The sequence below is a fragment of the Zootoca vivipara genome, chromosome 6 (genome assembly GCF_965207765.1).
Source record: "Zootoca vivipara chromosome 6, rZooViv2.hap1.1, whole genome shotgun sequence".
Lineage (NCBI taxonomy): Eukaryota > Metazoa > Chordata > Lepidosauria > Squamata > Lacertidae > Zootoca > Zootoca vivipara.
Window position 1 is genome coordinate 10047256 of NC_142589.1, and position 283350 is coordinate 10330605.

Consider the following 283350-nt stretch of genomic DNA (forward strand, 5'->3'; position numbering starts at 1 on the left):
CCAATATATCGTCTGCTAGCAGGGATAACTATGTGGTGAAGAGAGGAAGTTAGAAGATAAATCTGATTACCTAACTCCCTTGTGGAATAGCTGCCAAGTCTCCCGTATTCCCCGGGAAACCCCCGTTTTTCCAGCCGTTTCCTGCTGGCAGCCCGGATTTAAAAAAAAAACCCGGATTCTTACTGGCCCGGGGAGGCTCCTTCTGCGCATGTCTGGAGTCTCTGGATATGCGCAGAAGCGATTTCTGGCGCTGCGGCCATTTTGGAAATGGGCAGAGCATGCGTAGAAGCGACTTCCGGTGCTGCTCTGCCCAGTTCCAAAATGGCCGCAGTGCGACTTCCAGTGCCAACCCCAGATTTTTCAATCTGGGAGTTGGCACCTATGCCTTGTGGGCTAAAGGGGGTGTGTGTCGAAGGGCACAGCCTCAGATGTCCTGAAGACATTCATCACTGTACCTGGGGAAAGACATATCTTTGGGGAGGTGATAAGCTTCTAGAGCAGGGTTTCCCAAACTTGGGTCTCCAACTGTTATTGGACTACAATTCCCACCATCCCTACCTAATTCAGGACCAGTGGTCAGGGATGATGGGAATTGTAGCCCCAAAACAGCTGGAGACCCAAGTTTCAAAAACCTTGGTCTAGAGCAGGCATGTCAAACATGCGGCCCTCCAGATGTTTTGGCGTACAACTCCCATGATCCCTAGCTAGCAGGACCAGTGGTTGGGGAAGATGGGAATTGTAGTCCAAAACATCTGGAGGGCCGCAGGTTTGACATGCCTGGTCTAGAGCAAGGGAATATTATCAGGTCGAGCACTGAATAACTGCTCTTAAAATAGATTTTAAAGTTTGCACCTTTCTTCTCTTAATTATTATTAGGACTGGAAAGGAAGAAATAAATTGGATTCTCTATTTGTTAATGAAACAACACAGAAGGAAAAGGCTGTGGACAGTTAAAAGCAGTAACAGGTAACAGGCCAAAGCCTTTTTAAAGAAGCTTCAATTTATTGCCTAGAACAGGCATACCCAGATGTTTCGGCCTACAACTCCCATGATCCCTAGCTACAGGACCAGTGGTCAGGGGTGATGGGAATTGTAGTCCAAAACATCTGGAGGGCCGAAGTTTGGGGATGAGATTAAAAATAAAAAAATAAACAGAGTGGAGCTCGGAATTGCTTATAATTTACTTTTACGTTTTTACTTTCTTACGTTTCCGTGCTGAGTTGATGAAAAACGAAAGTGGGAATTTTTCACTCTGTCACATGATGCAGGGAAGTGCAGGCAACCAAATAAATCATGCTAACATGAAAGGAGACACACACACAGTTTTTTCTCTTGAGAGTTGGGTCCATGTTAAAGCACGGCTAAGCTATTTCCAATAACATGCACATAAGAATGTAAAAAAGAGCCTGCTGGATCAGAGTAGCGCCCCATCCAGTCTAGCATCTGATTCTCACAGTGGCCAACCAGATGCCCATTAGGGGAAACCAGCAAGCAGGATTCGAACACAAGTGCACCCTCTGTTCCTCCACGAATACGTCTAATCCTCTTTTAAAGCCATCCAACTTGGTGGCCATCACTGCCTCCTGTGGAAAGGAGTTCCACAGGTTAACACATTGCCCACCTTTTTTCAGTGCCGTCGGGAGCCCCAGCTGCCGCAGCTGCGGCTCCATGGAGTGGGGAAACTGTTCTAAGGGCCCCATATCCAGGTTGACGGTGAAGGTTGCTTTGTTCCCAGCTCGGGCAAAGTCGTTCTCTTTAAATTGAGAGAACCACCTGGGGGAGGGAAGGAAGCGACAAATCTATTAAACTTAGCTGTTTGCAAAACCTTGGAATCTGGATTTAATAGTTATATCCCGCTTTTCTAAGGAAATTAACACTCAAAGTGGCTTACAATACAAAAAAGAACAACAGGCAAACAAAACGGAAAACATAAGAATTGCATATTCCACATTACAGCATCAAGAATTATGACATATTTCAGCTTCCTGTTCCTAGCTGTTTATAGAACATAAGAAGGACCTTGTTGCTGGATCAGGCCAACAGACATCTAGTCCAGCATTCTGTTCTCACGGTGGCTGAACAGTTGCCTGTGGGAAGCCAGCAAGCAAGACCTGAGCACCAGAGCCCTCTCCCCTCCTGCGGTTTCCAGCAACTGGTATTCAGAAGCATTGCTGCGTCCGACTTGTGGAGGCAGAGCCAAGCCATCATGGCTAGTAGCCATTGATAGCCATCTCCTTCTCCTCCATGAATTAGTGTCCAATCCTCTCTTAAAACCATATTAAAGTTGGTGGGCAACACTGCCCACTGTGGGAGCGAGCGAGCGCCACAGTAATGCTGTGTGAACTATTTTCTTTTTATCTGTCCTGAGTCTTCCAATGTTCACAAGCAAAATGGGTTACCCCTTAACGTTACAGCGACAAGAGATGACTCGGAAAGGCTTACTCTGCAACTTCCTCTTTGGTGCGATTGGTGAAGAGAAGTCCAACCTCTCCCCGCAGATGCTTACTGACCTGAAAAAACAAAAGGAGAATGGAGATCATAGGGAAATATTCACTGCGTGTCCCTAATTCGTCACATGCAGAATCTAAGTTGCAGGAGTCAATGGTGAAACTGTTTACACGCCAGACACCCCACCTGGTGTAAATTATCTTTGTATTCGTCAGCTGGGCTCCGTCCTAAGGCCACCATCATCACTTTGTTTTTCCCAAAGAATATCCTGCAAACAGGAAATCAATCGATCAAATCCACTGTAGGAGGAGACCCCAATATCAAGCATTTCAAACCAACATGCTCTTACTCAACAGACACCTAGCCAACTCATTTTGGGAGTATATTTAAGTCGGTAATGCAGACAATAATCCACGGATTAAGCAGATTTAAGGAGCAGATCACTGTGGGATGTGGGAGTCTCTCTTGCAAGTGCCAATGATCTCAAAAGCCTGCTCTGAGTAACTCAGGGCCTTTACTGTGGCTGCCCTTGCTCTGCAAAACAGCATCCTGGTCAAGATATGGTTGGCACCCTCTAGCACAGGCATGTCAAACCTGCGGCCCTCCAGATGTTTTGGCCTACAACTCCCATGATCCCTAGCTAGCAGGACCAGTGGTTGGGGAAGATGGGAATTGTAGTCCAAAACATCTGGAGGGCCGCAGGTTTGACATGCCTGCTCTAGCAGGAATTTCCAGAAATGATTGAATGCATATTTGTTCTGACAAGCTTTCCAAGCTGGATGACAGTATCTCTCTACCATGGGTGACTATTCTGTATTGTATTACTTTTGCTTTAAATGTCTCATCAGTGTTGTGGTTAAGCTGCTTTTACTCTACATTGTTGACAGTTGTGTAGAAAGTGACTAAGAAATGGATGATGGTAATAATAATAATAATAATAATAATAATAACAACAACAACAGCAACAACAACAACAACAATCCCCGCCACTTCAGAGTAATGTCCTTTCCAGGAAACTCCATTCCTCCAGTACGACAGTTCCTCCACTCTTTTCAACAATTATTTTATGGCTGCTGAGCATGCACATCCCTCCATTGTTCAGGGGGAGGTTCTCCCTGAAAGGTGTTTTTTCTTTCTTTCTAAGTCAATCCAAACAGTTTTGCAAGCAGGTCAGAGAAAGAGTCACAGGTGACCCAACTTCTTCTTTTTACCTGCTGTGTTTCCAGGCATTCCGAATATCCTTCAGTTTGTTGTTTCTCATGTTGGCGATGGAAAAAATAAAGAGATACTTGTAGGTATCCACACATTTCCGCAGCTGGAGGTGAAGAAGTTTAGAAGTCAGAATGTAAGAAGAATATATTCTCCAAATAGAAACAGCCTTCAGGATTCAGAATGAAGGAAGTGACCTTTAACGTTTCTGTTTTTGGGTTAAGGTGGTTATGTTATCGTTATATTGCTTCTGCCATTTTATATTATGGTCTCATTTTACTTTCTGTGGTTTCTGTTCTACGACAGGGAGAAAAATAAAAAATTCCTTCAAGACTATGCATTTATGTGACTCTAAACATAATCCCAAGCCCTTCCTCCAAAGCAATTTTTCACACAGGATCAGAGTCATAGTTTGCAATGTTGCTTACCTCTTCTATTAAGCTCTGTTTAACTTCTAATCCTTTTTTGGCAGTTTTTGTCAAGGAGACTGGAAGGAAGAAGAAAGAGATTCAGTTTCACATGGGACACTCCAGCTGGGCAGCCACAGGGAGAGCCTAGTTAAGGCAGTTTCCGGGGCAAAGTCATAAGAGTTTTGCAAACCTGATGTTTTGCTCAGTGTTATATTTGGCTTACTGCTTTATCCTGCAGCAATAGTTATGATAAGTCAGGCTATTATTATTATATATTTATTTTTACACTGCGTTCTTCCCTGACAGGGACTTAAGGCGGATTGCAGATAGAAATAAGAACAGCTACAAACATAGGGGGTGGGAAACAATAACTAAAGAACAATTAAGCATAAATAGAATTAAAACTATATATAATACGAAACACACACATTTGGGGTATCAAATAGGACAGAATTTCAAACAAAGATGTGCTCTCCCAAACCCCCACCCCAAGCATGTTCGCATTCCTGTCTCAGCAACATCCATGCTTGCTTGGTCATGTCCAGATGGAAGATGGCACCCAAAGAAGTGCTCTATGTGGAGACAGCTTTAGGCACCCGACCCACTGGCAGACCAACTCTGCATTACAAAGATGTCTGCAAACATGACACAAGGCTGGCAACATCAAGTCGTGTGGGAATCCTTTGCAAAGGACCCGCAGTGCCTGAAGACAGGCAGGCAGGCCTTGCATCCATAGCAGTGACCACGGGAGGAATGACTGCTCGGAAGAGCGCAGAGAGAAGAGATGCCTGGTGCATCTGCAGCAGCACAAGCAGACGCCTTCATCTGCCCCACCTGAAACAAAACACGTCTCCCCATATCAATCTCTACAGCCACAGCAGGCGCTGTAACTCTCCAGTAGCTTCACCCCCAAAAGCACATTCCTCCACTGTCTCCTGAGACTGATGGATCCAAACAACAACACTACAGATCTGTGGTTCCCAATGTGGGGCACATGCCCCACAGGGGAGCAATTTGATTTTTAAGGGGGGCAATTCAAGAATGAGTTACTAACAGTTAATGGCCTTTTAGGCTTCCTCCACGTGAATAGGAGCTCACTTTTTGAAGAATAGGAATTATGTCACGGGGTGGGGGGTGGGGACCAGGATTTTAGAGATGCTTAGGTGGGGCATGGCCAAAAAAGGTTTGGAACCACTGCTATAGATAGAAGTGTAGAGTTGGAAGGGACCACGGCGGTCATCTAGTCCAACCCCTTGCAACGCAGGAATCTTTTGCCCAACATGGGACTCGAGACTATGTTGTCTCACGCGCTACCGATTGTGCTATTCCCTCAGTCTAATCCTAGTCTATAAAAGCCATAAAGTCACAACAAAAGCAACACGACACCAGCCCCCTCATTAAAACAATAATAATGGACAATATCACGGCGATACAGTATAGGTGTAGCTTCCTACGTTTTAATTATCACTCTTGGGCTACATAAAGCTCTGAACACTAAGCATACATAGGTGTGTATGGAGGGAAATACATAGGTGTGTATGGAGGGAAATACATAGGTGTGTAGGAAAATGCTACTTGAGAACCTGCGGCATCACTCACCCTTCTTGTCCCGCTTGGACTTGGGCATCTTGTCCAACACGTGGGTTCTGCGCCTTCTTTCCGCAGCTGCGCCCGCGGGGGCTGATGGGAAGGACGCAGGCGACCTAAAACACGCCCGACTCGCCAATAGGAACCCTTCCCTCTCACCTCTCCGCAATCGCCGTCAAAGCAACGGAGACGCCCCGCGACCTTCTCGGCTAATTAAACTACGCTATAAGACGGGCTGAACGAGGCTCACCAGTTCTTTGTTTATAATCAGGCGACTTGATTAGACAGCCCCAAAAGGGGTCCTCGCGCTGTCCCGGGTGGCTCCTCGTAATAGGTTTCCGCTCAGGGCCTGACGGTCTCTGTCACGTAGAGTTTGAAATGAAGATGCGCCCTGGAGGTTTAACTTCTGGGTTGACTTTGGACACCATCTCCACCTGCTTTCCACGCAGAAAGTTCCAGGTTAAATCCTCAGCTGCTCCTTCGGGTAGCGCTGTAGTCCATGTTGCTGCTAATTAATAAAGTTTTAAAACATTTCTACCCAACATCGGACCTAAATTAGCAGGAACTATTTTTTCTCCATTTATACTTTTCCAGTTCATACATTTCACTTATTGTATACATTTAACTAATTTTACAATCATTTTGACATTTCAAAACTGCAGGTTATTTCAGTAATCCTGCCAATGTTTTTATCTGTTTATAATTTATCTGTAAATATTCAATAAACCATTTACATTCTTTTGTAAAACTTTTTTTGTTATCTTGATGTCTTATTGAGCAGAAACTATTCCGACATCCTTTGTTGTTCCCTTATGCTTCTGGGTAGCAGATACAGGTGTGGTTAAAATAATAAGAATTACAATGTTTATATATTTATCACATTCTCCGCCCTCCGAGTATGAAGGGATGGGGGGAAATTATCAAGGGGCTTCGAAACTCCTGCCTCCAGATCGCTGGAGGGTCACTCTAACTCCTCTCATTACATATATCTATGGAGGCAGAAGGCCTAGGAGCTGCTCTCTATGGTCCCGGAAGCTCTATGGTCCCGCGGTGCCCGATGGGATAGCGAGGGCCTCCTTTCCTCTCTTGACCCCCCCCCCTCAATTCTCCCCGGTCTGTCATGGCGGCGTCCTGGTTTCTGGGGCCTTTGCTGTCACTCCGGCTGTTTCTCCTGCTCTCGCCTCACCCAGCGGGCGCCGTTTACGAGGACCAAGTGGGCAAGTTTGACTGGTGGGTGGCAGGCCGAACTGACCTCACCTGCGGAACTCACCGCCACAGGAAATGCTGATATGAGGGAGGGAGGTTTCTAATATAAGCTGATGGAGGGAAAGAGAACCCCTGGTCAGTCACTGCTAGTTCAAACCCACATAACTGATTGATTGATTGATTGATTGCAGACCCTCCGTTCTTTGATGTTGTCTAATGTTAATATGGGAAAGATTGAGGGCACAAGGAGAAGGGGACGACAGAGGACGAGATGGTTGGACAGTGTTCTCGAAGCTACGAACATAAGTCTGACCAAACTGTGGGAGGCAGTGGAAGACAGGAGTGCCTGGCGTGCTCTGGTCCATGGGGTCACAAAGAGTCGGACACGACTAAACGACTAAACAACAGCAACAATGTTAATATTTTATAATATGTGACACCCCTTTGTGTTTCTAATAGGAGACAGCAATATGTGGGAAAGCTTAAGTTTGCCTCCTTGGAAGCTTCGCAGGGCTCCAGGAAGCTCATTGTGGCCACCGAGAAGAATGTGATGGCTGCTCTGAACTCTAGGACAGGAGAAATCTGTGAGTATCTCTTATACAGTGGGCACTGCAGGGCCTGTTTATACCTATTGCTGTGGTGACGCGCTGGTAACCTCTGCATGAGGAGTAGGGGCTTGAGTGGATGTGCAACTCGGACTAAGGCAACTTCGCATTTACCACTCTATTCTGCCTTGGCCAGACCACATCTGGAACACAGTGTCCAGTTCTGGGCACCACAATTCAGGAAGGATATTGACAAGCTGGATCGTGTGCAGAGGAGAGTGACCAAGATGATCAAGGGTCTGGAAACCAAGCCTTATGAGGAATGGTTGAAGGACCTGGGAATGTTTAGCCTGGGAAAGACATAGCTGCCAAGTTATCCCTTTTTTTAAGGGATTTTCCCTTATGCTGAATAGGCTTCCTCGCGAGAAAAGGGAAAACTTGGCAGCTATGGAAAGAGGAGACTGAGAGGGGATACGATAGCCATCTTCAAATATCTAAACCTCCAAGTCCTACCCTCCAGAGTAGATGGAAGAGGGAACATGCTTGTTTTCCCCTGCTCTGGAGGGTAGAACTCAAACCAATGGCTTCAAGTTACAAGAAAGGGGATTCTGACTAAACGTCAGGAGGAACTTTCAGACAGTAAGAGCTGTTTGACTGGGGAACGGATTCCCTTGGGAGGTTGTGGGCTCTACTTCCTTGGAGGTTTTTAAGCAGAGGTTGGATGGCCATCTGTCAGGGATTCTTGAGCTGTGATTCCTGCATTGCAAAGGGTTGGACTACATGGCTCTTGGGTCCTATCAAACTGCAATTCTGGGAGGAATGGGTGCTATTAGACAAAATGGCCCAACCATTGAAATGTAGCTTCCTCTGTTCATCGGACTCCTGTTTCTTTTGAAGTGTGGCGCCATGTGGACAAAGGAACTCCTGAAGGAGCGATAGATGCAATGCTGATCCATGGACAAGGTAAATGAAGCATTTGTATTCTAGCTGAGTTATTAGGTCTGTAGTGCTGGCCATAATATTTCTTAACAATCTCACCTCCCCACAAATTCTGGTTCTTTGAGTGTTCCCATTTTACAGAAAGGAAGACTGAGAGTTGAGAGACAAAACTATGAGCCCAGCAAGTCCTTGGCTGTTTTACAATAGGGGCAGGGAGCCGCATTCCCTACTGAGTCAAATGTGGGCGGAGCAACAAGTGTGAATTTTACCTTAGCACAGTCGTCTGCTTTCTACACACACACTCATATGCCTCTCTTTATCCTTTGACTGGCCATGCAAGAACCATTGTATGAGTCCAAGGACATATTGCAGTCATATAAAAACCCTCAAGGAGGGTGCTGAGCTGGTCCAGGAGATGGTGTGTCCTGGGGAGAGTCCTGTCTTCCTCGTCCCGTTCTATAGAGTTGAACACAAATGGATGAGACGGAGTGGCTGCAGGCCTTGCTTGTCCCAAAACAAAATGAGGAAAGTCAGGTGCAGATCCACCACCCCTTTATTATGAAGGAGGGATATGCTTCTTCTGAGCTCTGTTTGTGGGTATTTATAATATACCGGCTGTTTTCACCACCCCATCATATAGATGCCATCACTGTCTCCAACGGTGGCCGCCTCCTGCGCTCCTGGGAGACCAACATCGGGGGCTTGAACTGGGAGATATCGATGGATGCTGGCAGGTGAGAATTTTGGGTGGGTGGGTGGAATGTTGGGGAACTCGTTTGCAACCTTTTGGGGGTAATGGCAGATTTTTAAACACCATATATAGGGTCCTGTTGACCATGTTCTTCCTCTGCATTGTGAGTGTAGACAGAGGTTGATTATCCCACAATTAGGAACTCTTTCCGTGGAAAATCTGTAGATGTTGTGTTCTTTTGCTTGAGGGATGCTTCTTCCTATTTTATTGAAAGGGTTGCATAAAGCTTTCTGACTTCAGTGTAAATCAGGTGTAGTATTTTGTCGGTTCCTTGTGGGGGGGGGAGTACATTTATAGACACCTGCACTGGTTGCCAATTTGCTACCAGACCAAGTTCAAGTTGTTACTTTTAGTAAATAAAGCCCTGAGCGACTTGGAACCAGTTTGCTTGTGAGATCACCTTACCTTAACCCATACAAGACCACTTGACCGCTCCAATCTACGGAACTGGCACTTTTGCAGGTGCCACATAATACTTGTTCCACATTTTTTAGAAATTGCTCTTTTAGTGTGTGGCAGCACCCACACTTCGGAACTCCTTGCTGAATGACATCAGGCAAACACCTTCACTCTTCTCTTTCTGGGGCCTGCTAAAAAACACTCTTGTTTAGGCTGGCCTATCCAGGCACATAGAATGCTGGTGCCTGTTTTTAAACTGGCTTTTAATTCATTGTTGGTTTTAATTATTTTGGAATGGTTTCCATAGCTGTTTTTAATTGGCTTCCCCGCCCCCCCCCTAATTCTATTCTTTTGTTCTTTTCATAAACTACTTCAAGGTTTGTTTCTGCAGTCAGGCATCGTATCAGTTTTGTGAAATAAAATGAATCTCATCCTTTGGTCGTAATTGTTTTAGCTAATTGTATGTTTTTAATTCTGCAGTGACTGTAATAAACCATTTGTGTGTTCCTCTGTTAAAGTTTTCAGATGGCTAGTTTGGTGGGACTTCAGGACATGGTGAAACACGTGGCCGTCTTGAAGAAAAGTGTGCTCTCTCTTCACTACCTCTCCAACGGCCATCAGAAGTGGTTAGAGCATTTGCCAGAAAGGTAGGAGGTGATCGTGGGCTGTGCTCGTCTCTCATTCAGGGAGGGGCTGTAGCTCAGTGGTAGAACACCTGCTCTGCATGCAGAATGGTCCCAGGTTCAATCCATCTCCTGGAAGGGTTGGGAAAGTAGCTCTGCCACCCCCCCCCCAAATAAATACATTCCCACACAGGCAGAAAAACATTAGGTAATTGTCTTCATAGGAGGCAATTGGGGTCTACAAATGGGGTGTTGCATGCTGCTTATTCAGGATTTAGTTTCCTCAAGGACCTTTAGGTTCTTCTTATACACATTGGAATGGATCAGTTGAACGAGAACAAGTGGAACATGAAAACACAGGGGAAGGGCCGTAGCTGTTGACAGAGCACCTGCTTTGCATGCAGAAGGTCCCAGATTCATCTCCTGGTAGGCCTGGGAATGTCCTCCACCTGAAACACTGGAGAGCTGCTGCTGGTCAGTGTAGGCAATGCTAGCTAGCCAGACCAGTGGTTTTGACTTGCTGTAAGACCCTTTCCTATGTATTCCAGTTGCTCCATTCTGTTCCACCTCCTCCACCCCCCTCTCACAGTTTTCTGTTTTATCCGCCTTCTAATCAGCTAATGTCAACTTTCCATGCTCACAGTCCTCTTTGGTCTGATCTTGGTGCTCTCTTCTCCTCAACTGAAGTCCGCCCCCTGTTTTTGGTACTTCTACAAACCTTTGGGTGCCCCCCAGATCTGGTGATGTGCAAATGGCACTGTTTTGCTTGTGGAAGTAACATCACCAGCAGCCTGATCATTGGATATGAGTCATCCTTCCATGTAAATCTGAAGACATTTGTTACTGATGGTTGCACCTCCATGTTCAGGGGCAGCCTACCACTGATTACTAGGTTCTGGGCGTAAACAAGAGGCAGCTGGTCTTGTCGTGCTTCCTCGGGGCTGCTTTGCTGGTAGGCTGGAAGGTGACCACGTAAATCCTGGAGCGAGCCTCGAGCTTCCGAGCTCTCCTTTCCCCGTCCCCCAAAGACTTCTTGTGACAGCCGGCTGACTTAATCAACTTCTGATATTCCTTGCTAGTGAGGTTGTCCAGTATCAGCTGGTGTACTCCCACGGGACGGGGTCGGTGCATGTAGTTGGAGTCAGTCCTCAAAGCCACTTCAACATCGTAACCTTCAGCGTTGAGGATGGAGAGATCACAAGACAGGTAAGACAAGGTCTGGCCTCAGAATGGAATTTCTGTTTCCTTGCGAAGAGCTGGGTTTTTGCATACTTTTTTTTCCAGGAGGGAGGATGGCATCTAGAAAATTTGCAGATTTAAGACTGTGATTCTGTGTGTGCTTACTTGAGGGTGAACTTGACTGACCCCAGTGAGACTTATTCCTGAGTAGCACTGCAATGTTTAATCAATTGGGGTAAAGGTAAAGGGACCCCTGACCATTAGGTCCAGTCGTGACCGACTCTGGGGTTGTGCGCTCATCTTGCGTTATTGGCCGAGGGAGCCGGCGTACAGCTTCCAGGTCATGTGGCCAGCATGACAAAGCCACTTCTGGTGAACCAGAGCAGCGCACAGAAACGCCATTTACCTTCCCGCTGTAGCGGTACCTATTTATCTACTCGCACTTTTGACGTGCTTTTGAACTGCTAGGTTGGCAGAAGCTGGGACCGAGCAACGGGAGCTCACCCTGTTGCGGGGATTCAAACTGCCGACCTTCTGATCGGCAAGCCCTAGGCTCTGGTTTAACCCACAGCACCACCTGCATCCCCAATCAATTGGGTTAGTAAACTGTAACTGTGCACTCCAGAGGTGATTGGACTCCCAGCTTCCATCAACCCAGCCAGCACAGTTAGTGGTCAGGGATGACAAGGGTTGTAGTCTCAACAACATCCAGAGGAGCCACAGGCTCTACATCCCTGCATTAAAAGAAAGCAGAGGTAGCTGGGGACAGTAAACGCAAGGGATGGAGGGAGCTAGCTGAGGGGCAACGAAAGCAAGAATTCAAGGAAGGACAAGGAACCTGCGGCCATCCATCTGCCAATTGGTCTCCGCCCCAAACAGCATGACTGAGGGATTATGGGAGCTGTAGTCCAGCATCATCTCAAGGGCACTGTGTTGGCTACTGCTGAATTATCACAAAACCTTTTGGTTGACTAAAAAGGAAAAACAACAACAGATGCCCTTGATAAATCAGGCAGCATATTTTATCAATATTTATTTACACTCTTAATGAAAATGTCTGCTGTGTGTGGTGGAGCTGCTGTGGGGGATGCGAATCCAGTTTCTCAACACTTTTTTCCTTCTGCAGGTCAGGGTGGCAGCCCCCTGGTCAAGGACTCTGAGTGGAGCTTGTGGCATGGTCGGAGAGGGAGTCCTCTTGTGCGCCGACTCCGCCACTCACTCACTCTATGCCTTGTCCCTGGATTCTGGGGAAGAGATGAAGCAACTTCCATTGCAGGTGAGGGGTCTAGGAAGCAGGCTGATACCTTTGGATGGGTTTGGCTTTCAACTTGCCGTATCTGAAGGGTTACTAGCTATGGCAGCTATGTTCTCCTTCCCCTGTTGGAGGCAGTGTGCCTCTGAATGCCAGTTAATAATCATAATACCTTTGATTTATTAATTGCCTTCTAAACTTCACTCTCAAGGCAATTGACATACATGATACAGTGGAACCTCGGCTCCCGAACACCTTGGGAGCTGAACGTTCTGCCTCCCGAATGATCGAAAACCGGAAGTGATCGTTCCGGTTTTCAAACGTTCTTTGGAAGCCGAACACCCAGTGCTGGATGACCACTGCGAGAACAGGATGCTGTCTTAGATGAGTATTTGACCTGATCTAGCTTCAGGGCCAATGCTTTTACATTAAAGGATGTAGTGATGGCTGTCAGATAAGATTAGACAAATTCCCCTGTTGCAGGCCATATGCCTCTGAATCCCAGTTGCTGGGAATTGCTCATGGCAGAGTGCTGTTGTGCCCATATCCCAGTTGCTAGTTTCCCATTGAGGCAACTGGTGGGTAACTGAGAACAGGATGCTGGACCAGATGGTCCAGTGCTCTGATCCAATGTTCTTGCATAGTAATGGTCACCAATGTGGATTACACAAATCAATGGGGAATAGGGCTATCAGTGGCTATATTCTATCTCCACTGCCGGAGGCAAACAGGGAGAGTTGTTGTTGCCCTCTGGTCCTGCTTCAGATTCCCAGAGGCATCCTTTGGTTGGCCGCTGGATGCTACAGGGCTCTCCTCCTCCTCTTAGTCCCACGTCTGCCTGACTTGCCTCCTCCTCTTCCCTCCTCCACAGTCCCTTGGTCTGGAGTTTGCCAGCGGCTTCCGGCCTCGTTTGCTTTCCTCTCAGCCCAATCCCGCCAGTGCTTCCCGTGCCCAGTTCTTCCTGCAGCTGTCTCCAAGCCACTTTGCGCTGCTCCAGTATCGGAATGGCGTGCTGAGCCTCCTCCGGGATTTTCCACAGGTAAAAGGAAATGGTGCTCTATTATTATTATTTTTTAAAAGGGGAAATGAAGATGAGAAGCTATTGCTGCAGTGCCAACACCTTGATGTTTTACCTGTTAAAAGCCAGACCCCTTGAAGAATGTTACCAACTCTCTGCAGGTGTACATTGAGAAAGGGCTGTAGCACAGTGTGTGTGATCTCTCCATAGATCAGGAATGAGGAACCTGTCGTCCTCCAGAGATTGTTGGACTCCAACTCCCATCAGCCAAGATGATTGGCCATGCTGGCAGGTGGGATGGTGGGAGTTGTAGTCCAGCACGTTCTGGAGGACCACAAGCTTCACGTCCCTACATTAAAAGGCAGAGCTGTGATGGCAGTAACCCACCTGTAAACGTAAGTGATGGCCTAGTTAGTGGGTGGGGAACCTGTGGCGACCTAGAGGATGTTGGACTACAACTCCCATCAGGCCCAGGCAGCATGGCCGATGGCCAGGGATGGTGGGGCCCAGGAATGCCTGGAAGGTAACAGATTTCTGCATCTCTGCTGTAGAAGGCTCCAGGACACCTGTTTTAAAAAGATCAGGGGCAGTCAGTTTGAGAAGTTCTCCCACTTAACTACACCCCATCTGCTTTGCATGCAGAAGGTCCCAGGCTCAATCTCTGACATCTCCAAGTAGGTCTGGGAATGTCCTGCTTTCTAAAACCATGGAGGACCACTGCCAGCTAGTGCAGACAATACTGAACTAGATGGACCAGTAGGTCTGACTCGGTATAAGGCAGCTTCCTTATGTTATCGAAATCCTTCTCTGCTTGATACCTTGGGAACTCTGTCTCTCTAAGAAGAAGATACTGAGCAGGGTGAGCTGGTGATATGACTCGGTGCAGGATCTTTCGGTAGGCAGCTGGTCCTCCTGTAGTCAGATGTGGTGCTGTTCAAGCTCAGGTTTATCACCTAAGCTCCTAGGCCAGGGTCACCCAAGGGAACTTTGATCTAAGTGCACCTCTCACCCCACCAAGCACAGTGTTTCTTCCAGGAGCATTTTCCTTATTCATTTTCTCTCACTGCTGCGTTTCTCAGGCTGGCCTCGTGACCTTCGCAACCACCAATGAGAAAACGGTAGCCGCGGTCCTCACCTGCAAGGCCGAAGTGGTAAGTTTGAGGGTGGCATGTTGGGTGAAATCAGAAGCTTGGCTTGTCCCTGAAATGCCCTCGACTTCCTCAGGATCATGCTGGCTTTTGTTGCTCCAGTGTGATTACTTGTCAGCATTCAGGCAATCGTCTCTCTGCTTTTAATAAGCTGAGATACAAACATTTTGGCAACTTCCCTTCTCTTTCGCTGTGAACCAGCAAACAAATGGGGATGTCTTTAATTTAACTTACCCATTTTCTATGAATCAGGTAACTATAGTTAATAGCTCTGAGATGAGCCAGGAGATGAAGTCAACTGCAAACCATGGTTTAGTGTCCTGGCTTGTTACAGAAGCTGTTAACCATAATTTCTCAGATTGCAGGAAACAGGAAAGGCAGCAGGACTACAGCCCTGGGCAGCACAAGCATGCTTACTTGGGCTGATGGGTACTGTAGTCTGAAACATCTGGAGGGCACCAAGTTCGGGAAGGCTGAACTATAGCTGACAGCTTCGTAGTTGGTTTGCTGGCTTCTGTGAAAGGAGGCAGCTAGACTTGTTTTATATCTTGGTTTGATCAGACATTCTTACTACCCGAGATTCTCCCACTGTGTGTCTTCAGAAGCCTTATGGTAGACTTCTTTTGTGTTAAAGAATAAAATTGCAGAAGGCAATTGCCCACTGTCTGAAATTAGGTCTTCTTGTGAGCAAAAATACTGGTGAGTGCAAAGAAGGCATTATTGCTTTGCTTTTTAAATAACAACAAATTAAGTAGTAGCTTAAATGGATACTTTTTATAGTGGCGTCAAATGCTCAGAGTGCTGCATGTGGATTATTTTGTGATCCATACAACAACCATGTAAAGTAGGCCTGCATTATCATCCCCCTTACATGGCAGGTGATAATGCGTCTGACACTTGGAAGGATGTGAACACCCAGGCGCCAGAGCTAAGGTTGTGCAGCAGCTGAGAGGCTGAGCTATGGCTCGCAAAGCCCCCAGTTCAAATCTTGCCTGCCATGAACTCACCACTCACCTCTGACCTCATGTCAGCTCACAATCTATGGCTTGAGAGAGGCCACCAAATCAGCCTGTCACACCATGATTTGTCCTGACTGTGGTTTGTTGGTACGTCTGCATTCACCAACCATTGACAAGCTACAGTGATGACTGTCCTTTTGCCTTAATGACCATGGAGACAGGAGTGAACTTCTGAAGCTGATGGGAAATGGAAGCAGGCGGCACTTCCTGTCCTAAGTTTGGAAGCTCAGAATAATGGTCTTGATTCACAACTGTAGTTAGCAAAAACCATGATTTCAGGTGTAACAGGAAACCTTGGCCTTATGTTATGACCATGGGCCTTAGGTCTGCACACTTTCCCCTCTCCTTTACCATCTGAAAGAAGAGGAAATTGAAAACTTCTGCTTTGATTTTAGAACCAAGGGCAGTTCGCCGTTGTAGTAGTAGTAGTAGTAATAATAATAATAATAATTTATTTATACCCCGCCCATCTGGCTGGGTTTCCCCAGCCACTCTCGGTGGCTCCCAACCGAATATTAAAACACAATACAGCATTAAACATTAAAAACTTCCCTAAACAGGGCTGTCTTCAGATGTCTTTTGAAAATAAGAAAGTTGCTTATTGTCTTGACATCTGTTGGGAGGGTGTTCCACAGGGCAGCCGCCACTACCAAGAAGGCCCTCTGCCTGGTTCCCTGTAACCTCACTTCTCGCAGTGAGGGAACCGCCCGAAGGCCCTTGGCACTGGACCTTAGTGTCCAGGCTGAATGGTGGGGGTGGAGACGCTCCTTCAGGTATACAGGACCAAGGCCGTTGTACACCAATGCAAGGAACTGTAGTTAGTTCTAACTGTGGTGAGTTAGAACAAATCGGGATCAAGCCATGCTTCAATACCTTTGTTTAAAAAAGCAACTTAGCTGAGTTAGAACAAACCACAGTTTCCTGAGTTTGTGCACTATGGGGAGCTATTAACAATTATAAAAGCAATTTTTTCAATCTTTCCTTGTGTGCAAAGAAGGAGCAAGGAGGGTGAGAGCATGACTCTTTGATTCATGCAGGCTCGTTCTTGAGACAGGAAACCATGGTTTTCCATTATGTCTGAACCAGGTTTATCTTGCATTTGAAGTGTGTGGTTTAAAGTGCTAGGGTTTAAATGTATTTCGTGCACCCCACCCCACCGCAGTCTTCACTCCTTGGGTCGGGTAGCTACTCTGTTGCTCGTGGTGACACTGCATGCATGACGGTGGCCTTGATATTAAATCCTACCCCCCCTTTCTTTTAATTTCTTCTGAATGACACTTAAGGAATCCTTATCCTGCCACAACCAGTCCTACGTAATTAACCTGTACCTGGCTGAAACTGGGCAGAGGCTGCTGGATACTGTTATCAGCTTCACCTTGGAGAAAACTTCTACGAGGCCAGAACAGGTATGGGGAGTGGTCTTGGGGAGAGAGCGGGAGCAGAGGGGCCTTGGTGGGTGTCTGAATTTTCTGTGCTGTCCATGGGCATCACAATGGGCAAAACTATATATTATTTTAATCACAAATTATATTGGGGGTGCAGCTCAGAGCAGACCCATTGAAATTAATGGACCCAAGTTCTCAGTTCTCCTCATAGTAGACTTGCTGAAATTATGACCCACTTGATCCCATTAATTTTGACAGGTCTGCACTTAAGTAATGTACATAAACTTTAATTAGTTTATGTTTAAGTAAACAATTCTACTAGTCCAGTCGCGCTTCCGGACATAAAGCTTCCTTCTCAGCAGAGTGTATGCAATGGATTGAAGGTTAGGAGAGTCAGCAAGAGTTGTAAATTCAGGAACTCTGGAGCACGTTGAAACGCAAAAGACTTTATTTACAGAAAAACATAGCCTGGAGATAAGGCAGACATCCTTCATCTCTGGGCATGAAAGCTTAAACAAAACTTTGCCTCAGCGCACAAGCTTGAGGCATGATTTCTACTACAAACTGCAACCAAGAGAAAACCGCTACCAAGAGAGAGAGCACATGGAAGGAACTGACTATTTATACAGATTGTCTATCATTCCCAGATGATCCATGATGCTCAGCTGCTCAGTGTTCAGAGCGTCTAGTACAACTTAACCCTTTAATACCAACAAGTAAAACTTGGTTGGATACAATCCAAGTTTCCCCTCCAAAATAAAGTTAATATGAACAACAGACCTACCCACACCAAGAATCTTAGCAGTCTTTTCAGAAGGCTGTAAGTTGCTTCCTTAAATTGGTTGGACATCTTGCTAATCCTGCAAGCTGATGATCCACCTGCCCACCCCTTTCCCCCTTTTCTTTCAGCTTTACATTCAGGTGTTTCTGAAGAAAGACGACTCTGTGGGCTACCGAGCCCTGGTGCAGACGGCGGATCACATGCTCTCCTTCCTTCAGCAACCAGGTGACCTTTCTGCTGTGTTGCACAGTTCATTTATTGCATTTATTCCCCACCTTTTTCTCCACAGAGCTCAAGGGGGCATATGCAGTTTTCCCTCTCTCATTTAATCCCTGTGGGGTAGGTTAGGCTGAGAGGCAGGGGTGAGCTTCATGGCCCAGTCTCCTAGCTTGCTAGTCTGACATTCTAACCACTACCCCACACTCCAAGCTTTACCTTTCTGGTAACTGGACGACAGAGAGCTGGCTTTGCCAATGGCCTAAGAAGGAGAATTAGAAGCCCTGGCTGTCTTTCCAAGCAAGTGTTTCTAGGACTGCAGTCTAAGAGTTGCATCTGCCTCAGAGTAGACCTGTTGAAACGAATGGAGCTAAGTAAGATTCAAGGGGTCCGCTAACACTGGGTACAGCCCCCCCCATCTTTCCTTTTACAACCGTCCGTGCATCTCTTGTTTTTTTCCTCCGCAGGGAAAGTTTTGTGGAGCAGAGAAGAGTCTTTGGCTGAAGTGGTCAGCTTGCAGATGGTGGATCTGCCCCTGACAGGAGCACAGGCAGAGCTGGAGGGTGAATTTGGGAAGAAAGCAGGTAAAGCCACAGTTGGTGTTTCTTTCCCTTTCCCAGTCCCGAGGAAACTCAACAAGTCCTCCCAGTCAGCAAGGCTGCCAGGTAGTGTTGCTCAGGTAGATGAAAATGTATTATTTCCCCTTCCCCCTAAGGTCCCAGGGCAGGTAACAACAACTAAAACACAACATTAAGGGGCAGTTTTTAAAAAGATAAAATTACAAAAACAAGGTGGGTCCTAAAAATATTCATCTCATGTGTCAAAAGCCGGGGGTGGGGTGGGATGTAAAGAGGTGCATCTTCAGCATTCTCCAAAAGCTGTGTTATGACGGGGCCGAAATCATCTCTGCAGGGAAGGTCCCACACTTAGTTATTACTTCTCTGATACTGCGGCTTTTGTTCTTACTCCAGTGAGTACATTTCAAATATTTTCTGCTTTGTCTTTTTGCTGTCATGGAACCAGCAATTCAAGGTAATTCTCCAGTTGTCTTTTTCACTAGCTTTTCTTGAAAATCTTGTTTTGGAAAGGGTAGAGAGAGAGAGATAAATCTGTGTCAATCTATGGGGCTCTATCTGTCTTCCATGAGCTTCCTTGGTCCTGTTGAATTGTGCTTGCTGTCTGGACCACATGTCTCCACAAACATGCTCTCCTGCTCGCCAGCCGTGAGGAACTCTGTCCCCTGTCCAAGATGAGGGATTTCGCACAGGCTTCAAGCTTTCTTTATTAGAGAGGCTCAGAAATGTCAGCCAAGTTAAGTATATGAGAATGCAAGAGCAATGCTGAATTGGTGCAGTGGCTCATCTGGTCATGCAACAGGCTCTTCTCTCTATTTTAACCTCTGCTTAATTGTTGGTTGTGACATGTTCTCTCTCTCTCCCTTTCCAGATGGTCTGCTGGGCATGTTCCTGAAGCGCCTGTCCTCTCAGCTCATCCTCCTCCAGGCCTGGACTGCTCACCTTTGGAAGATGTTTTACGATGCCCGCAAGCCCCGCAGCCAGATCAAGAACGAAGTCAACATTGACAACTTGGCCCGGGATGAGTTTAACCTGCAGAAGATGATTGTAGTGGTCACAGCTTCTGGAAAGGTGAGAAGTGTGCTTGTGAGCCAGGAACTTAAGTTATATAAGAGAGCTCTGCTAGATCAAGGGTCAAGATTTATGTGTAGTTCAGTGGCAGAGCGCCTGCTTTGTAGGACTGGGAATGTCCCCTGCCTCTGGAAACTTGGAGAATTGTTGCCAGCTAGTGTCAACAGAACTGTCCTAGGTGGACCCAAGGTTCTGACTTTGGTATAAGGCAGTTTCCCATATTCCTATGTGTCCCACTATTGTCAACCAGATGCCATGGTGGGAAACCCACAAACAAGGCATGAAGGCAATGGCCTCTGGCGTTAAGAGGCGGTAGACTGCCACTGAACATGGAGGTTGTACTCCTGACTCTTGTGACTAATGAGAACATTAGGAAGAATCTCACTGGACCAGCTCAAAGGCAGCCACCCTCTGCCACCACACACTATATTTAAATCATAGAATTGTAGAGGGACCCAAAGGTTCATCTAGTCTAATCCCTTACAATTTGTTGTTTAGTCATTTAGTCCAGCCATAGGCAACCTTGGCTCTCCAGATGTTTTGGAACTGCAACTCCTATGATCCCTGACCACTGGCCCTGTTAGCTAGAGATCATGGGAGTTGTAGTTCAAAAACATCTGGAGAGCCAAGGTTGCCTATGCCTGGTTTAGTCGTTTCCGACTCTTCGTGACCCCATGGACCAGAGCACACCAGGCACTCCTGTCTTCCACTGCCTCCCGCAGTTTGGTCAGACTCATGTTGGTAGCTTTGAGAACACTGTCCAACCATCTCGTCCTCTGTCGTCCCCTTCTCCTCGTGCCCTCCATCTTTCCCAACATCAGGGTCTTTTCCAGGGAGTCTACTCTTCTCATGTGGTGGCCAAAGTATTGGAGCCTCAGCTTTAGGATCTGTCCTTCCAGTGAGCACTCAGGGCTGATTTCCTTCAGAATGGATAGGTTTGATCTTCTTGCAGTCCATGGGACTCTCAAGAGTCTCCTCCAGCACCATAATTCAAAAGCATCAATTCTTTGGTGATCAGCCTTCTTTATGCAGATCACAACATGCTGTTGTGCCCGCTTGTTGTTGTGCCATCAAGCCTCTCTGCTATATGAACCCGTGCAGCTTGACCATTTTGTGGTCTTTGTGTTCTCTGTCCAGCTCTTTGGAATCGAAAGCAGCTCTGGGACCATCCTGTGGAAGCAGTACCTCCAGGATGTGCGGCCAGGCTCATCCTTCAAGCTGATGGTCCAGAGGACAACTGCCCACTTCCCCCACCCTCCTCAGTGCACCCTCCTGGTCAAGGACAAGGTCAGGACCCACATCTGTGATGGCCAGTTTGGACTTAGGAGATATTGCAGGGGGAAAGTTCGTCTGTGGGTAGCTAGCAAGGCCTGAGTTTGAAAACTGAATTGAAAATTGAAAATAGAATTGCCGGTATCATAATACCAGTATACAAAGCTGTAGTGCAACTGCATTTGGAATACTGTGTACAGTTCTGGTTGCCTCACCTCAAAAAGGATATTGCACAGTAGATAGAGACATTTTTATCCCTCATATCACTGGAACTTGTGGACATCCAATGGTGCTGATTGTGCGAAGGTTCGGGAGAGAGAAATGAAAGTTTTCTTCACATAGCACAGAGTTAAAGTATGGAACTTGTTCCCACAGGAGGCAGTGATGGCCAGCAACCTAGATGGCTTTAAAAGAGGATTAGAGAAATTCAAGGAGGAGGAGAGGGCTGCCAGTGGCTACTAGCCACAATGGCCATGCTCTGCAGCCAGGAGGCAACAATGCTTCTGAATATTGGTTGCTGGAAAGCCACAGGAGGGAAGAGGGATCTTATGCTCAGATCCTGATTGTTGCTTTGAGGCCACTGTGAGAACAGGTTGCTGGACTAGATGGGCCATTGACCTGGTCCAGCAGGCTCTTCTTACTTTCTTATTAGTTTCCTGCCCCCGTGCCTCTTCTTCTCCCAGGAGACCGGCAAGAGCTCCCTCTACGTCTTCAACCCCATCTTTGGGAGGTGGAGCCAGGTGGCCCCTCCAGTGCTGAGCCGCCCCATCCTCCAGTCCCTGCTGCTCCCCATCATGGACCAAGATTATGCCAAAGTTCTGCTTCTGATCGACGACGAGTTCAAGGTGCGCTCTGCCTCATCCTTCGGTTATGCGGAAGGCCTCTTGAAAACCCCTCACACTTCTTTGACCCATTCTCCCTTCCTTCCTTCCTTCCTTCCTTCCTTCCTTCCTTCCTTCCTTCCTTCCTTCCTTCCTTCCTTCCTTCCGTCCTTCCAGGTCACAGTGTTCCCAGCGACAAGGAACGTCCTCCGGCAGCTTGAGGAAATTGCTCCAACTGTCTCTTTTTACTTGGCGGACACCGAACAGGGCAAGTTGATGGGACGGAGGCTGCAAAAGGTACTTAGTTCTCATTTCCCCCTTGTTAAGATGGCGTTACATACTCTGTGTGTTGTTGTGAGCCTGTAACTGAGGGGTTTAGTGTCCCCCATACCGCTGATGTGCCCGTCCAGGTTGGCCAATTCAGAAGCGATGTCATCAGTGGGCGTTCTCAGGCTTACCCTGGAAGTGGAAGTTTGAACCAGCCACAGTAAGCATGGAGATAGATGGTAGTTGTAGTTAATCTACTTCCAGAGGGCCAAAGATCCCACACACCTGCTGCAGCGGGATGGGGCTCTGTATGCATTAAGCTTCTTGCGCAGGGAAGTTGTATGCAAGCAAGGAATTGTGCTTTCAGTACATCTCAGATTGGGAGGACGGGACTTTTTAGGAATCGGCTTGACATTTTTTATATCCTGGAGTTCTTGGCCATGTGTTGCAGGACCTGACAACAGAGGAGAGCTGGGAGATCAGCATCCCCCCTGACGTGCAGCGGATTGTGACCATCAAGGGGAAGAGGGCCAACGAACACGTCCATTCCCAGGGCCGGGTGATGGGAGATCGTAGTGTCCTTTACAAGGTAGGAGAGGGCGTGGGAACGTCCAGTGGGTCAGACAGCATCACATGCCTTTGCAGTTCTCATAGGAAGAATAGAAATATGCCTTATGGTGAGCCTGGTCATTATTCTACCTATTTCAATATAGCCTACACTGATTGGCAGCAGCTCTCCAGGGTTTCAGGCAGGATTCTGTCCCAACTCTACTTCAAGATGCTGCCACGGACCGAACCTAGGCCCTTCTGTATGCAAAGCAAATGCTTTAATGCTGAACCTTTGCACTTCCTCGTAAAATAAAGTAAGAGCCTAGTCCTCATGATTCTTGATAAAGGGCTGGTTTAAATAGAAGCATAAGAAATTTTCTTATATCTGGACATATCATTGGGTCCACCTGGCTCAATATTGTCTGATTGGCAGCAGCTTTAATATTGAGCCGTTGCAATTCCCCTTAAAATTAACAAGAGCCTAGTCCTTGTGGTTCTTTAAAAAGGGAGCTGATTGAAACTGAAACATAGGGAACTCTCTTATACCAAATCAGACTGACCAGCTCAGTATTGGTAACACTGACTGGCAGCAGTTCCCCAAGGTTTCAGACAGGAAATTTTCCCAGCTGTACGTCGAGGATTGAACCTGAGACCTGCATGCAAAGTGGGTGCTTGAACACAGAGCCCCAGGGCACTTCCCCTTCTGAGTCGCATTGTTTCATGCTGGGAAGGGAACACACAGGCTAGTAGGGCCTGTTTTGAGGTGTCAGCCTTTGTCTTGTTGCAGTCATTGAACCCGAACCTGCTGGCGGTGGTGACGGAGAGCACGGACACCCACCCGGAGCGCACATTCATCGGGATCCACTTGATTGACAGCGTCACTGGCCGGATCATCCACTCCTCGGTGCAGAAGAAGGCCAAGGGGCCAGTCCACATTGTCCACTCGGAGAACTGGGTGGTGGTAAGCAGTGTCCCCATGCCCCACCCTTTCATGCAGGTGGAATTTGTGAGACCATCATGAAGGAGTTGTGGAAGGAGAAAGGCCTTGCCTTGTGTGCCGTTGCATGGGAGTTTGGGGTTTTAGTTAGGATCAGCAGCAATTAAAATACAATACAGTGGTACCTTGGTTCTCAAACTTAATCCGTTCTGGAAGTCCGTTCCAAAACCAAAGTGTTCCACTTTCCCATAGAAAGTAATGCAAAATGGATTAATCCGTTCCAGACTTTTAAAAACAACCCCTAAAACAGCAATTTAACATGAATTTTGCTATCTAACGAGACCATTGAGCCATAAAATGAAAGCAATAATCAATGTACTGTACTATAAAATAAATAAGACCGTATTGTAGATGATTAAAAAATAAATAAATATTACCTGCACTGGTGATAGTCATTGTTTGGCTGGGAGGCTTTTATCCATTTCCACAGTCACACAATCAATCAGTAGCTGAACTGGGTTCCACACAGTCACAAAAACAAGTTAATTGAAAAAGCCTCAAAACCAAAAACGCAAAATAAATAGCAAAAACAAAAGTGCCAAACTTAATCCATTCCATAAGTCCATTCTGATTGGTGCAGGTGCCCCAGAAACAATAGCCGACAGCTGCATCAGATGTTCGGCTTCCGAAAAATGTTTGAAAACTGCAACACTTACTTCTGGGTTTTTGGCGTTTGAGAACCAAGGTGTTTGAGTACCAAGGCATTTGAGAAACAAGGTACCAATGTATTAAAAGTAGTTTAGATTGATCGTTATTAGTATTTTTTTTATTACATCTGAGCAAGCTTTCCCCTCTCCCACCACAGTACCAGTACTGGAACGCCAAGGCCCGCCGCAACGAATTCACAGTGCTGGAGCTGTACGAGGGGACGGAGCAGTACAACGCTACAGCCTTCAGCTCCCTTGACCGCCCTCTCCTGCCCCAGGTCCTGCAGCAGTCCTACATTTTCCCCTCCGCCATCAGTGCCATGGAGGTCACCATCACCGAACGGGGGATCACCAGCCGCCACTTGCTCAGTTAAGGAGCGGGCCGGGATTTGAGCTTTCTGACCAATTGGGATTTGAGAGTGTGGCCACCTTGAAGCGGGGAGGGAGCAGCCCCTTCCTTTCAGTTTCAGAACATGCAGTGAAAGGCTTTCCCGTCAGCTTCTACCAAAGGCCTAGTGGTCCGGGGTAGTGAGGAATTTGAAGACCCTTTACTATTTCTGCAGCAGCTTCTCTTGTCCCCAGTGTCTAGGATCACTTGAGGAGGCGTGTGGGAAGAACACCAATGAGCTGTTCTCTATGCTCCAAAGTGAAGCATTTAGGAACATGGAACACTTAAGTTGCTTCCGTTTCCAGAGAATGGTGCACAAGTTCTGCTATGTACAATGGGTTTTTAAGGAAAGTACAACTTGGATCACCCCAAAAGGAGATACAGGAGACCTCCACATCATTTGCCCGTGAAAATAGTAAATCTAGCTGAAAGGCAACACATGGATATCTGCACTGATCTTTGCAATGCGTCCCTGACCATAATTACCGTATAATCTTAGAAAATTGTATAATCTAACACTTCTGTTGCTCGGGAGGAAGTGTGGATTTTGTGGCAATTGTTGAAATAACATTTGCCGTGCTGTTTGTTTCATTTGTAACTCTGCAGTTGGACTTCCTTCTGGGGCGATCCTTTCACTCCCCAAGGCTCTGTTGGACCCGCGGCGGCCAGAAATCCCTACAGAGCAAACTAGGTAAGGAAATTGGGGTGGGTGTAACTCCTAGGCCTTTGGAGAAGCATTTGAGTGTGTGCAGCAGATTTTAGAGAGTCAAGCCATCTCGTCCACTATATAAGTAGAAGGACTGTAGGAAACTAGGATTGGCCTCAGGTAGAAACCAGATAGGTCCCATTCTGTTAAGCACTCTTCCTTCTTTCACTTTTTGGTCTTTCTCTTGAAGTCCTTTTTATGCTGTCAGGCTTTTTTAAGGTGTTTAATTCCTATTTTTTTTATTTAGCTAGTCACCTTAATGTTTTTCTGTATCTTAAATGTGGCACACTGCCCTGATATTTTACATTGTGGCAGTACAGAAGTACTTTTATATGAGCAAGCTGCCTTGCCACAAGTCAGACAGCTTGTCAATCGATAGTCCAGTGTGGTCTACTGTGATTGGATGCTGCTCTCAAGCAATTCCTGCAGAAAAGAAAGGTATTTTCCCCATTATCAGGAATGGGGAACCTGTGCCCTCCAGTGAGTGTTGGACTCTGGCTCTCATCAGCCCCAACGAGCAATTACAGCGGTCTGGGATGATGGGAGTTGTAGTCCAGAAATACTTAGAAGGCCTCAACCTCCAATCATCATTATTGGTTCCATAATCCTGTTCTAAACGGACCTTTTATTTATTTATTTTATTTAACAAAATTAAGATACCACTTTATTGTGGTGAAACCTTTAAGCAGCTTACAAAGAAATATTAAAATCATCAATAAAAGGCAGCATGAGAAAGGAGGGGGGCTTTGGGGAGTTTCCTTTATTTTTCATTTGTTTCCCTCTTTCTTTCTTTCTTTCTTTTTTAGTATACTACCTTTCCATATTGTTGTACACAAGGCAATTTACCAGAAAAAACAACAAAATATACAGCATAGATCTCGCATCTTTTAACAATGTGATCCAATATAAATAGGTCACAATAGAAGATATGACTTAAAGTAATATTCAGTAATCCGTTAGAATATAATAATATGCAATAAAATTAACTCTCAAAATATCAGCAAATAATAATTGAACAGAAATTCACTCTCAACAATTTCAGTAAATTATAATCAATAAAAATAACAGTGAAGTTACAATATATAAAATACCACAATATGGGGGGGGGAGCCCCATGGGGCAGTCCAAATGGATCTTGTGGAGAGGTGACTGAGCCTGATGCTTTGATGTCCTGCTCTTGCTTGCCTTTTTCCAGGGAAGAAAACTTGATCCCGTATTCCCCAGACGTGCAGATCCATGCCGAGAGGTTCATCAACTACAACCAGACCATCTCCCGAATGAGAGGCATTTACACGGCCCCGTCAGGCCTTGAGTCTACATGTCTGGTGAGCCCTCACTCTCACGATGCACTTTCTTCTACAAGGTTGTGATGGTCACACAGGGCTTAGATCAAGGACAGGGAACCTCTGTCCTCAGCCTTTTGTCACTTCTATTTTCTTAAATACCCGCAGGTTGTGGCGTACGGCCTGGACATCTACCAGACCCGAGTCTACCCCTCCAAGCAGTTTGACGTCCTGAAGGATGACTATGACTATGTCCTGATCAGCAGCGTCCTTTTCGGGCTGGTCTTTGCCACCATGATCACCAAGAGGCTGGCTCAGGTGAAGCTTCTCAACCGGGCCTGGCGATAACCAGATTTGCAGAAGCAAGCCTGCTGAGGCTGGACAACAAAGACCCTGGTCCACAAGGAGAGGGGGATCTCAGCCACATTGTTGATTAGATAGCTGTTACCCTGATGGAACAAAATCTGTGGGATCCTTTTTTTGTTTGCATCTTGTCTGCTGGAATAGCTAAGCCCAGTTCCTCGTGGGAAATGAGAAACATCAGGAACAAGAATATTCTACGAAACAAAAGACTATAAAGTTTTTCTCTTTTCCTTGGGAACTGGTCCAAAGTGGTCCGGGTGCTTTGTCTTGACTACCTTGTAATGTAACACCTCTGATCCCATCTCTAAAGCACCTTTGCCATAAAAGCCAATCTCCGGGTCTTCAGCCTGCATCATCACATACATTTTACTTGGGAGTAGGAGAGGGAGTCCCCTGCCTTTCTTGCCCCAACAGTTTCTGATCCACCCCTTACCCTCTTTGAAAACCCTTAACTCAAGAAAGCAGTTGAAAAAGACTTGAATTGCAGTAGGGAGAACAGGGCAGAAGGGAGCCAGCCTTCCTCAACCTGTTGCCTTCCAAATGCCTTCCAACTCCAGGTTCCATCAGCCAGCATGGCCCAGTGGTCAGGGATAATGGGAGCTGTAGTTTGAATAACATGTGAGGGAGGGGTGGTGAGATCAAGTTAGGTTAGGGTGGCATAGGGGAATTTTGGAAGTATGCTAATTAAAATGGAGTTGGATACAGATCAGATCAGCTTGATATTTAATAGCTCAGGGAAGGGGCATTGGAGAAGATGTGACTATAATGGTCTAATATTCTGGTTGTTGCACTGATATTTCCCCCCATTTGATCTTGTGTTCCTGCTGCAAAAACACGTAATTGTTTGACTGTTTCCTGTGATGTTTATCTCTTTGCTCTAGGGCTTGCCATTTAAATTACACTGACTGGTGTAATGGTAAATGTGACTGGTAGGCTTTGAAAACATATCCTGCATTGGGGTGAATGGGAGTACTTGAAGCTAGGTTTCCTCCCTTGATAATATAAAATAAAAAACCTTTTAAGTTCTAAGTGAACCTTTTTGCTCTGCATGTTCTTTACCATGGGATGTATCAGATCCATAATGGTAGATCCATAATGGTCATGGCCAACTTGGGTCCAGTAATTTCAGTGGGACTACTCTGAGCAAGATTTAGATACAACCCCATGCGGGTTTTGTTTTTCCTTATGGGGGGACAGGAATGTTGATTTTCTGGTGCTTACTTGTGGCTGAACTACACTTCCCATCAGCCCCAGCTAGCATGGTCAATGACCAGGGATCATAAAATCATAGAATTGTAGAGTTGGAAAGGACCCCAAGGGTCTTCTAGTCCAACCACCTGCAATGTGGGAATCTTCAACTAAAGCATCCAAGACAAATGGCCATCCAAACTCTGCTTAAAAGCCTCCAATGAAGGAGTGTCCACCATCTTCCAAGGGAGTCCATTCCTCTGTCGAACAGCTGTTAACTGTCATAAAGTTCTTACTGATGTTTAGTCAGAATCTCCTTTCTTGTAACTTAAAGCCATTTGTTTGAGGATGATGGGAGTTTAGTTCGGCAATATTGGGAGGGCCAGAGGTTCCCCAGAGCTGATTTAATAAGAAGAATCTAAACCTGCTTTCACCAGCCTGGTGCTCTCCAGACTACAACTCCCGCCACAACTTAAGGGCTGCCACCAGGGCCGGCCCTACGGCCAGGCTGGGTGGCGCAGGGCACCACGGCGCCGGCCTGCCAGGAGGGCGCCGCGAGGTGTGCCCACCCGCTGGCCGGCCGGTCCGCCGCGCAGCTGCGCCCACGGCAACCGCGCTGTGCTTGTCTGCCCGCCGCGCGGCAGCGCCCACCACACTGGGAAACAGGGTGGGGGGGCACCGGAGGGATCCGGCGCACCACGGCACCAGGGGCGCTTAAGACGGCCCTGGCTGCCACAGAGAAGGTGCTCTTCACACTCCCTGCATCTCTCCCGACAAATGACATCAACAAATGCTACCACAGCAGTTCTGTTAACACAGCCTGAAGCCACATTGGAATGGATCCAAGTAATGTCTGTCCTCCAAACCTGCCCCCAAAGCTGGGTGGCCAACAGAAGCGCAACCTTCTCTTTCTGTATGCTGGCACAACAATAATTTTTACTGTTGAAGAACTGAGATGCAGACAGGCTTGTGCTTACCCCAGACCACTTATTCTGACCATAGTAAATCGTTGACAAATACATAGCAGCCAAACCAAACTGAAACCACCCTGGGACTTGCTGTGCAGAAGTGACTTCATGTTCCTCAGTGTACAAATGGGGAGGGGTGGGAAATGGCACCATTTCCCACCCTGAAAGCCCAAGATCCAGGCAACCCCTTAACCAACCCAGCTCCTCAGTCTCCCCAAAGTGTCCTTACAGTGGTGTTATGTGCAGGAGAGATGTGTCCCTCCCCCCCCCAGATTCAAATCAGTAATAAATTATTAGTGGTTGAAGGCTCATAATTGATAATAGGCTTCACCAACCTGGCGCCCTACAGATGTTGGACTACAACTCCCCATGGCTGTATGATTATTGGATTTATTTTGATGAATAGGGTAAAGCGAATATGAAAGGATCTGTATTTGACTCTTCTAAATAATTAGATTATAGGGACCCAGGTGGTGCTGTGGGCTAAACCACAGAGCCTAGGGCTTGCTGATCAGAAGGTCGGTGGTTCGAATCCCTGTGACGGGGTGAGCTCCCGTTGCTTGGTCCCAGCTCCTGCCAACCTAGCAGTTCGAAAGCACATCAAAATGCAAGTAGATAAATAGGAACTGCTATAGCGGGAAGGTAAACGGCATTTCCATGTGCTGCTCTGGTTTGCCAGAAGTGGCTTTGTCATGCTGGCCACATGACCTGGAAGCTATACGCCGGCTCCCTCGGCCAATAATGCGAGATGAGCGCGCAACCCCAGAGTCGGTCATGACTGGACCTAATGGTCAGGGGTCCCTTTACCTTTACCTTTAAATAATGAGATAATAAATTGCAATATCTCATATATTTTTGCAAAACTCACAAGTGGATACCCAATGTTTTCCAATGTTATACCACCTAGCTCTGAAGATGAGAAGGAAGGAGTAGAGATCCCAACTCCTAGCAGAAGCAACGTTGCAGTAGATTATGTCCAAAGGGAAATGCCAAAATTTGAATGCGATGAAAATACTGATGCAGTTTCACAGCTGGAAATCAGATGCTTATCTAGTAAACACATCCCACCAGTAAAAATTGTCCTACACTGCAAGGATAGTGCAACCTTGTGAACCCTCTAATTGGGAGGAAATTGAGCAGATGCCAAATGTGGAAGCTCATTTATGGAGAAAGGCTGCACAGGAAGAAATCGATGCACTGACTACATCAAAATAAAGCATGGACACTTTCCCAGCTACACTTTCCCAGCTACCTACTGGAAAGAAGGCAATTGGATGTCAGTGGGTTTTTAAAATAAAGCAAGGTTACAGAGAGGCTGACTGTGCAGGCAACACTAAATTTTTAAAATCAACCAGAGGTTACATTTGTATGTTTGCAAATGGACCTATTTCTTGGGGAGCTATAAGCAACATTTTATGACTCTTCCTTCTATGGAGTCTGAATATGTAGCAGCTACAGAAGCCGGTAGAGAATTAAAGTGGTTTGATCAACTAATGAAAGACTATGGTCTAGTGAGAGAGAAACAAATTCAACTAATAGAGGACAACCAGAGCTGTCTAGAGCTGACTCACGAAGTGATAAATTTCGTGCAGGAACAAAGCATATCCAATATGAAATATCATTTTATACATGAAGTTATATGGGAAGAACTTGTAAACTTGTCATATTGTTCTGCAAAGGAAATGATAGCAGATAGTCTGATGGAACCTCAGACAAAAGAAAGTTTCAACTCTCTTCAAAACAAGGGGACTGAAAATGTTTAAAGATAATAATGATTGTACATAGCATTTTGTCTGAGAAGGGGCTTGCGGGATGAAAGCATCCAAAATGCAAAGTAAACTGCCCAGAGATCTTTTGATGAACAAAGGGAAAGGTAAAGGGAAGGGGAAAAGAAGAGAAGAGAGAAAGGGTTAATGCTCACAAGGGCTATAGCATTGTAAGTTTGAATTCTGTGATGTCGTACACCTTTGCCAGAGGCAGTTATGTCAGTTGAAGCAGTTATTAACAGTAAGCCTTGAGTGCAGTCAGGGCTAAAAGGCAGGGAAGGGAGGAAGGGAGGAAGGGAGGAAGGGAGGAAGGGAGGAAGGGAGGAAGGAAGGAAGGAAGGAAGGAAGGAAGGAAGGAAGGAAGGAGGGAGAAAAAAAATCAAAATAAATAAGTGGGGTTATGTATATGGCATGGCAACTTGGTGGTTGTCTGGATGTCCAACATGCCCCCCCCCCTTTGAGGAGACATGAGGAGCTTCCCTCAAACCTCAGTCAACCTTGAGGGGAACTGTCAGTTCCCCTCAAAAACATTTGGGGTGATGTGTCTGGTGGGGAATTCTAGCAATTGCCAGTGTTGTTTCAGTGGGGAAGATATTGAAGACTTTTCTCCTCGGAACACACTTTTCCCATGAGAGCAGGCATCCGGTTGAGCAGGCTGGGGGGCAGAGACATGGGAGTGTTCTCCCATCTGAGGAGTTTCCTGCTTTTTTCCCCACAGAAGGCGCTTGAATGCGAAGTTCAAATTATTTTCTCTAGATAACTGCCTCTCAAGGCCTGAAGGATCAGAGATGCATTTCCAACAGGGATATAACAGACAGCGTGTTCATCAAATAAATAAATACAAATTCCCTCAGGAGTTTTGTCATGTGGGTTGAAAGGAGTTTTATTTTGAGGGTTTTTTTTCCCCTGAGAGAAGGCCTTGATTATATTCATTTTGTGGAAGCTCTTCCAAGGGCATTTGGCCTTCCTAATGAGCTACAGTATGAAATTAAATTCACAACAGATTTACCTCATGAGTCCATCAAAGGGTGCGAAGGGTTTGCCCAAAGGAAATGGTTCTCAAACAGCCCCAGCCTAACCAAGACCACTTGAAAATTATTAAGGGTCTTGTGGAAGACCACTTAATGGTTTTCTTCTTCTGTCTGTTTTGTGCCAGGAGCTGTGTATGAAATTCAAATTTTAATACATTTTGAAAAGCAATAGGAATATGATACACCTTTGTCAGAGGCAGTTATGTCAGTTGAGGCAGTTATTAACAGTAAGCCTTGAGTGCAGTCAGGAAAAAAAGGCAGGGAAGGGAAGAAGAATATAAAAGCATAGATACTGTTGGAAGATTCGGGACAGATAATAGAAAGTCCTTTTTCATGCAGCATGTTGTTAAACCATGGAACTCACTCCCACAGGAGACAGAAGTAGCCATCAAAAGATGGCTTTAAAAGATCAGACAAATCTGAGGAGGAGGAGAGGGCTACAGTACTTGCAAATAGTCATGATGGCTATGCTCTGCCTTCCACAGTTGGAGGCAGCAATGCTTCCAAATAACATTTACCAGAAACCATAGGAGGGAGAGTTGCTCTTCTCTTTCTTGAATTGCTTTTTCAAGGTGTATAAAATACATCTCTGTGGAGCAAATAATTGCATTGTATATCTGTGGTTTTATTGAACAATTTTATTTTACAAAAAAAGAAGAAGCTGGCTCTTCTTTTCTATTCTTCTCTCCTCCCTCTCAGTTGTATCACTGGCTGATTACCAGATCTTATGCAGTCTGTCCTCAGGTACAGATAGGGACAGTCTGCTGCTGAAGAAAAGAGATTTGGGTGTGTATAAACGCATATTGGGAAACAGGAGCACTTTTGCCATGAATTAAGCACTCCTCTCCTGACAAGTGTGGGGATCATTAATGTAAGACACTTTAGTTGCCTACTAAATTAGCACAGCTGTTGGTGGATTAAAAGAAGAAGAAGCTTTTAATAACAAACAAATGCAACAAAACATCAAATGCAATGTCAACATTTATTAGCACTGTGTAAGGATGGTCGTGAGTGCAGCAGCGCTCCACTTGTTCTATCCTGTTTTCCTATCAATAGCACCAGAGTCCTTGAACAGTGTTCCTGTCTGCACTTAAAGGTGTTTTGTTACTAACCAGTATCATAAACAGGTATAAACAGTGCTTTTCCTGGGGGTATACAGGGGTACGCATACCCCTAAACATTTTGTGAATCTTTATACTTTTGTCCATTTACTCTATTTTTGTGGGATGTGAAACACAAGAGCAATCAAGTACAACATCCCTAGAGTGGACATAAAAGGGGATCTCTGGACCAGCCAGTCGGAATTTCCTGTTTCTCCTAGGGCTGCCACTGCTTTGGAACATGTAGCAGAGATCATGGTTACAAGGAACAGGTTGGATGTGAAATACATCTGTGTTTGAAATATGATGGGGGGGGCACCAGAAGGTGCAAAAAACCCTAGCACTGGCCCTGTCCATACCCGAAGGGAAACTGGAGGAGGTATTCAACCACTTTTGCCAGGTGGTGGTGTGACAAGATGGAGAAAGCGAAGACGCCCACCCATCTTTTGCCCCCTTCTGCCCTGGGTGATCTTGTAGAAGGCCTCCAGCAGCACCTCAACCTGTCAGAGAAGGAAAGGGTTACTGAGACGGTAGAAGAAGTGGGGCTGCCATCCTAGGCAGCGCGTGGGGTGTTCAGCCTTCCTGCTGCTGCTTTTTGGGTTCCAATCACAGGACTTGGGAACTTGGGGAACTCCTGTAGAATAGAAATATGCAGATCCAATTAGCATAAATTACCTTGATTAGACACACTCTCCCTCTCCTCCTCTCTCATGTACACACGTGAGATGAGAGACGGCTGTGCCTTGTGTTAGACCAACTTACCCTGGTAAGAGAGTAGCAGTTATTGATGAACAATGCCAGGACTGGTCCTCCAGTGCAAATGAGGACACACAGAGCGCTTATGAGAAGTGCTCGGCCCCACATTGTTCGTTCCAGCATCTCTGCAAAGGAAAACTAATGGGTTAGTTAGGGTCTCGCTCACAGTACCCAACGCTGGGATGACCTAGTGAGGCTCCTCACTAGCCTCTGTCCCAACAAGGATCTGAATCCTGCAGTCCAGCTGAAGCTGGTCAACCCTCCTCTAGGTGGTCCAAGGCCAGCTGGCTTTTGGTACCGCTAGCTAGAGAATCCTTGGAGCTAGAGGAATCCCAGAATGCATCCAATTCGTGCCGAAAGAAGGCTTGAAATCTGCACCAATCAGCACATCCATACCAAGTGCAAAGCCCGCTAGGATCAGCTGTACTATGGCCCAACTCTGTTCTCTAGATTGATAACGTGCTCAGAAGCCTGGGTGGGCATAGAAGGGGCAGCCTGAAGGCCTTGACATACCTGCATGGCTCCCTTCAGCAACTCACATATTCCTGAATATTCTGTAGGAGGTCGGAAAGATCTCGTAGCGCCTTTCTTCGGACCAGCTTCTTCTAGGTCCTTCTTCAGGTCCTTCCTTGCAAGCCTTTGGGAGCAACATCAGCCGCATCCATAGATGGTGTGGTTGGGATGTTGAGGGGAGAGAGGAAGAGCACTTTTGTAAAAAGGTTTTGTATAAGAAACAGCTTCTGTTTGAAGTGTCACTAGGCCTAAGTGTTTTTATTATTTTAAGAACTTCATTACATACTGCTTATTTACAGTATTCATGGCCCATTGAATAGTAGAACTGAAACAGGGCTGCTTGTGTCCGAAAGGAAATGGCTGCCTTCTCAAACCCCCACTTGTGGTCCCTCAATTCCCTGGAAGTCCCCAGCAGCTTCCATTGCTTCCTGTCCTTCAAAGAACCCAAGCAGCAGCACTATAGAAATGGACTGGGGCGCTTCTGAAAGTGATTGATAATGGGGGGAGAGAATTACCGTAGCACAGCATTACCTTGGAGGAACATCCTCCCTTCTTCAGAGATTTCATCTTTGTTGAAATTAATTCCCTGTCCATGAGAAAAAAGACAAAAGAAACAGGAACATCAGAATGTGAGGAATGGATCAGGCCCCCAGGCAGGGATGTCACATTTTTGAAAGCAGATTTCTAAAGATGCTAATATTTACAGTGGGAGGGGCGTGGGGTGGAGAACCTTTTCGCAAAATGGGGACAAGGAAGCATCTCAAAGCAAATTTCTGTTTGTGTGTTGATCTGGGAAGCGCAGAGAACGTAGGTCTCTTCTAAAAACTTGCCCAAAGGTCAGGACTTTTTTTTAAAAATCTTTGATAGCTCTTTGCCAAACCTGATGGTACCTGAAGTATATACGGCTTCAAGCAAGACCCAAGGTAGTGATTCAGCTTAAAGTCTTTATTGCGGCCCCAGGAACAGATGGGAGGGGAGGGGAAAGGATCTGATTTATATATACTTTAGCCAGCTCCAGGTGACACCCACCTAGTGCATGACTGGCTGCTTTGCGCCAGGCAGTGAAGCACAATGCAGGTTTGAGATTCCTGGCCTGCCTTGTGATGCGCACTCAAGCTCAGAGCACTTACTTACTGCCAGGAGTTTTTCAGATGTCATGTTCTATACTGGCTAAGCAAGGGTCTCTACAGCAAACCTCTACATGCTGACGGTGCCAGAACCTCTGTTCAAACAGGCACACACTTCATTGCTGGGCAACAGCCCTTGGCGACATGGAATGCATGGCCACCATACCAAGATTCTAGGAGAGACAGTTTGTCATAGTAGTCTTCGACCTGGGAAAGCAGGGTTAAAAGCCCCACTCAGCCAGGAGACTCCCTGGGTGACCTTGGGCTAGTCACTCACTTTCAGCCTAACTGGCCTCACCAGATTCTTGTGAGGAGAAGACAGGGAGAAGGAGAAATGTGGACCTCACCTTGAGCTCCTTGAGAAAAAGGCAGGATATATATGCCATAAACAGATCCATAAACCAAGCTGCGCAGTATTTCTTCCACAGGATTTGGTACTTGATAGTCCCCTATGCTAGACTGAGAATATCCCTTCCAACTTGCCTGCATTTAGACACAGGCACAAGATTGAAAGTGAGGTAAATTTGGGTTCAAGCAAGACCCAAGGCTTAATGGCTCAGGAACAGACTGGGGAAACAGGGAAAGGGGTCTGATTTATATAAACTGCAGCCAGCCCCCGGCAACACCCACCTAGTGCATGACTGGCTGCATTGTGATGTGGACTCAAGCTCAGAGGAGACAGAAAGCATCTGCTGAAGTCCCTGCAGGCACCATTGGATACAACCCTGTGTTTTCAGCAGGGGCTGTTAAGTGCTGAAGGGACATCAAGTTGAGCTTTTCTATTGCCCCCACCTCCCACAGGCAAGAAGACCATTTTCAGTCCTGCTTCCCAGTGTGAACAGGATGGAAGACGTTAGCAGAGACATCTCCCTTTATTATTTATGTTGCTAAGCAGTCTCAATAGCCTGGTTCTTGTCTCATGGGAGGTTGCAGGTGAGAGGCATTTGGAGAGAACTGATGGAGCATCTTCTGTTCTTCACATGGGGAAGTGGCATGGGACGGTGAAAAAGGGCTATTGTGAACAACCCCATCTCTGGGTGGCAAGAGACTCTAGGGGTATCTGTGCTTACCCAGGGTTCCGTTTCCTTGGAATGAAGACTGAGGTGTCTTTAGGCTATTAGGCTTTGTTTACACACATGTATGAGGATGGAGGGTTTCACAGCTTTAACCCTCCCATCGATCTTGCTTCCCCATTAGGTTTCCAGGGATGCCTCAAGCCAAAGCTCTGGCTCCAGCTCAGAGCAAGACAATCTTCTGTCTATCCAGCTTCCAGCATCCACCAAACTCACCATACACAACCCCCTCCCCCACCTATACGACTCCATCTTAGGGTGATGTAGTAAATTTATTTCGGCCATTGGCCCATATCAAACAGCAATTCAACATAAAACAGCCAAAGCAATACAAAATTTACAATTCAGGCAATACCAGCTTAACAACCATTAATAATCAGTTAAGATCAATAAAATCACTCCATATATTGAATAAAATTATCTATCTATCTAAAACTTTGTTAAGATCTATCAGATAATTTAATTTACAGCGTAGTTTTGATTCCTCTCAGTAATTCTTAGTTTTAATTGAACTATCAAAATCGTGCAGTGATCCACTTCTCTTCTTATGGAATAAGACATTAATCAGAAATCTAGCGACCGTAAGGGATCTGCTCGGTTCACCATCATTCAGTAAATAAATTAATTTGGTTTCCTGCGTCTCATCAGCAATTCTCGATAATAGTGGATACAGGAATCTGGACCGAGCAGCCGAGTGAACTGGGCAACAAAAAAGTATGTGGTGTAGAGATTCTACAAAGCCACTGTTACAGTCGCATAGAAGGGAAATCTGGCCATTGGAGAATCTGTAACCCATAACATTTGATGGAAAAGCATTGAATCTGGCCTTTATAAAGGCATACCTATGCATTGCCACAGATAAAGTTGTTAGATAAGATGGTGATTTCATTGAAGGTTTTAAACCAAGATTTATCGGAGAACAGGTGCCACAGGCTGTCAAGGTATTGGACTGGAGATCAATCTCCTTTAGCTTTTGAGTGACAGCTCTCTTGGCTGAAACTAAGTCCAATTCCAATAGTTCAAATGGGGATAGCCCAAGGGACACAAGTTTCGAATGTATTACCTTTGCCCAAGGGCTGGGAAAATCATCTCTCCAGAGACACTGAATCAGATGGAGATTGGGGTGTCTATGCCATAATGCCAACCAGTAACTAATATGCGTTTCCATAGAGTGTTTTCTAATGATGTAACATTAAGTTCCAGGCATATAGCAGAGTTGCTTACACACCAGGGTAGTTTTAGTAACCTCCTCAGAAACTGGTTTTGGATTACTTCCAAAGAAAGTAAATTTCAGAGGACCCCCATAATGGGATTGCGTATGCTAATGTCGCAATCACCTTGGCATTGAAAACTTTTAGTGCGGATGGAACGTGGGAAGCTCTGTCTGAAAAGAAAAAGCGCAAAAGTGAAAAGGAGAGGGCTTTAGCTCTGTTTGATGCATAGGTAAGATGGGCCTTCCAGCCCATATTATTTTGTAGAAAGACACCCAAATACTGAAAATTGAAGACCTGCTCAATAAATTTTCCATCTATTCTCCAGTTATAGTTTCTCCGGCTTTTTGAAAAGATTAAGACTGGATTTGGCATGGTTTATTGTAAGAAAATTAGATTTGCAGTATGAACCAAAAAAATTTAATGCTCTCCTAAGCCGACTCTTGTGAAGGATAGGATCACTGCATCGTCTCCATAGAGTAAAAGAGGACAACAATATTGGGCAAGGCGTGGGGCATGAATAGTTTCCTGTGATTCTATCAAAGGCACCCTCATATCGCTGATAAAAAGATTTAAAATGGCGCACCCCTCTATTAATAATTTGTGAGGTTGCCAGCAGGGGTAAGTCTCACCCTGGCAGCAGACCCATTGTGCAGTTGAGTTATCAGCCCCAAAAGCCTTTTGTCAATTCCCCATCGGGCTAGTTTCTCCCACAATAGTTCTCTGGGAATACTGTCGAATGCGGCCTTTAAATCATTAAACAGCCAATTACATATAAATATTTTTGGTGAATTCCCACATGCTAGATATCAAGATACAGTATTTTTGTTTTCATTCTGCTTCCAAAGGGTTATTTAATCCAATTCCATTCAAACTTAATCATAGTGGATAATCCTTTATCCACAGCTACCATTTTTTTAAAACGTCCATTCTGGGACACTTCCCTCTGGGAAAGAGAGCACAGAATGACACAAAACCTGACACTTCATAGAAACCAAGCAGGGGGCTCCTTGCTCCACCCATTTCCTCCCACGTCAGTTTCCTTCGCCTTGATGTAGAGGACCACAGCTACTTGTGGCATCCCAGCAAACTCCTTGAGAGCAGCGGTGATGTTTTCCACCATGGAAGGGACCCACAGCTGGTGTCGCTTTCCAAGTGCCCTGAAATGGAGAACCAGATATTGCTAAGGAAGCAAAAGACACCACAGAAAGCAAACAGGGGCACAGTCCGATCCCGTGCCTTGAGCTCCGTTTGCCAGACCATTGGAAGGCCACCATCTTCTTCCTCTTACCTCACCATGGCAGAAAACCCCTGGCTGAAATTCTCCGGGCAGGAAAGTTGGTCTACGATAGCCATCTCTACTTGCTCTCCAGTGGTGCCGAGCAGGAGGTGCAGAAGCCGCTCTGTAACCAAAGCAAGGCCGGTATTACCAGGAGGGTGATTGCCACACACTTTGTGGATCAGAACCCCTTAATTGCAGGAGGGGGGACTGCTTTTCTGAGCAGGATAGCCTCAAACATTCCTTGTTTTCTGTGCTGTTTGGTATTGTAAGTCAGAACACCAAGAAACAAATTGGAAAACCGTGTTTACGAGGCTCCCCCAGAAGTTGATATTTCCAGAAAATGTGAATTCTGCAGATCTGTCTTGACATGCAAACAGGATGAAATTCCTTCCTCATCCTTGATCCCTAGCAGCCACCTGAAGGAGAGCCTCCCTTGGAAAACCAAGCTGCACTGGAAACCCCCAGAGGCTGAAGGAAAAAGGACTCCATTGCCCCCTTTGCGATGCACTACTCACCCGATAAATTCCTGGTCGTAGTGGAAGTTGGCAACCATCCCCAGGAAAGCGATCAGCAGCTGTGGGAAGTGCCGGCACACAGCTGCCTTGCATTACTGCATCCTGAGGGTGGCGTGCAACAGGCTGGTCAAATGTTGCCGGAAGAGAGAGAGGTGCAAGTCACTTTCCCTGCATTTCTTTGCCCTGAACTGGATTGTTCACTCATGCTTTATGGGGCATCTCAGCATGTCATCATGAACAGAATAGCATGGACTGTATATCTGTTTTTATAATCCCCCATTGCAGCATGGGGGGGGGGGAGAATCCTAGTCCCTTCGGAAAGAAGCCATAACTCAGTGGTAGAGCACTTGCCATGCCACAGAAGGTCCCAGGTTCAGTCCCTGGCAGCTCTGCAAAGCGCGGGGTGAGGACCCTGCCTGAAATGCTGGAGAGCCACTGCCAGTTTGGGCTGACAATACTGAAGGAGATGGACCAAGTGTCTGACTCAGTATAAGGCAACTTCCTGTGGCCCAATAATCGGGCAGAAGAAATATTAAACCCTTCCCCTCGCCCACACAAAAAGGTCCCAACTCCTGATGTAAATAACCCATCACCAACATTTGGGGTTAGGGAAAGGGGGACTGACCCCATGGCCACAGAGAAGTCTGGGAGCAGAGTTGCAATTCTCCCTCAAGTAAATAGCAGAGCAGCTTTGATTGGGTGTTGCTTAGACATCTGGAAGAAGCCCCTTCCTTCACACATCTCTTTATTCCTTCCTTCCATCCCTTTATCATGGGGTAATAGATTCAGGTGTGTTTTGTTTCCTAAACGAAAGCTGCCCTTTTTCATGATGTACTTTGCATATGTGTGTGTGTGTGTGTGTGTGTGTGTGTGTGTGTGTGTAATTCTGTGGCAACATCATCTTTTGGGGCTTTTCTTTTCTCTGCTCCCACTGAATACAGAATACAGAAAGCCCTAGATATTACAAGGTTCTTTGTCCTTACCACAGCAGTGGCAGACTCCACCAAGGGCCCCTGATGCAGTTGCTTGGCCATCAGGTGGAGTAGTTGTTGTTGGTCGGCCGATGCCAAAACCTCCTTCCATATTCTCTGGCAGTCTCTGTGAATGCAAAAACCAGAGCAATGGTCAGATTGAAGTCTTCTGCTTGCTGCCATTCCACAGAGAGAGGAAATGGCTTTCTGAGTAAGCCCTTGTAAGAATTAAAAGGGGTCCTTCTCCGGGAGGGAGCGCTGCCCGGACCTCCGGCAGAGCACAATTGAAAGCCCTTACCAGCTAGTAAAATTACAGAGACCAGACCAGAATTCTAGTGAAAAGCAAGGCAGCTAGTTAAGCCTGATCTTTATTAAAAGCTGGGTGTCCCCCCTATTAGGTAGTGGCTTTTTATGTGGCAGAGAACGAACAGATAACTCTCGAAGCAGTGAGACTAGACTTTTAACAAGGTTTTATTACAGCAAGCGTAAATCAAGTCAGACTTGTCTCTCTGTATACAAAGGAACGTTCCATCAGCGCTCACGACAACCAAACAGAACACGGAACTTACCAGACACAGTTCTTAAAGCTACTACACATCTTTTCTGTTTCTTTTTTTAGAATGTGGGGGAGAGGCCCAGAACCAAGGTGTACAAGCTCTTATATAGACATTTTAAATTGCCCACCCTGGAATCCAAGACCGCCCCCAGAAACATCATAGATGCATCACAGAAGGGGTGTAGCCCAAGACCACCCCCCAGACACATCACATCACAGAGAAGGAGGTCTACAACAGAAATCCAAGTGTGTTGTTTTTATCCTGCCTAGCAAGTTACCTGTTAATGGTCATTTGACTAGATTACCCGGGGAGCCTGGCCAGTCTTTTGTAATGATAAATACTTAGTTCCTGAGCCAGGTCACCGGGTCACACCCTATTCATATCTTAAATGTGCCCGTAAGACAGGATTTGTGAGGAAAGAGACAGTGAGGAGGTTTCCCACTTTGACCTTGCAGATAAATATTTGAGGTCAATTTGTTCAGGTCCTGTGACTGGAACCAAAAAAAAAGAAGATGCAGGAAAAGATGTGAATAGGGTGTGACCCTGTGACATGGCTAAGTATTTATCATTACAAAAGACTGGTCAGAGAGAGAGGAAATGGCACCAAGGGCTTTCTGAGTAAGCCCTGCAGATTCCTAACCTTTCCCTTAGCCCAGTAGAACCTGGAGGGCTCCATACCCAAAGGGAAACTGGAGGAGGTATTCAACCAATTTCGCCAGGTGGTGGTGTAACATGATGGACAAAGCAAAGACGGCCATGTTTCTGCCTTGCACTGTAGGCCCCTGGGTGATCTGTAGGCCTCCAGCAGCACCTCCACCTGTCAGAGAAGGCGAGGGTTTCTGAGACGGTACAAGAAGTGGGGCTGCCATCCTAGGCAGCGTGTGAGTGGTCAGCCTTCCTGCATCATCATCTTTTTTGTTTTGTTCCAATCACAGGACCTGGGAACTTGGGGAACTCCATCTCCCCCTCTCTCATGTACACACGTAGGTTGAGAGATGGCTGTGCCTTGTGCGAGACCAACTTACCCTTGCAAGAGGGCAGCAATTATTGATGAACAATTCTGGAACCGGTCCTCCAGTGGAATTGAGGAGACATAAAGCTCTTATGAGAAGTGCTCGGACCCACATCGCTCGTTCCAGCGTCTCTGCAAAGGAAAGCTAATGGGTTAGTTAGGGTCTCACTCACAGTACCCAACGCTGGGATGCCCTTGAGAGCAGCTCCTCACTAGCCTCTGTCCCAACAAGGATCTGAATCTTGCAGTCTAGCTGAAGCTGGTCACCCCTCCTCTAGGTGGTCCAAGGCCAGCTGGCTTTTGGTACCACTAGCTAGAGCCTCCTCGGATCTAGAGCAGGCATCCCCAAACTTCGGCCCTCCAGATGTTTTGGACTACAATTCCCATTATCCCTGACCACTGGTCCTGTTAGCTAGGGATCATGGGAGTTGTAGGCCAAAACATCTGGAGGGCCGCAGTTTGGGGATGCCTGATCTAGAGGAATGCCATAATGCATCCAATTTTTCCTCTCCGCCAACTTTTCACCAGCTATGCACCTGTAGTTTCTTTAGCATCCAATGTTCATCAAGGCAAGGCTAATTTAATCTCTCCTACAGTTATACCTCCGTACCTCCAGTGCTTTGCCGCTGAACTGCTTGATAAATTCCTGTGGCAACACGTTGACCAATTCCAACGGGTGAAATATATCTGTTTTTATCTTTATAAACTATAACGACATGCAAGAGGGTCATCCAAGGTAATCATACTGTTTCGGTTTGGTCTTCAGTTTTTTAACTACAAAAAATAAATCAAATATATATCATTAATTATGTCATACATTATATTAAGGCCAATGGCCAGCATGAACATGAGTCTATACAGTCCACAATATCTTAACATTGAAAAAATACAGACAAATACAAAAATAAAACATACCTTAGTGTTTGTATACAATCTGCGGAACAGGGGTCAAACAATTCAAATCTAACTCAGAGTTCAAATCTAACTGATTGAACTATGATTTAACTCTGAGTTAGATTTGAATTGATTCATCTAATTATATTGCTTTCAGGATCTTGAGGTTGCATATAACTTTAAAAATTCCAATAGCCTTGATTAACTAGGGTGTTCTCTGTGGTGGAACTGTATATTAAGCTTTTCATTTTCTGCTTCAGGCAGCAGGAGTTACGTATGTGTATGACCCCTGTTCCGCATATTGTATACAAACACTAAGGTATGTTTTATTTTTGAATTTGTCTGTATTTTTCCATGTTAAGATATTGTGGACTGCATAAACTCATGTTCATGCTGGCCATTGGCCTTAATATAATGTATGACATAATTAATGATCTATATTTATTTGATTTATTTTTTGTAGTTAAAAAATTGAAGAAGACCAAACCGAAACAGTATGATTACCTTGGATCACTGTCTCGCATGTCGTTATAGTTTATAAAGATAAAAACAGATACATTTCACCCGTTGGAATTGGTCGACGTGTTGCCTCTTTTTTTGGTATTTTGACTCAAGTCTGCAACACAGGGGTTGTTTCATTAGCATTGATAAATTCCTGTAGCAAGTGGGAAATATCCAAGGGATCGAAGCTGTGAAGAAAACCAGAGCTTAAAGAGCTAATGGCTCTGCTGAGACGCTCTGGCCACTGGGTGGGGCTGTTCACACTGTACAGGAATCTTTCTTTGTGTGTGAGGCTTTTTCTACTTTCGTTTTCAAGCCAGGAGGAAGCAATGGAAGAAAGCTCCCCTGGAGGTTTACACAACTGCACACACTGGGGAGCAAACCGATTGGCTGAGAGCACTTTATGAAACTGGTATGCCTGGGGTCCTATCAACATGCAAAATCCATGGCAAAAAAACTGCACCATATGTGCCAGTTATAACCCCAAGAAAGAACCACGAAAACCACCTGGCTCCAGACCTTGGGCTTTATTAATAAATGTTAACAGTTTGGAAGAAATTGTGTCAGTGTTTTATTGCTGAGAGATTTCCACATAGAAGGGCTGTGTTTAAAGGCTGCTGTGCAAGAAGAAATTCTGCTACGTTTCGTGAACCAGCAAACAGAGAGGCGCAGGAGAAAGGTGAGGGCACCATTTGCAGGTTTCAGTTTTCAATCTTTATTAAAAACTATTACAGAAGCTGCTCTCTACAGCAAGATCGCTGGCCAGAAAGCTCATGGCCTCCAGAGGAGCATGCAAGGAGCCGAGCCCGGTTGCTGGAGCCAGCCACGGGGTTGAGGATTGAGCTGCCCGAGCCTCTGCAGCACCTGCCCAAAGGCTGTGGAACCCCTTTGCTATGAGCCGGGGTGGGAGAGGGATGGGGAGCGCTTTGCAGCGAGCAGAGGGAGGGTTGCTGATGCTTTGCCCCTCGCGAGTCGCTGGCTTGGGAGTCGAGGGGCACATGTCGAATGTCGCCCCCTTTAGGATGGTAACCTCTTTGGATCTAGAGCAGGGGTCCCCAGACTTACCCGGCTTTGGGCTGGTGCCCGCCGCGCCGATCGTGCGGCGGGCCGGAGGGCGAGGGAGTGCGTGCCCGTGCGCATGCGCACACACACTTACTGGCGCGGTGGCGCGCTTCCAGGTCGGAAAAATTGCCAAAAATCGTTTGCGCGCATGCGTATGGGCCTCCCCCCGACCCGGAAGTGCACTGGAAATGACCTCTTCTGGGTCAGGAGAGGCCCATACGCATACGCACAAACGATTTTCGGCGCTTTTTTCTGATCTGGAAGTGCGCCGTCGCGCTGTGCGCCGTAAGAGCGGGCGGCGGCAGCGGGCGGCGGGGGTCGTCACGGGCCGGATTGGGAGGCCAATTGGGCCGCATCTGGCCCGCGGGCCGTAGTTTGGGGATGCCTGATCTAGAGGAATCACAGAATGCATCCAGTTCTTCCTCTCCGCCACCTTTTCGCCAGCTACGCACCCATAGTTTCTTTAGCATCAGTGTTCATCAAGGCAAGGCTAATTTAATATCTCCTACAGTTATACCTCCTTACCCCCAGTGCTTTGCCGATGAACTGCTTGATAGATTCCTGTAGCAAGTGGGAAATGTCCAAGGGGTCGAAGCTGCTCTCTACCGCCAGTTCGCTGGCCAGAAAACTCATGGCCTCCAAAAGCTGCTCCGCAGGAAGGAACGCAGCTGTACTGTCGCACAACGCTGTTCTCTAGATTGCTAATGCGCTCGGATGCCTTATTGTCCCTAAGTGTTTTTATTATTTTAAGAATTTTATAACATACTGCTTATTTACAGTATTCACGGCCCATTGAATAGTAGAACTGAAACAGGGCTGCTTGTGTCAGAAAGGAAATGGCTGCCTTCTCAAACCCCCAGTTGTAGTCCCTCAATTCCCTGGAAGTCCCAAGCAGCTTCCATTGCCTCCTATCATTGAAGGAACCTAAGCAGGACCACCATAGAAATGGACTGGGGGGGGCTCCTGAAAGCAATTGATGCTGGGGGAGGGGATTGGCACAGCATTACCTTGGAGGAAGATCCTCCCTTCTTCCAGGCTGATTTCAGAGATTTCATCTTTGTTGAAATTAATTCCGTCCATGAGAAAAGAGAGAAAAGAAACAGGAATGTCAGAATGTGAGGAATGGATCAGGCCTTCAAGCAGGGATGTCACATTTTTGACAGCAGATTTCTAAAGATGCTAATATTTACACTGGGGGGGGGCGTGGGATGGAGAAACGTTTTGCAAAATAGGGACAAGGAAGCATCTCAAACCAAAATTCTGTTTGTGTGTTGATCTGGGAAGTGCAGATAACATAGGTTTGCATTAAATGGAAATGGCATTCATTCTTCTCTTCTAAAAACTTGCCCAAAGGTCAGGACTTTTTTTTAATCTTTGATAGCTCATTGCCAAACCTGGTGGTACCTGAAGTATATGCAGGTTCTAGCAAGACCCAAGGCAGCCCAAGGAACAGACTCGGGGAAAGGGGGAAAGGGTCTGATTTCTAAACTCTTTAGTCAGCCCCTGACAACACCCCATACAATCCCCATACAAAATCCATTGAAATTGAAAAGTGTCCCCGGACTCATTGAAAAAAAATCTGGTAACCTTAACCTAATGCATGACTGGCTGATTTGCACCAGGCAGTGAATCACAATGCAGATTTGAGGTTCCTGGCCTGCCTTGTGATGTGGACTCAAGCTCAGAGCAGGAGACACTAAGGACCAGTATGTTATGTTCTAGAGCTAAATCCACAGGAAATGCCAACATTCACTTACTGCCAGGAGTTTTTCAGATGCCATGTTCTATACCGACTAAGCAAGGGTCACTACAGCAAACCTCTACATGCTGAGGGTGCCAGAACCTCTGTTCAAACGGCCATACACTTCATTGCTGGGCAACAGCCCTTGGCGGCATGGAATGCATGGCCACCATACCAAGATTCTAGGAGAGACAGTTTGTCATAGCAGACTTGGACCTGGGAAAGCAGGGTTAAAAGCCCCACTCAGCCAGGACCTGGGCGACCTTGGGCTAGTCACTGGGCGACCTTGGGCTAGTCACTCACTTTCAGCCTAACTGGCCTCACCAGATTCTTGTGAGGAGAAGACAGGGAGAAGGAGAAATGTGGACCTCACCTTGAGCTCCTTGAGAAAAAGGCAGGATATATATGCCATAAACAGATCCATAAACCAAGCTGCACAGTATTTCTTCCACAGGATTTTGTACTTGATGGTCCCCTATGCTAGACTGAGAATATCCCTTCCAACTTGCCTGCATTTAGACACAGCCACAAGACTGAAAGTGAAGTAAATTAGAGTTCAAGCAAGACCCAAGGCTTAATGGCTCAGGAACAGACTGGGGAAACAGGGAAAGGGGTCTGATTTATATAAACTGCAGCCAGCCCCCGGCAACACCCACCTAGTGCATGACTGGCTGCATTGTGATGTGGACTCAAGCTCAGAGGAGACAGAAAGCATCTGCTGAAGTCCCTGCAGGCACCATTGGATACAACCCTGTGTTTTCAGCAGGGGCTGTTAAGTGCTGAAGGGACAAGTTGAGCTTTTCTATTGCCCCACATGGCATAGTTTAAAAGCAGATTGAATAGTTCTAAAGCAGATTGAATATTCAGATTGCAGCATACACAAAACTTTTTTTAAAAAAACACTATTTCTCTCTCCCCTCACCATCCCAACATTTTCAATAGTTTCTGATGCCAAGGGCGTTGCACCAGGAGGCTTCGGTGAGGACCAGCTCAAGCTTCAACTGACTGCTGTCGTCGTGCAGAAGCATGTTTGTCATGCTGGCCACATGACCTGGAAGGTGTACGCCGGCTTCCTCGGCCAATAATGCAAGATGATCGCCCCAACCCCAGAGTCGGTCATGACTGTACCTAATGGTCAGGGGTCCCTTTACCCTTTATGGGGCACTCAAACTTCTACTGGACTAAGAGATGTTGGGAGTCTGTGGGGTACACAAAGGAAGCGTTGCAGAGTGAGACAGTGGAAGAACACGTTTAACAAAGCCCAAGCAAAGGCTTGAGATGTCTGCAGGCAAGTCATGTCTCGTTGGGGCCAAGCGGACCTTCTTCGCCCATAGCTGTACTTGGACAGAGCTGCAGCAAATGATGCAGCCGTCCTTCATCCCTGGCTGATGGAGCAGGACAGAGCAGGCTTTACTTCAGCCCAGCAGTCCCAAAGCAAGTGCTGACTGAAGCCCCCTTTTCTATTGGCAGGGATGGAGATAAACAAGCACAATTGCACAATCTTCTTATTATCTATTTCATGTATGAATCGCTTCCTATGAAGACTCTTGTATACGTTACACAGTACAATAAAAACAACGTCTTGAAATACAGGTCAGTTTCTGAGGTGCTTGTAAGGTGTTCCTTGTTTTGAAGCTCTTCAGGCGCCATGCTTCCTCAGCAAAGGTGTAAACCACAGGGGGGTCTGTGGGGCTCAGATTCCTTGGGGTGGGTGGACTTATCTGGGTTCCATGGACTGCAGACACTGCCAGGCAAATGGACAGGCTCACTTGAAGGGCATGGTTGCAACAGCGTTTTACTAAGGGTCCCATGTTTGCTTGTGTGTGAGAGCATTTTGAAAATTTATAGCTTACCTCAAAGGGGCTATTGCCCCCACAAAGTGCCGACATCCTGAAACACCACCCACTTTTTTGGAGCGACAGACTGCAAGGCTGCGAGGATTTTTGAACTAGTCTGACACTAATATAAATACCATCTTGAACATATTTTACAGGGACAATAATCATCTTGTAATAGTTGCCGGGGGGGGGCGGGGGGGCTGCGTCACCATGAAAAACAACAACCAGGAGTCTGTGGGACTTTAAATGACTGTTTTTATTAGGGTGGAAACTTCTGTAGGCCAAAGGCTACTTCCTGACATATCCTGAGGTTTGTAAAGACGACACTAAGGAAGAGGAGCTGACCGTCATACCGCTCTGTAGCTCTGGGAGGGAAAAGAGTTTGCCAATAACTGTCAGCACCCTTAACAAAGGCCTGTACATAGGATTATTTGAGGGAACTCCATGACAATGAAGTATTGAATGTATAGTGCAGATGAGACTTCTGCTGTGTAATTCCTGGGTTACCTCTTGGGCTGGGTGATACATCTATATCTCCAAAATCGAAGTCCATTTTGTGATACTAGTTTCATTATTTTTGACCTGGCATTATAGCATGAATCATTGTGTGTGTGCATGTACCATGCAAAAATCACAATGTGGGAAAAACCATGAAGCCAGCCAATTCTTCTACACAGTTCCATCCTTATTTCAAACCTTGTGATATATCAGTATATCGCGATGTTGTCGTGCCTGCAGAAGGTCCCAGGTTCAATCCCTGGCTGCTCTGCCGAGGGTTGGGCAAAATCCCTGCCCAAACTCCTGGCCAGCCAGTTAGTGTAGACCGGGGTCGGCAACCTAAGGCCCGTGGGCCGGAAGCGGCACAATCGCCTTCTCAATCCGGCCCACGGAGGATCCAGGAATCAGCATGTTTTTACATGAGTAGAATGTGTCCTTTTATTTAAAATGCATCTCTGGGTTATTTGTGGGGCCTGCCTGGTGTTTTTACATGAGTAGAATGTGTGCTTTCATTTAAAATGCCTCTCTGGGTTATTTGTGGGCCATAGGAATTCGTTCATTCCCCACAAAAAAAATATAGTCCGGACGGCTGAAAAAGGTTGCTGACCCTTTGTCTAACATCACACACATTTTTGACTTCATCACCTCATTGTGCTTTCTACAAACTCTTAACCTTTACGCATTTGCTGTTATATCTGTTACATATCCAGAAAATTTTCTACATTTATAGTTTCCCTTAATATTCAAGATTCAATCTAGACCTGTCAGGAGATTTGCATTTTCATAATATTGTTTTAGATATTATTGAAATGTTATCCATTCTTTACACACTTTCTGGTTTGAGTTTCCTCTTTTTCTCCCATTCATTTTCGCCATTTCCAAGTAGCCTGTTCTATCCTCTTCACCTGCCAGCAACCATATTTGCAAGTAAGCAATACAGTTCTCCCAGATACTGATCCCTAACCCCATGATTCTAGTTACTTTATAGTGTAATGCTATCCATGACTCCTCAGAAATAATTTCCATTAAGTTCAATCGGTAAGCATTGGAGACTTTGTCAAGAGCCTTTTCAGAGTCACTTCTTAGGCTTTGAAGGCTGCAAACATATGCATAATCGGCCAGGAATAAGCTGCACTGCACTCAGCGGGGTTTTACTTGGGGAACAAAAATAGGAACGTGCTGTCAACTCACTAGTCCGCACGTAAAGCGTCTTGTTCTTAGCGCATGCGCACAACGCCATCGAGAGCGAAACTCGCTGACTCACGTTTTTGCGCATGCGTCCTTCCCAGGCGTCAGGAAAACAAAGAATGGGAATGACCGCGCCTCCAGTCACTACCGCTATTCGTTCGGTCAACTTGGAAACCATGCCTTCTTAGATTTGCTCCTCGGAAATAGGAGGAGGGATTTGAAGCAGCTCTATCTAGGGGCTCGGCAATCTCTTTAAACAACCCCCAAATACTTTGCCTCGGCTGTCAGATAGCAGAGAACTTCCGCTTTACAATGCGAGTGGGACCTTCTACCCACTCAGCTTCGAAAAGAACGGAAGTTTTTTCGAAACATGCCGCAACGCCTATCTCTAAGGCGAAGCAGCGTCTTTAAGCGGGGATTGGTCGCCGCCGCCACCGACACGTCGTCACTTCCGTCCTGGCCCGGAAGCGGTCTCCTGGCCTCTTCTTTCCTCGCCTCAGCAACTCAAACGCTTCTGGAACCTGAGCTGAGGAGAGTCGTCGTCAAGATGGCGGCGTCGGGGGGAGGCGGTAGCGCCGGTTCTTCCCCGACGGCAACGGCGGAACGGGAGCCCGGCTGGGAGGTGGCGGTGCGGCCACTCCTCTCCGCCTCCTACTCGGCCTTCGAGATGCGGGAGTTGCCGCAGCTGTTGGCCTCCGTCATTGAGAGGTAGGCGGGGCGTAGGGCGTGGGCGGGGCTTCGGGCGATGGTGGGCGTGGTCAGGCCAACACCTGTTCCCGCCCCTTTGGCGCTGAGCGGGATTCATGGCACGTGGAGAGTGACTTGCGTGTACAGTTTATAGGCAATTATTGTTGCTATAAAATGGGATTGAAATTTACACGTATGGCAGCTGACATTTCCATTTCGAGTTGTGTCTCCTACCCATTGATATTGGTGGACCCAGGTTGGTCACGTGCATTGAGCTCAGTGGGTCAACTCTGAGCAGGCCTAACACTGACTGACATCCCCCCTTTTTTGGGGGGGGGAGACATTTATTCTATTGTTATTTTTTTGTATACCGTCCTTCATTAAGAGACAACAGGACGGTTTTTGAAACATAATACCCAAAATGCATGAAGTAGTAATAATAGTAAAATAGGGGGAAAAGAAAAAGGCAAATGCTGGCAAAGAATAAATGCTGATTTACTAACATATATTATACCTGCATTTTTCATTATTTGGTGAGGGGAGAGTCAGTATGGTGTAGTTGTTAGTGAGTACCTGACTAGGGAGCTGGGAGAGGCAAATTCAGATTATTATTATAGCTCATTACCTGCTTTTCCCATGGGGGGGGGTTTAAAACAATTTAATATTAAAACACATGAAGCTTTCAGTGGTTAGCTTCGGCCAGCACCTGTGTTCACTACCTCACAGGATTGTTGTGTGGCTAAAATGGAGACGGGAGACTGAAGAAAGAAACATAGGATCCACAACTGAGTTCCTCACAGGACATTTGGCATATAATTATAAGATATAAGTAAAAATATAATCTATTATTTTGTGGTGCTTGGGGGCTAATTAAATTACAGGAAGCCGGTTCGCATCAGCCCCAGCAGAGGTGGTCAAGCAATGTGTGAGTCCAGCAAAAGCTTTGAGAGCTACCTCTCTAGTAAACAATTGTTTTACCGGTAATACTTTGCTTTATTGTAGGTATTTTAATGGAGGCCTTTAGTTCTGTAATTCCCATGGCGGTTTTACAAGAAAGCTTGTTACCAGAAAGGTGGCTGTGTTTGGGTTTTGTAGCACCAATTCAGGATTGCCCTTCGTGCCTCATAGGCATGGGCGTAGCTGAGGGGGCAGAGAGGGGCCGCTACCCCCTTAAATCAATAAAAATCAATACAAAAACATAGATAACTGAGGCTCAGCCCCCCCCAACAAAGGGCCTGCCCCCCCAAACTAAAATCCTGGCTACGCCCATGTTCAAAGGGGTTGTGGTACCTGAAAGTTTTATGCCATAATAATCATCCTTAAAGTGTCTAAGGGGTCTTTTTGTTGTTACTTCTGATTGCTTCCAACTCAGTTTTATTCCTGTTAGATGCAATGAAGTTACTGGACCTAAGTTAGTCATGTCCATTAATTTCAGTGCATTCATCCTGATTAGAATGAATTAGAATGAAACTTAGATACAACCCTAAGTTTAATATTAAATATACTGTACATTAAAAATTGCCTGCCTCCAAAGCACTTGTCAGATTAAAAATGCAGAAACACAACAATAGTAAAATGGTATGGTATGTACAATTTATGTTATTAAAGTTTCAAGAGAGGAACATGAAACTGCTTGGTCAATTTCAGAAGAACAACAAGACGTTAACATTTTAAAATTCAATGCTTTAGGGTTGTTGTTTTTTTCTCCCTAAAATTCAAGAGAGAATGGGGACCACTTGAACCTCTGTCCAGGGGGAAGAGGGGAAATTCAATAATCTGGGTGCTGCTGTTGGATTAGTCTTGTTGTAGTTAAATTTACTGTTTGTTTTTACTTTTGTTGCATGGTACATAAAATAGGATACGTTAACAAAAACAGCAGGACCATAACACAACAGTGCATATCAGTTGGTCAAATAAGTGTAAGGAGCCACATCCAGAGGGTCACACCCTTTGGGGGTGAAGTCAAACTGCTGGAGAATCACAATACCCACTGTGGCTGCAGAGGCTGATAACTCATAACTGCTGCCTCCCATCGTTATTTCTGCTCTGTTAGCAGCACCAAAATGACCTCTCCGGTGCACAAACCTAGGCAATGTATGGAGGTCCTGGGCTGCCCAGATGACAAGATCCCCTCTCTTGGCTTCACTGATGTGGTCCAAAGGAAAACAGAGCAGTACATTTGGCTCTAGCTTAGCCGCAGGAGCCTTGCTATTATTGAGAGGGTGCTTTTCATTCATGAACAGTTAATCAATAGCTGCAGAACATATGGGGACAGTAATAATCTTAATAGGAAGTTCTTTCACTTTTAATGAGCAGTACATCATAGCTCAATTGGTAGAGCATGAGACTCTTAATCTCAGGGTTATGGGTTCTAGCCCCATATTGGGTGAAAGATTCCTGCACTGCAGGGGGTTGTACTAGAACAGGCATCCCCAAACTGCGGCCCTCCAGATGTTTTGGCCTACAACTCCCATGATCCCTAGCTAACAGGACCAGTGGTCGGGGAAGATGGGAATTGTAGTCCAAAACATCTGGAGGGCCGAAGTTTGGGGATGCCTGTACCAGAACATCTTCGTGGTTCCTTCCAGCTCTTCAGTTCTGTGGTTCAGTGATAATACTGATCCTTCCTGGGATCTAGTGAGATTTAGGGTAGCTGCCACTGTTTTTTTTCTGGTAGAGCTGCCATGCAGAAATTCAACCGATACAGCCTTCCATCCAGCTGGGAGGTTTAGGGAGGTTTTAAAATGTCACAGTTGTTGATGTACCTCTGTTCAGATTCGCACAATAGTTCTGAAATAATATTACATTTATGTGAGTGCTACAAATCCCTGTAAAACTATCACTGACCACAGTCTTTCCCTTTTATGTATTTCCTACCATGCTTGTTCTTACAAAGCAGCTTTCAGTTGCGCTGCTTTTGTGTCAGCATGGGTGTCATTTGGTGGTGGTTTTATTTTGCCACTAAAATTGGTTTCTTCCACAATTGCTCCTGACTGCATTAATAGCCTCTTTAAGTCAGAGTGGGGAACCTCGGGTCTTAGGACCAAATGCAGCAGCAAACCGCAAGTCCTCTCTCTGGTCTTCAGGACTCCCCCCAGGCCTCTCTTTCTCCTTTCCTGATGATTTTGCCTGGTTGGAATGTGCCCTTGAATTGTGATAATAATGCCTTGTCCTTGTCTGGCTGGAGAGAAGTGTCTCTCTTGGTGTAGAAACCTCTGGCATTTGCATGGCTGGAATGTAGCCTACTGCACAAAATTAAGAGCTGCACCCATTGCTTTGCATCTTTTGGGCTTTAGTCCTGACCACCACTGGCATGTAGTCCCTAGAAGGTTCCTGAAAATGAACTTCTACCACTGTTTAAGTAAAGGATTTTCTAGATCAGCTAACAATGATAAAAACAGAGGTGCTTAAATACAATGGATGTAGCATAAACCACATTAGAACAGTAGCAGGAACAAGCTGAGCACCCCCTACCCTGGCAGAAAACAAACTATTCTGAAATGCCCTTCATCTTTCCTTGCATCAGGTTGTTTTTGTGCCTCTGTTGTGCAACTGTCTGCTTTGAACCCTCTGTTTTGCAAAATTGCACAAACTTCATCCAGCTCTGTGTGTGCATTAGTGTGTGTTCATGCTTTCAAAGTTCTGGGGAACTGCTGTGGGGCATTAACAAAGCAAACAGCGCGAAGCTCATTGAAGCAGCAGAGAGGGAAAAAACATGTAAGTGCAAAAGGGTGCTTTGACTCTGTTGGCTGTTTCTCTTTGAGGCTCAACTCCTGAGTTGTTTTGTTGTCCCATTGCCTGGATTCTTCAGCACTTCCCAAACCGATTTGAAAAGCCGATGGAGTCAGTCTGATGGAGTATTCGGAAACTTCCTGTTACGGTTGTAAGAGCTTTGTTGGCCAGTTTTTGTAAGTGTGTGTCAGGTCCATATTATATGTTGGGACCCTCCTACTCAGTAATGGGTATCTGCTTTGGTTGGCCTGATGGGTGAACTCCATCCATTCTGCTCAGTCACGTCACTCTGTGGTTTTTGTTACCATTGGCCATGGTATGTTCCTGAACATGCTCTGTGAGATGGGTATTGGGGGCACTGTGTTACAGTGGTACGGGCCCTGCCTGTGGGTCTGTGTAGAAAGTAGCAATAATATTAATAATAATTCAAACCTGGGTCTCCCATGTCCTAGACCAGCATTCTAACCACTACACCACACCGGCATTGGAAAAGTTCTCTTAGCCCCCCTAGCAGTTATGCTATGGGAAGTACATAGTAATCTATCGCCAAAGCTGTCATCTACATCGGGCATCCCCAAACTTCGGCCCTCCAGATGTTTTGGACTACAGTTCCCATCATCCCTGACCACTGGTCCTGTTAGCTAGGGATCATGGGAGTTGTAGGCCAAAACATCTGGAGGGCCGCAGTTTGGGGATGCCTGATCTACATGAAGCTGTTGGGAGCTTTATACATAGGGCTGCCTCTGAAGACGGTTCAGAAACTTCAGCTAGTGCAGAACTGCTCACCGGGACAAGATGGTTTGCACATATTATACCGATCCTAGTCCAGTTGGACTGGCTACCAGTTAGTTCCAGGCCCAATTCAAAGTTCTGGTTTGCCAGCTCGGGAAAGAGGGGTCGAGGAAGTCAGTATTGGTAATAACTATGATTATTAAATTAGAATGTTTATTTTTTCTTTTTTCTTTTCTTTTTTCTATTTTTCACTTCTTTTCCTCTATGGATTGTTCTTTTTTGGGGGTGTGTGTGTTTTTTTTCCTTATTTTTTATTTTTTTATTATTTTTTGTCGTCTTTTTTATTGGCAATGTAAAAAAATTTTTTCTTCTGTATTGTATATGGAAAAACTGTTCAATAAATATTTTTTTTTTAAAAAAACAAAGTTCTGGTTTGCCTATGGTGCCTTAAATGGCTCAGGACTTCAGTATCTCAGGGATCGCCTCTCTCCATATGAACCTACCTGGATCCTGACCACAATTCAGACGCCTCCATTCTGCCAAGGGGAGAGAAGGGAAAATCTGGTGGAGTGGCAGCTGGGACCATATAACACCAGTCCTGAAAGACCTATTGTACATTGGTTCCCAGTACATTTCCAAGCACAATTTAAAGCAGGGGTCAGCAAACTTTTTCAGCAGGGGGCCAGTCCATTGTCCCTCAGACCTTGTGGGGGGCCGGACTATATTTTTTTTAAAAATGAACGAATTCCTATGCCCCACAAATAACCCAGAGATGCATTTTAAATAAAAGGGCACATTCTACTCATGTAAAAACATGCTGATTCCGGACCGTCCGCGGGCTGGGTTGAGAAGGCGATTGGGCCGCATCTGGCCCCTGGGCCTTAGTTTGGAGACCCCTGATTTAAAGTGTTGGTGCTGACCTTTTGAAGCCCTAAACGGCCTCGGCCCAGTATACCTGAAGGAGCGTCTCCACCCCCATTGTTCAGCCCAGACACTGAGATCCGGCTCTGAGGGCCTTCTGGCGGTTCCCTCACTGCGAGAAGCTAAGTTACAGGGGACCAGGCAGAGGGTCTTCTCCGTAGTGTCGCCCGCCCCGTGGAATGCCCTCCCATCAGATGTTAAAGAGATAAACAACTATCTGAAGTTTAGAAGACATCTAGAGAAAGCAGTTTTTAATGACTGATGTTTTAATCTATTTTTAATCTTTGTTGGAAGCTGCCCAGAGTGGCTGGGGAAACCCAGCCAGATGAGCGGGGTATTCATCATCATCATCATCATCTTCTTCTTCTGAGGCCCTTTCCTCCTGGAAAGGTGAGCAGTGTTTCCCAAACTTGGGTCTCCAGCTGTTTTTGGACCACAATTCCCTTCATCCCTAGCTAACAGGATGAGTGGTCAGAGATTATAGGAATTGTCATCCAAAAACAGCTGGAGATCCAAGCTTGGAGAACACTTGTCTGGAGGGTGGCCACACGAGAGCAGCCTTTTCTGTGGTGGGTCCCTGTTTGTGGGATGCTCTCCCCAGGGAGGCTCGCCTGGCTAGATGGATCAGTGGTTCTGGCTCAGTCTAAGGCAGCTTCCTCTGCTACTAAGTCAGACCATTGGTCTCTTTAACTCAGTATTGCCTACATTGACTACGTAGCAGTGGATCTCCAGGGTTTCAGGCCAAGGGTCTTTTCCTAGCCCTTCCTGAAGACACCAGGGATTAAACCTGGGACTTTATGCAGGCAAGGCACGTGCTCCAACACTGAGCTGTGGTCTCTTTCAAAAAATGTTTTCTTTCCAAGGTTTAAGTCCTCACAGGGTGAGTCCAGGGACGTAGAAAGATGCCTTATACAGAGACAGGCTTAGCTCAGTACTCTCTACGCTGACTAGCAGTGACTCCTGGGTTTCAGATGGAAGCCTCTCCCAGCCTTACCTGGAGTAGCTACAGTCCTTCCCCAGAAGCAGCTTTCTGTGGGGAGAGGTAATAGCTTGGTGGTAAATTGAAAGCTTTACAATATCTGCAGGAAGTCCAGTGTCCAATCTCCAGCTTTAAAATTCTTTTAATTGCATTGTTTTAACCCAGAGATTTCTAAACTGTGTGTCGTGACAGGTTAGTGTGTCGGCTGCAGTGTGTAGGTATGTCATGTGAATGCTCCCCATGCTCCTCCCTGGGCTGGAAAGGGATCACAGTAGTTTAATCTCCAGTTTGCTAGTAAAACTGAATTACTGTGTCACGAAGTGATGCAAAACTGAATTATTGTGTCCCAAAAATGATGCATGTCTAAATTTGTGCGTCACCAACATGAAAAAGTTTGGAAAGTTCTGTTTTAACTTTTTGATGGGCTTTTTTTGCAGGGAAGGTTGGGATAGAAATGTAATACTGTAAATAGTTCCAAAAAAGGATCAAGGCTAGCAGGGCTGGGGTGTGTGCATGTGGGAAACTCTTCTCTCCCTGAGACTGGAGAGCTGATGCCAGCCAGAGCTGGAAGCACTGAGTTAGACGCTCACCTACCCTGTTTCTCATATTTTAAGACATACCCATAAAATAAGCCATAGCAGGATTTTTAAGCATTCAAGGAATATAAGCCATACCCCGAAAATAAGACATAGTGATAGGCGCAGCAGCAATGCCGGCCGCGGCAGGAGGAGGAGAAAAAAAAAAAGACATCCCTTGAAAATAAGCCATAGTGTGTTTTTTTGAGGAAAAAATATAAGACGTGTCTTATAATATGAGAAACACAGTACTTTTGAGAATGTGCCATTGTTGTATTTACACTGTTGGCTTTTTTATGTGTAAATAAAACCAGTCGTTACTCTTGTTGCAACAATTACATTACCAAAACAACAACAACCCTCAAATGTTTCGGAAAGCACATTCTTGCTGATATTTTAAAGAATATTGGGTTGGATCCAGGATAAGTAGATTTGCTAGTACAGTGGTACCTCTACTTACGAATAACTCTACTTACGAATGTTTCTACTTACGAATGGAGCTCCGTCCGCCATCTTGGATGCGGTTTAGATAGGATTTTTTCTACTTACGAATTTTTAGATAGGGTTGCTTCTACAGTACTTACGAATTTTTTCTCCCAATGCATTCCTATGGGATTTGACTTACAATTTTTTTCGACTTACGAATGTGCGTTCGGAACGCATTAAATTCGTAAGTAGAGGTACCACTGTACTGTAGTTCCACTGTTGAGGGCAGTAATGTTTCTTCTTTGGCAATCCCTCATAGCAGAGTAAGATTGTCTTCCATGAACACGGTCTTAACATTGAGTCTGTAAGTGACTGTGGAGGCCAATTCTGGATCCACAAGTCTTTCCACAGTGGGGACATAGGTTTCCGGGCGGGAGTTGATCATGGCGGGGGTTTGCCAAGTGTGCCTTCCTCTTAGCACACTTCTCTCTTTCATCCTGAGTTCAAGTGTCTTCATAGACCATGACACTTTGGGTAAAGGCTGTCCTCCAGTTGGAGCGCTTGCAGGCCAGTGTTTCCTAGTTGTCAGTGTTTATCCTACATTTTTAAAGAATTGCTTTGAGAGAATCTTTAAACCCTCTTGTTGATCACCAGCATTACGTTTTCCATTTTTAAGTTTGGAATAGAGCAGTTGCTTTGGAAGATGATAATCAGGCATCCGAACAGCATGACCAGTCCAACGAAGATGATGTTGAAAAAGAATTGCTTTGACACTGGTGATCATTGCTTCTTCCAGTACACTGGCATTAGTTCCCCTGTCTTCCCAAGTGATGTGTAACATTTTTTGGAGACACCGAAAAATTTCTGAATACAGTGGTACCTCGACTTACGAATGACTCAACTTACGAAGGTTTTGAGTTACAGCGTGAATTGGATTTTTTCGACTTATGAATGTTTAGATAGGATTTTTTCGACTGACGGTTTTTTTCGCCAATGCATTCCTATGGGATTCGACTTACGATTTTTTCGACTTACGAATGTGCGTTCGGAACGCATTAAATTCGTAAGTCGAGGGACCACTGTACCAGACACAGCTGGTTACTGAATACCAGTTGCTGGAAACCACAGAAGGGGAGGCAGTGCTCTTGTGCTCGGGTCCTGTTTGCAAGTTTCCCTTTGGGGCATCTGTTTGGCCATAGTGAGAACAGGCTGCTTGACTAGATGGAACACTGCCCTGACCCAGCAGGCTCTTCATACGTCCTTATGGATACAACCTGTAATCTTTAACATACTGTATGCATATGGTCAAAGTGCAGGGCAGTCCCTGAGAGCATAGAAATAACTGGTTCATAATCCGCTCTCCGTCTTCTTTCTCTCTTTGCAGTGAGTCTGAAATCTTGCACCATGACAAGCAGTACGAACCTTTCTACTCGTCCTTTGTCGCCCTTGCGACGCACTATATCACCACAGTGTGTGGACTGGGTGAGTGTCCAGAGTGTGAGTTTTGACGTTCTGCTTGAGCCATCATGCCTTCTCCCCTTGTTCTTACCAACAGATGTCTCTTTCCCTCAATGGCTTGTAATTTATAAGGCAAACGGGGCTAGTCAGGGAAGGGGAGGTTTGCAAACCAGAAATGAACTTCCAAGGAGGGGAGACAGATCAGCAAATGGTAAATCGGTTTCTTTGAATGATCTGACATCTTTGGCTTTTTAGTACCTAGAAATCAGCTGCAATCTGTGGCAGCTGCCTGCAAAGTCCTGATTGAATTTTCCCTGCTGCGACTTGAAAACCCAGATGAGGCTTGTGCCGTTTCACAGGTGAGAGGAGAAGCCTTTCTCATAGTGTATGAGAATGTGTGTATGCATGGGTATAGTTTAATAGTAGAGCCTATGCTATGCATCCAGAAGTTCCCAAGGCTTGACTTAAACCAGGGATGCAAAGCTTTTTTGCTCCCTTGCCTACCCTGAATGTTGCTGGACTCCCAACTCCCGTCTTCCTCAACCATCAGCCCTAGCCAGTGTTGTAAATAGTCAGGGATGAGAGTTGCAGTCCCAAAGCACCTGGAGGGCATCAGGGTGGCGAATGCTAGTCTAGAGGAACACCTTGTCCACCGACCCCTTTGCATGTTGCATCTCTGCAGCCCAGAAGGAAGGCTCAACAATACATGAACTGGGATTTTATTTAACTGGAGTTGCCAGGCATTGAACAGTTGGGGAAGGCTGGGGTAGAGAATATATGGGATTAGATGGTCCTGTTTCCTTACTGTGTAGAAAGTATTGCATATTGCAGCATGCTGCAGAGTGTGTGCAGATTAGACCACACAGATGGAATCACTGAAAAGACACAAAGAGAGCTTTGCAAGGTTATTAACAACTGCCCAAATATACATCTTGCAGCCATCCATAGCTGCCAAGTTATCCCTTTTTTTAAGGGATTTTCCTTTATGCTGAATAGGCTTCCTCGCAAGAAAAGGGAAAACTTGGCAGCTATGCAGCCATCCCTTCTACAGTGGATAGTTTCTGTAACCATCACTCATCTACCCACAGGGGGCAGAGTAGGGTACATACAGCACATTATGTACCATTCACAATTGCTGACACATGCAATATGTTAAAGAAAAAGAAACACTGTAATCACCTTATTCGGCTAATTATAATGACTTATCAGCACCTGCTACACAGCTGCAAAAACTAGGTCAGGATATGCACCCTGGCTTTTAAAGTGGTACACATCCTGTGGGACAATAATGAACCCTAATATTTAAGCAAGATATTCAACAGAGAGCTTCAAATGTACAACATAGCCTTGCAAACTGCAGCATGATGACAGTCTTACATTTTTGGCATACAGAAAGATAGCCTTGATGGTGTGGTACCACTAGGCCCATTTCCACTTACCTGTTAAGTTAAACTTTTGTTAAGCCGGATGAATGTCTATGTCATGGTTGCCTACTTTGTATTGCTTTTAAAATGCATTTGCTGTTGTTTTCTGTGCTGTTTTTATTGTATTGTGTACGTCACCTTGAGATATATGTGCGAGATAATTAATAAATAATAGTAATAACTGGGACACCATAAAAATTCTGCTGCCCGTGTTTACTGAAATACCACCAAAGCATGTCCTCTCATCTGCCTTGACCTTTGAAGTTGTCTCTGTCTCTTTCTCTTTAGAAACACCTGATCCTGCTGATCAAGGGCCTGTGTACTGGCTGCAGCCGCCTTGACAGAACCGAAATCATCACATTCACAGCGATGATGAAGTCAGCCAAACTACCCCAAACAGTGAAGACCCTCTCTGATGGTGAGAACTGCAGTATGGTGTAGCGGTTAGAGTGTTGAACTGGGACCTGTGAGGCTAGGGTTCAAATCCCCACTCATCCACGTTACGCTACATTAAGCTCACTTGGCCATTTCTCATCCTCGCCTACCTTGCTAGGTTGTTGTGAGGATGAATTGGTTAGGGACAGGGAGAAGTCTTAATGCTGTCTTGAGCTCCTTGGAGGACAGGTGGGATATCAAATGAAATAAATAGGTAAGCTTTGCTGTGGGCTCTCTGGTGCTGAACGTGACCAGACGGATCACATTCAGCCTTTCTGTTCCTGAAGCAAGGGCTGAATTAATGTGTTTTCCTCTTTCCCTTCTGCAGTGGAGGATCAGAAAGAGCTGGCATCTCCAGTCAGCCCCGAACTGCGACAGAAGGAAGTGCAAATGAACTTCCTCAACCAGCTGACGTCTGTCTTTAATCCCAGAGTGGCAACCTCTCCAATCCTGCCACAGACTCAGGTGTGTATGGAAGCCTGGAGGCTCCCTCTGTCCAGTGACAACAGTTCAAGTGAAAGGAGCTGGGGATGGGCTGCAGCTTAGTGGAAGGGCACCTGCTTTGCTTGCAGAAAGTGCTAGGTTCACTCCCTAGTAGCATCCCTTGGTAGGGCTGGAAAAGACTGCCGGAGGGCTGCTGCCAGTCATTGGAGACAGCCCTGAGCCAGTGGTCTGATTTAGTGCAAGATAGCTTCCTGTGTCTTAAGGCAGTGATTCCCAAACTTGCTCAAGGTTCTTGGCAGACCGTTCTGCCTGTTGTGGCAACTGTAATGTGCAGCGCTAGGTTTTGTCTGATTTTTTTTATTGTGTTTTTATTGCTTCTTTTATTTCCTGCATCACTTTCCATTGCACAGAATTCAAATTGTAATACAGTACAAACGCACTATGTAAATGTGGAACGGCACCCTTTTTTCTCCTCAGGGGGAAGGTGAAAGTGACGACCAGACGTCCACCGACCAAGCCTCTGCAGCCAAGACGAAGAGCATATTCATTGCTCAGAACGTGGCCAGCTTGCAAGAACTTGGTAGGGAGAGGATTTAATGCTCATGACTCAAGCGAGCGATCTTAAAAGAAAGGAAGGGGGGAAGTAGGAAGTTGGGTTTCCCTAGCTCTATAACATTTCCATCGGCTGAGGCTGACTATTGTTGAACACCAGTTGCTGGGGGGTGGGCAGGGAAAGGGTTATTGCCTTCACACCCTGCTAGTATTCCTCCTGGAGCCGTCTGATTGGCCACTGTGGGAAGAAACAGGAGGCAGGGCGAGATGGATGAAGGGATGGCGGGATGGCTCAGTTGATATAGACCATGAGACTCTTAATCTCAGGGTCATGGGTTTGAGCCCCACTTTGAGTGAAAGATTCCTGTATTGTAGGAGGTGGAACTAGATCAGTGTTTCTCAACCAGTGTGCCTCCAGATGTTTTGGGACTACAACTCCCATCATTCCTGACCACTGGTCTTGCTAGCTAGGGATGATGGGAGTTGTAGTCCCAAAACATCTGGAGGCACACTGGTTGAGAAACACTGAACTAGATGACCCCCGTGGTCCCTTCCAACTCTACAGTTCTATGAAAAGGAATTGGTCTGATCCAGCAGGGCTCTTTTTGTGTGTGTCACACTCCTTGCCTTTCTTCTTAACAGGTGGCTCCGAGAAGCTGCTGCGGGTCTGCCTGAACCTCCCTTACTTCCTGCGCTACATAAACCGCTTCCAGGACGCTGTGTCCGCTAATTCCTTTTTCATCATGCCAGCCACTGTAGCTGATGCCACTGCAGTCCGTAACGGGTAAAGAGAGCTCCCTTTTTTATGTTCTCTTCTTCCCACACCTTCCAATCACCCAGTTTGGATTGGACGTTGCCAGATGGTCCTGGCTTACATCTGTTCAATGCTGGGTTTCAGCACCAGGGGGCCACTGATTGCCCTGCCTTGGCGAGTCCCAAGCTACCCTTCCAATACTGTCAACCTTCTTTCTGCAGGTTCCATTCGCTGGTGATTGACGTGACCATGGCCTTGGATACTCTCTCCCTCCCTGTTCTGGAGCCTCTTACTCCCACAAGGCTGCAGGACGTCACTGTTCTGGCTCTTAGCTGCCTCTATGCAGGTGAGCACTTGCCTGACAGTAACATAATGAAACTGAACTTGGCACATATTGCCATTCTGATCTCAGAGTGAAAGGATGGACCTCTTCTCTTCTCCTTATGCCCCTCCTGTTCTGATTAAGTTCCCCCTTTGTTGAATTTTAGATTGCAAGCTTCTCTGGGCATGGGCCTACCCTCTTCTGCTTTGTCAAGTGATGTGCACGTCAAATGGCGTTGCATCAACCGAATAGTAACAATGGGTTGTACCTAGTTAGTTCTACTCAGAGTAGACCCATTGAATTTACCAAACATGATTAACTTGGGTTGATTAGTTTCATAGGGTATAACAGTCCATTTAAATTAGTGGATGTGACTAACTTAATTCCACTGCATCTATGCCAGCCTCATACCCTCCAGGTGTTTTGGACCACAAGTCGCAGCAGGGGCTGATGGGAGTTGTAGTCCAAAGCCTCTGGAGGGCAGCAGGCTGCTGAAGGCTGGTTTGTGCTGAGTCTAGTTTAGTTGAATACAGCCCAGTTACGGTGCCTACCTGGTTTGTGCTTTGGAAACTTGTTTCTCAGTAGGAACTCTATAGAGAAGCACTGACAGTTAAAAAGAGGTTTCCTCAATTTGCGATTGGGGACACTTCTTCTTGCCCCCACCCTGCCCAGACTTATTATGGGATGTAGCTTACAGCGCCAGGCGAGGCTCTGCCTGACACCGAGATCCTCTCTTTCTCTCTCCACCCAGGTGTGAGTGTTGCGACCTGCATGGCCATCCTGCATGTAGGCAGCACCCAGCAGGTCCGAACTGGCTCCACAAGTTCAAAAGAAGAAGACTATGAAAACGATGCAGCCACCATCGTGCAGAAATGTGTAAGTGGGATGGCTGGATGCTTAGGGGAATCCCTCTTTGTGTGTGTCCAGAAGGGAAGATACAGTGTTGAAATTGCAACTCAAAGGGGTTTTGTTTTTTGTTTTGGTATACATGCATGTATAAATGGCAGCTTTTCATTAAGTCCTGAAATCTCTTGTTTCCGTCTGTGTCTGCAGCTTGAAATCTATGATATGATTGGGCAGGCCATCAGCAGCTCACGCCGTGCAGGTGGGGAGGTAAGGGTAATAACCTCCAAGCAGAACTCCTTTCTCTTGGCAACTTTGCCCCATATGGATGGGCTGGAATGAAACGTTATTTGTTTTTGTTTTTGCAAGGTTTATATGTAAGCACTTGATTGTAATAAGGCCTCAAAGCAGTTTACCAAAAGTAGTAGTTTGTTGTTGTTTATTACACTTATTAGTTGCTTTTTGAAAAAATAACTCAAAGCAGCTTATAATAAGTAACACCTACATCAAAAGCAGTGAAAAACACAACAGAGGGGGGAATCTTAAAACACATTCAAATTTTTAAAAAGCAGGATTGAAACATCCCGCTCTACCCACTGAAAGAAAAGAATGAAACAAAATAAGTATTAATTAAAAAGTAGTTAGAAACTATTACTTAAAACTATAAAAAATAATTAAAATGAACAATAAGCTGAAAACCAGAATAAAACAACATTCTGCACGTCTGAGTAGGCTTTGCCTAAAAAGGGGGGGTTTTAGTAGGTGCTGGAAGCAGTACAGTGAAAGCACCTGCCTGGTGTCAACAGGCAGGGAGTTCCGAAGTGTAGGTGTTGCTACACTAAAATATTGATTTCTTACAAACATGGAAACAAACATGGAATGAATATTATGTGGCAGCTGTAATAGTGCTTGTTTTGCAGATCAAAGTGGTTGTGGGGTTAAACATAGGTTTGTATGTGTTCTCACTCTTTTTTTCCTCTTTCCTGGGATGCCAGCACTACCAGAACTTCCAGCTGCTTGGCGCCTGGTGTCTGCTGAACAGCCTGTTTCTCATCTTGAACCTCAGCCCCACAGCCCTGGCTGATAAGGGGAAGGAGAAAGATCCCCTGGCAGCCCTCCGGGTACGGGACATCATTGCTCGTTCCAAAGAGGGAGTGGGATCCCCCAAGCTGGGGCCTGGGAAAGGGTAAGTTTGGTATCAATCAAGAGAGTAACGTCAGGGTCTCCCCCCCCTTCCTGTATCTTAGATGGAAAAGCTCTTGGGTTCTTAAAATGCTTCCTTTTTCTCTTCTCCATAGGCACCAGGGTTTTGGCGTCCTGTCTGTTGTCCTTGCCAACCATGCCATTAAGCTGCTCACTTCCCTCTTCCAAGACCTGCAAGTTGAAGCTCTTCACAAGGTGAGTGAGAGAGAGAGACAACTCGGATCAGGGTTCTGTTGGGTTCTGTTTTCCGAACATGACAAAATAACACAGCTTTGACCCTCCGTCCTCCAGGGCTGGGAGACCGATGGCCCCCCAGCTGTGCTGAACATCATGGCCCAGAGCACTTCGATTCAGCGAATCCAACGGTTGATTGACTCTGTGCCCCTCACCAACTTGCTCCTGACTTTGCTGTCGACCTCGTACAGAAAGGTATTTACGGGCCCCTTAGGCTTCCTTCAACCTGGAGGTCTAGAAACTCGCTAGATTTTTTACACCATTTGTAAAAGTCATCTTTGAAGCCTAAGCTTTTAAGCTTTGCGGAAAGCAGCTGATCTGGTCTGGTCTTTCTTCTTCCTCCCACCCCACCCCGGTGACCCAAACTTTCAGGCTTGTGTTCTTCAGCGACAACGAAAGGGTTCCATGAGCAGCGACGTGAGCGCTTCCACAGACTCCAACACTTACTACGAGGATGATTTCAGCAGCACCGAAGACAGCAGCCAGGGTGCGTGCAAAACAGGGGAGGCCTGGGGATTTGTATTTCATGGTGGCAGCAGTAGACGCAGTAGAGGACCCTTAATTGCATGTTACGCGCTCGTCTCTTAAACAATCTCTGTGTTTACTTCGGATTTTTTCCCTAGATGACGACAGCGAGCCCATCCTTGGGCAGTGGTTCGAGGAGACCATTTCTCCCAGCAAAGAGAAAGTGGCCCCTCCTCCGCCACCCCCGCCCCCGCCCCTGGAGAGCTCCCCTCGAGTGAAGAGCCCCAACAAGCAGGCCGCTGGAGAAAACGGGAACATCTTGGCCAGTCGCAAAGATCCAGAACTGGTGTGTGGTGGGAACTTTCTAGGGTTGTGTCCAGCTGGTTTTGCTCAGAGTAGACCCATTGAAATCAGTGGCACATAGCTGAACCATGAGACTTGTCCCCACAAGAGGCAGTGATGGCCACCACATTCACGGAGGACCCAAAGATTGTACTGTTTCTTTATTTTGAAGACTACACACAAATACTCACACCGGTTACTGCAATTTGCAGTATAAAAGGTGCCCTTTACACAATGGCTTTCAATAAGGAGTACATGGGGCAGGGAGGTGTGTATGGGGTGGTCTGGGGGACAGTCCTGACGACCATATTCAATACCTGTTGGCCTTTGGAAGCAAAAAAACCTTGGGCCTTCTGTTTTTGAACACAAAAAGTGAATTTTTGGGATGTGACTGGGATCTGTGAGAAAGCACAGCTGATTACCATATTGGCCTGAATATAAGCCTCACTTTCCCTCCAAATTCTGACTGTGAAAAGTTAAAGTGCGGCTTATATTCGTGACCATTTGAATAGTCAAACAGCGCCAGGAGCGCGGCAAAGCGGCGCCCACCCTGTGCGTAGTCCCTCATCCTCTCCTCCAAGGCCGGGAAGGGAGAGAGCAAGGAAGGGGAAAGGCCGCTGGCAACACAGCACGCCCCCCCCCCCAAGTATGCAGCCAGGAGCCATGAGGAATGGAGCGGCTTCTCCCCAATTTTAAAGGTGTGGCTTATATTCTGGCCAATACGGTATTATCCTTCTGGTTCCGTTCCAGTTTCTGTTTGGCTCATGCATCGTTCTCTCCTGTCTCCTCTTCACCTTTGACTTCTAGTTCTTAAACTTGGCCTCCAATATCCTGAACTTTGTGACTTCCTCCATGCTGGACTCCAGAAATAATTTCATACGCAACTACCTGAGCGTCTCGCTGACAGAGCAGCACATGGCCACGCTGGCCTGCATCATCAAGGAAGTGGACAAGGACGGGATCAAAGGTTGGGGAGCAAGTACTTTCTCTCTCTACCCCCTGCCATTCTAGCCTAGTGTCTTTGCTTGAGACCCTGGAGGGGAAATTGAGTTAGATCAGGGATGGGGAACCTTAGGCCTTCACAATCCTGCTTTGCATCCTCCTTGAATGGTTTTTTCCTGGCTGGAATGTCTACTTGAGCTCTGATGATGTTTCTGGCTTGCCTAGATGGAAGGTAAGAGAGGTGTGTGTGTAGAAAACTAGCAAAGTAAAATTTACCTTTGTTGCCCCACCCATTTTTGCCTCTGGCCCCGCCCACCACTGGCATGTGGCCCCCAGAAAGCTACCCACAGGGGAATGTGGCCCTTGGGTTGAATAAAAGGTTTCCCCATCCCTGAATTCGATGGATCACTGGTTTTGACATGGTCCAGCCAGCTTCATATTTTCATAGGGAATGTCTCTAGCTGTCTCTGAACCTGGCAGATGTGAGTTGATTGTTGTAAGGACACAATTGTACACAAGCAGGAGACTTGCAGCTGCCCCTAGAAGCGGCAGCCCTGCGTCTCTACTGCTGGAGAAAGAGGGACATGGGGGGGGGCATCTTTGGTGGCGTCTTTCGTCACTTAAAAGTTCTGGCTGAAGATCAAAGATGGACAAGTACAATCGTTAGGAAAGTGCATCCTTCTGACACCACCTCAACCAAGAGGTTCCGTTTAGCTACGCCGGGTTTCTGTTTATTTTGTGTGAAGTGGTGGAATCCTGAGATAACCAGCTGACTCTGACCTTTGTTATAGGTACCACAGAGGAGGAGGAATTTGCTGCTGCACTGTATCACTTCAATCACTCCTTGGTGACCTCGGACCTCCAGTCCCCCACTTTGCAAGTGAGTCTTGCATTGCTTGTGAGGCTAGTAATAAGAAGAATCTAGGGGGGCCCACACCTCTTAGGAAAGCCAGGGCCCAGAAGTTTAGATATTAGCATGGGGGAATGGTGGGGTGGTGTTAATGTCTGAAAATTTAATGGCCAAGTTGAATCTACAACAGAGTTATGGAGCCATCTGTGGCCTTCCAGGAATCATTGGACTTCAGCTCCCTCAGCAGCCAGTATGGTCCAGTGGTCAAGGACAATGATAGGAGTTGTGTCTTGGCTGGAAAAAAGTTGTTGAGAGTCAAAAGGGAAGAGCATAGCTCAGGGGTCCCCAGACTACGGTCTGGGGGCCGGATGCGGCCCAATTGGCCTGCCAATCCGGCCCGCGACGGCCCCCGCCGCCCGCTGCCGCCCGCTCTTACGGCGCGCAGCGTGGCAGCGCTCTTCCGGGTCAGGAAAAAAGCGCCGAAAATCCGTTGTGCGCATGCGTATGGGCCTCTCCCGACCCGGAAGAGGTCATTTCTGGTGCACTTCCGGGACTTTTTCCACCCTGGAAGCGCGCCAGCGCGCACTCCCCCGCCCGCCGGCCCGCACAGGCGCGCGCTCCCCCGTCCTCCGGCCCACTGCGCGATCGGCGCGGTGGGAACCGGCCCAAACGCCGGTAAGTCTGGGGACCCCTGGCATAGCTCATCTGCTTTGCATGCAGAAGGTTACAGGTTCAATCCACAGCATCTTCCGTATTTGTAAGAACTGAATCTTTTAGTGTGGCAGCACCTACGTTTTGGAACTCCCTGCTTCTTGATACCAGGCAGCTGCCTTCACCATACTCTTTTTGGCCCCTGCTAGAAACATTCTTGTTTAGAAAGCTGATGTGAGTTTTTAAATCTGTTTTTAGGTTATTGTCATTTTAACTTTCTATAGTGTTAAATTATTGTTAGTTTTTCTTACTGATACCGTAGCTTGGTTGTGTTACCTTTTTTGTAAACTGCTTTGAGGGTGGTTGTTGTTGTTGTTTGTTTGTTTTTAACAATTGAGGAGTGTATAAATTTTATGAAGTAAAGAAAAACAACAACCCTGGAGAGCCACTGTTAATCAGTATAGTCAATGGTCTGGCTCAAAATAAGGGAGCTTCATATCCTATTTCTCCGAAAATAAGACGTAGCCATAAAATAAGCCGTAGCAGTATTTTTAAGCATTCAAGGAATATAAGCCATACCCCGAAAATAAGACACAGTAATAGGCGCAGCAGCAATGCCAGCCATGGCAGGAGAAGGAGGGGAAAAAAAGACATCCCCTGAAAATAAGCCATAGTGTGTGTTTTTTGAGGAAAAATAAATATAAGACGGTGTCTTATTTTCGGAGAAACATGGGTACATCCCCCAAATGGCACCTCCATGCTGACAAGGGAGTCGCCTTTTAGCAGCAGTTGTTTATTGAAGGACTTCATACAGGCGCTTATTTTTCCCCTCTTGCCAGAGCACTCTCCTGCAGCAGCTGGGTGTGGCCCCTTTCTCCGAAGGGCCCTGGCCCCTTTACATCCACCCCCAGAGCTTGTCTGTCCTCTCTCGGCTCCTCCTCATCTGGCAGCACAAAGCGAGCACCCAAGGAGACCCTGACGTGCCCGAATGCCTGAAGGTTTGGGAGAGGTGAGCAAAGGGGGTAAAGGAGAGCTGTAGTCACGGCCTTGCTGAATAAGAAACAACGGGTCTCATCAACTAGTATCGTCACTGGGATAATCCTCAACTTCCTCCCATGCCATCATGTCCCTTATATATGTTAAGATTGGAGTCCTACTTCTTAAAACGCATTGGTAGACCTTAAAGCCCCTGCTTGGTAGTTCCACCGCCCTCAGATGTTTGGGGGTGGCAGTCCAGGGGAGGGCAGCCCCAAAGCGATGGAATCTTCCCAAGTCAGCACCTTCCTTGTGTAGCTTTTGTCATATGCCAGAGTTGTACCTGGTGCTGTTGAGCTCCTTGCTTTGCTGTGACCTGTTCCCTGCTTCTTCCCTTCCCCTCTTTGGCAGGTTTGTGGGCACCCTGAAGCAGAATGCCATGCAAGGGACGCTCCCTGGCGACACTGAGGACCTGAACGTCGAGCACCTCCAGCTGCTCCTACTGATCTTCCACAGCTTCTCCGAGAAAGGCCGCCGGTCGGTCTTGACCCTCTGCATCCAGACCATCCTGGAGCTGATGGCCAACCTGGATTCGCAGCTGAGCTGCGTCCCTCTCCTCCTGGCCCGCCTCCTCTTGGTCTTCGACTACTTGCTTCACCAATATTCAAAGGTTCCGGTGTACCTGTTTGAACAGGTGAGCACTGTGGGTGGGTGCCGCTCCAGTCCTCAGGCCAGGGATTCCTTAACTCTGATTCCTGCATTGCAGCACATGGGTTGGGCTAGATGACTGTTGGGCATCCCTTCCAGCTCTATAGTTCTGTGGTTCTGTGATGAGCAACCAACTAAACTGACGTCATTCTTTGCTGCCCTCACATCTGTCCTCCTTCTGCTTGCCTTTTTAGGTGCAATACAACCTGCTCACCCCACCCATTGTTTGGGCTGGCGGGTCCCAGGATGGCAGTCGGCGAACCTCTTCTCCCCTCTACCACGGGTTCAAGGAAGTGGAAGAGAACTGGGCCAAGCACTGCTCATCAGGTGGGTCTCTTGAGTAAGCTGGTGGAGGTATGGTTTCCTTTGACGGTTAGTGGCATTAAAACAGTTCCAAGCTTATTTTAGGACTTTTCTGAATGACACAAATCTTTTTTTTTTTTGCTTTAATTCACCATGCTGGGGTGGTGGAGCTGATGAGTGTATCTTCTCTCTTCAGCTGGAAAGCCTCCACAAGATTGGCTTTAAATACAATCAGTTTACAATCTTAAGAAAACAACCCACATGGGGAAAGGGGGCAGGGAGGGAGTGGGGAGGGAAGAAAGAAACTAGGGCTGCCATTTTTTAAGCAGTTGTTCTGATAATGATCAGCTAGCACAGTTCAGGAGGTGCCTGATGGAGCTGAGCTTTGACAAAGCTGACAGAGTGAGCCCTGCTTCCCATCTCCTGTTGACGCAATCTGAGGCTTGTCCTTTTTTGGAGCTTGGAGATGTATTTGATGCTTGAGTTTCCATGCTGACTCTTCCCCCAATGCATGGCCAACCTGCGGTACAGGTGTCCCCTGCACTTACGCATGATTGACCTGCATGTAACCCCATATATGCATAGTGCCTGGAAATAAATAAATTTATTCCAACCAGAAAATGATGGGAAGAGAGCTGGAGAGTCTTCATGGCTCGCAAGGCCATGGAGCTCAAAGAGAACGCCTGTAAGGGTGGAGGAAGCCTGGAAGAGACCAGAGGCACAGCAGCCGGGCTTTGTTTGGGCCGCTCATTCTCCCCGCCTAACAGCTGATGAGCATGGTAGCACAGCAGCAGCTGCTTTTCAGCGCATCCTCCAGCCTCCAACTGGCCCCAGAGCTTCAATTCCAGTTTTGGATATTTTGGGATACAGTATTTTTGGTCTAGATGGGAGAGAGAGCGGCAGAGATGGTGTTTAATGGGTATTTAGATGATGTTCTCCACTATATGTAATTTCACATTAAATGCATGGTATCCAGGAGCGTAACCTCTGTGTAAGTGGAGAGTTGCTTGTGTTTCCATTCCGGTTATGGAGGGAAGTTGCTTTCCCCCTTTTACAGTCTTACATGGACTTCCTGGCCTATTTGTGGCTGCTGCAGAGCTGGTTCAGAGTACCTGCTTCACAAAGCACTGCCAGGAATTTGCTGGGTAACCTTAGCTCTCTTCTCCCTCGTCTGCAGTGACGGGAATTGCATGGGCCAACCTTGCAGGGTGGCTGAGTCACTTATGTCTTTGGCAGTGGTGTTTCTGTATTCTTTATTCCCTTTGGGGTGACATTTGAAAGCCTAGCTGTCCTGGTTTCAAGGATCACTTACGTCTGTGTTTCTGTGTTCCCTTGGAGGCAACTTAAAATAACCTGGTCCTTTGAATTCCCTTGGCGGCAACTTAAAATAACCTGGTCCCTTGAATTCTCTCTCTCCCAGATGCAGCCCCCCAACCCAGGTTCTACTGCATTCTCTCACCGGAAGCACCAGAGGACGATCTGAACCGCCTTGATAACACGGTACCTATAAGCATCTCCCACCCCCCCTGTAGGACTTGGATTTTCCTACACTGGGCAAGGCTTCCTTGGTGGTGTCCAGCAGTGTTTGGCTTGGTACCAGCTGCGGGCCCCAGTTGATCATTGCACGTGCAACATACAAGACCTAAAGCTGTGTTCCCCAAACTTAGAATAACTACTTTTTCCCTTTTGAGGGTGTGGTCTTAACCCATGTGCCCCAGTGCCCTCTTCCCTGTAAAAAAGCATTATTCAGAACAGTGGTTTGCACAGTCTGCTAGGGAAGATAATAACACAATAAAATTCAAAACATTTACAGTTAATTAACAGTTAATTGCACATTTATTCAAAATCCAGTTAATTTAATTACCGTGATTCAGCAAATAACTCGATCCTTCAATACCAGCTTTTCAAAGTCTTTTTACACCTCCTGTGCCTCACTGCCTCCCCCTTGCCTCTCAGCTCTCCCCATTTCCTCCTTTGGGAACCGCAGGCCTAAAGGAAGGCGTTTTTCCTGTGGGGGCAAAATTGTACTTTTAGCAGATCCTCTGAACCAGAGTGGCGAGTAGAGCAAAGCCACAGGGAAACAGTTTGGACTCCTCTGCTTCTCTTTCAGGTGTGCGAGGTCTTGTTTGCGAAGGCCACAAAATACGATGACCTGTACTCGGCCCTCACATCGCTGCTGGCTGCTGGCTCCCAGTTTGACACCCTCCGAAGAAAGGAGAACAAAAACGTCACCGCACTGGTAAGGGCGCCCCTGGCTCCTGAGCCAGACTTCGATGTGGCTGTTCTTCTGCTGCCCTCTCCAAATAAACTTGAATTTGTTTCACTAGATGAATCTGGCAGGGAGGAGCTCAGCTGCCGATCTGTCCTCTGAGTCTATTGGCCATGGTGGCTCATCTTTTGCACTGTGAAGCTTGCGGGTGGGGCAGGCGGCAGCAATGTGGCTGAGCTGTGGGACTGAGTGTGGCAGCGGAATAAGTAAAGATGGTCTCGAGTAGACAGTGGAGGCCTGTTTGAGACTCTGGTTTTGAACTGGCATGATGATGTGAGCCATCCTGACAGAAGGTTCTGGGTTCCCTCATTTGCTCAAGACATGAGATTTGTGTGAGAGGAAAGGGTCATATACTATGGCTGCACTTTTGTGTTCTGCTTGCAGAAGGTTTCTGGTTCAATCCCTGGCATTTCCAGAAGGTAGGGCTGGGAGAGACCCCTGCCTGTGAAACTTTGTAGAACCTCTGGCAGTCAATATAGGCAAGGATGTGCCAACTCAATAGAAGGATGCTTCCTGTGTCCCTCTGCAGGGCTTGCTATATCGATTAGGCTTCCTTGGCTTTGGCTTCCTTTTCAGTTTTAGTCCCTGTGGGTTGGACAACTGTAACAGAACTGCAGCTAGCTAATTCTGTCTTGCTTCCTCTTTTGCTCAGGAGGCCTGTGCGCTTCAATACTACTTCTTGATCCTCTGGAGGATCCTGGGGATCTTACCACCCTCCAAGAACTACATGAACCAGCTGGCAATGAACAGCCCTGAGATGAGCGAGTGTGACATCCTGCATACCCTGCGCTGGTCTTCCCGTCTGCGTATCCCCACCTATGTCAGCTGGATCAAGGTAGCTGCTCCGCTTGGCTTGAGAACTTCAGGTTTTATAGGTCATCTAGATGGAATCGTCCCCATTTCCCCTGCTTTTCCACGTCCAGTGATCCACTGTGTAGCATTGTTTAATGGTTGTGTTCGCCACGTATTGCATATTCCTTTCATTGTAAGTGTTTGAGACTCTTTCGGTTTATTGGAGTTGACACATATAAATAAATACAGCTAAACCATGGTTTAGTGTTACACCAAGGCAGACTTGTACTTCCCTCCTGCAAGTGAGCCATAAGAAGTCCTACTTTAGGATTATGTACAGCTTAGCCGTTATCTCCAAAGTCAAAACTGTCTTTAATTATAACTATGGTTTGCTGAAACAAGGCAGCTAAATAAACCATGGTTAGAAATAGGCTCCCAGCCAATAGCCCCCCAGAGTGGCTGGGGCAACCCATTCAGATGGGTGGGGTACAAATAAATTGTTGTTGTTTTAGCAAACTTTAGTTAAGATTAGTCACAGCTTGTTGGATTTGGGTTGTTTCCTCAAGCTGCTGTTAAACAACAGCTAGTCAGTTACAAAACAAGAATATCCTCCCTCCCGCAGCAACAGGATGAACACCTAAAATAGCCACTGCCCCCATACATGGAACAGCAAAAACTATATTTCCCTGGTGCTGAAAAGTTGACAATGTTGGCACCAGCCAATCTGACATGTGGGAGAGTGTTCCAGAGATGGAACAATAATAACACAATAATGCTTAAGCATTGTGGTCAAACCCAGCCACTCTCTGTTCTCAAGTGCTGCTGAGACCCCAGAAGCTACCTGTTTGATTCACCATGGAATGCACTTTTCATGAAATTACCTTTCAGCATAAGAGATGCTGCAGGCCTGTTGCAGTTCTCTTACCCACAGTGTATTGTATCTTTTTGTTTTCTCCTCCTTTCGCTTAGGATCACCTTGTTAAGCAGGGCATGAAATCTGAACACGCCACTTCTCTCGTTGAGCTGACCTCAGTCAAGTGCAGCTGTGTGAAGTACGACGTGGAAATAGCAGAGGAGTACTTTGCCAGACAGGTGTGTGTTGAGGTGCATAGAACTAGTGGCGGCAGCTGGATTTTTGTTACCTGCTCTGATGCAGTGCAGAGGGTGGTGAGAGGACCTAGAACGTATTGAACCTGCTGGATCAGTGCAATGGCCCATGTATCCCAGCCTCCTGTTCTCATAGTGGCCAACCAGGTGTCTGTGGCAAACTTGCAAGCAGGACCCAAGCACAAGAGCACTTTTGCCCTCTGGTTTTCCAGCAGCATCCAGCTGTGGAGGCAGAACATAGCCACCATACTAGGAGTCACTGATATCCATATCCTCTCTCATTAATTCCTATGGGAGGGAGTTCTATTGTTTTAACTATGCACTGGGTTAACAAGTCCTTTTGCCTGTCCTGAATCTTCCATGGGAGGGTAACAATAATAATAGAACGACCTGGCAATATCCAGATGTTTCAGACATCTTTTCGAATCAAACTTGCCCAGCACAGCTGTTGGCACTTGGTTAGCAAAGGCCAAGTTAGAATGTGGGGTGGAGGACCCAGATTCCTGATCCTATCTTGCCTCTGAAACTCATTTGGGTGATTTCAGGCAAGTCTCTCTTAACCTAACGTACTATTGCAGGGTTCTATTTTGAGAATAAAACAAGTCGGCTCCATGCAAGCCACCCCAAGCCTGCTAGGAGGGAAGGTTTGGGATCCAAAAGTTCTCAGTAAAAATAACCGCTGCCATTCTTTCCGAAGATCTCCTCGTTCTGTGGGATCGACTGCACCACCATCCTTAGGCTGCACGAGATCCCCAACTTGCAGTCGATCTACACCCTGGACGCCGCCATTTCCAAGGTCCAGGTCTCCCTCGACGAGCACTTCTCCAAGCTGGCCGCTGAGACTGACCCCCACAAGTCGTCTGAGATCACGAAGAACTTGCTCCCGGCTACCTTGCAGCTGATCGACACCTATGCCACCTTCACCAGGTAAGTGGGCTGCGTCATATTCCTGGAAGGGTTGTCCTAGAACAGGATTTCCCCAACTTGGGTCTCCAGCTGGTTTTGGGCTACAATTCCCATCATCCCTGATCACTGGTCCTGCTAGCTAGGGATGATGGGAGTTGTAGTTCAAGAACAGCTAGAGACCCAAGTTGGGGAAACCCTGCCTTAGAACAGAAGAAGAGCCCTGCCTAATCGGCCCAAGGGCCCATCTACTCCAGCAGCCTCTTTTCACAACAGCTAACCAGATGCCCATTAAAGGAAGGCCTTAAGGGGGTCCTGAATGCAGCAAGCACTCTTCACGCCTGTGATTCCTAGCAGCTGGTAATCAGTAGTGTTACTGCCTCCAACAGTGGAGATGGAGCATAGCCTTAGCCTTAATTTCATTTCATTTTTCATTTCACTTTTAATTTGTTTACCGCCTTTCTATATTGATACACGCAAGGCAGTTTACAAGCCGTAGACAAAAGCACAATTCGCAACAAAAGTACGTATCCTATAGCACTCTGATCCAGTGCAAATAAGTCATAATAAAAATATGACTTTGAAATAATCAACTTATATCAAATAAAGTCATGTTCAGTAATCAATTTAGAATAAGATATTGCGCTATAAAATTAACTCTTGGAATATCAGCAAATAATAGCTAAACAGAAATTCACTCTCAGCTATTATAGGAAATAATAACTAGAGGATAATCAACAGCAAAGTCATAATATATAAAAGACAATGTTAAAAGATCGAACTCCTCCATGAATTTATCCGATCCTGTCTTAAAGCCATCCAAGTTGGAGGTCATCACTTCCTCCTGTGGGAGGGAGTTCCACAGTTTGACTATGCCTGCCCTGAATCGTCCAGCTTTCAGCTTCTTCAGGTGGCCTGGAGTTCAAGTATTTTGAGAGAGGGAGATATCTTTTCTCAGAGACCCCCAAAAGTCTGAATTGGGAACTCCCAACCTCCCCTCCCCTGTCCCTGGTGCAGGTCTTACTTACTGCAGAGCCTCTCGGAGGAAGGCGCTTCTGAGAACAAGCCCACAGAGGAGAAGCTACAGGGCTACGCAGCCGTCCTGGCTATCGGCTCCAGCCGATGCAAATCCAACACTTTAGGTAAGCTGTTTTTTGCCCTCCTTCCCTGGTGTGGCTTCACCGCTGTGATTGCATTCTCAGATGATGTTACAGCTCCTCCGTATGTAGAGCAAATGCATTCAAAATGTCCTGGATTCCATCTCCAGCATCTCCACTTGGTTGGGGGAGGGGGCGAGCGGGCAGCTGAGCTTGGAGCCTCTCCAGCTCCATGAAGTTCCTGGGTGGAGTTTGAGTTCGTGCCCTGAAAGCGTGTCTCTGTTTGCCGGTCTTCTGTGGAGCAGGGCCAGCCCTTGTCCAGAACTTGCCTTCAGCGGTGCAGTCTTTGTGCGAATCATGGAACAACATCCACACCAATGAATTCCCAAACATTGGCTCATGGGTAAGTCCAATTTAATAAATATTATTGTTGTTTATTTTCTGGCTGCAGTGGCAAAGGGCTAAGTATCTTTCCCCCCATTTTGCTATGTTTATATACTGCCCTTTCCTCCAAGGAGCTCCAAGTGGTGTATACAGGTCTCCCCTTCCCCATTTCATCCTCACAACAACCCTTTGAGGTAGATTGCTGAGAGATGGTAACTGGTCCAAGGTCACCCAGTGAGCTTCATGGCGGAGAGGTGATTTGAACCCTGGTCTCTCAGGTCCCAGTCTGACAATAACAACTTGGTTGTTGGGAAAAGGAAGCAGCTCACACTGGCTGCTTCACCTTCTCATATTTTCCTCTCCTTCCTCCGTGTTGCCATTCAGTGGACCTTTACAGTGGTGAGCTCTCCTCTCTGCCCACTAGATGGCAGGCTCATCCACTGGTTTACTCTCCTCTTTGTTTAACACATCTCTCAAGCTAGCTATGAGGTATCTCTCTAGGAGGTGAAGGGGGGAAAAGGTGCTTAAAACTTACCGTAACTTGACCTTAAAGCAAAAGCTTGCCTTATGGTGTGATAAGAACCATAAGATGAGCCTGCTAGATCAGGCTAGTGACCCATTTAGTGAAGCATCGTGTTCTCACAGTGGCATACCAGATGCCTCAGTGGGGGAATCCCCCCTCCAAGCAGAATCCACACACAAGACCACCCTCCCTCCTGCAGTTTCCAGCGACTGGTATTCAGAGGCATCACTTTCTCTAATCATGGAGGCAGAGTGTAGCCATTGCGGTGGAAGCCTTTTGTGTCTCCATACAGCTGCAGCTGATGGTCATAAAAGAAGCAGCTTTCTCATCTGCATTTTCACCCACCCAAATATGGATTATTAAATACTCTCTTGGGCTGTTTAGTTTGGGGCTGTAGACAACTAAGTCCTACTCAGAGTAGATCTATTGAAATGAATGGACATGCCTGACTTTGGACTATTCATTTCAGTGGATCTCCTCTGCGTAGCCCAATGCTGGGTATAACCCCTTAAATTTTATACACCCTCGGAATCAAATTTTCTGTGGTATTGTATTTATTTGTTGATTTTTTAAAAAAACCCCAATGTTTTCTTGCATATTTTACTCTTAATTTTGCACTGTAAATGGCCCTGGAATAAATATTAAATGAAGGGGGTAGTATAGGAAATGTATTTAAAAAACAAAAGCAAATGAGTTGGAGCTAACTCAGTTTTACTCAGAGTAGACACTCTGAAATGAACAGACCCGAGAGAGGCATGTTATTTAATTTAGTGGGCCTACTGTGAGGAGAACTAGCATTGCATGCTCTTTTGCTTGCTTCTAGCGCAACGCTTTTGCCAACGACACGATCCCAGCGGAGAGCTACATCAGTGCGGTGCAAGCCGCCCACCTCGGCACCCTTTGCAGCCAGAGCCTTCCCCTTGCGGCCTCCTTGAAGCGGACCCTCCTCTCCTTGGTCAGACTCACTGGTGACCTCATTGTGTAAGCTGGAATGTGTTTGGTTCACAGACAGCCCCTCTTTCAACTAGACCAATGGGCATCACTTTGGGGCGGGCCATCTGCTGAGTACTGAGTGGCAGCAGCTTCCCAGATGGGACATTTCCTAGCCCTACCTGGAGATGCCATTGCAGATCCTCTTCCACTGAGCTAGGGCTCTTCCCTTAGACAAAAGAACACAGAACACTGCCTTGTACCAAGACCGTTGGTCCATCTAGTCAGTATTGTTTGCACAGACTGGGAGCTCCCCAAGGTTTGCACAGCTCCCCAAGGTTTTAGACAGGTGGTTTTAGACAGGCCCTAGCTAGAGATCCTTCTGGGGATTGAACTGGGGACCTTCTGCATGCAAAGCAGGTGCTCCCCTACTGAGCTACAGGCCCCTTCCTCTTCAGCCTTTTGAGGGCCCTCTTTTCCCCCCTCCACCTCCAGTTGGTCAGATGAACTGAACCCGCCTCAGGTCATCCGCACGCTGCTTCCCCTTCTCCTGGAGACCAGCACGGAGAGCGTAGCGGAGATCAGCAGCAACTCCCTCGAGAGGATCCTGGGCCCAGCGGAATCAGACGAGTTCCTGTCACGTGTCTATGAGAAATTGATCATGGGCTGTTACAACATCCTGGCCAATCACTCTGACCCCAACAGGTATGGATTCTTTCACAGCCCTAAATGCCTTGAACAATAGGGAGAGTCTGCTGGATGAGGCCAATGCCCCTTCTAGTCCAGCATCCTGTTCTCACAGTGCTCAACCAGATGGCCCAGTGGGAAGCCGAAAAGCAGGATTTGAGCACAAGAGCACACTCCCTCCTGAGGTTTCTAGCAAATGTTACAGTGGTACCTTGGTTTAAGTACACAGTTGGTTCCGGAAGTCTGTACTTAACCTGAAGCGTACTTAACCTGAAGCGAACTTTCCTATTGAAAGTAATGGAAATTTGGATTGTTTAATTGATATTTGCATAATTTGAAAATGGATTAGATATTTAAATTGGAAAAATTAATAAAAATGTTTATTTAAAAAAAAAGTAATGGAAAGTGGATTAATCCATTCCAGACGGGTCCGCGGAGTACTTAAACTGAAAGTACTCAAACCAAAGTGTACTTAAACCGAGGTATGACTGTACTCAGAAGCATTGCTGCCTTTGACTGTGGAAGCAGAGCATAGCCACCAGGCTAGTAGCCATCAAAAGCTATCTCCTTGGTTTTGTACTTCATGAATTTGATTTGTCCTCTTTTAAAGCCTTCTAGGTTGATGGCTGTTGCTTAAATATATGCCCGGTTCTTTCCCTGGAGGCAATGCAATGTCCTCTCCATTGCTTGCATCCTTTTCCAAAGTGCTTTTATACTGTTTCAGCAGAGCAAATCCCTTTTACATATACATCCAAATTTAACACCTGTAGCTGCTTTTGTACACCTGAACTGCAAAACTGGTCTTAGCTGGGTCTCTTCTGCAGGCTACTTATTTTTTTGCTGATTCACTAAAAAGGTGCCCCTCTTCCCTCAGAGGGAATGTAGCTCATGAGATAAGGCGGCCTCGAAAGGCCTTGAGCATTTCTAAGCAACTAGCATAGAATTGTAGAGTTGGGAAGGGACCCCAGACCCCATGGGTCATCCAGTCCAACCCCCTGAAATAAAACCTGCTGCAGCTTTAATCTAACATGGCTATCACACCCTCCCGTGGGAGCAACTTTTATAGTTTAACTACGCTGTGTGAAGAAGGACTTCTGGGTTTACCGCAGGCATTTGTTTGACCAATGTGAGAAAAGGATGCTGGAATAGATAGGTCGTTGGCCTAATTACTTTTTAAAGCTGAACTGCCATGGCTGCAGTGGGTTCCTCCCATTAGCACAAGTGGATAACCAATGCTGCCCTCCTCACTTTTAAAAATGTGACCCATGCTTGGTAAGACTTAACCTGCCTCTGGGTAAAGTTCCCATCTCTGGAAAAATAATTTCCCCTTCCCTTAGTGGCCTTGATGAATCCATTTTGGAAGAATGTCTGCAGCATCTGGAAAAGCAACTGGAAAGCAGCCAGGCCCGGAAAGCGATGGAAGAGTTTTTTTCTGAGAGGTGAGCTGCCCCATCTCATTGGCCATCCACCTCCCTGTTACCTCCGCATTTCTGTCATGCCCTTCTGCTCAGGTGCCGCCGAGCTCCTGTCTCCTGTGCAGCTTGGCTGGGTGACCAGGGATGATGGGAGTTGTAGTTCAACAGGGATTACCACTCCTGGCTATGTCACCCTTTGCCAACCAGGTGCCCTTCAGATATTTTGAATGACAACTCCCTGTATGCACTGGGGCTGATGGGAGTTGTGCTCCCAAAACATCTGGAGGTTTGTGGAGGCTGGGAGATGCGCTAAGAGCCTAAGCAAAGGTCCATCTAGTTTTGAAAGGTGTCCAGACAGATGCCTCTAAGAAAAGCGTAAGTGGAGGAACGGAGGCCAGAGCCCTTTCCCATGTTTACTTACTTTTTTTACTTACTTTTTTAAAATAAAAAATAGTTACTGCTTTTCATAAGAGAAAACCAGAGTGGTTTACAAAAACCACATGTAAAACCATGCAATTAAAAAAACCATATAAAATCCTAAAATCAGAAATAAGCTATTATGGAAATATGCATTCTTAATCACCTGCATAGGCCTGACAGAATAGAAAAGTTTTCAGCAGGCATGAAATGAAAGGCTCCTGCACTAAAGGTTCTGTATCGTCATTGTCAAATGAGCCCCTCCAACACTGGGAATGACCCAAGGATGCTCCCTGCAGGTGGTCTCGGAGATTGAGCTGGAATTTAAGGGCTCGGGCAGTCCCTGAGGCACTCTGGACCAAAGTTGGTCAGGGCTTTGTAAATTAAAGCAAGGACCTAAATCCCATATATCTGCTATTCTAAGTTATGCTGTCTCCAAACATGGCGGTTCCATTTTGCCATCAGTGTGGCTTAATGGCATGTAGCGTGTGGAGGACAGACTGCAAATTCCAACATTTTCTTAGGCTCGTGACACTTAACTAAGTTGTGTGGCTACCAGCCATCTTGTCTAATGCCTTCTATCCAATGTTCCTTTTGAACCAGTGGAGAACTGGTGCAGATCATGATGGCGACAGCCAACGAAAGCCTTTCGGCGAAGTTCTGCAACAGGGTCCTGAAGTTCTTCACCAAGCTCTTCCAGCTGAGTGAGTAGTCCTGCTTTGTGGCTATAGTTTTGACTTGTACAGGAATAATAAACTGTTCGCTGCCTTTAATGCTTGCCACATTGTGCAGAACGTAGTGAGGTGCTTGTTTTAACATGGTTGTTGGTGCATGGACCCGGTTCCATCTGAAACCTTCCCCTTCCCTCAGCTACTACTGAGGCTGTTGGACGGATGGAGGGGAGGGATGGAGGGAAGCTACCACCAGACCCAATTGCTTCAGATCATGTGAAAAACCCTTATCTCCATTCCTCCTCGGAGGATAGCACAGCCTTCTCTTTCCCCCTCCCCGTTTTTGGCTACCCAAATTCAAGGAACAAGGCAGCTGCTTCCGAATTTCTACAGCGCTCTTTTATACACACCCAGGGATGGGGGGAACCCTCCCGATGGTATTGCTGGACTCCAGCTCCCATCAACCCCAACTGGCATGGCCAGCATTCCAGAGGGCCACCGTTCCCCCCTCGCTGTATGACAAATAAGTTCTGCCATTAAAAAACCCTGACTTCCCTTGTAGCTAAGCAGGACATGACACCTGCAAAATAAGCCTGCAGACATCTGCTAAGATTTGCTCTGCAAACTCATCAGATTACTCCCTTTCCTTTGTTGCAAAATGCAGGTGATCTTAGCCTGCAGTATTTGGATAGAGCAGTGCTTCTCAAACTCAGGTCACCAGCTGTTGTTGCACTACATCTCCCATCATCACTGAACACTGGTCCTGTTAACCAGGGATGATAGGAGTTGTAGTCCAGCGACAGCTGGCGGCTCCACTGGGGTAGATGGTTGTCTCTCCTCGCCCCCCCCCCCGGTAAAATAAATGCTGGTGAGCCCTTGGGGAAACTGCCTTAGGAGCAGAGGAAGCTGCCTGATACAGTGAGTCAGACTGTTGGACCACTTGTCTCACTATTGTCTGCAGTGGCTGGCAGCAGCTGTCCAGGCCTTCAGGCAGGGAGCCTTTCCCCAGCCGATTGAACCTGGGATTTTCTCCATACAAAGCAGGTGCTCTGCCCTTGAGCTGTGACCTCTCTTGGCTTTCCGTGAAGGTTGCCGGTTGCTCAGTTCCACCTTCTTTCTCTCCGTCTCTTTTAGCTGAGAAGAGCCCCAACCCCAGCCTCCTGCGCCTGTGTGGCTCCTTGGCCCAGCTGGCATGCGTGGAGCCTGTGCGCCTCCAGGCCTGGCTGACCCGGATGACCACCTCACCCCCAAAAGAGTCTGACCAGCTGGAGGTGGTGCAGGAGAACAGGCAGCTGCTCCAGCTGCTGACAACCTACATTGTCCGAGAGAACAGGTAGGTGGATCGGCCCCATCCAGGTGGGGAGCTTCTAGTTTTTCGCTGCATGGGAAGATGCTGTATTTGGAATCAGACCATTGGTCTATCTAGCTCAGTACTCTCTGCACCAGTGGTTCCCAAAGTGGGCAATACTGCCCCCTGGGGATTGGGGTGGAATTACCAAGGAGGGCTCTAAGCGGCAGAGGAGTTTGTGATGCAAGACCCCTGCTAAGTGACTTTAAATCAGACATATTTGGCATTACAAATGTAAACCAAGAAAGCATGGATACAATAAGCTTCCGTATGTCCTTATAAGACTACTACTCCCTCTTCTAAGAAAAACTTAGCATTTCTATAGCATACCCATATAAAGCACTTCTTTAGCATACCCATATAAGGCATTTCCTTAGAGCTGTGGTTGGTATCTAATGCAAAACAAAAAACCCCTTACATATAAAGCATCCTGCTGGCCATCAAATAGAACATATCCTGACCTTCTGCTGTATAAACATCCTATCTGGTCTTATGGCCTTGATGGCAGAACATTCCGTCTAACAGATGCCATACTGAAAACCCAGCTAAAATACATTGCTAACTTCAGCAACAAGTAAAAGACACAGAGAATATGGCTTTCTAACAAGGCACTATGGCAGAAATAAGGAACATTACAAAAGGCTCAGAATCTTTCCCCTGGGTACGCTTGCCACACCGGTACCGTCTGCATTCAAAGCAGCTGCTCTGCCATTGAGCGGCTGCCCTCCCCCGTAGCCTCCCAAACCCCTGTTTCGATTCAAGTGGTTAAAAGCATTAGCCGTCAGGATGCTTCCCTGCAGTAAGTAAACAAGGAATGACTTGATCTCGGTGTGATGGGGCGCTACCCTCTTGCCTTTCCAGCCAAGTCGGGGAAGGCGCCTGCACTGTCCTCCTGAGCACCCTGATCCCGATGGCCACGGAGATGCTGGCAAATGGTGACGGAACTGGCTTTCCTGAGCTGATGGTAGTCATGGCCACCCTGGCCAGCGCCGGTCAAGGGGCGGGGCACCTCCAGCTTCACAGCGCCGCCGTCGATTGGCTGAGCAGATGGTAAGAAGGGTGGTGGGAAGTGTCTTGTGTGTCGGCCTCTCCCTCTCCTGAACAGAAATGGCTTAAGGTGGTTGGATGCTTTGTATTGAGATGCAGTCTCCATAGCCTGGAATGGTGAACTGTGCTGCTTTCTTTTATTTAATTTTCTTTTATTTAATTTTCAAAACTTAATTATCATTATGAATAACAATCTGGTAGGAAATACGTAAGAAGAAAATTGGGGGGGGGGGACAGCGGTAACAAAACAGCAACCCCTGTTTGCAGCCATTGCATCATAAAATAAAGGAAGTTCTCAAGAGACACTATACATTGAATTAGCTGTTAAAACAAAAACCGACCGATTATGAATTCCAAATGATGCCATATTTCATTGGGACTTGTCATCCCCATGATTGGGTTGGAGATCCAATATTCTAGGCCAATTTTCTGCCATCTTCCCTGCCAACCACTTTTTATCTCACGCTGTTCTAGCAAGAAATACTTGTCTCAGAAGAACGTCGTTGAAAAAATGAATGCCAACGTCATGCATGGAAAGGTAACACCTATATTTGCTTAAGGGGTATGTGCAGTTAATTCCCTTGTGGTCTTGTAGATCAGGCAGCACCAAGGGGGGAGCTAGGGAAGAAGGGATGGAGGACAGGGCAATATGGAGCCTCCTTTCTGAACACAAGGGTGATCCTTCCCTGCATAGAGAATCTTGTGCTTGGTCTGTCATGGTGACTTTTGCCCAACATTTGAGGGAAGCCTTATGGTCTCTGGCAGTCTACTCTGGGAGTCTACCCCGGTGGATGCAGTCCAGAGAAACCCAGCTTTGCTTTGCAGAGTTTAGTAGAATTTGCTTGGGAGGTATATCTGAATATTTGCCATGACAGGGAGCTGCCTTATACTGAGTTAGACCATTGGTTCACCTAGTTCAGTATGGTCCACACTGGCCGGCAGCAGCTCTCCAGGGTTTCAGGCAGGGGACATTTCCAGCCCTACGTGGAGATGCCTTTGTGGATTGAACTCAGGGCCTTCTGCTTGCAAAGAGGTGCTCCACCACTGAGCTACGGAGTGGGGTGGTGGAGAGAAGACTTCTTCTTGGAACAAGGGGGATGTTCCAGCCAGGCAAAAGCACTTGGGGAGGGTCCCAGGGGCCAGAACAGAGAGGCCCACAGGCCTGAGTTTCTCAGCAGAGTCAGTGCTGCAGCCTGTCACGTTGCAGCAGGATTTAGTAGAAAAGGCCTCTTTCTGTGTAACTGAATGCCGCCTCCTCCTCTTACCTATTGCAGCATGTGACTATCTTGGAATGCACCTGCCATATCGTCTCCTACCTGGCTGATGTCACCAATGCCCTGAGCCAGACCGGCGGGCAGGGCCCCAGCCACCTCTCGGTCGATGGGGAGGAGCGGGCCATCGAGGTGGACTCTGACTGGGTGGAGGAGCTGGCCGTGGAGGAGGAGGACTCCCAAGCTGAAGACTCGGTAGGTGGCCCAGGACTTGGTTGGAAAACCGGTCTAGCAAAGTGGCGAGACCACTGTGTTCTATGAAAAGGTTTATGAAGACGAAACACTAAATTGTAAAAGACCCCTTACATTTAAGGCCTGCTTTTTTGCCTTTGCATGAGGCTAACTCAGATTGGTTGAATTTAAATTTAGAAGGGCTCTTAATCTTCCCAAAGCAACAGATGTGATGGTAAAACTGTGCCCATACTGTACAATTTTCAAGTACCACATGCATGAGGATTTCCGTCAATGAAAACAGTTTCGTATTTTATTTTATTTTTTACAAAAACCTCCTTGCAGTGCAGAAAGTAGAGCATTTGGGAGAAGGTGGCTCTGGTTTAGCCTTCTCCCCGAGTTTCTACTATTCTACATGCAGAGATTTTTTAAAAAAATAAAGGAGCATTCAGCCAAGTGAATTGCCCACAGGTCTGATACCTCTTCAGCTGGTTGTGAATACAAAGCCATTGTGTAGACACGGGTCTGAAGAGAGACTGTGTAGCTTTCCAGCTAAAAGGCCCTTTTCCCTCCTCTCTGGTAGGACGAGGACTCGCTCTGCAACAAACTTTGTACGTTTACCATCACTCAGAAAGAATTCATGAACCAACACTGGTGAGTCACCCTTGATTTTGAAATTTGAGTTGGGGGGCTTCTCTGTGGTCCCCCGTTGGCGTGTGGCGTTTGGCAGCCTGATAGCCCTGTCCTGGTGACCTAGGGTAGGGGGAAGTGCCCATTGCTGTGCTGGTCATCCAGCAGCCAGTAATCATTCAAACACAACCAACTGCTTTCAAGAAATAAAAACCCTCTCTCTGCAGGTACCACTGCCACACCTGCAAGATGGTCGACGGCGTCGGGGTCTGCACCGTTTGTGCAAAGGTTTGCCACAAGGACCATGAGATCTCGTACGCCAAGTACGGCTCTTTCTTTTGCGACTGTGGGGCAAAGGAGGACGGCAGCTGCCTGGTACGCTTCTCTGGTGATCGGGGGTGTTGCGATCTGTGGGGTGTTGGTGGCAGCCCAGGCGGCACACCACAGGGGTGAAGCCCCGTGCCTTGGGTGAGCCTGACCACATGGAAATCCTGCTCCTGATTTCCCAGGCCTTGGTGAAGAGGACGCCCAGCAGTGGCATGAGCTCCACCCTGAAGGAGTCTGCCTTCCAGAGCGAGACCCGCGTTGCTGAGAGCGTCGTCCGGCACTCCAGCACCTCCCCCACGGACAAATCCAAAGCCTCCATCAACGATGGGCGGGGAGGGTCTGATGAGGAGAAGCCCAAGAAGAGCAGCCTGTGCCGGAACGTGGAGGGCTGCCGGGAACAGCTGCAGTCTCAGGTATGGCCCTGCTGGGCTGAAGGCCTCTCTCTTCAAGGGAGGAGCCAGGTGGCACCATGGGGAAATTGGGGGGCACCTGCCCCTTGAGATCAGGAACATAGGAAACTCCCTTAGGCCAAGTTAGGGCAATTGGTCCAACCAGCTCTGTATTGTCTGCACTGACTGGCAGCAGCTCTCCAGGCTGGCTTTCAGGCAGGGAGTGTTTCCCCAGCCCTTCCTGGAGATGTTTCCTGGATTGAACCGGGGGCCTTCTGCATGCAAAGCAGGCGCTCTGCCACTGAGCTTACCCTAAATAAAGTAAGATTCTAGTCCTCATGGTTCAGAATGAAGTTTTGAGTTAAACCGAAAGCTGCCTGATACTGAGCCTTAGCCCATCTAGCTCACTGGCAGTGGCTCTCCAGGGTTTCAGCCAGGAGTCTTTCCTGGTTAGGGTCGGGTATTTAACCTGGGACCTTCTGCATGCAATGCAGATACTCTTACTATTGAACCATATCCCTTCCCTATTGTTTACTTGATTTGCTGCCAGAGTCCTTGAGAAGCAAGGAGGCCACTAAGGTTGTTTCCCTTTCTCTCCCCCCCCCCAAACCAATCTTGGTGCAGGCCAACTTCTCTTTTGCTCCTCTGGTGCTGGACATGCTGAACTTCCTCATGGAAGCCATCCAAGTCAACTTCCAGCAGGCCTCAGCCATGGGCAGCAGCAGCCGAGCCCAGCAGGCCCTCAGCGAGCTCCACACTTTGGACAAGACGGTGGAAATGACAGATCAGTTGATGGTAAGAAGCTTGTGGTTTCCTTTGAAGCACACAGGGCAGTGGCTCCTCAATAGTCTTCCCATCTCCAGAGGGACCCCAGGAGCCCATTCCCTGTGCCTAGCTCACCTCCTTTCACTCTCAATTGGCTCCAATCAGCACAGAGGGTGAGAAGACTACTTCTCAGTGGCCAAAAAGCTCCCTTTCCATGTTGATTGGGTAGCTGTAGGACCCTGGAGGCAGGGGCCCTTCTGCAGAAATAGTAGCAGGTCTTTGACCCTGCCCCCCGACAGCCCCAGACCACTACACGTCGGAACACAGGAGGCGGCGTGCACTCTTTACTTTCATGCTTTACATAAGAGATGATCACAAAAGCATTCTCTCCTCTTGAGGTTTCCAGCAACTGGTATTTGAAAGCATTGCTGCCTTCTGCTGTGGAAGCAGAGCATAGACATCATGGCTAGTTGCCATCAGTACCCCTCTTCTCCATGAATTTGTCCAGTCCTCTTTCGGAGCCGCCCAGGTTGGTGGCCATCTCTGCTTCCTGTAGCAGCGAGTTCCACGGTTTTAACTCTGTGCCGCGTGAATAAGTCCTATTTTTTTATCTGTTCTCATCTCCCAGGGTTCAGCTTCATGGGCTGTTCACAAATTCTAGTGTTCTGAGAGAGGGAGAAAAAACTTTTTGCTATCCACTTTATGCCTTGCTACTTAAGGGCCCCCTCTGAAAGGCTTTGGCAGGGCTCCAGATGCACTTCTGCCATAGCCGGGAGGAAGCAGAGTTCATTGTTATGACTTCTGCCCAGTATTAAGCGCAAACAGAGACTCTTCCTTCCTCTGTGCTCTCCCCACTTCCCCAGGTGCCAACTCTCGGCTCCCAAGAAGGTGCCTTTGAGAACGTCCGCATGAACTACAGCGGGGACCAGGGCCAGACCATCCGGCAGCTGATCAGCGCCCATGTACTGCGGCGAGTGGCCATGTGCGTGCTTTCCTCGCCTCATGGGCGCCGCCAGCACCTGGCTGTCAGCCATGAGAAGGGCAAGGTGAGTTTAGATGGAGCAGGGAAGCGTCTATATTGGGGGTGACCATTTGCAGTCTGTGTGTGCATTTTAAAAATCAATACATTTTATTTCGTCTTCCACATATGCATATTACACTACAAATGACGCTCGTCCTACCCAGAGTAGACCTGCTGAAAGGAGTAAAACAAAATTAATCCTGTCCATCGACTGCAGTGGGTCTGCTGTGAGGAGGACTAGTCTTTGGATACAGCCCCATAAGCTTCTTCCATTAAACAGAGAGCCAGCATATGGTGTGGTGTTTCAGAGTGTTGGTCTAGGACCTGGGAGATCAGGGTTCAAATCCCCAGTAAGCTGAGGCTTGCTGGGTGACCTTGGGCCAGTAATGGTCTCTGAGCCTAAACTACCTTGCATGGTTGTTGGAATTGAATGAGGAGGTGGAGAACCAGATACACCACTTTGAGCTCCTGGAGAAAAGGTGAGATATAAATGCAATAAATAAATATTAAGTTCAAAATACGTTAGAGTGTTAATAATCTTACGTTGGATTATATATATGCATAATAAGATAGCTTGTTGGTGCCAGATATCATTACTTAGCAGTTCATTCTTCTACAGAAATAAAGAACTATCTGGTCTGTAAATGCACGAAGTCAGTTCCTTGTCTTGAAATTCTCAGTTGTCTCTTTGTGTATTGAGTTACCAGGCTCCCATTTATCAGTAGCGTCTCACAAAAACATACTTTTTTCCTTCAACACAACTGTTTAGTTTAGCTATATTTTAACTGTTCCCATTGTTGCCTTACAAAGCTCTGTGCATTTACATAGTCTTGTAGTGGGGTCTGGGAAACTTTCATGAGCGTAATGGTACCGCAGAGATGAGATGAAGCTGGCAATTCTGGGCTATTCAGTTCCCGTTCAAGTGCTGAAGCGCCACACACACTCTCTGCAACTTCTCATGTTTGTGTTTTGTTCTTAAATGCAGATCACGGTCTTGCAACTCTCAGCGTTGCTGAAGCAAGCCGATTCCAGCAAACGGAAGCTGACCCTGACTCGCCTGGCATCTGCCCCGGTTCCCTTCACTGTGTTGAGCCTGACAGGGAACCCTTGCAAGGAGGACTACCTGGCTGTGTGTGGGCTGAAGGTAAAAAGCATGGCAGCAGCCTCTGGGGCCACAGCACTGCTGGCTCTCCTGGCATTGGGTTCATTCCTTGCAGTGGGATAAAATATTTCTCTCTCCAGAAAAAAATAAAATACAAAAAGCTACCTTGACATAATAAAAGAGTGTAAACATAGGACAGCTTGGAAGAGATGCCTCATGTAGTGGTGGTTAGAACCTGGGGGGATTTGAACCTGTGGGAGACCTGGGTTCAAATCCCCATTTGGCCATGAAGCTCACTGGGTGACCTTAGGCAGTCCCTGCCTCTCAGCCGAACCTACCTTATGGGAATTAAATGAGGAGAAGAAACACCATGTGCACCACCTTGAGCTCGTTAGAGAAAAAGTGGGATATAAACTCAATCCATCAATCATTTTCCAGTTTATGTATATTAATAATTTATGCATTCTCTCCAACATTTAATTGGTTTATTCCTCTCTCTCTCTCTCTCCAGGACTGCCACGTGCTCACCTTCAGCAGCTCTGGATCTGTCTCTGACCACCTGGTCCTTCACCCTCAGCTGGCCACAGGCAACTTCATCATCAAAGCTGTGTGGCTGCCAGGCTCGCAGACAGAGCTCGCCATCGTCACCGCGGATTTTGTGAAGGTGCAGTGAAGTTGGGAAACAGGTTGGGGGCAAAGGGTCTGATCTAGAGAGGGTTGCTGTTGTGCTGCTCCTCAGCTGGGTATCCTGGACCCAAGCTGCAAAGGGCCTTGTAAATTAATGCATTTTTTAAAAAAAACCTGGCCCCATAACTGCTGACTTTGGAGCAATGGAGTTCTGTCCTGGTGGTCTGTCCCCATCGACAGTCTAGTCACAGTATTTTGACCCAGCTGGAGTCTGTTCTCGTAGTGGCCAACCAGATGCCCCAAGGGAAACCCGGAAGTTAGACCTGAGCATTGCAGCGCTCTCCCCATTTGAGATTCCCAGCAATTGGCTTTTAGTCTATCAGCATGCATCTAGCTTCCGACTGTAACCCCTTTTGTTGGCCCCAAACTACTAACTGTCCCTTCTGTTCCAACAGATTTATGACCTCTCGGTGGATGCCTTGAGCCCGACTTTCTACTTCCTGCTGCCCAGCTCCAAGATCAGGGATATTACTTTCCTGTTTAATGAAGAGGGCAAGAACATTGTGGTCATCATGTCATCTGCCGGCTACATCTACACCCAGCTCATGGAGGAAGCCAGCAGCGCCCAGCATGGGCCTTTCTATGTCACCAATGTCCTAGAAATCTCACATGATGACCTGAAGGTAACACGGCAGTGTGTTTTATCTTTTTGCTACCTGTATCAGTGAAGGTTTCACAATACATGACAGCTTTAAACTTGACCCCCTCTCTGTTTGGCTCTTCCCCTTCTGGGACATCACTGCTCACCCCTAACTACGAAGAAGTTAAAAAGCACAGGTCCCAGTACCAGTCCTTGCGGGGCACCACTTTCTACATCTCCCCATTTGGAGAACTGTCCACTTATTCCTACTTTTTGCTTCCTGCTACTTAACCAGTTCCTGATCCACAATAGGACCTCTCCTCTTATCCCTTGACTGCTAAGCTTACTCAGGAGTCTTTGGCGAGGTACTTTGTTGAAAGATTTTTGAAAGTCCAAGTACATCATCTCTCTACAGCTTGTTAATACTCTCAAAGAACTCTTAACAGGTTTGTGAGTCAGGGCTTGCCCTTGTAGAAGCTGTGCTGGCTCTGCTTCAGCAAGGCTTGTTCTTCTACATACTTGGCTATTTTATCCTTAATACTTTCCACCAGTTTTTTCCAAGACAGATGTTAAGCTAACAGGACTGCAATTCCCAGCATTCACCCCCCCACACCCCAATCCTGTTTCAGTCTCTTCCCCTTATGGAACATGTCTCCTGGCATCCAGCAAAATGTGGCCAAGTGTTTAAGAGGGTATGTTCAATATAGGAGGGGTGAGCAAGCGCAAATGGAAGTTGAGCAGGAAGATCAACAGGATATTGTGCATTCCTGAGAGGATACTTTCCAGCATTGTCACCAACCCAGAGTAGACCCATTTAAATTACTTGACCCAGTCGCTGAAAACTGCAGGAGGGAAAAGTGCTTTTGTGGTCGGGTCCTGCTTACGGGTTGGGGCATCTGGTTGGCCGCTGTGAGAACAGGATGCTGGGCTAGATGGGCCACTGGCCTGATCCAGCAGACTCCTTCTAAGTTCTCATGCCTCTTCATTTCAGTGGATCTCCTCTTGAGTGGGACTCGCATTCATAGAATCAGAGAATTGTAGAGTTGGAGGGAACCCTGAGGATCATCTAGTCCGACTCCCTGCAATGCAGGAATATAAAGCTGGTTGGATTGGATGCAACCCTGAGACCTTTCATGGGCGCTGCTGGCACTTGCGGGGACTCCCTTGGCAACCCCGGTCTTGCCACTGCATCACCCTTGACATCCTGTTCCCCCACAAGCAGTTTGGCCTCAGGAGGGCTTGGCATCACCTGAACTTCCTTAAATGCCACATTGAAGCAGCATTTGGGCCAGGGAAAGCATTTCCCAGTTTGCCTTCTTGGTAGCCTTCACAGTCTGGAGTAACTCGGCTTGAGTCCAGTTTGTCTTTAAAGACTTTTAGTGTGCAAAGTATTTACAGTGCAGAGACAGCTTAAAACATGACCTCTCATTCCGAATCAGAATCTGGCAATGGCGTATGTCTGTTCCCATGCCAGCAAAGTAGTCGGGGCACCCCAAAATGCCTCCCCCTTGACCTGCGTCGCGGTGCTCTCCTTAACTCTTGCTCTGGAAGGAGCGATGCCCTCTCAGCCTCCTCCCTGTCAAGGCGGTGGAAGAGCTCTACAGCATCCTTGAGCCCTTGCCTACATCTCTCCTCCCCTGAGCTTTCCCATCTTTCCGCACGCTGGCTTCTCTCTCCCTCCGAGTCTTTCCCCTCCCCCTTGGCTGCTTCAGACCCACTGCTGCTCCCTGTGCTTGGCGAGGTGGACGTTAGGATGATGGGGGCTGGCTCCTTGTAGGGAGTCACCAATGCATGCATCCAGAGGTTTTCAGGTCCCGACGTGCCTCTTTTCTCCCTGTTCCCTGCAGGACAGCAACAGTCAGGTGGCCGGAGGTGGTGTTTCTGTCTACTATTCCCACGTCCTGCAGATGCTGTTCTTCAGCTACTGCCAAGGCAAGTCCTTTGCGGCCACCGTCAGCCGGGCCACGCTGGAAGTGATGCGCCTCTTCCCCATCAACGTCAAAAGGTGAGGTCAGCTCCCCCACCTCCTGCTCCCGTGGTGTTTTGTGAGGTGGCTGTTAGGAACACCTTTCTATACAGTAGGCTGTGGAGCATAAGGGCATCGGAAATTGCTTTCTACTGAGCCAGACCACTGGTCCACCTAGCTCAGTACAGTCTGCCCTGACTGGCAGCTGCTCTCTTTTAGTTTCAGGCGGGGAACATTCCCAGAGATACCGAGGAGTGTCTCCATGGGGTTTTGAACTTGAGACTTCAGACATTCTTCCACCGAGTTACAATTCTTCTTTTAGAACACAGGAACGTAGGAAAATGCCCTCTGCATAGTCCACACTGATTGACAGCAGCTCTCCAGAGTTTCAGACATGGGACATTCCCAGCCGTACCAGGAGATGCTGCCAGATATCGAACCTGGGAACTTCTGCTTGCAAGGCAGATGCTCTACCACTGAGCTATGACCCTCATACCGTAGCTGCATTATACTGAGGCAGACCAATTAGTCCATCAACTTCAGTATTGCCTACACTGACTGGCAGTGGCTTTCCCTAGTTTCAGGCAGGGAACACCCCCAGATATACTGAGGAGTGAGCCACCAGTCCACGGTCAGGGTTGCCTCTGCTTGTGATGCTAGACTGACTTTACCTACCCTTGCAGCTCCAACGGGGGCAGCAAGACCTCCCCAGCGCTCTGCCAGTGGTCAGAGGTAATGAACCACCCTGGCCTGGTGTGTTGTGTGCAGCAGACGACCGGCGTTCCTCTGGTGGTGATGGTGAAGCCAGACACTTTCCTGATCCAGGAAATTAAAACCTTACCAGCTAAAGCAAAGGTCAGTTTGTTTGCTTTTTTGTCTTCAGACTCCTCCTCCCTTTGGGCAGGGAAAGCAAAAGGGGAGGGGGTTCTCTCAAGTCAGGGAGGAAGAAAAGAACAAGAGCACCCAGTAAACCGAGTAGAATTACAATGAATGGAAAATTGCACAGCCTGATAACGTAAAAATGTAATATCAAATCGGCTTGCAGAGTCCTTGCAGAGTAGCACCGTGGTCCAAATGCTGTGTGTTAGCATAGGATTTAATTTGCCAAAGAATAACTTATCAGCTTGCTGGTGATTCTGTGAATCATGATTTTCTAGATTGGCTCTGTCACATTGTATTTGACGTTGTTTTTGTAATATTTATACATTCGGTTGGTTTATTTTTCTCAATTTCTTGCAATGGGTGGTGGACAGAGAAGCAGATCTAGCTGTCTTCTTACCTCCTCACCCCCCATGTCTGTCTGTCTGTTTATTTTAAACTTACTGAGTTCCAGATTTCATTAAGTAGTTTAAATGCATATGAAGATCTGCGGAATGGTGCCACTTTGACTGATCATTTCCCCAGCCCCTTTTCCAAAGGCATTTGAGTGTTCAGTGGCCCTAGTGAATATGCAGTCAATGTGCTGTCCCCCAGAAGTTGCTGGGCTATGACTCCCTTTCATCCCTGACCACTGGCCATGATGCCTGGAGCTGATGGGGGTCGGAGTCCCAATGAAATCTGGAAAGACACACAGATTACCCATCCCAGGGATTCCGCATCCCTGAACTAGACCGTCAATTACCTTTACTGTCCCTAACTACCTCTGTCACAGTTCTGACCATCACTTGCCTTTACTGCCCCTAGTTACCTTCTATTGCTGCCTTGCTTTTCTGCATGTTGCTATACTGGTTTATGCTCACTATTGGAAATGTAAGGAGCTGCCTACCTTTTGTGTATCTTTGGCCTTCCAGATCCAAGACATGGTGGCCATCCGGCACACGGCCTGCAACGAGCAGCAGCGGACCACCATGATCCTCCTGTGCGAGGACGGCAGCCTGCGGATCTACATGGCCAACGTGGAGAACACGTCCTACTGGCTCCAACCCTCCCTCCAACCCAGTAGCGTCATCAGCATCATGAAGCCCGTCCGCAAGCGCAAAGCGGCGGCCATCAGTAAGTCGCTGCAAGGTCAGATTGGCTAGGGACTGTGAAGTGGTGCATACGTTCTCTGCATTGTGTTGTTTGGCTTACTTATCCGAGTAATCTGATTTTTATTAATCATTACTGCTACTTCTGTTATAATCACTATGATTATAATCACTATGATTATGGGGTTGTTGTTTTTGTTTTCACTGCCATTGATACCCATGGATTTCATAAGTCTAATATTCTTCAGGAAAAGGTATTATTCAGATGGACCGTTTTGAATCCGAGATTCTTTGCAGTATTGTGTTCTAGGTGGTAATAGCGCATTGCAGTATTTTATATGAAAGTGTGGTTTGAGAATACTCAAAGAAATAAAAGCAAATGAAATAGAGCCCCCCCTGGCTTTAAAAGGGCCTGCAATCTAAAATTAAATTTAGCATAGAAGATGAAGAGGAGGGAGAGATTAGTGATGTATTTTGGGAAAATGCTGTTACATGTGTAGTTGGATTTGACTGGAGTTTGAGATGAGGCCGAAGGTTTTAAGCCAAAGGGGTTGCAATAAAGGGTGTAGAATCATAGAAATGCAGAGTTGGAAGGTTCCCTGAGGTCATTTATTTACTTGATTTATGTCCCACTTTTCCTACAATGAACTTGAGGTGGCGTACATAATTTTGCCCCTCTCCAATTTGTCCTCACAACAGCCTTGTAAGGTAGGTTCAGCTAAGAGGCAGTGACTCGCCCAAGGCCATCCAGTGGCCTTCAGGTAGCTGAGTTTGAAGCCTGGTCTCCTGTTCCGACACTGCACAACATGGACTTTCGCTGGTGCTGTGAGGAAGGTATCTCAGGCAGGACAAGAGAGGAGAGAGCATCATGTAGATTCAAGAGACTTGTTGCAAGCATTGTTGCTTTACTCCCAACACAATCAGCTATAGCTGGTGGTTAAGTATGAAGGGAGTTGGGAAGTCCATCGACATCTGGAGGGCCACAGATGTTCCTCATCTCTCCCTTGGTGCAGTGTCCTGGTCCACTGGCCCAAAGGCGGGCTTGTGGGAATGGTTTGGTGCAGGTATACCAAAGAAGGATGTCAAGAACGCCAGAGGGATCGGTTCTAGTGCTTTATTGTAATAAAGAGTCAACGTACAGTAAGTCAGCCTGCCAGGCCTTGCTGTTACAGGCATGGGATAAACACCGCAGCAGTGAGAGGTTGCCATGACTTGTCTGCACCCAAGCAAACATTCATACAGCCTTTATGCACAAAGCAGCATATGTCAGTTTGCCCAGAACCTCCCATCACACCTGGCTGGTGAGATCATAGATGGCGTAGAAGCTTCTTCCCTCTCTGGGCCTAGAGCCCAGCATCCCAACGCCTACAAATAAACACAGCCTCAAAGCAAGTCAATTAGCAAGGGAAAAAAATAAACATATGTGAGCTCAACTACCAGTTATTTTCGGGGTTATCTTGACAACCAGGATGGTGTTTGCAGGCCTTCCGGAACATTTCTCTTTTGTTCGAAATATGCATCCTGCTTGCTTGCTTGATTTTATTAGGTGGGCAGCAAAAATGTTTCTTCTGATGGTTTTTAATATCTGTTCTTCCTCTCTGTATACTAACGCGAGGGTTCGGTTCCAGGGGTCCATGCCCAAAATGGTGCAAAATTCGGGAACCACCTAAACTGGACTCTTGGTAGGTTGCAGGAGCGCCCTTCCCATGATCTTCCCAAAGCCCGGGTTTGTGGGTGAGATGAAAATAAATGGAGAGCGGGGAATGACTGGTTTTCCTTGCTCTTCATTTCCTCTCCCTGCTCCCCGCCCCCATGTTGTGTTTTGATCACACGTGTAAAGTGAGTGAAAGTTGCGGGCCCAGTATATAATATGCTGCATTTTGTCAATAAACCATAAGATGGTTTAAATACAGTATAGAGCATAACAAACTACACACAAACACACACATAACGTAATACCCATACACCACAAAACATTGAAGCGGTTATATAAATACTACATATAACAAGCAATGAACAGTAATACAAAATAAACATAATGGATACATACTAAGCAGCAGTGTCAGATTATACACAGTGTCAGTCTAGTGATTAATTCCACAACTCAAACCCCTGTAAACTTGCAGAATCTCACAACAGGCGCCCGAAAGTTTGAACTCTGCTCTTCTTGATCTTATATGATTTAGTTTTTTAAGCTTGATTCTGTGATGCAGTTTTGTGGAGCGGGTGGGTTGCTTATTGTGAGTTTAGAAATTATAAATGAAGAGTTCTCCCTAACTATTGGTGTTTTTATATCCCCCCCCCCTTCTTCCTCCAGCAACCCGCACCTCCACCCAGGTGAACTTCCCCATAGACTTCTTTGAGCACAACCAGCAGCTGACGGATGTGGAGTTTGGTGGAAATGACCTCCTGCAGGTCTACAACGCCCAGCAGATCAAGCATCGGCTCAACTCCACCGGCATGTATGTGGCCAACACCAAGGTGAGCATCCTTGCAAGGACCGGCCTTCTGAAAGGAGGAGGAGCTTCTGGGCAGACAGGGTGGATCACTAGTCCGAGATGGGTTCTTGGAGTGGTGCTGGTGGTCATTTCTGGCCAATTTATTTACTTATTTCATATAATTTATACACCCCTTGTTTGTAAAATAAATAAATCTCAAAATGGTTTAGCAATAAGTAAAAACTTCAATCGACTTTCCAAATAAAAATGTTTTCGGGAGATGCCGGAAAGAGTACAGCAAATGTGCCTGCCAGGTGTCAATAGGCAGCGATTTCCAAATTGTAGGTGCTACCATACTCAAAAGTTGAGCTCTTACGAATTTGGGGCAGTTGTTATGTGACACGTGTAGCAGTGCCAGTGCCGCCGATCGAAACATTCGAGTGGGCACGTGTGGAGTCACGCAACCTCATAGGTAAACTGGTCCCAAGTTGTTAAGGGCTTGGCCCGGCAGCAAATCGGCAACTAGTGCAGACCCCTGAGCACAAGATGTTCTATGCTGACAAGGTTTCACTCCTGTCGCTGGTCCTGCTGCAGCATTCTGCACTGACTGCAGCTTCTGGATCAAGCATGAGGGAAGCCCCACGTAGAGTACATTGCAGTAATCTAGGCCTTTTGCACTCTCTATTCCCCTTCCGCCTTCATGCACGTTGCCTTCGCTTCTCCCGCAGCCTGGCGGCTTCACCATCGAAGTGACCAACAACAACAGCACTATGGTGATGACCGGCATGAGGGTCCAGATCGGGACTCAGGCCATCGAGCGAGCCCCCTCCTACCTGGAGATCTTTGGCCGCACCATGCAGCTGAACCTGAGCCGGCCACGGTGGTTCGACTTCCCTTTCACCCGAGAAGAGGCCCTGCAGGCAGACAAGAAGCTGACCATCTTCGGTAAGATTCCAGAGGCTCCCCCCCCTCGTTTTAAAGGCAAATAACTGTTGACTTTTGGTAATCGTCTTGTTTCCAGTTTCTCCGGTGGACACCACCAAGTGAGAGATCGCTGTGCTTCTGCTTTGCAGCACACCCTAATCCAGAAGAGGGGAGTTTAGGCAATACATCCCAAACAGCATCCTGATAACACAATAAAGTTCCTGTTGCCGATTTTCATTCCATTAGTTACACCTGTTGTTATAGCTTTATTTGGCTAAAGCAGCAGGTGTTGGGGAATGAATTCCAAAGACCTATAAGGGCAGGTCAGCTTTTTATAAGCAACGAATTAATCAGGCAGAGCAAAAAAAATTCCAGGAACAGAGGAAGAACAAGGCCATAAGCTCATTCATCAATGTGAGCAAATCCCTTCACATGTCTTCACAGACACCTTGGCTACTCCCCCCCCCCCCGAATCCCTTCTTAACATTTTCTTTTGCCTCTGCATCTTAATTACCAGCACCTCCCTGTTTGTGCGGGGGTTTTGTTCCAGGTCATGGCACCTGTAAGCCGCCCCCTGCCCATTATACCCCCATTTCCGCCCTCTTCTGGGTCCAAAACAAACCATGTGTCAGCAGTTGCATGTCAATTGGACGTTGGCAAAATGGTCGCTGCCGCGCGCCCCCCCCCCAATATATAGCGATAGTTTATCTGCTGCACTGTCCCAAACAGACTTTCATATAGAAAGTGATATACAGTTTTACGTTAAACTAAAGGTTTTACAGTGTGAGGGGAGTCGCCTGTTTTCATTTTTAGCCCTGTCCACAAGAAAGCCATACCATACAGTTGCCAAAGAGTCTTTATGCTACAAGCCTTGTGCCAATTTTATTTTATTTGTCAATCTGCTCTGCCCTCCCCCCCCACCCCGTGTGCTATTTGCCATACTTTTCTTTATTGCATTTATACCTCACCTTTCCACACACACCCAAGGAGCTCAAGGTGGCATGCATTTTCTCCCTCCCTCCTCATTTAATCACCACCACAACCATGTGAGGTTGGCTAGGCTGAGAGGCAGTGATTTGCCCAAGATCACCCCAGCAAGCCTCGTGGCCGAGGGCGTGGGTGGGGGTGGGATTTGAGCCCTGATCTCTCAGCTCCTAGTCTGACACGCTAACTGCCACGCCTTGCTGGCTCTCCCTGCCTTGCTTGAAAGGTACGGAAGAAAGCCATGGCTCTTCCCCTCTCTTGTCTTGCAGTCGGGGCGTCTGTGGATCCCGCTGGCGTCACAATGCTGGACGCCATCAAAATCTATGGCAAGACGAAGGAGCAGTTTGGGTGGCCGGATGAGCCCCCGGAGGATTTCCCGTCAGCCTCAGTCAGCAACGTCTGCCCCCCCAATCTGAATCAGAGCAATGGAACTGGAGACACAGAATCGGCTACTCCGGCAGCTGCTAGCGGTACTGTTCTCGAGAGGTAAATCTTCAGAACCGTGTGTTCCTTTTTAGACTTGCCACCCATCCTGCAGGTACCGTTTCTAGCTCCAGGGACGTAGGAGCAGTTTTGTGGTCTAGAACCCCTTTGGATTCTATAATACAGGGGGGCGGGCCAGGGCAGTGTTCTTGCCCTGAGCAGGCTGGGTCCTCATTTCCCCACCCTGCAGGCAAATGGGTGCGATTACTCACATAATCAATCCTCTGGTGTCCTAATGATGCCAGGAGATTGATCCCACCCACTGAATTGGGGGGAGAACCCTTTGCTCATCAGGTGATGGGCATACGTGTGCTTAAATATTTCTTTCTGTAAGGCTGAACTGCATGTAGGAGTTCCTTGCAAGGTTGTGGCATGAGTGGACCAACTGAGCAGGATTTAGCCCCACCCCCCAAACACCACTCAACAGCTGATGGGGATTAGATCCTGCTTTCTGCAGGGATCAACTGTGCATGACACTTCCCTGCAGGGAACCATGCAGAGTTGAAACCTGCCCTTCACTCTGCCTGTCAGTTGGTGACATCCGGTGACTGACAGGTGGGTGTGGTTTTTTGCTTTTAAAAAGAGGTCCTACAGGCCACATTTGAACTCCTGGCGGGCCCAGATTGAGACACAGGCTGGAGGTGTCCCCCCCCCCCGCTGTAATGGCCGTATTGTGTGTTTGCACATGCATTGAATGAGTGGTAGCAGGGAACTTTACAAGAGCCTCCCCCAGTGTTAGTTCATCCCTTCCAGTGCAGCATGTAAAGATCCTCTCCTGCTCGTCTGCTCTGGCAACGGAGAGGTTGTGGTGCCCAACATTCACCCGTGCAAGTTCTGCACGTCACCGCAGAAACTTCTTTCCATCTCCTCCTCCCTTTCCTCATTTTTCAGTCAGTCTCTTTCCAGGGAGACCAGACTCTGCCACGCAGCTTTGAGAGGGAGAGGATGGGGATGAAAAGAAAGAACGAGGAATTAAAACCGTTGTCCCTAGAGGGCAGCAGTGCTCTAGGACAGAGGTTTGGCAACATGGTGGCCTCAAGGCATTGTTGGACTTCAGCTCCCATCATCCTCCCTGCCTGCTGGCCTGTGCTAGCTGGCTGGGACTGATGGGAGTTGCAGTCCACAGACCACTAGACAGCACTACTTGCTTTTGAGACTCAACTCCTTTGTTCTCTCTCTCTCTCTCTCTCTCTCTCTCTCTCTCTCTCTCTCTCTCTGTGTGTGTGTGTGTGTATGTGTGTGTGATTGGGAGGGTGGAGATGGGAGGAGCAGCCAATGGCAGGCATGGCAGGAGAGGACAGAGTTGGGGTGGCCATCTAGAGCAGGCACCCCCAAACTTCAGCCCTCCAGATGTTTTGGACTACAATTCCCATCATCCCTGACTACTGTTAGCTAGGGATCATGGGAGTTGTAGGCCAAAACATCTGGAGGGCCACAGTTTGGGGATGCCTGCTCTAGAGCCAATATATATTGGGTGGAGAAAATTAATCTGTGAGGACAAACCAGCCTCAGTGTGTGCACGTGTGTGTGTTTCTTATTTTTGCTAGAACCTGTGTGGCCTGCTAGTGTTGTGTGCTAAAAACAAGCATGGTGGTGTGTGTGGGGGGGGGGACAACGGGGTTGGCTTTTGCCGCCCACCTCAAGGGCCTCTTGAGTCCTCTTAAGTCCATGATTGGGCAGAGAAGAATGGAGACAGGAACCAGTAGAAGGAAAGCACGGAGCTGGACCTCAGTGTGATGGAGTCAGTGGGGGACAGGGGAAAGTAGGTGCGGAGCAAATGTAGGATGGATCCACACAATCAGTGACGGACACTGACACCCATTGACTAACTCCCATTCAGTGATTGCTGCCCCAATCACTGGCACACAATCACTGGCACATGGCTACTACAGGGTTGTTTATATGTTCCGCAGTTGTTGTATCTTAAATTAAAAATGTGAAATCCTTGCGCTGAGGAAAGCTCAGTTCTGTGAACCGCCAAAATAACTTAAATTCAGTCAGTCTGCCAATATTTCCTCTGTTCTTGTGCAACTTTTGTTCTGCAAGCAATCTTTAGCCACTAAAAAAAATCTTGTTTAGCATCCAACCCCCCCGCCCCGAACACAAACATTGCCTCTCAGATTTTAGCAGCCGTTACCTGCTGATGTTCAAATGCCTTTCCACACATATGAGAACTAAAGAAAGGAAAACAACAATATGAAATCTTGAGATTCCGAGGAAGCTGAGTTCTGTGATCCATTTTGCTTATTGTAGGCCTTTCTGTACACCTGCAGAATTGCGGCTTACACATGTCCCATAACTGATAAGCCCCATTGGAAATACGAGCAGTGTGTGAGGTGCTGTAGAATTTACCCTCTCCTCCTAAAGCACGGAGCATCACCTTTGGCTGGGGGTAGGGGATGCAGAGAGGAGGCTTGGGGGTACCTCTCAGGCTGGCCATTTCCTGCTCATTCTCTTGTCAGGCCTCCTCTTAATTCCTTTCACCTAGTAAAGTAACTGTTGCTTGAAATTGTTTCTGATCTTAGCCCACTTCTCTCTCTCTCTCCTCAAACTCTTTCATTTAATTTGCCTGTTTCTCTTCCCTCCCCCTTTACTTTTTGATATGGTTTGCTTAGGACGTGTTTCTTCAATATTTTTCTGTGAGCTTCATATCTTTTTTTATTTATACGTGTATATACATATATATATATATATTCCTTTTCCTTTGCTTCCCCCAAAGTTCTGAAACTGAGTCCTTAACCACCCTGGACCGGTTAGTATACTATCTTTTGTTTTCTCTCTTTCTTTCTCTCTCTCTCTGCACGAATGATTTTTTTGCTTTATTTCTTGTGTGTATAAGACAATAACAGCACATTGCTTTGATTTCTGTTGGTTGGTGTTTTCTTTTTTGAAAGCGTGTGTGCATAAAGTATAGATAATCTTGAAAAGTTACCTTCAGGCTGCTTTTTTTACATTAGAACCTCTTGCATGGCAGATCAGCCAGCCAAGAAACCCAAGCGAAATTGAACTGAGCTGCTTGTCTTTTCTCCTGCTCGGCTTCCCCCTTCAATCTCTCTCCCCCTGCTCCTTTTGACTTCTGATTGGGAGAGATCTGCTAATCCTTGTCGGCAGCTAAATGCATTTAATTATTTTTAAAAATACTATATGTTGCTCCCCCCGCCCTGCCCGGGAATAAAGCCTGTCTGAACCAGCCTTGCAACAGAGGCCTGAGGCACACATAACACTAAGCTATGGTTTGCTGAACAAAACTATGGTTTGTTCAGTTTAAGCTATGGTTTGTTCTGCCTACAGTTAAGCTAAACTATGGTTCATTAATCCATGGGTTGGTGTTATGTGTGAACCCAGCCCAGCAGTTTAATTTTGGCTTAACTATGGTTAAAGGTCACACATTAACCGGGGATTTACAAACCTTAGTGAATGTTAACCGTAGCTTTGCATTACAAGCAAGCCCCAGACCTCCTACGTAACTGTTGGTAAGGAGTTGTAACTTCCACAAAGCTACAGAGCCATGAATGAAGAGCAGGGGGCGGGGGATCAAAGTGCTCTCAAGGTTTGGCTGCTCTTGCTGGTGCTTTCTAACTCTTCTGCGACGTTGCAAACTGATGTTCAAGAGATCTGCCTGATGCCTCAGCTTTAGCTTGTCAACCATGGTTATTCCTAGCCATGGTTTAGCGTTATGGGCAGGACAAGCCCATAAAAGCTACATAAAAAAAAATCAGTATTACATCTCCCCTCCAATAAAACCTGTTCAAACATTCCATAACATAACCTACTCCCAGCCTCCAATTTCAGCAAATGGGACATAACTTACTCGGTCTGCACTAGCAAGAAATCAGTCTTTTGTGTGACCTATTCTCTTGCACTCCCTGCCTGTTGATATTAGGCAGGCACCTTAGTCTCACTGTTTATGATCCCCAAGGAGCTTGGCGTATTTGTGTGTGACCCAGGAGAGCGCCTTCCTCTGTGGGAACCGGTCTCCACCGAGCTGCACCTGGTGCCTTCCCTGTACAGCTTTCAGCGAATCCAGAGGACGCATCCATTTGCCCTTGAGACGTGTGTGTTTTGGGGTTTTTTAATTTCTAATTTTTAAGTGGGTGTGTATCCGCCCTGAGACTTTCAGATGAAGGGCAGGTCATAAATCTTAACAACAGCAGCAATAATAGCACCCAGAGATACGATTGGGGATTGAACCTGGGACCTTCTGCATGCAAAGCAGGTGCACTGCCACTGAGCTCCCATCTCCGGCCACTTCAGCTAGCAGCTCACTTGCCTGAACTTCTGGTCTGTCTCATCTTCCCTCCACCCTCCACCCCCCTCGCTTATCTCATGCTGTTTCTGCATGGACCAAAGGAGCATACATTTTTGTGGGCAGGGCAGCTGTTCGGTTTGCAAGCTCTGGAGCAATGCAGCAACATGAAATAGAGCCACTAATGTAATCACTGTTTATAAGGGTTTTCCCCATTGTGAAATCGGTGTGCGTAGCACAGCGAAGAAGAGTATGGGCCTCTGCTTCCAAGGAGCTCAACAGTCTGCAAGCAGACACAATGGAGATGTGAGAAGAAGGGGAGGATAATACTGGCAAGGGGAAGGAGAGGCAGTTATATCAGTTACAAGTACTTGGGCTGCACCAAGGAAGCCGCTTCCCTTGTGGACTAGCATCTTGTCAAATCGCGAAGAGTCTGCTGTAGCGGTATTGGGGCTTGGCGTGGGCAGTTCCACAAGAACACTGAAAGAGCGTTGGTTGGATTAAGGGTTAAACTCAGTGTCAGCCCTGCTCAAAATAGACCCACTAAAATTACAGTGGGTCTGCTGTGCATAGGACTTTGTCGGATTGCAATCCAGTCTCTCTCTCGCATTAGGTTGTCCCTGCTCAGTCATGAAACTCACTGGGTGACCGTGGGCTAGTCGCTGCCTCTCAGCCTAACCTACTTCACAGTGTTGCTGTGGGGATTAAATGAGGAGTGGGGAAAACTGTGTATGCCATCTTGAGCTCCTTGGAGGAAATAAAATGGTAAAGGTACCCCTCACCGTTAGGTCCAGTCGCGGACGACTCGGGGGTTGCGACACTCATCTCGCTCCATAGGCCGAGGGAGTCGGTGTTTGTCCACAGGCAACTTCTGGGTCATGTGGCCAGCATGACTAAGCTGCTTCTGGCGAACCAGAGCAGCGCACGGAAACGCCGTTTACCTCCCCGCTGCACTTATCTACTTGCACTTTGACGTGCTTTCGAACTGCTAGGTGGGCAGGATCTGGGACCGAGCAACGGGAGCTCACCCCGTCCCGGGGATTCGAACCGCCGACCTTCCAATCGGCAAGCCCTAGACTCAGTGGTTTAGACCACAGCACCACCCACGTCCCTTGGAGGAAATAGGTGGCATATAAATGTGATAAATAAGTGTGCCCATTCTTCTGACAGACTGTAGGGAAGACTTTGTGTATTACAATTCTAGGACCTACGGCTTAAAGATGATTGTTATTTTCTTAAATGAAGTTTTAACCCCTTCTTGTTGCCAAAAAAGGGAAAAAAAGATGTGTGATGGTTGCTGGAATCTCAGAAGCCACTTCTGCCTCGGGTTTGTCAGAGCTGCATGAGCTTTCAGGAAGCTTGATTTAATTTTTATTGGGAAGTGTTTCCAGTCCTCCTTACCTTCTCGATAAATTCTGAACCATTTTCTTCCCCACAACTAAAAGCACACAGTGGTGCTAGCTTTTCCTTGTTGGGAAGTCGCTCCTGGATCCCCTCATTATTTTAGTTGCCCACTTCTGCACCCTTTCCCCCAGTTCTATGACATCCCCCTTTTTTTCTCTTTTGAGATGGGGCAGCCAGAACCGCCCCCCCATAACTGCATTCTTGATTTGTGTTGCCAGCCTGACCGCGGGAAGCTGCCTTATGCAGAGTCAGACCCTTAGTCCATCTAGCTCAGTATTGCCTGGCATTGACTGGCAGCAATGGCTCTCCTGGAACTTAAGCAGGTTTTTCTCCCAGCTGTTCCTCACTGTCTGCCGTTCAGGTTTGCTGAAAAAAGATGTTATAATATTCTGCATTTTTTGACAGGGGAGAGTGACCTCTTTGGGTACAGCAAACACCCCCTAAAGCCCCTCTGAGCAGCCTCTTTATATGGCTTTCCCTAACCCCCCCCTTCCCCGCAAAAGTACATGTCACGCCACCCCTTGATCTGCAGCGCACGTGTGTGCGCTTCTCAGAGCAGAAGAGGGGGGAGGCATGCTGATGAATCAGTCCTGTCAATGCCATCCAAGTTATCCCTGCTGCAGGCTGTGTAAGGAGAAACGTTCTTATCCTCTTTGGGGCGAGAAAAGCCTCTCTTTCTCCCCCCCCCTCCCTATGGATTTGCAGAAGCGGCCCTAAGTTTTTTCTCTGAGCGGGAGCCAGGTTTAACTCTCTGGTCTGCAGCACAATGAATGAGATATGCACGATGCCTGTGGCAGTATTTTTTATTTTTATTTTTACATTTATCTTGCTGCGATTCCTTTCTCTCTTTTGGTGGCGGCGGCAAGGGACTTGGCATCTCTTAGCGCTCCCTCTCTCCCTCCCTCTTTCTTTCTGAGCCACCCAGAGCTGCTGCTTGCCATGAAGCAAAGAAATAAATAAATCTTAAGGAGTCTTGCCTTTCCCCCCCCTGAAACCAGCTTTCTCCTTCGTTTTTTACCCCCTCCAGGCTAGTAGTCAGTTCTTTAGAAGCTCTGGAAAGCTGCTTTGCTGTCGGACCAGTCAACGAGAAGGCAAGTAACTTTTCTTGAGGTTTTGGGAACGTTGTGGGTTTAGCTTTGGGGCGGGGAGGGCGGGAGGCAGATGCACAGCAAAGGGGATCAGCCACCCTCTAAGCCCTGATCTCCCCTCCACCCACCCACCCCAAAAGTGTTCTTATTTGCTGATTTTACTTTGATGCCGCTGGAAGCGGAGATCTGTCAGGAAAGCTGCCTAGCCAAAAAAAGAGAGAGAGGGAGAAAATGGTTTTTTTGGAGCTGGGTTTGAAAGCCAGTGTTCACTTCTCTGATCATTGTCAGCAGGGAGACATTTGTTCCTGCTCCAGAGGGTTTTTTTTGTGGGGGGCAGTGGGCTTGTAGGAGACCTGGACTTGCTGGGTCAGACTTTACTGCTGCACTCCAAATGTCTGGTCTCCATCAGTAGCTCATTTGGGACACTTTATAGCACAAGGGTGGAGGGCCTTTTTGTCTCTGGGAACCAGCTCTTTATCTAATATCCTGTAGGCTAACTTTGACAGCCGTTTGACCCCCTGCCAACTCTGAAGCTCCATGACAGGCGGGCCAGACCACCCACCTATCGACTCGCTTGACAGCATTATGCCCATTGGAGGAAGATAGTGACCAATCAGGATTGGACTCCCCACCCATCAGCTGGTGTGTTTTGTGCAAAGATCCCATGGAGAACCAGTGTACATACCTGAACTAAGCAGGATTGAACACCCGCCCTCAGCAGATGGGCCAGGGGCATGGGCGTTGTTGGGGGGTAGCTTCCCCCCAAAAAACCCCTCAAAAAGTATTAAAAATACTCAATTCTACAGGGGTTGGTTATGCACACTGGTTCCCCATGGAGAACATGCGCAGCTGAACCAAGCAGGATTTAACTCTCCCTCATTCCCGACCGCTGGGGTGACATCACCCCATTGACAAGTGGATATAGCTTAAGGAAAACCGGAGCCCCCATGGGCCAGACACCCACCCTGCTTTATTTGGTAGTTGACAAACACATTCAGGCCTTCCAGGGTCCCGAAATAAGCTTCCAAAGGGCCTTGTTGTTGCTGTTTTGTCTACAGCCAACTTTATGGAACTGTTTACTCTTGTTTCCTGCCTTCCTGCCCGATGATGCTTTTGGGGGAGAGGGGGAATAGGAAACTCCCGACATCAAAGGCACCGCTAGCCCAGTTTCTGTGTCCCGTTTACAGGAGAAGAGCAAGGCTGCCGCTCAAGAGTTGGCTACCATGCTTCTGTCGACGCCAGCCCCCTCCAGCGTCCAGCAGCAGACCAAGAGCCTCCTGGCCAGCCTCCACACCAGCCGCTCGGCCTATCACAACCACAAGGTAAAGCTACAGAGCCATCTTTGTTCCCCCACCGCACAAACCTTTGGGGTTCCCTGAGTTTCCCATCCCCGGCAGATTTATTTTTGGCTTTCTTGTGTCTCAGATAAACCCTTGCGCCTCCGTGTAGATGTTGGAGAGGGGTCTGGGGTGGCTTTCAGGAGCTGTTCCCTTGCCCTACATGGGCCATTGACTGGACCCTTGAGGCCTCCCTGTCTGCAGCTGTGGAGAAGGGAGGGTCTGTATGTTCCAAAACAGAGGTAGCCGCTTCCGTGCTGCTCTCATGATGCTGCTGAACATACATCATCCAAACTAGTGACATCTTGGGGTGGGGGGGTACCACAATTGGCTCTCCCTGCCCTGGAACAACTCCCTGCAGATTCACACAAGTAGTGGTGGCAGGTGTGGAAGAAAATCAAGCCTTCACTTTGTGATTAGGGCAACAGAGTTCAAGACAAGGCAACTGTGTTGGAGAAGAGACCCTCACCAGCATTACTCCTGTCTGAACTGATCAACATGGCGTTCTGCTCCCATATGCAATGCTTAAATGCTTTTGCAACGTTAACACGACCTGGTAAATAAGAAAGCACAATAAACTAGCTTTGCAGGGAAAACAACAACAGGAACACAGCACCACTCAAAACCCTCAAACATTCCTCGCTTCCTTCACTTTTTCTCCCCCACCCTCATGCTGGCTCTCTTTTACACTGAGGGAGATGTGGCCTTAAGAGAGAAGCAGGCTTGGGCTTATTAGAGGCCCAGGTCCTTGAGACCCCAGACCTATCCATTTTGCTTCCGCTAGCAAACTCACTGAGGTGCCCTCAAGCAGTTTGTGAGGAACTCCCAGGAATTCCCCCAGAAAACTTCTGCTGATAATACAGCACTGATAATAACCAGAATGAAGGGGACAGGGTGCTCCAGAGTGGATCCTGTTGCTGTGGGGAGGAAGAACTGTGGCCGGGAGGGGTGAGTCTTGTCACTGGCCTTCCCTGTGGAGCGACTCTGACACGTGAACTGTCTCGAGTTAACCTCCCCCCGCAGTTCAAGTGCACTGCTCAGAATGAGGTGGATGTTTGGTCTCAGTCCGGGATTTGCTCCTGAGCCTTCCTGTCCTCTTTCTTTTAAAAAAAATTGATTAACAAACAAAAGTGCAAACATAACAGGAAGAAAATAAGGAATCGGAGATTTAAACTGTAAAGCATCATAGGCTGGAAGGCTGTGCAAAGTTACAGCTCATCTCCAAAGGAATAATAAAGTATTAACTCATACAAAGATTCCTTTTGCAAATAATAAAGGTTTATAAAAATAGAAGTATTCTCCACCCGTGTGTTCCTTTATAGAGCCTTTATTCTCAATAATATAGTCTTAAGTGAGCCATACAATTGCATATACTCGTGACACTGAATAACCATGTGCCTCAAATAGTCATTTGAATGCTGCCTTTTAGATATTTTAAGTTTATGAGATACCTTTCCAAGAAGGGTAATTTTCCACATATATACAACATGTAGTCATCTTCATTTTGATCAATCCAGTAATTATATCACAAGAGATACATACAGTTTCAACTACTGTATGTGCTTTCTACACAAACCTAGTCTGATCTTTTGCTACCCTGTACAGATCTAGCCTCAAAACTCCATTGTTTCCTTTATATTAAACATCTTGCTTTACTTAACCATTGTTAGTTTATAAAAATTCTCTTTTCTATTTTGATATCATTTCCCATCATATGTATTATTTACAGAAATCATTCAAAGGCAACTACCGTGTTTAAGTTATAGCTACTTTTCCAATAGTTTTTGAAATTATCCCCTTCTAGAATGAACTCCTGTCTGGGTTTATCTCTGATTCTTTCTGAAAGGGAGGCTAATTCTGCATATTCTGTCAATTTGGGTAACCATTTGACTCTGGTAGGGAGCTTATCATTTTTCCAATATGTCCCAATAAGTACAGTGGTGCCTCGCTAGACAAATTTAATTTGTTCCACAGGTCTTTTCTTATAACGAAAAAATCGTCTAGCGAATTCCATAGGAATGCATTGAATTTTTTTTGAATTTTCTTTTGCGCATAGGAACGCATTAATTGAATTTCAATGCATTTCTATGGGAAACCGCAATTCGCTAGACGAATTTTTCATAAAACGAATTCGTCTAGCGAGGCAACCTCCGCTTGAAAAATCCTTTCGTTAAGCGGAAATTTCGTTAAGCAGGGCATTCGTTAAGCAAGGCACCACTGTACTCTTATTGGGCAAACTTCTCTCTTTGTAGGATCAGGCTCTACTGAGCAAAGCCATCCAGTATCTGACGGCTTCAAGCAAAGAGGGGAAGGACCTCGACCCAGAAGTGTTCCAGAGGCTGGTCATCACTGCCCGCTCCATCGCCATCATGAGGCCCAATAACTTGGTCCACTTCACAGAGTCAAAGCTGCCTCAGCTGGAAGCAGGTACACCAAGCTCCCCTCTGCTCCCCTTCGTTTTGCCATTTTTGTTCATGCGTTGGCTTCTTGTTCATGTTTCTGACCTTGTGGTAGTAATGAATTGTATTTGTTTGGCTGTAAACCATTACAAAGCAAAATTGCATTCAAAACAGAACCACAGATTTGGCTCCTAATTTTGTGGCAGACACTGCATAAAGAGAAACATGCAAGGTTGCCTAGCTTTCCTGATCCAACAGCGAAAAGCATGCTAGCTCATGCGGTGCAACAAAACATTTCCTGTGGCTAAACTTGGGACAGATATTTTTCACAAGGATCTTGTGTAAAGGGCTCTGGGTAACATAGTGAACGATGCTGTTTTACAAAGAGTACAGAAATGCTGTTCCAAGTGTAATTCTTACAGCAGCAATCCAGAAAGGCAGAGGGTATAACAACTTAAGTCTTAATTCATAGTGAATTGGTGAAGACTGTTATTCCAGCAGGCCTTTGAGAACTGACTGTTTTTAAGTTTCAAATAGTGCTATGCTGTTTTTACTGTCTGTAGTTTAGTAGGTTTGTTTCTTACATTGTTTTAATTCCATTATAGTTTAATTACTTTTAAACTATTATCTGTTCTATATTTTAGCTTTCTGCATTTTATCTTGTGTTTGTTTTAGTTTTTGTACTGTGCTGTGCTGTGAGTCCTGGCTCTGGGAAAAAGACTCTCAGTGGTGATGCTGCTGCTGCTGCTGCTGCTGCTGATAATGATAATAAAAGCAATTTTTGTCAGAGCCAAAGTAGTTAATTCCAGATGGTTAGCTTTCTGATAGTCTTAATAGGGGGATGCAACATATTTCTGTCCTGCTTCATGGGATGCTTTGGCTGGTCTGTTTTTGACATAGCTAAAACCAAACAAACCTGCAGCTAACTAGCTCTCTCTCTTCCTTTTTCTTTTAAAACAACATTCAGAAGGGGTTGAAGAAGCTCAGGAGACCCAGAAGAATGCCGAAGGAGAAGGGTGCACTTTTATTACTCAGTTGGTCAACCATTTCTGGAAACTGCATGCCTCAAAGCCCAAGAACGCCTTCTTGGCCCCTGCTTGTTTGCCAGGTACTCGCTTTCTCTCTTTAAAACTTGCTTGAGACGCTTGTTCCTGAGCTCACCTGCAGGGCGAGCAAACAAGGAACTCTGATAGAAATGCAGGAAGCTGCCTTACACCAAATCAACCAATTTCGCCTGCCCACGGGGCGTGGGGTGCCAAGAGGGGTGGCCAAAGAAAAAAAGTCAGGGGAAGGGAAACTGTTGTCCCAAGCGCTGCAGCCCTTTTTGGGGAGGACTTTCTGGGGAGGGATGGGAAATGTCCAGAGGCAAAAAGTAGGTGTAGCAATGAATGTGAATGTTATCTTTGCTCAATAGACTGCCTTCTAGCTGGGCAAAGGCAGAGGTTTCTGCGCATGCACGCACACGCACACGCGCACGCCCTCCATCCATGCAAGCAAAGAGGCATTATTACAGTTCAAGCCAGTTCAAGCACTTGCGGAGGATGTGGAATGGGGCCAGTGAGTAGGTGTGGCCTTGGGAAGAAGCCCAAGGGCCAGATGGAGAAGCCTGGAGGGCCATAGTTTCCTCACTCTTGCTTCAGGTCCAGCATACAAATGCCCTGCGCTGTTGAAGGAGGCCTTGAGTGCTCCATCCCTCTTCTGCTAGCTCCCAACAGACTAGTGGAACAAAACTGCAGGCTAGTAACTCCCTTTGTGGGCTTTATTAACCAGGTGGAATTGGTTTGTGCCATCAGAGCAGCGACTGCAGCACCTTTCCCCTCTTGTTCCTGTGGGCAAAAAAAAGTAAAAGATGCAGAACACTTCAACACATCGAATGTCAAATTCTTCTTCTTTAAACCCCCCTCCTTTCTCTCCCCGCCTTAGGCTTGACCCATGTGGAAGCCACCGTCAACGCTCTTGTGGACATAATCCATGGTTATTGCACCTGCGAGCTGGACTGCATCAACACAGCCTCCAAAATCTACATGCAGATGTTGCTGTGCCCGGTACAACTCTGAGCCGCTTTGGTTTGGGGGCAGGGTGGCGGGAGGAAGGGAGAGATGCCTGCGTGCAGCCAAATCTGTTCACTCTGGCTCTTCTGAGGCTCCATCGCTCTGCAGAGAGACTGGAGACCCCTGGACTTGAAAGGCTACTTCTGCCCTTTCATACGCTGCCTCCTGTTCATCATCTGCATGAGGCTGCTGGGAGCCATCGTCTGGGGATTTGGGGCATGGCTTCATCTGATGATGCATAGCGGTCTCTCCCCCGCTCATCTGAATCAGGAGAACCTCCACCAGAGAAGAACGCAGAAAATGGCCTTGTGCAGAGTCAGGCCCTTCGTCCATGTAGCCTAGTGTTGTCTGTACTGACTGGCAGTGGTTTCAGGCAGGGTGTCTCTCCCTACCTCACCTGGATGAATGTGGGAGCTTTTCTCCCTTCCCTTAAAAATGAAGCAAGATTGTAGCCCTTGTAGTTGCGAATGAAGAGTAGAATTAAACAGGTACAAATGAAGCTGCCTTATACTGAGTCAGACCATTGGCCCATCTAGCTTAGTATTGCCCGCACTGACCGGCAGCAGCTCTCCTGGCTTCCAGGCAGGAGTCTCTCCCAGCCCTACCTGAAGATGCTGGTGATTGAACCTGGGACCTTTTGCATGCAAGGCAGGTGCTCTGCCGCTGAGCGACCGCTCTTTCTATCTATAGAGAGGGGGCATATCCACATCACGCCTTTGTAGATGTAGCTCACAGGCTAGAACGTACCAAGCTGCTCTTAATGTTGTATTTTAAATGCTGGCGACTTACAGTGATGGGGGGAAAAGGAATCAAATTATTATTATTAATGATGGCAGTGGTGCTTTTCGGGGGACACCAAGCAGCAGGTTTCATCTCCAGTCAAAAGAATTTTGGAAGCAGGTCTGGGGAAGATCCTAGCCAGAGATCCTCGGTGCCATCCCGTTTCAAGGGCTGCATGGAACAATGGCAGGTGAATGACACACACAGGCCAACTTTTGCTTTGCTTGCTATCCAGGATCCGTCCGTGAGCTTCTCCTGCAAGCAAGCTTTGATCCGTGTGCTGAGGCCCAGGAACAAGCGGAGGCACGTGACGCTGCCCTCGTCTCCTCGGAGCAACACCCCGATGGGTAACTAGTCCTTGGTTCTTGGCTAACACGGCTGTGCTGGGGGAGTTCCCCTCTTGTGGGGCCTGTGCCTTATAAAACCCTAGTTTAAAATCCCCCTGCAAGCTGACCTGCAGTCAGAATGTCAGAAGTTTGGCGAGATCCCAAGAGAGCAACTGTGCTCCTACAGAGGAGCATGTGGCTGGGATTGGAGTTTCCTAATTTGTAGCTCCTTTCCTACGCCTGAAATTCCATAGCACAGGCGGGGAACCTTTTATGCCCAAGGGCTGCAGTCCGTTCCAGGCAGCCTTCTGAGGGCCACATGGCAGTGGTGGGCAGGGCCAGATGAAAAGTGGGTAGAGCAAAAATGTAAACCATACATTTGTACAGTAGACTAGTTTCTAAACACACATAGTCCCCTCTCAACCCTCCATCCAGACAAGCAAGGGGGATATTATCAGAGTTCAATGGCGCACCTTGTTGTCTTTGGTCCCACGGAAACCAGTTTTACAAATTAGTTGACTGTTGAATCCCATTGCCTCTCAATAGTACTTGGTCACAAATCGCTTTAACTGGATTGGGGCCAATGTGTTTAAAAGGCAGCAGATAGAAAGTGGTGCGGTCATATGCAGAGGGCCACATTCTGCTCTCGCGGCCTGAGGCTGACATGCATAAGACTGTACCGCCCAGTGGGGGTCGCAGCTAAGCAAGAGTGTCAGCTCACTTGGTGGGGGACCCCATTGCACATCCGAGGCCACCAATCCCAGCTGCAGCACAACGCAGCAAAGCATTGTGGGATTTCTATGTGCCTGTGCCAATGTGCATTATATACGCGGCCGACAACACCACTTCTGCCCCAGGAGATAAAGACGATTATGATGATGACGACGCGGAGGATAAGATGCAGAGCTCTGGGATCCCGAATGGCGAAGACATCCGGCAGGAGAGCCAGGAGCAAAGCGAGGTGGACCACGGGGACTTTGAGATGGTGGTGAGTCTCGCCGGCTTCATTTCCAAAAGGGACTTGGTGGGTAGGCAATGTGATGCTGGACTTCAACTCCCATCATTGACAGCACCATTGGCTGTGCTGGTCGGGGTGGATGGGAGTCATAGTCTCATCAAGATCTAGAGAGCACTGCCTGGCCAACCCCCTAGACCAGACTGATGTGACCAGACTGATCGTAGGAGGAGGCAGTGGTCCATCAGGTAAGTGCCAAAGTCGACCCTCCTTTAGGCTCAGCATCAAAGCTGAGTAGGCAGGGGATCAAGAACCTGTGGCCCTCCGGGGGTTGTTGGACTCCCAGCATCAGCCAGTATGATTCAAGGTCAGGGATTAAGGGAGATGGGAGTCTAGCAGCCCCTGGAGGGCCGCAGGTGGCTTTCGCCTCCTACCTTCTCCCTCTCTGCTTTAGCATTTCAACAGGCTGCTTGAGTGCATTTCATCAGACATTTTGTTGATCTGGTTTTCTTAAAAAGATTGTTATTCATTGTTTAGCAAAGGGGGGGGGAGGAACCCACACCAAACAGCCAGTAGACTGTACAAAAAGCACTGGCCTTTTAAAGAAAACTATGTGTCCTGGCTGTACCTTGTAAGGTGTGTGTGTGTACTTGCCCAACAACTGGGTTCTGGGGGCATTTTGGGTGGGCCTGGCTGCCCTGGCATCTATCTATGTAGCAAAGTGCAGAGGCAGCATACCAGATGCTGTAGACAAATATCTGAAGGACAGCTCTCATGTAGAAGCTGGAGCAGACTTACTTCCCGTTGGCTCCAGAAGGCAGGATTAAACATAGGACATGCTCAGAATGGGTTGCATCCTGCTAACTTCTATTCAGATTAAGCCCATGATGGAAATTAAAGTTTGCTGTGGCCATAAATTCCAGTGAGTCTGATTTGAATAGGCCTAGCATTGGGTACTCTTTTGTGCATCTCATGTGCATCTTTAACAGCAATTAACCGGATGGTTATTTTACAGCACTGCTTTGTACTGTGCGTTGGGCAGAGGGTGCTGTGGCGTCAACCCCACTTCTCTTTCTCCCCTAGTCCGAGTCAATGGTGTTGGAGACAGCTGAGAACGTGAACAATGGCAACCCCTCTCCTCTGGAAGCCCTCTTGGCTGGGGCTGAGGGTTTCCCCCCCATGCTGGACATCCCCCCAGATGCCGACGATGAGACGATGGTGGAGCTTGCCATTGCCCTGAGTCTGCAACAAGACCAGCAAGGTGAGAAGCACCAGCGAGGAGGCGGCATGGAGGGAGAGGGTCAGGTTGCCCCCAGTTCAATAAGGCTATGCTCTGTCAGAGGCAGTAATGCTGAACACCAGTTGCTCATGTCCTGCTTGCTGGTTTTCCTTTGTGGCATCTGGATGGCCACTGTGAGAGCAGGATGCTGGACTAGGTGGGAAGAATTATAAATTTAATTAACCTAGTCACTTCCAACTTTGCTGCTTGGTGAAGGGTTATTTGGAGGCGACATTTGGGGAGAGCAGCATTCTTCCTCGAGGCCAAAGCATTTTCACTTGCTGTGTGAATGAAGGCACATCCCTGGGCGTTTGCTTTTCTGGGGATGAGGATCTCCACCTTTTCTTTCTTCCCTTACACAGGGAGCAGCAGCAGTGCACTTGGCCTGCAGAGCCTGGGGCTGTCCGGCCAAGCCCCCAGCTCTTCCTCTCTCGACGCCGGGACCCTTTCGGACACAACAGCATCAGGTAACTGTTCACAGCGTAAACCTCCAAATGATACCTCCCGTTTCAGAGCGCAGACAATACCGCTTGGAATTCTGTAGGTGCCTTCTAGCAGCTGGGGTGGCGTAGACATGCAGCAGCCTTATATCAAGTCAGACCATCTTCCCAACTAGCCTGGAATTGCCTACTCTTACAGGCAGTGACTCTCTGGGGTCTTTGGCAGAGAAGGGTCTTTCCTGGTACCTGATAACTGGGGATTGACCTTCTGCCTGCACAGCAGATGCCTTTGCCACAGAGTTACAGCCCCTGCGCATGTATCTTATACGCTTGTATAAAAAATAATAAATATCTTAACAATCCGCTACGGTAATTGATCAATCAAGACCACTTTTTGAAAGCCGTTTTAAAAAATCCAGTTGATTATGCTGCAGCCATAATGTTTGAAATCCACTAAGAACTTTTAAAATCCTTATCGCAAGCTTTTGTGTTGGAGTTGCTCAAAGACGGTGTTTTTACTTGTAACAGCCCTCCTTACTCTCTTAGCTCCAGCTTCTGATGACGAAGGCAGCACGGCAGCGACAGACGGGTCCACCCTGCGGACCTCCCCGGCTGACCACGGTGGCAGTGTGGGTTCCGAGAGCGGCGGCAGCGCAGTAGATTCGGTGGCCGGAGAGCACAGTGGTAATGCCCATGATTAACTTGGCTTGGGCCCTGCTCTTCCCTCCACCTGGCAGCATATGATGGAATAAAGATAGGAACCCGGGAAGCTGTCTTAACACTGAGTCAGAGCCTTGTTCCATCTAGCTTTTAGTTTTGTCGGCAATGACTGGCAGCATCCCTCCAGGGTTTGGGGCAGGGCGCCTCTCTCAGCCCTATCTGGAGATGCCAGTAGGGATTGAACCCGCATGCAAAGCAGATTCTCTTCCACTGAGCTAGGGCCCTTCCCTGATGGAATCCCTATGTTATATGGAGTGCTTTCCTGGCCCATTTTGGATGTGTTTAATTCATTTTAGAATGTTAATACTTTAAACTAGAGATTTTTTTAAAAAAATTAAAAATATGAATGTTCTGTTGTCACCTGCTCTGGGTCTTTGTGAAGAAGGGCAGCTGAAGCATAAATAAATAAGCAACAGCTCTGCTGGATTGATCCGCCCAGTCCAGCGTCTTGTAACCAAAATCCCACTGGGGCAGCCTATCATACCCTCTTAAAGAAGTTGCACTGGCTGCCAGCTTTGAAGTTTAGCTATTAACCTGTAACAACCTGGTTCCCTCTTCAGATGTTTTGCATTACAACTCCCATCGGCCCCAGCAGGGGACCAGTTTGGCCAGAGTCTCACCTGTAAAGCTGTTAAGCAGCTTGGGGGCAGGCTCCCTCGAGGAGCCCCCTTTCTTCCTGTTGCCCAGCAAAGGAAGCCCTACAGGCCAGGATGCAGTCTCTGGAAGTTCCGTCAGTGGTCACTAGAGGGAGGGCCTTTTCTGGCAGTGGTGCCTATACAGTACTGTGAAGCTGCCTCCTCTCTCAGCCTCCTATGAACATGAACAACATTGAGGCATCTCTTAAAAAACACATCAGTTATTCGCTGGTGGTGGATCTTGGTGGCGGCCTCCCCCCCCCCCCGATTTTAACTCTGCCCTAGTGTTTTCAGTTGCCTTTTCTTCCTGCGCGCGAAAGCTTTGGTACATATCTGGTAATATTATTGTGCAAGAAACAATGGGCTGTGCACATTAGCCCCAAGCAGAGCGAAGTGAACAGACACAACTAACAGGCTTCCAGTAGACTTTCTCTATGTCGTTGGGTGCAACCCCTTTTGGCTGAATTGGAACATGGGGCACCACCTTGTACAAAGTCAGAGCTTGAGTCCCAGGGTACCTGTCAGGGAGTCCTTTCGAGTCCTCCCTGGAGGTGGTGCCAGGGACCGAACCTGGGCCCTTCTGCATGCAGAATAGGCACTCCACCGCTGAGCTGCGCCACTCCCCCCAAACAAATGTGTCTGTCCCGGTGTTCGGGGTCCCGGGAGTGCTTATCACCTCTCCCCCTTGCCCTGCTCCTCTCTTTCCAGTGTCCGGCCGCAGCAGCGCCTACGGAGACACGACCGCCGAGGGCCACCCTGCTGGGCCAGGGAGCGTCAGTTCCAGCACGGGCGCCATCAGCACCACCACCGGGCAGCAGGAGGGCGAAGGGTCGGAAGGGGAAGGAGAGGCGGAAGGAGACGTCCACGCCAGCAACAGGCAAGGCCTCCCTCCTTTCTGGCTTAAGGGGGAGTCTTGGGTCCGTGAAGCTAGAATGGGACACCCTGCCCTCACCCTGCTGCACATGTTGAGGCATCGCTTCTCCCCACCCCCACCCCCCAGCAGCGCATCCCGTTAAATAGATCCCTGCCAGATGTACCCACCGTTAACCTAGAAATTGTTGTGAGATGCAAATGAGGTGCCTTCAGAGTCAGTCCAGCTGCAGCAAGTGACGTGAGCCAAAGGAAGTCTTGTGTGTGTGCGCATGTATGTGTAGCAGGGAACCAGGTCATCAGCTGGTCAGACTGGGAAACGGTCTCTCCTTCTCCCCAATGATGGAAACTGGCTCAGCAGCCCTTTAGAGATTGGTGGCGCCCACCCGTTGTCCATAATCGTTGACTGTGCTGCCTGTAGAGCTGATAGTCAGGTTGGGAAAGCCCTGTCCCAAAGCACAAGAGTGACGTCCTTCCTCCCAGCTGCAGCAGCACCTGACATGCAAGAAAGCCATGCACCCCTCCCATTTTTATGTGAGTAATGGGATACTTGTGGTCCCAGTGAGCTTCCAGGATAAACGTTGCAAGACTTGGGAGCCTCCAATCAGGGAGGCTCCCAAGGATTTGTGGGAAGTGGTGGTGGCAGCTCAGGATGCTGCCCTTTTCTTTTTATGGCCTCCTCACCACTGACTTTCTGGGAAAAGTTGTTGATGTGTGCAGTGTACCAATTCCTCCTCATGGTTTGTTTCTCACTAGTTTGCTGCTTTTTTGAGGTGTGTGTGTTATGTTTGGCTCTTCGTCGGCATGTGAAGACTGCACTTGAACCGCATTGCTCTTATTTGGAGCAGGCTGATTTAAATCAGGGTTTCCCACACTTGGATCTCCAGCTGTTTTTGAACTACAGTTCCCATCATCCCTGACCACTGGTCTTGCTAGCTAGGGATGATGGGAGTTGTAGTCGTAGAACAGCTGGAGCCCCACGTTTGGGAAACCCTGATTTAAATGAATGAATGTGACTTGAGTCCTTTCATTTCATTGGGTCCACCCTTGAGTCAAAACGGAGTTGGTTACAACCCTGTGTGATATTGCTTGGCCACACCTGCTGCTCTCAAATGCCTTCTCTTCTCCCCCTCTGATGTTCAGGCTGCACATGGTCCGTCTGATGCTGCTGGAGAGGCTGCTGCAGACCCTTCCCCAGCTGAGGAACGTGGGTGGGGTCCGTGCCATCCCTTACATGCAGGTAATGTACAAAGTAGTCTCTCTCGCTGTTTGGATTAGAGTCATTGCTTAGGAATCTTTGCCATATTCCCTGGTTGGGGAACATCAGGCCCGGGGGGGGGGGGAATTGGGCCCTCCAAGACTCTCTGTCTGCTCTTGGGGTCTCTCTAGGTGACACAGAGGCCCTGCCTTGAACCCTCCTGGGATGTGCTTGCCTGGCTAGAAATGTGTCTTTGGACTTCAGTCATGCCTCTTGTTTGCCTGGATGGGAGGATAGAGAGGGGGTGAGAGCATGCAGAAGCCTAGCCTATTATAGCCATTGCTGTGTCCACTCTTGCCTCTGGCCCTGCCCAGCATGTGCCCCTTAGAAGCTTTCCCAGAACAGAGTGCCTCTGGCCTAGATCCTGGACTGTCCCATCATTTGCCCCCCTTAATAAAATATGACAATGCTTCCTTAGGGATATTGTAGTTTTCTCTGGTTACAACTGGCTGCCGGAGTTGCTTTAGTGTGTTGTTTGAAATGGAAAGTACAAATGAATTACATCGTATCAGCCATTTTGAAACCGTGGTTTGTTCCAACCCCATTTGTAAACGCTGGTTTGTCGCTCACGACACAGCTAGTGTTAGATGCCACACTGCACTATGGTTAGCTCCAGGAAGGGGGAGAAAGGATTTGCAGAGGATGGTGTGGGGGACAAACCACAGCTGCGAGTTGGCAGCACTGCTGTCTGTCTGAGGTTCTCAGCAGCTGTCCAGTGTGGATACCCAGCTTGTGTGCTCCCAAGGAATGTTAATAGCAGAAGAACCTCTGTCCCGGACGCCTTTGAGGTACCCCTTCTTTGCGCCTTATGAGCTTCTGTGTGCCCAGGTAATCCTGATGCTTACGACAGACCTGGACGGCGATGACGAGAAGGACAAGGGTGCCCTGGATAACCTCCTCGCCCAGCTCATCGCAGAACTGTGCATGGATAAAAAGGTACAGGGAGCTGAGTTGCCATCCTCCCCCTCCTGATCTCCTTTTGGCCAGGAGGGAAGGCATATTGGGTTACTACTACTTCTTCTGGTTGAGGCAGGGAAACAGATGCTTTAGGAATTAGGCTATTGCCCCCCCATGAGCCTCTCTTTGCTGCCTTTCTTTGAACACAGCTGCAATCGCCTTGGGCTGCTTGTGTTTTTGTGTGTGTGGGTTTTTTTTTTGCTGTACTATTGTCTTACCCGTAGTGAGTTTTAGTACTGGTATTTGTTTTTCTTCACAGCTGATGGGAGTGGGAGGTGTGAAGGCTTGTATAAAGTGGGACTGGGCTTCCCTCCCAGCAGCTGAGCAGGGAATGTAGCAGCACCACTCTCATCATCAGGCGGTCCCAAGCAGAGTATTATGGAAATGTGGGGGGTTGGGGGTTGGGGGGGGTTGCCAAGCAACCTCCCACCCAGCCACCTCCACCCTTCCCTTGAAGCTTTTTTAAACACAGACAGCACAAAGCAGGCTTGACAACCTAAGTCGCCCATGCCTGGCTTCTTTGGGTGGTGCTGGAGGCCAGCAGGTGGCCTTCCTTAGGCTGGGTTTGCCCCATGGGGCAGGGTGCCTAACTACTGGGAGATCTTCTGCTTTCCAGCCATAAAGCTGGGATTTGTTTGAAGACTCCCCCCCCTACTTCCTCAAAAAAAAAAAAAAAACCCCAACAACCCATTGATGTAAGACGGTCACCTCTTTCTGAGCCGCACAGTATCTCCTCCACCAGTGAAACCATTTCAGGCCACTGACTACATGGGCCACCACCAGCGCAGGGCAGCATCAAGTGGGTCTCCTTCCAGTGGAGTGTGCGTGTTGTGGACACAAGGCAGGATGTGAACCCCTGATAATTTATGTGAACTGCCCTGACATTTTATGTGAACCACCTTGAGACCTAGAAATTAATAATAATAATAATAAATAATAATAAATAATAAATAATAATAAATTCATGAGACAATCAGCCTTTGGGCCAAGTTGGCCACCCCCAAATTAATGGCTGTTTACTTGGAATCTCCGGTAGTGCCCTGAGATATACACTATGGAGGGATGTCACCTAGCAAGCTGCCTTATACTGAGTCAGAATGTTGGCTCATGCAGCTCAGTATTGTCTACACTCCGGCGGCAGCCCTCCAGGGTTTCAGGCAGGAGGCATTCCCAGCCCTACCTGGAGATGCTGCTGGGGATTGAACCTGGGACATTCTGCCTGCACAGCAGATGCTCTTTGCCCCAAATCGTGGGGCAATTTGAGGCTTTCTGTGTAATCTGTTTTATTTCACCCTGCAGTTCTTGAGATTTGGGCTGGATGGGGTGGGCTTGAGGTCTACTGCTGTGCAGCTTCAGGGGCAACCATTTCCTCTCACCTTCTCCCTTCCCCACCCTTTCCAGGACGTCTCCAAGAAAAACGAGCGGACTGCCCTGAACGAAGTCCACCTGGTGATCATGCGGCTCCTGAGCGTCTTCATGTCGCGAACAAAGTCAGGGTCCAAATCTTCCATTTGCGAGGTACCAAAATCCCTTTCGCAGTTCTGGTCTTGCAAAATACTTTGTTACGTGAGGTTGGTAGAGGGAGAATGTCTGCGTGTGGCTGATAGAACGGCTGGACCACCTCCGCAGAGCAGCTCCCAAGCTCCCTTTTGCCCTTGAAACCCCAGTTGGCAAAGAAGTGGTTAAAAGTGGGGACGGGGGACAGGGATTTGCAGATGTGATTATAGGGGAGCAGAGATGTTGCAGCACCAACGTTTCAAAGTCGCTAAGAGGATTCCATCCCTGTTTTGTTGTTAAAAGGTGCAGTAATAAGGCTTTTTTTCTTTTTTTTCTGAAAAAGGAGGGGGAAAGCTGGGGGGCTTGGTGGGGGGAGAGGCAGCAAGCATGCAGGCAGAGGGAAGAAGATTAATAACAAAAGCATAGAGGTTAAAAACGGAGACCGAAGTGCGTCGGATTTTAATGAGCTTATGAGCTGTGGGGTTTGTTTGGATTTAACCAGAGTTTCTGTAATGGTTTTATTTACACTTGCGTTTTCGCCAGTCCTTGTTTCGCCTGTGGTTCATCTGACCCAACAAAAAGAGGTGGGCTTTATATATCTATTTAGTGCAGAAGTTTGCCGTTTAAGGACATGGGTGCAAGAGATTTCCCTTCTACATACGGGAGGCTAAAGCTCTCCTCGTTGAGGCCTTTACCTTCCTCCCACAACTGGCCAGATTCCAGAGAAATGGATCGGAATTCCAACTTCTTTAAAAAAAGAAATTGTGTGTGCGTGTGTCTGAGAAGTATCTCGCTCCTCCTCCTAATCCTCAGCTCATTGCCCTCTGGCATGTGTGTCGAGGGGAGATTAGACTTAAGAACTGATTGCCTGTTTTTTTTGTATCCTCTCCCCCCCCCCCCGGTCCCTTTTGCTAAGCACTTGTTCAAAAGCCCCTCTCCATAAACACATCATCAATTGATGCTTTCTTTAAGAAATTATATCAATAAATCACACCATCAAAATTTGAAATCTAGCTGTCAAGTCCTCAGCGGCTATGAAAGGAAGCCCCAGGTGGCTCCTGACCTGCTTCTGTTCGAGCGATCCTAAACCCCATCCTAAGCCTGCTGAAATGAGTATTCTCAAGCAGACGTATCTCTGTACTGGCAACCATCTGGTCTCTAACAATTTTCTGGATCCTCCAACATTTACTTTGTCCTAGTTTCCATTGTTTCTACCCTACAACTTTCTGCCCAATTCCTCTTCACTTTCCCCTGCTCTGAACTATGGCCCTTGTGGGGAAAGGGTAGTCAGCCAAGACCAGGGAATGGGGTAGCCAATGTGGTGCCCTTCCTAAACATTGCTAGGTTCCCGTCATCATTGGCCGTGCTGGCTGCTGGGGCTTCTGGGAGTTGTAGTCCAGCAACTTCTGGAGGGGGAACCCCACTAGGGCGGCGATGCATTCCTCAGGATCACCCTAGAATCATAGAATCATAGAGTTGGAAGAGACCACAAGGGCCATCCAGTCCAACCCCCTGCCAAGCAGGAAACGCCATCAAAGCATTCCTGACAGATGGCTGTCAAGCCTCCGCTTAAAGACCTCTAAAGAAGGAGACTCCACCACACTCCTTGGCAACAAGTTCCACTGTCAAACAGCTCTTACTGTCAGGAAGTTCTTCCCTCAATTGGGAAGAAACAGTGATCTGCCAGGAATGATACCCCTGTTGCGAAGCTATCTGTGATCAGATCCCTCTTTTGGAAAGGGCTGTAGCTCAGTGGTGGAGCATCTGATGCCTTGCATGCAGAAGGTCCCACGTTCAAGCCTCAGCATCCCAAGGTAGGGCTAGCCGAGAACCCTGGAGAGCCACTGCCAGTCAGTGAAGGCAGTACTGAGGTGTGCCTTCCGTATAAAGGCAGCTTCCTAAGTTCCCAAGATAGTTAGGAAGCTGCTTTGTATGGAGTCAGGCCCTTGATCCATGCAGCCCAGCATGGTCTGCACTGACTGGCAGAGGCTCTCCAGAATTTCAGGCAGAGAGGACATTCCTGGCCCTGCCTGGAGATGCTGGCAATTGAAGCTGGGATCTCAGTAGGCTTCTACCACTGAGCTGCGGCCAGCTGTCAGAGATCAGACTCCTAAAGTGGGCTTACTCAACCCCAAATTTGTCACTCGGGTCTGCAAACATCTACGAGGAAATAAGATGAGAGGACTCAATTCTCTCTCTCTCTCTCTCTCTCTCCTCTCAGTCCTCTTCCCTGATCTCCAGTGCCACCGCAGCCGCCCTGCTGAGCTCTGGCGCAGTGGACTACTGCCTGCATGTCTTGAAATCCCTCCTGGAATACTGGAAGAACCAACAGAATGACGAGGAGCCTGTGGCCACCAGCCAGCTGCTGAAACCTCACACCACCTCCTCCCCACCAGACATGAGCCCCTTTTTCCTGCGCCAGTATGTCAAGGTGAGTTGCAGATCAAACTGGCGGGTGCCAGCACCAGCAGCCACTGCAGATTGGACACATCTGCCCAAACCTGTCCCATTTCCATAGGGGAGCAGATTAAAGTCTTAACCGTGTTCCCGGGCAGATTTCCCCCCAAGGATAATTCTGGGGAATTCCACCCCCCCACCTAAAAAGACACCAGGCAGAAAAATGGAAATCAAATAATTTACATCTTCAACCTGACACCCTTTTCTTTTCTTTTTTCTAACTGTTGCAACACTGTCAGTTGTACGGAAGTGGAAAGATGTACAATGACTGAATAGGTATTTACAGTGTAAAATATACAAAAGCTGTTTGCTAGGTGCCGCAGGCCCAAACCTGTTGAGCTCCCTCCCAACTGAGATTTCACACACAGATTTGTTGAACACCTGACTAAGACCTTAGTCAGCGACCTTCTTCAGAGTCCTAAGGAAGAGTGGGGAGCATATCGCCCACAGTCCCCAGGCTTGTCACAACATTCCCGCCCCCTTCTCTCTCTCTCTCTCTCACACACACACACACACTGAATGGGTGTGGCATGGTCTTAAGGTGAGCTCTGAAGGAAGGGGGAGGCTTATTTCCAATAACTGACTGGCGAGGACCCCTCCTGGCTCCTGACAGCCCTTGTGAACGACGTGGATTTGCCGGCTTAGTTCCTCGGCCACTGCAGCCGCCATGGTGCCTCCTTTTATACTCAGCGCCTGGTGGTGGAGCTTTAGTTTTTATTTCCTGCCCTGGCAAAGTATAATGGAATAAGCCGCATTAAACGTTAGGGTGCTCTTTGCTGGAAGAATAGAAGCTGTTGGGATTCTGAAGGCCTGTGGTGATGGTTGGTGCAGTTTTAAGCTCTTGCCTTTTCTTTCCATTCTCTCCAAGGGGACCTGCTGTTTTCACATTACTCTTGTCAGTCAAGAGGTGTTCTTTTCTTTTTTTTAAAAAAAAAAATAGCTAGAGAAAGAGGCTGTGCTAAGGATTGGGGATGATATAATGTACAACAGCTCTCTTGATTACCCAGCAATGCCACGTTGAACACAGTTTAGAACTCTGATCCGCGGAGATGGGCAGCAGATGTAAAACGAAGGGGAGGTTTCCTCCAGCTAACAGCTTTAGTTCTGCCTCGAGATCTCTCTCTCCATTACTCATAATTGGACGAAAATATCATAAGGAAGGGACAGTTGTATACTCTCCCCCCCCCCCAACTTAGGTACTTGATGTCTTGCAACTAGATTTGCTTTTGCTTCTTCTCAAGAGGTTCCAACCAGCTGGTGAAGGATGTAAAACAAGTGTTTGTTTGAAAGCAAGGCAGTGATGGGAGGCAAAGTATCTATGCTTTGCCTCCATTATCGGAGACAGTAATGCTTCTGAGTAACAGTTGTTGGAAACTACTGCAGGGGAGAGCGCTCTTGAGCTCGGGTCCTGCTTGTGATGACCACCAACTGCATGGCTTTAAAAGAGGATTATACAAGTTCATGAAGGAGGGCAAAGGCTACCTGCAGCTACTACCTACAGTGGCTACATTTTACCTCCGCTGTCAGAGGCATCATGCCAGTTGCTAAGAATCACAGGAGAGGAGAGAGCTCTTGTGCTCAGGTCCTGCTTGCAGGCTTCCCAAGCCCACAGGCATCTGGCTGGCTACTGCAAGTAGAGGATGCTGGGCTAGATGAGCCATTGGCCTCTTGGGCTTGCCAATCAGAAGGTCAGCGGTTTGAATCCCCGTGACGGAGTGAGCTCCTGTTGCTCTGTCCCAGCTCCTACCAACCTAGCAGTTCAAAATCATGCCAGTGCAAGTGGATAAATAGGTACCACTGCGGCGAGAAGGTAAACGGCATTTCCGTGCGCTCTGGTTTCCATCATGGTGTCCTGTTGCACCAGAAGCGGTTTAGTCATGCTGGCCACATGACCCGGAAAGCTCTCTGTGGACAAACACCGGCTCCCTCAGCCTGACAAGCGAGATGAGTGCTGCAACCCCATAGTCGCCTTTGACTGGACTTAAACATCCAGGGGTCCTTTGCCTTTTTTACCTTTACCAGCAGGGCTCTTCCTTGGCTTTTGATTTTGATTAAAGTTTCCAGGCCTTTTCAGTTGGTTGTGGCTTTTGGACGTGCATCACAAATGGACCAAAATTCAACCAAGTGGGGGAGTGGCAGACGAAGATTATGGATTATGCGGAACTGGCAAAACTGACCTGCAGAATCCGAAACCAGGGCGAATTAAAATTCCAAAGAGACTGGAGTAAATTCATTGACTATATTAATAATAACTGCAGAAGCTTGAAGACACCGGCAGGATTGATATAAATCCTACGATGTGGACTTGATTTAATAAGATGAAACTGTGAGATATAGACTGGAAAAGGGAAAACCATATGGTGGGAGGGAGGGAAGTCATAAGCTTGGCAGAGTGGAGGGGAACGAGATTGATTGATATATGTTGGAATTTATTGTTTTTTGTTTAAAGTGAAAATTTAATAAAAATTATGTTGTTTTTTTTAAAAAAAATCAACCAGGTGGGCGTTGTCAAAACTAACAGCGCTTCTGTGATTCACAGTTAGAAGCAGAAATGGGTTCAAAAGCAGCGTGCATTATAAAGCCAGAAATCAATATGTGCTTACATATTCAAGAGGTCACCTTTCAGTGCCGGCCCCAGCACCTACCTGCCATCCCTGGGCAGCCGCAGATGCCCCCTGCAGATGGTCTGGCTTGGTACAAGGCAACTTCCCGTGTCGGGTGGAGGAGACAGTAGAACACTAAACAGCATGTGGCCGCTTCATAAATTAACTTCTGTTCCGAACGTTTCTCCCTTTCAGGGCCATGCCGCTGACGTCTTTGAAGCTTACACCCAACTCTTGACGGAGATGGTGCTACGGTTGCCGTACCAAATCAAGAAGATTGCCGACACCAACTCTCGCATCCCGCCACCGGTCTTTGACCATTCCTGGTTCTACTTCCTCTCGGAGGTAGGTTGGCAGGAGATTGCAGGCCTGAGGTTGAATCCTTGCCGGAGGAAGAAGCCTTGAATCTTCACCACCTGAGAACCACCTCCCAACTACCCTTAAGATGCTGTCTCTTACTCTGCCGTGTCCTCCTCATGTTGAGAGAGGTCATGTTTGAGCCGGTGATCTGGAATGCAGACAGGTGCAAAAAGGGTTTCAAAAACCAAGTGCGTTTCCCCTAGAAGATGCTGAGCTACAACTCAGATCAGCCCTCTCTGATCATGATGGCTCTGAGTGGAGCTGATGGGAGTTGGAGTCCAGCAAGTGTTGTGCACCAGGTTGGAGAAAGCCTGGTCTGTGTTTGTATGCTAAAAGCAGGGCTTGACTTCACTAAACACGATCCTCCTGTGAAGAAGTAAGTGCAGGTGCAGGTGCGGTGGGGTAGATTGGTGAGAGCAGGTTGTGTAAGAGAGCCTGTGTTGTGATGGTTAAGAATGTCTGACTAGAACCTGAGAGACCAGGATTCAAATCTCAAATCTGATGCAGGCCTGGGGTTGAATCCTTGCCGGAGGAAGCATCAAACTCCCTTTAGGCCATTCTAACCTACCTCAGCCGATGATGATAAATGGAGAGAAGGAAACCATGGACACCACCTGATTTCATATATATTAATTTCATGAAATGTATACATTGCCTGATTGTAAAAACTTCAAAAGTGGTTTTAAAAAAGTTCCTTGGAATAAAGATACAGTGGTGCCTCGCTTAACGAATGCCCTGTAAGATGAAATTTTCGCTTAAAGAAAGGATTTTTCTAGCGGAGGTTGCCTCGCTAGACAAATTCATTTTACAAAAAATTCGTCTAGCAAATCGCGGTTTCCCATAGGAATGCATTGAAATTCAATTAATGCGTTCCTATGGGCAAAAAAAAAAAATCAAAAAAATTCAATGCATTCCTATGGGATTCGCTAGACGAATTTTTCGTTATAAGAATAGACCCGTGGAACGAATTAAATTCGTCTAGCGAGGCACCACTGTAGTAGTTTCCTCTTCTTCTTCTTCTTCTTCTTCTTCTTCTTCTTCTTCTTCTTCTTCTTCTTCTTCTTCTTCTTTAGATTTATATACCATCCTTCATCAAAAGATCTCAGGGCAGTTCACAGGATAAAAACACAAGACAAAAATACAAATAAATACCGTGTTTCTCATATTATAAGTCATGTCTTATAATCTTTTTTTCTCAAGAAAATAAGCCTATGGCTTATTTTCGGGGGTGTCTTATTTTTTTAAAAAAAAATTACAGTATGGTACCTCCCCTGTCCGGCGCCCGGAACTGGCTGCTGCTGCGCTGCTGGGCGCGTTGTCGGCGCTTCAGCAGGGCACGCTGCTGGGTCCTGCCGGGTCGGGGCTTCACGCGGCGCGCACTGAGGCTCTTGCTGCGTCCCGCCACCGGGTTGGGGCTTGGAGCAGCGCCAAGTGCCAACCCAGCGGCGGGACCTGCAGCGCGCGCGCGACAGGAAGAGGAGGGACCAGCGAGTGGCAGCCGCGGCGGCCAATGAAGGCTCGGCCGGGTGTTTTTTGTCGTTGTTGCTGTGTCCCGCTGCGTCCCTCTTCTTCCTGTCGCGGCTCGGCGCCCGGAACTGGCTGCTGCTGCGCGCGTTGTCGGCGCTTCAGCAGGGCACGCTGCTGGGTCCTGCCGGGTCGGGGCTCCACGCAGCGCGCGCTGAGGCTCTTGCCGGGTCTCGCCGCCGGGTCGGGGCTCGGAGCAGCGCGCGCTGCGGCTCTTGCTGTGTCCTGCCGCCGGGTCGGGGCTTGGAGCAGCACGCACTGCGGCTCTTGCCAGTCCCGCCGCCGGTTCAGTGCTTGGCGCGGTGCATGCTGCTGGACATTTTGGAGGGGCAGCAGCAGCCGGTTGCGGGCACTGACAGGCATCTTCCTCTTCCATGGCGCCATCCAGACCTGCTCCCACCACTACGGCTTATTTTTGGGGTATGTCTTATATTTCTTCAAGTCAGGAAAATCCTGCCATGGCTTATTTTGTAGGGATGACTTAAAATATGAGAAACACGGTAGTTTGTTGTTATTTATCAGATGTAGTAGTAGTAGTAGTAATAATAATAATAATAATAATCTGGCCAAATGGGAGTGAAGATTCTTTAGGTGGTGCCTGTTTGCTTCCATTGGAAAGGAAGTTTCTAGACCTCAGTGCTGCCCAGAAAAACACTTGGATGAGAGGGTGATGGATTCTGCAGGCGCTAGACTTCTCTGCTGTGTTATCAGCAGGCAGCACAGTGCTGTTACTGTTATTACAGAAGGGCCCTGAGAACCTCACTCTTCTCTTTGTGCCTGTGCAATTGCAGCACTTTCAACCATATAGGTTTTCTTACGGAAACTCTGCACACACCCCTTTTTTCTCTCTCTCCCCCCCCCAGTACCTGATGATCCAGCAGACGCCCTTTGTGAGACGCCAGGTCCGCAAGCTCCTGCTCTTCATCTGCGGCTCCAAGGAGAAGTACCGCCAGCTGCGTGACCTGCACACACTAGATTCCCACGTCCGGGGGATCAAGAAGCTGCTAGAGGAGCAAGGGATCTTCTTGAGGGCCAGCGTGGTCACGGCCAGCTCGGGATCTGCTCTGCAGTACGACACACTGATCAATTTGGTAAGGAAGCCTGTGTGTGTCCTTTTGAGCATGGATCAGTGCAAAGGCCCAATAGAGCGGAGGTGCAAAGCCAGAGCAGTGAATCATACAGAGACACAGCAGAACCCCCCCCCTCCCCGGGTTATGGTGTGCGGCTGTCATAAATGAGCTTCCTTCTGTGCTGTTTTAGATGGAGCATTTGAAAGCCTGTGCGGAAATCGCCACCCAGCGGACAGTGAACTGGCAGAAGTTCTGCATCAAGGATGACTGTGAGTTGCTTTCCTGTAAGAGTGTGGGGTGGCAGAAGGCGATTTGGGTGGAATTGTGGTGTGGGGATGGTAGTGCTGGAAAAGACCTACCAATCTAATCCACTGGATTCCTCCCCTTTTTAATAGTGAGATTTGATTGAAGAGGAAAGAAGGCGGATTATTTTTTTTAATCTTTCAGAAAATTTATACAGTGCTTGGTTGTAAAAAACAACAACAACACCCAAAGCAGTTTACAAAACAGATAAAACAATAAGATTATCAGTAAGAACTAAGAATAAATTAAGACTTTTGAAAATAACAACAGAATAGAATAAAAACAGATTAAAAATCACGTCACTAAATATCTGGATAGACTTTGTTTTTAGTTTTAGACATATCAGGGAGAATCACAGAGGGTCTTGCAGGAGGTAATGATCTCTGCTGCCTGCTTGCCATCCAACAGACAGATCTACTGTCTGAAGAATATGCCACCCCTATCCCAAGTTTTAGTTCTCTTTGCCAATGAGGTCTAGAAATTTGTTCTGCGGCGAAAGTGAATGGGTTGGTACTCAAAGCTCCCGTGATCCCATTTGGCTAGATTCTGCAGCCTGTTTTCTTTTTAAAAGGGTGCTCTGATAGGGAAAGCCGAGAGGACTTGTTTGTTGAGACAATCCATTTTTCTTCCTCCTCTAGCCGTCCTCTACTTCCTCCTGCAAGTCAGCTTCCTGGTCGACGAGGGCGTGTCCCCCGTCCTGCTGCAGCTCCTTTCCTGCGCCCTGTGTGGCAGCAAAGTCCTCTCTGCGGCATCTTCTTCCGGATCATCCGGTGCGTCAACCTCAACGCCTGCAGGCTCTGGGACCTCTGGGCAGCCAGCCGGGCAGAGCAAATCCTCCACTAAGAAGAGCAAGAAGGAAGAGAAAGAGAAAGACCGAGAGGGTGAGAGGAGTTGTGTGGTGGGGGCAGGTCTTTAGGCCTGCTGCCAACTTTATAAAAAAATTAATATGCTGTCATTCATTAAAAAATTTCAGAGCAGGGTTTTTTTTTACAACAGTTCAATCAGTTCACAACAATTATGCACAAAACTGTACAACAAAAACTACACAAAACCCCTAAAACCAGCTATCTGTTACGGAAAGATTGATTCTTAGTTGCCTACCTGCCTGCCTGCGTTTTTCCATTTGTATCCCATTTTTCCTCCAAGGAGCTCAGGTGTGGTCTACATGGTTCTGTTCCTGTGCATTTCATTTATTTATTATTTTTATTTATTGAATTTATATACTGCCCTATACCCGGTGGTCTCAGGGCAGTTCACAGAACAAAATCAGATTATAAAACCACAAAAAATAATCAAAATAAAAACAACAACCAAATAACCCACTCACCCCAACCGCATTTTAAAAGGGCATAGGATGTTGTAGGATTTTAACCTCACAACAACACTGTTAGGCATGGCTTAGCCTGAAAGACTGTGAGTCTCCCGAGGTCGCTAACTACTGCACCATGCTGGCTCTTTAAATTATCATCAGGGGGTTAAATGTTGGTACAGCAGAAGGTGACAATGACCAAAGGCTCAATTTCTCATTGCTGTCTAATGATCCTTGCCAACTCTGGGAACAACCAGTGGCGTTCCTACAGATTGGTGTGTGTGTGTGTGGACTAATTCTTCTAGAACTGCCAGTCAAGAAACTGGTAGAATTCACAGGGTCAGGACAAAAATCTGATCTGCCCAGTCCTCTGTCTCCGCTAACGGTGGCTTTTGCACACAAGGCAGGATGTTGCTAGCTATCCTCTGTCTCTGGTATCGTGTAACTGGAGGAGTCCTGCCTTTTGAAGAGGGAGCTTCCATTCGGTATAGATGCATGTTTGTTAGCCGGTAGCCTCGTCTGTTCATTCAACTAGAATATGCGGGCAGCAGAGGAACTGGATGGGTCACCTGCTGCCAAGAGCTGTACACACAATCATAGGAACATAGGAAGCTGTCTTCTACTGACCTGAACTGTTGGCCCATCTAGTCTTAGTATTGTCTACACTGACTGGCAGCAGCCCTCCAGGATTTCAAATAGGGTTTTCTCCCAGCCCTGCCTGCAGATGACTTTGGGGATTGAACCTGGGATCTTCTGCATGCAAAGCGGGTGCTCTGCCACTGAGCTGTGGCCCTTCTCTTAAGCCACAGGAATGCATGAAGCTACCTTATACCAAGTAAGACCACTGGTCCATTTAGCTCTATATTGTCTACACGGACTGGCAGCAGCACCTCAAGGTTTCAGACGGGACATTTCTATCCCTACCTGGATGCAAAGCAGCAGGTGCTCTACATTCTCTCCCCCACCCCAAACTGTACCTTACGATACACCTGCCTAAGCAATCACTACCTCTTCTTTTTTATTCCTATGCCCCATCTTCCAGGAGAGGGTTCATCGGGCAGCCAGGAAGACCAGCTGTGCACAGCCCTGGTGAACCAGCTGAATAAGTTTGCTGACAAGGAAACCCTGATTCAGTTCCTGCGTTGCTTCCTGCTGGAGTCCAACTCATCCTCTGTCCGCTGGCAGGCCCACTGCCTGACACTCCACATCTACAGGTGAGTCGTGAAACTGGCAGCTTACATAAAATAAAATAAAATACACAGTAATAAAAGCAAACTAGTTAAAAACCGCAGTATCCTGCTTGTGGGTTTTCCTTTGTGGCACCTGGCTGGCCACTTTGAGAACAGAATGCAGTTGAAATGCACTTTGCCCTGACGGCAGCCCAGTGACCAGCCTCATTTCTGAACCCTAAGTTTCCAAAGGCCTCCCTGAACAGGAAGGAATGATATCAAGGAGGGAGCCTGTCTGACTTCTGTTGGGAGGGATTCCCACAATATGGGAGCAGCCGCAGAAAAGATTCTCTCTCGTGTCTCCACCAGCCATGGCTCTGATGCTGGCGAGACTGAGAGAAGGTGCTCACCCAAGGATCTTGGCACCCGGGTGGGGTTGTTCTAGACTTCAAGACAGGTGGCGGCCTTTACCTATTTGTTTGCTTATGTTTTAAAATAGTGGACCAGGTAGAGAAATGGCCGAAGGGCTTCTAAGAAGGGCACAAGAGGGAGGGATTGGTCTGCATATACAACCTGGAGGAGAGATGTGTCCAGAGGGTGGGGGATAAGATCTTCAGCCGTATGCGCAGTGGGGAGCGGGCCTCTTGGATAACCCCCTCCTCCTCGCCCCCTTTGCCTTTAGAAACTCAAACAAGTCCCAGCAGGAGCTGCTGCTAGATCTCATGTGGTCGATCTGGCCAGAGCTGCCGGCTTACGGACGGAAGGCTGCCCAGTTTGTGGACCTCCTGGGCTACTTTTCCCTGAAGACGCAGCAGACAGAAAAGAAGGTAGGGGTGTCTCATTGGGACGGCCAAAATGACTTTCTCTCACCGTCCTCCTCTATTCCTCAAAGATGTGAAAGAGCAGCCACTGCATCCGGGGTGTGTGTGTGTATGTGTGGGGAGTGCTTCTCAGTGTGCAAAGGAAGGACTCCTGAAGAAAGGAAAGCCCAGTTCTGGCCTCCATCTTGACCAGGCAGGCTGTAGGGCAGGGCCCTCCCTCAGGCCTGGGGCCTAATGCAGCCTTCCAGGACCCTCGTATTTGGCCCTCGGGACTCTGCCTTGGCCACATTCTGGATGGAGCCTGCTCTCCCTGGGTGCTATTGCCCGGCTGGAATGTGCCTTTGGACTGTAATGATGGTGCTTCTTGCTTACAAGGATGGAGGGAGAGGGGTGTGTAAATCATTATCCTTCTCGGGAGAATAAATATTACAGTGGCAAAGAGTGAGAGTGGATAATTGGGAGCTCTCTATAACCGACTCTGGTTTTGGTCTTCGTATTCACTCCTGAATCCCCTTTGTGAGCTATTTGTTAAACCTTTCTTTCAGTTAAAGGAATATTCCCAGAAAGCTGTTGAGATCCTACGGATGCAGAACCACATCCTGACCAACCATCCCAACTCAAATATTTATAAGTGAGTGTCTCTGGTGTAATATATACGTGTACAGGGCTGTGGTGCAAGCCATTTGAGGAGTGGAGGGCAGCTGGAACTGGGGAGGGGGGGGTGCTTTTTCCCCCCACTGAGCCATTTTCATTTCCTGCAAAAGATTGGTCTTGTTCTCCACCCACCTGCTTGTTTTCCTCTCATGTCACACTGCTTAAGACCCACCTCACACAAGAGCCCTTTGTGCAGCTCGGGGCTTTCAAAAACGACTATCAAGGGATAAGACTATCAGTGACCGTCAGCCAGCTCAATGGATCTGCCAGGAACAAGAGCAGTGTACCTTTGTATACCAGATGCTTGGAACAAACAGGAAGTGGGGGTGGGACAGTTGCTTTCACATACTACTCGAGGGCTTCCTGAAGGCACCTGATTGGCCACTGCTCAAACAGTGCTGCTTGGCTTGACAGGTCATTTCCCAGTCCAGCAGGGCTCCTCCTTTGCCTGGGCAGATTTCTCATATGTCCTTTTCCCTCCCCTCCCAGCACACTGTCTGGTCTGGTGGAATTTGACGGCTACTATTTGGAGAGCGACCCCTGTCTTGTTTGCAACAACCCAGAAGTTCCATTCTGCGTAAGTAGCTGCTCCTCAGCATCAGTCCTGCCTTGAGGGTATTGGTGCGTCGATACTGCACAGCTTTGCTCAGTCTCCTTCTACGCACTTCCCTTTATGTTCTTTATTTATTTATCACATACAGAAAGATAAATGGAAGTAACTGCTTTGCAAAACTTGAGTGCAGCTTACAGAGACAAAACTGACTGATAGCACAAAGCACATAATAAATGAAAATAAAAGGGATGAGCATGTTCCTTCTTATATTTTGAATCTGCACCAGGGTTCTTGTTTAATTTATAAAGCCTGAACAACTTTAGGTCCAGGGTACCTCAGGGTTCACCTCATCCCTCATATCCCAGCTCAGTCACTGACGTCATCTGCAGGAGTGACCCGGGCCGTTTCTTGAGTTGGTGAGGCTCATTTGACAGCGACAAGAAACCAAGCCTTTGGTGTCATTGACTGAGTCCTGTGCAACACTCTGCCAATAGAGATTCAGCAGGCGCCTTCTGTCTCACCTCTTAAACGCCTGCTGAAAAATGTTCTATTCCATTTGTCCTATGCAGGGAATCCACAAGGGTTTAATTGGTGTCTGTTTTTCAACCAGTATAGTTTCTGAAAAAAGGTATTCCGTACCGTTTCCAACACTTCAAATCAGAGTCCCAGATTTCAGTGCCATAGTAGAGCTTTTGACAAATCACATTGTTGCCAAAAACCTTTAGGGACGGTTCCATGGGCGTACTCAGGAAGGGGCGGGGGGGCAGCTGCCCCACCCCCAGATGCAAAAAATAAATAAATGCTGTGCCTCGCTCCAACTTTCCCCACCAAGCCTCTTCGCAGACGCCAGCACGGAGGGAGGGAGTGGGTCTCTAACCACCCCGCCCGCCCTCCATCTCCGCTCCGGAAAGCGCGAAGAAAGGAGGACCCCGCTCCGCTCCCACGGCCCACCTTCTTCGCCAAGTGCCATTCGCGGCCATGGCTGGGAAGGAAATGGCACACAAAGGGAAGGCAAGCCGGAGCACCCCCCCCTCCAGCCAGCGCCGTCTTTGCGGCCGTCGCGCCTGCCCCGCCCCAATGAGAGAGATCCAAGGAGGAGCTGAGAGTAAGGCGGCGGCGGAGGCTCCCCTAAGGCCTCCCCCCCCCCCGAAGGATCGCGGAGCACTTCAGGCGGCGGTGGGAGTGCTAATCCCCATTCCCGTCCCCCTCCTCCCTTCAAGACGCCTTTACCATGGCTTGCCCTCCCCTAGTTTTGATCCTGGGTACGCCCCCTGGACGGTCCGATCAGCTGCCCTCCCTTACTGCAACAGAACTTCATCAATGCCCCTGTGGTTTTATGTGCTTTGACTTTCGCTGCCTCTATATGACACTTCCAAGACAAGGTCTCAATAAAGCGTTCACCCAGGTATTTAACTGAGGGAGTTTGTTCCATAGCTTCCTGGTGTCGCTTTTTAACTTCCTTGTGGTTTTGTTGTGTTTTGTCTTACGTTTTTATTGCTGTAAACCGCTTTGATGTGTTTTTATGTGACAGAGCGGTATACAGATACTTTTGGAGATGAATAAGTAAAATAAATAAGATAATACATTCCTGTTAACCTGTAACTGGCTGGAGCGGAGGGTGCTTTCTCCAATTTGTTTATAGGTAAGTGATGCTTCTCTCCTCCTCCTCCTCCTCCACAGTACATCAAACTTTCTTCCATCAAAGTGGACACTCGGTATACCACCACCCAGCAGGTGGTGAAGCTCATTGGCAGCCACACCATCAGCAAAGTGACTGTGAAGATTGGGGACCTGAAGCGCACCAAGATGGTCCGGACTATCAACCTCTATTACAACAACCGGACAGTGCAGGCCATCGTGGAGCTCAAAAACAAGTAATTTCATTTTTATTTTATTTAAAGAACTTGTGCCCCACTCCCTTCTGGATTCCCCTTCCCCCTTAAAGTTCCCAGAATGGCTTGCAGACTGATTTTAAAAGAAAAGATAAAAGACGCCCCTCTGCCCTCAGGCATGCCATCTAAGAAACATGACACAAAAGAGGGCGGGGAGGGAGCAAGGGGGAAACAAGTGAACCCCCAAAGGCGCCGACCGTTAATCAACAGGTTATTTGATTGACCAGCTAGGTCAGAAAGCTGAGTCGTGATTGGCCAGATGCAGGCAGCAAGTAAGTTTCATGTATTTCATATATCACAAAGAGAAGTGGATGCAGATTCTTCTTGACTTTCCATGTGGATTAGCGGGCATCTCAAGAATCCTCCTTGTTCCTTGCCCCCACTCCCCACTCCTTGCGAAAAAAGCACCCTTGCCAATAAGAAAAAGGACTATGTTAAAATTCCAGGGTGGTGGTGTATATATATTTATGTATAAATAGAACCAAGTGTTACATTTTGTTCCGTCCCATGAGGCATGAACAGCTCTTTAATCCTAAACAGCCTTGCTGTGGATGGGGATAATGGCTTAGTCTCCGGCTCTGGCTCCCTATCGTGTTGACACAGGCGGAGAAGAAGCGAATCCAAAGAGCCCAGTGCCTCAGTTCATCCTCTTTTAAAAGAGATTTTCAGCGGAGGCCGCCATGCTTAGCTTTGGCGTGGGATGGAGGATGCGGAACCTATTTAGCTTCCTTTGAATCAGTGGCTCCCAAAGTGGGTGGTAGTGCTCCCTGTGGGGCAGGTAGTGACATCACCTGGGGTGGGGTGAGGGGCGCTGGATGTGCAGAGGACCACAGGGCTTTGAAAAGCTGGTATCCATGGATAAAGTTAATACATTTTGTTGAATTAACAAAGCTAAATAGTTTGGATTTTTGAATAAATGTACAATTAACTGTTTTGGATTTACTTGTGCTCTTACTTTCCTTTTTTGGCTCATGCAAACCGCTCTTATGACCAACTATTTTTTTTATATTGAAGGGCAGGGGGAACTGAGGGCGAGATTACGGAAACCAAGAGGGGCGGTGAACGAATGAAAAGTTTGGGAAGCGCTGCTTTAAATGGTTTTCCTCTTCTCCCCTGCTCTTGCCTCTCTCTCTCTTGTTCACTTGCTTTATTCCCCTGCCCCCCCACTTTTGTAGGCCAGCCCGCTGGCATAAGGCCAAGAAGGTCCAGCTCACCCCGGGCCAGACGGAGGTGAAGATCGACCTGCCACTGCCCATTGTGGCTTCCAACCTGATGATTGAGTTTGCAGACTTCTACGAGAACTACCAGGCATCTACAGAGACCCTCCAGTGCCCCCGGTGCAGTGCCTCCGTCCCGGCCAACCCCGGGGTGTGCGGGAACTGCGGGGAGAACGTCTATCAGTGCCACAAGTGCAGGTGTGTAAAATTCCTCAGGGATTCAGATGTGATTCAGGGCTCAAAAGCAGGTCTTCTTCTGTGTGTGAAACTCACTTTCACTCAGATACTGAGCTACGGTTTTCTCTCCCCACCCCAAAACTGCACCAGCATCCCTCCTGCCTGAAATTTATTATCTTCCCTTGTGGGCCCCTCCTCACCTGGTGAGGAGGTGAGCCTATCGTGGACCAGCGGTTGAGTTTCTGTCGTGTCAAAAGTCCTGCCAACTCACCTTTTCTGCCCTTTCTTCCCAGGTCCATCAATTATGATGAGAAGGACCCCTTCCTCTGCAACGCCTGCGGGTTCTGCAAATATGCTCGCTTTGACTTCATGCTGTATGCAAAGCCCTGCTGCGCAGTGGATCCAATTGAGAATGAGGAGGACAGGAAAAAGGTCAGGTGCTCAAATGCTCACACACATGCATGCCCTCTGAGCTACCCTAGTCAGAAATTATAACATAAATCCCATGTCTTGATTTGAAGGCGGTAACCAACATCAACAGCCTCCTGGACAAGGCGGACCGAGTGTACCACCAGCTCATGGGTCACAGGCCGCAGCTGGAAAACCTCCTCTGCAAAGTGAACGAGGCAGCGCCCGAAAAGCCACAGGTATTCATCTTCTCTCTCTCTCTCTCCCACTCTCCTTCCAGTGCTTTTATTTGCCATTGCTCCAAAAACTGAAACCCTGCCCCTGTGGGGAAATCTCTAAATGCGTGCAGGCACGGAAGGGTTGTGATTGTGCAAGCATTGCCTGGCCAGTTCAGTCGTGGGGGGTGTTGCTTTCTCCCACCATTCCTTTGCCATTTCCTTCCTCCGTCGCGACCAGTTTTGAAATCCCTCCCTCTTGTGGCATTTTCAGGATGACGCCGGCGGGAGCGGAGGAATCAGCTCCACCTCGGCCAGTGTGAACAGGTACATCCTGCAGCTGGCCCAGGAGTATTGCGGAGACTGCAAAAACTCTTTCGACGAGCTCTCCAAGATCATCCAGGTAAATAACCTCTGTGCTGCTGGGAGTGCCAGCATATGAGTCAGGTAAATCTGTGCCTGGGAAACCACCATTGAAAACAGAGGCGCCACGCCCCCAAGAGAGGCTCTCCTCTCCTGTGAGGTGCTGTTACCTGGTCTGTCTTCCGGTTTGGCACAGCCCAAGATGGCAGGGACCATTTTAGTGCCAAGTTTGGGACGACCTTCCTTGAAGGATAGCTCACGCCCCACCTGTGCTCACTCAGCCACACTACGATCTGCAGAATCGGCACTTTCATCACTTTCATACAGCATTCATTCTACACTTGCAAGGAAGCAATTCTTTGGTGTGGCAGCGCCTGCACTGTTGGAACTCCCTGCCCATTGATAACCACACAATGCTGCTTTGCTATACTGCTTTTGGCATCTGCTTATATAAGCCAGCCTACCCAGACATGTATACTGGATACATGTATTTTAGAGTGTCGTTTTATTTTATATCGTGCATTTTTTAACTGTTTAGTTTTGCTTCTGAATTGCTTTTAGGCTAACTTGCTTTTTTTGGTAATTTTTTGTATGCTTTTATGCGAACCATTTAGATTATTAAGCAGTATATAAATACTGTTGAATCAAGTAAGAAATGAACTAGAGGTTAGACACATATTCGTGCTTTTAACACTAATTTTTTTCCTGTAGGAGTGGAGTTTCCAAAGGGAATGTTTTTTGAGCATAGAAGGGAATGCTGCTTCTCAATCTGCCCCTTTTCTGCTCAAAGTTGACCCTTTTTGAAGGTTTTTCACCTATATAAAAGGTGGCCTTTTTAGAGTTGCTTTTTAAAACAAACAAGCAAAACCACATTTCTTATCTAGCTTGGCATCCAGTGTTCTTTCTGTGAAGTACCTGATGTGGCTCAGTGTGGCCACTAGGGGGCCTGTTGTGGCGGCAGCATAGTCTTCTGTAAGCATAATTTTGGGGCAGACTTAGCTCGGGGAAAAGCCTGAACTTCAAGCAACCCATGAGGTCATCTTGCCCCGTATTCTCCCACTCAGCCACTTTGATATGCAGAACTGGCACTGTTAACAGGCACCGCACCATACCTGTTCGCAGTGGTAAGAAACCAATATTTCCATGTGGCAGCACCTGCACATGGTACTCTCTTCAGTGCCTGCTAAAAACATCTTTGTTGAGGGAAACGCCTATCCAGATACCTAAAGCATGTGCTTTCCTCTGGTTTTTAGCTTAATCGTTGATTCTAATTATCTTTCCATAAGTCCTTTTTACTGATGATTTCATTGTTTTATTCTTTTTTTGTAAACCATTTAGAGGTGTAGAAATTTTATGAAATAAAAGGGAAAAAGGAAAAGATCGGTATCTATCTAGCCAGTCTACTGCCCTGCTTGCAGATCCTGATCAGCAGCAAAGGCAGCAAGGCCGGGTCCCCCTGTCCTCCCTCTTACCCTCCCCTCCTTTGTCCACCCACAGAAAGTCTTCGCCTCCAGAAAGGAGCTCCTGGAGTATGACCTCCAGCAGAGAGAAGCAGCCAGCAAGTCCTCCTGCTCTGCCGTGCAGCCCACTTTCACCGCCAGCCAGTACCGGGCGCTCTCCGTCTTGGGCTGCGGCCACACCTCCTCCACCAAGTGCTACGGCTGTGCCTCGGCGGTCACCGAGCACTGCATCACACTGCTCCGCGCCCTGGCCACCAACGCCGCCATCCGCCACATCCTCGTCTCCCAGGGGCTCATCCGGGAGCTCTTCGACTACAACCTGCGCCGCGGCGCAGCCACCATGCGGGAAGAAGTCCGGCAGCTCATGTGCCTCCTCACCAGGTGCGGAGGAGCTTGGGTGGCCTTTCTGAATGTCCTGAAGGGGGAAAAAAGCTTTGGGCTTTTAAAACGTATTGATTTTTTAGAAAATGCAACTGGGTCTCCCACTTCAACCTATGTGAACTTTTTCAAAAAATGCTTTTTGATCAAATAATAATAATAGTAATGATTTATTATTTATACCCCACCCGTCTGGTTTGGTTTCTCCAGCCACTCTGGCCGGCTCCCAACAGAATATTAAAAACACGATAAAACACCAAACATAAAAAACTTCCCTAAGCAGGTTTGCTTTCTAAAAGTCAGATAGTTAAAGAGGTGCCCCAATTTATCAGGCAGGATTCATGGGTTGTCGCAAACTAAGTCCTGCTCAAGAGTAGGCCCACTGAAATGAATGGAGCAGTTAGTAATGTTCCTTAATTTTGGCAGGTCTGTTGTTAGTAGAACTAAAATATATATGCCTTTCTTCATAATGTTGCCGTGTGTGTGTGTGTGTTGCTCCAGTCGCTTGGTAATTTTTCTTACGGATGAGACCCCACGCACTTATTTTAGTGAACTAGCATTGGATGCCACAGGATATACACACGGTCACACATGTAACGTTGACACAGACGCTTGTAAAAATAAGTGGGGTTTTTAGCGAACACAGCCAGCTACTTAGGTGTGTCCTTTCCTCTGGAAACAAGAGGAAACCAACAACAATTCCTATTGACCCTCGACCCTTTGCAAGGTCCCTCTGCAGCCTAGCTGAGTACCAAAGCCTTCCCAGCTGCCTGACCTGAACAAGGAATTCGAGACTCGAGTTCCGCCTTGGAAGTGCAGGCTAAGCAGACCAGTTACAACTTTTGCATGACCCAGACAGTACAGGGAGCGTCTTGATGACGTGTTGAGGAAATCGGCTCAGTGTGGAGCTTTCTAACTCTCTCTTTTCTTTTTATTCTGTGTCCATCTGGAAAACAAGGGACAATCCAGAAGCCACCCAGCAGATGAACGACCTCATCATCAGCAAGGTGTCTGCGGCTCTGAAGGGTCACTGGGCAAACCCTGACCTGGTGAGGAGGGGGTTGGTGCTTTGGGTATTTGTCCTGCCTTCTGTCCCTCCCTGGCTGCATCCAAATTGGTTATCATAGAATTGTAGATTTCGAAGGGACTCTCAGGGGTCCCCTGCTCTGCAATGCAGGGATCGCAGCTGAAGAAGAGATGGCCCTCCAACCTCTGTTTGAAAACCTCCAATGAACTTGATTGCAACACTTCTTTTCTTACCTTGCCACTCCTTGCTAAGAAGGGTTGTATCCAATGTCAGTCCTCTCCAGAGCTGGCCCGTTGAAATTCATGGACAGGACTAACTTGGACCCATGTATTTCAATGGGTGTAACAACCCTAGTAGTTTAGGCTTGCACATGTGCACAGCCCAGCCCTCTTATTATCCTCAGAACAACCTTGCGGGGTAGGCAAGGCTGACAAGAGCTCCAGGGCCAAGCAGGGATTGAAAGACAGCCGCATCTTCCTGCCCAATAGTAGCTCAGCGCTGTTGTATACCTCGCCTGCTCTCACATTAAGATTTGTTCCTGTAGTCCTCAGTTGCAACTTGAGATCTCTTAGCTGTGATTCCTACATTGCAGGGGGTTGGACTAGATGATCCTTTGCGTCCCTTCCAACTCCACAGTTCTGTGGTTCCTCTTTGCGCCAGTCCTTGTTTTTAAGTTCTGCCAAATTTCTTTTGTGGGGGAGAGAGAACCAAAGTGGGACGGGGCAGCAGTATTCTGGTCTGGCCCACCTCTCAGCCTCGCCTTACTCTTTCTCCCCCATCTGCAGGCCAGCAGCCTTCAGTATGAGATGCTGCTGCTGACAGACTCCATCTCCAAGGAAGACAGCTGCTGGGAGCTGAGGCTGCGCTGTGGTGAGTCTCTGCATTTGGCAAGCAAGATGTGGAGTGTGCGCCGTAAATGGTGTTCTAAGAAAAACTGCTCCCTTTCCCTTGTGGGGTATTCCCTTAAGTGGGTTCCCTATCGGTAGGAGAAAACAACAGAGGCCAACCAGAGAATATTGAGAAGCAAAGCAGCTAGTAAGCCTGATCTTTATTCAAGGAACTGTTGCAACAAGGTCCCCACTCACCACCCACGCAGGAGGGAAGAGAACCCTAAACAATGGTGTGCAAGCCCTTATATAGATTTTTGAAATTGCCCACCCTGTAGCCCAAGACACCCCCCCCCCAAAAAAAACATCATACGTACATCACAGAAGGAGGCAGTCTACAGCAGAAATCCTGTCTGCCAGGATACCCAATGATGGTCACTGGTTGCATTACCTGGGCATCCTGGCCATTTTTTGTGTGATGGTTAATACTTTAGTTCCTGACTCCAGGTCACAAGCTCACTCTATCCATACACAAATACCCCCTTAAGACAGGATTTGCAAGCAAAAAAGACAATGGGAAGGCTTTCCCCATTTGCCTCCCAGAGGAATATATGAGGTCATTGGGAGAGTCAAAATGGCTTCAGGATTGCTCTTCCATACTCTTTCAGACACATGGTTCATATATTTAGATATGTGTTTATGAATATTTATTCTGTATTTGAGACCTTAAAATTCTTATAGCAGTGGCGAGGGTGGTCAACTCCATGTTTGGAAAGAGGGTTGACTGGTTAAGAAAAGAGGTGTCTTGCATTTCCTGGCCACCCTAACTAACAGAACAGTCCTCACTGCTGTGGAGTCATGAGGACATAGGAACCCATTGGATCAGGCCAGGGTCCTATCTAGTCCGGCATCCTCTTCTCACAGTGGCCAATCGGGTGCCTCTACTGGGAAACCCAAAAGCAGGAGCTGAGGGCAACAGCAACATTCCCTTCCTGTGGTTTTCAGTAACTGGGATTCAGAAGCGTTACTGCCTCCGACTAGCCATCATGGCTAGTAGCCCTTAATAGAGCCATGAATTTGTCCAGTCCTCTTTTAAAGCCATCCAAGCTGGTGGCCATTGATGCCTCTTGTTCCACGATTTAACTACACACCACGTGAAGAAATCTGGCTGCTTGGAGTTCTTGACTTGGACAGAAGAACCATTTGTTTTCTTTGCATGGGATTACATTCGTTAGAGCAAACCCATTGAAATCCATGGACGCAAGTTAGCCATGTCCATTAAGGGGTCTACTCTGAATAGGATTAATACCGGATACAGCTCATTGTTTATATCCTGTACCTTCAAACCTAGTGTTGTTTCCACGACAGCCTACTAAGAATTAGAAGTACAAATCAGGGCGATGATTAAGACCAACACATACAAACCTGTGTAGTAAACTATAAACAACAAACCATAAAACAGCAACAGGCAAGTTCAAAGCTGCTCCGGCTTAATACAGTGGTACCTTGGTTTAAGAACTTAATCCGTTCCAGAAGTCCGTTCTTAAACCAAAGCGTTTTTAAATCAAGGCATGCTTTCCCATAGCATCGGGGGACTCAATTTGCAAATGGAACACACTCAACAGGAAGCGAAACGTGTTCTGCTTCCAAGGCGAAGTTCACAAACCAAAACACCTACTTCTGGGTTTTCAGCATTCTTAATCCAAGTTGTTCATAAACTAAGCTGTTCTTAAACCTAGGTACCACTGTATTATTGACATTCGCTGTTCCTGAAAGCTTCGGGGAAGAGCAGGGCTTTTGCCTGGGCCTGAATGACAGCAGCAAGGTCTCTAGGCTTTGGGAGGACATTTCACCAGAGGCAAGGAGCCACCACAGGAAAGTCTCTGTTTCTCCAGTGGCCACCTACCACACTTCAGACAGCAAGTGGCACCTGGAGGAAGGCTGCAGATCATGATGGGCATCTGACGAGCAGTTTGATATAGGAGGAGGTGATCCAGTGGCATATCTGAGCCCTGGACCTGACCATCTTCGTCTCCAGGCTGCTCAACTGCCTCCAAGAATGACAAGCAGAAGCAGCCTGGATACATGGGAAGGCTTTTGCTTTAACAGTTTACCCCATAGCAAGGTGTCTGTATCCTTCCTTGCTGTTTGGTGCTGCTTTCTGTGATGCCTTTGCTTCTCCCCCTCCCACTTTGCTCCCTCTCCAGCTCTCAGTCTCTTCCTGATGGCCGTGAACATCAAGACGCCGGTGGTGGTGGAGAACATCACTCTCATGTGTCTGCGCATCCTGCAGAAGCTGATCAAGCCCCCGGCTCCAACCAGCAAGAAGAACAAGGTAGCCTTCCCCCTGCAGCCCTTTTTTGGACTCTTGAGCCGTCTGGTTCATCACTGGAATCCTGTTTCCACTTGAGCAAATCCTCCTAGGCAGAATGTGCTTGGGGAGACTCTCGGGGAAAACTTTTGTACATACTTTCTGATTTTGGATGTATGGGAGCGTGTGGGGCGGCAGAATGGGGGAGCCAGAAGTCTCCAATGTGTGTTTTGAGCACGGCATTTATGAACCGTTGTGTTTGTTATTTAACTTGATTTTGGGGTGTGTGTGTGCATGTTTTCTATATGATTTGCTCCATTTTATTCTGTGAGCCAACTTGATTATTGGGTGCGGGGGCATGCATAACATCAAAATATAAAATCTGGCCAAACTTCACTTTGGTTCTGCACTGCATGTAGGTATAAAGCAGTTGCTTAAACCCACTAGCAATTTAATTATCCTGTGCTTCAAGCACCTATCAGTAGGAAACGGCCTTACACAGAGGCAGGCCATTAAGATATAAGATATCTTTATTGTCATTGTCCCCTTGCGGGAACAACGAAATTACTCGGTTGCTACATCCACTCAGATAAAGCATTCCGCATAATCCAAAATTACAAAACCTAATTAAAAACAGTAAATACAAATAACAAGTAAAATAAGAGGACTTCAAAGTCCAGGCTTTCCATTTAAGGCCAAAATCGCTCTAGAGAAGAAACTGTTCCTGAGATGGCTCGTTCTTGCCTGCATAGTTCTATATCTCCATCCCGATGGCAGGAGCTGAAAGAAATGGTGACCAGGGTGTGTTGGATCTCTTGATATGTCTAGTGCTTTTCTATGGCACCTGGTGGTATAGATTTGTTCTAAGGTGGAGAGTGAGCAGCCAATAATGCTCTCTGCTGTTTTAATAATTCTACACAGCCCTGCTCTGTCCTCAGAAGTACAGCTTCCGTACCACACACATAAACCGTACGTGAGCATGCTCTGTATGGCACAGTGATAGATAGTAAAATCTACCATGGCTGGCAGTGTCTCTCTAGGGTTTCAGGCAGGGTCTGTTCTAGCCCCACCTGGAGATGCCAGGGGAGAAACCCGGGACCTTCTGCATGCGAAACACTGAGCTTTTGTGATTAAAGCATCCGTATTAAGGTACTGATGCAAAGTCCTACTTTACATGAGGTTAACCCCACTCTAGATGCAGGCTGGTCTCTGAATATCTGGCCTGTAGGTGACTGGTTCTGCTTCAGGCTGTCACAGCCTTTCCTTGTTCTTATTTAGGACACCCCTGTGGACTCCTTGACCACCGTCAAGCCCTACAGCAATGAAATCCACGCTCAGGCCCAACTCTGGCTCAAGAGGGACCCCAAAGCTTCGTACGAGGCTTGGAAGAAATGTCTCCCTGCCAGAGGTACGTACTGCGCCCTGAGGAAGTGTGTGTGTGTGTGTGTGTGTGTGTGTGTGTGTGAGAGAGAGAGAGAGAGAGAGAGAGAGAGAGAGAGAGAGAGAGAGATCAGACTCCACTGCCCTTTGCACTCAAGGGATCATAGCATTGGAAAGGAGGTCCGAGGTCATCTAGGTGCACACCTCCTCCCCACTGATGCAGAAAACTCACTACTTTTAGGCCCCTCACCTTGGTTGCCGCCCTTTTATGGAAACATTTGTTCTGCTCCTTAGGTGTTGAAAATATTTGGCCCTCCAGATGTTGCCGAACTACAACTCCCATCAGCCCCAGTAAGCATGGCCCATGGCCAGGGAAGATGGGAGTTGCAGTTCAGCAACAACTGTAGGGCCATAAAGTTCCCCACACCTGCTGCACCTGTTGCTGCTTAATCTAGACTAATATCCTTCACAACGGAACTTCAGTTTGAGATCGGTTCCTGCACCCTCGTGCTGCATTTATGAACCTGAGAGGCCATCCCTGTGGAAAGTACCCAGCCCTCGGGAACGTGAAGTTCTTGCCCTGTCCCTGAGCAACAGGGTACCTGGTTAGGGGACAGCTCCGCTAACCTCCTCTCGAATCCTCGCCCTCACCTTAGGCCTCGACGCCAATGGAAAGTCACCTAGCAGGACGGAGCTTCGCCACCTTTATCTGACGGAAAAGTACACCTGGAAGTGGAAGCAGTTCATGAGCAGGCGGGGGAAGAGGACCTGCCCCCTAGATCTCAAGCTGGGACACAACAATTGGCTGCGGCAGGTATAGAGACCCATCCCAAAGGCTCTAGCATCTGATTAGAGCTGTTTCGCATCTGTCCCTCGGGAATGGCGTGACATTCCTCTCCCCTGGATGCAGGCCTTTTATCTCATGGGTATCTTGGGTCGTCGTAAGCTGCCTTCAGACCTAGGTGGTGAAATGTGGGGTATACACTCTCAAAATAGAGATACCCAGATGTTTTTTTACATGTGTTCCATGTACACTGGGGTGGGGTAACCTCGGGCTCTGGGGCCGAATGTGGGTCATTGCAGCCAGTTGTCTCAACCCTGCATGAGATGAATCTCCCGAGTGCCCCAATTTTCCTCTCCCTGGTAGGTCTTGTTCACGCCTGCAACCCAGGCTGCCCGGCAGGCCGCCTGCACCATCGTTGAAGCTCTGGCCACCATCCCCAGCCGGAAGCAGCAAGTCCTCGACCTGCTCACCAGGTACGGTGCCACAAGCTCCCTCTTCTTGGGGGACCATAGGATCATAGAATTGTAGAGTTGGAAGGGGCCATGAGGGCCATCTAGTCCAACAAGTTGGGGCTTGAACCCACAGTGCTGAGATTAGGAGTCTTATGCTCTACCGTCTTGAGAAACCCTGCAGGTGCAAGGATCTCCCCACTGCCCCTTAAACAATTTCTGCTCACTTTTGTGTCAGTGTTTTGCTTCTCTGTTTGCAAAGAAGTCAGTTCTATTTTTTCAATTTCCGACTTGCCAGTGTTTTCTCTGCCTTTCTCTTAGTTACCTGGATGAGTTGAGCATGGCTGGAGAATGTGCAGCAGAGTACCTGGCGCTCTACCAGAAACTCATCAAGCCTGCCCGCTGGAAGGTCTACCTGGCGGCTAGGGGGGTCCTGCCTTACGTTGGCAACCTCATTACAAAGGTAAAGAAAGGAGCAGGTTTTCTATCTGGGGCTTGTTGCCGAGAAGTGTGAACTGAGAGGTGGGAGGGAAAGCAGTTTGCATCTCCCCAGTGAATTCACGACAGGCGTGAGGTTTGAACGGGGAATTTGGCACTTCCTGATCTAAGATGTGCTCTGTTACACAAGTGATCTGTGTCAGTTCCCTTCCCTCCCTCCCTTCATTGACAAAACTTACCATCAGCATCTAACACCTTTCTTTCAGGATTTGTACTGGCTGCCAATCTGCTTCTGGGCCACGTTCAAGGTGTTGGCATTAACATTTAAGGCCCTCTGTAGCTCAGGACCAGTTCCTTAACTGGGAGCCAATGTGGTGTAGTGGTTAAGAGCGGTAGTCTCGTAATCTGGTGAAGCGGGTTCACGTCTCCGCTCCTCCACATGCAGCTGCTGGGTGACCAAGGTCTGGTCACACTTCTTTGAAGTCTCTCAGCCTCACTCACCTCACAGAGTGTTTGTTGTGGGGGAGGAAGGGAAAGGAGAATGTTAGTGGCTTTGAGACTCCTTAGGGTAGTGATAAAGCGGGATATCAAATCCAAACTCCTCCTCTTCTTAAGAGATCACCTTATCTCTTATACACCCATCGGATCCTTGCAGTCTGTAGGAGAGTTTCTCCTGCCAAGTTCCAAAGATCTCAGAAGCCCACACTGTCGTAATTTGGTGCAGGGTTTTTAGTGTGGCTGCCCCTGTTCTGTGGAACAGCATCCCTGCAGAGAGACAACCCCCCCCCCATTCGCCCTTTCCAGAAATAATAGAATACATTTTTGTTCTGACAGGCTTTACCGGCTGAATCAATAAACGGGTATTTTACTATGAGTGTCCACTTCTTGTGGCTTAAGTCTTTGTTGTTTCTCATCATTTTATATGTGAATCGCCTTGCAATAGTGGTTTAAAAAGTGATTAATAAGCCAGTGTCAATAGTAGGAATGATACACACATACCCCACATGGTACCTTCATAACTTGCGCCTCTCTGCTTTTTAGGAAATTGCCCGTCTTCTCGCCCTGGAGGAGGCCACGCTCAGCACTGACCTGCAGCAAGGATACGCTTTGAAGAGCATCACAGGTGATGTTTGTTGCTCCTCCTCCCATCACCTCCTTTCTTGACTTGACGTGCCATTTCTGTGTGTGCTGGACTTTTGTCACATTCCCCCTCTCTCTCCTTGGTGTCCCCACTTTGTAAACTGAGCCTTAATTCCTTGCTCCCCCAGGCCTCCTTTCCTCCTTTGTGGAGGTCGAGTCCATCAAACGACACTTCAAGAGCCGCCTGGTGGGGACCGTGCTGAACGGCTACCTGTGCCTGAGGAAGTTGGTGGTGCAGCGGACCAAGCTGATTGACGAGACCCAGGACATGCTTCTGGAGATGCTGGAGGACATGACGACAGGTGGGGAGCACACCGGTGGGGTGGGGAGCTTGTGAAACTCCTGGGACCTGAGGCTTTTGGGGGTGTGTTGTTTTTTGTTTCCTTTTTATAAAAATATTTGTGCATATTGATGAAAAACATCAGAGGGTTTTAAAACAATTGTGCATAAAAACTTAAAAATCAGAAACCATGTAAAGATGTATTCTGGATTGCCTTCATAGGCCTGGTGCAATAGAAAAGTTTTCAGCAGATGTTTAAAGGTCAGCACAGAAGCTGAATCTCCAGTGGCAGAGCATTCCACAGGACAGGGCTGATGGGACCCTAAAGGCTCTGTTCTTGTTGCTACGAAGTGAGCCTTGCCAACTCAGGGAACGGCCAGCGATGCTTCTGCAAATAATCTCAGTGACTGAGATGGGATGTAAGGGTTCAGGGCTTTGTCAATTAATACATGGACCCTCAACCTGAATGAGCAGCCAGTGCAGATGATTTAACAAGGGTGTCACATGCTGTCAGCCAGATTCCCCATCAGCAGTCTGGCCACAGCATTCTGCACCAGCTGGAGCTTCTGAATCAAGAGCAGCCCCATATCCAGCGCATTGCAGTAATCCAGCCTCAAGATGAACAATGCATGGAGATGATTCAGGAAGTCCCCGTGAGGCTTGACACCATCGCTTTTCTCTGCAGGCACAGAATCTGAAACGAAGGCCTTCATGGCAGTGTGCATTGAAACGGCGAAGCGTTACAGCCTTGTTGACTACAGGACACCCGTCTTCATTTTCGAGAGGCTCTGCAGCATTATCTATCCGGTAGGGGAGCTGACCTGTTTCTAGTCGCTAAGGATGGACAGCTGGACCCAGCCAAAATCCCAGGGGTACCTCCCTCAGCTATGCAAACATCTACGCTACATTTTTGGGGTGGCACATGGATGTGGCTGGGAGCCTCCTGCTCTCAGCAAAGCACACAATAGCGATATTTGCACAACTGCAATGGACAGTGATTTCTACTAGAAATGTAGATCTGTGTATGGTAGCCAGGGTAGTCTGTTTCCCTAACTCCAGAGAGGTGATGCACAATATTCCTGCAGTCAAAACTTAAATTCCCCACCCCCACCCCAATATAAATAATAGGCTTTATTTTTGAAAATCTCTAAAAGGCAATGGCTCGTGCAGAGGTGCAACAGGCAGACAGCTCCAAGAGTAATTCTGCCCTGTAGCCCACAACTGCACCTATAGAATGATCAGTTCCCACCCAATGCACTCCACAGGAACTGTGATGAGGAAGGAGGCAGGACCAGAATAAGTCCAACAGAGATACAATGGGCAGCCTCTCCTGTGGGTTTCAATACTTGGACACTTCCTTTAGGCACAGAGTTTGGGCCATGCTATCCCTTGCACTACTTTGCATTTTGTCCACTGCCAGCTGTGCAGAAGGGACCAGCCAAGTTTCAGGGCGGGAGACACTGGCTCATTTCCCACCCATTGCCATTGTTTCAGGAGGAGAACGAGGTGACGGAGTTCTTTGTCACCCTGGAGAAGGACCCCCAGCAGGAAGACTTCCTCCAGGGGCGGATGCCTGGCAACCCCTACAGCAGCAATGAACCGGGCATTGGGCCCCTAATGAGGGACATCAAGAACAAAATCTGCCAGGACTGCGACTTGGTGGCTCTGCTGGAGGACGACAGTGGGATGGAGGTGAGAATTGGATGAGATATTGCCAGGGAGCGGTGAGGGCCACATAAGAAAAGAGATGAAAGGCATCATTCAGCTCCTGGACCTGATGCTCCCCACTTTGCATGCCAGCTGATCCTTTTTAAACTGGAGCTGCCAGGTTTGAACTGGGAACTTCTGCATCCAAAGCATGTGGTCATCCGCTTAGCAGTAGGCCCTCAAATGTTCCAGCTGTCTAGGCATGAGCACACTTCAAAAGGAGTGTTGGAAGGACCAGTAGTATGCTTTTTACCCATAGTGAGTTGCTGTTTTCTTTCTTTCAGCTCTTGGTGAACAACAAGATCATCAGCCTTGACCTCCCGGTGGCCGAGGTATACAAGAAAGTCTGGTGCCCAACCAATGAGGTATGGCTCTCCACACACACACAATGCCCAATCCTCTGGGGCTTTTATTGTGTCTTACGACCTCTTCTGGCTGCAAGTTGTTCATTGCCTCTGAAAAATAGTGACTTGAGATACAAAGCTCCAACATCTGTCAACAACCCCAAAGGCTTTGCTTGTTCCACATGTGAGGGATCCTTTTGCTGGGCCCCCCTTCTCAAGAGGCTTCTCTTTCACTCACTCTCTCTCTTTTTGAGGAGTGGGTTGTGAAATATGTGTTTGGCTGCTGATCTCCTTCCCTCTCTGCTTTAGGCCAGTATGTACAGCCTCTGGGCTACTGTGTCCCATCTGCATTTCAAAGAACACTGGCACCCCAGAAATATTATTTAACTCTTCTCACCACCCCTGGTTCTCCAGTATCTTGATCCTGATGAGCAGGCCTAGTTCCTCTTTACAACCGAAGCCTGGGCTGGCATTGAGGCTATTTGCCCCCACCCAGATGCCAGCCAGACTTCGTTTCCAGACAGAAAGTAGCTGCTGCCAGGATGCACCTTATATGTCTAGAAGGGTTTGTGGATCTGTGGAACAGTTGCATTGCAGCGGGGAAGGCTGTGTCCAGCCAAAAGAATCCTAGCAGGTGACTGCTGGTGTCTTAAGAGGGTTGATAATATTTTGATGATCATTGTTGTTTAGTCGTTTAGTCGTGTCCGACTCTTCGTGACCCCATGGACCATAGCACGCCAGGCACTCCTGTCTTGCACTGCCTCCCGTAGTTTGGTTAAACTCATGTTCGTAGCTTCGAGAACACTGTCCAACCATCTTGTCCTCTGTCGTCCCCTTCTCCTAGTGCCCTCAATCTTTCCCAACATCAGAGTCTTTTCCAAGGATTCTTCTCTTCTCATGAGGTGGCCAAAGTATTGGAGCCTCAGCTTCACGATCTGTCCTTCCAGGGAGCACTCAGGGCTGATTTCCTTAAGAATTGATAGGTTTGATCTTCTAGCAGTCCATGGGACTCTCAAGAGTCTCCTCCAGCACCATAATTCAAAAGCATCAATTCTTCGGCGATCAGCCTTCTTTATGGTCCAGCTCTCACTTCCATACATCACTACTGGGAAAACCATAGCTTTAACTATACGGACCTTTGTCGGCAAGGTGATGTCTCTGCTTTTTAAGATGTTGTCTAGGTTTGTCATTGCTTTTCTCCCAAGAAGCAGGCGTCTTTTAATTTCGTGACTGCTGTCACCATCTGCAGTGATCAAGGAGCCCAAGAAAGTAAAATCTCTCACTGCCTCCATTTCTTCCCCTTCTATTTGCCAGGAGGTGATGGGACCAGTGGCCATGATCTTGGTTTTTTTGATGTTGAGCTTTAGACCATATTTTGCGCTCTCCTCTTTCACCCTCATTAAAAGGTTCTTTAATTCCTCCTCACTTTCTGCCATCAAGGTTGTGTCATCTGCATATCTGAGGTTGTTGATATTTCTTCCGGCAATCTTAATTCCTGCTTGGGATTCATCTAGTCCAGCCTTTCGCATGATGAATTCTGCATATAAGTTAAATAAGCAGGGAGACAATATACAACCTTGTCGTACTCCTTTCCCAATTTTGAACCAATCAGTTGTTCCATATCCAGTTCTAACTGTAGCTTCTTGTCCCACATAGAGATTTCTCAGGAGACAGATGAGGTGATCAGGCACTCCCATTTCTTTAAGAACTTGCCATAGTTTGCTGTGGTCGACACAGTCAAAGGCTTTTGCATAGTCAATAAAGCAGAAGTAGACGTTTTTCTGGAACTCTCTAGCTTTCTCCATAATCCAGCGCATGTTTGCTATTTGGTCTCTGGTTCCTCTGCCCTTTCGAAATCCAGCTTGCACTTCTGGGAGTTCTCGGTCCACATACTGCCTAAGCCTGCCTTGTAGAATTTTAAGCATAACCTTGCTAGCGTGTGAAATGAGCGCAATTGTGCGGTAGTTGGAGCATTCTTTGGCACTGCCCTTCTTTGGAATTGGGATGTAGACTGATCTTCTCCAATCCTCTGGCCATTGCTGAGTTTTCCAAACTTGCTGGCATATTGGGTGTAGCACCTTAACAGCATCATCTTTTAAAATTTTAAACAGTTCAGCTGGAATATCATCACTTCCACTGGCTTTGTTATTAGCAGTGCTTTCTAAGGCCCATTTGACTTCACTCTCCAAGATGTCTGGCTCAAGGTCAGCAACCACACTACCTGGGGTGTACGAGACCTCCATATCTTTCTGGTATAATTCCTCTGTGTATTCTTGCCACCTCTTCTTGATGTCTTCTGCTTCTGTTAGGTCCTTACCACTTTTGTCCTTGATTATGGTAATCTTTGTACGAAATGTTCCTTTCATATCTCCAATTTTCTTGAACAGATCTCTGGTTTTCCCCATTCTATTGTTTTCCTCTATTTCTTTGCATTGCTCATTTAAGAAGACCCTCTTATCTCTCCTTGCTGTTTTTTGGAAATCTGCATTCAGTTTCCTGTATCTTTCCCTATCTCCCTTGCATTTTGCTTGCCTCCTCTCCTCCGCTATTCGTAAGGCCTCGTTGGACAGCCATTTTGCCTTCTTGCATTTCCTTTTCCTTGGGATGGTTTTTGTTGCTGCCTCCTGTATAATGTTACGAGCCTCCATCCATAGTTCTTCAGGCACTCTGTCCACCAAATCTAAATCCTTAAACCTGTTCCTCACTTCCACTGTGTATTCATAAGGGATTTGATTCAGATTGTATCTTACTGGCCCAGTGGTTTTTCCTACCTTCTTCAGTTTAAGCTGGAATTTAGCTATAAGAAGCTGATGATCTGAGTTACAGTCAGCTCCAGGTCTTGTTTTTGCTGACTGTATAGAGCTTCTCCATCTTTGGCTGCAGAGAATATAATCAATCTGATTTCGATGCTGCCCATTTGGTGATATCCATGTGTAGAGTCGTCTCTTGTGTTGTTGGAAGAGAGTGTTTGTGATGACCAGCTTGTTCTCTTGACAGAACTCTATTAGCCTTTGCCCTGCTTCATTTTGAACTCCAAGGCCAAACTTGCCAGTTGTTCCTTTTATCTCTTGATTCCCTACTTTAGCATTCCAATCCCCTGTAATGAGAAGAACATCCTTCTTTGGTGTCATTTCTAGAAGGTGTTGTAGGTCTTCATAGAATTGGTCAATTTCACTTTCTTCAGCACCGGTAGTTGGTGCATAAACTTGGATTACTGTGATGTTAAAAGGTCTGCCTTGGATTCGTATCGAGATCATTCTGTCATTTTTGAGATTGCATCCCATTACAGCTTTTGCCACTCTTTTGTTGACTATGAGGGCCACTCCATTTCTTCTACAGGATTCTTGCCCACAGTAGTAGATATGATAGTCACCCGAACTGAATTCACCCATTCCCTTCCATTTTAGTTCACTGATGCCCAGGATGTCGATATTTATTCTTGTCATCTCATTTTTGACCACATCCAGCTTACCTCTATTCATGGTTCTTACATTCCAGGTTCCTATGCAATATTTTTCTTTACAGCATCGGACTTTCCTTTCGCTTCCAGGCATATCCGCAACTGAGCGTCCTTTCGGCTTTGGCCCAGCCGCTTCATCAGCTCTGAATCTACTTGTACTTGTCCTCCGCTCTTCCTCAGTAGCATGTTGGACGCCTTCCGACCTGAGGGGCTCATCTTCCAGCGTCATAACTTTTATATGCCTGTTGTCTTTGTCCATGGAGTTTTCTTGGCAGGGATACTGGAGTGGCTTGCCAGTTCCTTCTCCAGGTGGATCACGTTTAGTCAAAACTCTCCACTATGACCTGTCCATCTTGGGTGGCCCTGCATGGCATAGCTCATAGCTTCTCTGAGTTATTCAAGCCCCTTCGCCACGACAAGGCATTGATCCATGAAGGGGTTTGATGATCCATGAAGGGGTTTGATTGATCCATGAAGGGGTTTGAAGGGGTTTGATGATCATAGATCAAAATTAGGAAGCAAGCAAGTCAGTATTTCCAGTTGACAGGTCAGCCGAGTGGACCTGGCTTTGGCCAGCCAGGTTAGAATTGCAGCATGAAATCACGAAGCGATGGAACTTCTTTATGTAGTATATGACACTGGCGATGCATCAAGACGGAAAAGGGCCATGGGTTTATATATATGTTCGCAGAAATGCAAAACGCTCAGGACATTTTTGAAGGGAAGGAAACTTGATTCCCTCCTCCTGCAAAAGGGGAGTTGGGGGTTGGGGTGGAAATCAAGCATTTGATGTCTTTGCTTTGACTATCAGTGCCAAACTTTGGGTATTATCCTCCAGAAAGCCTCTAGGAATGAATATGTTAAAATACCCCTGCCTTGTCATCTGAGTTCAAAAGAATCTCATGTTTGTCGAGAAGCAGTTGGAAGATTAATGCATTCAGATGCATGGATCCGAATGGCCCTGTGTTTCCAACAGACTGACAGTTCCTGAATAGAGAGACCTGCATTTCAGAATTTATTATGAGTCTAGGTTTTTCACCCCCTGTACGTACGTGTGTGTGTGATGAATATTTCACACATTGCTCTTAGCATTTCCCTCTCTCCAGCCTTTCACCCTCTCTTCCTTATGGGGCCTTTTGTCAAGTTCCACTTCGTGTGCCCCCCCAATCATTATTACAAATTAATGCATTAATTAATTAATTAACTTAAACCACAGAGCCTAGGGCTTACCGATCAGAAGGTCGGTGGTTCAAATCCCCGCTCCTGCCAACCTAGCAGTTCGAAAGCATGTCAAAGTGCAAGTAGATAAATAGGTATCGCTCCAGCAGGAAGGTAAACGGTGTTTCTGTGCGCTGCTCTGGTTCGCCAGAAGCGGTTTAGTCATGTTGGCCACATGACCCGGAAGCTCTATGCTGGCTCCCTCGGCCAGTAAAGCGAGATGAGCGCCGCAACCCCAGAGTCGTCCGCGACTGGACATAACAGTCAGGGGTCCCTTTACCTTTACCTATGCCCCTTCCATGGCAAAATGGCAACTGACTTGTTTGTTGGGGGAAAGTCAATGACCTTTTCGAAGTAAAATTATGCTTGATGCAGAAAGGTCACTGGGAACTTGCTTTCCCCCTGTTGGTTTCATGTATTTGGCTATTGAGTCTTTGGTGACCGCCCCCCCCCCCCGGTCCTCACCACATGCCAAAATTTAAGCTGCGATGTCCCCCCAAGTCAGTAGATAATTGAGAAGTGTTATAATTTGTGTTTAAGAATACGGCTTTCGGCAATGCTGGTAACCGGCTCTTGCCATCCTGCAAGCTTGTTTAAGACTTGTCCTGAAAGTTGCCGTGAGAAGAAAACAAACCTGATCCTTACTCAGAGGCCGAACAGAGATGAGGGTCCATTAAAGACGTGGCTCTGGGAGCTTAGTTTTAAAAATGCATTTTATTTAATTAATATATACAGTGCCTCGTAATGTAAAATTAACTTCTCTGGTTGTTGTTGTTGTTTAGTTGTTTAGTCGTGTCCGACTCTTCGTGACCCCATGGACCAGAGCATGCCAGGCACTCCTGTCTTCCACTGCCTCCCGCAGTTTGGTCAGACTTCGAGAACACTGTCCAGCCATCTCGTCCTCTGTCGTCCCCTTCTCCTTGTGCCCTCAATCTTTTCCAACATCAGGGTCTTTTCCAGGGAGTCTTCTCTTCTCAAGAGGTGGCCAAAGTATTGGAGCCTCAGCTTCAGGATCTGTCCTTCCAGTGAGCGCTCAGGGCTGATTTCCTTCAGAATGGATAGGTTTGATCTTCTTGCAGTCCATGGGACTCTCAAGAGTCTCCTCCAGCACCATAATTCAAAAGCATCAATTCTTCGGCGATCAGCCTTCTTTATGGTCCAGCTCTCACTTCCATACATCACTACTGGGAAAACCATAGCTTTAACTATACAGACCTTTGCTTCTCTGGTAGGGTTGCCATATTCTTCAAAGCGAATATATGGACAAAATTGTTGAGCTCTCTCCCCAAAATTCATTTTAGGGCTTCTCTTGGATTTTTTTAAATGATTCCCCCCCCCTTACTTTCCCTGGACATTTTGCCGATTCAGCAAAAATGGGCCCCCACACCATTTTGTTGCCAGATTCCCGGAGTGTGCGGGAAAACCCAGACGAATGACAGCCTCTCCCGAGCGCTTAGCACTTTAAAGCATTTGGCCACCCAGCAAGCAGAGTGGAGCTTGCCCTCGCTTGGAGGTGCAAGAGTGATAAATTTTATTTGTGTCTTGGTGCAGGTGAAAACTATACCAAAGTGTGTACAGAGAACCTCTTCTTTTTCTCTCTCATCTTCTCCCCATGCACCTTGGATCTAAGGGTTCCTAGCTGTGATATGGGAGCCAGTGGTGTAAATGGTTAGAATATTGGCCCAGGGCCTGGGGCAGACTAGGGGTCAAATCCCTAATTGGCCGTGAAGCTCACTGGGTGTGACCTTGGGAGCCAGGCACTGCCTTCTCTGGGTCTAACCCACCTTGCAGGGTTGCTATGGGGATTAACGGCGAAGAGGGGGAGAAGCACTCATGCCCCTGCACTCCTTGGAGAAAAAGGTGCGCTATAAATGAGTCAGTCACTCAGTAATAAATATGCAACCATCCTAGCAAGGCTCTCAGAGAGTCTGAGAGTTTGGACCCTGGGTGAGAACCTGGAAGCTGTGTCAAAAGGAAAATGAATTGATATTGATTTATTATACATTTTAGTAACTTCGTATTAATGGCAACGTTTTCCTATGTAACTGTCCATTTGCGTAATATTTTGGTTGCGCTGTCTGTCATTGCTTCGGGCTTTTCAAACGTTGCTTGGAGATAAATTTTTAATATATTAACCGGTGTAGAAATCGAATAGCCAATCATTCATTCCACGAAGGCTTGGGAGCCAGCCCTCTAGATCCCTTTTCCAGGCTGCGTGTGACCGTCGCCTGTTGCATCTCTGCCTGCGTGGCTTCCCAGGATTCCCGGCTGCCCTGCTGAAAAGGCCGGGGAGAGTTTTTGTCAGCATTGCTGTCAGCGCTTGAGCAGCTTTCATCTTCTTCCCCTTTGTGACGGCCTCCGCCTCCCCCCCCCCCGCTTTCCTCCTCCTGCAGCTCCTTCTCTGGTTCCCTAGGAAATAGACAGGCTCACAAGGAGCTAACCTCGGGGCTGCATTTGTTTCCCTTGTCTCTCTTTCACCCGCTTTCCCTTTGTTCGTCTGCCATTTTACCAGAGCCCCCCGCGGTGCTAATTGCGGGTCTCTGGCACGGCCTTTGAGCCGATCTTCCCCCGAGGGTTTTCCCCGGCGCTTTCCGGAATCTTCTCTGACATTAAGCGCTGCTTATTCCACATTAGGCTTAGCTGCAGACTTCTTGACAGGTCCTCTTCTCTCCCTCTCTGCACCCCCCAATATCCCCCCCACCCCAAATAAGGCCTCCTTCTCCCAAAGCTGGGATCCCAAACATACACCCCCCCTCCCTTTCTTCCCTGCTCTGTATTCAAACTTAAAACAGCATTAAAGTTCAGAAAGGGAGAGAGAGAGGGAGACAAACAGCCAAGGCTTCTGGCACGAAACAAGCTTCCTCCCCACAGGGAAAGTTGTAACAAGTCCCTTCTCTGCTTAGCCACTCTCCTAATACCCTGTTCAACTTAAAAGCTTATTAAACTGTCACTCTCTCTTCCTCCCTCCCCCTCTCTCTCTCTCACCCCCCCTTCCATCCTCTTCACGTCAGCGAGGGAGATTTGCGTCTATTTAAAAAAAAGAAAAGCCAATCAAATTAACATATCTTCTCATTCCGTATATTTTATTCCAGCCTCCCTGTTCTCGAGCATAAATCCCGAATGTTATATGGATACTGGTTTTAAGGGCAAAATATGGTTCAGTTAAAAGCTGGTTACGGCAGGGACTTCCAGGGCAGTTGCTGAAAAGCTACACCTGTACATGTGAAGCTCCTTTTATTCTTCCAACATGATGGTACCTACACCTTAGGAACTCCCTGCCTGTTGATGCTACCCAGGTGCCTTCACTGCGCCCTTTCCAGTGCCAGCCTAAAATATTTTTGCTTAGGCAAACACTCAGGCGTGAAGAATGTTGACATGCATTCTAATGTAGCTTTTTAGCTTATTGTTAATTATTTTGTGATGGTTTTCAATAACTGCTTTTACTGATAATTTCATTGTTTGGGTCTGTTTGTAAATTGCTTTGAGTTTCATTTTGCTTTTTGCAAGCAAGTGGTACATCCATTTTATGAAATTCCGTGGAAGTTGAACGGAATCCGTTCCGGAAGTCTGTTCAACTTCCAAAACATTCGGAAACCAAAGAGCGACTTCTGATTGGCTGCAGGAAGCTCTTGCAGCCAATCAGAAGCCATGGAAGCCCCGTCGGACGTTCAGCTTCCAAAAATAGTTCGCAAATCGGAACACTCACTTCTGGGTTTGTGGCGTTCGGGAGCCAAAATGTTCGGGAACTAAGCTGCTCGAAAAACAAGGTACGACTGTCAATCTGTTTCTTGGGAATCGGGCCTTTGCCCCGTCAAGCTGAGTACTGTCTACCCTGACTGGCAGCAGCCCTCTAAGGAAGCGTTTCTCCTGCCTGCTCTGCCTCTGCAGCTCTCTCTAGCTAACTAGATATTCAGGGATTGGTCTGAGGCTGTAAAGAGGCAAGACGACTTACTAGGCATGAATTAACTCTGCTGCCACCCCAAATCTTGTTTCATTACGGAGTGGGTCATAATCCTGCTTTTCCTCTGCCGTGCCCCTTTCCCCTCACCGAGACCGAGCAGGAGGAGGGGAAGGAACTGCACTTTTGTTTCTCTGCACTTATTTATTCGGAGGACTGCTGGATCAAAGAGCTCTCTAAGGCATGTACATAATAAAATTGTAGGCGCCTCCTGGCAGAGACCCTAAAAAGGTCTGCATTAGGGAGGCTCACAGCTGGCCGCTGGCTCCCTTTGGAGGCTCTTGACTAGAGTGTAGCCTAGAACCTCTTGACTATCCTGACGCTACCGACAGACACCCCCCCCTTTTCCTGTGGGGTTAGCTCAGCCCTGGTTAAAAGGGGCTGTCCATTTAAGGGTGCTCTGGGGCTTGGCAAAGACTCCACTGTGGTTCCTTCCGGCTTCTTTCTCCGCAGGGGGAGCCCATGAGGATTATATACCGCATGCGAGGCTTGCTGGGCGACGCGACGGAAGAGTTCATTGAGTCGCTGGACTCCACTACAGGTACGGCGCTTGCTTCTCCCTCGACGGAAGGGACTATCCGGATGTCTTCAGCCATGGGGTCACAGCAGTTTGGCCAAAGACCTCCTGGCAATGGGACCTCTGTGGGGCTGACGTTGCCTCCCTTCTTGGAGAAAGTCAATTTTTGCAGTCCAACTGCTTTGAACACTTCTGACCTGGCACTTATCTCAACAATCCTGGGTTGCATCCAGTTAAGATCTACTCTGAGCAGCACTTAAATTGGATAGAATGCAGCAAACCTTTGGGGGAATTGAGTGGTAGCCAATCTGTGGTAGCCAACAGCCACTCCTCCCTGGGAGGGAATTACCTGTGCAGAAGATCCATTGCCCCTCAGGTGTGGGGAACCTTCTCCCCCACCCCCAATGTTCCTGAACTCCAAATTCACCCAGTGAAGCTGAATGGTGGAAGATTTAGATTGGATAAAAGAAAGCACATCTTCATTCAGTTCCTGGTTAAACTATGGAACTTACTTCCACAGGAGTCAGTGATGGGCCACCAACTTGGATAGCTTTAGAAGAGGATGGTGCAAATTCACCGGAGGATAAGGCTATCAGTGGCTTCTAGGCACTGTGAAGGCTTTGCTTTCAAATACCAGTTGCTGGAAACTGCAGGAGGAGAGAATTGCTCTTGTACTCAGGTCCTGCTTGTGGGTTTCCCATAATGCAGTGTTTCCCAACCTTGTGCCTCCCATCATCCCTAGCTAGCAAGACCAGTGGTCAGGAATGATGGGAATTGTAGTCCGAAAACAGCTGGAGGCACAAGGTTGGGAAACACTGTCATAATGGGCATCTGGCCGGCCACTGTGAAAACAGGATTCTGGGCTAGGTGGGCCCCATTGGACCTTATCCAGCAAGCCTCGTGTATTTTAATATTTTAATTAGTGTATTTTAACATTTCTGTTGGAAGCCGCCCAGAGTGGCTGGGGTATAAATAATAAATTATTATAATAAAATTATTATTATTATCTTAATTTGCGTCAGTCCTGGCAAGCATTCCTAGCCAGGGATGATGGGAGTTGCATCTCAGCCCCCTCCAAAGAGTCCCCCCCACACACACCTGTTTAGCTGCTCTTTGGTGGAAGAGGAAAAACAACATGGCCTGGTGCTGTCACCCTTTTAGTCCTCCCCCCGCAGTGGCTGGCATGTGCTTCCTCCCAGCTTTGTTGATGCCATTGCCTCTCTCCTGTCAGCCTCTTTCTTTTCCACAGATGAAGAGGAGGATGAGGAAGAAGTGTACAAAATGGCGGGTGTGATGGCACAGTGCGGGGGGCTGGGCTGCATGCTGAACCGCTTGACCGGCATCAAGGATTTCAAGCAAGGCCGACACCTCCTGACGGTGAGACACCCCCCCCCCCACCAATCGCTTCCTCTTTCTGTGTGTGTCTGTGCCCCTTTTCAGGTTCATCAACAAAGGACTGAATGGGAGAACGATTTGACAAGCTTTCCCACAGGCATCTGTTCGGCCATGGCGAGAGCAGGATGCTGGACCAAATGGGCAATTGGCCTGATTCAGCAGGCTCTTGTATTCTTTTGCTCATAAGAGCGCTCCCCCCCATTTTCTTTATTATTCTTATTATTTACTTATTCATTACAAAATTGCATACCACCCTTCGCCCATAGATCTCAAGGTGGTTCACAGCATAAAAATACAAGGAAAAACACCAGCCGTCCGACCTGCTACCTGCCTGTTGTTCATTAGAGCCAGGGCTCTGTAGTGGTTAGCGTGTTTGTTGGACTGTGACCTGGGAGACCAGAGTTTGAATCCCCTGTCGGCCATGAAGTTCATTGGGGTGACCTGGAGTTGGTCCCCGTTTCTTGGCTTCATCTATCTCACAGGGTTGTTGTGAAAACAGCCCAGTGGCAGAGCCCCTCTTTTGCATGTGGAACTTCCCTGAAACCCTGTGGAGCTGCTTGCCAGTCTAGACACAATACTGAGCTAGTAGCCTGACTTTGTATAAGACAGCTTCCTATGTCTTAGCGTAGAACTGTAGTGTCGGAAGGGACCCCGAGAGTCATCTGGTCCATTTCCCTGCAATGCAAGAATCTTGCCTATTCCTGGGCCATCTTGAGAATTTAAGCATCAACGCCCCCCCCCTGATCTATAAAACCTTAAACGGCTCAGGACTGCAATACCTCAAATCATCTGATGTCACAAGCCAAGACGGTGATGATGAGGGGTACGACTTTGCCTTGGCTGGCATTGCCTGCAGTTCCTCCCCTTGACCAGAAGGTGGTGCAGGGAGCTAGTGCCTGATCTGCAGGGCTCCCAGCAGGGAGAACCCAGAGCACTCGAGAGATGCAAACGAGAACCCGGGGGGGGGGGGGGGGGAAGGGGGCACAAAGTGAGGAGCGGGTCCCACATTGGGGTTGGCGCTGGTCCTAAAATTTGTGAAGGCAACTTCTCAGGTCTTCCTCTCCACACAGGTGCTGCTGAAACTCTTCAGCTACTGTGTAAAAGTGAAGGTTAACCGCCAGCAGCTGGTGAAGCTGGAGATGAACACTCTCAACGTCATGCTGGGGACCCTCAACCTGGTAAGGCAGAGCCTCCTACCATCGGGAGATGTGGGAGAATACGGGGTGGCTGGGCTCCCTCTCTGTTCCCAGAGCCGCCTTCCCACTCTGTGGCCACATCAAGAGCGGTTTCCGCAATGGTTCAGCCACGCTGGCCTCCCTTACCTGTGTGTTACGCCACGCCGGCCTGGGAGGGGGAGGCTGGCGCCAGGCTTCTCAGAGGGTCGGGGCACAGGCTGCTGTGTGACACTTGTCACCACCCTTCTTGTCAGGCTCTCGTGGCCGAACAGGAGAGCAAAGACAGCGGAGGGGCAGCTGTGGCCGAGCAGGTGCTCAGCATCATGGAGATCATCCTGGATGAGTCCAACGCAGAGCCACTAAGTGAGGACAAGGTAAGTGTTTGCACATGGGAGGAGTGGGGGCAAGGGGAAGGTTTGCGGTTTCTGCATCCAGGAAGCAGATTTCATTCCTCCCCTCCCTTGATCCTCTTCCCTGTTGTTTTAGTTTTGTATGCTCCTTGGTGGCAGAGGCCTGCCTGCGTAGCAGTGGTGCTTTGGGTTGTGCTTGTATTTTGCCCGTCTCTCTTTAGGGAACTCTTGAATCGCCACAGACACAGGCGGCATTGCCCAAATCAGGGATAGAGAGCCAGTGGCCCTCCAGATGTTTTTGGGCTGCAGCTCTCATCATCCCTGGGCTGCTGGGATTTGGGGTCCCACTAACATCTAGAGGGTCACAGCTGGCTCCCCACTCCTGGTCTAAATAACAATTTCTTCATGGCTCTCTTGAGCAGCAATCAGAGACAGGTGGAATTAGCATTGCTGTGGGCAGCCTTGGCAAAGGGCCCGGGTTGGAGGGGAGGGAAATTCCAGCAGGTGCCCAGGGGCCCCCAGAGTCCAGAGGATCCAGGAAGCTGTTCCGGGGACAAGCGGGAGGTGCAAGTTACGAATAATACATTTGCAAGACGTGTTTGTGCCAGGACCCTTCCATTGCAGTCTATCATGCCTTCCCTGCCCCACCTCTCCATTCCAAAAGCTCTTATTATTGTACTATCAGTTCCATTATTATTATTATTCCTCTATTGGGGATCACTGATAGCTGAGAGCTGCTCATGTCTTTCTGGGCTGGTGGTTAAGAAGGGATCTGACCCTGAGGGGTTTTAATGGCAGTCGCAGGAAGTCTGGCATCCGTCGGCCTTCGGGTAAATTGACAGAGCTGTTCTGTTATTGGCCTCCTGGGAAAGAGCTTAAGAGTGCCATTTCTCCAATGCCTGGAGGTTACTTTGTGGTGCCAGAAAACTGCTTGTGTTCATCCCACAAGGACGTATGTTTAGGAAACGATGGAAGGATCTGCAGTGGAGAGCCTTTTCATTGACCCTGCATGAGTGCCTGCTCTCAGGGTTCCTTCCAAAGGGGATCCTGTTGCGTCTCTGCATCATCTGTAATCGGACCCTATAGTCACTCCCTTAAGGAGGCTCTGCAGCTGCCTCCCTGTGTTGCCCTTCAAAGGCGGGGTCTGGAAATACACTGGTTCTTCTAGCCAAATAAAAACATACAGTATCATGCAAAGTGATAAGATTTATTGCAGTCTGCAGAAAGCAGAAGTGTGCATGCACACGAAAGCTCATACCAAAATAAAAACTTAGTTGGTCTTTAAGGTGCTACTTAAGGAATTTTTTTATTTTGCTTCGACTCAGACCAACACGGCTACCTACCTGTAACATGGTCCAGAAGAATTCTCCAAATTCTGGACCCAGGGCACAGGTGCAAAGGCACTTTATAATATTTTCCCATCCATGATTCCCTCATGCCCAATCCTTTCCAAGGCTCCAGTTGGTCATCTACGCACATGGACAGCTCATGAACACCTCATGCTTACTTTTCATTGGTCTAAGAAATATGCTTCTACCTACTATACAATAGCATGACCGCACATTGCTTTAAAACAAAGGTATAAATCCATCCTTTCTTCTGTCTCCTGCAAAATGTTGCATTTTTAGTACTTTGTTACATGAAGCGTCTAGTCTTTTCAAGGGCACCTCACCTCTCTCTTATGCGAAGCTGATTAAGACTGAGAGGCCCAGCAGAGACAGAAATACATTCTAATTCATTTAATGGGGGTGCAGGAAGGAAGGAAGGAAGGAAGGAGGGAAGGAAGGAGGGAAGGAGGGAAGGAAGGAGGGAGGGAAGGAAGGAAGGAAGGAAGGAAGGAAGGAAGGAAGGAAGGAAGGAAGGAAGGAAGGAAGGAAGGAAGGAAGGAAGGAAGGAGGGAAGGAAGGAGGGAAGGAGGGAAGGAAGGAGGGAGGGAAGGAAGGAAGGAAGGAAGGAAGGAAGGAAGGAAGGAAGGAAGGAAGGAAGGAAGGAAGGAAGGAAGGAAGGAAGGAAAATAGTTTCCCCTTTGGAGGTGAGAAACAACTGAAACTTATTTCTCAATTCTAAACATGAGGACAACGTTTCAGTAAGTGTGAGGAGCAATTATATCAGACTTAAGTATAAAAACAAACACATTCCTGCTAGCTAGTGTATCTGCTTTCTTTCACTATTAATTAGTGAGCTAACGGGGCTTCAGGCTAGTTGACCTTCTTGCAATCTTTCAACACCTGGCAATATTAGAATCATTTTGCAAAGCAAGCCAGCGTCTTATATGAGGGAAGAAACATAGGGCTTATATTTTAAATAAAAAGTAAAAAAGCATGAAGAAACATGGGGTCATTGGGGCTACATCTGTATGAGTCACTGGAAGGAGGTGAGCCAACCTTTAGGTAAATGGGAGCCATTGGAAGATGTGTTCAGAACAGGGATTCACACAGAGGTCCAATAGTTCTTGAGCTTCCCTTTGACCAAAGCAGGGGTTAGAAACTAGAAGTCCCCTGGTCAGAGCTGACCCTCTGCAGCAGGCACCCTTATGGTATAGCAGGGTTGAGCCATGGGCCCACCCCTCCCTTCTCAGAGTTAGCCCCCAGGGGATATTGCTGGCTGACCAGGGTCTTCAGGTCACAATAGCTGGGCCTGACTTCAGCCTCTGACCCTCTTCAGCAGCGCTCAAGGGGGTTGAACTGTATCTTGCCATGAGCTGAAGGACATCCAGGAACTCCCTAGCGAGGCTGGAGGTTGTGACTCGCTTTTTCTTCAAAAAATGATGCCGTAGAGATACTAGGTGTTCTCTTGTTGCCTGCCTAAATGGGATTTTTCTTTTCTTTTAAGCCTCCTGTGTTCATTGGAACACGTGTTTCGTTGCTAATAAATTGGTTTTAATACACGCAGGGAGCGTTTCTTACAGAGACGTGATGGTGAATCATCCAAATGAATGACGAAAGCCTAAGAGAGTTGGCTTTGTCGGATCAGGGAGTGGTCAGGGGGGGTTATTGGAGGGGGAAGCTAGGTGTTGTCCTGAAGGCGTTGAGAATAGAGGGAGAGCAGCAGAAACGGAGGAAGAGGAATTTGCACAGAACAGGGAGGTTGAGAGATTGTGAGGGGTGGATTTGAGAAGCTGCCCTGTAAATGGGATGTGGGGCAGGGAGAAGGGTGCCCGAAGACAGATAGACTCAGGGTGTCTTGACTGACGGGCCATTTCCCCACTCCGCAGGGCAACCTCCTCCTCACGGGAGACAAGGACCAGCTGGTGATGCTGCTGGACCAGATCAACAGCACCTTCGTCCGCTCTAACCCTAGCGTCCTGCAGGGCCTGCTCCGCATCATTCCTTACCTGTCCTTTGGGGAGATGGAGAAGATGCAAATCCTGGTCGATCGCTTCAAGCCCTACTGCAGCTTCGACAAGTATGCCTCCTGGGAACCCTGAACCAAACTCTCCTGTTCCTTGAGTTTTTAAGTGCGCAAAATAAATTGGGGTGCTGCTGTTTTGCAAGGGCTCTGGTTGCCAGAGGCACAGCTCTGCTTTATCTCTGGTTCCAGGCTGGCCTCAAAGCTCCTAAGACTCTGCGCAGCCTAGCACAGAATCCCAACCGGGTGCCCTTCAGATATTTTGGACTATGCCATCCAGGCCGGGGGGGGGCATTGTAGCTCCAAACTCTGAAGGGGCACCAGGCTTGTCTTAAACAGTTGGGTTGCGTACAGGAGTCTCTGTATGTTACACAAAAAAGGTGTGTTTTATGCATTATACAAAGATAGGAAATGTGCTTAATTTTGACTTCCTCTACTTGTCATTGAGGGTGGGCAAGGGCATTGAAGCCCCTCCCCACAACTGCTGGATATCTTTGCATAATTTCAAGCATAGCTTCACCCTCTTGAGAACTAGAAACTTCGCACCCCTCTCTCCTTTTTGACAAAAGCAAATACTCTCAGGAGTCTGAATGATTGCACCAGTTGTCTTCAGTGTCCTTTTGTTGTGCTTTTAATGTGCATTTTGTGGGTACTGCAACAATTAATGCTAGAAAACAGTGAGCAAAAGACTATTTCAATTTACTATTAATATTTTACTCAATTTGAGTTGCTTTGGGCATAGAAATAAACAGGGACAAGTGTCCTTTTTACAAGCTCAGCTCTGCAAAAAGCAGCCCGCAAGGCTAGAATCAGAGGGTGCAGATGGCTTGCGCTTCTGCCCCCAAGAAATAATGTGACTTAGCTTTATTTAGAGCGGAGAACCTGAGCCCGGATTGGCCCTCTGATAGCCTTTGTGAGTCCCTTGCCTCTTTTCTCCCCCAGGTACGATGAGGAACACAGTGGGGATGACAAGGTCTTCCTGGACTGTTTCTGCAAAATAGCAGCTGGCATCAAGAACAACACTAATGGGCACCTCCTGAAAGACCTCATCCTCCAGAGGGGGATCACGCAGAACGCCCTCGACTACATGAAGAAGCACATCCCCAGTGCCAAGAAGTGAGAGTCGTGCGGGAGGATGGAGGCGATTTGTGGGTGGCAGCTCACTGGGATGAGCCCCCTCTGTGTTTTGGGGCATTGCCCTTTCCTTGGGGGTGTCCTGAGTGCGCCCAGTTTGCTGCTCCCTTGCAGAGCTAATGTGAGGATAGAAAATCCCAAGCTTTGCCTTCCTTTAAGAAAACAAAATATTGGGGTTTAGGTGGTGGGGAAAATCTCTCAGCCTTGAGGCCATGGAGAACTGCTGTTGCCAGTCAGAGCAGAGAACACTGGGCTAGGTGGACCCAGTTCTGGATAAGGCAGCACTAAAGGTTACCTGGGCCCTTAACAGCTTCCAGGACCCTTGACACTCTGTGCTGATCCCAGGAAAGCAACTGCAGGTCTCTGTCTCACCCGCCACCCCTGGTCAAGTCATTTTCTCGGGGTGTTTGGAGCTCAGCCACATGAAGCATGATTTCAGGCAAAAGGACTACACTGGAAATTGAGGTGGTTCATTCTTTTTGGGAGTGTCTGAATTGCCTTAATTTGGGGAGCGGGTGGGGAGAGCCGCCTTTGCAGCATGAGTGTGTGAGCCACACAGCGGGGCTGGGGTGGAGTAATCCAGGTCTTGATGCTGGTATTGACAGCTGCTTTTCAAACGCTTTCTCTTTTCCAATCTTCTCTCCGCAGTTTGGATGCCGATGTGTGGAAGAAATTCCTCTCCCGGCCAGCCCTTCCTTTCATCCTCCGGCTGCTCCGAGGTCTCGCCACGCAGCACCCACCAACGCAGGTGAAAGAGATGTCTTCTTAACCCCCCCTCCCCCGGCTCATGAGTCTAATCTGGTCTCCATGTACACCAGGTTTAGGCATATACATGGTGCCTGATCCTAGGGGCTGATTACAGGCACAGCTGCCTTCTCCTAAGTGTGAGACAAAAGCAAAGGGCTCTTTTAAGCCCAGCCCCTACGGAGGCCTTGGCAGAGCCCTTCTCATTATGGACCTCAGTGGTGTGTGTGTGTTGCTTGCATCTAGGGTGGGAATGATCCAACAATAATGGAGCTACATCAGTTCACCAAAGGGGCAGAAGGAAAACATCCCAAAGTGTGCTACAGAAAAGTGGTCCACGAGAGTCATTTGGATGCATTGCAGTGTGTCTTGGAATTCTAAATGTAATACAATAAGATTGTATTGCAGGGTATTGGTCTCCGGGACCCTTCCTATCCTGCAATTCTGTGATTCTAGCAATACAATATATATGAAATAAAAGCAGCAACAGTACAATTAAACATCACACAGCCGCTAGTGCAGCACATTGCAGTTAGTACAACAAGCAGAAGAAAAGAATTGTCTGGTCCGCCAAGACCCTTAGCAGTTTTCAGATGGTCTGAAGTTGGGGTGGGGGGGTGGGGTTGGGGAGAACAAGTTTGGGAACTTCTGCCTTAGAATGGTCTTCTTCCAGTAAATGAGATGCTCTTGAAGAAGAGCGATACGGTTTTGAAAGGGGAAAATTTGAAGTGTTCCATTAGTGCTCCTCCAAGGTGTTGCAGGGGCTTCTGCCACATCCCTGTCTCTCTTGGCTGGTGTAACTGGAACGCTCTGTATGTCATACGCAAACTTATGCCAATTTCATCAACCCATTACTCAGTTGCTTAAAATTCACTTTGCTCTTGAACGTCAATGGTCTTAAATTGGGTGGCATCCCTGGAGGTCTGGGTGCCTTTTGTACTATACTGTGCTCGAAAGACGGACAATTTTTTAAGAGCACAGCTGTAGAGGGGGGAGAGCGTAGGAGATTTCCTTTTCAGGTTCCACAGCTCAGGGCCAAGGTTGACTCATCCTCCTGCCCTCTTTGCCCACTGCGTTAACGTCTACTCCCTGAACAGGTGCTCATTGGGACCGACTCGATCACGAACTTGCACAAGCTGGAGCAAGTCTCCAGTGATGAAGGGATTGGGACGCTGGCCGAGAATCTCCTGGAGGCCCTGCGGGAGCACCCAGAGGTGAACAAGAAGATTGACGCCGCCCGGAGAGAGACGCGAGCGGAGAAGAAGCGCATGGCCATGGCGATGCGCCAGAAAGCATTGGGCACCCTTGGCATGACGGTAAGAGCATAAGCACTCTCACAATAACCAGCCAGATGCCACGATAGGGAGCTGGTATTCAGAAACATTAATGCCTCCAACTTTGGAGGCCAAGCATAGCCATTGTGGCCAACAACCATCCAAAGCCCTCTCCTTCATGAATTGGTCTAATCCTCTCTTAAAGCCATTTAAGTTGGTGGCCATCATTGTCTCCTGTAGGAGACAGTTCCACAGTTTAACGCTGCACAGCATGAAGAAGTCATTTTTTAAATCTGTCCTGAGTCTTCCAATGTTCAGCTCCATTGGATGTCCACGAGTTCTAGCAATGGCTGGCTCTTTGGGTGGTGCCATTTAATCCAGCGGGACCAGTGGCTGTTCAGGTCCCACTTGTTACGGGAGATGTAAACGGAGAGGCAGGAGGGCAATCCAGTTCTAGCCGAGGGAAACCGCTGTTGTTTTGACCACTGCCATGGCAGCAACCATAAGGTCAAGGGCACGTTTTCCAATGCGAAACTTTCCATGCCTGCACAACATCAAGATGCTCCCTTGTGATGGCCCTCTTCCTCCAACCTGCATGACCAGTTTTCATTCCCCCCCGCCTGCCCTCCGCCAAACCCTGCTTTTCTCCTTGACAACCTTGCTGTGCTGGATCTTTCAGACCAACGAGAAGGGCCAGGTGGTGACAAAGACAGCGCTGCTGAAGCAGATGGAGGAGCTGATCGAGGAGCCGGGCCTCACCTGTTGCATCTGCAGGGAGGGCTACAAGTTCCAGGTAGGCCTTGGGGGTGAAGTGGGGAGTCAGAGCCTGGCAACTTCACCCAGTCACGCTGTTTCATGCAGGCACCCATGTCTGCATATGCACATTTCATTGCAGCCATATTTCCAAGGTGTGGGGCAGCCGAGCAACATCCATAGTCGTGCAGGTCTACACTGAATTGCAGGGTGTTGGACCAGATGACCCTTTGGGGCCATTCCAAGTCTACAGTTCTGTGACTCTCTACCAGAGTTTCCCGAACTCATTTGCCCTACAGCCTCCTTTTCAGGAAAGAAATATCTCAGTGCCCCCCTAGAAATCTCCCTTCTTTAAGTAAACAAACAGAAAGATGCGGTGACAAATTTGCATTCTTTTATGTGTCTATATTTCTACCTATGTCCTACAACATAATAAAGAAAGATGTTGTAGATAAAACATGCTGAAGCTTGAAATTATAAAATTGTTTATTAAAATCAAGTATGGTGACATTCACATCACACACAGAATGTTAAGATAGCAAAGGATAATATTAAAATGAAAATTACAAATAACATTAAAAATGATCCTAGTGAGAAAGCTGAACCATGGGTGGATCTAGACACAGGTTAAAAACACTATGTCAGAAATTAAATCGTTAAAATGAAAAATAAAGCCTATGTAAAAATCCATATAAATTCCTATTTGCTCTCTGGTGTTGCATGCTTATAACGCATTCAAAACGTATTATTGTGACAAATGTGGCTGAGTCCCTGGTGCGCCAAATAGGCAGGCAAGCTGCGACCCACTTCCCGGGCCTGAGTGAAGCTGAAAAGGGTTCACCCATGCCCAGGAAAACCGCTCTTGTCCAGCATGACTGCAGGGGAAGCATTGTTGTCATCCCACAGCAGTGCCTGCCCTCGTGGCAAGTGCCATTACAGAGCAGATGAAACATGTACGAATGGTTTTTCAAAATGTTCTTCTTTTTTTGCTTCTACTGCCCTCTTATTTTTATTCACTGCCCCCCCAATTGTTCCAGCTCCCCCCGAGGGGATGGATCACCCACTTTGTGAAACCCTGCTCTATAGACTTCCAAGGCCAAAGAGAAAACGGCAGCTGTTTCTGTGCAGCTTTTCCACATTCGAAGCTTGGTGCCTTGGGTTTTCCGCTGCAGCTTCTGTTTTCTCCCCACAGCCAACAAAGGTCCTGGGCATCTATACCTTCACCAAGCGAGTCGCCCTGGAGGAGTTTGAGAACAAGCCTCGGAAGCAGCAGGGCTACAGCACCGTTTCACACTTTAACATTGTCCACTACGACTGTCACCTGGCAGCTGTGAGGTGGGTCTGAGTTTCCCTCTGGGCCTGAGATCTCCTTTGCATCTTGGCCGCAAAGCCATGCCTGATCTGCTGGAGGTTTGGTTTAGCCTGGGGAAGAATCCCATCAGCTGCAGCTTTGGTACTGAGCTAACCAACAATACCTTAAGGAATGCGCTAGTTGGTAAGCTCCAGGGTTTGTGGTGTGTGTGTAATATTTAAGTCTTCTGGACTGAGGCAGTCACCAGCTTTGCTCTACAGGGAAGAGGTTTGCAGGGGACTTTCCCTGACTGATAATGACCTTGCTTTTACTCCTGCAGGTTGGCACGTGGGCGCGAGGAATGGGAGAGTGCAGCCTTGCAGAATGCCAACACCAAATGCAACGGCCTCTTGCCGGTGTGGGGGCCCCATGTCCCAGAATCTGCCTTTGCCACCTGCTTAGCCAGGTGAGTCTGAGGAGCTGCCCTTTTGCCTGCTGTTCTATCGGGGTCAGCAGTCTCTTGCTGCAATTGCCCTCTTCCCACCAGCTTGTAGGGAAAGAGGGCCTTATCTCTTGGGCTGTACCATCCTAATACTAACTTTTCAGAACCATATCTGTATTTTGCCCTTTCCTTAACCCTCCAGCTTCTCCATGTATTTTTTTTTTTTTTATGAAACGCAGCTGCCTCAAGTTCGGCTTTCCTGGGCCTCTTGTGAGATCTGCAGCCTAACCTGGTGTTTGTTTCCTTCCCGTAGGCACAACACCTACCTTCAAGAGTGCACGGGGCAGCGGGAGCCCACCTACCAGCTCAATGTGCACGACACCAAGCTGCTGTTCCTCCGGTTCGCCATGGAGCAGTCGTTCAGCGTGGACACAGGCGGCGGAGGGCGGGAGAGCAATGTCCACCTCATCCCCTACATCATTCACACGGTGCTTTATGTCCTCAACACGTCAGTACCTTTTATCTCTCTCTGTCCACCTCTCTCTCTCTGCATGTCTCTGCATATGTCCCCTGAGCCATTCTCCCTTGGTGGAGCAGGGCGTTAGGAGACAGGTTGCTGCTTTGAATTGCTCCGCAGATGGAGCAATAGATTTTGAGGTTTCATTGCTCACCCCTCCCAAAGGAAGCTTAGCGGTCTGCACTGGCATGAGCCCTGTCTGTGGATCAGGCAGGAAGAGTGACCCATCCTGGGAATACCGTCTGTCCACAGAGAAGACACCTTCACATTAAATCCAGTGGTCCTTCCTGTAATGTGATCCTTGTGTAGTTTGGGTATATAGGCTTCTCTACAAAGGGTAGGACTTGCATCTGGTGCCCTGTTTTGGCCGGATTGCGTGCACGTGCCCACGATTTCTGGCGCCACGGGAGCGAGTCCCTGTGCTGCGTTGGTTTAGCGCAGCACACAGAGACTTGCTGAGCGGGTGACTCGGTTTGGTGGTGGGTCGTGGGCCAGTTAAACGACCCCCGTGGGCTGCTTGTGACCCATGGGCCTTAGGTTGCCGACCCCTGGAGTATGCTAAGGGGACTTATGTTCAGGTGTTGATACATGTGGAGGTGGATCTGGGCTCAGCCTGTGAAATGATGTCTGGTTGGAGGGGGGAAGGCAAGTAGGGGGGCATTTTGTTCCGCTTTCTGGCTCATTAGCTTGGCGTATCTCAGCCCTGGTATCAGTTCTTGACACTGGAGGGGAGGCAAGGGGAGGCCTCAACAATATATTATTGGGTAGTCTAGCCCTTGTAGGGAGGCCACTGTTCTGCAGGTCAATGTGAGAACAGGATGCTGGACAGTCTGATCTGGCAAGCTCTTATGTTGAAAGGTTTCAGTGCATCGCTTCTGTCTCTGCTTCACTTCCAGAACACGAGCAACCTCTCGAGAAGAGAAGAACCTCCAGAGCTTCCTGGAGCACCCAAAGGAGAAGTGGGTGGAGAGTGCCTTTGAGGTGGACGGGCCCCATTATTACATCGTCATGGCGCTTCACATCCTACCCCCGGAGAGGTGGAAGGCGATGCGCATTGACATTCTCAAGCGGCTGCTGGTGATCTCACACGCTCGGGTGGTGTCACCAGGGGGAGCAAGCAGGTATGGGGCTGTCCACACCCACCCACCCTTTTTCCTCTCCCCTCTCTGTGCTGCAGAAAACCAGTTCCTTCCCTTCCCACCCCCAGAGAATGGTCCTATAGGGTTACAAAGGCAGGCTCATTGGATTGGGACCCTTGGCATGACTTGGTTCTTGCAGCCTTTGCCTTCTGCATTAGACTCTGAGGCTGATGTGGAGTTAGTCTGAAACGTCTAGAGCAGGCATCCCCAAACTTCGGCCCTCCAGATGTTTTGGACTACAATTCCCATCTTCCCCGGCCACTGGTCCTGTTAGCTAGGGATCATGGGAGTTGTAGGCCAAAACATCTGGAGGGCCGCAGTTTGGGGATGCCTGGTCTAGAGGGCACCTGGCTGGAAAAGGCTGGTTTTGGTGACCAAACAAAATTTTCTTCTTCTCCTTAAAAATCAGCATCTTTTTTTTTATTAAAAAAGCTGAATTTCCAATAGTTCCTGGAAGACTCGAGAACAACTCGCAAGGTTGGACCCTCTTTCCATATGTTGGTTCAGGTCTCGGCGCCCTCTTCAGGCACACAGGAGAATTAGATGTAGTTGACATTGACTCAACTGCTGTAAATCCCCGGGGGGGGGGGGGAGCCTGACCTCTTCTCCTCCCTCCTCTCTTTGTCTGGGCGACAGAGCTGCATCTGTTTTGCCTGCATTAAGTCTGTGGCTCAGCGCCTCCCCCCCCCCCCCGCTTGATATATATATATATATGGCATCAGTAAAACAAAAGGAATTCTATATATCATTAATAAACCGAGTAGCATACAAAACATTTAACAGTAGACCCATTGAACTTGATTGGATACAACTTTCAGAGCCTAGGAAAACTTCTCTAAACATAATAGGGTGGTCTGCAGCTAAGTTCTCCTCAAGAGTAGATGCAATGAAATTAATGACTCTAAATTAGTCACATCCATTGATTTCAGCAGGTTGGCTCTCAATAGGCTTAGCACTAGATAGATTTTGAGGGGCATGCAAAGGTCACTGCTGTCCCTGTCTCACAAATTACTCAAAGGAGGACACTGCAGGGTGCTGTCACCAAGAAGGCCCCAGGAGTGACCCTCTGGTCATTTAAAATGGCTCCAGGCTTTCTGTGTTCTCTGCCTCTGATCTCTTGTCTGTAAGAGGGAGAAAAGATGTGCTGTGTGTGCCTTGATCCCAGGGCCTAACCCTTTGGACCATGCCATGGCTGGATCAGCAGTGTTAATTGGGGTGTGTGTGTCTTTGGAGGAGTCTTTGCTGGCCCCTTCGCTTGAAGTGTTTCCTTGCAACTTCCCGAGAGCAGGTGTTCAGGGGTCATGATGGAAGGGCGTGCATTTTGGATGCTCTGTAATATGCGCCTGAGTGGTCTTGTAACCTTCGGGGAGGGGCTGCAGACTCCGGCATCGATTGCTCTGTACATTTCCTGCTGCTGTAAGGGAAATCTGGCATTTGATTCATGCCCGTTCTGGGGAAGTAGCTTTAGCCTCCCAGGGGAAACACTTTCCTCAGGGACCGGCAGCCTGCAGTTCTCAAGCAGCCCAAGGGCTTGGAGCCCTGACAGAAGCAGAGGCAGCTTGATGGCACCTCTCACTTTGTAGCATTGACCTGCCCTTAACAAACGTTCTTGAGAGTGGAGCAGGGAAGCCCCTTGCAACATGACTGAAGATTTAGGGGACAGGGGATGGTTAACTTCATGGCCTTAAGTCTTGGAGAAAATGCTTTCCCCCCTCTTTTTTGAGGGGGGGGGGATGGAAACGAGATTGCAGGAATTTCAGCAACAGTGCCGGGCCCCACGTTGCACAACACCTTGCAGTTGTGCCTGCGGCTGCAGTTCTAAATCGCTTGCTGGGGAGAACAGTGGAGCCTCCCCGTCTCTCTGTGTGTTCCTTCCCTCCCTCCCTCTCTTCCTCCCTCCAGCGCCTGGCTGAGCTTGCCCCACGCATTTTCCCACATGTATTATGGATGGGCTTCTGGCTGTCGCCACAGCCAGGGCTATTCATCAGCTTCAGGCAGCAAAGAAAAGTGTAGCAATTAACTGCGAGGCTTGATCTTATTTTTCCTAACAGGCTAACGGATAAAACAGTGAAGGACTACTCTGCCTATCGCTCCGGCCTCCTCTTCTGGGCCCTCGTTGATCTCATTTACAACATGTTCAAAGTAAGCGAGCTTGGAACTCTTGGTGCATTTCTTCTTCTTTTAGCAATGCTCCTCGTACCAGTGGCCTGCTTTTTTCCAGGGAGCCAGCACCATCTGTCGTGCCAGCTCCCAGGCTGAGGAATGTTGGGGGAATCCTAGTTCAGGGTGATCTAAAAGCTGAATTAAGATATTTACATCAGTGTTCCGGGTTCTTTTCTTTCCCCATCCCTCCGTTTCCACAATTTTTACCAGTTCTGGAGAGGTGCAGCATGCACCACCCATTTCTTAAAATCCTCAGTAGATGAGATTATTGGCATGCTCTGAATAAGAACAAAAGAAAACCACAGCAAAGGGACAGAGTTCAGTCTCCTGTTGCCAACTGCAGATAGCCAGATGCTCCCTGGAAGAATCCACAAGACCACAGCCTTTCTCCAGGAGCTGGCATTCAAAGGAATACTGCTCTTGAAGCTGGAGGACCTATGTAGGCATTATTGGCTTATAACTTCTTGATAGGCCCTTCTTTCAAAAGGTTTTTTTTCCCCTTAGGTCTGATTCCCCATTTTAAAGCCGTGTTTTGCTGCTTCCTCTTTGTCCTCCATTCTCAAGCTTCTAACCCTCCCTTCTCCTCTGTCTCATCCAGAAGGTGCCTACGAGTAACACAGAGGGGGGCTGGTCCTACTCTCTGGCAGAATACATCCGCCACAATGACATGCCCATCTACGAGGCCGCAGACAAGGCTCTGAAGACTTTCCAGGAGGAGTTTATGCCTGTGGAGACCTTTTCAGAATTTCTGGACGTGGCTGGTTAGTTACTCCAGAAAGCTCTATGTGTGTTTTGTAATAACACTGTTTACTGACATGCTGCCTTTGAGTGATGGTAACTGATTCAGATGTAATCGAGATGTTTCCCACAGGGATAAAAACTCCAATTAACAGGTTCATGTGGGTAGCAGGGTTGGGAAAGGCTTGGGGAGCCTCTGCCAGTCAAGAGTACAATTTGCTGGGTTAGATGGGCCAACACTGACTTGGTATAAAGCAGCTTCCTGTGTACTCTGCATCTTGTGAACCAAAAGTGATTTGGATAGTATAGCAGTGGGTAGGTGAGCGGACAGTGAACTGCAGACCTTCCCGTGGGTCAGCACTTTGGCTACCAGCTATTCCTGCCTCCTTGGTTTTGGGGACTGAAGCCGTTAAAGAGTGTGAGGGAGGCTCAAATCTTCTCCATCAGTTCCTCTCCTCCCCTGGCCTCTTCACTTGCTTGCCTGAATTGGTGGCAAAGGAAGATGCTTCTAGGAATTGGTTTGCTGAATGTGCACAGTTGACGTACCCTTTCCTGGTTTCAGGACTGTTGTCAGAAATCAGCGATCCCGATGGCTTCCTCAAGGATCTCCTCAACTCCATCCCCTGAGCCTGCTGTCCTGAGCGGCTACATGAAGAGACCACAATCAGCTTGCCTCCCTGCTGTTCCTCTGTATCCTGCCCAACCAGCCCGCAAAGAGTGTTGCAGTTACTTTATCTCCAAGCCCCTTGTACACCCCCCCACCTCGCCCCCTGCCTTGACCCCTATCTTGGAGTGATGTTGGATTTTCAGCTTTTCTCCCCTGTCCACCACCGCAGGTCCACCCTTGTGCTTCTAATGTTCTGCCTTGCGTGCTCCGAGCCAGTGAAGGAACGTGCAAGGACTTGAATAACCCAAGCCGGCCCCAGTCAGTTCTACTGCTTCTTTGTGTGTGTGACCATTTTACCAGTCAATAAATAAGTTAAATACAACCCTGATGGGAATGTGTTTTGTCTGCTTTGTGTTTACCACTTCCTAAGGGTTGGTTTTCCTGCCATCTGTTCACTGGAAATCTTGATGCACTGACCCTTAGAAAAGTGTCTGTGTACAAAATACTTTTGCTTTACGCAAACCGTAGTTCTTGTGGGTTAACATTTTTAGTGCATGCATGTGCAGAGGAGTCTTCTGTTGTTGCCCCCGGGACGTTCTCACGGTCCCCTGCCAGACCCCTGGAAATTGCCAGGTCAGATGTTTGACTACTGAAATCCGACTTCCTTTTAAAAGTCCTTACAGAACTTACAGCCTGCACCTACTAAATTATATCAAGAGCAAAAGGACTTCCCCTCTATAGCCTTGTTTGAGTATATCCCCGCAGGAATAACCTAGACCAGAACACAGATAGTTAATGCTTGGAACAAGTTAATGCTTTTATGGGGCGGGGGGAAATCCAAGAGTTTGACTGTTGTGACAACATAATTGAGTCTCTTCCTTAATATCCATCCTACGCTTTTGTTATCCCTCGTTATCATCTCATTTTCTGCCTCTCAATTGTCCTACTCAGCCAGATGCACTTCACCTGTCACTCACTTGTAACTCCGCCCAGCATTCCACCACACTCCCCAGTCATCCAGCATTCTTCCTCCCTCTTTCAAGTTCCACATATGAGCAGAGTTTGGAGTGCATGATGCCCACTGGCTTTCCCCCTCCTGCTCCCCTAAGAGACATGAATATTCTCAGGGCCGTCTCAATCAGGTCCCTGGCGCGGAGATCGCTCCGGCGCCCCTACTTTGGTGGGCGGGCGCAGCGCGTAGCATGGCTTCCGCGCCACCGAGACTACCCCTAGAGCTGGGCCTGAATATTCTTCTAGAAGTGGCCCAGGAACTGCAAGCTTTTGAACCAAGGTGTTCTTCACAAGTACACAAATAACCATTCAGAGAAATCTCATTATGTGATTTGCCAATGGTAATGTTGGGTGTGGGCAGATAAGGGTAGGTGGAGGCTCCCTTTCCTGACTCACTGCTCCCTGGAAGGTTTCTGGAGGCGGCTGCCCGTTCCAGTTCTAGAGTTCTAGTTTCCTCTCACACACACACCCGTGAAATTAATTAGCTGCCCTGCAAAGATCTGCCTTGGCCTGAAGGAAAGCATGGCATGGAGAAGGAGAGCTGGGATTTTGATACAGTTCATTGTGGGGATGCTGGGATGTGGTGAGCTCTGATCCTGGCAAGGGCAGCTGTTTTGAAGCCCATTTTACCTGAGCTGGTTAGCACCAAGCAAACAACCATGTGCTGTTTTGCACTTGAGCCCTGTGTAACGCAAGGAGTTTCATTCTCAATTCAGCCACTGGAGGAGGAAGGGACAGCCAGGAGGATCTCTGAATCAATAAAAGCACAGCCCTACAGCCTACCGCAGAGATTCAGGTGTTTTGGACCATGACTCCCGCCATGCTTTGTTCTACAACGTGCTGCTACATTACATGCTGCATTGCTGGAGGTGGAGGGAAGGCATTGCCCCTTTGCTTCTACCTCTTGACCTGACTCGGCCTTCCCCAGCTTGGTGCCGTCTCATCAGCCCCAGCATCCTACGACCATGCTGGCTGGGGTTAATGGGAGTCATAGTCAAAAACATCTGGAGGGCACCAGGTTGACAAAAGCTGCTCTACAGGTACACTAGGCTTGGTTGCTATGGGAGGGTGAGAACTAAGGAACAAAGGCGTAATGGAAGAGAGGGATTTGAAAAAGAGTGCTGGAAAGAAGTTTCAAGCATAAGGGGCAGAAATTGAACCTCCAGGGTAGGACCACTTCTTTGCTAGCCCTACTCAGAGTAGACCCAAGGAAATTAATGAACCCTAGTCATGTCTGTTAACTTCTGTGAGTCTACTCTGAGTAGAACTAGCACTGGATACAGCCTGGAATCTGTTCCCACCCCTGCTGGCCAACTTTGACTAGCAAGTGGGTTGTTCTGCACACCCATTGCCTGACATCATGACTTAAAACCCCCAGGCTGCTGCTTTGTGTCAATCGCAGCATGTTGAGTGGATCCCCCTCACAGCCAGGGACAACCCCATCTGCTCCTCACAGGACAGAGAGCATGCATGACTTTGTCCCAAAGGTATCCTGGAAACAATCCTCATCTGCCATTTTGGGGTGCCCAACTTTTTGTTGCTGCTGAATTGGTTTGACCTGGAGCAAGGGGAAATCCTGGCCAACATCAGCCTTGCTCAGCTGCCCTCAACCACTGTCCTACTGTGGTGCCTTTGAGAGGATGTTTTCTGTCTCTTACTTGCACAGGCAGATCTCTGTCTATATCCCGTGACCCTTTCTACCAGTGTTCAGCCAGCTACTCTGTGGGAATGTTGGAGCCCTTCCCTGAGCACGGGGCCTGGCACTCACTTTCCTCGGCTGCCTGCAAACTCCTTGGCAGGACTGCAGGGTTGGATCCTTGATGTGGTTTTGGCAGAGCCGGCAGGTAGATCTTGGAGCGCTCTCCTGGCTTGTTAAACAAACTTTCACATGGCTGTGTGGCGTACCAGTCACGTTTCTATCTTGCCCCGTGCGCAGGGTTGCCTCGCCTGGTGCAATGGATGCATCACCCCGGGAGGAGGGCAGGCTCCTCTGTTGCAACTGATCCATGCTGGTTGGCGCCTGCGGGATTTGCTGGGATCTGCTGTTAGTTAGCCACCAGGGTGGAGGTTGACATATCTCTCTAAACACAAGGTGCAGGCAGGCATGTGAATTAGATGTAGCCTTTCCTCTATTTCCCTCCTGCCTGTTCCAGGAGGAGGGAAGACTGCAAGGACCACCCGTCTCTTCTCTGCTGTCTAGATGTGCGGAGGGGGGTGGCATTGTTGAGCAACTACACATTGTCTTAGTTGGTTTCCTCTTCCTGAGTTGTTTCTGCATAGGAACGCAGGAAGCTGCATTATATAGCGAGTCAGACCATTGGTTTATCTAGCTTAGTATTGTTCAGAATGGCACCTGGGACTATTTGTGTGCAAAGCATGTGCTCTGCCACTGAGCTATGACCCTTTCCCTAAAAATAAAGTAAGATTCTGGTTCTCATTGTTCTGAATAAAGGGCTGAATATAATAATAATAATAATAATAATAATAATAATAATAATAATAATATTCCAACAGAAAAATAAAATAATCTATTAAACATTAAAAGCCTCCCTAAACAGGGCTGCCTTCAGATGTCTTCTAAAAATCTGGTAGCTGTTTTGACATAAGTGGCTGCCTTATATGGAGTCGAATCATTGATTCGCATCTGCAGCAGCTGCAGTGTGTGTGTGTGGTGTTGGGGGGGGCAGGCTATTGGCAGCATGGTGCTGAGGGCACGCTGAAGTCTGGCCCTGCACAAACAAGTCATTTTTTGGGAGGGGGGGTCAGTTAATGGCATAAGGGGCAGGAAGGGAGAAAGGGTGGGTGTTGATGTGTTTCATAATGAAACAGGAAAAGCCCGGTCACAAAATGCTCTTTTCCCCTGGAAATTAGGAAGGCGCTTTGACTGCACATCACATGGCTTGGGCCAAACCTTGATGGGAACATTTCGTCATACATAGTGCAGTGTCTATCCTGGGAATGGGACGGTCCTTTTCTCCCAAGTCCGTTCTGAAGAGAGTGTAGAATAGGCACTCACTTCCCACCAAACACATGGTGTATTACTGGATGTTTTTTCTGAATGGTGCCTTCATAGGCACTCAATTGACTAGCGCTGCCTTAGGGCTTTCGGAAGTATTTCTGCCCCCACTGCTGACCATGAGATGGCTGCTTTTGGAACAAAAACCCAGGCCAGGGTTGTGTTTTTGCAACTGTAGCAAAGGGTACCCTTGATGTTGTAGTGGCTGCAAGATAAATTGGCCCAGACCTTGAGGCGCCTCTTTCAAAAGGCCTGGTGGTGAAGGCCTTTGGTGGCAAACTATGTCCTCCGTTTGCGTGGTTTTTTTTTTTAAAAAAAATACTTTTAATAGCCTCTATTAACAATTTTAAGAACAGTCCCAGTTTGTAAACTTGCCTGTCGTTGTCTTAATCCAGGGATTTAAAGAAAAGAAAGCTCTGCGAGCCAAGCAGTTAAAGCAGGGGGGAAAAAACATAGCTTCACGGCAGGACCGAATATAACAAGTTGTAAAACAGTTTCGCCTGCTTGGTCAATATTTGCAGTGACAAAGTGCTTCGCCCATTTATATTTCAACTGGTATGATGAGCGCAGGGCTGTGTGTCTGCGCACGTAGTGAAGGGCTTACAGCAGATGTGCATTGCCAGCTGTGTAGGTTGTTCCCAATTGGGGAATAATTGGCAGTGCCATCCATGTACAAATGTCAGCCGAGTTGTTTATTCTCCAGTTGTGTCCCCTGTGCTCTTACAAACGCCGTCTCAAGTCATCCCCTATTTCTTTGCCTCCAGCAACTTCTCCTTTTCCATCAGAAGCCTGTTTGGAATCATCTCTCCAAACCCACAGAAATGTTGTTGTTCTGTGTGCACAACAGTCCCATCTGCACCAACGCAAATGCCTCAAAGGAATCACAAGCTCTTTCCAGCTCAGTTTGAGGAACGCACGGCACCGTCAGGAGGATTTTAGACACAGTTCTTGCTTCAGATGTTGTTGGATTCAGACCCTCAGCAGCCAGCATGAGGACGAGTTGGGCTCTAACAGGATCTGGAGGGCCTCACACATTCCACATCCCTGCTCTACCACCTTTGGCCCAGCCAGCAGTGCGGCAGATGCAGAAGTGCAGCCACACCCCTTCCGAGATAATGCAACAAACTCATCATGATAAATAATAGCAATTGGGCATGCATTGCAGCAATCACTGCAGATTTTTATGTGTCGCCTCTCAGCTAGATCAACTACCGTATTTTCTGGACACGTATGTGGGCAAATGATTTCGAGTGCTCCAATATCTTCCTTCGGAGTGGCTTAAAACGTGTTTCCCTTGAAGTTCCACTGTATGTAACAGAACTTGTGTACCATTCTCTTGAAAGTGAAGTGTTTTCAGGGTTACTAAATGCTTAGCTTTGGAGCATACAGAACAATTCCTCAATGTTCTTCTCCAGCTGATCCTAGGAGCTGAACCTCAGTGGCTGATTTACCTCATTTCACTCTGGCTCCAGTCAGGACTCCAGGAGGAGAGATTCCTTCTCGATGACTAAACAGCTGCCCTTTCCTGCTGATTTGTAACCTCTAGGATGCAGGAGACAGGGACCTTTCCACAGAAATTGTAATGGGTCGTGGATCCCCCACAACCCTAGACCACTATGCCACAGGGCCCAATCCGAATGTAGTATGTCTGTGCTGTCTAGTTCTGGATACTCTCATGAGTTAACAGAATATTCAGACAGCAGTGTCGGTAAGGGGTAGGAAAAGTCTGGTAAGAACACAAGAGCCTGTTGGGTCAGATCAAAGCTCCATATAGTTCAGCATCCTTTTCCTAACAGTAGCCATTTTTAAAAAACTGAAGGGTTTTTTCATACAGCAAGATAAAAAGAAACGGGGGGTGGGGGGAGAAAAAAAGAAAAAGGAAGAGAAAAGAAAAAGGGCTTCTGATTCTCTGTCAGTTACATAAAAAGAACCGTTCAAAATATTTGCTCCACAACAACATCCAACTGTTCCACTTTCCATAAACCAGTATTTTTCCAACCAACAGTAGCCAATCAGATGCCTCCAGGAGGCCCACAAGCAGGGCACAAAGGCAGCTGCTACTGTTCCCCGGCAACTGGCACTCAGGGACAAGTTGCCTCTGAAATTTTGAACAATGGAACCAATTGTTCAATTGTTCAATTATTCTGAAATAGGCTCAGCACCATCTTGCTGTATCAGGTCAAGGCTCCCTCTTAATCCAGTGTTCCAATGACTGGCTGCCTGGGGCTGGTGGGAGTTGTAGGGGGAGAGAATCTGACTGGAGAAACCTGGCTTACAAGATCCAGTTGGCACCCACACAGAGAACAGATGTTGGAGAAATGAGACTTTTGGGAGGTGATGTTGGACCAGAACATGTGAAGGGAGGTGGATGTTGAGGGAAACTAGGAAACGTTACTGGAAAGGGCCACTGCAGAAGTGGGGAGTAGGACACAGTGTGATTTGAACCGAAAGGGAATCTGGATCCAAATGCACAGCACAGCCACGTGAGGCTCATTCATTACTTGGTGTTGCCTAGGGTGGGAGTTGCTTTCTCTGGATGGAACTCCTTGTTGGCATCTCGTGAATGAGGCTGAGGTATAAAGATGATTACTGCAAATAGCCCATCTGGCTTTAGGTAGGGTAGAAAGCAGGGCTGGCCCGAACATGAGGCAGACTGAGGCAGCTGCCTCAGGTGGTGAAATCCAAGGTTGTGTGCCCCCCCCCCCGCCGCTGCTGGAGAAGTGAGAAGTAGCTGCATTGTCTTCTGGGTTCTGGTGAGATATTGCAAGAGTGCAAGAGCCCCGCAAAATTGTGCAGAGGCCTTGTGTGACCTTCCTGAGACCCTGGTGAGTGAGCCTTCAGCAGGTGGGCCACAGGCAGGTTGGGAGCTTCACGTTTTGCCTCAGGTGGCAAAATGGGGCGGGCTGTCCCTGGCAGAGTGCGTGACAGGGCGCCACTAAAAAGCGGCAACCACGATTCCTGGAGGAACGTTTTGAGGAGTATATGGGAAAACATTGCTCTAAAAAGAGTATGTTGATATGCATGGATTAAGTATGTAAACTATAAGCGAGAACAAGAATTAGAAATGGCTATAAGAGATGTAATATCCAAAGAATGCAATGATAGTATTTAAATTGAGCTAAAGGAAGTTGAGAGGGACCCAGGTGGCACTGTGGTTAAACCACTGAGCCTAGGGCTTGCCGATCAGAAGGTCGGCGGTTCAAATCCCTGCGATGGGGTGAGCTCCCGTTGCTTGGTCCCGGCTCCTGCCAACCTAGCAGTTCGAAAGCACGTCAAAATGCAAGTAGATAAATAGGAACCGCTACAGCGGGAAGGTAAACGGCGTTTCCATGTGCTGCTCTGGTTTGCCAGAAGCGGCTTTGTCATGCTGGCCACATGACCTGGAAGCTATACGCCGGCTCCCTCGGCCAATAATGCGAGATGAGCGTGCAACCCCAGAGTCGGTCACGACTGGACCTAATGGTCAGGGGTCCCTTTACCTTTAAAGGAAGTTGAGCCGTGGTGGAGGGAAGTCACGGGGGTGTGCGTGTAGGGTTTATGTTTGTAGGGCAGGGGGTACATGTATTTTCTTTAATTTTGTATCAGTATTTGTTTGTTTGCTTTCATTTTCTGTGACATAAATAAAAAATAAATAAGCAACAGCCATGATGAACTGCAGCGGTCTTTGCTCCCAGTCTTTAGGGCCCAGATTCAGTTTGTGCAGTTGGACGATGCCTTTTACCCCACTCAGTGTTTACCATCTAGAACCACTTTGATGCCAGGTGGGAGCGGCAGCTCTGGCAATTCACGTGGCTTTTGCCCCAACCTGGATGAGAGAAGGCGCCTTGATCTGCCTTCCCATCCAAGCCAAGCAATGTCGTTCCCCCTGCTTTCTGGCTCTTGTTTTGGGGCATGTGAGCTGTTGCTTCATTCTTGCCCCCGGCACTAATGTGCAGAGTAAGAATGTTTCAACTGCTGGAGAGACTAAACATGTAGAATGTTGACAAAGATGGATCAAAGATGGTGGATTGAAGACTGAAAACAGGAACATAGGAAGCTGGCTTACACCAAGGCAGACCATTGGTCCATCTAATTCAGTACTGTTGACACTGACTGACAGCAGCTCTCCAGGGTTTTCAACAAAGGTGCTTCCCAGCCCTAACATTAGATGCCATTGGGGATAGAAACTGGAATCTTCTGCATGCAAAACAAGTGCTCCACTAACTATGACCCTTGTCAGGATACTAAAGGATGGAGCCCAAGGAGCTGCCAGCTCCCAAATATTTTGGAGCAGTTCAAGAAAAAATAATCAAGCACCCCCCCCGTTACAAAATGAGTCTTTTTTTTCTCCAGGCCTTACTAGATGAGCTGTTCACTCTTCCTGGGAGCATTGGGGGAAGCTGGCTCCACGACGAGGCAGCGTTCGTTGCAGACCTTAATGCTATCATTTAGCAGTGCCCTGTTGACAGGTTGAATGGCAAGCCGTGTTTTTTTACCCCCAGCGAGGCTGGGCAGCTGAATGCTGCTCCCAATGAAAATTGTTTGGAGGAAATCTTCAGACTTCATAGCAGCAATTCTCTAGGAGATGCAATCTACATTGTTATGTAGTGAGAGCCAGCGTGGTGCAGCAGTTAGAGTTTCGGACTAGGACCTGAGAGAGACCAGGGTTCAAACCCCCAATCAGCCATGATGTAGTTTACTGGATGACCTTGGGCCAGTCTCTCAGTCTAACCTACCTCACAGGGTTGTTGTGAGGATAAAATGGGGAGTGGGGGAAACTATGTATGCCACCTTGTCTCAGCATTCAGCACTCTGTCTGGATTCATTTTGTTTCCTGGTGGGCATGTAGTCAATCTGTGCCCGGCCTGATGTTGGGAGAGGAGCTCTCTCACTCAGCGTACACACACATTAGCCATCCTCTGTGATGGAACTGTGATGTAAGAATAAATAAAAGCATTGCATGTATTTTCTTATCCCGTCTAAGCTGTTGTTGCTGCCATCCGTCTGTGTCAAGAGGCAATGGAGTGCGCTTCTGGCGGTGAAGTCAAACCATTGCGTTAGCAGCACTGAAGTGACCTCCTCAAGGTGCAAGCCTGGGCAATGCGTATGGAGGTCCTGGGCTGCCCAGAAGACAAGACACCCCTTCCCCCAGTCCTGGCACTGGTCAGCTAATTAACAGGGGGGGATTATTAAGACGAATGTTGAAGTCATACATATTCACACGGAACTGCTTGATGAATCTACGTACACTTTGCATTTTATTTCATATGTGGCCTGCTGTAAAAGCAGCAGGGCACAGGAGCGAGATGGGCAAGTCTTCCACCTGCTGCAGCAAGAGCCAACACAGAGGTGTTGTCTGGATCTCTCTTCAGGAGGGTATGAAATTTTTGGCATATACAAGTGCTTGTGGTCAGGAAAGGTGTGTCGTGGGCGAGGAGGTGGTGGTGGTAGGACCTGGTGCTAAACTCCTAGGAGGGATGCTTTCTGTTGATGCAGCAAAGTTCTGCGTCGGTTTTCTAGTATCATCATTGCAGCTGTGCCTGGGAGTGATCCTTTTGAGGTGCAAGCGGCCAAACGGCTGGGAAACCAGGTTTTGCTCCAGCTCATTAAGCTGCTCTCTTTGCGGAAGGCGCCATGGAGACAGCCTTGAAGTGAGGCTTCAACACCCAGTTGCTCTAATGACATCTGCCCTTGACTGAACTGAGAAAGAGGGAGGGAGAGCTGAAATATCAGGCTGAAATATTGGGCCGAGGTCATTCTTGCAGTATGCTTTTCTGTTCCCCTCTGCTCCCTTTTCCTCAAATTATAAACTGTTTGTGTTCTGTTTCCTCAGTAAAGTCTGACCAGGATTTTCTCTCTCTCTGGACTCCATTTGCATTATTTAACTGACTTTGTTAACAACCCCAACTGCTGGCATCTTATGGGGCTGCTATCCCCGGCTTCTGAGGTTTCAGCAACAATGGCTCACATGCTTTCAAGCCTTACTTTCACAGCTGTGTTGCCCAGACCAGAATCTTTGGGTTTAAAAAGATATCTTTTTAAGTTGAAGGAAGCTGAATTCTGTGTACAACACCCCTTTCTGTGAACTTTCTGCACTACCATGGAATCGCAGTTACACAAGCTGGGCTGCTCATTAACTTGACCCATAAGTATTTCCCCCCTCCCCAATAGCGGCCCAAGCCTGTTCTTCATGCTGCTGCTGCAATTGTGTCGCCTCCACTTTCTGTGCGTCTGTGGGCATGATTCTGACAGCACGTCTCTTCTTGAAGTTTGACCTGCAAAGAGTCACATCAGTTCTGTTCTGGGTGAGGCAATGCTCGCAGGTGCTGAAAACCAGCCAGTGGAGGTGGTGCAGCATCTCTCTCTCTCTTTCTGAAACCTTGTAGTCGTCCCTAAGATTTCTTATTAGCTCACTCCTATAAAACATTAACAAGGTGGCCTTTTATCTGTTTGGAGCCTCTGTTTGTGCAAGTTCCCAGGTGCATGCCAAGAACTGTACCAGTGGTGTGCGGTGAAATTTTTCACAGGGGAACAGTTAGGGCCTGAGGCGCAAACCTGCGAGGGTGTTTGGGGAGGGGGGAAGCCGCACATGTCCCAATGTCACACATGTGAGCATTGCACCTCCCTCCCTAAACCAGGCAGAAGCTTCCCAGGCTTTGGGAAGGAGGCGCCAGGGAAACATTTAGGGGGCTAGCCTAGTCCCCTTAGTCCACTGACCACACACACCACTGAACTGTCATCTGGTGTGCTGCTGCTTCTTCATCTAAAGAAGTTCTTCATAGTTGTTCTTCTCTGGACCACCTTGTCCTCCCATCTCCTGGCGCAGCTCTTATTTCTGCAGAAATTCTGCTAAACCAACAGCAACTGGAAACGCACGCACAAACACACATACGAATGTGTTATATACAGTCTATACAACTCTCGTGCCTAATAACGTGGAACCCTCCCCTCCCCTCTTAGGAAGCCCCAAGGGGTGGGTGTGGTGGAGGGTTGCTGAATGATTTATCTGAGGATTTCCATGTGGCTTTCAATGTTCTCCCACTATCCCAAGGCGTGTGGGAGATTAAAGAATGGTTATATAAGAGCCCATTTTGCCCTCCATTAGCTTCTTAAGGAATTTAAGTCTGCTTCTTCCCTCCAGGCCCAGATTCCTACCTGAAGTAGTTAAGTAAAGCTTGCTACAAATCAATATCCGCCATGATGCTGGAGCTGATGGGCGTCATAGTCCAACATCTGGCAAGGCAAGATTCCAGTTTGGCAGAGGCTGTTCTCAAAAGTTTTTCTCCCTCTCTCATAACACTAGAATTCATGGACAGCCAACAAAGCTGCATGTTGGGAGATTCAGGACAGAGAAAAGAAAGGGAGACTTCACGAAGCACAGAGTTGACGTGCCGATGGGTCACCAACTTTAAGAGAGGATTGGACAAATTCATGGAGGAGAGGCCTTTTGATGGCTACTAAGCCTGATGGCTCTGCTCTGCCTCCACGGATAGAAGGGGAGAGTGCTGTGGTTTCCCACAGGCATCTGGTTGGCCACAGTGAGAACAGGATGCAGGGCTAGATGGGCCATTGGCCTGATTCAGCTGTCTCTTCTAATGTTCCTAAACACAAAGGAGACGATGGAGATTTCTGGCTGAAACCAGTTTTTGAAACCCCCAAACATGGAGATTTTTTTAGGGGCACACAACCCACAAGAAGCGCTGTTGAGAGTGAATGGGAGCTTCACAACAGCACAATGTGTCGATTTCACTCTGAGGTTCCACCCTTGGCTTTCAAAATCTCAGTGAGGACTCAGTAACACTAGATGGTTTTGTTTGGTATTTTACAAATCTTGTTCTCCAATTCAGACTGCAGTTCTAAATCTGTGAAGTATTCTCGATGGTTCATGTTGTTGCCTTTCTAGTCTGGCGGGATGTTCTGATCTGTGCTTGTCAATCTGCCGAGCTTTGCGAGCAAAAGAGATAACGAAGAGCTGAATAGACACCAAAGAAGCCGCACTGCTCACATCTAAGGTGTGTAGGCAGATAGGATTGTAGTCAGGAGCTGTGTAGCTGGTGAGATCCAGCACAGTTCCCTTGGTGACCTTTGCAAATGAGTTGCTGCTCCAACAAGCTTTGATTGAGCCACCTCAGCTCCTGGGCAGTATAACATATAACTTGACTAGACAGCTTGCATGCTTGGGAGATCTGTTTGTGAGTCCTTAGAGGTGAGCTATGTTGCTGCTCCGGTTTGATACAATTCTTCGGTGTCTTGGCAGTGAATGGACAAGGCCGCCCTGCGTCCGTCTGGAACATAGGAAGCTGCCTTATACTGGCATATTAGTCCATCTAGTACTGTCTGCATTGACTGGCAGCAGCTCTCCAGGGTCTCAGGCAGGGATCTCTTCCAGTTCTACTTGGAGATGCTGCCTGGATGTGCCAAGCATGTGCACTGAGCTATGCCCCCGCCCCCCACGCTTTTATCTAGGTAGCTCAGCTCCTGTGCAATTTGCCTGAACTTGACAGCTCAGCTTTAGAAACCGCAAAATAAAATTGAGTCAGAACAGATGCAAAACTTTTGGCAGATCAGCTTTAAGATGAGACGGGTCTCAGGCTCTAGTTAGCAGAACTGAATTATTACTTTAAATTGGTTTATTGGAAAACAGAATCATAGAATTGTAGAGTTGGAAGGGACATTAAGGATGATCTAGTCCAATGCCGTGCAATGCAGGAATGACAGCTGGAATACCCCTGACAGAGGGCCATCTAAATATTCTAGTACAAGACCTGTTGAAACAACTGGGAGCTGGACAAAATAACGTGGGTGGTGGTCTCAAATGACCAAACCATATATAAACCTGGCTGTGCTTACCTAGGCATTTTAATGTTCCAGGAGAATTAGTTTTCCTCTGTGTCCTTCCAGGATTGGATTCAGCCCCACATTTTTTAGTTAATCCACCCCAAGCCTAGGGTGGGGCAGTGTCTTTTTCTGGATTACTACAGCAAAATCTCTGGACTTGTGTCAGCTGTTTTCCCCAGTTATTTTTCTTCCCTTTATTTGCATCTGGGAATATCAAAGGGATCGGGTTGCTTCCAAAGATGTCTTTTGATGCCTGCATAAAAAAGTAATTAAGATCTCGGCCTTATTGGGGCAGGTGAGGTTGCAACACGCCTCTGACAAAAACATGCTGAAGGAGGCCTAATAGGGTGCTCCTGTTTAATAGGATGAACCACAGACACATGTGGGAAAATTGCACCAACTTGTTCAATGGGCATTTGTGCTTTTGTTTTGGTTAACCAGACAGCACAGTTGGGCAGCTAGAAATTGCCCTCCCCACCCACTGCGCACTGTCTTTTCCAAACTTGCATTGCACTGAAACAGAAGCACAGGGGCTTCAGAGGGGAGCCACAGAGGGGAGCACAGCTACAGCCTCTGCTTTGCATGTATGTTCCCAAGTTCAACCCTCAGTGGCATCACCCTGCCTATAATCATAGCTGCCAAGTTATCCCTTTTTAAAAGGGATTTTCCATTATGCTGAATAGGCTTCCTCGCGAGAAAAGGGAAAAAATAACTCAGAGAAAATAACTCAGAGAAGCTATGAGCTATGCCATGCAGGGCCACCCAAGATGGACAGGTCATAGTGGAGAGTTTTGACTAAACGTGATCCACCTGGAGAAGGAACTGGCAAGCCACTCCAGTATCCCTGCCAAGAAAACTCCATGGACAAAGACAACAGGCAGCTATGCCTATAATCCCACAAATCTGCAGGCGGTTCGTGTGGACAGTGCTGAGCTAGATTGACCCTGGCGCCATATAAGGCAGCTTCCCATGCTTTTGGTTACATCATCCATTTACTGAGAACCATGAGGACTAGCATCTTGCTTTATTTTTAGGGTATGAACCATAGCTCAGTAGTAGAGCACCCGTTTTGCACACAGAAAGTCCTATGTTTGGTCCCAAGCATCATCTCCACGTAGGGCTGGGAGAGAATCCTGTCTTTAACCTTGGTGTGCTGCTGTGAGTTGGCATACACAATACTGAGCTAGATGGACGCAAGGGAAGGGCTATAGCTCAGATAAAGGTAAAAGTAAAGGGGCCCCTGACCATCAGGTCCAGTCGTGTCCGACTCTGGGGTTGCGGCGTTCATCTCGCTCTATAGGCTGAGGGAGCCAGCATTTCCAGGTCATGTGGCCAACATGACAAAGCTGCTTCTGGCGAACCAGAGCAGCACACGGAAACACTGTTTACCTTCCCGCCGGAGCGGTCCCTATTTATCTACTTGCACTTTGATGTGCTTTCGAACTGCTAGGTGGGCAGGAGCTGGGATAGCTCAGATAGCTCCGTCCAAAAGGGGAAAGACTCCTGCCTGAAATCCTGAAGAGCTGTTGCCATCTCACCCTCATAAATCTCTCCCCTCCAACCATCAATCATCATTAGACTCTTTTGGGAAGGGGGTGCCACTTGGCTCCCTGCTGGCTCAAAAAGTTTGCTTTGTATGTCTGCATACCTTGAGGTTTCTCAAAGCATGAACATACCTCTCTCTGATGTGCAAGCCTGACTGCTCTGGCTAAATGAGGCTAAGGACCTGGAGAATTGGGATTGCTATTTGTACATGGGGCATCTGCATTCTTGCGGCTTAACATATATTGTTTTAATCCTTACAACGAGCCTGTAACATAGGGAAATATTACCACTCCATTGCTGAGGCAATGAGAGCATGGTTTTTCTGATGTCCACTTCATAAGGGGTGGTTTGAACTGGGTATGGGCTGGTTTGTGGCTCAGCTTCTTAGCTGCTAGGCTACAACAGCTCACACCAAATTTAGGTTTCCACACCTGCCCCAAACTTAGTAAGGACAGCCTGTTGCATCAGGTCAATGGCCCATCTAGTCCAGCATCCTCTTCTTAAAGGGACCAACCAGATGCCCCAAAGGAAAACCAGCAAGCAAGATTCAAGCACAAGAGCCTTCTCTCCTGTGGCTTCCAGCAAATGGTATTCAGAAGCATTCTTGCCTCTGACCACGGAGGCAAAGCATACCGGTAGCCATCAGAGCTTGTGTCAGGAGTAAATCACAGAGAGTAAGTGAACTCTTTATTAGAAACAAAATTTAAAAATTCCTTCCAGCAGCACCTTAAAGACCAACTAAGTTTTTTTTTATTTTGGTATGAGCTTTTGTGTGCATGCACACTTCTTCAGATACCTCTGCATGCACACAAAAGCTCATACCAAAATAAAAAACTTAGTTGGTCTTTAAGGTGCTGGAAGGAATTTTTTAATTTTGTTTCGACTACATCAGACCAACACGGCTACCTATCTTTATTAGAAGAAAGAGTCAGCTCAGGAGCGCCAGGTCTAATGGACACAGCAACTCTTCTCGGTAGGTCTTGACCCTATGACGCAGTTGTGAAGGCTTCCCACAGCTGCCTAAATCTCTTCCTCTCCTGGGTCATTCCCAAGCAATCTGAGACTCCACCAATGCTGCCTCTCCTCCTCCTCCTCCTCCTCCTCCTCCTCCTCCTCCTCCTCCATTCCTCTCCTGGTTATGGGAGACCAGCAGAGAGGGGAGCTTGTTGCAGCAGGGCAGGGGGGAATGCCCTGGCTTCACCAGTTGGGCTCATCTCTGCCCCTTGGCCTCCTTCCTCTCCTGCTTCCGCCTCTTCTTCTGCTTCTGGACTTCTCTGTGCCACAGACTCTACCTGCTCACTAAACGCTGTTGCCTCTTCAGCTTCCGACACCTCCTCCTCCCAGGCTTCTCCCTCTGTCTACTAAACAGGATGGAGGTGTGGTGTGACAGTACTTCAGATTTCTTCAGATAGGTTTGAGCTGTAGGGCTGTCAGGCATGATGAGGACAGCCTTCCCTTCTCCAGATGTTTTAGATCCACAACTCCCATCAGCCCCCAGCCAGCACAACTGAATTTTTGGTACAAAACATCTGGAGGTCACCAGGTTGGGGAAGAGTGCAGTGGTGCAATGAAGAAGATCCCTATCTTAATCATGACTCTTCCTGTGGAATGAGAATGGGAAGAAACGGGGTGCTGGGTGTGGGATGGCATTTCTTACTCCACCCTTGGCCATCGCCCTAAAAGCACACTTAAAATCTTAGGAAATGCTGTTATGAAGGAGACACCCCAGAATTTAGCTGACTCAACTTTTGCTGATGCAAAGCCTTTAAACAAAAAAAAAAAACACATTTGCTTTGGGTTACTCTGGATCATGGTGTCTCCCTCTGGCCTGACTGTAGAGCAATTTTTTTCAGATGATGATAAGTGGGTGAGGTTTGCCTTAGACATCAAGCTGTCCATCAACCTGTCCAGTTAGTGAGGAAATGGCTGCTGTCCTTGCCTCAGTCTGTACCTGTTCTGACATACCTGTATAGCTGTGGTGTAAGGGGTAACACCTTCTGCCACCACCCATTTAGTTGCTGATTTATGAATTCCAGAGGAAGGATCCAAACGTGTCTCACCCACTCCTAATTAGAGCACAGGTCTTCTAAGGATCTATTGGAGTCGTCTAGTTCTTGTACCATTTATTTGTATGATGCTGCTGCTGCTGCGGCCCAGCTTAGATCAGGTTGCAACTTGGTAGTGGGTCGTGACCCACCACTTAGGCATCAGGAACCTTGAAGATCCCTATACACTGCCTGGCTATAACTCTGGAGATCTGGAGTCTGATAAGTGCTTGGATGGGTGCCTGCCTGTGAACCACACGTACACCATCTTGGATTCCAAGGATAGGAAACAAATGTAATAAAGACCTAATTGAAATGTAAGAGAACCAAGGTGACCCGGAAGCTTTCTGGACAGCCTTGGCTCAAGTTGCTAGCTCTGGCTGGCAGATCAGGTATCGCTTGCACAGAGCCGGCCTCTTCGTCCATCCAACTCTGCCATATAACCACAGCCATTCACCTAAAATGAGCACTGGAAACTGCTTGATATTTAGATGCACTGGTCCACCTAGCTCAGTATTGTCTGTGTTGAGTGGCAGTGGTACTTCAGGCAGGAGATCTGTCCCAGTCCTACCGGGAGGTGCTGCCAGGGATTGAACCGGGGACCTTCTGAATGCAAGGCAGATGCTCCACCACTGAGCTATGGCTCTCCCCTTAAAGACATAGGCGTATAGGAAGGTGCCTTTGACCAAGTCATTCCTTGGTTCATCTAGCTCAGTACTGTATTGTCTACACTAGGTATAAAATACTGGTGCCCTCTAGGAGCTGTTGGACTCCAATTCCCATCATTTAGGCATCAGTCTAATAAATGAATGAGGCATAAACATTCATCTTCCCCCTTCCCCACTCCTGCTCTACTGCCTATGCATGGGCGTAGCCAAGGGGGCAGGGAGGGGCAGCTGCCCCCAATCAATAAAAATCAATAAAAATACATAGCAAACTGAGGTTCTGCCCCCCCAAAAAAGGTCTGCCCCCCAACAAAAATACTGGCTACGCCCATGTGCTTATGAGAGAATTAGAAGCTCTTCCAAGATTACGTTTTGCCATCTGTAGTAGTTTTAACTGTTCTTCATGCAAGCGATCTGCAGCCCAGTTAATCAGGTGGAATTTTTTAGTTGCTGAAAAGATTTTAAAAACTATTACCCCAGCTAATTTAAAAACCAGCTCTCAGCATTGCATTCCTGGTTATCACTCTCGGCATTTGCTTTCTCTAGAGTCTTAAATCTTATCTTTGCAAGTCCTGGCCAAATCCTGTACAGCTTGCTCACATATTGTTTGTTGTGTTGGTAGCCAGATTATCCGTGAGTCAAGCTGCCAGTGATGTCATTTGCCCTTTTGTTATCTCTGCCTCTGTGAAAGAGCCAGGTAGAGTCCCGCCAGCAAATTCTCTTGTTCTTGGTCCTGAATTATGGGCGATGCTTCCAGGAAATACCAAAGCGCTATCCCTTATATGGTGAGGCTGGATCACCTGTGTGACTCATCCACCTTTCCTTCTTCCCACCTTGACAGTTTGAAAAAAGGCTCTGAGAAGAAAACAAGAGGTGCCGCCTTTTAGAGTAGATGTTATTAAGTCAAAGCTTTTGAGGCTGTGGGCTCTGAGTCACCACAACCGATGAAGTCACATTGGTGCTCTTCCTCAGAACATGCAAGTTCTTGTCCATTGCCCATACTGGACCGCTCCTGTCTGGGCATTGCATTCCTTCCTGCTTTGCCACACATTTTTTCTCCAAGTAAGGTCATAGGAGCTGCTGGGCCTGGATCGTTAGGAACCCCTGAACCGTTTGCTTTTGACAAATTAGACACAAGAGGTGTAGCCTGGAATTAATGGCTGAAATGAATCCATTATCCTCTTGTTCTGGAACCTGATTTCCCATGCCCTGACTCTCTGCTTCTCGTGGAAGAGCGTTCCCATATTATTGATATTCCTATGCAATCTAAACTGATTTCACGACAATTAAAATCCAACACAAATAATTTGAGTGCAACAGAAATGTTGCTGGATGCATGGATGTTCCAATGTGCAGGCATGACAGACTTCTCCGCCCTCTAATGGGCTCAGTAAATGTCATTTGTGAGGTGTTAGCATGTGTGGCATTCAGCTGGAACTAGGTATTCGCACAATGGACCTCACCCGCGACTGTCGTCAGGCTACATCTCTGCAGCTTACATCAAATTTTACAGTACAGTCACATGCAAAAATTGCCACGATTGTGGGGGACGGGGGACGGGACACCACACAAATCCCTTGAGCACAGCACTCTCCAGTGCTCCAGGAAAAATCACACATTAGGTCACTGGAAGTGTCCTGCCTCTCAATGCAGAGATTCCACTCTTACCTTTCACTGCTAATTACCATACCTTGGTACACTTACCAAATGTATTTCTGAAACATACTTATTGCACTGGCCATCCCAGCAGCTTTTAACACCCATTAATTATATGTTAAAGATTATACCTCCTACAGTTGGAGTTTGGAAGTCAGTCTCTTGGTATTTTACCAAGTCTTCTCGGGCAGTGAATGAAATCAGCCCATTTTGTTTCTTAATTAGAGAGTTTACTGCTTGAACTTGAGGGTTACTTAGTCCTTGAAAACCAGGAGGGAAAAGATAACAATGGGGGACATCATTATTTCTATCTGTGATTGGTGAGAATCAGCAGTTCTCAGCCACAAAAGTATAATGGAATTCCTTTAGGGACATCCTGAGTACCGTAATTATGGGGGCAGTCCATGAGGCAGCAACTCCATAGAAGTCAAAGATTGAAAGAGTCCCTTCTAACTTCTAGATCAGGGGTCTCCAAACTAAGGCCCGGGGGCCGGATGCGGCCCAAGCATATTTTTACATGAGTAGAATGTGTCCTTTTATTTAAAATGTATCTCTGGATTATTTGTGGGGCATAGGAATTTATTCATTTTTTTTCTTTTTTCAAAATATAGTTCGGCCCCCCACAAGTTCTGAGGAACAGTGGACCGGCCCCCTGCTGAAAAAGTTTGCTGACCCCTGGGATGTTCAACAAATACCACATCTGATCTACGACCAGATGGATCCTTTCGCAAGTCAAAGCTTTTTGTTTCTCCAAAGTCACTCAGACTTCAGTGGAAGGAATTGTTTCTGAGAGTTATTAATTGAAATTCAATCACTTCGCCAGGGGATGAAATGAGACCATAATGCAATTAGGCAATGGCTTAAAATGCTAACCAGATGAAAGGTCTCTATTGTCTCCTACTCTGTGTCATCCTTTTGAATTGAACCTGCCAACTGAGAGATTGGCTGAGGCAATCTTGATCCATTTGGATTCTGTACTTTTTCACATAAAAAGGACTCGTAGATGGGAAATGGAGACAAAAAAGCCAGGCCTCAGCCTCCAAACTTGTTTGGAGTTCCAGGATTTTGGCTGCCTATGCATTTGCTTCTCTTGTGCATTATCTGGGATTAACTTTCCTCGTGCTGAGATGTAGCAGGCAGCCTCCTTTGAGGGCAGATGACTCTAGTCTGTCTGGGTGTTTGATGGATAAAACAATTGCACCCAACACAGATATGTAGTCAAAACTACCTCCTTCCACAGTGCCTGACTGGATTGAGGCATCATGCAGAGATGCAATCGGTGGCCTGTTCTCTGGGCAGGTGCTTTGGGTTTCCCAAGAACCTTTAATTCTTTAACACTTTCCAGATGTTCTCTAAAGGCAACTCTAGGATGGAAGGTCACATGTTAAATCCTCGCATTTAACTGACAGCAGTTCAGTGCACAAGAAGGCCCCCAGCCTGCTGTCAAATCACAAAACGCGGCATTGCTGGAGCAAACAGGGCACCCTAATGTCTCCATACAGCAACAATGTACGCCTCTATGTAATACCTCTTCCTCTCATCTGGATTAACACACCCACCCAGTGCAATTATTTCAGCAAGCAGACAGAACAACAATGATGGAAGCTTCCTTGCCTGAGGTATGCTGAGAACGCACAAGGCACACACTGCCTCTCCACCTGAAAGAAAGTGCTACGCCTTAAAGTAGCCAAACCCCAAATGCCTCCCAGACAATTCATGCTTTGCTTCTTCAAACCAGATGACCAAAATAAGGCCCCAAGTTCAAGTGGAAGATCACAGACTTTGTAGTGTGAGATGGTGAGCCCTGAAAGGAATGTGCTTCAATTTCTCTTGGCTTCCTGGCCAATAGCTCCTGCCACTTCCCCAAGCTCTTTTGCCATTCCATAGCATAGAAAACTTTCCGAAACAAGATCCTGCTTAATTTTTCTTTTCTTTTGCTCAAACTGATCTTCCACTTTTCTTACTTCTGTACACTGCTTGTCACTGGTTGCACCTTCACCAAATAGGCATTTCTGAGCATTCCATGGCATCAGAGACACTCAACCAATGGCTGCAGATGGCACAGGGGCTGTTACAGTGCCTAGATGAGAAGCAAAGGGTTCAATGATAAGTTCATGCTGCTGGGATGGCCTCTTTCCTAAGAATTGAGGATTGCAGTGGTGTTTTCCAAAACTATTTGCTGATGAGTTTTATTGGCATTTATTAACTTCATAGAAATTGAGTCAAATGAGGCTATTATGACTGGAGCTGTAACCAAATAACGTTGGTGAGGAAACATACTTGTGTGTTTCCTGCAGGAAAAATGAACCGTGTGGATTTTAATTAGAATCAAAGCCTGTTAATGGTCAGATAAACTCTTGCCAGTGCCTCTGCAGTGAACCATACAAGCTTTGACGTGCTTTTAAGCAGAAGCAAAACAAGTGCCTTCTTCAGAGCCCCCCTTCTTAATATCCCATGTGAACTTCACAATGCCCAAGTTGGCCAGCTCCCTGATACGTCAGCAGTGGCGGCTGCGGGAGCCTTTGGTGAAGCCAGCAAAGAAAGGCAGCCTCTCCATTCGAACACAATGCTCCTTCTGTGCAGCTGGAGGGAAAGGGGGGGGGCAATGAATGCGGTGACGAACAGCCTGGAAGCTGGGTGGTGAATCTCCACTCTCATGAAAGCAGACTTTTTTTTACTGTAGTCCAGGCCTTCAAGCGCAGCCTACCCACAGTCACCTGGTCATGTTTGGTGACTTGCAGGGGCTTGGGATAAAATTGAAAACAGCACCCTTGATTTGCTGCCTGCTTGGGAATGCAAAAACGGGCTTCTCACACCATCTAGCATGCCCCAATGTGTAACTGGTGGCTGCATTTGACTCAGTACTCAACTAACCTGTATCAGTGTTAACATCTAAAGCACAGGAGCTGCCCCAAAGAGGAATCATGTCTCTGAAAACCAGTTGCTGGGAATCACAGGTGGGCAGAGTGCTGTTGTGTTATCCTGCTTGCAGGCTTCCCTAAGGCATCTAGCTGGCCAATGTGAGAACAGGATGCTGGACTAGATGGGTCACTGGCCTGATCCAGCAGGATCTTAGTTCTTTTTCAGTTCTAAAATTCTGATTCCAGGGTACAGATAGAACAGCTAGTGACCCAAGAGAGCTCCCCCTCTCCCCCTCAGTGCCTCCTCCAACACTGCAAAGCATTCTGAGACTGCAAGCCACTTTCGCAGTATGACCTCTCTTAGCAGTCTGCTGCATTAAAAGAGAGAACTTTACCCAGCTTCAAGGTCACGCTAGCTCCTGATATAGTGTGCTGGTGTAGATCAGTGTGGGGATTGCTGGTAGACTACAACACCCACCAGCCGCAACATGACCAATGCCTAGGGATGATGGAAGTTGCAGTTCAGCACCATGTGGAAGACCTCAGGTTCCCCACACTGAGTGTAGCTGAAACTTATGCATATGCACATTTAACTAGTGTGCATTCAGCTTTATGCACAGGGTAAAAATTTATATATTTAAAAATGTAAAAGGGGGAGGAAAGAGGGCAAGGTTCCAGGAAAAATGACCTTGGCAATCCAGCTGGCCATTGAACCCAATGGGTTTTAACTGTATGTGATTTTGGCTTACCTTGAAGTGGAGGGAAGCATGAGTCAAGGGGCCATGCGCAGTTAAAACAAAAAATGTCCCCCAGCATACTCAGAGTTCATGCATCTCAGCACCACTGAGCAGCCACGATGTGAATCCCGGACCGATCCGACTCCCTTGACCCTTTTTTAATTCAATGTAGAAATCCACCGCACGGAGCACGTGTTCAACACACGCAGATTTGTGGGCGTGGTTAGAGCGGGCGACGCCGGCAGCGACGTGGGCGTGGCCCACGTGGAGCAACGCCTGACCTGAAGCCGCGCAAGGAGGTGGGCGTGGCCAGCAGGAGCACGCCGGAGGACCGCAACGCAGAGGGAAGGGAGTGGGCGGAGTCTGAGGCGCGACTCAATGTTGAGAGGGAGGGATGCTGCATTGAGTGGGAGGCGTGAGGCGTGGCCAAGACAGGCATATAGAAGAGAGAACGGGAGAAGTGGGCGTGGCTAAGAGACAGAAGGGGTGTGCTCAAGCTGGAGGGAAAGGAATACTGTACTGTACAGTAGAGAAAAAAGGAGGCGTTGCGGAGTGGGCGGGTCCTTCTCCGCCCAGTCCCCACCCCACCCCACCCCACCAGCCAACCCCAAGCCGCTCAGTGGCCGCCTTTTGGGTTAGTTAGCCGGCGAGCACTGCAGAGGCGGTAGCAGCATCAGCGGCGCCGGCGCATCTTCCTCTTCTTCTTCCCCCCTCCCCCTCCCGGCCATCGAGTCCATTTTCACCTCGGCGCGAGGAGGAAGCTGCGAGGATGGCCGTTTCGAACGTTCGGGCGTTTGAATTCCACGGCGGCGGCGGCCGTTACCGCTCCAACGGCCGGATCCCAACGGCCGACGGCAAATAATTCAAACAATAATAATGAAATAACTTCAATTTTTTTATTTGCATATTTAAAACAAATCTCTCTATATATTACCTCAGGAAAAGCGACGTCCCGTGGTAAGAGAAATATATAAAGATATAGATATATAAAAGAAATATTTTTTTACCTCAGTGAAGGATAAAGGAGGGCGACGCCGCTTAAAATGATGCTCAACTCGATGCTGTTCGGCGAGATGGCGGCGCGGGCTTTCCCGTCGTCGGCGGGGCCGGCCTCCTCGTCGGTGGTCGGGGGGGAGATGGACGACGGCGTCGGCGGGGCCCCGCCGGTGACGGCGGCGCTGCGGAACGACCTGGGCTCCAACATCCACCTCCTGAAGGGGCTCAACGTGCGCTTCCGCTGCTTCCTGGCCAAGGTGCACGAGCTGGAGCGGCGGAACCGGCTGCTGGAGAAGCAGCTGCAGGCGCAGCAGCTGAGCGAGCGCGAGCGGCGCCTCCACTACAAGCGCTTCCCGAGGCACCAGGCCGTGCAGACGGACCCCGTGCCGCCCTCCATGCCGCCTTACGTGCCGTCCGCGGCGGCGGCGGCCGGGCCTCCTCCTCCTCACCCGCCTCCTCCGTCGTCGGCTTCTTTCTCCTCGTTCCCGCCGGCCTCGGCTCCCGCCTCGCAGCTGCCTCACTCGCACTCGCACCCGCCGTCCCACCACTCTTCCTCCTCCTCATCGCAGCAGCACTACAGCCGCCTGCCCGGCACCATCTGGAGCTACACGCAGGTGAGGCGGACGGGCGGAGGCGGCCTGGAGACCCTGCAAGGGCCCGGCGTCTCCTGGGTGCACCCGGACGGCGTCGGCGTCCAGATCGACACCATCACGCCCGAGATCCGCGCCCTCTACAACGTTTTGGCCAAAGTCAAGCGGGAGAGGGACGACTACAAGAGGAGGTGGGTGGAAGGCCGCCGGGGAATGGGCTCGGTTTGGGGGGCGGGGGGAGTGACACGTGGGTATTGATGGGGGGGGTGCGGGGCCGGACCCTTACTCGCGAATTGGCAGTGTTTGTGTGTATGGGATTGACACGTGAATCATGGCGTACCTGCGGCACGTGAATGGTCTGTGTGTATGGAAATGATGCGTGGATGGGTGAGTGGGACATGTTAATGGTTTGTGGGGGGATAACACGTTAATTGTGTCTGTATGTATGGGAATGATTTGTCTGGGAGTGGATTATGTGTGGGACATGTATGTGGTTGGTGTGCTGGGGTGTGGGGGACGGCCTGTAAGAAATTACAAGATGAAAGATGAAAAAATCTTTAATAATTCCAGTGGCACCTTAAAGATCAACTAAATATAAGCTTTCAAGGTATGAGCTTTTGTGTGTAATACACACTTCATCAGAATTTACACATCTTTCATCTTATTTATTATGACTGACAGATCAACACGCTATCCAACTGAATCTGTAAGTGTTTTTTTGTTGAGAGGGGGGATGAGGTGTGGATTATGGGGGAGGGTTGGGACATGAGGATTGTGGGAAGTAGGTTGGAATAGGACTCATGATTTGGGGTGGGGGAGAGTGTCTTAAGCAGTCTTTCCTATGGGGAGCACTTGTGGCACCTGAGGAAACTGGGCACATATGGGAGAGAGTGTGGTGGTGTTAGTGGAGATATTTGAGCTATATCCCCAAAAAAGTCTTAAGGGTAGACCCACCAAAATTAATGGATCTAAGCTTTGATTATTTAGAAGAATTTAGAATGCCTAGAATTTGAAAAAAAATCATTTAGGTGGCATAACAGACTTTAAAAACCCCACTACATTTTATCATTAAATCAGAAACAAAACTAGACACCTAAAACGGGCCAGTTTCATTGGAAAGCTCTGCCAAGTCTTCACAAGACATCTGAAGCAGCTGTCAGTTGTTGCTTTATGGATGTTAGTTAATCATGTCCATTAATTTCAATGATTTTGCTATGGGTATGACCAGTGCTGCATACAATCTTTTACTGTGTTTCTGACACAGAGATGGGTAATTTGTAGCCCTTCAGATATTGCTAGACCACAGCTATCAGCATCCCTGACTATTAGGCTTGCTGGCTGCTGGGAGGCGGAGTTCAGCAACATGTGGAAGGCAGAAGGTTGACTAATATCCATCCTTTTACATTTCCATCTTATGATTTAGTTATACTTTGTATTAGAAAAAAGGCATTTCCCTTTTATGTCTATTGGCTCACTCATTTACTTTTTGTATGATTGGAAATGATTGCATGGGTACATTTCCTGTAGATAAGAGATGGAAAATCTATGCCCCTCCAGATGTGGTGGAATTTCAGCTCCCATAGTCATCCCTAAAAAAACAGCTCCTTTGGCCTTCCTAAACAATTGTAGTTCATCCAGAAGGTTAATTTCATCTGTACTGTATTATTAGAAGCACAATTCTATGCACGTTTACTCAGAGCTAAGTCCTGCTGTATGTTGGGGCTTATTCTCAGGTAAGTGCATAGGATTGGGGCTTTGATATAGTCAACCTTTCCTTTGGTACATTTATAGTGAAAGTAGTAGATGGGCCTCTTGCCCTCCTGACCAATGGATCTCCCTCTCTGGAGTTTTTGGAGGGGGTTTGGATAGTAGATTTCTTTCTTCGCTTCCTGCTCTGCCTTTCCTCTGATAGGCCCAAGACTGTTTAGCAAATTAGCATTGGATGGGTTTAGGTGGTGGTGGGGATAATGATGTAGGAATATTAACCTTCCTCATCTGTCCCAGACATTTGGAAGCTTTTTTGTAGGGGGAGAAGGGCTCAAGGTGAAATGCAGTGGAGGAGAGAGGAGAGGTGAATGGAAGCAAAAGGGATAAATATATACAGCTGGGGAATGGAATAAATGACTGAAGGGCTGAATAAGAATGGGAGTAGAGGGATGTGGAGAAGAGGAAATGAAGAAAGGGAAACACTGAGTAATAAGGGGAGGAGAAAATGGATGGAGGATGACAGGAAGTGAAGATACTGGAAGGGTAGTGGGAATTGGGGAAGAGAGAGAAATAAGTCAGGGATGAAAGATTGTAGTGCAGGAGAGAAGAAGTGGGGGATGGAGAGCAGGGCAGTAGGGGCATGGGGATGAATGAAAAGGGGGGGAGGGAATAGAGACTGCTAGGAATGCATGGGGGGGAGGGAGAGGTCTGAAATATGCTGGAAAGGAGTACACAAATACCGTAGAGTAGGGAGGCCAGCTTGGAATGGAGCAGAAAGAGAGTGGGTTGTAAAGAAAGGAAAGGACATTGAAATAAAGGTACAGTCACAAAGATTGCCAGAAGTTAACTTAGTCTATTTCTGTCTTAAGACTGAGCCACCAGATGCTTCTGGATAACTCCAGCCCATTGTCTATCCCAGTACCTGATATTCAGAAATATGTTTGCAGAATAGGAATTGGATATTCAAATTAATAAGTAAGGAGGATTTCTGGGGGGAGGGGGAGAGAGAGAGGAGGGAATCTGCAGTTGGAGAAGAGGATAAATAAGGGGGAGGGGAATATATGCCACCATCAGGCAATTACAAAATTTGGGATGGGGGCAGGAGTAAGAGAGAGCAGGATATAAGTAATAAATAGTACATCAATTCTTACTCTCCAGAGCTCATAGAGTTAGGCAAAGATTCACTGTTTACCATAGATAACAGTGAAGGGGGGGAATCCTGGTCCTTCTGGCAGAAAGTCATATTTATAATGCAGTGCTTAAAGACTTATCCTTGTCAGGGCTTTGTGTTTCTTAGCTTATCTTGGTAGAGTTGGAGGGGTATGGGGAGAGTTGATAATGGGCTGGAGGGGAGGGGGTTTGAAGAGACATAGAATGAGGGCCTCTGAGATGACAGATGGCAGCCGGGATTTTGGTATGTAAATCTCTACTCCTTCCCAATCCTGTAGGAAGTGGGGGCAGCACATCAGGTGGGGGAAGGGGATCTAAAGGGGGAGATGATGTACATGGGTGGGAACAGCACTTCCACCCACCCACATCAGGTGGGGGAAGGGGATCTAAAGGGGGAGATGATGTACATGGGCGGGAACAGCACTTCCACCCACCCACGTGCCAATAGAGCAGGAAGTGAGTTCTTGGGGGAAGTGGAGAGGGAGGGTGTGAGTTCTGAATAAAGTGAGATAAAAAAAGGAATTGGTTGCTGGAATACAATTTTTACCTTCTTCGTTTAGGACAAGAGACAGTTATAGATGGGCCCTGGGGTAGACTTCATGATGATAAGGGGTGGGATGAGGTGCTGTATTTCACATGAGTAAGGCAAAACAGTTGGCTGATTAGTTCAGTGGGCTCCCTAGTTGTGGAAGAAATAGTGGTTTTTGTCTTACACTTTCCTCCTTCAGTATAAAGTCTAAGACTGATGGAGGATGAAGAGGAGTGAAAGGGATTGTGAGGTGGCTTCATGGGGAGCATATGGTGGTACTGTGCAGAGTAGGATGCAATTGTCAAATTTAAATACAACTGTGATACTGCATGCTCCAGTGTAGAGTGGGAATTGAGTTTATGACAGAGGAGTAATTTTCATGAAGTGGGTACTTAGCATGATGTGCCAATTAGGGGACTGGAAAAGGCCTATGTTCGGTACAAGATGGCAGCATGAATGGTCAGGGAATCTCTGTGCGGTACTGGTTTTCTGACTGTCATTGTAGGAAAAGGTGGGGGGGTGGAGACAGAGAGAGAACTGCAGCAGGAGATAAAATGGGTGCTTTAGGTTATGGAATAGAGGGTAAAGGTGATGCCCTTCCTGTTGAGCTGAGTGGCTGCAATGTCACCCCAATAAAAATTGAATAACGAGTACTTGTGTCCTCATGTCAAAGAAAGAGGGGTTAAAATTATTTGTAAGATGACACACCATAGAATTAGGGTTTGGGTTATAGAGAAGGAAATGTATACAAAAGACTCTCCGCCTAATCTACTCAAGGGAAAAGATGAAATCGAGCAAATCAAGCATTTCTTGAACTCTTGGTAGTCAGGGGTGTGGGTGGGTTCCTGCCTGGTTAGGAAGATACCTCTGGCAAGGGCATTATAAAGACATCTGCTTTTTTGCTCTGTGTTTACAATTTGGTAGCAAAAGCTGGTTGGGGATTTCTCCTTGATGAACCTGCTTTTTGGCTCCTGTGAATGAGCTCAGTGGTGCAGTATTTAGACTGAGAACACTGCAGAGGAAGGGATTGCATCCAAACAAAGCTGTTTGAATATAATGCTTGCCTTAAAAAAAAGAAAAAAGCACCTGTGCAGCCTCATTTCCTATAAACTCAAAGTAGATTTGAGCATATTGAGTTGCCTCTTTAGTATGCTGTCTTTCTCCCCTGTTATATGGTAGGTGTGTTGTGTAGGTGTAAATAGGAATGTCGGCTATATGAATAGGTAACTGCCTTGAGAAAGCAACCTTCCTTAAGCTGGACCTTCTGTTGCCTTTATAAACTGGGTGTAAGCATTCTCTTTTTAATTGGTAGGCACCCACTCTTTTTAGGGCCTGGCTATTCTGCCTGTCCTTATCATCATACTTCATGTTGGACTGTGATTTTCCTCATATAATACTTGCTTTTGAAATAATCTGTAGATATAGTGTAATCATGACTTTAAAAATTGAGAAGGAAATGTTATAGTCAGTCTTGGCTGTCACTTTCACACTGTATTGTTTCTAGAAAACAGGTTTCCTCTTGGTCCCTGTTCTATATATTTCATATGAAATTTACTCTATAATGTGGAGTAATGGTGGCATACATTACCTTTAAAAGTTGGCTGGAACTCTTAAGTCTATCAAATACTTTTGAGATAATGCTGAGTTTAGAGAAGAAGCTGATATGAATATTTGAAGATGTTGACCTTTTGGGTTTGTAAACAGCAATAAAATATTTTTGTCATTAAGGCTTGTATTTATAGATGGTAACAAAATAATTAAAAAGAACATAATAATCTTTTCTGTTTTTCAGTGTTTTAAGGGCTCAGTCTCCAGCACTATTTTTTAAAATAACGCTCATAGTTTTTGCTACTTTTAAAGAAACTGTGTCCTTGTTCTTTATGCTTTGACTCTTTTTTTTGAAGTTGCTTACCAAAGTTTTGTTTGGGTATTTAAACTCTTTACTGTTATTATGTGAAGCAAGTGGCATTGTAAATGTATGTTATTTATTAAAGGTTTTGGTAGCTTACTGTGGATGTTCTAAAAGGTATTGCAACACATAAGTGATCCTGATGGTGCTGTTGTGGGTAAGAGCCCATGGAAATGCCATAAGGCGGTATAGCATATATTGGCTGTTTTTTTTACAGCAGAACAAATATGTATCTGAAGCTGGTCCTACACTGAGTAAACCCATTGAAGTTGATAGACATGTCCTACTAAGGTCTAGTTTCAGTGGCTCTTCTCTGAGTAGAACTTGTTGGATACAACCCCAAAAGTGAAAAGTCCTGAATTTCCTCTGTCCTCAATTGGAGGATTGAACTGTAGATACAATTGCTGGTGCTCCCCTCCCCCTGGTGTGTAATTCTATAAGCTGTATATGGTCCCTCTTTTAAGTAGCAAAGTCACAGAGGTTTGTTACCGATCACTTCTCTTAAAACATTTTAATTACATTTTTATTGTGTTCTTTCTCCATGGCACTTAGGGCAGTGTGTCTGCACTCTATTTTTGTTCATAGCAACCCTGTGGGCTAGGCTAAGAGATGGTGAGTTTCATGCCTGAGTGGAGGCTGAATATGGGCCAACACTATATTATTATTATTATTAGTAGTAGTAGTACCACCACCCTGCCCGACTCACTGGGTTGCCCTAGGCTACTCCATACTGCCTCGCAGCGGTGGGTAAGAATGATAATCAGGCACTGAATTTTAAAAAATGTGCTAGAGAAATAATTCCTTCTCTTCCTTCTTCATTGTGTATGTGGGTGTCCACAGGATACACAGTTTTTGTGGGCTCACTTTGCATTTCTGGCTGCTAGTGTTCGATTGGGCATAAGGAAACATGGCTGGCATGGTATTAGGGGATAGGAGAGCAATAAACTCATTGTAACTCAAGGCCCATGGATATTACAATAATTTATTTCCGTGTGAAGTCTTGACATGCCACTCTAATCTAAGACTTCAGTTGTTTTAAGTGAAAGACCACTGAAATCTCAAAGAGAATGTATGAGTTCAGGTTCATAGTTGTTGGTTTTTTAAGCAGAAGTTGTCAAATGAGAATACAAGTTATTATTGTAACTTCTATGCTCCCATTTTCTTGTTCCTGCAAAATAGTATCCTCGACAAATAAATCCACGAGTGGCACTTTGATACATGAAATTTGTAAATGAGGCTATGGTGGATTAAGAATCTACGTGACTGCAGTTCTCAACTGAAAAAGGAGAAATAAAGACATTTCAGTCTTTGTAAGTGGTTTGAAGGAAAACTGGCATCCCAATCCATACACATGTGCAACTGATCCAGGGAACCAGTGCTGTAATCACACTTGGTTGTCAGCTGGTGTATGCATGTTTACTCATAAGTAAGCCAGTTGAAACTTACTTAGGATTGCAGCTCTTGGTTTGCATTAGGTTTTTTGCTGTGGTATCTACTAACTTGTAGAAGAACCATTAGCTGATCTGCTTTTCATCGGCTTCATATCGTAAAGATTGTACTGACTATGTGGTGTTAGGAATACCACGTGCTTTGAACAAAAGGCAAATACTGTAAGACATTTATTGGACCAGGTAGTTAGCTTAAACTTTCATGTTTTTGGCTCAGAGTAATGCTCTGTGAGGTCTGATAGTAAAAAAACAACAACCCACACACCCCCATATTACTATAATCTCACAAATTGTTTTCTTTCTTTTTGATGCTTATGACAAAGGTCCATGCTTGATCTAAAACCTGATATATATTTTTTTGCACTCAGACTTCTTGTTTCTATTGTAGCATTTGGTCTGAAATGTTTAGGGTGTGTCTGTTTAAAGATGCTTAGATTTTTATCTCTGTGGTGGTGCAGTATATGTTGATAAATATTGCAATAAGATCTTGGTGTGTGGTTTGAATTAATAACTCTGTGTGGCCAGCTAAAGACTGCCTAGTTAGTGAAAATCCCTCATAGAGTCTTCAGTATTCTCATTTCTGAAGAGGTCTTTTCTTTGCAGAAAGCCTATTGATCAGTCTGTCTGGAACTTTAGTTCCAGCACTTGAATGGATTTGTATATTATGGTTCCAAAATTGTTTTTAATTGGTCCAGACATTGAGTGTTTATCAGGCAGTTGGGCCTTCTTGTGACTGTAGAGAGAAAACTAACTTGTTAATATTGGTTGAGCTGGAAATAATTGCTTTTCCTCAGGTTGCACTTTGATTTGGCAGATTAATAAAGTCCAGTTGAGGATAGGGATTATTCCAAATTTTCTGCAGCTGGGGAGGGGAAAGGTTATCATTGCCAAAGGGAAAGCGTGACAAAACTAACAAACTTTTGTTTTTCAAATCTAAGGAACCTAAGCACATTTTTATTAAAAGCAATCTGTGAGGAATGTCTAAATCAACTTTTAAGTTAAAATATCACTGTAACAAGATGCAAATGTTATACTAGCAAAGGCCAATCAAAAACAAATGATTTTTGATATGGGAAGGAATTCCAGTGAAATTATAATTCTCTCCTGACCATGTTCCTTGTTGTGCTGCCTTGCTATGGTTTCATTGCATTTCTGATTTTTTTTTATTTTTTGGTGTGGGTTTTTCTTAATGAGAAAATGTCTAATCACTATAGTTTCCAAGAGTTATTATTTTATTTTCCAAAGGTTATACCAGAGAATGAGGAATTTGTACTAATGTATAGCTTTGATACAGAAAGTTGGTATTGCCAACTGTTTGATTGGTGTCAGTTTTTAAATGCAGGGCAGAGCCAATTCTAAAGTTTTAAGTGCAAGTTTTCTTAACAGAGCTATAAATACCACAATCTTGGATGCATTTTGGGTTTTTTGCTGGGAATCTCCGCACGCGTGTGTGCCAGCCATTTTGCTGGTATACACACGATTCTATCTTTCAAGAAACTTTGAATTATTAAGGTGATATCCAGTGCAAGTAATCAATGTAGACCCATTGAAATCAATGGACTTCATTTCAGTGAGAATATTGTTGGCTGTTAGCCATAGTACTTTTATATTTAAGATACATCCTGATTTAGAGATTGGAGGGGGGAGCAAATGCAGTGAATATAGGCCTTTAAAATGAGGTAGCTGGATAGGCAGCTTGATACGTGCTCTTTCTTTCTTCTCATTTGGTTGTGGTATTTCCATCACAGTCAATGCTAGGTGAGCTGCTGCCTTGTGAGCCACAGGCGCTAAGGCTTAAATACTGATGCTGAATCAATAGAATTGAGAATAAATGGGCAATAAATCTCATGCTGTAAAACTGCTTCTGAGAATTCTTTGGCTGTTTTCAGTGAGTCAGTCTAATTTCTCCTTATCTAACATTCTTGTGCTTATCTCTGCTAGGGTTGTAAACAGAAGTCACAAATATATTGCTGTTAATTATGTGAAAGTGTGTTGAGGTGATCACCAAGGCCAGCATTCCTCAGTCTGTTGCCTTTCGGGTGTTTTGAACTACAGCTCACATCATTTCCAACCAGCATGGCCAGTGGTTAGAGATGATGGGGGTTGTAGTTCAAAACATCTGGAGGGAATTAGTTTGGAGAAGGCTAAGCAAGACTAAGGGTTATAAAAAAAAATTGTGCCACTTAACCATGTAGGGTTAAACCACAGAGCCTAGGTCTTGCCAATCAGAAGGTCGGTGGTTCAAATCCCCGTGACGGGGTGAGCTCCCGTTATTTGGTCCCTGCTCCTGCCAACCTAGCAGTTCAAAAGCATGTAAAAGTGCAAGTAGATAGATAGGTACCGCCCTGGCAGGAAGGTAAACGGCTCTGGTTCGCCAGAAGCAGCTTAGTCATGCTGGCCACATGACCCAGAAGCTGTATGCCGGCTCCCTCGGACCGTAAAGCCAGATGAGCGCCTCAACCCCAGAGTCGTCCGCAACTGGACGTAATGGTCAGGGGTCCCTTTACATTTACCTTTAACCATGTAGATAATATTTGGGGTTGTATCCAGAATTCACCATATTCTGAGTAGATTCATGGAAAATAATGGACATCCCCACTGATTTCATTGAGTCTTCTCTGACTTTGTTGTTGGCATCCGTCTGTTTCGGGAGACAATGGAGTGGAGTTGAGCTGTTGGAGGGTTGCAGTGCCTGGTGTGGCTGTAGAAACTGAAGCGGGAGAGACATGTTTTGTTGCAGATTTAGGCATCTGGTTGTGCTGCTGCAGAATTTAGCTAAATAAAAAGCTCGGTTTTTCTCCCCCATACAAATCCTTATAAAACATACTAGTTAGTAGTTTAAGCTTTCATGGAGTCCTTACATTCTTGAAGTGTCTGGTGTATCTTGCCATTTGAGTGTTTTGACCACTAATCATCTAGGAAGTTCTAATTTATATTTCCTTTTCTTTTAAGTTAGCTCTGCAGCACCAGCCTCTTAAATTCAACTCAGATAGTATCTGAAGACATGAGTAGGGACGACTTGGGTGAAAATAGAAACCTAGACACAAGATATTTCTAGCTCTTCATTATGTTTAATCATAGGCTTAAATGGCTGTAGAAAGCAGTCCAAGTGCTGGACTGTCTGTAGCTAAAGTAAGAATGAGGCTGATGTAAAGCTCAGCAGCTGCTTTTTAAAAAAACTGCAGTTCAGGCTTTGTGGGGACACTGCCAGGATTTTGCCTTTTGACTCCTGTGCAGCTTTTATTTTTCCCCAGGGCTGTTGACTAATCTTAGGGCTGTGCTTTTAAAAGTTGAGAATGTGAAGATTTGTAATTTGGATTGTGTTTAATATATGGCAAAGCTACAAATCTGTGAAAAGGAATGAAAGTGGCTGTTGCCATTGCTTAAAACCTGAATGCAAGACTTTGTGGAAAATCAATCAGTATTTTTGTATTTTTCCATAGGATCTAGTGTAGAGTGCTCCATCAAACATTTTTCCAGTGTGGGTAGCTGCCCAGCCAGTAAATAAAATCAAGATTATCATATTATTATGATTCATATATTTATTTCCTTGATCCTCATTGAGAACAAAATAACCGGTATTTAGATATCAAAGGCTGCAATCCTACACGATTACCTGGAAGCAAGTCCTATTCAACACAGTAGGATTTGCTTCTGAGTAGGCAAATGTGTGATTGCAATGTAAATATTAATTGAGGTGTGGGGGTGTGAATATATATCCTTTCTTCTGTCTAAAAGTGATAGTGATCCAGAAGAGGGATATGTGCATGCTCTGGAGAGAATAGCACATATAACCAGTCAATGCTATGGAGTTCAAGTTTTGCTGTGCAGGTCCCAAGGACTGAGTAACCAGCCACTCAAACCTTACAGCAGCTTGTCTCTGGCACTGGAACTGCTGAAATGAAATAAAGATGTGAAATCCCAATTCCACATGTTTTGGTGGGTGAGTGGGTAGATTTTTCAGTCTCTTGCAGCCTTGTGATACCTTAAGCACATTTATTTGGATCCTGACCACAAAATGCTCAGCAAAATCCAGTAACTGGCAAGGTTTATCCCCCACTTGTACTGCTATCTTGACTTTTTTTCTTCATTTTAAACTATGTTAGAAGACTTCCATTTTAATCTCAGGGGAGAAGAATTATTCTACGCCGTGGATGTAGAGTTGTTTCATCTACAGCCTATTACATCAGCCCCGTCCCTAAATCTCCTTTGCAAACAAGAACATTAGGGCAGGAGAGAGGATGGTATTCTGTCTCCATTAATGATGTGCTTTGCTTGTTAATAACACAGATCTGCACTCTGGTTGCGTTATTGTGTGAAACTGAATCGTAGATGGTGCATTTTAAGTATGGGCATGTCTGGCAAAGGGTAATCTGCGCTCATGTGGCAAATATTCATTCACTGACTGCTGTAATCCTGCCAGGATTCACATAGTCTGCTTTATCCAGCCATAATTACTTGGAATACAATATTAACCCACACTAGTGATAGAAATGTAATCTTATCTTGAATGTTTCTTAGTATTTTTTTCTTTGAAAACTCGCTTAGAATCACTTACCACAGTTCAGGAGCAAAGCAGAGAGATATAATATTGATATAATATTCCTCTTGCCTCCATATTGGAAGTCTGTGGTTCGTTGGAAATGAAAAACAATGTATGGGGCTGTGCTGTAAGTTTATTTAATGTCTAAAACTGTTAACAAAAGAATAATTTCTATGTGTTCAATAATTGTCATAAGGGGCAGAAAAATTATTAACTTGTAGGAACTGCACATTTGGTCCTGGGATAGTGTTGGCCTTTTAAAAACCACTTAGATGAATTTAGGTGTAGGCTTAGAGGGAGACATTGGAGTGGGTATATTGTTATATAAAGGTAAAGGTACCTGACTATTAGGTCCAGTTGTGGACGACTCTGCGGTTGCGGCGCTCATCTCGCTCTATAGGCCGAGGGAGCCGACGTTTGTCCGCAGACAGCTTCCGGGTCATGTGGCCAGCATGACAAAGCCACTTCTGGTGAACCAGAACAGCGCACGGAAATGCCATTTACCTTTCCGCTGGAACGGTACCTATTTATCTACTTGCACTTGACATGCTTTCGAACTGCTAGGGGGGCAGGAGCTGGGACCGAACAATGGGAGTTCACCCTGTCACGGGGATTCGAACCACCGACCTTCTGATTGGCAAGCCCTAGGCTCTGTGGCTTAGACCACAGCGCCACCCACGTCCCTTTTATATTGTTATATAGATGCTGCAAATGATAGGCTGGAACAACTGTTGTGCATCACAGACGCTCTTTTTGTAATATTTTGTGAAGGGTTTTTGTGTTTGTTTAGCTGCAGCATGTGGGGCTGGTTACTTTTTCTAAAAAATAAAAACCTTTATCAATGTAGAAATAAATTTGCAGAATTGGCTGTTTGAAAGTCTGAATTGCCATTTGTTACTGCAGTTCTCACGCACATTGCTGGTTTCAGGTGTATCAGCTGGCTTTATTTCCAATGTGCTTTCCATCTGCTCTCAACTTCGTATTGCATAGATGCTTTAGGAGGCAGGATAGATTTATAACTTATATTGATTGCTTTACTTTGCTGTTGACTTTGCCTTGCATGTGATTTAAAGAGGATGCAAGCACATGACCCAGTCTAGCACTCTAGTAATTGTGCATTGCTCTATTGAGGAGTGAATGATGAAGTCATAGCATCTGCCAGTGTGTTCCATGCAACCAGTTCTTTTTATTAAAGTGAATATTGTTGGGGCTATAATACTTCCAATGCTATAACTCTTGCAACTCCATGCACTTGCAGAGATTACTAAATAGCTACTGCACTGGCTGAGATAAAGCCACCAACAGTGGAACTGTTACAGAGAATAAGGCTGTAATACTGCACCTACTTACCTGAGAGTTAGCTCCATTGAACAATCATATAGGATTGTGCTATATGTATGGGAGATGAGTCTTAGCATTACTGTGGGTCCCACTTCACCTGCCTCCCCATTGGTGGTTCATATGTTCAAATCCTTCAAATCCTTGTCTAATATATTGGGGCAGGAATATGAAAGAACTGTTTCCTTATTATACAGCTATTACTTCAAGAGAATACACTGCCCTGGAGATGAAAGTTAGGACAAATATATCAGTAATAAATTGAAGAGAGTGTTGAAGACCATGCACATCCAGTCACCATGCTTAGAGGGAAATCCAGTGTAGGAAAGTTTATTTGAGTAGATAAAGGTTTTTGAGCCTGTGCCACTTAGGGAGGTGAACTCCCAGCATCCTGGAAACCAGATTGCAACCATCTTCTCCCACAAAGGCTTATGACATTGGTACCCTGACACTTCCTTGTTGTACCAAAATAAATTCATTGAGTTTTCAAAAGCAAGTATGTCATTGCTGTTTATAAAGCTTCTGATCAAATTGTGATACACCTGAAATTCTTCTTTGATGAAACTATATTTTGGTAAACATGGATATGTCAATTAGAGTGATACTCTGGTCCTGATTCTTATCTGAAATTTTGCTTGCAAAATTCTGTGGTGGAGAATAACAGTAAATTTACTTGAAATACAACACCATTATGGTTATCTTATTGCCGTGTATCAGTGTGCAGCTTCATTCTCACTGGATCTTCTGAAACAGCACAAAGTATAAAGGCCTAAATCTGAAGTTCTTAAAATGTACAATAGTCGACTCTCAAATGGGTAGTATTCTGCTTGTGGCTGTTAAAAAACCAAAATGCACCAGCATTAATGTTTAGGTGCTTGTAAGCTCATTGTGTTGTTAGTCACTTTTATTTAAAGGAAGTAGACTTTTTTCTAAATTGAAAATGAGCAGTTTTAGTGCAAATATATCCTGTAATCTTTTTTTAAAAAATCCTGTAATGTTTACAAGGGTAAAGCAGTACTGTATATATTGCTTTTTGTTCAAATATCCAAGTTGCATTTGGTGAGTTGATCAAAAAGTTTTTAAATGTGCCTTCACCATGCGTACACCTACATTGTTTCTTAGCTTGCATGATCATCTCGTGTGTGTGTGTGTAAAAAAAAAATTTCATCATATTTCTTTCACCATAGTAAAATGTTGCTTAAAATTCAGTAGACATTTGAGTATTAATGTAATGCAGCTAGTCTGACAGGTAGTTTACAATGTGGCGATATAGATATTGCTTAGGCAAGAAAATGCTCTCCAAAACATGAGTTCTGTATTTAATTATCTTGCACCCTGGAGCTCTTTTCAGCAAGCTAATCCTCTGCTCTTCAGATTGCCAAAATAATTACCTCTTTCAAAAGTGAGCCAAAAGAATTCTGTTTTTACCTCCAGTTATAATAACTGCAGTTACTACAAAAAGCAAAGAATGACGTTCTCTCTTTTTTTCACCACAGATGTTTCATAAGCCTTGCTGCTAATTGTTTTTCCAGTAGGACTTAGATCATATGAAAGCAGTTAACATTCAGTTTGCTAAGGGATATTTTTGGAATAAAAATTTACCACATAAATTAGTCTGCAGAAAGGAGAGTTTACCGCAACTTTTGAACTAGTTTTGGTCAGATAGAGAATGGCATTCCTTTCGACGTTTCCATGTGGGGTAGACTGACTCTGTAGAAGGAGGCTCTTGCAGAAGAGGTGGCACACTGGCTGACATGGGCATCACTGTTCAGTGGGGAGGAATGTGATAGTCTTCTTTAGAAACTTGTTTACTCCTCTGTAAGCATATTTGATTTGTAAGTGAATCATTCTTGTGAGTGGTGTCTTAAGCAGATGGACATTATTGCCTGACACTGAGGAACATTTCAATGTGTGACATTTCAATGTGTGATAGTTAAAACAAACAAGAATGAAATAAGAAATACAATGTATCTGTAGTTCTAGCTGAAATCTGTGTGATATGATGAATTTCTTCTTAAATGTGAGCAGAGCAGTTGATGGCTTTTTACTATTATTCTCCATAATGATTCTAGGTAAACCCCTCAGATTTTTACTGACTAGGAATAGCTGCTACAATACAGCAGCTATGTACCGCAGGATGTGGTTTTGAATAATTTCCCAAGCTGCTGTGGAGCTGGTTTCCCTGTTGTCTTTTATTTTCCTCTCTGAATTGGTTCCTTTCTGCTGAATCTGGAGATCAGTACTGTAATACAAAGGCCTTTGTGGCTTTCATCCCAGTTATAAACTGCTACAGTCTGCCCTTCAGAAAACGTCAGGAAGGTGATTCTGAAGCATTTGTTCAGTCTTGGCGACTTGAAAGAAAACGTATTGTAGAAAACTTGCTACATTCACTTTTCCTTTTTCAAGCTACTAACTTTCCTGTTGCTTCATCTAAGCCTACAAAACATGTGTCCTATTTACCAAGGCATGTTTCGGTGTAATTTTAAGGAGTAGCTCTTTTGAAGGGTTCCCCTATTTTTTTAGGATTGCCTTAAATATAATTTTTTAGGATTGCCTTAAATATAAGGTTGTTTCTGTTCCATCCTTTGGATTGCAAAAACCTTTGGGGTGGTTCTATTTAGTGCAGCCTTACAGTCTTATGTCTGGAGAGTGCTATAAATAGTTCATGATGCCTAGAGAAATGTTCTGCAACCTTGGCTCCCCAGATGTGGCTAAACCACAGCTCCCATCATCCCTGACAGTTGACTAAATTGTCATGGGAATCTCCATATATCACCTAAATCATAGGTGGGCAAACTAAGGCCTGGGGGCTGGATCCGGCCCAATTGCCTTCTAAATCCGGCCTGCAGACGGTCCGGAAATCAGCGTGTTTTTACATGAGTAGAATGTGCCCTTTTATTTAAAATGCATCTCTGGGTTATTTGTGGGGCATAGGAATTGGTTCATATTCCCCCCCCCAAAAAAAATATAGTCCGGCACCCCCCCAAGGTCTGAGGGACAGTGGGGGGGAAATGTTTGCTGACCCCTGACCTAAATTATATGGATGCCATGCCATCAGAGCTGTATGGCAAGGATGAGAACCCTGTGGTTCTCTAGATGACAATGGACTCCCATCAACCCCAGCCAACATGGTCAGTGTTCAGTGATTATGGGAGTTGTGGTCCAAAAATAGTTAGAGTGTCACTAATTCTCCATTCCTGCTATTCAGGTAAGGCCAAAAAATGGTGGCATTGTTTAATATTCAGTATGCTAATTTTAAAATTCTGCAGTTTACAATGTGTGTTGCAAATAGCTGCTTGGTTGTATTAGAAGGACTCTGAGCTGTAGAGCATGCAGAACAGGCTAGGACAGAGATATCCCAGCTCTTATTTCAGTGAAGTTCCTTTGCTTTAAGCAAAGAAAGTATTTGCAGTGGTAGCTGGAGCATAGCATGCACACAGATCTTACCACAATAGATTGAAATGCATTTACTTGCAAGTTCTGCACAAGAGCTGCTTGAGGTGTTGCCCTGCTGAAATTAACAACAGAACTTTGAAGAATGTGGTCAAAACCGCAATCCAACACATTCCTCTCAGCTCTCTGTAAACTTAAGCATGGAGGAGTTTTGCTGTTACAGAGCTTGGAACAAATACAACTTTGCTCTTTGTTATAGTGCAGAGTGTTTATTGTGGCTCCAACAGCTAGTTGTTGCTTCCCCCCCTTCAGGTGAATTTAATCACCATGCATAATTGTTCAGTGCTTACAAGGTACTAGCTCACCAGGCATTATCATTGTTCTGACATGTGCATACCAGACCTATGAAATCTCTTGCTAACATTTTCCACCATCAGGAGAAATAGTATTTCCATTTTGGGGCATAATTAATGAGAACAGGTACTTGATGGGACTATTTGCTCAAGTCTCCTGCATATAGGAACTGTACTTGGTAGCATCATATTGAAAACTAAAAGAAGAGAGAGTATAGTTCACAGATAGATTAGTTCATTCTGTTCAGAAAGTCTGAGGGTCTGTCATTGGCAACATCATTCTCCAAGTAGAGCTGGGAAGGACAGGAACCCCGCAGAGCTGCTGCCTGCCAGTGTTGACAGTATAGAGTGTTGTTTTTGTTAAAATTAGCATACTGAACTTCATCCATGGTTTGAGGAAATGATGCTCTAAGTTGCAACCCCTGAGCAGCTTCAGCCAGCTTTTAATGGAATTGGATGTTTCCATTAAATTAAAACATTTTGCACAGAGCTGTTCAGTATTCATTCAATTTTGTGTTTCAGTAAGCATCTTAATAGAAATATAGACACAAACCTGCTAAAATGCATGCAGTTATTCTGGTTACTTACAGCTATTTGTCATCTTCTTGCTTCCTCCTCAGCATTGCCTACCAAGTGCTGACTATCATCAACTAGGAGCACCTAATGGCATACAGTGTATTTAGAGAAGCTAACTCAAGACGCTGCATCTTTATTAATTGAATTCTGCGCCAAGGCAAGCTGGTATAAACTTCAAAAATTACCTAGATGGAGGGTACTAATTTTCCACAATTCTTTTTTATCTTAGTTATGGGCATCATTTTTGCATCATTTAACTTCGTGGAACTAGTACATCAAATGTTGCCTTTTGACATATTTTTTATGGCATTGACGAGGATGAGAGATGTAGTTCCCCTCGAATGACGATTTCCAATCAGACATCCTTGGCAGTTGCCACAGTGATGTAACCAGCAACTGAAAACCATTAATGCCAGCCCTGGTGATTGGGAAATGACTCTTCAGATGGATATAGGAAGAAAGAGATTAGTATGCATGTTGCTACAGACCCACACATGAGTAATTTCAAAGTCAACTGGTTGTGTTTGAGCATGAGGAACATAAAATCTCTTGCCAGCATTAGCAAACAGTACGGCACACCCTGCCAGTCAGGTGCACCTTGGGAAAACATGGCCATCAAGAGATCTGAAACGATTTAAGACAAGCAGCATTGCCATGGGACAGCAAGTGGAAAAACGTGTCTCCAGCCCGTGACTGTGGGGCAAGGGGGTGCCACCCAGGGTGCAATTACCTGGGCCTGGCACCCACTGTTCTTTGTTCTTCATCCTTTTGTTTAATGCTGGCGGGGCTCATGACAGAATACCTTAGATGCTTCTCATCAAAGAGATGAGCAAACTAGGTGTAACCCTCCTGTCCAGATGAAAAGCTGACATCTGTTATTACACTCTCATACTTGGCTCTCACCAAATGAAGAATTCCTTTCAACATCTACCGTAGGTGTGCATGTATGTTCGATCATCCCTTGAAATTATCACTTGAAATTGGAACTGTGAAATTCTGCCACTAGTATGTGGGTTAAAGCATGTACCTGATAATCACATTCCATGGAAGCTTGAGAACCAACTTCTCTATTGGTTCATATTAGGAGCAAACAAACATGGCCTGCCCTCCTTTCTTCACAATGTTCTTTAGCTCTCCATGTGCAGTTAAGATGCATTTTAAAATTGTACCCAATAATTGTTTAATGGTTTGTCTCCCTGGGAGGGGTGATTTTCAGTCTGTGACTGTGACATAATCCTCATCCCATCTAATGTCAAACTTGTTGGTTTGGTGTCTGTTTGGTTTGGCAGCAAAATGGGACCACTCTCTGGGAAGGTCATGGTTTCCCCACAGATTGCCTAGGTATGCAGGATTTTGGGGGAAGATTTTCTTTAACACATCCCCCCTCATAGAATAACAGAATTTTATTGTTGGAAGAGACCACCAAGGGTCTTCCAGTCTAGGCCCCAGGTGATGCAGGAATTGCACATTGCTCACCTGCTTTTTGCATGAAGAAGATCTCAGGCTCAGTCCCCAGCAGCATGTCCAAGTGGGGCTGGGGAGATCCTCTACCTGAAATCCTGGCAGCCTCTGCCACCAGTCAGTGTAGACAGTACTGGACTAGATGGACCAATGGTTCAACTTAGTACAAAGCAGCTTGTGATGGTCCTATATGAAACAACCTGGAGTTATTTGTTCTTTTCTTTTAAAAAAAGGGCAACACTAAAAACAACAACAACAACACTTTCCTTTTGTATAGAAATAAGTTCAGTGCAAATGTTCAGGCCAATGCAACTTCTTCCCCATCTGTACAGTTTGCATCACTGGCAACATTTCACTCTGCACCACTTATCAGTCGGGTACTGGTCTCACTCGGCACTATGGATCCACTTGGCATCGCCAATCCCGAGCGTGCTGCTCCTCTCCAGTTCTGCCATCACACTGCCCTTGAAGGTCAGTTCTGCCACCAGGAAAAAGAACTCCCGCACATTCTCATCTGTGAGTGAGGAGACAGTGCAGTATTCAGCCTCCATTTCTTTTGTTACCTTGAGGGTATCCCTCTTGATGAAGCTGTACTTTGCTGGAGAGCTAAGATCCTTCTTGAGAATGATGTTGGAAGGGTTGTTCTCCTTCAGGGCATCAACCAGTGACTGCCTGGTATGGCCCAGTGAGCCCATGTCGCTCAGGTCGAATATGATTATAGGTTGAGCCCCATGGTAGTAGGTGGAGGCACGATGCATTTGAAGCACTTCTGGCCAGCTGTGTCCCACAGCTGCAGGCACCTCAAAACCCTCCAAGTCCACCCCAATGGTAACTTTGTAGTTTTTGTCAATAGTGTCTCTGCAAACTGATTGATCAAGCAGTTCTTCCCCACAGAGGTCGCCAGCCACAATGATCTTGGAAACTTTAAACCCCATGGTCCCTGTCCACTGGGCCTGGAACATCCCAACCACTTGGGGGCGAAAGGAGCTCCTGGAATAGAGAGCAGCCCCTTTGGTGAAGCACTGTGGCAGTTCAGCAATGATGTGGTTTCTTCTGATGGGGGCAAGGATGTTCCTCATTGGGACGTGAGGTTTGACTGCAGAGCTCTCCAGTATTCCCACCTGGCCTGTACTTCGTGCCTTCTGGATGCAAAGCAGCTGCTCTGCCAGAGCTACTCTCCTTCCCAAAATATCAAAGCTTGTTTTTCAAATGCTCCATCAGACAGGGAAGGAGCAGACACCCCAGCAGGCCTCAACACCTCTCCTGAATGGGGGCAAGAGGAGGAGGGAGGTAGAGGGCAATTGAAATGACAGGAAAGGAAGGCGTGGACCCCAGGATCATTGTAGGCATTCATATCCCCCATTGTGATGCAAGAGTTAAACCAAATGGTTCAAACTAATGCAAAAGGAAGTGAGTATTTATGGAAACTCCAGATCAAGATAAATATTTACATAATGGCCACCTTTTAAAATTCCTTCTGTCGCTGTTCATATTTTTATAGAAGTCAGTTCAATTCATGAATAATATTTCTAAGGCTGAAGTACATAGTTAAACCCTTGACTCTTCTCTTTAGTCAACCCTGCTTTCATCAGTTTGGTGTGGTTTGCCTTGTTGCGTTACTGTGTAATACTGTAACTGTTTTTATGCTACCTCTAAAAAGTATTTCCTTCCTCCCAGCCTGTCAAAGAAGCATATGACATTGGAGGTAGTTTGAGGTCTGGGACTGTAGTGATGGAATAAGTGAGGAATGCCCTATTGCCTATGGAAACAGAGGGCTGGATTCCTAGCTTCAGCTTGACTGGTCCATCATTTCCCAGTAACTATAACAATGAGCCATGTGAATGTTGAGAGTAGTCAAAACACACAGCTGCCCTTAGAGAGAGGAAGGAGCTTAGATCATGCTCGGCGTTTAAATGTTTTGGAATTGATACCTTATTTAAAAATAATCCCAGTAGCCTGTGACGTGGCTGCTAATGGCATTTTTGCAGTCTGTAAATTCTGGCTGGCAAAATTTGCTCCAGCGCTGAATGTCCTGCCTTGATTGCAGCTGGACATTGTGGGAGCTGAGGTTTGAGCCAAGAAAATTTTGAATCTAGGAAGAGCAGCTGTCTACAGCATAAGTGTGAGAACTGCTGTCCTTTGGGCTGCCTTCCCAGACACCTTGCAGTCTCACCGACTGGAAGTGGGCCTACCAATAGAAGGACAGGCTCCTATGTTCTTACTGCCAGAGGGATGCTAAAGAAGCAGTCAGGCATTTTCCTCTGCTTTGTTGGAAGGGGGAAGGTGACGTGTGTGATCAAGAATGGCTGCCTCAGCATCTCCTTAGGCTACTTCACAGCAGCCCCACTTATATGCCGGGCCTCTCAGGTTGCTTGAGAGCTTGAGCATATCTTAAGGACAGCTGAAACATGATGCAGCAGCATCTTAAAGCTCTCTTGGCAATGAATGAGGCCTTATAGGAATGGCTAAAGAACATAGTCAGCTGCAAGCATTTCCCCCATCACTACCTCTATATTGCTTGTGATGCTTCTAGCAGCAACAGTGGTGGATTGTTTCAGAATCCCTTTTAACAATATTTGTTTGTGAATAGGATCTGTATATCATGACTCTAGCCTTACCTATTTTAACATATTAATCTGAAAGGAGCAAGGCTGGTGGGTTGCTTTAATTTGTGTTCTCGTGTTAGACTCAAGACTACAGGAGTTGGTTTACCACCAGGGAGATGAGCCACTTTGGTTTTTAAATGTGTTCACACAGGGCTGGTATGAAATTAATCAGTGTCATGGGAGAAACAGTCAAAGCCAAGAACAAAAAGGGATTTTGGTTATTGCTTCCATTGGGGAAACCTTACGTGCCATTAGTGAAATGCAGCGGCTGGCTCTTCTTCAGAGAGAATCATTGGCAGATAAAAATTGCCTATCCGACTCAACTAGCCTTGCAATTGAAGGGGGGGGGTTGGATTGTTCTTTAAATGTATACATTCACAGCATGCATATGACTTGACTCCATCACTATATGCCAGGGGCGCAGAACCTTTTTCAGCCCATTCTCACCTGGAAAACCTTTTGGAGGCCACATAAGAGGGGTTGGCAAAGGCAACATATTTCTTCACCCTTACATTTCCCTCTCTATCCTCCATTCAGGCGAGCCAGAGGCATTATTAGAGTTTAAGGACATACTCCAGCCAGGCAAAAACATTTAAGTAGGGTACAAGGACAGTCTGGCAAGGGGTGCAGCTTTGGAGGGTGTGAGGGCTTGGGACCAGACAAAGTGGCCTGGAGGGTTGCATCTAGCCCCTGGGCCTGAGGTTCCTCATCTGTGCTCTGTGCCACCAGGAAAGCATGTTGTTAAGTCAATTAAACTGGGATTGGGCCCTTCCACCTCATAAAGCAAATTAACTAGGTTTAAACAAAGATAATGAAACTTATTACAGCTCCGCTTGTGTGATTGTGGTTAGCAAACACCCTGCAGACTATGACAGGACAGTGATTTGTCATAACTTTATGACACTTGTTTAGAATGACTCAAGTACTGGGGAAGGAACTACCTAACGTTTTGCTTTTGTTTTTTATTTTTTTTACAAATACCAGTTTGTCTGTCTCTTGCTCCGCCTTGTAGTTCAAGAAGTTGAAATCAATGAAGATAAGCCTTTGAGAGCAGTAACTGATACTATCAGTTTAAGTACTGGAGGTACAACATCCTACCTGGCATGTAAAATTGTAATGATCTCATCAATAATACCTTGTGTAAATGATTTGGAAAAATAACTCAACTATTTATCTCTAAATCTGTTGTCTAGAATGACATTTTATTTTTTTTACCTCCAAGTATATTTCCTGCGGGGATGCGGGTGGCGCTGTTGGTTAAACCACAGAGTTTAGGGCTTGCCAATCAGAAGGGCGGTGCTTCGAATCTCCATGACGGGGTGAGCTCCCGTTGCTCGGTCCCAGCTCCTGCCAACCTAGCAGTTCGAAAGCATGTAAGTGTAAGTCCAGTGGTACCTCTACTTACGAATTTAATGCGTTCTGAACACACATTCGTAAGTCGAAAAAAATTGTAAGTTGAATCCCATAGGAATGCATTGGGAGAAAAAATTCGCAAAAAACCTATCTAAACCGCATCCAAGATGGCGGACGGAGCTCCGTTCGTAAGTAGAAACATTCGTAAGTAGAGTTATTCATATGTAGATAAATAGGTACTGCTACAGCGGGAACGTAAACGGCGTTTCTATGTGCTGCTCTGGTTCGCCAGAAGTGGCTTTGTGATGATGGCCACATGACCCGGAAGCTGTACGCCTGCTCCCTCGGTCTATATAGAGCGCGATGAGCGCCGCAACCCCAGAGTCCGTCACGACTGGACCTAATGGTCAGGGGTCCCTTTACCTATATTTCCTGCAGGTCAGAAGATGGATGCAGATTTGGAAAAGCATCATTGCTTCTTGTATATAAATACCCTGGTAACCAGTAACTTGTGTACAAGCAGGGTCACTAGAGTTGAAGTCTAAAAACACATGTGTTAAAAACAAACCCCATGACCAATATTTTAAATGGTTGGTGTTGAAAAGCAAGGTTAGAAATATCTTTCTGCTCAAGTGTGCAATTGCTTATTAGGGAGACTTCACCTCATGCCAGTAGATCTGCCCTGCAGACAAAAAGTAAAGATGGCCATTGTGGGTTGCACATAATGCTTGTGGTTCACAAGAGTTCCTCCTCCTGCTTCAGGAAAACACACATTCAGGTGCAGTTTGTCAAGGATTAGGGTGGAAAATGACAGCAGAACAGCTGCCTTTGTTGTCCCCTTCTGAAATGATCCCCTTGGCATGTGGCTGTGTTCTAAATGCAGCCCTTAAGGGTGTGTGTGTTACGACTTGTAAAATGTTGGTTCTGCAAAGAAGCTGCTTTTGGAAATAGTTCAGTGGGATGTGGTTGAATGGTAAACACAAACATCACTAGATTGCTTTGGAAATGGGAATGCTGGCAAATCATTGTATGAATCTGTCAGCAAATGACACAGGAACAGTTCTCAAACTTTTGTAGTTTTGATGAAGTGTTGTGGGTACATTTTGTGTTTTCTGTTCTTCCACCAATTTAAGCTTGTTAATGTTAGCCAATTGGATAAGTAAACAAGTGTAATTTCATACTGTGCTTTTAATTAGACTGTTGGGAGTATTTTAATCATCCTTGTGTTGATGCTTTTTTCCAGACGTCTAATGGCAGTCGTCAATCATAGTTTTGTAACCAAGCTTTCAAGTTCTCCAGCAGTTCTGCTGAGGGATTTGTGGAGCGAAAGGTCTCTGCAAACGTGACCTGATACATTCCTGAGGCTTGCTTAAGGGAAGCTTTCTGCAGAATGTTTTATCTGATGGAGTCAGCGGTAGCTCCTGGTGCCTTGGGCTGCCAATGTGCTTGAAGGAGGAGGCAGGCTTTGACTTCACCTATGAAGTTGTTAAAAGAGTGTCCTTTATTATGAGATATGATCATTTGGAGGTTAACATGTTTGTACTGAACATGTTTGTATTCCTGGAAAGTTTTTCCAATAAGTGAGGTTCAGTACTGTATTTTAATTCTGGGGTAGGGCATGCATTCGCCCTAACCTAGGGTAGCCTTCTCCAACTTTGTGCCCTCCAGATGTTTGGATCACAACTCCCATCAGTCCCAGCATCTTATGGCCATGCTGACTAGGGCTTATGGAAGGGTTTGTGGAAGTTGTGGACCAAAACATCTAAAGGGCCTAAAGTTGGAGAAGGCTGGCTTTAGGCAGTATGTAACAATCTGTGACCAGCAAGGAAAACTGGATCCCATACAGGACTACCCAAGGCCAGGACAACTGCTTGTCAGATCTTCCAATTTGAAATTGGGTTCAGAGCTCGTAATGCTCCCTCCAACTTGGGCTGTGCTTTTTTAGAGTGCCATTGTCACATACTTCTCTCTTATCTATAATTCACAACTCTTCTTTTTTCAGATGGGAGGAGGAACTGGCAAAGCGAATGAATCTGGAATCAATGGTAGAGACTCTCCAAGAGGTAGGTTTCGGAGAGCACCTAAATGTGTGTGTTTCTTCAAAGGTGGATAGGGGCCATTTCTTATTTTTATTGGTGCCCAGCTGGCTTCATGAGCTGCCTGTGGCCTGGGGTTAGGGTCTGCCTGGGATTAATGACCAGGTGTGTATATCACTTCATTTGTAAAAAATCAGACACTAAATGGGATACTAGTTCACAGGTGCTCTTGTACTACAGGATAATAAAGAACTCCAATTTTTTTTTATAAAGAGGACTTTGATTCCTAGTAGCCAGTGACACTTCAGCAATAAAAGAACAACTTCATTGTTCTAAAGCAGGCACCCCCAAACATGGGCCCTCCAGATGTTTTGGACTACAATTCCTATCTTCCCCTACCACTGGCCCTGTTACCTAGGGATGATGGGAGTTGTAGGCCAAAACATCTGGAAGGTCACAGTTTGGGGATGCCTGTTCTAAAGGATGTAGGCCCCAAATATCTGAAAGACTGTCTCCATCTCTACTAGCCTTCTCAGGTGTTAAGAACTGTGGGGTGTGACAGGGGTTCTTGATAATTCCACCATCCTCAGTGGTAGCCTGAGATAGGGCTTTCTCTGTGGTGGCCCTTAAATTGTAGAATTCCTTCCCCACAGAGGTGCATCTAAGCATCTTAATTGTACAGCATTTGTTATATGCTGATGATGCATATCATAATCCAAGTATTTGATCGTTAAGACATTTTGTTTTGTGAGACCCACCTCTTTCACTGAATTTATATTGTCTGGTTGCATTAAGAACAGTTTTATAATTGTAATAATTTGATTTGTTTTTCTGATTGTATTTTCAATTGTTGTAGCTCACTCTAGGGTGTTATGGTGAAGGATGCATTGGAAATCTGATAAATCAATAAAGCTGGCAGTCCAGAGGTGTGGGTTGCCTAATGGCATAGCTCTTCATTAGCAGCTAAGATGGTCACAGCTACTTATGTGGATCTAATTCACATTGTTGACCTTCCAACATCCAGAGATAATGTTTATTACAGTATTTGAGGCATCTGGGATAGATCACTGTGGGGACCCAGAGGACCACATGCCGTTTTCCACTCCATGGCTTACCTGGGAGTTAGTGAGGCTGATCCACAAGATAGGAGCAAACTGAAATTAGCTGCCGGATCTGTATTTGATTATTTCTTTAGAGCTTTGTGTCTGCAGCTTGTGCCCTTCCTTCTGCACTACAATTCTTTGTACCATTTGTCCTCTAGGAGGCACAAGAAGCTGAAGCCCTCCAAGAAGAGTTAAATGAGAAGATTGAGAGACTAAAAGCTGAACTTGTTGTCTTCAAGGGTCTGATGAGTGATGTAAGTACCCTGGCAGGCTGAGTTGCATCAGGTTTAAGGGGGGGAGTCATCTTCATAGCTTCATTAATGAAAAAGTTATGATTTCAGTAAGTGCTGCTTGCAGTTAGTATTATGGCTGCCCTGTATGATCTAATGCATCAGACCAATTCCCTTGTCCTCTCCCTGCTTCCTGTCTGGTCTGTGTAGATGCATTTAACTTGCTGCTTATCACACAACCCTGAGTGTTCCCCGATGGCTTCACACCAGCTAGCAGTGCTGGGTACTTTCCCCCACCCCTCCAGTGCTGCAACCTCTGGAAAGAATGTTCTTTAAAGGGTTTAGGCTTTCCCATTAAGTGCTGGTTTGAAGAAGCACCATGCAGGTGCCATCAGTTAGAAAAATGCTAAAAATACTCCTTTCAGTTTCATATAACCAAAATGATTTCAGAAACTCTAGTTCAGATCTACTTTGCTGGGTCACTTAGTTTCAAGCCTGCCATTTGAGCATATTGAGTAAACTGTGCATATTTAGAACTGTGAATGCCATTTTAGGGAGTGGTTTCAGAAAGCAGCTTCCTGCTTTGGAAACTTGAATTGTCAAAAGTGTGGCCTGCCAATCAGAACAGGCAGAAAGCATGAGAAACCTTGTTTATGTGACAACTATTTAGCTGATGTAGGGAACTGAGTGCACAAAGATTCTAGTTCACATGAAGAAAAGCCACTCCTGATTTTCTATACTTTTCACTTTAAGGCCTTGCTCACATTTATCCTGGCTCAACAGCAGAGCTACCCCAGCCCTCCTCTCTCTCTCTCCTCCACCCCCCTCTGTAGTATTGTTTTTAGTTGGGAACTTCAAACATTTCTCTGGGACATATAAAAAGCATGTTGCCCTGGCTCCTTATAAAAACCGTGGGGGGTGGGGAGAGAACCTGTTGGTGCATATTGTGGTTCTCAATGTCAGACTCCAAAGAAAATGTCAATGGACACAAGTATTTGCACTCTCCTTTTTATGAGGGAAATCCATTCTTTTGGCCAAGTGTGATGTGTCATTGTGCTCCACAAAGTGGCTCTAGGGCAACAGAACTGTAAAAAGGTTGGCATGATCTCAGTTGAGTTTACCTCGCAATTTTCGTGATGTAAACATGCAGGGCATAATTCTTTTATCTTTGTAATTTATAGGTGGCACAGTTATTGACTGTTAAAACTTAATAGATTTAAATAATAACCTTAGTGTGTGCAGAGAGCAGCAGCCCAGTCAGAGCACAGTCTAACTAAAGGTGAGGGAATACAGAAAAATCTACATCTTGTGTAGATAGCAGAAGCTGCAGAATTTCATGGAGAGTAGTGTAAGGTTTTTCGGATAAGAAATGGATAAGAAATGATTGCTTAAGAGACATTTCCATAATGGAAAGGTATGAGGTGTAAAACATTGTCCTTATCCCTAGTGTAGTTTTTTAAAAAAGTTTTTTACAAGAAAGAAGATTCCACCTCAACATGAGGAAGAACTTCCTGACAGTGAGAGCGGTTCGACAGTGGGATTTGCTGCCAAGGAGTGTGGTGGAGTGAGTCTCCTACTTTGGAGGTCTTGAAGCAGAGGCTTGACAGGCATCTGTTAAGAGTGCTTTGATGCTTGGCAGGGGGTTGGACTGGATGGCCCTTGGGGTCTCTTCCAACTCTAGGATTCTATGTTCTATGTTTACCAGTATTGTATGTGGAATAAATATTTGCCTATGGTCAGATTTGGATTTTTTTTTAAGAAACTAGATGCTTTTCTCTAGAGAGACTGTGTGTGTGGATTTTTAAGTAGTGCAAAAAAACACAGTTACAGAATATTTAGGAAATGTTCCTCCATTTATAGCCACTGAATTTCTTACATTTCTGTGCTGTTCTTCCTCCTAAAGGAGCTCAGAACTGCAAATAATAAGCAGCAAAACAATACACACACACACACACACACACACACACACACACACCCCTAGGAAGTGAAAATCTGCTGAACAAGATTAGAAAATTTGGAAGGTCCCTATTCTCCTAGAATTAGATATTTTAGGTTGTAATATTTTTTTAAAACGCCCATTGCGGTACTTTCTGGAGGCATATATGTGCCAGGTTTCATTTTGTAAGTTCTTGAAAGATGTTGGAATTCAATTATATCATTGTCCTGTAAGAGAAACTATTTTTAGTGTGAAGTAGCTAGGTGAATTTTCTGACATGAAGTACTATCTGTCTTTCTACATAAAACAGAACCTGCATCCCACATATGTGGGGGACTTCTGAAATAGGTTTTTCCATGTACATTACATAAAATAAATAGCATTGCCAATGTAAGGCTTTGGGTTGAGAGTTTGTTTAAACCGTAACCTTCCTTGAACATTTGCCTTTGTTAGAAATCAGTGTTCAACTTGTGGTTGTCTTGACTACCTACCCCAAATGCTGCTGTCCCTTGGATGTTTAGCATGCCTGGAAACCAGGCAGCATTTAATATGGAGGCTGGCATGATCTGCATTGATGGAGATACTGTAGGTCATCTCCTTCTTACCTTCTGAACTGTATTAATGGAAGATAATCCACTGCTGTCCTTCCTGCAGCCTATGACAGACCTGGACACAAAGATCCAAGAAAAAGCCATGAAGGTGGACATGGACATCTGCCGACGAATCGATATCACAGCCAAACTGTGTGATGTAGCGCAGCAGCGCAACTCTGAAGACGTTTCCAAGATATTCCAGGTGATTAGGCTCCGTCCCGTCCTGTGGAGAACATGACTCTGCTAGAGAAAGATGGAGCTGTGTTTTGGATTTGGAGTTGCTGTTCAGGATTCCCACTATAAATCATGGGGCCAGCTGCCAAGCCTCTGTAGAGAGCATCCCAGTTTCATGTGCTCTGTTCCCATGTTGGGAATAATCTAACTGAAGCAGGGAGTTGTGTTCTTGCATCTACAAAGGTCTGCACAGGTGTCACCAGGCCTTGGGTCTCACACAGCAACATTAAGACCTCATTCTCTTTAGAAGTCTTCAGATAAATTATAAGAGCAAGCTTGTGTGTCTGAAGGTCCTCTTGAGACACCACAAAAATGCATTACGATGTCCCACTTGGTTTTTATGTTCCTTATAAAATAAAAATCAGATTTTTTTTCTGACCCTGGGAGAACTCTAGGAGAAAACAAACAGTTAGCTGTCATGAAGGAGAACATTGCAAGTGTGTAGGCAGCTGTGAAAACCTCCATCCACAAGTAGGTTTTGGAGCAGTCCAGGGAGTAGGAGACAGGCCATCACCGCAGGGCACCCTGCCCCTCCTCTTAGTATTTCTGCCCCTGATTATTCTGCTATCCATTATTAAATCCCAAGGAGTACACTGTCCCATACAACCTCAAACCAATAAAACAAAATTCATAAAACCACCCCAGAGTCGTATTAATGAATCAGTTCACTCATATATGCTTACCGATTATAACTCTCTTTGATAGCTGTGATCCACTTTTGTTTATGGTGGATGGATATTTGAAATGACATTTCTTTGTGTTTCCAAACTCCTTCCTCCAATTTCATTCTGTTTTCCTGTCAAAACTGGTGCTTGACTAGCTCTGCTTCTAGGTGGAAAATGGTGCAGACTCGGGGTTCTTCTTCCTAGCTGTATGACACAGCCTAGCTCCCCTTGTCACTGTTAGCTGAGGCCAGGCAGGGGACCGCCAAGGGGTGCCTGTTGCTCTCCAGCTTGTCACCTTGAGCATCTCCAACCGCTTGTGCGTCATCCTCCTAGCCTTCGCATGGCTGACAGTAGCCCAAACGGCTGTGCCACTGAGGCATGGCCCGTCTGAAGTGCTAGCAGCTTGCTTTTTTGCCGCGTGCTGTCTCAATCTGCTTCCCTGTGCTGTGTGTTCTGCCACCTGTAACACTTGTGATTTAATGAATCTGTGTCAGCTGTCACTTGCTCACTCAAACCATTGGAAGTGGGGTGGGGGTGGCTGATGGCTCACAATGTTTTCCCCCACCTCATACCTCTCCTTCTTTATCTCTGCCCCTTCTTGGTGCAGCAGCTCACCTGAACCTTCTAGTCACTGCCCTTCTCTCCAATTCAGGTGGCTTCCAAGAAGAAAGAGCGGAAACTCGTGTCGGATGATGACCTCTCTGAGCAGGATCCAGACAATGCCCGGTTTTCGGATGATGAAGTCAGTTCTCTGAACATCACGGATGAAATGAAGAGAATGTTTAATCAGCTGTGAGTATTTCAGAGGCTGGGGAATGTCTTGGCATCCTTTTGGCTGTGGCCCTTGGAAGGGGGGAGATGATATCAAAATATGGCTTCGAGGTAGTTTCTGTTCTTCACTGAGGCAAGTAGGATTTTGTAGCTTTTAATCATGCAAATCAGAGAACTTGCATAGATCTTCTTGTTTTGCACAATTCTGTTTCTGCTGGTAAAACATAAGAGTAACCTTGCTAGAGCAGACCAAGTGCCCATCTATTCCAGCATCCTGCTTCTCTTGTTGGCTAGCCTCTGGGAAAATCCACAAGCAATACTCAAAGCCAGGAAAACTTGGCCAATTTGTCCCCCAGGAACTGGTAACTAGAGGGCCACTGCTTCCAGAACATGGAGGTTCCAGATAGCTGTCTTAGCTAATAACTATTGATAGGCCTATCCTCCATGAATATGTCTAATCTTTTAAAGCACAGATGGGGAACCAAGTGCTTTCCAGATGTTGGACTCCAGCTCCTATCAGCCCCAGCCATCATAGAAAGATGGGAGTTGTAGTTCAACCACATCTGGAGGGCATCAGGTTCCCTAACTCTGTTCTAAATACAGCTAAGATAGTCTTCATATCACAGCGAGGGTAACAAGGAGTGCAGGGCACTCAAGCCTGTCTGCTGGAAATATTAGCTTTTCACTCCCTGCCACCTCTTGAGATCTTGGTGGCAATTGCCTACACACTTCCAGTTTTATGCTTTGCATTCATCATGGCCAGAAACAACTTGGTTTTCAAAAAGAAAATGAAAAGGGTGGGGATCTATATGCAGAATTTTAGATACCTGAAAATACCTTTCTCTCCAGAATAATAATACACACACAGAGCCCTCCCCAGTTAAGCTCTACTCTTGTCCTCTCCCATTCAGCAGGACTGAGGGATGTAGTTTCTCTGCTGAAGCTACAGTTTGATGGGCTGCCTGTAGCATTTTCCAGAGAGTGCTGCAATAAGATGAGCAAGACTAGCTGACAAGAGGGCCTGCAGCCTTTTGCTGTAAGTGCAACCCTAACACAGGGGCATCACAACACACACTTTTGGACAGCCTACATTGCACTGCATGTGCTGTTGTTTCTGCAACCCTTCTTATCCAGTAGGAGGGAAGCTTGCTGAAAATGAGCTAGGCAGGATCGGTAGCTTATACATACTGTTACTGGAATCCATCATGACTCCACCCTGCAGCCCTCTTCTTAAATGCCAATAAAATATAAGAGTTTTGTCACTCAGAAATTATGTCCGCAAGTGAAACTCTTGCTTAGTAATCATAATGCTGGTCTTTATGACTGTTTTTATAGAGCCAATGCTTTTAAACACTTTGCCTCTTTCAAGAAGCAAAACTTCCAGGTCACTGTGCATACGCACTCCCCCTCAGAAGGATCTGCAGTTAGCAGCTCTCATTCATGCCATGCGCCTTACGTAGGAGTCCCACGCCTGTGGCATGTTTTTTGGACGTGGGATTTGTTCCAGCTCTTATTTTGAATGGCATGTGCCAATATCACCTTTTGCTGCACACTTTTACTCTTAAAATGCTACATGCTTGGACTATGGCAGTGATGGAGTACAACCTCTGCATCTGCAAGCCCACCCAGAAATCCTGCAGTTTATTTTGAATGTGGCTTACTGAGGGCTGATTCTTTGGGACACTCTGCAAGTAATCTTTTGGGTTTAGACACTGTGGACAAGGTTTCACAGTTCTGGCTATAAACCTAATAGGACAGTCCATTGCATTGTTGGAAGTGAAAAGAAATCCCTTCTAAAACCCCTAATGAACGACAATTGCATTAGTGCTGTGTCTTTTCGTAAGAGGGTTCAAATTATTCCGATTATACAAATAGCCATGGTTGCAAAATAAATGCAGCTGAAGGCAAGCAGTAGTTTTAAACTGGGAGGCTTGGCCGATTTTAGAAGTTGGCATGTGCTCCCACGCTGTCTCTTCCAGTCCCCTGCCAAGTTTTGAATCCATTCGTCATAAGATGAAGTGTTGACCTCGACTTCCTGCTTTATATATGCTGTGCTGGGAAGGAAATGAATTCAGGAGACAAAAATGTCTGCCATTGTGGAGTAGCCACAAGATTCCAGGAGGATGGGATCAAGCAGTCCCCTCTCAGGCAATTCTTTAAAAGAAGCTAATGTAAAAGAAGCTAATGTAAAAGTTTCATCCTGTTAGTTTTTAGCTGAAAATTCAGGCATCACTGCCTTGTGACCTTGACTAGATGTAACTTCTCAAGCTTGATTGTGTTTCTTTGGCTAGTCCAAATTGGTTCCATAAAAGGCATCAGTTTTGATGTGATCTGTTCCCTGGAACTGCCTTAGTAATGTTTACTTACTTAGTGATCAGAGCTGTTGCATTACTTCATTTGTACGGCATTTAACTGCTTACAGGTTTGTAGTCCAAAGGTCCTTGCAAAGCACCTGCTTTACCTGCAGAAGTCACTACATTCACTTCTTGGCATCCCCAGGTAGAGCTGGGAAAAGAGTCTTGCTTGGTACGGTGTAGAACTGCTGCCACCCATCTATTCAGACATGTGTATAAGACCACTTCCAATTTAGACATCAGAGCCATAAATGGGTAACATTATTCTTGGATCTTACCTAAATGAGCTTCTGCGACTCCTCATTCGCTGTGCAGCTCCCACATGCAGCTCTATCCCCTGGAGACTTCAAAATTGGGTGCAGAGAATCTGGGGAGGGGGCAGGATTAATGATGAAACCATCAGGGCCCCCCAGTTTCTAGTAATGGTTATTGTACGGCAGGGGTCAGGCCCAATTGCCTTCAGGATCCGGCCTGCGGACTGTCCGTGGATCGGTGTGGGGATTCTGTTCGTTCGGCCTGCGCCATTTCTCCCCCCTGCGCCGTTTCATCCCCCCCCTTCCCTCACACACACCACGGCGCCACCTGCCCCCTCCCTCCTCCTGGCTTCCCCCTGCCCTGCCTAGAGGAGGAAGGGGGCTGGCTGAGCGCCATTTTCAGCAGCCCCTCTCCGGAGCCAGCTCTTTCGCGCCGCTCATCTTCCCTCCGCCACCGCTGCCCTGGTGCTCCTGTGGGCCAGGGAGCGGAGTGCACGAACTCGCTCTGCCTACCCACGAGAAGCAGTGGCGGCCAGGGAAGGTAAGCACAGTGGGTGGGGGTGGGGGGTGAGGAAGAGGAATACACCCCCCCCCCCGCGGCTAATTTTTTTTTGCCAATCCCTGTTGTACGGCATATGAAACTAAAGCAGCACAGAACAATGATCATAGGTGGTTGGTGAAACTGCCCACCCTTTCACTGCTTTAAAGCATGAATTTTTAATTACATGTGTACGTCTTGGGCATTTTGTATCTTTTGTTAGTGATGGGCAGAAATCTTTTTAATTCGTACACTAGAACCTTTGTGTAGAGCTCTGGACTGTTGTTTTGATGTGCAGCACCACCTGGAGGGGAACAGTTGAACTGTCACACTAAGATTAGCTTAGAATTTCAAGTCTTATCTATCCTGCAGCAGAATAAAAGGCAGATGTGGAGCCTCTTTTCAGCAGAGGGTGAGATAGCCACATCAAAATCCTATACCTTTATGTGTGTGTTCTAGTGCTAATACCGTCTCCTAAGCTTGTTTTGAAGAAGGATTACAAGGATTTTTAATGAATATATATATATATATATATATATATATATATATATAAAATATTTCCCTGTCAGGCGTGAAACCTTCGATTTTGATGATGACTGTGACAGTTTGACGTGGGAGGAGAATGAGGATACTTTGCTCCTCTGGGAAGACTTCACCAACTGTAATCCATCGATTGAGCTCCAGGGAGAGGTGAGTTTTGGATCTGGGCTCTTCGTGGGATGGTTCTCTAGCTTCTTCAGAAGTAAGATTGTGACTGATTTATGGAAAGGTTTTTTAAAGTAATGACTTCTTATCATCAACAGCATAAATCCAAATTTTCAAAAGCCTCCATTGTGTTAGAATTTGGCACATCTTCTCTGTTGGAGAATAAAAATGGCCACTTTTGCAAAGATTGGTTTACTTGCTGCTCTATAATTGACAGGCGATTGTTTTTGATCTGCACCTGAAGTTGTGTTGTTGAGGCTCCTTTGATTGTGCAGGAAAAAACCAACATGGAGTTTAAAGCTTTGTCATGGTGTTGGCTACATTTTTATGTTTTCTCCACCCACCTTCAGCTCACCATCATCTCAACACACATGTATTTCTTATGGTACAACTTAATTGTTCCTTATGGCGTATTTTGTGTAATATTATCATACATATGTTTTTATACATTAATTTTTTTGTATCCCACCTTTTTATTAACGTATCTTAGTGGCACACAATTTTAAAACATTTTTTTTAATTGTTGGCAACATAAAACTGCTGCAGAAGAGAAGAAAATTAAAATGCTAAAGGGAAAAAATAAGGTTTCTTAAAGTCACATTGTAGCATCTCTCTAAAAGGCAGGCAGTGAGATGGTTGGGAGTGTTTCATGGTCTTTAGCACTGCAGTGAAAATTAAAATAATAATAATAATAATTAGACATACTTGGTCTTAATTAATACTCTGATTAGATGCATTGAAATCAGTATACTTAAGTTAGTTTTGACGATCCTCCATTGATTTTGGTCGGTCTGCTCTGAGTATGACAATCAGAATTCTCTTACTGTTTTTATATGACTCTATTATGGGTTATAGCTAACATTTTTTATTACTCATTTTTTCCCTGCATTTATTTCCCACCTTTTTCTCCAAGGAGCTCAAGGGGACATACATTATTCTCCCCCCTCCTCATTTAATCCCCACAGTAACCCTGTGAGATAGCTTAGGCTGAGAGGTAGTGACTGGACCAAGGTGAGACCCAGTGAGATTCATGAGCAAGTGGGAATATGAGCCGTGGTTTCCCAGGTCCTAGTCTAGAGCTTTCCAAACTTTTCATGTTGGTGACACACTTTTTAGACATGCATCATTTCGTGACACAGTAATATAGCTTTTACTAGCAGACCAGAGGTTAAGCTAACCTCTTTCCCTACCTCTTTCCCTCGGCAGGAGCGTAGGGAGCATTCTCCAACACACCTACACATTGCTGCTGACACATGAACATGTCACAACACACAGTTTGGAAAGCTCTGTCCTAGCCTAACTACTGCACTCAGAGTAGACCCTTGGAAAATAATGGAACCCAGGTTTATCATGGTTACCAAATTAAATGGGTCTAGCATTGGCTACAACTCCAGAAACTAGTGTGGTTTTCTGCTGGGGATTCTTAAGTTTTGTGCTGTGTTTCTGGAATCACATGGCAGTGCTTTTTCATGTGGAGCCTCCTGTTGCCGCATGATCCTTCCATCACATGTTCTTCTGCAGGCAGTGACTGTTTGTAAAACAGAGGGTTGTCAGGCACTCGAGGCCTTGTTAAATGATAATGGTGGTGTTTGTAAAAAAAAGAAAATGGGGCGGGGGGAGCAACTCTTAACTTCTCTCCCTTCAACTATAGTAACATGGGGCTATGAGATCATATAGGACTCAAGAGCACTGCTTGTGAATTTGAGAATCTTCACTTTTACTATGTTGTTGTTGTTTAGTCATTAAGTCGTGTCTGACTCTTCGTGACCCCATGGACTGGAGCACACCAGGCACTCCTGTCTTCCACTGCCTCCCGCAGTTTGGTCAGAGAACTCTGTCCAGCCATCTCGTCCTCTGTCGTCCCCTTCTCCTTGTGCCCGCAATCTTTCCCAACATCAGGGTCTTTTCCAGGGAGTTAAATTATGCTTTTATCAACAACTTACAAGTGGGTGACAACTTCTGGAACATAGCATAAATTTATTAAACTGATAGGCACTTGGTGATTCTGTAGAAATTGATTTTGATTTGTCCCATATTGGAGAAATAAAGCTGAAGTCGCTTAAACATTGGAGCAAAGTGAGAAAGGACTTCACAGGAAGCTGTCCAAGCTTTGGTATTAAAAATGTAGGCTTGTTGTATATCTGATAATTGTAACTTTTTTTAAAAGCCAACAGCAGAGAGATTGAAACACAGGAAATGCAGCAGCACAGGAAGTTAGTCACAAAGGAAGCAGGCTAGGCACAGTTAACAAAGTCTTGCTAGTTTTTAATGAATGGGACTTTGATTTAGCTGACATATCAGAAACACTAAGCTAAAATGAGAGGACAGGAATGAAGGAGTGGTCTAGACATCTTTCTCCAAGGGCATCAAGTCAACTGGTTTGCAAATTCTGTTTTCAGGATGCCTGGTTCAGAAGAGCCTTGAGCTTCTTATTCCATTGGTGCTTGCTGAACTGTTTGGGTAGAGCAACAGAATCCTATCACTGTTGCTCAATAAAGTCTGTAGGGAAAAGTTTCTGTGTTTAATGGGTGTGTCCCTTTCTGAGCATTTGAGCCTTCAGTGCCTTGACACTGGGAGAGCTCTGACATTTCATGGTCAAATTCTCAGTGTACCTCCGTTCCTCCCTTTGTCAGTAACATGATAGAGGGTGGTGATGGTGGGAGGTAGGAAGCTTTGTCCCCTTGGCTAGAAAGCCACTTCAGCAGCCACATCTCTTGAGCAATCCACCTTATACTGACTGCCAGGAGCGCATGTTAAGTTGTTCCTTTCCATTTCGTGGACTGTCACTGCAAAACGGTGATAGATTACACCAAAGTGCTACAGTTGCAAAATGTGGCATACATTTGTGAAAGCGCCTTTCCAGTGAGCTGCAACTGCCAGGGCGATAAAGCAGTTTTAGTGATGGGCTGGAATTAAGTGACAGATTATTTGCATATAACCATGTGCCTGTGTGTTAGAAGTATAGCTATCAGTGGAGTATTACAGAGTTCAGGCCTAGCATGCTGCAGCTCTAAAGGTTTTAAGAGGCTTAAATCCCTTCTAACTGAAAATTACACAACGAAAGGGTAGATTTGCCTTGTAGATCGAGATCGGGAATAAAAGGCTAATTGACTCAGGGAGCTGAGCACAGAGTGCTGCAACTCCCTCTCTCCAGGCCTCTAGCTCCCCAGATGGAGCCAGGACTGAACCATTCTTCTGCACTTAAAGCTTCTGTCCATAAAGCTCTGCTAGGCTGAATTCTGTCAAGTGGACACCATCTTAGAACAGATGATCTTGAATGTTACCATAATATACTAAATGCATGGAGAAGGTCTTAGGTTCAATCTGCAGCATCTCCAGGTAGGGCCTGGGAGAGATCCTGGCCTGAAATATTGGAGAGCCACGGCAAGTCATTGTAGACAATACTGAGCTGGATAGGATCTACAGTATTGCCTGGCTCTTTGGCTGGTTCTGGGTGACAGAATTCATTGCTCACCTCTTCCTGATTTTCTTTATTTTATAGCAAGAGGAGAACTTGGGCAACTTGATCCATGAAACAGAATCTTTCTTCAAAACGAGGGACAAAGAATACCAAGAAACGATAGGACAGATTGAGGTAAGAAATGAGGAGCCTAAGAATTGTTTGTCTTTGTGGCCTGGTTGTGTTTAATTAAGGGCAGCAAATGATTAAATCTGAGGAGCAGCCACAGGCTGGTCATGGATCAAAATGGTCAGGCTTTTGCCTTATTCCTGAGGGGTAACTTTAGAGGTGGTTACCTTCTCCATCTCTTTTTGCTAATGAGGGCTATGTGTGGTTGAATTGGACATGAGACGAGAAACAAGTTTTCTGGGCTGGGCAGAATGACAGAAGGTAATAGGAATTAAAGGAGTATGAATCATAGGCAAATCAGGGAAGAGTTGGGTGCAACTTGAGGGCTTGTGTATGTTATTGGTGAAGGGATACTTCTTTGCCATGAATCTTTTGGAATTTATATCATAAGCTCAGAACTTTGTCAAGAAAAATGAGGAGGTAGCTTATTCCCTCCTTTATAAGTAGCGATGCTCACTTCTGTTAGCAGCCTTTAGGCCAGTTTGTGGTAATATATTAACATTCCATCAAAATGGGCAGGGAGGGCACAAGGTGGTTCTCATGCTTTGCTTTGCTTGACTTGACTTGACCCTCTCCTTCTGTGCAGCTTGAGCTTGCCACGGCCAAGAGTGACATGAATCGCCACCTCCACGAGTACATGGAAATGTGCAGCATGAAACGGGGCCTGGATGTGCAAATGGAGACTTGCCGGCGGCTCATTAAAGGCTCTGCTGAAAGGTAACACAGAATCCACACATGAGAACTTTTTTGCCCAGGTGGGATGGTGATGGAGAGCTTTCGTTCAGAGGTATTGGGAGGGATTCAATAATCTGAAGACTAGCTCTTCTGAGGTGTCTGGTTTCGCTGAAAGTACCAAACATAACAGGCCCCAAGATGTAACTGTTTACCTTGAAAATCCAGTTTAACAGCAATACTGTTTAAGAGCGACATATACTTTATGGCACCCAGTGGTCCAGAGTACTACCGGTAGGGTGCTGTCTGCTCCATTTGTCATCTCACTTTTTGCAATGTCTGTGAAGGGTTTTATATGTCGCTATAAAACTGTTGATGCTTGAAATGCAGCAAACGTACAGTGGTACCTCACTAGACAAATGCCTCACAAGACGAAAAACTCGCAAAACGAAAGCGTTTTGCGATTTCAATGGAGACTCACAAGTCGAAGTTTCCTTTGGCGCGCTTCACAAGACAATTTTTTTTCGTCCCATAGGGTGCCTCGCAAGACGAATTTTTTCCCCCTGTCTTGCGAGGCACCCTATGGGAAACCGCACTTCAATGCGTTCCTATGGGAGCCGCTTCGCAAAACAAATTTTTCGCTATACGAAGCGACTCACGGGATGAATTAAATTCGTCTAGCAAGGCACCACTGTATTGTCCAAGCCACAACGTATACTTTGCATTCTGGGGAGCCAGTACTTTACATCCATGCAAGTTGAACATGCTTTTACCGCTATTTAACATAGAAAGACGTCTTATTAAGAGGATGGACCTGACCACACTCTTCCTCTCTCTCCCCTTTTCCTTGTCAGCAGAAATTCCCCGTCTCCCAGTTCGGTAGCCAGCAGCGACTCAGGAAACACAGATGAAATTCAGGATGAGTTGGACAGAGAAGCAGACGTTGAGCCAATGGTCAGCTGATAAATAACCAGAACATTCTGGCGCAAGGAGAGAAGAAGAAGAAAACCCAGAAAAAGAAGAGATTTCACAAATGCAGAGAGATCAGAGACTTCAAAGCCCCTAGCCTTGGGGGTGCCAAGGACTTGATCTAGTATTTTTCCCACCCCATCCAAGGATTTGGTGCTGTAAAAAACATTTATACCGTTCTACAAATGACAGATGTGGAGTTCTGTAAGAAAAAGTATATGTATATGGTATTTTAATTGTGCCTTTGCCCCAAGCTGAGCCACTTTGAGCTCCACTGGAATATCATAGTGCTTTTTATATAAAAATGATGATTCTAAATAAGCTTCTGGTAGCAGAAGAATGAATTGCTATGGAAGTTTAGCACTGGACTGAAGTGCTGGGCAAATTGGCAGAGCAGGCCCCATGGCAACTAAGTAGCAAATATCACACCATTGAACAGCAATGAGGACAAGTGTCTTGCGTGAACAGGATTGAAAGTGTCCTCCCCTCCCAATCTTAGCCCTTTAATGGCACCTGCTCTTGGCTCATGCAGTTAGAAGGGATGTGAATTGTGGCTTGAGAGAATCCTTTCAGAGACCTGTACAATACCTTTTCTGCTGAGGTCCAGAACTCTTATTAGAAGCTTGGTGGCAAGGCAAGAATAGCAAAAGTCTGATGGGGTGGGAATAACACTGTTTTTTAATTACTATGCAAAACCAAGCAAGCAAAGCGTTCGCCTTATTTGTATGGAATGTTAGGTCACTGCTGGGCTTTTCTATCTCTGGTTGGGAAGAAAGCTGAGCATTCACTTTGCACACTTTTACTTGTTTGTGGAGCTTGTTTTGGCCAAGGGAGCTTCCTACTGCTGCATCTGCTCCCAGTGATCCTTTGGTTCCAAACTTTCTCCCTCCCCTCCCTCTTTTCTTCATCCTCCCCCTTCATTTGTACTTTAGCCATCAAATGATTCCCTCTCAAAAAGTTACTGTTGAGGAAGGACTGCATTTTTGTGCTGCTCTCTGAAGCCTGGAGCGTGATAGCTTTCCACACCATCCTAAGAATCAGTGTTAACTAAATTATAGGGTGAGTGGCATTACCTTTCCCAAGACCCCTCAGCAAGGAACACAACTTTAGATGTCTTGAAGCATGTCAGGTCCCGCACCTGTATTTCAGGTACACTGAAAATAAGTATTACAAGATGTGGATTTTTTTAAGAAAACAACAACAACAACAACAAGAGTACAGTATTGTATTGTCTGACACTAAGGTATAACTGCCATGTGCTTTTCTTTTCTGAAAAAGCAATTGAGACTAGCCCCCCACTCCATCCTTTGGTGGCTTAAACACAAGCACCTGGCGTTTATTTGTCAGATGGGGTTGGTGCCATGAACCAGCCTCTTCTTGGTCCAGATCACTTGCTGTTATCCAGGACAAAATGATACCATGTCTTTGCCAACATGGTATCATTTTATGCTGCCCAGATTTGGAGGCACAATCACCCTTCTGGCAAAGCTGCTGTGTGTGGGTGTGGGTGTCAGATATTTATCTCTCCTGTAAAACGCTTCTTAATGACATGAAATGCTAGGAGAAGAAACCTCCCACCACGCCTACAGATCAACCCCTAGCAAAAGCTGTTATGTGGCTGGTGGGCTCCTTCCCCCTGTCTCCGGAGTGCTTTCTTGTCCCTTTGGGTTGCTGAAGGTGATGGCTGGCACCTAGGCAGATGAACACGTCTGTCCTGTGAAGGAAACACTCCTGGGTGGGGAAGTGTTTGGCTTCAGAAGGGGAGCTTTACTATATTCCCACCCATGCAAAAAAACGGGGGGAGTGGGAGATGCAATATAAAAAGGGACACTTTGTGTTTGTACTGATTTGCTGCTTGAAACTCAAGTTTGCTGCTTCTGGTTAGTAGCTTTATGTCCCATTGCTTAGCGACCCTTAAAAAGCTTGCTTTTGCAACTTTTGGTCAAGCGCTTCATTGCTTTCTCTCCCTGCTTTGGAAAAGGAATCTCATTCCTAAGCACTTATTCTTTTCACCCCATTTCTATCCAAAGCTGTACCCTTTTCTGACTGTGAGTTTTGCAGCTTTTTGGGGGGTGGGGTGGGGTGGAGAGGAGAGGAGACCAGCAGCCCTGTCCTTTCCAAAGGGTTGGGCCTCGGCACTTTCATAAATGGCATCTCAGGGTCCCGAAGCCAGCCTTGAATGTTGGCTCTTTCACTGCAGTTTCTCCAGACATCGGGAGACCCGTCTACCCAATCTGGCAGCTCCTGAGTGCAGGTTGTATGCGTACCTGCTAAACTTCAGTTGCCCAGAAATTGTCGGATTTACTATTTCTGAAACGGAGAATTTGAGCAGTTTTTACTTAAGGCCATCCAACTTCATTGCTGCTAATCTTTGGGGGGAGGGGTGTGTTTTAAACTTTAGGAGCATGTGTCAATGTGTTTGCTTTTAATGGCTGGCATGCTCAAGGTAGAGTAGTGGGTAGGCATGGGCAGGGGAAACTGGTTCTTGTATGGTTGTATAAGTGGGTAGGGGGATGAGGCTTCACCTGGTCAACACTGAGGGCATCAACAAAATAGTTCATTTTGTAATGATTAGGTGGGTACTCAAGTAAGCAATTATTATTATTGTATGTGTTAGAGGTATGTGGGGATTACCTGTGTAAGAATAAGGATAGAACAGAATAGTAGTGGTTAAGGTGGTGGTTGGTATCTTTTTATCATATGCAACCTGAGTTTAAAAAATTCTAATCACATTTTGAAAAGAGGTTTTATTACATCTGAGGGAGCATCAGGGTGAGTTCGCGAATGGATCAGTCCCTTAAGAGTGCAGTTTCCTTCGTATTGCATTTCTTTCCATCAGTGCTGCTGGCTTTAGTAGACAGTGACACCTCTAGATGTGCATTTAGTCTTGTCCGTCCGTAGCAACCAGATTTAAAGCTTGTCAGGAAAAAAAATGTGAAAATGCTGGACATGAATTGTGATGACCTCGTTTCCCCCCCCCTTTCTGTAAAGCTGTAAATACTTTATTTTCTATTCTTGAGGCAGTGTCATATTGACACTTTTTAAAAAAATGAATTACAATTGGGTGGGAGTTTTGTGGGTTTTTAAGGGATTTTTTAAGCCGGCTAATTTCCTTTACTTGTTAGTGAGAGAATGAAGATCTGTCAAGATTCTTAAGCAAACTGGGTTTGTAAAAAAAAGAAAAAGAAAAAAGGCGAATTCAATAGAGGGCCCTTGTGCCTGCTTTTTGGATGCATGTTGTTGTTGTTTTAGAAAAAATGTCCAAAGAACAATAATGTTGAATTATTCCCAGTGTTTTATTACTACATCTTTGGCGCAGGCAGTGAACAAGTACGCAAAGCTGCTTTGTAGATGAATGCCAAGGACAAAAAAGAAAACCACCCCTTAATGAAATTTCACTTAGCTTAAATGTGTACTCTTCAAAGGGATGCTGTATTTTTAAAGGTGTTAAGTTCAGACATCATAACTGTTGTTTGGCAGCATTTGGAGGAAGCCATGTAACAAACTGCAATAGCTGAAAAACATGCTCACCATCCTTCAGTCAGGACTCTCCAAGGTTTTTGCGCCTCACTAGAGGGAAAACAGAGCAAACTTCCTGTCCTGTCGGTTGCTCCACATGCATTATTCAAGAAGCAAACCCTTCTAGATTTCCCATGTGGGAACTGAAATGGAGGTAAGGATGTGGCATTCAATTTGAATTATTTGTGTGCATGTGTGTACACACACACACACACACAGAGAGAGAGAGAGAGAGAGAGAGAGAAATGGGTCAAAATCCGTTTTCTGCATAACACGGAGAAACGCTCAAATCTCAAGAGGGTTTATCTAATACTAGTTCTGCATGAAGATAATGGACATGAGCTGTTGGATTAAATGGGTCTACTCTGAGTAAAACTGTTTGGTTCCAACCCAAAGGATTCCTGTACTCAACACCATTCCTGCTAGCTCACATACTCAAAATGTATCAGAGGGGGAAGGATGGTTGTAGCAAATTAGAATCTGAATGATGGGAACCTGTGGGGTGGGGGGTGGGGTGCCTTATCTCTCACTACTTTATTTTTTAGTTGGCCCAGGTTGATGGTGTTCACAAAAAGAATTCAGAGTTTTAGGAAGGTTGTGCCTGACTTAGCACTTTGCTACCTATTGCAGATTGGCTTGGTGGTCAAAAACATCAAAGTTCAATGTCCCAAATTTTTACAGTAGCAAAAATATAACTAGTTGATTTGCCCAGCCAGTACTCTGGATGGAAGATTAATAATAGCAAAGATGTTGTCTGCCTTTGTTTCCAACAATATCTGCAGCAACAAGCAGATAGTTTCTGGAAGGTGCTTCCACCTGCAAAAAATGATTGTGTGGATTTCCCTCCAGAGCCCTAGGCATGCTCCTGGTGTATGCATGAGGCTCTCTGCCTTGTATTGGCTCCTCCATCCCTTCAAACACACCGAGCATAAACTGATGAGAGAGCCATTTTAGCCTTACAACATTCATGTCAGTGCCAGAGTTTCCACAACAGATTACTTGATTGTTGTGTCTGTCTTGGAAGCAGATTAGAAGAGGATGCAGGTTTCAAAACAGACTGTTTGCCTGCCTCTGTAAAACTTGCTGCTCCAGATGGTCAATAGCACAAACTCAACTTTTCCCTCCTGGTAGGTTTTCAGACCAGTTTTCCAGAAATTGATAGAGGTGAATTTGAAAGCTTTTGTCTGCCAAGCTCTGTGCCTCCATCCTTTGCTGACTCTGACTCTTTGTGAGAGATGTAGAAAAGAAAGGGCCTAGATCTATCTTGGCAGGAGAGCCAAGGCAAGACCACTTTCTAAGCAGCCTGCTTTAAAAATGGCGATTCTCAGCATTTGTGTCTGGTTTGGAGATTTCAGCCGTCCTTGGTTATATAGCCTCCTGTTCTGAAGAAGCGGAGACACAAAAGTTTGGGTTGACGTTTTTGCTATTTTCAAAGAGCTTATTAGCATTTCACACCCTACATAGCTCCAACAGGCATGTAGGTAACCTGTCATGTGTATAATTAAAGGTAAAAGGACCCCTGACTGTTAGGTCCAGTTGCGGACGACTCTGGGGTTGCGGCACTCATCTCTCTTTACTGGCCGAGGGAGGCGTACAGCTTCTGGGTTATGTGGCCAGCATGACAAAGCTGCTTCTGGCGAACCAGAGCAGTGCACAGAAACGCCGTTTACCTTCCCGCCGGAGCGGTACCTATTTACATGCACTTTGATGTGCTTTCGAACTGCTAGGCTGGCAGGAGCAGGGACCGAGCAACAGGAGCTCACACTGTCACGGGGATTCGAACCGCCGACCTTCCAATCGGCAAGCCCTAGGCTCTGTGGTTTAGACCACAGCGCTACCCGCGTATAATTAGTTGCAGATAAAAAGCTGTACCAAAGCCGAGGCCTTATTTTTTTTCCACCTTAGGCCCCTAAATGACTGACATAAGGGATGTGTTGTGAGAAGGCAGGCAGACTACTAAAAACTCTGAGCTGGTAACTTTTTTGTGAATGTATCTTGCAGAGCTGCTTTTAGAAATCCACAAACTGCACTTTATTAGGCAAGGTAAGTTCTAAAATTGAGGCCCTGTTGATCTTGGCAGATGGTGTAGGAATTGCATGGTGCAAAATAGCTGCTCGGCTGTCTGTCTTGCAGAAACTTAGGTAAAAGGGCTTGGGTGTTGTCTGTTTGCTGTTGGTTTGCTTGTTTGTTTTTGTTTGCAACTGATGGCTGGTGTTCCTCTAGCAAAGGGACCACAATGCCCCTCTGTCCCCATGCAAATTCTGAATTTGCACTGTTGCCTAAAAAAAGTATAATGCAGCGAGAAGTTTGTGAGTAGTAATGTGGGCATAGATTGTTTTATGACTTTCGCTAGAAGGAATGTATAAGCTATAAGAAATTTATAACGTCCTCCAAATGCTGGTATTCTGTGGGGGTGTTTTTTAAAGTTTTTTTTTAAAGGTGGCTCAATTTTGTGGCCAAAAGGTAATCTGGATTAACCCCCCCCCTCCGCCGCCGCCACCTTTCTCTTTATGACTGATGTTGCTGAAGTATTTCCTTTCCAACCGCAAAAAAACCTTACTTAACAAGTGTGGGATGGGGAAAGAAACTGTTTACTGTGTTGTACATATTGTGCTTTATATTCTGTATATTAGCATATTTTAAGGGGGTGGGGATAACCAGATGTAATGTATTTGTGCTCTATTTGGGAGAAAGGTCCAAGGGTTAACCATTTCTTAAGCTTACTCCAGAAGCACATGCCTCCCACCCACCCACCCCCCATTAAAGTGGGATTTCCCTGTTCCTCATCTGTAGCACAGTCTCACATGAGCCTGTGTTTTATTGGTGGTTCAGGAACTTTCATTTTGGATAGGGCACCCAGAAATTGTGTGAGCATCCTGGCACTTCCATGCTCCATGCGGATTGTTGCCATGCATTCATGAGTGCCAAAAAGGTCCCACCTTACACATCCAATCTGATGTCCCAAAGCACTGTGGGGACGTTTCCTCTTTTGGAAAAGGAAGCACACCCATTAATTCCGTCCATCTCTGCTTGAACTGCCCTGTGCTGCTGGTCGTGCTTCTAGGAGAGGAGCTCTGAAACTTGGTTCATCCTTCAGCTCTCAAGTTCTTTCTAGCAAATGTTTTGGTTTTGCATAATCTCCCCTCCCCTTTCTTTCACATACCAAACGGGCTTCTCTGTGAATCAGGGATGTACCTGAAGCTTGTTGGTGGGAAAACGGGTTCTGGTAATTCTTTGTTTAAAAGGGGAAAAAAACCCTTACAATAAACACCAAACTTCCTGGTTATTGAAAGTTTCGCGTGTGTCTTATCTTTTTCTGTGGTGCTGGGCAGCATGGCAATGGTGGGCGGAGCCAGAAGCAGAAATGGGTGGGGCAGTGGATGTGACTGCCCCCTTTTGTTACATTTCATCCAGGCAGAAATCAGTTTTGCATGTCCCTCTCATACACAGACACCCTCCTTTTTCCAGGCAGAAGCTCTTAAGGAAGTGGCTATAGAGCAGGGTTGGAGTTGGGGGATGGTTTGGAGTGTCCTGGACGAGTGTTAAGGCTCACAAGAACTTGGAATGGAGTGTTCCATGCCGCAAGTAGTAGCAAGCCCATGTGCTGCTACAGAACAAGGCTGTAGTTAATCCTCTGGTGCACACGAGGCTTCACCAACCCTGGTGCCTTGTAAGTGTTTTGGACTACATTTCCCATCAGCCCCAGCCAGTGCTTATGGGAATAATTACAGTTCAAAGCACCTGGAGGGCACCAGATTGGTAGTGACTGATCCACACCAACTCTTTCCAACTTAGGTGAAGCCTGTGAAGACCTGCCCCTTATGAGCGCAGGATCCTGCAAAACTGGACAATTCTCCCTCAAGCCTCTTGTAAGGTAAAAAGGTTAAGGACCCCTGGGCGGTTAAGTCCAGTCAAAGGAGACGGGGGTTGTGGCGCTCATCTCACTTTTAGGCTGAGGGAACTGGCGTTTGTCCACAGACAGCTTTTTGGGTCACGAAACACCATGATGGAAGCCAGAGCACACACAAACGCCGTTTACCTTCCCGCCTCAGTGGTACCTATTTATCTATTTGCACTAGTGTGCTTTCAAACTGCTAGGTTGGCAGGAGCTGGGACAGAGGAATGGGAGCAAGCCCAAGAGGCCACAGTGCCATCTGCGTCAAGCCTCTTTTATTCAGTCCCTCACTGGCATCAGCCTTTTCTTTTCTTTTTTTAGTGAAACTTGCATATAACTTTCTCCTGGTACCTCCAGCAGGCCCATTGATCATGTGGTGTTCTGTTACCCCTGTTTTCTACTTATAGCCTTGGAATGCTAATAATAGCTCACTTCAAGGTAATGCTGATAATGGTCCGTCTAGATAGATCTGTGTGCTGAGAGCACCTTTCCTTGTTCCTCAGCCTCCACTACCTCATTTAAAACAGAATTACTTTTTAAAAAACAACAACCACATTTCTTGAAAATATTATTTAATTTATTACCTGCCCTTCACCAACAGATCCCAGGTTGGGCCAGAACAACCTTAAAATTCAGCATTAACAATGGTTAAAACAAATAACGGGCTGCGTTCTGAAACACATCTCACGTGTCAAAAGGCCAGGGCAAATCTGAAGGCAGCCCTGTTTAGGGAGGCTTTTAATGTTCAATCGATTATTTTATTTTTCTGTTGGAAGCCGCCCAGTGTGGTTGGGGAAACCCAGCCAGATGGGCGGGGTATAAATAATAAATAATAATAATTATTATTAATAATAATATAATATACAGCGTACAACAAAAGCTACATATGAAAGTACCTGATTGACCTTCTGTGGGGTGGGAGTTCCACAATTAAGAAGGTGCCACCGAGAATGCCCTCCCCTACGGTAGGCTGGCCACCCCCTGAGCTTCTGAGGGCAGAGGAACTACCAAGAGGGGCCCCCCTCTGCTGATGTCATCACCCAGAAGGCTCTGTAGGGAAGGAGGTGCCTTTTAGGCGTTTGCAGCCTGAGTCGTTAGGGCTTTAAAGACCTGGAGGGTACTATTGAAGGGTCTGGAATTTTTAACATGCTTTTGTCTGGGCTCCTCGCCTTCTTGCAAGCAAGGGGTGGGGTGGGGACTCTGTTGCAAGAGGCCAATAAAGATCAACAGCTTGCCTTGCTTCCTCCGTTGTATCTGACTGATAGCAGACCTCAGGGGACCCGAAGTCCCTTGATGGGGAGTTGGCTGCAAAAGCCAAACCTCAGTTTTCTTGCAAGAGGCACACTGCCACCACTGCAGGGCAGGTAGGTAGAACATAGCCGCCACTACTAGCAGCCCTACTTGTGATTCCCCAGCAGCTAATATTTAAAGGCCCCTGGCACGGGAGGTAGAACCGCCCATGGCGACTCAAGAGCTCTTGACCCAACTGCACTCTAGTTGCTGGAGATCCAGGAGGAGAGAGGGCTCTTGTGCTCAGATCCTGTTCTCAGACTTCCCTTTGGGCATCTATCTGGTTGGCCACAGGGAGAACAGGATGCTGGTTTGGATGGGCCTTTGCCCTGATCCAGCAGGGCTCTTTTTATGTTCTCCAGCAATTGTTGTTGTTGTTTAGTCGTTTAGGTCGTCGTGTCCGACTCTTCGTGACCCCATGGACCAGAGCACGCCAGGCACTCCTGTCTTGCACTGCCTCCCGCAGTTTGGTCAAACTCATGTTCGTAGCTTCGAGAACACTGTCCAACCATCTCCTCCTCTGTCGTCCCCTTCTCCTGGTCCCTCAATCTTTCCCAACATCAGGGTCTTTTCCAAGGATTCTTCTCTTCTCATGAGGTGGCCAAAGTATTGGAGCCTCAGCTTCACGATCTGTCCTTCCAGGAGCACTCAGGCTGATTTCCTTAAGATTGGATAGGTTTGATCTTCTTGCAGTCCATGGGACTCTCAAGAGTCTCCTCCAGCACCATAATTCAAAAGCATCAATTCTTCGGCGATCAGCCTTCTTTATGGTCCAGCTCTCACTTCACTTCTCCAGCAATACCAGGCTCACTTCTCCAGCAATACCAGGCAGATATCCCACAGAGAAAGTTTTCACACTGCTCAAGATCATGGGTAGGCAAACTAAGGCCCAGGGGCCGGATCTGGCCAATCGCCTTCTCAATCCGGCCTGCAGATGGTCCGGGAATCAGCGTGTTTTTACATGAGTAGAATGTGTCCTTTTATTTTAAAGTGCATATCTGGGTGATTTGTGGGGCCTGCCTGGTGTTTTTACATGAATAGAATGTCTGCTTTTACTAGAAATGCATCTCTGGGTGATTTGTGGGGCATAGGAATTCGTTCATTTCCCCCCCCCAAAATATAGCCCAGCCCACCACAAAGTCTGAGGGACAGTGGACCGGCCCCCTGCTGAAAATTTGCTGACCCCCTGCTCTAAATGCATTTTGGAGCACGGACAGCTGCACCAGTTGCATTTCTGCCTGTGGTCCAGCTGCCGCAGACTAAGGGAAATGCTTGCCTGGGTCTGGGGCCGATATCCAACCCTTTGTGAATGCATTGGAAATGCTGCGGGGTTCCTTAGTTTGTCCCCCACATTTTCACACGCGCTTTCTTTGCTGATTCCCCCTTTAAGAGAGCTTTGCTGCGTTTCCCCTTTACCTCTCTCATTTAAAGGTTGCAACTTGAAGCCGGCGTCTGATTGGTCGGAACGCCGCGGTGCCGCCTTCTGGTTGGCTCCCGCGGCTCCCTCCCCGTTTTCCGAAGAGCTTTGGGTTAGCCTACTTGCCTTTCTTTGGAGGGGGGGGGAAGGAAGAATATAAATATAGATACTTTCAGCTAGGGATATTTGAGGCTGAAATCTGCTGAGAAAATATACATAACAAGAAATGCTTCTGGAGCTATGTTCTGTAGCAATGCGTAATGGGTTGTTCTTCTATGGGAAACAAAATGCAAATATCTCCCCGTCATTGCTAAGAGAATGGTCCATTCCAAATTAAGGAACGGGGAGGGGTTCCCCCTTTCCATGCGTGCTGTGCTCCCAGTTTGGGATTCTTTTTTGCAAAGCCTCTATAGAGAGATATATATACAGTGTATATACGTAAGATGTTGCTTCCTCTGTTACAGAGAACGCTACCCAGGGTGGGGTGAGTTTGGATTATTGGGGGCGAGGGGAAGACTATTTGGGGAGGGGGGAAAATCTTCTCTTTCCCGTCTTGAATCCCGATTTTTCAAGTGTGGGGCAGTCAGGCTGAAACCACCCCATCGCAGACTGTGCTCCTGTATATCCTACCTATGGGCAAAGCCTGGTTTTTATGTTGGGTATTGCAGAACCACCCCCTTTTTGGAAGGAAGGTCTTCTTGCCACTATCTGATCACTCTTTGGGATGGTGGGGGGAGTCTCTAGTGCCCTTAGTTCTAGGAGTATCTCTGGAGTAACCTCCTTCCTTGCGTGCAAAAGTACCCCTCCAGTAAACGAAGCTCAAAACTGGGCAGTCCCTTCTACTTTGGGGGAGTAGGGAACCTCCTAGTAGCCTCCCCAGGAATTACTTTTATATTCATTCCTCAATGAATAGCCCCCTTCTACTGATTCCTGACGTAAGGACCCCTTCTAGACTACAAGCCTAACTTCACCTAACCTGTGAGTTAAGCTCCATTCAATTCAATGGGACAATTCAATGGTTAGGATTTCAGCCATGGTTTCTTTTTTCCTGTGGGGAGGGGGGTTGGCTCCTGGATCTTACTCTCTTGTGCTGTTGTAAGGATTTGCAATTTCAAACTGTCAGTTTCATATCAGTAAACATTCTATCGGTGGGTAGTAGCAGGGGATCGAGATCTGTATTTATTGAGCTGTATCTCACATTAGCCCTCCTTTGAGTAAACTCATTAAACTTAATGGACATTGGCAAACTTGAGACCATTAATTCCAGTAGGTCTCTAATCTGAGGAAAACTAACCCACAGTACTTCTTTCCCGGGACAGGCACCCAGTTCCTCTATCTTTATCTGCAGAAGCCTTTCGCTTTCTGAGACTTTGACCATGCCCGAAAAGAGCAATTTCCCCAAATTCAGATAACCTGGAAAAAAACAGACCTGCTTCCCTCTCTCCCTAGGCAGTCAAAGATTTTGCAAGGAGCTTCAAGGCAAGAACTTTGACAGAGGTCAGGTGGCTGCTCTGATGAAATTCTCTGGCCTGTCCTCAGCAAGTGGAATTTTTTCTCTCTCTTCCCCCACCAGCAAAAGAACTTCAGTGGCGGGTTAAAATATGTTTCGAGCTCTTAAAAACTAAACTGCAGGAGGAGAACTTCTGCATTTTTGCCCTTCAGAGTGCTTGCCTTAACTTCTTTGGAAAAGAATTATTTATAGGCTTTAAATTAATATGCTGATCCCTGACTTTTCTGCTAAATTCATTATTATTAATAATTAACCAACCTTCACCCTAAGGCGATCAGGTCCTTGAGGTGGTAAAAACAATACATGATTTTTTTTAAAAGATGCACTCATTTATTTATTTTTTAAAAAATCAGACTGAAATAAAAATGAAATAAAATATTAAAAAGATAGCAACAGGGCGATAGTTCCCATTCTGCTTTGTTAAGACTTCACCAAATGGAAGCACCATAAATTTGGTGTGGTCTTACCAACTCTTATTATTATTATTATTATTTATACCCCACCCATCTGGCTGGGTTTCCCCAGCCACTCTGGGCGGCTTCCAACCGAATATTAAAAACAATACAGCATCAAACATAAAAAACTTCCCTAAACAGGGCCACCTTCAGTTGTCTTTTAAAAGTAAAATAGTTGCTTATTGCCTTGACATCTGCTGGGAGGGCGTTCCACAGGGCAGGTGCCACTACCGAGAAGGCCCTCTGCCTGGTTCCCTGTAACCTCACTTCTCGCAATGAGGGAACTGTCAGAAGGCCCTCGGCACTGGATCTCAGTGTCTGGGCTGAACGATGGGGGTGGAGACGCTCCTTCAGGTATACAGGACCGAGGCCGTTTAGGGCTTTAAAGGTCAGTACCAACACTTTGAATTGTGCTCAGAAACGTACTAGGAGCCAGTGTAGACCTCTCAGGACCGGTGTTATGTGGTCCTGGCGGCCGCTCCCAGTCACCAGTCTAGCTGCTGCATTCTGGATTAATTGCAGTTTCTGGGTCATCTTCAAAGGTAGCCCCACATAGAGTGCATTGCAGTAGTCCAAGCGGGAGATAACCAGAGCAGGCACCACTCTGGCGAGGCAGTTTGCGGACAGGTAGGGTCTCAGCCTGCGTACCAGATGGAGCTGGTAGACAGCCGCCCTGGACACAGAATTAACCTGTGCCTCCATGGACAGCTGTGAGTCCAAAATGACTCCCAGGCTGCGCACCTGGTCCTTCAGGGGCACAGTTACCTCATTCAGGACCAGGGAGTCCCCTGGTCAAATCATTTGTCCATTTAGTTCAGTGCTGTCTACTCTGACTGGCAGCAGCTCTCCAGGGTTTCAGGCAGGGGAGAATCCCAGCCCTAGCTAGAGATGTCGGTTATTGAATCTGGGACCTTCTACTACTCCCCTTTCAGATGCAGCTGAACTACAACTCCCACCACTGCTGGCTGTGCTTGGTGGGGCTGCTGGGAGTTCTAGTTCAGCAACATCCAGAGGGCCTTAATTCTTGAGTGTATCTCTTGCCTCCCGTTGACACAGATTCCTGGTAATTCCACAGTCCCACAGTCCTGTTATCTCCATCTGCCTCGCACCTTTCCTTATCGCAGCTAATGAGGGCTCGGGTTTTATCAGCACCTGCATGAGATAACATAGTCACCATCTTAGGAAAGCAAACACACACAGCCGGTCTGCTTTCCCCATGTCTCTCCAACTGCACTTGCCCTAAAGTTCTTAAAGGAAATTCGAGCTGGCCCGCCGGCCCCCAAACTGTGCCGCTGCGGAGAAGAATGTCAAACTTTGCACCAAGACGCACAGGTCCAGCTACAGTCTGCTGAGCAAACTATTGAACTTTGGATTGAAGGCCAAAGCGTTGGGCAGGCTGCGTTGGCAACGGCAGGGTCCCTGTAGCAAGATTTGTGCGGTTTTTTGCTAGCACTGTTGTGGATGTCATTCTGCAGCCGTCATCCGCCGCAGCCTTCCTGCAAAAACCCCCAGCAGCTTAATAGGTGGTAATTCCCAAAGGGACCCGAGAACTAACATTTCCCCCTTTTCTTTCTCCCTGCCAGGCTGCGATGGCAGCACCGAGCCACTGCAGAGGTGGCCAACGAACCCATTTTGGCATTCAAGTCCGGCAGCCCCGAACGAGCGGCCCTGCAGAAGGTATTGCATAGAGGAGATATTTGCACTTTGGGCATCCTTGAACTTAACCGTCACTTGCCTTTGCTGCCTCCGTCACCACTCTGCCTTCTTTTAATGCCGGAATAGGGAACCCTTGGCCCTCCAGATGTTGCTGCCACAGCTGATGGGAATTGGGAGTCTAGCAACACCTGGAAGGCCCACAGTTCCCCCATCCCTAAACTAGACCATCACTTGCCTTTACTGCCCCCAGCTGCTGTATTTTTCTGTGTATAACACGCCCCCGTGTATAAGACACCCTCTCTTTTTGGGGACTAAAAATTGAGAAAATGGGGGGAGATTGCCCAGAGTTGTTGAGCTTTTTTGGGGGGGGGGATTGCCCACAGTTGCTGAGGTTTTCGGGGGGAAAGCAAGCGCCAATCGCCCACCCAATTGCCGCAGCAGCCAATAGCCAGCGGACCTTGACCTTAACACACAAAAATGCCGCTGGCAATCTCCTACTCGCAGCAACCAACAATTGCCCGTCCCAACTCTCCACTATCCGTGTATAAGATGAGCCCCAATTTTTTGCATAATTTTAAAATAAAAAACCCTCGCCTTATACACGGAAAAATATGGTACTTCTATCAGCTACTGTTTTCCTTGTACATTTTTTACTTGTTCATACCTACTTCTTTGGGTTATGGGGGTTTTCACGCCAAAGTGTATTTACTGTTATGCCGACTTAGTGACCCTAATTCGAAGCATCTTCAGATTTTGCATCCTATTCAACTTCTAGAGTGTCATGCTGTTTTGGAAGAAGTTACATAACCCTTAATCTTACTTGGGTTCGCGTAGGGACTTTGTAAGATTGGAATCTATCCAATCACAATTCCTCAGGGCCATTCTCAGGATCCCCCCTTCTGTTGCGGATGCGATCATGAGATTGGAGACCGGTTGCCAAGCCTTTACGTATGTGGCCCTGAAAGCGAAATTATGGCTATGGCTCAAACTATGTTTCAGACCGATGGGTTTGGCCCCCCTGATTCTGAGGGATAATTTTAAATCTCCATGGGAAAGGGAAGTGGTAGAGGAAGTGCAAAAGTGCGGTCTGTCCTCCCTTTATATTGAGTCCATGACGTACAGCCGCGCTAAAGCGATGATCGCTCAGAGATTGGGGGATATTGCTAGACAGGAGGACATAGCCCGCGTGAAATCTGGGATGTTTTTAGGAGAGCAGGTGTATCGGTCTGCACCAGCCCGTTACCTGGCAGATATCCACTACGTGGAATACCGCAGACTACTTACTGCGGCTAGACTGAATGTCCTTGATTCGGCGGTTTTGAGGGGAAGATTTGGAGGAGTCCCATACGGTCAGAGAATGTGCCATTGTGCCTTGGGTGAGGTAGAATCCACAGAACACATTCTACTGAGTTGTCCCTTTTATAATGATTTAAGGCGATATTTTATAGCCCCGTATTTATCTCAGTTTAGTTCCCGAGAGAATGGCAGGCAGCATATTTGCTAAACAAGCCCACTGGGAAAATAACCTTCTCAGTGGCTAAATTCCTCTTCCTGGCGCTCAAGTGTCGGAAACGTATAATCGAATGTCTTGATGTGGGTTACCTGTAGGAGGTTTAGTAGCGCGGTCATACCCCATTTATGTATCCCTCTGATGCCTTCAGTTTTATATTTTTATATTTTTATGTATCCCTCTGATGCCTTCAGTTTTATATGTTTATCTTTGTATTGAGAAATGTTTTTTGTTTCTTACAATCGGTCGAATAAAGTATATTGAATCTTGAATCTACTTACACATGTATGGGTCCGAGTGACGGACGTCTTTGATACATATCTTTAGGCACCAGGCAGAAACATTCTTTTCCCTCCAGGCCTTTGGCTACTTCAACCATCTATGGCCTTCTAAACTGTGTTATTGTTTTTGTTTGTTACTATGTTATGTATTTTGGTGGAAGAGTGAAGGTCCTAAGTCAGGAGCCTAATGCACATGGGACAGTGTGATCGTCCCCACCTCTCTGTCTGTCTCTCAGGACTCTCCCCAGACAAAATCCCTTCTCTCCAGGCTGCACTGCCCTCTGGACCTAGTTCACACACCCTTTGAACCCTTTTGCCTTGTCGGAAATGTATCCTTGATTTCTGATAATGCCTCTCCCCCCCCCCCCCCCGGATGGGAGATAGAGAGGGGTTTGTGAGTCGGTGAAGAAACGAGTCTGGTGTGTGAAGATAAACTTGGCATCCATTGCTCCCCTCATTTTTCGCCACTGGCATGTGAGCCTCAGGAGGGAATATGGATAGGGACCCCCTGTTTGAAATGAGAGGGGGGCAATTCCTTAGGGAAGGCGCTAAAGGAAAACTGGACTCTTAAGAAGAAGAAGAAGAAGAGTTTGGATTTGATATCCCGCTTTATCACTACCCGAAGGAGCCTCAAAGCGGCTAACATTCTCCTTTCCCTTCCTCCCCCACAACAAACACTCTGTGAGGTGAGTGGGGCTGAGAGACTTCAAAGAAGTGTGACTAGCCCAAGGTCATCCAGCAGCTGCATGTGGAGGAGTGGAGAGACGAACCCGGTTCCCCAGATTACAAGTCTACCGCTCTTAACCACTACACCACACTTAACTCCTGGTATGCCCTGCGGAGGACCTTAAGGTCGATAAATAACAACACTTTGGAGGTCCCGAACCTCAAGGAGGTTAGATTGGTTTCAGCTGGGGCCAGGGCCTTTTCAGCACTGGCCCCGATGTGGCGGAACGCTCTGTCACAAGAGACTAGAGCCCAGCGGGATTTAACGTCTTTGCGCAGGGCCTGCAACACAGAGCTGTTCTGCCTGGCCTTTGGCTTGGACTCACTCCGACCCCTTATATGGGATTTGGTGTATAAATTTTCCTTTGGCTTTTTTGCTGGCCCATGTAGGACCAGCATGGGTAGCTGGCTCGGGTGAATATCTGATGTTTCCTCCCTTTATTGTCTTGATTTATGGTGTACTACTAAAATGAGACTAAAATGGGATGCGGGTGGCTGAGGCTCTTGGGCTTACCGATCAAAAAGTCGGTGGTTCGAATCCCTGCGATGGGGTGAGCTCTCGTTGCTCGGTCCCAGCTCCTGCCAACCTAGCAGTTTGAAAGCACATCAAAGTGCAAGTAGATAAATAGGTACCGCTCCGGTGGGAAGATAAACGGCGTTTCTGTGCACTGCTCTGGTTCACCAGAAGCGGCTTAGTCATGCTGGCCACATGACCCGGAAGCTGTACGCCGGCTCCCTCGGCCAGTAAAGCGAGATGAGCGCCGCAACCCCAGAGTCATCCACGACTGGACCTAACGGTCAGTGGTCTCTTTCCCTTTCACTTTACTAAAATGAGGCTGCATTTTAAGCTGCTTATTAAGCCGTATTTAATTAAATGTTTGTTTGTTTGTTTGTTTTTTGTTTTTCCTATTACGTTTTATTGTAATTCATATTTGGTGTTAGCCGTCCTGAGCCCGGCCCTGGCTGGGGAGGGCGGGGTATAAATAAAATTTATTATTATTATTATTAATCTTATTATTATTAATTCTTTCTGTAGGCTCTAAATGATTTGAAAGGCAAGACCGAATCCATCCCGTGTGTCGTTGGAGGAGAGGAGGTGTGGACGTCCGATGTGAGGTATCAAGTCTCGGTGAGTTCCATCGACAAACATCCGCTTATATTTATATTTTGTTAGTGGCCTGACATTGGCCTGTGATGAATTTTCCCTCCACTTCCCCAAATCAGTAAGCTGTCAAGATTTGGTTTTTAGATTTTGTTTGAGAAGGATAACCTCTCTGTCGCTGGGGCCTGTGGCTATGTAGTGGTTTGAGTGTCAAGACTAGGACCTGGAAGATCTGGGTTCAAATCCCGACTCAGCTGTAAAGCTCTCTGCGGGGACCTTGGGGGCCAGTTGCTGCTTTTGCCTACCTCACAGGGTTGTTGCTGGTACTAAGTGAGGACAGGGAGGAACCTTGAGCTCTCTGGAGAAAAAGGCAGGATATAAATCCAATGAAAGAAAATCTTGTTGGGATTAGTTGCAACCTGGGTGGCCCTTGGTATGAGCTTGAAATATTCCTTGAAATATCTTCTGGAATGCCAATGGGCTTTATTCCTAGCTAAGACTACTGCTATCCTATATAAACTTACCTGGGAGTAAATCCTGTTGAACCTTGGGAGACGGAGGTGGTTTCTGAGTAGACGAGCAGAACGATACTATAAGGACCTCCAAAAATAATTTCTTCTTTCTTTTTCAGCCTTTCAACCATTCCCACAAAGTGGCCAAATACTGCTACGCAGATAAGGTGAGCAGCGCCTGCGTCGGAAGCCATGTCTAGCGGCAGACGTGCCACTTGGGCTCGGATAGTTTCTTGGTGGCAGAAATGGGATTTTCTGCATGCTAGGCAGATGCTCTACCTGTTGAGCTACAGTCTTGCTTCCCACGGTGCCCAATCAGATGCCTCCGGTTGGCCCACCAGCAGGGTGCAAAACTCCCCACCATCCAGTACTCAGAGGAATGCTGCTGTCCTGTGGCAGGGAGTGCCGCCGGTGCTGTGTGCATTGCACAGCCGAGAGAGTTATTCTCTCTTTCCGTTTTCTCCAAACTGCGTTTAATTCTTATAAACCTCTCCCTTGTCATCTTCTCTTCCAACCAGGACTTGCTGAACAAGGCCATCAACGCCGCTGTGGCCGCCCGAAGGGAATGGGACCTACGGCCTGTCCAGGACCGTGCGGAGATATTTTTCAAAGCGGCCGACCTGCTGAGCGGTCCCAGGAGGGCGGAAATCTTGGCCAAGACCATGGTGGGACAGGTGGGTGGTGTATCGCGGGTCTAAAACCCCAGCAGGCTGTGCAAATGATTATGGGAGATGTTTCTGTGGTTAGGGCCCTCCTCTGCCTTCCGGCGGGCTGTGTTGAGTTAGGAACGAAAATCTGAAAAAAAAGAAGCAATGTCATTTATTTATTTTACTGAAATTTTATATACTGCTTGATTGCAGGGGGGTTGGCCCTCGGCAGTCCCTTCCAACTCTACAGTCCTTGGATTGTATGATTGTAAAAGAAAAGAAACCCAATCTTTGAGCACCTAGACTTTGGAACTCCTTGCCCCTTGACACCAGGCAAGCATCTTCACCATATACTTTCTGGTGCCTGCGGAAAACGGTTTTGATTAGGCAAAGCCGATACAGACACGTAGAAGCCTTGCGAGAGTTTTGATTCAATTTTTAACACCTTGTTGTTGTTTTTTTTCAGTGTTTCAAATGTTTGATTTTAACTTCTTTTTTTTAAAATAAAAAAGTAATAATTTCATTGTTCTGGTCATTTTTTTACGAATGCTGAACGGGTATTATGCGGTAGCTCTGCGGTAAGGGGAAGGAAGCAGAGGCCTGTGTGGATTAGGGGCTGAATATGAACTTGGAAGAATGGCAACTTTGGAAAGTTTTGTTTGTTTCAACCAGGCAAAGACCGTCATCCAGGCGGAGATTGACGCAGCCGCGGAGCTCATCGACTTCTTCCGGTTCAATGCCAAATATGCCGTGGAGCTGGAGGAGCAGCAGCCGCTCAGCATTCCCCCCAGTACCAACAGCATGATCTATCGGGGGCTGGAGGTGGGGCACAAAGGGCCTCCCCCCACCCGGGGGTGGGGTACCCTCTATGCGACAGTCAGGATAGAGACCATTGTGACTGTGGGGGGGTTGGACCAGAAGATCCTTGGGGGTTCCTTCCAACTCCGTGATTCAATGATCATAAAGACAACAATCTCAAAGCGCTTTGCTAAATGGCGGGGAGACGTTCGCCCCCAAACATCTAACCATCTTATTAGTCCAGCCCACCCACCTTTTTGACTTCTGCGTGGTTTCAAGCTCGCCTGTCCACAATGAGGGCTAGAAGCTTTGCAGGGTTGTGTTTTTTTAAAATGAAAGCGAAGTTTCTTGGCCAGTTAGCCCTGACAATCACTTGACGTTTGCTGAACTGGGTTCCACCCCCCCCCAAAAAAAACGAGCCTGAATTTTTTGAATTTTATTGACATGCATGCTACATTTGTGTTGTATTTTATGCTGTTTATTAAGTCGCTTTTAATTAATGTTTCATATTTGCTGTTAGCCGCCCTGAGCCCGGTTTTCAAACCGGGAAGCGCGGGGTATAAATAAAAAATTACTACTACTGTATTATTATTATTATTATTATTATTATTATTATTATTATTATTATTATTATTATTATTTCACAGGGAGATGCAGCCCTGTGCATATTTTTAAAAACAGATGCTATAGACGCTTATGCTGGCCCATTTGCTCTCTCGCTCGCTCTCTCGCTCGCGCCTCCCCCTCCCCCCCCCGAGAAACTCTTCCGTGGCTGCTTATTCCACGGTCCTAATTCATCCTTTTTTCCCTACTCCTGCAGGGTTTCATTGCCGCTGTCTCCCCCTTCAACTTCACTGCCATCGGAGGGAACCTGGCAGGAGCTCCAGCTTTGATGGTGAGTAATCGTGGGGTGGGGGGCTTGGACGGCTCTTTGGTGTTCCGTCCTCCCCCCACCCGCCAGTGGCAGGGGGAGTTTTGGGGAAAAGTGTTTCTCTCCCCCCCCCTCCGTGCAGCACATATTTCTACACCCAGCCCTGTGCTTTTTGAACACCAGGGGGGTCCCTCCTGCCGCCCGCTGAGCTGAGCATCTCACGGGGAAAGCGTTCCGGTTCTTAAACATCCTCCTCCCTCCCCTCGCCATCCTCTGGACATTTTTTTAAAAGGTCTTTTTTAACACTAGGAAACTTCTTCAAAGTTTGCTAGGCAATCCTGAGATGGGGAGGAGAGAGGGTTAGAGACAAAAGCACCTATCCAATCTCTCAAATTCAAGAATGTATGAATATAGGAATAATCAGGCCACTGTCCCAACTTGTCCCTCAAGCACAAGAGCCTTCTCCCCTCCTGTAGTTTTCAGCAACTATAGAGGTTGGTAGCCATCACTGCCTCCTGTGGCAGGCAGTTCCATAGCTTATGTGCTGCATGAAGAAGTCATTTCTGTTATCTGTCTCGAATCTTCCAACATTTGGCTTCATTGGAGGAGTTCTAGTGTTATGAGAGAGGGAGAAATTTTTTTCTCCCTCCGCTTTCTCCATGCCATGCCCATATTTTAAAACTTCTATCACGTCCCCTCTTCCTTGCTTTTTCTCAAAGCCATCGTTTCCCGAACTTGGGTCGCCATCTGTTTTTGGACTACAATTCCCATCATCCACGACCTCTGGTCCTGCTAGCCATGGATGATGGGAGTTGTAGTCCAAAAACAGCTGGAGACCCAAGTTTGGGAAAGCCTGCTCTAAACTAAAAAGTCCCAAATGCTGCAACCTTTTGTCTCAGGGGAGTCTCTCCACCCCCTCGATCGCTTTAGTTGCCATGTTCTGAATCTTTTGAAACTCTACAGTGCCCTTTTTGAGGTGAGGCTCAACCTGGGAAAGTCTTTCTCCAGGTAGGCTTGAGATGTCCTCTTTGGGAAGCCGCTGCCAGTCAGTGTAGACAATACTGAACTATATGTACCAATTGGTCTGATAAGGCAGCTTCCTGTTCAGTGTTCAGCCTGCTGAGTGAGACCACAGTGAGCCCACCTATTCTTGTCTGTCCTACTGCTTGTCCCTGAGCGACTGGCATTTGGAGATAGACTGCCCCCGTACACGAAGGCTCTATTCCGTGCCACAATGGCTATTTAAGAACATCCAAAGGCCCAAATTCGAGTCAGCCTCCTGCTTCCCATGCCAGCTGATCAGACGCCTCTGGGAAGCCCATAATCAGGGCACGAAGACATCAGCCCTCTGCCCTTGTTTCTGCAAAGCAGCTGGCATTCTGAGGTACACTGCTCCTGAACTTGGAGGTTCCATTTAACTGTCCTAACTAAATACCAGTTGCATTGCAGGCAGGTGGACTAGATGACCCTTGGAATCCCTTCCAGCTCTACGATTCTATGATTCTGTGACAAACCTGATTTGCTTTGTGGCCTTTGCTTTCTCCACTTCCAGGGGAACGTGGTCCTCTGGAAACCTAGCGACACAGCCATGCTGTCCAGCTATGCCGTCTACAAGATCCTTTTGGAAGCGGGGCTCCCGCCCAACGTCATCCAGTTCGTCCCGGCCGACGGCCCCGTTTTTGGCGATGCAGTGACCGCCTCGGAGCACTTTTGTGGGCTCAACTTCACCGGCAGCGTACCGTGAGTTAGGAGGGGTGGGAGACCTCCTGTTTGTAGGCTGCCACTGATTTGAAGTTGTATTTACAAGTTGTTCAATTTCCTGTTCATAGGCTGCCACTTCCTGGAGGACCTGTTTACGGGATGCTCAGCTTCCTGTTTACAAGCTTTCACTTCCTGGAGGTCATATTTGTGGGCAGCTCAGCTTCCTCTTTATAGGCTGCCACTTCCTGGAAGAGTTGTTTACTGGGATGCTCAACTTCCTGCTTACACACTGAAACTTCCTGGAAGTTGTATTTGCAAGTTGCTCAACTTCCTGCTTATTGGCTGATACTTCCTGCAAGATGAATTTGCAGCATGCTCAACTTCCTGTTTATAGGTACCACTTCCTGGAAGAGTTGCTTACGGGATGCTCAGCTTCCTGCTTACGCACTGGCACTTCCTGGAAGTTGTATTTGCAAGTTGCTCAACTTCCTGCTTATTGGCTGATACTTCTTGGAAGTTGTGTTTATGGGTTGCTCAACTTCCTGTTTATAGGTTGACGCTTCCTGTCTTTGGCAGAGTGCAGGAGAGGCAAAGCCAGAAGTACTTCATTTCGTTCTCCCCCCCCCTTTTTTCTTTTTGATTTTCAAGTGTGACCAAACTCTTGCTTTTCAAAACAATAAAAATGCTAATGCTCTCACACCAGGAGTCCCACACTCTGGTGCTAATTTATGAGCTCCCCACCTTTTAAGGAGCAGGGGCGCATCCGAGCGTGGCGCTCGTTCAGAGGTTTAGAGGAGGCTGGTGCTTTTAATAGCTTCACAGTCTTCTGAGAGCCAGAGATTGCAGGGGAGGGGGGTCAGGCTAGGGTGGAGGTGGCAACTCCCGCTCGCCCCAGAAAAGAGCAAATTGTAACGGGAGGGAGAGAGAGAGAATCTGCTGATGCAGCCTCTGCCAGAAATTAAGCAGCTGGCTGGTGGCAAACAGAGAATTTGGTGCCCTGAGAATTGTGGAATTGTAGAGCTGGAAGGGACCCCACAGGGACATCTAGTCCAACCCCCTAGAGATTGAACCCAGGATCACATACATGTTTAGGGACAGGGTTGACAGAGCGAAACAGAAATTATGTGTGTGTGTGTGTTTGTGTGTGTAACATCACTATTCATAAGAACATCAGAAGAGCCTGCTGGATCAGGCCAGAGTTCTGAAGTTCTGCATCATGAGAAGTTCTTTTCCTCCCCTCCTTTCCAGAACCTTCAAGCGCCTCTGGAAGCAGGTCTCCGAGAACCTGGATCGGTACCGCACCTTCCCACGGCTTGCTGGGGGTAAGAGCCTGATGTGGGTGACGCCGCCCCAATTCTCCATGGAGGCTGGAAAGACTTGAGTTGTTCCCTGCATGAGTTGCTGTCATTTCTCCTTTTCCCCCAAGGAACTAAGAACATAACCACAGCCTGCTAGATCAGGACCCATGGCTCATCTCGCCCAGAATCCTGTCCTCACAGTGGCCAAGCTGATGCCTCAATGGGAAGCCCACAAGCAGGATCTGAGCCCCAGAGCCCTCTCCCCCTCCTGCCACTTTCAGCAACTAGTATTCAGTAGCATTGCTGCCTCCAGCTTTAGCCATTGTGTTATTAGTCACTCAGTGAATGCATGAAGTGCTCAAGCGGGCTGGAAATAAACAGATCTGCACCGTGCAATGTGCAGCGAACCTTTGGAACTCGCTGCTACAGGACCTGAGCAGAACAGCAACTCTCCCCACCCCTCAAGGCTCTTAGAGAGCACCCTTGTGCTTGAGCTTTGCTTGTGGGCTTCCTGTAATGGGCATCTGTTTGGCCGCTGTGAGAACAGGATGCTGAGCTAGATGGCTTGATCCAGACTGGGGCCTTCTTATATTCTTCCGGGATGTATGTGGATTGAAAGGCTGAAATTCAGGTGATGGTTTGCACGGAGACTCAGAGTTGCCTTCCACCATGTTTTATTCATTCATTATACAACCGTACCTTGGTTTTTGAACAGCTTAGTTCTTGAACGTTTTGGCTCCCGAACGCCGCAAACCCATAAGTGACTGTTCTGGTTTGCGAACTATTTTTGGAAGCCGACCATCCGACGGGGCTTCCGATTGGCTGCAGGACCTTCCTGCAGCCAATCGGAAGCCGTGCTTTGGTTTCTGAATGTTTTGGAAGTCGAACGGACTTCCGGAACGGAGTCCGTTCGACTTCCAAGGTACGACTGTATTTTGATGCTGCTTTTCACTCGCCTGAGCCACAAAGCGGTTTTGCGTACAGTAATAACATAGCAGAGCACCACGACCGCAACATAAATTATATAAAAAACAAGCAACAATTCAATGTTTGATTTGGGTGTGTGTGTCGGTGTGTGTGTGTGTATTTCGGCTCCCAGAAACTGCAGGGGAGTGTCACCACTGGACTCGGGTCATACTCACTGGTTGGCCGTTCTGAGAAGAGGACGCCGGGCCAGGGTCCTGATCCAGCCGCAGAGCTCTTCTGATGTTCTCACGATGCACGGAAGTCAATGCCCTGCTGCCGGTCAACCCCCTTTGCCCAAGTCTCCCATCTCTCTCCCTCTGCGCAGAGTGCGGCGGCAAGAACTTCCACTTCATCCACGCCTCGGCGGACGTGCCCAGCGTGGTGAGCGGGACCCTGCGCTCGGCCTTCGAGTACGGTGGGCAGAAGTGCTCGGCCTGCTCCCGCCTCTACGCCCCCGACTCTCTGTGGCCCCGCATCAAAGCCGCGCTCCTGGAAGAGCACCGGAAGATCAAAGTGGGCGATGTGAGTGGGAAGGCTCCTCTCCGCTGAAGGGGCTTTGCGGCTCAGCGGGTGGCTGATGGGATTAGAGGCTGCACTTGGCTGGCTGCTAATTCCCATTGAAGGCACCTCTTTATCCCCTGCTTTCCCCCTCCCTGCTTTCGGGACCATCCCTGCCCCCTCCCCGCAATGCCTGACACCCCCTTTCCCTACAGAACTCTCTCCTTCGTCCTTAGTACTCTCTCTCTCTCTGGCAATTAGAAATTAACTTGTTGCCTACACAGGCGAGGGTTGGTTGCATGGAACAGACTAATTGAAAAAAAAAAGAAACCCACTGCCTTTTGCCACCCCCCCTTTTTTTCTTCAGAAAGCTATTGATGGCTACTAGCCATGATGGCAGGGACGCTGGTGGTGCTGTGGGTTAAACCACAGAGCCTAGGGCTTGCTGATCAGAAGGTCAGCGGTTCGAATCCCTGGGGTGAGCTCCCGTTGCTCGGTCCCAGCTCCTGCCCACCTAGCAGTTTGAAAGCACGTCAAAGTGCAAGTAGATAAATAGGTACTGCTACAGCAGGAAGGTAAACGGTGTTTCTGTGCGCTGCTCTGGTTCGCCAGAAGCAGCTTTGTCATGCTGGCCACATGACCTGGAAGCTGTACGCTGGCTCCCTCGGCCAATAATGCGAGATGAGCGCGCAACCCCAGAGTCGGTCACGACTGGACCTAATGGTCAGGGGTCCCTTTAGCCATGGTGGCAGCGCTCTGGCTCCACAATCAGAGGCAGAGATGCTTCCAAGTCGCCGTTTCCGGAAACCACAGGAGGAGAGAGAAGACCCTTGATCCTAGATCCCACTTGCATGTTTCCCCTTTGGGGCAGCTGGGCTACTGGGCACTGTGACGCTGGGCTACCTGGGCCATTGGCCTGGGTCAAGGCCGCAGGGTGGATTGCAACGTCAGAGCACAATATTGCAACCGGTTTAAAAAGCTCACAAAAGTCACAAAAACAAGAGAGGTCCCCAAAATATGCAATGGCTCCCCTTCCAGCCCTAGATGGCGAGGGTTGAACCTACATCCCTTCCCCATTCAAATCTCGTGCTCTGTGACTAGTGTCTTCGTTGAGCACGTTCACAGAGTGCCTTAACAACCAGTCCTTTTTCCCGAGGAACTCTGGGAATCATAGAATCATAGAGTCGGAAGAGACCACAAGGGCCATCCAGTCCAACCCCCTGCCAAGCAGGAAACACCATCAAAGCATTCTTGACACCATCAAAGCATTCTTAAAGACCTCCAAAGAAGGAGACTCCACCACACTCCTTGGTAGCAAATTCCACTGCCGAACAGCTCTTACTGTCAGGAAGTTCTTCCTAATGTTTAGGTGGAATCTTCTTTCTTGCAGTTTGAATCCATTGCTCCGTGTCCGCTTCTCTGGAGCAGCAGAAAACAACCTTTCTCCCTCCTCCATATGACATCCTTTCATATATTTGAACATGGCTATCATATCAGCCCTTAACCTTCTCTTCTCCAGGCTAAACATACCCAGCTCCCTAAGCCGTTCCTCATAAGGCATTGTTTCCAGGCCTTTGACCATTTTGGTTGCCCTCTTCTGGACACGTTCCAGCTTGTCAGTATCCTGCTTGTCAGGAATCATAGCTCTGTGTGGGGAAGAAGGGGGTGGGGTCTCCGAACAACTCTCAGCACCCGTAATACAGACTAGCTCCCAGAATTCTTTGGGGGAAGCCTTGACAATAGTAGCTTCTGTACCTAAGACAGTGAACTTCATTTGGCAATTAATTACATTAGTTTTGGCCATTGCAGAAAGTGAGAGAAATACTTTTTAGTGGTACGCGGAATTGTAGTGCAACGGAAACAGGGCTGATCGCAATGAAAGCTCCCATCTGCGTTGAAAATTTAAAGCAGTATCATGTCACTTTAAACATTCATGGCTTCCTCCAAAGGATCCTGGGAAGTGTAGTTTGTTAAGGCTGATGAGAGTTGTTAGGAGGTTCCCCCATTGCCCTCTCAGAGTTACAATTTCCAAAGCAGTTTAGCAATCATCCCTCATCCCAGGGAATAACTTGGGAGGGGAAGAGGGATCTCAGACAACCCTCAGCACCCTTTAACAAACTACAGTTCCCAGAATCCTTCAGAGGAAGCCAAAGTGGTGTTAAAATGGTATCACAGTACCTTCAACGTAAGACATGGATGTAGCCCTCGCTTTGGTGGGAGATGGGCAGAACAGAAACCAAGTGGCATCTCACATTTTTTCTTCCTCGTTTGGTTTTCTCCCCAGCCGACAGATTTCGAGACGTTCTTCTCTGCTGTCATCGACCACAAGGTAACGGGTTTCATTCGTATCTCTTTTCCAGTCGCTCCAGTAATTCTGTACGGTGTAGGGTCCATGAAACGAATCAGGGATTTCTCTATGGAAATTCCGTCCCTGTGCACCTCTGACTTCTCCCTACATTGGTTTTGTTCATTTATCCTTGCAGGATTTTGGGGTGCTGTAGGGTCGATCTCATTGGGCAGTGGAGGCTGGCCCAGTAGACTCTGTCCTAAGCTAGTGATTCCCTGCCTGATTTTTATATTACAACCAAACCAGGGGTTGGCCCTGCCTGTCTTTTACTGTAGCGCCACCTGCTGTTTGGCTCCCTGCCTTCTGCCCTACTGGGCCCAGTGGGCGCCAACAGCCATCACTAATGGAAAATGGTATGGCCAAGCTGGGATTTTGAGCATCATACCAGATTCTAGATTATGGTTTCTGTAAAATCTGTTTTGTGTGTTAGCTGCTGGTAGTCGCCACCCCAGGGCTCTTTTTGAGGACGATTGGGATACAACAAATATAGCAGGAACAACAACACCACATGTGCACACTCTCTATCTATTGGGCACTGCTTGCCCAGACTTTTGCAGACTGAGGGCCGCATTCCCTTCTAGGCAGGCTTCCGGGGGCCACGTGTCATGGTGGGTGGGGCCAGAGTCAAAAGTGGGAGGGGCAACAAAGGTAAATTTTGCCTTGGCGCAGTAGGGTACTTTCAGGGCTTGATTGATGAAGCCTTAAGCTACTGAAGGTGGTGGGGCCTTTTATATGTCTAGCTGTCAACAACAAATTGTCGCTCTTTTTTTGTGTTGAATATATGCTATATGGTAATTTATGGACCTACACAACTGTTGCTGTATATAGGTTTTCTTTTATTTGTTTTTTATCTTATATTTTGGAAATGTACATCCAGGTGTTTTTTTCCCTTTAAATTTTTTGGGGCCCCCAAGAGAGTGGGGCCCTAAGCTATAGCTTGTTTAGCTTATACAGTGGTACCTCTACTTACGAATAACTCTACTTACGAATTAAAATAAAAAAATTCCTTCAGTAGCACCTTAAAGACCAACTAAGTTTTTATTTTGGTATGAGCTTTCGTGTGCATGCACACTTCTTCAGATACTTACGAATGTTTTTACTTACGAATGGAGCTTCGTCCGCCATCTTGGATGCGGTTTAGATAGGATTTTTTTCTACTTACGAATTTTTAGATAGGGTTGCTTTGACTTACGAATTTTTTCTTCCAATGCATTCCTATGGGATTCGGCTTACAATTTTTTTCTACTTACGAATGTGCGTTCAGAACGCATTAAATTCGTAAGTGGAGGTACCACTGTACGTAAATCCAGCACTGGGTACTTTCTAAAACAGTCACACGTCCTTCTCTATGCTCCCATCCAAGGAAGGAAGAGGCATTTTCAGAGTTCAAGGGAAGCACTTCCCAGCCAGGCTAAAACACTCAAGTGGGGTGAAAGCAGGACCAGTGAGGGGTGTGGCCTCAGAGGAGGGGGTGTGGCCTCAGAGGAGGGGGTGTGGCCTGGCGAGAGTCCTAGGAGCTGGACAGAGAGGCTTAGAGGACCTCAAATCAGCCCCTGGGCCTGAGACTCCCCATTTATTTACTAATTAACTTTGCTAGTTGCTTTATCTTGCCCAATGAAACCCAGACATAGCTGCCAAGTATCCCATTTTCGCCGGGAAAACCCCTTTTTTCCTATCGTTTCCCGGCGGTCTCCCGTTTAGGTTTTTATCTCGATATTCTCCCTTAAATCTGCTTCTGCCGGCGGCCATTTTTCTGGTGCCGCTTTGCCCTTCTATGGGCACCAGAAAATGGCGGCGGCGGTGGCGGAAGTCGCTTTTACGCATTTCCGGTCATGCGTAGAAGCGACTTCCGGCGCTGGCGCCGCCATTTTCTGGTGCCCATAGCAGGGCAAAGCACTACCGGAAGTTGCGTCTACGCAACTTCCAGTGTCATGGGCTGCCGATCCCGGATTTTTCCGTCCAGGACTTGGCAGGTATGAACCCAGAGCAACTTATACCTATACCCCTGCAACATAGATGCATTAAAATCAGGGTGGGGGTGGGGAAATGCATCTCACCCACTTCTCAGAAGAGCCACAGATAGAGGTAGAGAAGGCCTGATTGAAGAGGAACATCTTTGGCTGGTGCCTAAAGGTGTATAATGAAGGTGCCGGGCGAGCCTCCCTAGGGGAGAGCATTCCACAGACAGGGAGCCACTGCAGAAAAGGCCCCGTTCTTGTGTTGCCACCCTCCGGACTTCTCACAGAAGAGGCACATGAAGAAGGGTCCAGGGTCCAGGTCGGTTTTATGGGGAGAGGCTGTCCTTGAGGTATTGCGGTCCTGAGCCATTTAAGGTTTTATACATCAAAACCAGCACTTGGACAGAATTGGACTCGATGAGCAGGGCACCTGCTCGGCAACTCCTGCCTGAAAGCCTTGAAAGCCATTGCTGCCAGTCAGTGTAGACAATACCAAGCTGATGGACCAACAGCTTTTTCATTGATGTGTGTGTATGTGTGCGCACAAAACTGAGCTAGACAGACCAAATGTCTGGCTTGGTATAGGCAGCGTATTCTGTTCCAGTTTGGGGTGTATTCCTTACAGTCTGTTATTTTAACCCTAGACTTTGCTCTCTCTTCCTCCCCACCATCCTTTACCCGTGCACTTTCCCTGAGAAGGCGAGGAAAACCTGGCCTCAGTTTTCTCAGGCATAAACAGTGATCCATCTTTTTTCCGAGTTAAGGTGTGGGAAGGAAGTGAAAACGAAATTGCCAGTATCAGGATGCCATTATCGAAATCTTTGGGGCAGACACATTTGGGATGCAGAGCATGGTGCTGATAACGTCGAGGTTGCAGGTTTGATCCCCTTATGGGACAGCTGCATATTCCTGCATTGCAGGGGGTTGGACTAGATGACCATCGGAGTCCCTTCCAACTCTAGAATTCTATGAATGTTCTGTGTCCAGTTCTGGTCGACCTCCCCTCAAAAAGGGTACTGTCGAGTCGGGGAAAGGTGCAGAAAAGGGAAACCGAAATGATCAAAGGTGGGAATGGAATGACTGTTATGAAGAAAAGTTGCAGTGTTTGGGACTTTTAAGTTTAGGTTAAAAGGCAAGTTAGAGGCGACCTGGTAGAAGTTTCCTTTGTGCAGTGCGTGGTTAGACTGTGGAACTCCCTGCCACTGGAGACAGTGATGGCCATCACTGAGGACTGGGCAAATTCATAGAGGAGAGGGTTCTCAATGGCTACTAGTCGCAGCGACTCTGCTCTGCCCTCCACACTCGGAGGCCGTGATGGTTCTGTGAACACCAGTTGCTGGAAACCACCAGAGAATGCCCTTGTGCTCAGACTCTGCTTGTGGGTTTCCCTTTGAGGCCTCCTGATCAGCCACTGTGAGAACAGGACGCTGGGCTAGATGGGCCATTGGCCTGATCCAGCAGGTTCTTCTTATGCTCCTGAAGGAAGCAGGGCCCTGAATGAAATTCACAAAGCCCCCCCCCCTCTTGACTCCCTTCGACTGCAGCCAAATCAGGATCCTCCCTCTCCTTGGTCCACCTCCTGACTCAACACTATTTGTCCTGCATTTATCTGTGGGTTGCCCTTCAGCCGAACGTCTCCCAGGGTGATCCTCAAGGAAACTCTGGAGTGCATCAGTTGCATCGCAGGCAGTGCGGTGTAGCGGTTATGCCGTTGGACTAGGGCCCAAGAGACCAGGGTTCGAATTCCGCACACACCACTTGGCAATGAAACTCACTTGGTGGCCTTGGGACAGCCTAACCTACCTCACAGGTTTGGTTGTGGGGATTAGAGGAGGAAGAGAACGGCGTCCGCTACCTTGAGCTCCTCGGGAGAAAAAGGTGGGTTAGAAAGGAAACCCAAGTTAGCCCGGCAAACCCGTTCCCTCCTTCCACCTAGGGGTGGAGGTCTGGCCTCCTGATCCCTCTCGGACCCACGTCCAGCGATCCCACAGCCACCTGCCCTTCCCTTCCCTGTCCCACTTTCCCTGGCTCCCTGCCCCACCCCCCTCCCCAGTCTCTGGGTCCTGCGTGGCGTTACCCCCGCCTTGGTTCCTTCCCCACCCCACCCCCCCTTGCTCTGCTATCTCCACCTCCCAGGAGCTGAGCTTCCTCCATTCCTGCCTTTTCTGCTGAGCGAATCCCTGCTGAGATTACGGCTGAGCCGGCAAATGCTTTCTTTAAAGACGTATTTTCACAGCTTAGGAGCAGGCATCTGTCAATAATGATAACCCCACCGCTGCCACCTCCTCCTCCTCCTCCTCTTCGCTCCCCAGCCCGCCCTCACGTTCCCCTGCTTCGCTCGTCTAGGCACATTTCCCCCTTCCTGTAGCTGAAGACTTTCCCTTTGAAGTCCTTTGCTTCTCCTGTTGAATCGGGCTAATCTCTCGTCACACCCAAACGGTGTATCTATCTTTGGGGCAAGTTTCTCGTTTCTTCTTTCCTTTCCTTGGCCCTCCTGGGAAGGCAGGGAGCTGCCTCCATCCCTTCCATTTAGCTAGCTCAACCACCCAAGATGAGCTGGCCCACCTTGGCCAAGGGGGCGGCGCCACCGCTTGAGGGCATTCTAACCTCTGAGCGCTTGACGGAAACAAACAAAACGATGAAACCGGCAAGTATCCAAAAACTTCCGAAAGAATCAAAACCAGCAGTCAGCCGGAGAACGCGTGGATAGGCAAAAAGTGGGCGCTGAGAAGGGTGCCGTGCGTTTTGGCGCATTCTGGACTTCAAGAGGCGGGGAGTTCCAAAGTGTAGGTGCTGCCTTCATGAAAGAGATCCCTACCACAGTGTACCTGTAACAGTGGCAGTTCACCCTGCAAGCAAACTGGTCCCAAGCTGTTAAGGGCTTTATATGTTAGTAATGCCTTGTGGAGTCCAAGGGATGTTGACCTCCTTCGTGATGCTCGATTTCCAGCGGAGGACAGCTCTGAGGTCGACGCAGCAGAGTGCTGTCAGGGTGCTTGTATCGATCACCCAAATGCGGGCGGTTGTGCGAACATGATCTGGGTGGGTGCAGGTCTTGGGCTTTCCTTCACAAACCCTCCATTCTGGTGGCCGCAGCCAAATTCTGTAGGGTGGGGATGGAAACGGAAACTGCCCGTGCCGTAATGCCATTATACAAACCTGTGGCATAGCTGCCAAGTATCCCGTTTTTCGCGGGAAACCCCCGGATTTTAATCCGTTTCCCGATGTTATCCCGAATAGAAAAAAATCCCGGAAACCCCCCTGGATTTCCTACCTGCCAGGGAGGCTCCATTTCGGGTGCCGCTCTGCCCATGTCTGGGCACCGGAAATTGGGCAGAGCGGCACCGAAAGTCACTTCTACGCATGGACATGCGTAGAAGCGACTTCTGGTGCCGCGCCGCTGCTGAATCCCGCATTTTTCAGCTGGAGACTTGGCAGCTGTGACCTGTGGTGTGACTGCATATGGAATACTGTGTGTCGTTCTGGTCGCCTCCCTTCAAAAGGGATATTGTTGAGTTGGAAAAGATTCAGAAAAGGACAAGCAAAATAATCAAAGGGTGGTGGAGCAACTCCACTATGAAGGAAGGTTGCAGCGTTTGGGAATTTTTGGTTTAGAGCAGTGTTTTCCCAAACTTGGGTCTCCAGCTGTTTTTGGACTACAATTCCCATCATCCACGACCGCTGGTCCTGCTAACTAGGGATGATGGGAGTTGTAGTCCAAAACAAACAGCTGGAGGCCCAAGTTTGGGAAACCCTGGTTCAGAGAAATGGTGAGTATGCGGCGACTTGATAGAAGCTTATAAATTTATGGGTGGCACGGAGAAAGTGGATAGAGAAAGGTTTTTTCCCCCTCCCTCTCAAAATAACGCTAGAACTCATGGGGATCCAGTGAAGCCAAACGTGGGATACGGTAATTCAAAACAGATAAAATAAATTCTTTATGCAGCACACATTGTTAAACTACGGAACTCCCTGCCACAGGAGGCAGTGATGGCCACCAGCTTGTGTGGCTTTAGAAGATGATTGGACAAATTCATGGAGGAGGAGGAGGACTATTGATGGCTGCTAGCCACAGTGGCTGGGCTCTGCCCTTCACCGTCAGAGGCAGCCATGCTTCTGAATGCTAGTTTCTGGAAACAGTGGTAAGGGGAAGAGGGCTCTTGCGCTCAGATCCTGCTTGCTGGTTTCCTGTTCTGCCACTGTGAGAACAGGACGGTGGTCTTGACGGGCCGTTGGCCTGATCCGGAAGGTTTTCTTCCTGTTCTTATGTCCTTCTTCTCTTCCAGTCTTTTGAGCGCAACAAGAAGTGGCTCGGCCATGCCGAGGCATCGTCGAACCTCAGCATCCTGGCCGGGGGCGGGTGCGACGATAAGGTTGGGTATTTCGTCCAGCCGTGTATTATTGAGACGAAGGACCCGAAAGACCCCATCATGCAAGAGGTGGGTCTTCGAAGGGGGCAGAGTTTCTTCCCAGGGGAACGTTAACCGTCCTCCGCGGCTCACACACACATTTCGTGTGAAGCCGGTGTGGCTAGGAAGTCCCGAGATCCAACTTGGGTGGCTTTGAAAGGGGATTTGACAAATTCGGGGTGTGTGTGTGTGTGTATGGCTGTGCTCTGCCTCCACAGTCAGAGGCAGCAACGCTTCCGAATACTACCATAGTTGCTGGAAATAGCAAGGGATTGGAGCTCTTGGGTTCCGATCTTGCTTGTGGGTTTCCTATTGAGGCATCAGGCTGGCCATTGAGAGAATAGGACGCTGGACTAGATGAGCCATGGGCCTGATCCAGCTGGCTGCTAAAGCAAAAATCGCTAACAATATTTGTGTGTGTCCCCCCCGCAAACACAGCTTCCAAGGTGGGTACCATGGACGAAGGCATTTTCCTTACTCTAGAAAGGAAAAAGCCTTTGATCTGTTAAGACTGGAGGCAGAAGCATTTTATGTTGGGCCTCACATTCTACTCCGGAAAAAAAAACCCAGAGGTCGTCGGACTCCAGGTCCCATCAGCTTAATCCAATAGGGACAATGGTCAGGGATGATGGGAGTTGTAGTCCAGCAGCATCCAGATATCAGTAGGTCGCCCATCTCTGCACTAAATGATGTGATGGAGGTAGCTGGGGGCAGTGAAGGCAAGCGATGGAGGCATCTAGGGGCAGTAAAGGCCAAGTGGCAGCCTGGTTCAGGGATGGGGAAATTGCAACTTTGTGTTGTTGGGGCTCCAGTTCCCATCAGCTTTAGCCAAGCTTGGCCAGTGGTCTGGGACAACACTGGGAGTTGGGGGTCCTACTCAGAGTAGACCCATTATGTGGCACCCAGCTAAGTTCGACCCTAGGTGTTATCTCGGCTGTTTGTTGGAAGGTTTGGGACAGATCCTGAAGATCTTAGACACTGCTTAGACACTCACACCAATGCTGTTCTCAGAGATGCATCTCTTGTCTCTTATCTCCACCCCCCCACCTTCTTCTCCCCCATATTCAGGAAATTTTCGGGCCCATCCTGACGGTGTATGTTTACCCGGAGAGTCGGTACAAAGACGTCCTGCAACTGATTGACAACACTTCTCCGTATGGCCTCACAGGGGCAGTGTTTGCCCAAGATAAGTAAGCACTGGAGTCCACTCCCCCCCCCCCTACAGCCCTCCTCCTGGGTCTCATCCTGACCACTTTTGCCAGCATAGTACAAATCAAGTAGTGCGAGCAAGTCAAGAGAGGAGGAACTAATCTTATATAGGTATGGGTTTTGATTCTGGGCTGTCTTTCCGAGACAAGGGCCCACTTTTATTATCGTTCTTTATTATTTCATTGGGTTTGTACCCCACTTTTTCCCCTCTGAAGAGCTCAGTGCGGTGTGCATGGTTCTGTCCGTGCTCCTCATTTCACCCCCACAATGACCCTGCGAGGTAGGTTAGGCTGAGAGAGGCACTGACTGTCCCCCCAAGGGCACACCCAGTGATTCGAACCCTGGTCTTCTGGGTCATCTGTGTTGCCTTGGGCCTGACCTGTCGCGCAGGTGTGGCCTCGTGGTGTCTTAACACGAATTCCTTCCCACCCACCCCCCGTTTCTGCGTCTCTTACAGAGCCGTCATTGACGAAGCGGCAAAGGTCCTAAGGAACGCAGCTGGCAACTTCTACATCAACGACAAGTCAACCGGCTCCGTCGTGGCACAGCAGCCGTTCGGCGGGTCCCGGGCCTCAGGTGGGCGAGAGCGAAAGTTGGGTGGGGTTTTGCACTGGGTGGGGCAACGCAGCACCTTCTGCCTTCCTCTTCTGTTTAATTCATCTGTTGCATTCAAGCCTAGGTGAGCCTTTGGAATCCCTTACAATTCTATGGTCAACTTCTTTCCTTAGTGCTCCCCCTCATTTTATCCTCACAACGACCCTGCGGGGTAGGCTAGGCTGAGGGACAGCGGCTGTCCCCCAAGGTCTCCCCAGGGGGCTTCGTGTGGCCAAATGGGGTGATTTGAACCCTGGTCTCTCCCACGTCTGATACTCTGCACCAGGGGTAGCCAACTCCCGAGAGACTGTGATCTACTTCTAGAATTAAAACCTGGCAATGATCTACCCCTGCTTTTGGGGGGTTCAGGTCAAAGTTGTTGAGTTTTTTTTAGGAAGCTTTTTTGGGGGGTTAGAGGCAAGGGTCAAAGGAAGAAAGTCACTCACCAGAATATCGCTTTGAATGATAACAGCCACAGAGGGATAACTCCGTCTTCCCTTCCACTGATCAGACAACATGCTCTACACCAGGCATCCCCAAACTTCGGCCCTCCAGATGTTTTGGACTACAATTCCCATCTTTCCCGACCACTGGTCCTATTAGCTAGGGATCATGGGAGTTGTTGGCCAAAACATCTGGAGGGCCGCAGTTTGGGGATGCCTGCTCTACACCATGTTGGCTGCCCCAAAGGAATTAACAGGGAGTCCCGAGAGGAAATGTAATATTACATTTCCTTGTAATACTGCATACTTCTAAATCCCAAGATTTATTTACTGAATATCTTGTTGTTTTTTAACTTTAAAATTGCATTTCAAAAATGTACATCAAATTTACAGCAATAAAAACAGAACCATGCAATAAAACCCTAGGAAAAGTTAAAAATGCAAAAAGGTAAAGACCAATTAGAAGGCAGGTGAAAAAAAGAAGAAAATGGTGTTAGCAATAGAAAATTCCTAATGTGAAATAAGTAGCCGGAGGCACAATGAGATCCAGCGGCTTGCTTTGCTTGTTTTGTGTTTTGAAAAGACGGAAATGGTTTTTCTCAGATTGCCGTTTGCATTTCCCCCCCTTTGGAAACAGGAACGAACGACAAGCCCGGGAGCCCCCACTACATCCTGCGCTGGACGTCCCCCCAAGCTGTCAAAGAAACCCACGCACCCCTGGGGGACTGGAAGTATCCGTACATGCAGTGATGCAGCTCTCGACGGTGCCTTTATCTTGGAGCCGCAGTTGGGTTACCGACCCACCACATTGTGGATCTGTTAAAGTAGTGGCAATCTCTCATAATGCACCAGTCTATTTAGGAACTGATGCCTCCCCAGAACCCTTGGGGAACCTTATTTCCTGTTTTGGAGGAAACATTGAGGCTCAGTGCAATGTTAGCCTTTGAAATAATCTTTAATTATTAACATTATTTTAATATTTACAAAGCTCTCTAATTCTAACACCTTTTAAACCTTGGTACGATTCCAGATATGCTGAGCTCAGCCCTCTTGAGCCGAGTCTCTAGAAAGTTTGCATAATTCTATTTTTCCACCTTAAACTGTGCCCTGCTCTCACCTGGGCAGAGGAATACGGTTTCTCTGCCGAGAGCAACTTCATTAAAACGTTGGTTCATAGGGGCATTCACTTGTCTGAGCTGGTTGAAAAAAGAGGGTTGGATTTCCCAAAAGACCTCCGGGTTTCAGAATGAGCATGGATCGTATCAGCAACGAGCATTGCAAGCTCGCTGACGTGTGTGACCTGTTCCTTCCAACCCTTGTGGTTTTTGGGGTTTTTTTTGGATAGAATCTCCAAAACCTAAGTTCCCATTGGCCAATATTATTTGGACGACAATGCCTCTTTCTTTATAAACCTCACCTGCTGTGGATTTGATCACTCAAGTGGGGCTAGGCAAAGAGGGTGTGTGTGTGTTGTTTTTTTAAAGGATGCCTATTTTTGCAGCCCATATATTTTAATCCAGATTCCGGCATCAACTTTCCAAATAAAATAAAATCAGGTCAAAAGAAGGATACTTTGGAGGGGAAAGTTAAAATGGAATGATTGGTTTGTGGGCGGCTAACATGCAATATGTTCAACAGCTCGACGCGGCTGTTAAATTCAGTGTTAATAATAATGCAATAGGGTGTATATTTTTATGTGCCTTTGGAACAAAGAGAGCTTAGTAAATCTGATAATAGTTTCATGTGTTTTCGGACTTGGTTTATTGAAATACGCTTACTTAGGGAAGGGGTGGGGAGTCTTGGGGCATTGCTGAGTTGCCTTTTGGGAAGCTTTGTGGTTTGAGATCCTGAGGGCCAGATACAGAGGTCTGGAGGGCCACGTCCTGCCATTGGGCCTGAGGATTTCAATTCATATGGCATGCACATGCGTTGAGTTTGCTCAGGTTAGCTGGATGAGGGGGTTAGAGGCCACTTTCCTCCGGTGGAGGAATCCAGCTCTTGCAGATCCCACAAGTGGGAATCTGGGTGAGAACCACGTGTCGTACAAAATGCCGTGTGACTTTGTGGACTCTTGTGTGGCATCAGGAGCTGCAGAGGTGAGCTAAGCACATCTGCTCGGGAAATAGAGGTCCCAATCCTGCCACCGGGACATCATTTTGTTCCACTAAAGTCTCAAAAACGTAACTGGAACCACTTAATGAATTCTACAGGCACCCCGTCGATTAACAGTGTAAATAGGCCTCTTTGTCTTCGGACAAGGCGCACATCCCTTATGCTTAAAATTAATTTCCCGTAAATCGCAACAGCAGCATTGTTTTGCTTGGGCATTCTCCGCCACAAGACCCTAAGGTTCTAGTCGAGTTTGTGTCCTGGAAATCCAGTTGGTAACTACTCAGTTGCAAAGATGTGTAGCAAGCTGCTTTGAGTTTACTTTTCATGAAACAAAACAAGACTAAGAATGCAAATAATAATAATAATAATAATAATAATAATAATAATAATAATAATAGGTAAATGTTAAAAATTAGCCCGTACTGGCTAATTTTAGGGGTTCAGACTGAAACATATACAAACTGTTTGATTTACAGCCCATTTGCTGAGCCGGGTCGTTGGTCCATCTAACCCTGTACTGCCTACTCTGACTGGCAGCAGCTCTCCCCAAACCCTGCTTCCTGAGATTCTTTTAACCAGGCAGTGCCTGGGAGGGGTTTCTGCCTTAGGTGTGTCTGTTGGTTACAGCTTTTGGACTCCTCTGTTCCAGGTTTGAGGCCAGATACTTCAGGGCAGGGAAATGTATGCAAACCAGCCAGATTGCTGAGCCCTCTGTAACATCAGATGGAAATAGCCACCAACTGACTCACCTTATTCAGCATGACACTTCATGCAGGTGCCCTTCCTGCCCCCAGAGGACAGTTCTACTTTCATGTAGACTGAATCGTAACTGGGATGCTGGGAAAACCAGGTGTACATGCTCTGTAAGCAAGATTCCAGGCGAGGGGCGGTCAATCTAGATTATTTCTTTAATTTCGCCAGGCTGATGAAAGGCCAAACGCCCTGCAGTCTCTTGGGCAAAAAGGTTGAGTCTCTGTAGAGCAGGGTTTCCCATACTTGGGCCTCCAGCTGTTTGGGGACTACAATTCCCATCATCCCTGACCACTGGTCCTGCTCGCTAGGGATGATGGGAGTTGTAGTCCACAACCACTGGAGACCCAAGTCAGGAAATCCCTGGGCTAGATGGCCGTTCCAACTCTACCATTTTATGACAATAGCATATAGCAATTAAGGGTAGTAGCCGCAAATGAATTTGTCCCAATCCTCTTTTTCAAAGCCAATCAAGTTGATGGCCATCACTGCCGCCTAATCCTTGCTGCAGAGCTTGCATTTCCATCCCACCTTTCTTCCTCCAATGAGCTCAAGGTGGCTTCCGCTCCCCCCTCATTTCATCCCACAACAACCCTGCGAGGTAGGTTACCCCAAGAAGCAGTGATGTGGCAGAAATCTAGTTTCCAGGGTTGGAAGCAGCGATACTTCCGAATACCATTTGCTGGAAAACTTAAGGAGCGGGGGGTGGTCTTGTGCTTGAATCCTGCTTGCAGGCTGTCCATTGGAGGCACCTGGGCAGCCACTGTGAAAGGACAGTGCTGGACTAGAAGGGCCATTGGCCTGATCCAGCAGACTCTCCTTATATTGTTATGATGATCTGGACAGTCTCCCGCTTGGATTACTGCAATGCGCTCTACGTGAGGCTACCTTTGAAGGTGACTCGGAAACTCCATTTAATCCAGAATGCGGCAACTGGACTGGTGACTGGGAGCGGCCGCCGAGACCATATAACCACCGGTCCTGAAAGACCTACATTGGCTCCCAGTATGTTTCTGGGCACAATTCAAAGTGTTGGTGCTGACCTTGAAAGCCCTAAACTGCCTCGGCTCAGTATACCCAAAGAGCATCTTCACCCCCATCGTTCTGCCCGGACACTGAGGTCCAACTCCAAGGGCCTTCTGGCGGTTCCCTCACTGAAAGAAGTGAGGTTACAGGGAAGCAGGCAGAGGGCCTTCTCGGTGGTGGCGCCCACTCTGTGGAACGCCCTCCCATCAGATGTCAAGGAATAAGCAACTATCATACTTTTAGAAGACATCTGAAGGCAGCCCTGTTTAGCGAAGTTTTTAATGTTTAATTATGACCCAGGTGGCGCTGTGGGTTAAACCACTGAGCCTAGGGCTTGCTGATCAGAAGGTCAGTGGTTCGAATCCCTGTGACGGGGTGAGCTCCCGTTGCTTGGTCCCAGCTCCTGCCAACCTAGCAGTTCGAAAGCACGTCAAAATGCAAGTAGATAAATAGGAACTGCTACAGCGGGAAGGTAAACGGCGTTTCCATGTGCTGCTCTGGTTTGCCAGAGGCGGCTTTGTCATGCTGGCCACATGACCTGGAAGCTATACGCCGGCTCCCTTGGCCAATAATGCGAGATGAGCGCGAAACCCCAGAGTCGGTCACGACTGGACCTAATGGTCAGGGGTCCCTGTACCTTTACCTTTATTATGTTTTTAATATTGGAAACCGCCTGGAGTGGCTGAGGAAACACAGTCAGAGGGCGGGAAATAAATTATTATTATTATTATTATTATTATTATTATTATTATTATTATTATAGCAGAAAATTGTCCCTGCCCTTGTCCTCCAAAGAACACCGGGATCCCTGGATCAAGATTGGTGTCATGCTCTCAAAATGCAACCCTCACAGCTTTCACAGAGCAGTTGGCCTGTTCTTGTAAGGTTAAATGCAAACAGGCTACTTATGCAAATCTAAAGCACAAGGTTATTTGCCTCAGTGAACCCTGAGCTTTGCATGGAAAAGGGGGAGAGGAGTCTGCTAGCATGGTGGAAATATGGGAGGTAAGAGGGCTGAGGTTTTTGGTTTATGATCCCCTGACATAAACCATTTTTGAGGCAGCCTTGCCTTTAAATGTGAACAGAAGTGGCCAGCAATCTTCTCTCTCTTTCTCCCACAAGCGCACATTTCTTTCTCTCTCTCTCTCTCTCTCTCTCTCTCTCTCTCTCTCTCTCTCTCTCTCTCTCTCTCTCTCTCTCTCTTTTAATTTTATTGATTTGTTAAGCCCCCTCCCCTCCAAAGTACAGACAACAAAGAGGAAGAAAACAAAGAATCTGATATTTAAACCATAAAGAAGCACATCCTGGAAAGGCAAAAATGCGAAGATACAGCACATCTCCAATGGGATCATGAAGTATTAACTCATACAAAGATTCCGCTTACAAATAATAAAGAAATAAAAGTATTCTTCACCTGTGTATTCCTTTATTATTGAGAATAAAGGCTCTCTATAGTCTCAAAAAATTATTAGTGCTTGTAGAGGAGTGCCTGGCGTGCTCTGGTCCATGGGGTCACTAATAATAAAAATAATAATTAATAATAATTAATAAAAAATTATTTATACCCCGCCCATCTGGCTGGGTTTCCCCAGCCACTCTGGGTGGCTTCCAACAGAAATATTAAAATACACTAATTTCTTAAAGATTAAAAGCTTCCCTAAACTGGACAAAGAGTCCACAAAGAGTTGGACACGACTAAACAACAACAACATAGAGAAGAATACAAAACTTAATACTGAATATCTCCCCCCCTTTTTTTTGTTCAAATTAAGACTTTGATCGAAATACAATAAAAACATGGGGATGGGGAAGAAATCAAGAAAGAGAGCGAGAGAAATAAAGAAATAGAATGGTTAAAGGAGAGAGAGAAATAAATTTCGAGAAGGTAAGACCTTCTTTTGCCATATGCAAACAACATTCACTTCATTCACTCAATACAAAGCCACTTTCTAGAAACAAACATTATCTTCAGTCTTCAAATCATTATTTTTCTTTTTCACACAAAGTCTGCAGGAGGCTTCCAGTTGTCAACAAATGTGAATAGTGACTTTTCTCTGATTAAACATGTCCTTTTCGCCAGCTCAGCTAAGTCCTGAACCGGACCATCCCTTGCCTTCACTGCCCCTAGCTTTTAAGGCAGGGCTGGGGAAACCCTGGCCCTCCTGCTGTTGAAGGACTCCGACACCCATCATCCCGGACCATTGGTTGAGATGCCAGGGGCTGATGGGAACTGGAGTCCAGTAACATCTGCAGGGGGCCACGTTGGCCAACACTGAAAAAGATCAAGCGGCCAGCACATTGCAGCAAAACGACTGAGACGACCCATGTCTCCTCATGAGCCATTGAGTCCAATGCCCAGGTCACGGTTACCCCACCCCATGCATAAATGTATGCAAAGGAGCTGGTCATTACCTGCTTCCTATGCAAAGGAGCTAGCGAAAGGCTCTGGCAGGTGGCAAGGGGAAGGTCAGAGACATCTCTCCCATCTTCGGGCTGGACATGAGGGTGCCGTAAAGGAAGTGCCCCACCATGCGCTTCACCGGACTGGTGGTGGCCTGCGTTGGTGCCTTGGTGGCTGCTGTGGCCTCAGTGACCACGCCCGCTTCCCATTTCCACCTGGCAGGAGATTACATCCTAGGGGGCCTCTTCTCCTTGCACGCAGAAGCTGTGGGCAGGCCCCACCTCAGCCAAGC

The 283350-nt window shown here is 47.1% G+C and overlaps 6 protein-coding genes and 1 pseudogene across 18 annotated transcripts in view; 4 read left to right on the forward strand and 3 right to left on the reverse strand.

Annotated features, from left to right (window-relative positions):
* Positions 1–6014, reverse strand: part of MRTO4 (MRT4 homolog, ribosome maturation factor) — a 7438-nt gene extending 1424 nt beyond the window's left edge. The window contains exons 1-6 of the mRNA XM_088671518.1: positions 5667–6014; positions 4086–4144; positions 3660–3763; positions 2635–2716; positions 2443–2510; positions 1622–1773 (exon numbers count right to left, since the gene is read on the reverse strand). Of these exons, the coding sequence (XP_088527644.1) occupies positions 1622–1773; positions 2443–2510; positions 2635–2716; positions 3660–3763; positions 4086–4144; positions 5667–5694 (493 nt within the window). The 5' untranslated portion in view covers positions 5695–6014. The remainder of the gene's footprint in view (positions 1–1621; positions 1774–2442; positions 2511–2634; positions 2717–3659; positions 3764–4085; positions 4145–5666) is intronic.
* Positions 6015–6693: 679 nt separating this feature from the next.
* EMC1 (ER membrane protein complex subunit 1) lies at positions 6694–28088 on the forward strand. 2 transcript variants are annotated; one of them, XM_035119873.3, is made up of 22 exons: positions 6694–6884; positions 7320–7444; positions 8303–8368; positions 8985–9078; positions 10013–10141; positions 11197–11323; positions 12423–12572; positions 13420–13587; positions 14646–14717; positions 17017–17139; positions 18028–18124; positions 18583–18699; positions 19562–19761; positions 20899–21048; positions 21717–21878; positions 22032–22151; positions 22573–22710; positions 23458–23631; positions 24473–24683; positions 25309–25393; positions 26604–26733; positions 26860–28088. In XM_035119873.3, exons 1-22 carry the CDS (start codon positions 6775–6777, stop codon positions 27037–27039), a joined length of 2928 nt encoding a protein of 975 aa, XP_034975764.2. In that variant the 5' UTR covers positions 6694–6774; the 3' UTR covers positions 27040–28088. The 2 variants fall into 2 exon arrangements, with proteins under 2 accessions (XP_034975764.2, XP_088527645.1); XM_088671519.1 differs by having other exon boundaries at positions 6724–6884; positions 21720–21878.
* Positions 28089–36829: 8741 nt separating this feature from the next.
* Positions 36830–50058, reverse strand: LOC148685245 (uncharacterized). 2 transcript variants are annotated; one of them, XR_015950430.1, is made up of 7 exons: positions 49923–50058; positions 45589–45636; positions 42138–42256; positions 40568–40682; positions 39585–39707; positions 39079–39190; positions 36830–38947 (listed from the first exon to the last, which is right to left on the reverse strand). XR_015950430.1 is itself a non-coding variant. In XM_088671522.1 (6 exons), the coding sequence occupies exons 1-6, from the start codon at positions 50022–50024 to the stop codon at positions 38773–38775; spliced, it is 744 nt and encodes a 247-aa protein (XP_088527648.1). In that variant the 3' UTR covers positions 36830–38772. The 2 variants fall into 2 exon arrangements, 1 of the variants encoding a protein (XP_088527648.1); XM_088671522.1 differs by lacking the exon at positions 39585–39707 and having other exon boundaries at positions 49850–50024.
* Positions 48661–178571, forward strand: UBR4 (ubiquitin protein ligase E3 component n-recognin 4). 8 transcript variants are annotated; one of them, XM_035120583.3, is made up of 107 exons: positions 48661–50554; positions 59283–59380; positions 59612–59715; positions 61069–61198; positions 61544–61680; positions 62137–62239; positions 62854–62995; positions 63187–63311; positions 64039–64163; positions 64341–64400; positions 65126–65316; positions 65429–65528; positions 65625–65762; positions 65940–66054; positions 66191–66378; positions 67182–67341; positions 68108–68196; positions 69657–69826; positions 70204–70486; positions 70695–70827; positions 72224–72303; positions 72914–73042; positions 73725–73907; positions 74834–74956; positions 75669–75898; positions 76892–77016; positions 77277–77374; positions 78702–78859; positions 79304–79513; positions 80833–80934; positions 81931–82031; positions 83133–83331; positions 84208–84396; positions 84868–84931; positions 85668–85859; positions 86419–86489; positions 86693–86840; positions 86975–87205; positions 87806–87976; positions 88810–88992; positions 89953–90111; positions 90581–90733; positions 91152–91379; positions 93184–93341; positions 93986–94157; positions 95093–95309; positions 97587–97750; positions 98436–98652; positions 99885–100101; positions 102818–102850; positions 106776–106839; positions 108024–108158; positions 110426–110600; positions 111540–111680; positions 112496–112617; positions 113639–113750; positions 114587–114717; positions 115768–115945; positions 116326–116430; positions 116950–117087; positions 118467–118635; positions 119772–119868; positions 120715–120822; positions 122245–122361; positions 124562–124771; positions 127596–127745; positions 130148–130375; positions 130545–130623; positions 131296–131538; positions 133009–133180; positions 133818–133962; positions 134502–134587; positions 135100–135187; positions 136844–137037; positions 138231–138470; positions 138743–138881; positions 138971–139096; positions 139347–139475; positions 140933–141276; positions 142232–142322; positions 143086–143170; positions 145335–145462; positions 146717–146846; positions 147475–147632; positions 147966–148075; positions 148373–148514; positions 149531–149612; positions 149758–149931; positions 150595–150716; positions 151404–151601; positions 151901–151981; positions 161050–161137; positions 162345–162490; positions 163579–163686; positions 163938–164057; positions 167248–167438; positions 168324–168497; positions 169164–169263; positions 170357–170575; positions 171213–171326; positions 172479–172621; positions 172918–173043; positions 173333–173527; positions 174433–174657; positions 176727–176817; positions 177437–177599; positions 178139–178571. In XM_035120583.3, exons 1-107 carry the CDS (start codon positions 50217–50219, stop codon positions 178201–178203), a joined length of 15768 nt encoding a protein of 5255 aa, XP_034976474.3. In that variant the 5' UTR covers positions 48661–50216; the 3' UTR covers positions 178204–178571. The 8 variants fall into 8 exon arrangements, with proteins under 8 accessions (XP_034976474.3, XP_034976475.3, XP_034976476.3 ...); XM_035120584.3 differs by having other exon boundaries at positions 116956–117087; XM_035120585.3 differs by having other exon boundaries at positions 95093–95294.
* Positions 178572–200984: 22413 nt separating this feature from the next.
* IFFO2 (intermediate filament family orphan 2) lies at positions 200985–241478 on the forward strand. 4 transcript variants are annotated; one of them, XM_035118025.3, is made up of 9 exons: positions 200985–202313; positions 226511–226571; positions 227806–227901; positions 230468–230608; positions 231958–232097; positions 235792–235912; positions 239430–239522; positions 240103–240233; positions 241043–241478. In XM_035118025.3, exons 1-9 carry the CDS (start codon positions 201580–201582, stop codon positions 241149–241151), a joined length of 1626 nt encoding a protein of 541 aa, XP_034973916.3. In that variant the 5' UTR covers positions 200985–201579; the 3' UTR covers positions 241152–241478. The 4 variants fall into 4 exon arrangements, with proteins under 4 accessions (XP_034973916.3, XP_034973917.3, XP_088527649.1 ...); XM_035118026.3 differs by having other exon boundaries at positions 241046–241478; XM_088671523.1 differs by lacking the exon at positions 230468–230608 and having other exon boundaries at positions 201155–202313.
* Positions 220888–221628, reverse strand: LOC118085970 (ras-related protein Rab-34 pseudogene; annotated as a pseudogene).
* Positions 241479–251681: 10203 nt separating the features above from the next.
* On the forward strand, positions 251682–278508 carry ALDH4A1 (aldehyde dehydrogenase 4 family member A1). Its single transcript, XM_035120447.3, has 15 exons — positions 251682–251762; positions 254827–254920; positions 258453–258545; positions 259150–259197; positions 259549–259704; positions 260350–260499; positions 261296–261370; positions 262899–263086; positions 264296–264369; positions 265637–265833; positions 268094–268138; positions 274401–274553; positions 275592–275713; positions 276190–276308; positions 277407–278508. Exons 1-15 carry the CDS (start codon positions 251722–251724, stop codon positions 277517–277519), a joined length of 1668 nt encoding a protein of 555 aa, XP_034976338.3. The 5' UTR covers positions 251682–251721; the 3' UTR covers positions 277520–278508.
* The last annotated feature ends 4842 nt before the right edge of the window (positions 278509–283350 follow it).

Excerpts from the sequence above, each read along its gene's own strand:
- UBR4 (XM_035120583.3), top strand. The coding sequence starts at position 50,217 with ATGCCGCAACGCCTATCTCTAAGGCGAAGCAGCGTCTTTAAGCGGGGA. Across the intron at positions 64,164-64,340 it reads CCACCATCGTGCAGAAATGT|CTTGAAATCTATGATATGAT; the intron begins GTAAGTGGGATG and ends CTGTGTCTGCAG. Across the intron at positions 127,746-130,147 it reads GGTTCTACTTCCTCTCGGAG|TACCTGATGATCCAGCAGAC; the intron begins GTAGGTTGGCAG and ends TCCCCCCCCCAG.
- LOC148685245 (XM_088671522.1), bottom strand. The coding sequence starts at position 50,024 with ATGGTTTCCAAGTTGACCGAACGAATAGCGGTAGTGACTGGAGGCGCG. Across the intron at positions 42,257-45,588 it reads AGGGAGGATCTTCCTCCAAG|AGACGCTGGAACGAGCGATG; the intron begins GTAATGCTGTGC and ends TTTCCTTTGCAG. Across the intron at positions 40,683-42,137 it reads ATTGCTGCCCTCTTGCAAGG|AGACTGCCAGAGAATATGGA; the intron begins GTAAGTTGGTCT and ends TTGCATTCACAG.
- ALDH4A1 (XM_035120447.3), top strand. The coding sequence starts at position 251,722 with ATGTTGCTTCCTCTGTTACAGAGAACGCTACCCAGGGTGGG. Across the intron at positions 251,763-254,826 it reads AGAACGCTACCCAGGGTGGG|GCTGCGATGGCAGCACCGAG; the intron begins GTGAGTTTGGAT and ends TCTCCCTGCCAG. Across the intron at positions 254,921-258,452 it reads AACGAGCGGCCCTGCAGAAG|GCTCTAAATGATTTGAAAGG; the intron begins GTATTGCATAGA and ends TTCTTTCTGTAG.
- EMC1 (XM_035119873.3), top strand. The coding sequence starts at position 6,775 with ATGGCGGCGTCCTGGTTTCTGGGGCCTTTGCTGTCACTCCGGCTGTTT. Across the intron at positions 10,142-11,196 it reads TTAGAGCATTTGCCAGAAAG|TGAGGTTGTCCAGTATCAGC; the intron begins GTAGGAGGTGAT and ends ATTCCTTGCTAG. Across the intron at positions 14,718-17,016 it reads TCACCTGCAAGGCCGAAGTG|GAATCCTTATCCTGCCACAA; the intron begins GTAAGTTTGAGG and ends ATGACACTTAAG.
- IFFO2 (XM_035118025.3), top strand. The coding sequence starts at position 201,580 with ATGATGCTCAACTCGATGCTGTTCGGCGAGATGGCGGCGCGGGCTTTC. Across the intron at positions 202,314-226,510 it reads AGGGACGACTACAAGAGGAG|ATGGGAGGAGGAACTGGCAA; the intron begins GTGGGTGGAAGG and ends TTCTTTTTTCAG. Across the intron at positions 226,572-227,805 it reads TGGTAGAGACTCTCCAAGAG|GAGGCACAAGAAGCTGAAGC; the intron begins GTAGGTTTCGGA and ends TTTGTCCTCTAG.